Genomic DNA, 233,367 nt, shown 5'->3' on the forward strand with positions numbered 1-233,367 from the left:
TTAACTACTTTCCCAACATTTCCAATTTGCTAGAGTATGAAAAGATTGCTGAAATCCAAACGACGCTGGAAGAAGAACTCAGTATAGAGACAAGTCACGGCAAAGTCAAGAATCACTATAGTACTTTTACAATCAGCTGTTCCAACGCCACTACTGGTGACTTGGACTTTCCTGTTATTGTGTGGAAGAAATGCAGTATTTTTTGCTCTGTTCCTTGATGCTTTGAAATTCTGAACAAAGACCTTAAAAAAGAAATACATTTCTGATTGTTCAACTTAAAAACTCAACTCAGGAATAACTACTGGCTTGATTTAGGAATAACTATTGGATTAACTATCATAAATTAAACAATCACAGAAGCAGACAATCTGTGGTTTTAGATGGGTAAGAGAACCTCATTCATGTATGTATATATAGCTAATTACAAACTAGAAGCAATAGCATTTCTTATAAAATTGAAATTCAAGTAATGTATTAAAATTTAAACCAACCTTCATTTAAACCTCTTTAAATAAAGAATGATTTCTCCTTAATGCTGTTATATGTTATTATTTTAATAGTGCAAAATAAAAAAGACAAATGTAATAACTAGGTTTCTTACTCAAACATCTTAATTATATGAGTTTTAATCAATGAAAACTACTATGTATTAATTGCAAAAAGACAGGTATATTTTAGATCATTATTTCAGAAGAGATTTTTTTCCCCACAGGGAGAATGTTATATTTATGCTAATGGATACCAGCTAAATTCTTGTATCAATACAGTATATAAACCACTAGCAGTATTTCAGTCAAAAATATTTAAAATAATTATAAGCACTTCATCAATAATTCTGTACAATGCTTAAGAGAATCCTACTAAAGTCCAGCTGAAGCTCAAATTTCATTGCACTCTTCAAAGCTTGTATATCTTGTCCCTGGATTGGAATAAGAATGTGACAGTCATAATCATTCAACACATGTGTATATATGTCTATTTAGAAAGAACCTACAGTGATTTTAATGGGTTTACTTCCACATGAGCACAGGCTTTAGCTTTAACATAGAAAAACTTCTGTTGGATCAGAAACACTTCAGCAATCTAGCATCCTATTTCTTATAGCAAACACTTCAGCAATCTAGCATCCTATTTCTTGTAGCAAACAACCAGTAGTCAGCAAAATGCTCATTAGTATGAAAGAAAGGGAGCATTCTCTCCTTTATGCTTCCCAGGACTGGTATTTGCAGACAGATAACTCTTATTTGTTATCTAGAGATAAAATACATACATGACTAAAATTGATTTTTTAGTTTTTTCATTTCCATCACAAACTAGGATTCAATAACTCACTGGATGACTTTTACTGCACACTATTGGGAGACAGCAAAAAGAAAACTTGGGACTTTTCACCCACTGTAAGGCTTTAAAAACTCTAAATTGGAAAAGGAGGCTAGCATGTCTCATTCCAGACAGTGATACTAAGAAATAAAATTCTCAGCTTTCATTTTAAATGACTGAAAAATATTTATTTCAATGTAGAGTTGCCCAGGTTATTAGTCATTTTCATTTGAGAGCAATTACAATTCAGAGAAGTTTGTTTTAATAGAGCAATTATTTAATGACTATGTTCAGATAAAAAAAGACACAGGACAATTATAAATAATAGTATTAGTTCTTTTCATGGCTAAAAAAACCCTCACCAGAAAAAATACTATCCGATAGCATAACATATCAAAATTTAAATTTCATTTTATATATACATCAATAACTATACTATCAATTAGTTCTTATAAAACGAAGGCAGATAGCTATATCTGACACATTTCCCTCAGCCACAAAACTTTTATTTACTTGAGCTGTTACTGTTTGCAGTCCAGAAAGTTCATTCCTTCACTTTGCTTTTGTGCAGCTAATATGATATCACACGGGGATTTGTGTAATTAGTTACATTTAATGATCTGAAATGTAAATACAACAAAGTATCACAAGACTTAGTTGATACACACATTTTGTCTGTTTTTCAGTCAGTTGCCCAATATAGCACTATTTTATGAAGTAGGTTTATGTTTATTTTTTTCCAGAACATAAATTTCCTCTTCCCCACTCTACCTCTCAAAACTCATATATTGGATTATATTGGATTACCATCACACTTCTTTGGTATCTAACAAAAAGGTACAAAGAAAGAAAGAAGATAGGCATGTACGTGTATTTCTGTGTGCTTGTGTTTTATAAAACAACTAATAAATTAATTGACAGGACTGAATATTCATTCATTTGCCTGAATAAAAATAAGTTAGGCGCTCTTCATGTTATGTCCACTTCATTAAAGTTTCCATTGGCTTATCAGGTTCTATGATAAGCTATTTTTTAAGTGGGGTGTGTTCAGGTCCTGTTCTCCCAGGTTTTGCATAGAGAAACCACAAACAAGCACATTTCTTGAACTTCAAGCCTTGGAGAGATTTAAATCAGCTTTAAAAAGTGCAAATCTGGTCTGTAACACAGATAACACATAGAATGAACCTAATGTTATGGCTTCCTATATGCCTTTAGAGGCACACATTTTTAATTTGAAAAAAGTAAGGATAAAGGCAGTGGATGAAATAGTAAATAGATTTGGTTAAACAAGGATTGGTTGTAAGGACAGAAAACCGAACAGAATAGTGAGTGTATTAGTGTAATTAGATTTATCTCTTTCTTCTCTTTTTTTAAATCATACTTTTACTTGGCTTACTATTTCTTATCTCTTTTCCAGCTGCACAACCCAAAAATTGGTGGGTACATATGTAAATAAGTGAGGAGGGCTTTTTATATGATGTTGAGTTACAATGCATTTGGTCTAATAGATCAGGCATGGTATAGATTCTTAATGATTTTATTAGAGTTAGCTAAATCAGGACCCATATTTAAATAAACAGCCTTAATTATTCAATTATTATCAATATCAGGATTCAAGCTTCAACTATATAAAATAGAACCAGAACTCTCCAAAACATCTGGAGAAGTTCAACAGATTTCTCTTCCCACTGAATAAATAGCAAGAGAATCTTCACAGAGCATTATATATAAATTAAAGAAATAGCTATCAGGTTGGAGAATATTTACTGCACAAGTTTTCCTAGAAATTAAATACTGCAATTTGGCAATACTTACTTTTCAATGTTTAAGGCCATAATACTTCTTACTGGTCTGCTCTTAGAACCAGGACTGGGGTGAAATACTTGTCCTTGTTTATTAGTTGTGGAAGCCCTAGGCATTCTAACACCATATGGATCTGTAGAATGAGTTGGAAATGGATCAAATGTGCCTGCTTTCATGCCTCCTGGCTAAAAAGAAAAATAAATGTTATACCGCAGACTTAAAAAAAAGAATATTTCATACATACAAAACACAAATATGAATTTAGCAGCACTATGAGCTGGATACAAAGTAATATGAAAGCCTACTTCAGGTATAGCACCTAATTTCTTTTCACAGAGAATCACAAGACCATAGACTTACAAGAGTTAGTCTCAAGAATATAAACAGGTCTGTCCTGAATAATATTTGGTTGTGACACCACTATAAAAATGAGGACTATAGATCAGGATAGGAAAAAAAATCCTGAAAGTGTTGACTGTAAACCACTGCTGTATTGTTGGCAAGATAACAGTGTGAACACACATAGTAAAAAAAAAATCAAGTCTAACTTAAAGGAATCGTTATCATTTTAATGTAACATTTGAATTACAATATTAACTAAATGCTAGATGAACTTAATTAACACAGTAATATCTTACTTTTCCACCAAGATATATTTATGCAATTTTCACAATGCTGTGAGGGAAGTCTACAGTACTGCTGAACAGGACTTCAGCCTTTGTACATATGATGGCCAAACCAAGTTGAAGTTTGGTCTACCTGATCTAAATTCATGATTACATACTTTGCTTTAGACACACTCAGATGTAAAATTAAGAAAGGAATCCAGATTTAATACACAATTATAGCAATAAATAGATTGCAGATACGTTGCAGTATAGTACATACAGTATATTTCAGAAAAACGTTAATTACAACCATAATGTTTGATTCATACAACACATTAGGCATTATTTGATTTTGGTTTACCACAGATGGACATCTATAGAAATTCTTTCTCTTTTTTTCTGATTTTGTTTCTAACTATGTTTTTCTAGATCTGCACCTTGTCAAGGAAGGGGTCCATGATGGGTCACTTCTTAGATCACTATTTGGATTAAATCTGAAAAAGCTATAATGATTCCATAACTATAATGAGGACATAGATGTACTGTTTTCTAAAATTAATTGGGTTTTATTTTTTCCCAATAAATATAGCCCTTTACAATGCGGTAAATATCACACATAACCTCTTTTTTTTGATAAACAAAAATATCTGCAGTAAAAATTTCTTGAGAAGTTTGACTATTTAGAAACACACCTTTTTTGCTGGAGAACTTGGCTTGAAAGGGTGTGGAATGGGTACTTTTGCAGGTTGCCTTTTTGGTGGAGGAACCGGCCCTTCATCATGGTAAGGATTTGTATCGAAATATTCTCGGGGATAAAGATTTAGCTTGAATGGTCCACCTTTCATCAGATTGCGATGTTCTTCAGATAGTTTCTGGGCAAATTAGAAATGGAAAATGTCACATTGGGCTCTTCAACTCCTTAACCAAAGCTGGGGGCCAGATTAAGGCTGCAATTCTATGTTCACATATTTTTGGTTAAGCTCTACATAGCTGTAATTATTCCTTAGCAAACTTACATGGGATTGCATTTCTGAAGTTATAAACGCAACAAGTGATAGGAAATTAGTATTAATGAGCATTAGAAATATCAAGATAAATATATAGAAAGCAGGACCTCGGACATCATAACATTAAAGTAAACATATACAAGAAGGAAATTCACCAAAGTAATAAAAAAGCAGTATGGCTTTCCCTTCGTTCACCACTTAAAAGGGCTTTTTAAAACAGGTTTCACATTAAGGATAAATCCATATATGGCTCTAATACAGTCCATACCACTTCTGGGACAATCACTATAATTTTTTAACTGATGAAATTAATCTTAACAGGGAAATTTGCAAAAGCCATTTAATGTATTACTGTATTGATGGCATGAGAAAATAATAAATCAATGGAACATATATTGAAATAATATACAAAATATATTCTTATTTCTTTATCAAAGGTTAATGATGTATAATTTTATAGCATGGTACCATATAAAATCCAATTAGAAGGAATAAGATATATTACAACCTAGATAAAATAAAACAGAAATCCAATTGAATTTTACCTTAAAATTTATTCTTCCTATGTCATACAATTCAACTGAATGTGTGTATGGTTTACCTATGGTGAGATTTGGATACCTAGATACAGAAATAAAACAGTGATAGCAGCAACATTCAACTATCTCTTCCCTTAAAAAAAAGATATATTTGATATTATAATTCTAGAATGTTTTACCCATAGCCAGTTCCTTTCTTCCCTGGACTGGTATAGAGATTTTTCCCTGGTTGTACATATGCAATCTTATCTTTCAATTGTGCACTGAAGAAGGGACATGGGCCACCAATTGTTCCGTAGTAGGTTCCTATGCCACACCTGAGACGCAAAAAGAATGTAGAGGTTAGCGTTCTCTATGCTTTATTAAATATTAAATATACAAATAACATAACATAATAAATATATTTATATCACACTTTATGTCATATTTGATTCAGAGGTGGTATTCAGCAGGTTCTGACCAATTCTGGAGAACCGGTAGCAGAAATTTTGAGTAGTTTGGAGAATCGGCAAATACCACCTCTGACTGGCCCCACCCCCATCTATTCTCTGCCTCCCGAGTCCCAGCTGATTGGCTGGGTCTTCTTTTGTTGCCCTGTATAGGAGAACGGAGCTGGAATGCAGGCTAGTGGGGGTGGGAAGGGAATGGGGATTTTGCAGCATCCTTACCCTGGAGTGGGTGGGAATGGAGATTTTACAGTATCCTTCCCCTGCCACTCCCACCAAGCCACACCACGTCCACCAAGCCATACCCACAGAACCGGTAGTAAAAAAAATTTGAATCCACCATTATCTGATTATCTTTATTTTAAAAAAACAACAGATGATTCCCTAATCAGAGAAAAATTGCCTATCTCTGCTTATTACATTCAAATGTATGTCTGCATTTCTGTACTTGAATTCATTCAGAATGCTAAGTCAGAGGCAAGCAAGTTACATCTAGTTCTCTCTGATCCTTTTCTGAGGCCTTTCAGGCCCTCTCAGATTGCACAGCCAAAATATGGTAGACACATCATAATCACTTTATTTGCAAACAAATATACAAACTATTTGCAGAAATAAGCTATCAATTATTCTATAGTTTAACAATACACATCCCTGCAATCCTTGGGAACCATTATTTAAAAAGCATGCCCATCATGTGCAAACCACAGTGAGTAGGTTCATATACCACACTAAAGGAAAATGAAATCCTATAAGACATAAAGTGTATGAATCCAACTTATTGTTGGCTGTTGTGCTTTCTAGCTTGATTTTCTTTTCTTGCCCATATTATTTCAGATCAAGTACTTTGTCTAATATATTGTAGGTAATCCTTTGTCTCCTGATGATGCTTTGTTATGCCAAAATAGATAGTCTTTCCCAATCTGGTATACTTTCATAGGCCATCATTCCCATCACTGTGGCCATTGTGAAATATGGGAGCTTAACCAAGTTTAGCACAGAGTTAGGAAAAAAACATATCCAAAAGTTTTCTTTCAATGTGTGCTCACCACTTCTACCATTCATATTCAGAATGTTTTCTAGAAATGATTTCTGGGGTGTTTATGAAAACTGGTAGAAATTAAAATAAACCATCTCAGAGGAAGAAAGTATTTGTGGCACTAGAGGGAATCTAGGGGAAAAGAAGGTTAGTATAATTAGAATCATGGAAGCAAAAACTTTATGGAAAATCCAGTGATATAGTAAATATGTGTTTATCAGGAAATGAAATCTCCTGTCAGCTTTTGTGGCAACTTAGATATCAAAGGAATTCTTAAAATACATTCTAACTGTAAATGTACTGTAAGTAGATAAATGCCATGTAACTTTTCCATTGTAGTGGTTTTTTTAGAACTTACGGAAATTTATCTCCATTACTGGGAAGAAAGGGTCTGGCTCCTAGATTTTTTTTTGCCTCAGCCAATCGGTATCTTCTCCTTAACTGAACAGGATTTGAATAACTTTCCCCTTCAAAAACTCTTGAAAACTGAGGATCAAAATATCCTGCTTGGGTGGCTCCTTTCTCTTTAATGCCTCCTGGTAGCATTTGTTTATTCTTGCTTGCAGCTTCATTAAAAGGGCCTTTAAATAAGGGAACAATTTCAGCATCAATTCAGTCATTTGTTTTAATTCTGCCATGGGGAAAATAGCTTAGGAATTACATGGAAATGTCAATAATGTCATCAGAAATTGAGATAGGTTGAATTTTGCTTTACATTTTGCACATAAGCTGTCTTGAATCTGAATTTGAAAACATGAATTGTTTTCAATACTTGTTCTAAGAAGCAGTTTTCAATTCAAATCATCATATGACCATTAAAAAGATTACAGCATGCTCAAGTTTGAACAAAAAGGTGCTTGTTCAAACCCGGCCTTTTTTTCTAAAGATTTAATCCCATCCACCCCAAAAAGATGTTACAGATTGGAAAATCTACTGCTATCATAGAAGGAAGGAGAGAGTCGCACTGTCTAAAGTATGGCTTATCAACTTATAAAGAACATTCAAAAGAAATAACCAAGCAAAAACAAAACATCGTTTGTCCCCTTAGGACACATAAGGCATATCAGGGAATTGTTATTCTATCTAAAACTCTCAATCCCCCTTAACATGTATTCCTATAGAAATTATGCAAAAAAGGCAAGAAAAAAAACCCCATCCCTATAATGTACTTACGGTTAAATGGCGAGACGTATTTATCTCCAATACTAATATATTCCATTTCGCTAAAGAGGCCAATCCTCTCCATGTCTGTTTTTCCCATTTCAGAAGGCATGTTTACTTCTGTATGATAACTTTTACTCTAGAAAATTTTTAAAGTCTGATGTGCCCTAGAAGGAATACACACATTAAAATGCTTCAGTCTTTGACAACTCATCATATGCTTCTCTGAAAAAGTGCTTTTCCAAACAACTTCAGAGCACAATGCGAAATTCTGGATACATTTTTTTACAATCACACTATAATAGAGCTTTCTGATGTTAAATTCATTGGAATATATTTATATAACATTCTCATCAAAATGATGTCTGTAATCTCAGAAGAATTTTTAAAATTTGGAATTTTAAATCTAACCTAACCAAACAGACTGGAGAACTTTTATTGAATCCTTGTTGTTAGTTGAGAAGTTGTGTCCAACCCATCGCAACCCCATGGACAGCATTCCTCCAGGCCTTCCTGTCCTTTACCGTTTTCTGGAGTCCATTTAAACTCACGCCGACTGCTTCAGTGACTCCATCCAGCCACCTCATTCTCTGTCATCCCGTTCTTCTTTTGCCCTCAATCATTCCCAGCATTAGGCTCTTCTCCAGTGAGTCCTTCCTTCTCATTAGGTGGCCAAAGTATTTGAGTTTCATCTTCTAAAGAGCCTTCTCAAGAGCAGCCAGGGTTGATCTCCTCTAGGACTGATTTCCTCTAGCACTAGTTCAAAGGCCTCAGTTCTTTGGTGCTCAGCCTTTCTTATGGTCCAACTTTCACAGCTATACATTGCAACTGGGAAAACCATAGCCTTGACTATACACACTTTTGTTGGCAGGGTGATCGAATCCTACCCATTACCATAATCTATAGCTGTGACTGGTCTTGAAAACCTAAGTATTTCCTATGGCCCAAATCGAATCCCTTTCACCAGTCTGAATTAAGACCAAACCCACACCTTCCAGTCATATCAAGCAAACCTCAAAACAACAACAAAAAATTTCCATGTGCTAAATTATTAGTTGCTTGCAACTAGCAAGACTGCCTGGAATCCACTTGGATTCCACACCTTTCAAATTGTACCGGGCTGTGCCTCACCTTTTCTTTTTGCAAACCAGCCTGCCGTACCTTCCTCCCAAACCCTTGCAATTTTATGAAATGAATACACGAACCCAACGTTGGAATCCCTCCGTCAGTCGTATCAGATGTACACGCTGAACACGGAGATGACGCCTGGAAGCAAGGGCTTGCACGGGATATATAGGGAGTCAATTGGACATTTCGGACTGCCCGCTCTTTGCTTTAACCTTTTGGCTGCCAGTCCCCCATGGATCGACTCAGACTGGCTTAAGATGGGGAAGTCTGCAGCCAGAACTTGAGGGCGCCACCTTGCAAAAGCCTCCTCGATCGCTCCCCTCCGAGTCTCAGATAGATAACACACCCGCTCACTTTGCCCCCCCTCCTCTCTCTCTCTCTCTCCCACAGGCAAGACAGGCTAGGTTGGCTCAACAGGAAAGACCACTTCTTTCGCCTCTCTCCCCCCAGCACTCCATGATTATTGCAGCGCTTAGTTTCTCCCGCCCTTGAAAGCTCTTTGTTGATAACACAGTTGCCATGGTTTCCAGGGGCGCCTCACTCCGCCCTCCTCCGATGATGTCATCACGCCACAAACCCGCAGCGGCGCCTGGAGAGAGGAGTAAGTCGGGAAATGAAGTTCGGCGGTTTCAAACGACAGAGGCGGAAAAGCGGGGCGATCCCGTTGTCGCGTCGCTCGCTTTGTTGTGCAAAGGGAGGGCGAGAAGAGCGGAAGAGTGACGTGTCCGCGGGTGGTGGGGGAGGAGCCTCGATCGGGGAGGAGGAGGAGGAGGAGGAGCATGCCGCTGCCGGGATCGCTTCTTCCTAGCGTTTTGCTGACGGACGTGGTAAGTCAGGCCGAGGGTACCCGCCGCGGGCGCTCTGCTATGAAAGCAGGGGCATCCCTCGCCTTGTCTGCTTCCAAAGCAGCAGGTCCTCGACGGAGGCCCCGAGCCCCAGCGCTTCCTTCAGTCAGGAAGCAGCTGTTGTCCGGTCGGCTTCGGCTGGGCGCGGGGGGACGTCGGGGGCCGCCTGCAAATCACCCACCCACCCATCCGTCCCAATTGCAATTTAGACACAGAAGAGCTGCTCACGTACGCTTGTCAGCATAGGCAGTTGGACGAGCGAGTTTGCATTTCTTTTATTTCCTCGATTTATAGGACTGGCCGCTGCGACGGAGTGGCGGGGGGCTTTAGCATTTGAAGAAGCTTGACAGCAAAGGAGCGAAGGCTAAAATAAGATGATACAATCATAAACCATTTGGGAAAATTAAAAAAAAGGGGGAATGACGAGGGATAACCTTAATCACAGTTACGAGCCGAGACCAGCGAAGATATACAGATAATCTTCGTTTAGAGCAGGGGTCTCCACAAGTCCACAAGTCTTAAAGTTGCCAAGGTTGGAGACCCCTGGTTTAGAGACTGCAACTGGGACAGACAACTCAATGATTAAGCCAAGTGGTCACAAAGTGGGGAATCATGTGACTGCTGATGATTTTACATAGGACAGAAACTGACTGTAATGGCAAACACATGACCGACAGAGATGCTGTATAGGTCGCAAACAGGGGCATTGGTCGCCAAGTGATGATTTTTTTTAATCCCAGTTGTTACTGCAGTTGTTGCTGTCTGAGGCAGCCACTAAATGAGGACTACCTGTATCCCATTGAAGGGTCTTACACTCACTCCATAGGGAGTCATCCAATGCCCTGTCTAGGACTTGGGGAAAGATTTCAGTGCTGTATTTAGGGCCTTATGGGAGGGCAATAAAACTTTTGGTAAAGAATATATTTCTTGGTAATTGTTTATGCCTGGCCTAGTTGTAAGCAGATTGTCGTGGTTTTTGCACTTTTAAAATTTTGATATTCTTTTTTTACATTTAATCTGTTCAGTTCAATAGTAGCTCCCCTTCCCCCAAAAGTTAGCCCAGATTAGCCCCAATCTTTCTGTATAGGGCCCAGCTTGTGATAGAAATTCTGTCTTAGTGGTGGCCATGTGTGCTTCTGCAAATGGAGTTAACATAGAACAACTATTTGGAATAGCATTGGGGATGCTGCTTCTTGGTTTCTATTTGTTATAAGTTTAATTAAAAGTACATTCCACTGGGATAAAAGAATATTGTACTTATTTCTGAATAAATTACATGTAGTTCCCGATCTCAATTGCTGGTGACTTCCCAGACAATTCCTTTTGATTTTCTTTGTAAGAATGTGAAAGTAATTCACTATTGACTTTCTTCCAAAATATCTTTTTCAAATTCCTGGTCTGGGATTTTCTGGTAATCTATTCAAATACTAATGGGATTTAATTTTATTCAGCTTTTCAAGATTAAATCAGCTAGGTCAGTGTTGGCGAACCTTTTCAGCACCAAGTGCTGAAACAGGAGCGTGCATGCATGCGTGAGGGAGTGCCGGAAACCGGAAAAGCAGTTCGCTCTCACACATGCACGTGCGGCCACGTGGTCTTCTGGTTTCTGGCACACATGCGCATGATGGAACCAAAAGAGTAACAGGCAATGGCTGGTGTGTCCGGAGAGATGGCTCTGTGTGCCACTTCTGGCACGCATGTCATAGATTTGCTATCATGGAGATAGATGCTATTATATAGCTGGACTACAAATAAATTAGACATTGCTAATGTTTTTGTAAATGTCTGATCTTTGATCAAGGCCAAACTTTCTCTTAACAACTATAACATATATATGAAGTGAATAAAGGTTGATTCATCCTGCCTAAAAGAAACTTCACAAAACCACCAGGAGGTGAAATAAAAATGAGAAATCACATTCACATAGGTACCAAGATCACTCACACTTTGTATTATTGTCAGGCCCACTAAAGCCTTGAGCAGTTAGAATGGTTTGGAAGATCCCAAACCTTGGTTCAACATGTTGTGGAATTCAGTCCCTATAGTTTGATAGCTCAGGATTATGTGTAGGCATAACAGTATGTCTTATTCAACCAGTTATGGATAAATTCATGGTAATTGAAAACCATTCAGCTGCTGCATTTTCAAATGGTAGGTTTGAATCTTTGAGCCACAATAGCCTTGACAATTTATGAAAATTTTCAACCCAGAAACACTCTGGTTTTTTTTTCCTCCTCACTTCAACAGGTCATCATAGATACTATGGACATACTTTTTAGAATAAGAGGAGGCTTGGATTTTGCATTTCAATTAGCCACTACTAATGGTGAGTCTGTAGAAATACAAAATGCTGTGTTACATTATACTATAAAGAATCTTCCTGAACAAAAGTTTAAAATATTGATTCTAGTGTATGAACAAAAACTGTTTTAGCAAAGTTAGTATGAGAAGCCTTTCCCTCTTCTCTCCTCATTTTGGAATAATACAACTGTGCAGATTCATTCAGAAACAAGTCCCACTCTTCTTAATAGAACTCTCTCCTTTTCAAGTTATTGAGGGCCAAAGCCCAAATGGTTAGGCAGTTTATTTTATAGGTCTTCTGCTGTTATTTAGGAAATTCTTTCACGCTAAAATGCTTAGTTGAGAATACTTCTTTCACTCTTCAGTTAATGGATAAGATCACAATTGTTCCTTTTCTTCTTTCTAAATTAGTCTCGCTATATAAAATCTACAGCTAATTCCCTGTGCATTCTTTCTTTCTTTCTTTCTTTCTTTCTTTCTTTCTTTCTTTCTTTCTTTCTTTCTTTCTTTCTTTCAGACTCATCCACAAAAGAGGCACTCAAATACATTTTCAAGGATCTTTCAGCTAAACTGGCTTCTGACATGCTGGTATTCAGGATTTGTCATAGCTCAGTATATTTGTGGCCAAACAGTGGAATGAATTCCATGGCAACTGAGCTTTCAGATGACTCTGCCTGCAAGGAGATACTACAGTTTATTCAGTGAGTATGGCTAGACAAAAATAATGATTTTGTGGGTGGAGATGTACTGTAGATGGTATAATAATTTGTCATGATACAATCATTCTGGCACTGTTTTCCAGATTTGAACAAGAGGGCACCAAGCAGAGATTTTCAAAAAAGAAAGATAAAAAGTTACGAGAGATGGTACGTATAGCGGTGTGTACTTTTCTGTGAAATGTGAAGAATTAGGCAAGTATTTGTGAAAAATAGCAATAAGCACTTAGACTTACAGTGCTTTACAGCCCTCTCTAAGCAGTTTACGGAGTTCACATATTGCCCCCAACAATTTGGGTCCTCATTTTACCCACCTTGGAAGGGTGGAAGGCTGAGTCAATCTTGAGCCTGGTGAGATTTGAACTGCCAAATTGCAGGCAGCCAGCAGGCAGCAGAAGTAGCCTGCAGTACTGTACTCTAACCACTGTGCCACTGCAGCTTTTATATAATATATTTAGTCCTTTTCTCTTAGAATCAATATTGAGTTATTTAATTTTATTGGAAATTGATTCTAGGGAAAGTGTTGGGATTCCCTGTCTGCCACTTTTCTGATTTAACATTTTTCCACAATGTGACTTTATCTGATAGGGGAAACAGAATCTTTGGAGTAATTTAGATTATAATTTGTATATTAAAGTCATCTTTATTTTCAGCCATCAATAGTAAATATTGATCTCATGTTGGAAATTACAACCTCATTAGAGCCTTTGGCTCCAGTAATTGAAAAAGAAAGCAAAGAGCATCACTACATTAGCATGACATTACCGGTTGACGTTGTGGTATCTATTTCTCCTGAAGAAACATGGCGCAAGTAAGTAGGTTATATAATTATGTATTTTAAAGATTCCTTTAGTTTGTTTCTGTTGCAGTTTTATGTGCGTCCAAATCTCCAAAAGGGTAGAATTTTCAGGCATGTAACATTAATCTAGGTTTATTCTCCTTTCCAGTTTTCATCTATTTAGGATATTTGGTAGCATTTATTTGTTAAAAACCGCTAACTCCCTTCTTATTAAATAATTCAGAAACAGGTTGTGATGAATTAAAAACAATAAGGCACAGCTAAATCAGAAATACACAGCACCACTATTCTAAAAAACTGGTTGATGCCTCAGACCAAAAATATTTCGGCCAGCTGTAGTCAAATATTAAGGGAATTCACAGTTGGAGGACTTGGAGTGAAAATTCCCACACTTTGGAGATCCATAGAGCAAGTTCCATACACTTATAACCTAACTATGGCTGTATCAAACATTCAGGTCCAAAGCTGTGTCAAACTTTGTATGTACTACAAATTCTTGGCAGTGCCTTCAAAATGGGATAAATTTGTTAACAGTAACTTGTCCTTTATAGCAGCCTATGCCCCAGTGTCATGTCTTAATATTACCGTTTGTTTACAACTATAGTTTGAAGAATATTTAGAAGTACAATGTAAAATACTTTGCCTTATACCCCAAAATCTGTCTTTTCCAAATTTGATTTCATCTGCAGAATCCTGAAATGCTTCCTGAAAAAAGGCTGCATCTTTTTCTAAAATGGATTAGGAACTGAAGCCAGTGTAAGAGTCAGATTCTTTAAAAACTTGTCATTGGTTCTATAGGTTTGCTATATGAATGTATTACCATAGAGCAGCATCTTACAAATGAATGAAAAGGCAGATATAAATCTCTGAAATGTAATTGGAGGCCAAGAATGTAAATCAGGCAGTACACCGATAAACATCTTTACTAGTATATGTTATATAGTATCTATAGATATTGTTCAGCGTAGAAAATCTAATGAAGACAATGTGGGAGGGGATATTACTCTTCCTTGTTGTTTTTCAGTGTAAGAAGCCTCCTAGTGAATGCAATTCACACACAGCTAGCAGATATGGAAAGATGCATTTTGCAACATATGAGAGGAACATCCGTTGTGGTGCCCGAACAATTTCATTTCATGTTACCAGGAAAAAAGCATCTAGTAACAGTTTCGTTTCCTACAGGCATTTCGGATGACCAGCTGGAGACTTACCGAAAGGTATCTGATGCTAAGCAAAATATTTAGAGTTATTAAACTTTTATAGATCATTAAATCATATAAGGTTATTAATATATCATTCCCTTCTACCCCTCTTCTGGGTATGAATTTCAAGAGTTGATTTGATTCTAACGCATGAGTTCTGTGTACGATATTTTACTTTTTGTTGGTAAAAGAAACTGAAAAATAAAATAATAGGGCAGGAAGTTGCATGTATTTCAGTGAAGGAAATTTACAAGGAAAGCACTTATTCACACAGTGCACAATTCATCATCATCATCATTTTAGCTATTGTCTGTCCACTGCAGGATGAAAGCCTCTTCTGCATCTTTTCAACCAACACAGTCCTGAGCATTGGACCAGCCTGGCAGATTATGGTGTATTCCTTCCACAGTGCATAATTATTCTGTAGAATTCTCTATTATAGATTTGTTAACAGCCACTAATTGAATTGGCTTTAAAAACAGCGTAGATACTTTAGCGAAAGGCAGACTGACCCAGAGTTACCTTCAGGTGGTGGCTGAAGATCTTCAAATGTAGTGGGAGTGACATTAGGAAAAAAATATAAGTGCACTTCCTGTTTATGAACACCCCAGAACCATCTGAAAAACAAAATGTTGACAAGTATAGCCCTTGGCATGATTCAGCAGGACTACAGTATTTAGGTTAAGTGGGTGAAAAAATGTGTATGCCTAGATTATTTATTTATTATCTATCAATCACTATTTGGAACTACCCCTCTCCTTCATAGATTAAAGACGCTCCTTTTCTTCACACCTAAAACTTGTGATGGGTTTCTCATTCTGAAATGGGTTTTTTAATTGGTTTCAATTCTCCCTTTTATTTGGTTAGTATGCTATATTTTCTAAATTGTTTTGATTATACTAATACTGGCAAACAGCTTTCTGGCCTCCTATTGAATCAAATGTATCAAAGTTATCTCTCCACAAACTCACTGTGGGAAAGATGGTTAATATTATAACATGCTGTTTTTTAAATTCACTAAGCTATAATAAAAACAACGTTAATTTTAAAGTATGCCCATCATAAGACAGGAAAAAAATGTCTGGATCTTTTGTTGATTTACTTGCTCATCCTCGTTCATGTTTGCCTTGATTTAGGAATTACACGGGCAATTTAATCTACCGCTTGATAGGCCTTATTTCCGAAGAGCTAATGCCTATCACTTTCCTGATGAATCTTTTAAAGATGGTTATCTCAGAAACCCACATCTACATCTCAATCCACCTGGAATAGAGTCTGGTATGGTGAGTTTCCTTTCTCCATTTGCTTGTTCTAATATCAAATCTAACGGCTGCACTTCATGCTTGTCCCAGCATTGAGGGCAGCCCAGCAACCTGTGGAGAAGGGCAGAAACGGATGATGCCGCTGGGATACGGACCCCCATCCATCAAAAGTGGCATTTTCCCACTCCAGGACAATCCAAACTACTTGCTGCCTTTTATTACATACAAAAATGTATATTTCTGTTCCATTTGGTGGCTGCTGCTCTGCCGAGTATGCACACCACCCAATCCCCACCTTTGACAGCTTTTGTACTGGGCTGCCTACTGTGAAAGGCTGCCCCTTTGGAGGGGTGGGGGATGGATTCCTTAGTATAGGGAATTGTGAAATACAGTTTCTTGTTTTTTAAGAAAACTGGGTGAAATTGAGAAAAATTCTGCCAAGTTTCCTTATTAGCCATGAAATACAGTTTCCACCACCTCACCCCTTCTAAGAGATCCTTTTAAAAGGGGTGAGGTAAGAGAAGGAAGGAGATTTGGCATCTGCTTTCCCTGAAATAGTTGGGAGAGGAAAAGAAGCGGGAGGATCCGGCAAGTCATAGCCAGGGTGACCACAGTCTAAAGAGAAACCGGGGCCATCAGAGTGGTCAGAATGAAGAAATGGGAAGGATGGCGGAAGGCGACACAGGATTTTGTAAGCTGGCTTCCTTTCCAGCAGCTTTATGCATGGAACTCAAGCAGCTAAAGGTTACAGTGCAGAAAAGCCCTTAGACTGATAGAAGTAGAAATTGAGAACAGAAGCTGCAGATACAAATGCCAGATTTTTCTCCCTCTGTCTCTCTGTCAACAATAACAGAAATTAAAAACCATCATTACCATTGCACTTTTGATTCATATTTGTTCTAGAGAGGTTGATGAGATCTTGTTGGGAAATCTTGCAAAGTTAATTGAGAACAATGTCTTTTTGTAAAGCTTGCTTTTTAAGGAGAATCCTTGCTCCAGAACTTTAATTTGACAACATAATTGCCATGATATCTTCTGGTAGCAGTTACTCCATCTGGAAGCATAAGAAGGAGAGACGAACTCGTTCCAGGGACTTAATCATCAGTAATGCCCACTTGCAGACTTCCTCCCTAACTTAACTGTATGATTCATGAGCTTGAATAGTCTTTCAAATATGTAGTCAGTAATTACAAATCATCTTCACTTTCATTATATATACCGCAGAGGCAACATGTTAATTCTTAAGCAAATGTTACTATGCTGACATGTACAAATTGTGCTCTCTTTTTGGACACAGGTGTATTTAGTGTACGGCACATATAGTTATCATCATTACATGCAAGATTCTATTGATGATAATGGATGGGGCTGTGCTTATCGATCTCTACAGACTATATGTTCCTGGTTCAAGCATCAGGGGTACACAGACAGAGGAATCCCTACACACAAGGAGATACAACAGGTATAGATGTTTTTTTTAAATCTGGATTCTCTAGAGAAAACAGCTGCTCCTGAAGGAATATTTTATTTAAGCACTTCCGCCTACACTAGTTCTAAATCAGTGGTGTCTGACCTTTGCCAGACTGAGGGCCATCTTTGGCGATGGGCAACATCTTTGGCTTTGGGAGCAAGCCAGGTGCCATACAATATAGACAAATGGTGGTGTTGGAGTCAAGACAAACATCAAATTTGATTTCATTTATATTTACATATAATTAATTACATTTAAATATTGTCATGGTGAGTATTCTCTACTCCCGTAACTAATCACTTCTATTTTATATTTGCATTGCAGTGTTGCACCCAACTATGTAAGCAGTGCAATTTTCATTGCAAGATTGTGAGTTTTTTCTTTCCGCCCAGCACAGATACTCCTGTACATTTTTGTGTCCACATGTAGCACTCCATCTCCTGACGGTGTCTTGTCTTATAGGCAACTATTTGTTCCAGATTCTAGATTCTAAATGTGCTCCATCACTGCAGTGATTCATACGATTTCCAAATCTTTGCTGAAGCCTGGTTCTTGCCAAGCTGTAAATCTTTTCCTCATTTGTGTCGATTTAGGTTTCAGTTTGAGGTTACCTGGCTGGAATATCTGGTGCTGGTTTTCTACATTTTACATTTTAATAGTGTTCCTGCAGTAGCTATAAGTAAACTCTAGGAGGAGCAATTCAAGCAGGAGACATTTGTGTGATCTTGCAAATGATTTGCTAATACTTATTAAAGTAGCCCAAGGTACATATTATGCAATCATTTTGAGGCTAATGTGATTTTTAAAATAAAATCCCTTTCTTAGCCCCTGGCCTCTACTGAATTCTGTGCAACTGACTGTTATTCCATCTTTCTCTTCTGACATAACTGAAGGCGCTTGTCAGTGTTGGAGACAAGCCACCCAACTTTGTTGGATCGTGCCAATGGATTGGTTCTATTGAAGTGCAACTTGTGCTGAGTCAGCTATTAGGGATAACTTCAAAGATATTGTTTGTCAGGTAAGATTACTTAGTAATCACCAACAATTTTGTGTTAGCTTACTTTCATATCCAGTACAGTTTTCAGCCCAAAATTCCCATTGCTAAGCAAGGCTTAGGTTATCTAAGGAAATATCTCTTGCAGCCACATCCACCCGACCCGCTAGAGCGAAGAGGCAGGGAATGTTGGGGGTCCCACCCCTGAGGGAGAGATACCTGGTGGGACCCAGAAGAAGGGCCTTCTCCATGGTGGCTCCATCTCTCTGGAACATCATTCCCCCAGAGATTAGAATGGTCCCCTCACTAATACTCTTCCAAAAGGCACTGAAGACCTGGTTTCGTCAGCGGGCCTGAGGAACCCAGAGAGGGATGGAGCCTATCAAATGGCTCATGTGATCTGCTGTCATCGGGGCGGGGGTGGGGGGTGGGGGGTGGGAGTTGGTTTTTTTTTTTTTGCTTTTTGTTTGTTTTTCGTTTTCCCAAATTTTGTTCTATTGTACTTTACTAATTTATTTGATTCTTTTTGTTAGTTTTTATTGTTGTTTTTTTGTTTTAAATATGGTTTTACATTGTGTAAGTTACCTCGAGTCGCCATGGGCGAATAGGCAATAATATAAATTAAATAAATAATAAATAAATAAATAAGGCGGATGTTAAGTGAGTTTTGTCCCGTTTTACGACCTATTAAAGCTAGAGTTGTTAAACAAATCATTGCAGTTGTTAACTGAATCATGCCGCGTTAAGTGAATCTGGCTTCCTCCATTAACTTTATTTGTCAAAAATTGGCTGGGAAAGTTACAAATAGCGATCTCATGATCCTGAATTGGTTGCCAAGAGCCTGGATATCGATCACATGACCAATGCTGCAATAATTATAAGTATGAAAAACAGTTGTAAGTCACTTTTTTCAGTGCTGTTGTAACTTCAAATGGTCACTAAATGAACTGTTGTAAGTCGAAGACTACCTGTAATCTATGTTCAGAATTAATGCTATGATGAGTACCACTTCATCTGTCTCATTATAAGCAAAAGTATATGATGTAGGCTCTTTTCACACCCAACCCTTTTCCATTTGGCCAGTTTAGTATTAATGGATCCATATCAACACTGTCCAGATAAGAGCCAGTGTGATGTAGCATGTAGCATTGGATTGGCACCAGTTCCCTTCTCAGCTAGAGAATTTCACTGGGTGACTTTAGGTCAGTCATTCCCATTTAGCCCAACTTACTTTGTTTTTGTGGGGCAAAATGACAGGAAGGTGTGCTATGCATACCATTTAGGTAGGATAAATGAAGGAAGGAAAGAATGCTGGATGGAAGATCTATATAGAAAATAAATAGATTAAGGCCTAATTAATTGTGCATCATATATTAAGTATTGGGTGAAACATCATAGATTTTTGACTATTTTGCAGCAGTTATGTGGTAAAAGTTGCATGGAGAGGACTTGATTTGGCTCTAATTTATGAACCTCAGAATGGGGGTTGCTATATGTCATTATTCTTCTTTCTCAAATTATCATTCATGCTAGCATTAGTGCTAACTTTTTTTTTTATAGCCAGGGATCTGAACTGGCTTCTCAAGGAAGAGAACTTGCTAATCATTTCAAGACTGAAGGAACACCAGTGATGATTGGTAAATTTTCTTTAATTTAAAATATTTTACTGGAAGTTTATGAATAAAGTGGTGGGTTGAAGATCCTGATTGGTTCCTTGATTCCTCTGAGCAATATTATTTTAGAATGTGTGTTATAATGTTCACTCTCTTTAAAAAAAAAACATGATTCTGGAGTTAAGAAATTTATGAAAAGCTATAGACTCTCCACTCCTACAGATGACATAGTGATCCTCCAATTTCATTTTTAAATGTTGCAGACAATGGAATATCTGCTCATTTGATATACTATAAATATGTGCACCATTCTTCCTTGTTTTTTAAACTAAATGCAGATTTGTTTCCCCATTAACATGAGAATTTGCAACTCTGTGTTAATTGAGTTTAAGGTTGAATGTTCTACAGAATTGAGTCTATAAGTTGAATGTTCAATTTGAGGTTTACAGAGTCAATACAGTAAGTTAAATGTTCAAGAAGCAGAAAAATTCAGATGGAAAAGTACTGATCTTTTGTTTATCCAGTATTCTTTAATATGTATACTTGAATTACAATTAGTAAACTTTGTAAACTGCTTGTCAGAACATTGCAAAAGGGGATAACGTGACACTGAGACACTGCAACCATCTTAAAGATGAGTCAGTTATCAAGCATCTGAATTGTAAATCACGTGACCATGGGGATGCTTCAATAGTCACAAATGTGAAAAATGGTTGTAAGCCAATTTTTTTCAGCACCATTGTAACTGAATGGTCACTAAACGGTTGTATGTAGTATTTTCCAAGCACAACTGGGCACACCTGTATTTTCCAAGCACAACTGGGCAGATACATGGGAAGCATGGCTGCAGAGTTCCATTGACATGTTTTTGTAGTAAGACTGCAGCCACAGCCATGTTGCTTGGATCAGCTTGGACCACAAAAGGTGGTTCTGTGTCCGTGGGGGTTGACAGACCAGACCAGCTTTGACTTTAGCTGGATCCAACTCCATGCCCTCACTCGACATTCAATAGCCCAGATAGTCTAGGCAGGTTTTATGGAACTCACATTTTGACAGCTTCACATATAGCTTGGCCGCAAGGAGTTTTCCAGCACCTGACGAACCTGTTCTAAACAGACCCTTGGTACCAAGACAACAGAGAGATAGTGTAGCTTGGAAAGGGTTAAAACTATACGTTCCCAACACACTGCGAATCCAAGTTCTGTGGAGGAGCCATGATTCAAAGCAAGGGGGACTTTTGGCTAGTTAAAGACATTGCACTTAGCCAGGAGACAATTCTGATGGCCAATGATGAAAAAGGACATTGAGGACTATGTGAATAGCTGTGCTACCTGTGTTACAATGAAGACAAGACCTGGGAAGCCCCCAGGACTTCTACAGCCGGTGGCAGAACTGTCCCGACCTTGGGAGGAGATAGGAATGGATTTCAGAGTAGAACTCCCAGAGACTGGAGGGAACATGGTCATTTGAACCATGGTTGATTTATTCTGCAAACAAGCCCATTTTATTGTGTGCAATGGTCTCAGCAAAGAAATTACACAGACTGTTTGTTAAACGCATCTATAGGTTACATGGGGTCCCTCACAGAATCATTTCAGGTAGGGGAATCCAATTCATTGTGAAGTTCTGGAAGGACTTTATTAAGGCTATTGGTTGGCCTGGGGGTTAAGCTCGTCTTTTCATCTGAGCACTAATTGGGCAGTGGAACTTATGAATGCAATGATTGGGCAATATTTGAAATGTTACATAAATTACCAACAGTCAGATTGGGCTGAGTTGTTACTGTTTGCTGAGGTAGCTTACAATAATTCAGTACACAGTAGCACAGGATTAACTCCATTTCAAATTAACACTGGGATGGAATTTGTCCCTATGCCAGAGTTAGCTAGAGAACTCCTTTCGTCCATGTCAGTAAATGAATGGATGGCTTCTTTGAAAAACTCATGGGAAAACATTAAGCAAGCTTTAGCAGAAGCCGTGAAAATTTATAAAACACGGGTTGACAAACACTGTTCTCAGCAACCACAATTTAGGGTGTGGGATAACATTTACTTGTCCACCAAATATTTGAAGTTACAATGGCCTTCAAGGAAGTTAGGGCTTTCTAAGTTATCTGCATATTGTGTTCTTTGCTATTTGTTTTGACAAATGAAAGAGTTGACAAGGATATAGTACTGTTAAGCATGTTCTCTTTATCACAATTAATTGTTTTATCAAGGATAGGTCCTCTTATCATATGGTTGAGAAGCAGGGTTGACATCCACTCCCAAAGGCTGTATACATTGTGCGACATACCAAGTGCATGCCAACATGTAACGCCAAAGAAAGCCCTCATGGACATTCTCTTGCTAAAAAGGAGGAAATCACTGCACAAAGCAGTCCCTCATTGAGAATTGACATGCTTGTTTTGCAGCAAAGGACACTGAAAATAAGTTGTATATATTGGTGGCCCAATAGTAATGAATTGCCATGGAACACACTGCTTCAGCTATATCTTCAAGCTTTATCTTTTCTCTGGCTTTCCTAGGTGGTGGAGTCTTGGCACACACTATATTAGGGGTGGCATGGAATGAGATCACTGGGAACGTTAAATTTTTGATTCTGGATCCACATTACACTGGTGCTGAGGATCTGCATGTTATATTAGAAAAGGTGAGACTCTCTTCACAATTGACTTACATAACAGATATTTTGATTTTTTAAAAGCATTGTATTCATATTCATTGTTCTTAAATGTACTGGTATTTTGGATAAAATTCACAATTTTAATTTCTACATAGGAGAGGTCTTGTCAAAGAAATATATAACTGTACTGTGATAACATACATTTTGTTTAAACTAACCCATAAACCAGTGCAGTCAGATTCACAAAATCCTCTTTAATACTGCTGAAACAGTTTCAGTAGAACTGGAAGTACCTTAAATAGGAAATAGCTTAACTTAATAAACCTGAACTTCAACTAGTTTTAAAATACACATATTTCCATGTTTATTACAGAGAATCAGAATGAACAATGTGTTTTTCCTTTTAGCCCGAACAGAATATATGCTGTTATTTGTAAGTTTTTCTCTCAGATGGTGGGAACAGTGTTGAAACACTATTTTCATAAATTCCAAGTAGGATGACCCTCACATGCTAAGATCTGGGTGAACGGTTCCACATTTGGAGTTTGCCTTTGTTTTGTAATTGTCATTAAAAGTGTGCAAAATAGTGAATTGCTTATAGTGTGTGAGTGTGTGGTTTAAAGAAAATAAACATATTGTTTCTGGCTTTGATTAAGCTTTGTGTACAGCTCTATTCTTAACCTTCTTTTAAACAAATAACTTCTTTCAATGAAGTATCGGATGCAGCACATTGTTGACTTAGATGCAAACTGTAATAGTGGGCAATAGAAATGGAACCAAAAACTCTTTGTTATATTCTGCTATATTTAATTAATGTTAATTAATAGATCAAATTTCTGTTACTCTATTTTACTAAACTGTAAATAGTTAATATCCCCTTTATTTGAGGTCTGCTCTTGATTAATTCAAAGGCACATCCATCAATTCAGTGTAATTTTCTGGCAATTTGTTACTCAAATTCAGTTTGTAAAAGAGTTCATCTCTGGCAAACACGTTTTCTGTTTTTATAGCTTTATTTTATATATAACTGGAAGTTTATTGACCATATTTACATTGTAAACACTCATCCAATGAACAGAGACATAAGCCAAATACAATCCTGTTATCTCAAAATGCATAAATCTGCTGCTGAATAACTGTATTTATAGCTTTCAATTTAGCTTTTGTGCTTGTACGAATACATAAAACCAGTTCTTTTACTAACACATCAGCAATGGATTAAAACATTGAATTTCATTTTCTCTTCCCTTTTTTTACAGGGCTGGTGCGGCTGGAAGGGTCCAGATTTCTGGAACAAAGATGCTTACTATAATTTGTGTCTACCTCAGCGACCAAAATGTATTTGAATATTTGCATTGAATGATACAGTTGTGATAAACTAGCTGCTTTCTGTATATATGGTTTATTTGTATTTAATATCATGCTTCTCATAATTCCACTGAAATAAAATTACTGCTCTAATATTTCAGAGCACAAATTATGTACAAGATTATTTTTCAAATAAAATATGATTATATCCTGTTAATTTTGATTAGCTTCCTGCTTTTGTCATCAAATATTAACAACTAATTTCTACAGCTGTCCTTTGAAAGTGGCGCGCTCCCAGTGTAATGTTGAATAGATTTGCAATCTCAGGTTTGCAGCAACAGAAGTAAGAAGATATAGTTACAGTGCAAGTTACTACAAAAAGGTTCTGTACAAAATTTGCTGACAGAAGCACACCTACAGAACACAATTTTATCAACATATTTGTTTAACCTGAACAATGTGTTGATTGCCAGGATACTATCTACTGCTTTGCTTATTCATGTGTTCACATGAGTAAAGAACATCAATATACCAGTCACAAAATTAATGATACACGAATCAATGGTAGAAAAATATTGCTGTATGTTATTATTGTGCACACAAAGAAATTATATGAAATCTTCTTCAAGAAGAACACACTTTCCTTCGTAGAAGGCATTGTTCAAAGTACTTTGCGTTGAAGTTGTAGATTCATGTTTTTGTTTGCAGAGCTTTGAATATCCACATGGCTTACTCATTTTCACATGAGTTCAAATCTGTATAAACGGAAAGACTTGCTTTTCAGCTGTAGAATTCAGTTTTGAATTAAGCATGTGCTATAACATTGTACAACATCTAATTTCAATATAGTGGATTGCAGCCTTAGAAATTAATCTTGAGCAGGTAACAGCTCAAGTCTGTCAGCTCTGGTCTGTCTTAGCTTATGTAGATCTTTGTTCTTCCTCCCAAGATAATCCAACTTCCTTCAATCCATCACAATATTTTACTTACTTTTCGAACAAGTACTCACTTAGACAATGTTCAAAAAAGAATACTAACAATAAAAGTATCACTAATACTATATTCACGCCTAGAATTACTTTTACTGAGCTCAGAATTTATCTTTAAGTCAACATGTACAAAAGGGCATTCTAAAATTCCTCGAGCACTGTATACCACATTAAGCATGGCAATTATCAACAGAAAACTTTAAAGAGAAAACAGATGTAGAAAGTTATAATAAATCCATAAGACTACAACTACAGTTAGTCCTTGACTTACAGCAGTTTGTTCAAAGTTAAATGGCACTGGAAAAAGTGATTTATGAGCATTTTTTACATGATTGTTTTAGCATCCCCACAGTTACATGATCAAAATTAAGACGCTTGGCAACTGAGTCATATTTATGATGGTTGCAGTATGCCAGGGTCGTGTGATTACCTTTTGCAACCTTCTGACAAGCAGTCAATGGGGAAGCCAGATTAATGGGGAAACCATGTCACTAACAACTGCAGTGATTCACTTAATAACTATGCCAAGAAAGATTGCACAACGGGGCAAAATTTACTTAACAAATGTATCACTTAGTGACAAAACTTTGGGACTCTATTCTTATCGTAAGTTGAGAACTACCTGTAGTGAGGGGGTGGTGCCAGTGACTGTCAATGCAGACTTCTCTGCTAGGAATATGGAATATTATTCAGGAGCAAATCTAATGAATATATATATATCCCAGCCCTTGTAACACGTGTATGTATGTGTGTGTGTGTTAGATTCGGAGTATCTTGATCAACATTCTCTAGACGATTCTAACTAGTTCTGTCCCTGTGTAACGTACTACATATATAATCAGTTTGACCAATCTTGAATTGGATTAAAATTTTGAAGAAACTGCCTTACCATTTGATCTCCTCCTCTTTCTGTTGACGAGTCTATTCCCTTCCCACACTCCTTTCTGCCTTTTGGAAGCATCGCTATGGATGAATTCGTCACTGTCATGCAAAGAAGAGTTATACTGTGCTCCTGCTTTCAGGTTCTGAATCTGTTTCACTTTCATAAGGAACTGGGCACACTCCAAAAACCCCAAAGCCAGGGCAAGGTCTTCTGCTGTTTGGCTATTATTATTACGCAAGCTGAAACACACATTTAAAAGAAAACCAATTCATTTTACTGGGAATCTTCCATTTTTCATACAACTAGACCAGAATTTTTTTAAAAAAAATTGAATACAATATTGAATTGAAACACTACAGCCCAAATGTATGAACATCTACTGACAAGCCTTTTTGTAATCCAGAGGTTTTTTTTTCCAAAAAAAAAGACCATGTACAGGTAGTTCTCAAAATTGCAATAGCATTGAAAAAAGCAATTTGTGATTGTTTTTCATACTTATGACCCCATGATTTACAATCAGATGTTTGACAACTGGTTCATCTTTATGATGATTATAGTCTCCCAGGATCATGTGATCCCAGTTTGCGATCTTCTGACAACCAAAGTCATTGGGGAAGCCAGATTCACTTAACAACCATGTTCCTAACTTAACTGGAGTGATTCACTTAACAAATGTGGCAAGAAAAGTCACAAAATGGGGCAAAACTCAACAAATTTCTCAGCAGCATAAATTTTGGGCTCAACTGTGGTTGTGGAAATAAGTTCCATATGAAACAAATTGCAACCAAGCTAGTATCTGGTTACATAGAAATAGAATTAATCTAGGCAAGTAATTGGTGATCATGCTTGTTCTGTTGAAATCAATAACACAAGTTATATATAATGTTAAGCTCTTTTGATTTCTATGGATTGAAGTATAAATTTCTTTACTGAATTGGAGCCTAAACACCTATCCTCTACCAAAAAGAAATAATTTGAAGCTTCTTGCACCCAATTAGCAAGATATTTGTGTAAAATAGTCTAAAATTCAAAGTTGAACAAACTAGGCAAGATTTTTCACATTTTGAGTAACTTGTCACAAGCAACCCTTCAGAAAATCGGATTAGGAGAAAAAGTTACATTCAATTGAAAATATAATTTAATGCAAAAATAGTGAAATTGTTTGATGAAATCAGTATGGGATGTACTTACTCGATGTTGGCCTGACTGGCAACGAGTAAAGTGAGACACTCCAAACTTCCAACTTTAGCTGCCTTATGAATGGGAGCTTCTCCCAGCCAATCCTAATTTTAAAAAAAATACTTTATTTGTAAATCCAATCACTTCATCATTGTTTAGTGTTAATATTTAAAGGGATGATGGTGGTAGTTAAATAAGTTTAATTTAAAGTGTAATATGATTGTCAATTCCAAAACCTTGTCTTAGTAGATACTATTTGAAAGCTAAAAAAGCTTTATCCATTAAGATGAGCTAAAAAAAACACACTCTTCTGGATTGGGCCTACTAAAATTTATGATCAAACATGGCTTGAAAATAATAGGTTTTATTTTTGTCCTTTGAAAAGTAGTATTGGAAACAAGTTTCTAACTTAAGACAAACATATCTTCTCTTAACGAAACATTTTTCTATTCCCAGGACCATGATACTTCATTTAGTACTACTGCATACTTGATGGCAATCCTAGCCAACATAAAACAGAATGTTCTAAACTACTCAGGTATACCTTCATGTTACATTTTCCTTGTTCATAGTCTCAGATAGTGGCTGTTTCTTTCAACATAAAATGGAAAAGTCAGGCTCCAATGGAAAAGTTGAAAATGTACCTGTTGAAAAGTTGAAAATGTACCTGTTGGTTCAGATTGGCTCCCGTCTGCAGTTGCCAAAGAAGGAAGAAGGCATGGCCTCCACCAGCAGCCAGGTGAGCTGGTGACTGAACAAAGGCAGCAGCAGCTAGATTGACTTCCGTCCCTGCTTCCAACAAAGGACTCGGGCCATGAGGCTATAAAACAGAGGAGCATTTGAAGCATAGTCTTTGTGTAGATTCACCACTCTTTCATTAACAAAGGAATAAGAAATGGTAAGCATTACAAAAAGACATGCAATTTCCAAGAGAGTCACCCTTTCAGAATGTATTCCTTACCTCTGAGTTAGCATCCCATAAAAGCATTTTTGCTCTTTTGGTAGACTTGTCAACAAAACACGGTGGTAGGCTTCTTGAGCACAGCTCCGTGGTACATGCTAGTGCATCTGATTCCAAGACTGGCAGCGTCAGCTCATGAACACTCACTCTGGCTGCAGTCCCGCCCTCTCTGCAGCAAACCAGCTTCTGCACGTACACAAACAAGAGCACATGCAAGCCAGTCTGTTTGGCTGGGAAGATGATTGGCCTTTCTCAACTTGTTATGCTTATGAGATAGGAGGGTGCAGGACAGGCTGAGGACAGGTGGAGCAGCCATGCAGCACAGTGCAACCAGGCACGTATCACACATACACAACAGTCAATCACAGTTGATGGCTCTGCCTTCCAACTCCTCCCTTTACCACAACCACAAGGAAGGTCAACAATTATTCTAAAAGAAGGACTGATGTTTACTTTGAAGTTCTTTGAACGTATTTCTACTTCTACACACCAGTTAATTCCTGAGTGGACTGATGGAGTTCCTTCAGCCTATGGCAAGATGTCAAAAGAAGTCAGCATCCTTAAGAGATTAAAGATGCAACTCATATTAACATTCATACTCTGTCTTATGTCCGCTGACATAAACTTCAGTAGAGCTTACTCCTAAACATCTGCTTTGGCTTGCATAGGCTATATATATATGTATGTATGTATGTATGTATGTATGTATGTATGTGTATATGTATATGTATGTATACACACATGCACACACACATATACATATACATACACATACATATATACATACATACATACATACATACATACATACATACATATTTGTTTTCTGAGGTTTTCACGGGTATTTGTAAGATACTTCCAATTTTACGCGGGAGAAAACCCGAATAACCAAAGATACACACACACACACACACACACACACACACATATATATATATACACACACACACATACATACATATACGTGTACATACACACACACGATTGATTTTTTACTCTCATCTGGTGGTCATTTGAATTTTTACCGGCAAAATCTAATGTCCAATAAGCTTAAATCAATTAGTTGGGAACTTGAGATGAATAAAGTGAAGCCAGTCAACAAAGAATAAATCTATGAGCAATTAAAATTGTAATATTTAATGTGACCAGCCCAAATTTATTTTTTTAAAACTGAAAAGATAAAAGTTGTTACAAACTGACTGTGAGCATTATATACTGAATTTACAAAGCAGCATCTGCAAACAGCAGTTTTAAAGATAAACAGAAACACAACTCTGACTTATTTTTCAGACAGCTCAAGATAAGTACACCTTCCTTAGCAATTTGTTTATCTAGAGAACTACTTTGTTAGGAATTTTTTACAGCAATCTGCCAAAATCTTGTAACATCATTTTGTACCTGGCACTCTGGGATGATGGAGTATAGATGTTAATCTTCTATCTGCTGCCTCTGAAGTAAGTGCTATTCTCTCTTCAATCATCTTTTCTAAAGGCTAAACATATATCTCTCCCTTAGTTTTTTCTGGTAAGACAGCTTCAATTCAACATTGTCCTTCTAAAAGTAGTACTGGTTTCAATTTGTCTTTCACAAAGAACAAAAGTAGCTTGGAAATATATTTGAGTAGTATCTGTAAGTATCTAATTCTTCCACGATTGTTTTCACATATATTATTACCAAGTCAGGTATCCACCATCCCAGGTATATACTTTGCCTGCATTAAATTTCAGTCTGTTACTTCAACCCATTTCTTTATTGTATCAAAATCATGTTGAATTTTTATTGTTTTCTACTCTATTTGCTATCAGTCCCCATTTTGTGTGATCTACAAATTTGATAAAGTATTGCTTGGTCAGGATCTTCCATCCTTTTCCACAACCAATTAATTAAAATGTGTGAAGCCCCAGGACTGAACCCTCTAGCATCTCTCCTCTTTCTAGATGACGTGCCGTCTCCAAACATTCTTTCAAGCCAGCAATGAATCTAATAGACATGTCATCCAGCTGATAGTCATCTAGCTTGCTAATATAGAGTATCTTGTCATCGCTTTGAAGAAATCTCTTATGTATTCCCATACTATATTTAGGAAGTTACCCAAAGTGAAATGTGATTTGTTCCAAATAAATTCAGGCTGATTTTTAATGATCCCTTCAGATTAATTTACAGTACATCTAGCCTGAAGATCCGAACTAATTCGAAGTCAATTATTCTGTTTCCAGCAAGCTTGAAGTGGAAACTTTCAATCAGCTCCTCAGTTGCCCAGCGGAAAGCATATTCTTTTCTCAAAACTGACTTAGTCAAAGAAGTTGAGAAATTTTGTTATTATTCTGTTACCATCTGCATTGAGGAGCTATGCTATAAATTATTTTCTCTCATTTGTAGTTTGAATATATATGGGGGGAAAAGCTTTTGTTGTTCTTAGCATTCTTCATTAAACCTTAGGTCATTTTGATCCTTAGTTTTTCATAAATTCTACAATTTTAGGCTATAAATATGCACTATTTCTTCATGCTGTTCCTCTTTCTTCATACTCTGTTCCTCTTTCTAGTTTCCTATATATGTTTATCATGATTTCCAGACTTTCTCTAAACATATTGAAATATGGTGTAGCCATATTTCTTCTGCTATCTTCCTTTCCCTACACACACACACACACACACACACACAGTGGAAATGTTTGCTCATTCTCTTCTTAGAAATTTCCATTCTTCTTGTCCATTTGCTTTTTCTAACATGTAATTCTAATAACTTTATTCTAACTTTATCAAAATATGCTTTTTGAACTATGGAAAACTCTCCACCCCACCCCAGAAAAATGAAATATTTTGGGAAATATTAAAAAGGCAGAACATTATATTTCCCTAATAGTATATAATATTATTATATTATATAATAGAATATTATATAACCCTAACCCTAAAGGAGAAATGGAGAAACATGTCTTTAGAGGCAGAAATCAATCCGCAGTCTTTCTTAATATTCACAGCAGATGCCAGCACTTAAGGGCACTTAAATGCCAGCACTAAAAGAGCTTATTGAAAGAGAAACCAACTATCTAGATAGCTCTATTCATAAGCAAAACAAACACAGGCAGTAATCCATTCAAGACAGGATATTTAGAAACTATTGCAGCAAAGTTTGACAGCTAACAAAGGCAGAATGGTAAAATTAGAAAACAGCCCTTCACCCAAGATCCAATACAGGACGAAAGCCATTAGCTATAATAGGAATTGCCTGACACCCTTCATTGCACCACCCCTAGAACAGTTCAAACTTCAAAGTCACAGAAACCTATAAAGATCCACCCACTCATTCAACCATGTGACCCAGAACTGCTGTTAGTTCTGTTCATGATTAAACTTTCTTTCCAATTAGCCTCCATGTTGTTTATAGCGTCTTTCTCCCAACTTCGAACTGAACCAGGCAGATTTTCCTTTCAACAGAAGTCCAAGATGTGTTTGACTATACTGAGTTTAGCGTCTCTTAAAATCAGTAAGACCAGCATTACCATTTTCGCAGCAGATATGTCTCTCTCCTTTATTATATCAATAATATATCCATAAATAACGCTATCCCAAAAAACAAAGTAAACTGCTACCAACAAATTGCAAATTGCTGTAAAATTATTCTGCTGAGCACTGTAATCATATCTCCTAAGTTCTACTTCTCTCTTGGTCTTTAGATTGCTATTAATTCAGACAAGATTTGTCAAGTATAAATGGGGATTCCTACACCTTCCCCTCATTATTGTTTGGCATTTGAGTCCCTCTCCCTTTCTATTTACAAGTTCACCCCTTTGTACGACTCAGTCAGATTGTTTTCAGGACTGTATCAAATGTTGTATGCAGGTTTGGAAAAAAAACATCTACTGTACTCTTTTTTTGAGGTGCTTGCTCTATTCTATTGCTAGGAACCGGCTTGCATCATGGCTGGCTGGGGAATTCTGGGAGTTGAAATCCAAACATCTTAAAAGTTGCCAAGGTTGAAAAATAGGGACCCAGCCCAAGCAACTCCTCCGCTCAAGTGCCCACTTGACGAGACTGAACACCAATTGATCAGCTTCCCGTTCCTTTGGCTGGTCAGCGTGCGCGCATGCTCACGCGGACATGAAAGTGAAGGGCGGGTCGTTGGCAGGGCGTAGGCCTTTGGGGAAACGCTTGGTACTAGCGTTGCTAAGCGACGCGTGGTTGCTGCCGCTGCCTATGTCTCGGTTCTCTGCGACTACACGCGGGAGGGCGCAATTCGCGATGGGCACCGCAGATGAATTCAGTGAGTCACAATTCATGGGCATTGAATCGGGCGGGCTCATTTTGCTCCTTTCTTCTCCCTTTCACGCCGCTTTTGTCAGCAATCCAAGTACTGTAGTAAGTTTCCAGGTAACGATTATCAAGAGGACTTGAAAAGTCCTTAATTCGTGGAACAGCTTTGATGGAGGTGGGAAAGCGCTTTGCGCATTGTCGGTGTGTGTGTGTGAGAGAGCGTGAGCGAGCGAGAGATCATAATTATTTTACTGCCCTTAGGAGAGCTCTGGCGATCTCGGGCATAGCCTGATGCGGTCACTCTGGATAACTTCTTCCCTATTCTTTTGCCCTCCAGCTATGTTGGGCCACTTCTCCATCACTTCCAGCCCATCACCAATGCCACGTTGCCTGGGGATTTTTAAGATTTGATCCAGCACCGTCAAGAGACTCCTTGCTGGAAATCCCAGAAGGACACAAACGGCCACCATCCAAGGGCAGCTGGGAAGCTGGGGGGCTCTGGAGGAGGAACAAGTGTGCATTCACTGGTATTGGTGCATCATAACCAGTTTGGTATACTGGCTCAGGAGCAGGGCTGGAAACCAGATTTGAGCTCTAAGCATGAAAGTCAGTTGGTTGACTTTGAGCTAACTGCTCTTGCTCACTCTCTCTCTCTCTCTGCTTGGCTTATTTTATATAATTGTGGTTGTGGAGAAGAGGCAGGAGGATTAAACATGTTTGTCATGAAAACACTTCTGCCTAAAACCCTTGGTGATTGAAAGTGACCCAGATGAGAAAATTAATTTTATAGAATGAAAGGATCAAACATGCTTAAAACTTTGAACATCCTCTCAGGTGTTTCTGGTTTCCATTTATTAAGGGTTTTTTTCTTCCCACTATTATATGCATATAGTACTTGTGACTTATCCTTGGCATGGTCAGGCAGTGTATAACTGTTTTCCTCTAATAAAGGAAAAAATAAAGGGTTTGTACAGATACCTTTCATTGCAGCCATAGATGTCTAGTCCAATGGAGTACCTCATCAGATCATGTTGAGATTCAGCTTCGCCTTGTAGGTAAAAGGCAATTTATGGTTGTATTCTGCTCCCATAGGGAAATCTATCAGTCAATTTCAGATGAGTGATATAAGATGATTTTGAATGGAAATATAATCAATAGACAGAAGAATATGTGGGTTTTGTGCAAAATAGCTTTTGAAATCACTAGGGAGAAATACCATGGACAGGTAATAAATTTAATGTGAAATTGGCTAAGTTTGCTTTTCCTCCACTGTTGCTCCTTCTTGAAAATCTTGCAATTCTAGAAATTCTCTGTAATAAAAAAGTTAAGGAGTATCCTCCCTTTTGTTCCAGTGGTATACAATTAGAAGTCTCTGAGTATGCTGCGAAGAGCTTTAACTTTAAGCCTCTGGAAGAGAGCTGAGAAGTAATACAATGAATAAAAAGTCGAAGAGTTGTATACTAGAGTTAAAAATAATGCATATTTTGCTACAATCCATTAATCACAATTGGAATATGAGGCAGCAATGTAGTATTGGTGCTAAATTAAAAGTCCAGGCACCCAGGCCCTCTTCTGGCATTCCTCATTTAGTTTATTGACTTTGCTGGCTCTCAGATGTCCCTGGCCTCCCCTCCACCATGGCACTTCCCATCCCCACACAACATGCCCATGCTCCTTACCTAACGTCCTGTCTCATCCTGCATTGCCATCACTAAGCAATTGCATTGCACTTTATGACTGCATCATTTATGCAGGGAATCCTGGTCCCAATTGCCATCATAACCCAGGAATTATCAGTATATGGTCAGTTCTTTTATCATCAGGAGTGTGGCTGAGTGCATCAGTTAGGTTAACTTGTGAATAGTGGGTCTGTTTTTAACTATGGGTGTTGCTTTTCTGTGTTGTTGTTTTTCTGCTTTTTGTGACTTTATATTTTAATACTGATAGCAATCCAGAATCATGAGTTTGATGAATGAATAAATATGTAAGTATGCTTACCCAATGAGGTCAATGGAAATCATTAGAAATCAGTGTAAGAAGCAACTCTGCGGGGGAAAGGCTGGTATCCTAAGGAAAGTAATGGTGAAAGGCGAAGCAAGTAACCATTTCTCAAGGCTTAAGTGTGTTTCTGTTTTTATTACAGGAATAATATAAAAAAGAAAAATGAAGCCAACCAGTGAACCTCTACCTCGTGAACATAGTACTGAGACTGTTCTCCAGTGCATTTTAAAGGCGTCCACTAGTGAATTGGATAGTTTACAGTGGCTATCCGATCAAGGTAACAAAAGAATATACTTTCTAGCTTCCACGGTTCTTTATTTTTTATCATGGGATAAGGTGAAGGGATACTTTCATAATAAGAAGTCATTCTTGTTTCTTGAACAAATGGAAAAACAAGATTACGGGATCTATAATAAACAGCCTGAACTTTTGCCAAGAAAAGAGAACTTTTTGCAAAGCGTTACAGGTTCTCTTCTTTAAAATGGCAGTTCTTTTTGTCAAGAAAGGGCTTATGCTGCTGCCTCTATAAATGAGCTAATCTTCCAGGGAATCATGCTTTTTTCTCTGTCTTCTCTATGACTTGCAGACAGAACAAAAGCACTACTCAGAAAATTCTGGCTAATTATTATATATGGGATAAAATCCTGGTTTAATTAAACAGCTAAACAAGACTAGAAAACCATGGCAGACTTGAGCCTTTTGATTTAGTTCTAAGTGTAAACCACCCTACATCTCATCTCTTCCTCTACTATATGCATAGTTCTGCAAGGTCAGACATATCAATAGCACTGCAGTGCTTCTTAGCAAAGCATTGATCCTTTGTTGAGGAAATATATTTCATTGAATTTGTTTAGAAAATAAGGGAATACAGGTAGTCCTCGACTTACAACAGTTCATTTAGTGACCATTCAAAATTACAACAGCACCAAAAAAGGGGCTTACGATCGTTTTTCAGTGAGCCCTGCAGCATCCCCATGATCAAAATGATTAAAATTCAGATGGTTGGCAACTGGATCATATTTTTGACGGTCAGTGTTCCAAGATCATGTGATCACTTTTTGTCACCTTCTGACAAGCAAAGTCAAGCCAGATTCACTTAACTGGATTACTAACTTATCGATTCACTTAACAAAATTCACTTAACAAATGTCTCACTTAACAACAGAAATTTTGGGCTCAATTGTGGTCGTCAGTCAAGGACTAGCTGTATACATCACTTCCTCCTTATGATATTGCAGTTTATTATGTAACGTTTTCCTTGAACAAATGGAGGGAGAGTTATGTGAGTGAGAACACATTCAATGGAGTCTGTTTGTATTTGACATGCAAGTTAACAACTATTAATATGATCAATGACTCCTGCTTGCATTTCATTTAGTTTTTTTCCTTTTTGAGTGTCAAGTTTACATTCAAATAATGTTAAAAGTGTAGGCACACCAGTTCAGCCAAAAACCCAAGCTTTCTATGTTAGATTCCTCACGAAGTACTCCACCTACAAATATGGTATCCACCTAGCACAATGAATGATGGACTACATTTTCATGCTTATTTTCAGACAGACAGTGCAGTCAGTATTGAGTTGCAGAGTAAGGAGAAGGGAAATGTGCCCCTTTTCTTCCACAGCATGACCAGTATTTTCAAAACTAAGTAACTATCTGCATAGTTACATGTTGTGCTCAGTGATCTTTGGATTGAAGCCATTTTCTTTGCCTACAGGATCATTTTAAAAAAAGCAGAGTTGAAGGAAAAAGTATCAAGAGAACTGAGATAACTGAGTTTTTAACATGGGTTTATATAATACAATCAGGATGGCATCCCTATGATCTACTTCCCAGCTTAATTAAGTCACCAGGCCTCCTTATAGCCTCTTCATATTACTTCTTCTGTTCATTCATTGCTCATCATACATGGGTTTAATTTCCACCCCATCTGTAACTAATATGCAGCTTCAACTAATGCCCATTAAGAAAAAATAAATCTGGTCCAAAAAGCTTTCCCACATGTTTTATATGATGATTACTTCATACACAACCACAGCTGTGTCTCTGTTTTTAAATAGGGGCTTCCAATCATAATTTTCTGTTTGCAAAGGCTGAAGAACTTCTGAAAAAGCGAATCAAAGATGGAGAGCCACTGGCATATTTTCTCAAAGGGCAACTTTATTTTGAAGAGGTAAAATTCTACAACTTCTAAAAGAATGTAAAGAATGCTGGAGGGAGACACTGTCAAAAGCAAGGATTAAGGACAATTTCAGATGCCAATATTTTAGAACTCATTTCCCCAATTCGGTGCTTTCCAGAAACGGTAGCATTTATAATTCCCAACTTCACTGGTCTTATTAGTTGGGCTGGTGAGTTTGAGATTTCCCATATAGTAGAATAGCTTCAAGCGTGAGAAAATAGTTGATTTTAATGTAATTAAGAACATAAAAAGCTACCTACTGGCTTGATTCACACACTTCTGAATTTGATTTAAAATAATAAGTAAATCAGACTTGTATGTCTTGCTCAATAAATATGGATTGCAAATACTGACAGACTGTTATGTGTGGCCTTAGTTTATGCATCCATATTCCAATTCAGGAGTAGACAACCTGTGGCTCTCACTTATATTACTAAAATTTTAGTTCCCAAGCATTCCCCACCATTTGTCATGCTTGCTTGGGTTATTGGGTGCTGCTAGGTTTCCAGTTTGATTGACAATAGGAATCCAGGGACATTAATAAAGAAGGCTTTGCAAATGTCCCCTTTATTAACAAGAAAAGCCAATGATCTATTCAACAAATGTGCCCACAAGGATCCCGTCATTCATTTCATAAGAACCATATAGAATGAAAACAATGGCCTAATTAGTCTGTGCTATTCACATAGTGGCCAAGATGCTTGGATGCTTGGGTGCAATAGCAATCTCCTACTAATGTTCCCTAACATTCAGTACAAAGAAGCATACTTTCTACAACATAGCTTCCAGAATGTCTTCATCAGTGGAGAAATATGCACTTATTTATTGCAAATGCAGATCCAAGAATTTGGATCCAAGCAATTTACTCTTTTGCAAGGTTTGCATCCAGGAACCTATTTGCTGTTAGGCTTTTGTTTAATGTTCTGAGGATCTAAGAAATTAGGTATAAATATCTCTTATAAGCATTTCCTTCTGCACATACCTATGATTTCAGGTCCTACCGTTGTTTGAATTTGATGAAGTACTGCTGTCCTGGATGCACAATTTCAAATTTTAGGATGCTTAGTCACCCTTTTAATTATTTTAAATTAAGAATTTAGAATCTAGATAGGAATGTTCTGAAAGATTCAGCAGTCTGTAAGATTTACTAGCTGATTTAATCCTAAATATTTGATTTTCTTTGTGCCTGATACAGAAACGGTATGAAGATGCATTATTGCAATTTGAACAAAACACGGATTTTCAGTCCATGTATCAGCTGGGTGTAATGTACTACGATGGATTGGGAACTCCTCCAAATTCTGTAAGTTGCAACTAGAAAGTAGATATTCATTAATTTTAATAAATAAATAATAACTATAAGTTTATTATTCAACAGTAGCATATATTCTGAACAAGAAAAATGCAAAGGGAATGAAACTGCACATCTTCTAATTCTATGATTCAATGTATATTATGTTCTGTATTGAGATTCAGCATTTGTTTGCATGTATGTTTCTCAGGGTCCTTAGGAACACAGACATTTCTTAATTACACAAGCACAGGAAACAAAAACGCAGTGGTGGAAACTTTACAAATAGTTTTGTACAGAACATGGGAGGTGGCTACAAGTCTACAAGATATTGAATTGCTTATATGGCATATGCAAAATACAGAACTACAATGACTCCATGAGAATCTTCTGCATGAATAATCCATTTTGACAACATGGGTTTGTCAAAAACAGATCATGCCAAACAAATCTTATTTCTTCTTCTTATTTCTTAGTCACTTTGACTAAATTAGTGGCAAGAGAAATGCAATTGACATAGTATGCTTGGATTTTCAGTAAGGCATCTGACAAAGTAGGCTACAACCTTCTTTTTGGTAAGCTAGAAAAATGTGGGACAGACGGTATCAGCACAAGAAGGATTTATAATCCGCTGACAAATCACACTCAACGTGTAGTCCTTAATGGAACTACATCTACATGAAGGAAAGTAAGCCGTGGGTACTTCAAGGTTCCATTTTAGGCTCAGTAGTCTTTCATATCTTCATAAACTAGAAGAAGGAATAGAAGGGGAACTCATCAAATTTGCAGATGGCACTAAGCTGGCAGATGGATCACGACAGATTTGAATATTAGACCCTATCCAACAAAATAAAATTCAATGCAGAAAAAAGTGAAGTCTTACACTTAGGCAAGAAAAATGAAAAGTACAGGTACAGATTTGGTGAAACCTGGCTCAAGAGCAGTGAGAGGGATCTTGGAGTCCTGGTAGACAATCATTTAAATATGAGTCAGTAGTGTGTGGTAGCAACCAAAAAAGCCAGTGCAATCCTAGGATGAATTAATAGAGAGATAGAATCAAAATCATGTTAAGTACTAGTGTCACTTTATAAAGCTTTTAGTAAGATCTCACCTGCAATACTGAATCCAGTTTTGGTCATCACATTATAAAAAAGTTGTTGAGACTTTGGATAAAATGCAGAGAAGAGCAACAAAAACAGTAAGAGGCCTGGAGACTAAAACATATGATGAACGGTTGCAGGAATTGGGTATGGCTAGTGACTAGTCTAATGAAAAGAAGAACCAGGGGTGACACAATAGCAGTGTTCCAATATTTGAAGGGCAGCCACAAAGAAGGATGGTCAACCTATTTTCCAAAGCACCTACAGGCAAGATAAGAAACAGATGGAAACTGATCAAAAAGAGATCCAAGCTAGAACTAAGGAGAAATTCCCTGAGAACAATCAACCAGAAGTTGTGGGTGCTCCATCACTGGAGGCTTTTAAGAAGAGACTGGACAGCCATCTAACTGAAAGGGTAAAGGCTCTCCTGCTTGAGGTGGTTGGACTTTTAAGACTTCCAAGGTCCCTTCCAACTCTGTGATATTCTATTCTCTTCAGGAATTATACTGTGTTCATCTATGGTTCCTCGAATCACCTATTTTTCAAATGTATTTTTGTTTAATAAATGTATGCCTTAAGATTATACCGTTGTCAATTAACTCCACTAAGCAGGCAATTGTTTTTAATAATGTAAACTCAAGGGACATGTTTTTCTTTCCCAAGAAACATATGATTTCAGCTGAACTATGTCTTCCTTGTCATTTGTATTATTGAATAGACTTCTCTTAAACTGTCGTGAATGTTAGGTTAAAAATGTATATGCAACCACCTGCCATAACGCTGAAAGTTAAGTTCATGATACGGAATTCAAAACATCATACTTTGTTAGTTGGAAAAACTGTCTATTCAAATAATTATTTTAGAATGTACACTAGAATGTAGAGTTATGGTTACTGTCAGTGTAGAGCTGTGGCATTTGTAGCATGTGTTGTTTGTACAAGTACAGTATATGGTTTGGGTTCGAGAGAGAACATGACTTGAATCACAGCTGTCTGCAGGAGCTAGCTGCTTTTGTCAGTGATGAAAGCAGCATTACAGCATAACATACTCAGCCCTTTTTGTAGTCTCACGATAGATGTAAAAAGGGGGCTAGATTGTGTTCTGACCCTATGATCTCACTTTCATCACTATCCTCTGGAAATTTGGTTTTCAAAAGCACTGAGGCCAAAAAGGGATTTCCACACCATTTTTCGTGCAGCAAAGCAAAGATTCTGGGTAACAGAGGTCTTTTTTCTCTGACTTCATGCTAGAGATGAAGACTCCTTGAATATATTTGGATCCCTATATGCACCTATCAGTTTAAATGAATGTCCAAACAAGTGGTTATGAAAACCTATCAGAGGCAACCATCTCCAAACTTATACGCCACAAGGCTTAGGGTGGCTCTGTCAAGGTTTCTGTAAATTCAAAGTCAGGAATGGCAGAAGGCAGACTTGTGATTGCTATTAAAATGAAAAGCTGGCTTAAGATGTTTTTCGCTAGAGTAGCAGTAGCTTAATTTTCAGAGCCAAACCTTCATTATGATTTTCTGAACTGAAAAGTCCTTTTTATAAAAGAGTTCATTTGTACATGATTTCTTGTTTTGAATTTTGATAATTTTTCCTGAAAATTCCATTGCTTTCTAACTGAAACAGCAATATCACTTACTTTTATACCTCTTCATAGGGCACTGCAACCCTCTCTAAGCAACTTACAGAGTCAACATATTGCCCCCAACAATCTGGGTCCTCATTTTACCAATCTGAGAAAGATGGAAGGCTGAGTCAACCTTGAGCTAGTCAGAATCAAACTCTGACATATGTTCTACTTTAATGTTATGTGGCAAAGCACCACATCTCAGCTAGGCACACCTCTGGGTTTCAGCTCAATAGAAATTGCTGTTGGCATTGTATCTCCATCAATTAAATGTTGTAACATTTCATTTCAAACAACAGATCCTTTTATGTCTTGGTCTGACATGCAAGTGGGCTGCTTGTTCACAAGTGATTCATGTCTTGACAGGATCACTTATTCTTTGCTTTGGTTCACCTGTAGAAGAAAGGAGTTGAATATATGAAGAAGATTCTCAACTCTGACTCCCCTAAAGCAAGACATTTAAAATTTGCTGCTGCTTACAACCTTGGCCGAGCTTACTATGAAGGACATGGGACTCAATTTTCTGAAGAAGAAGCTGAAAGGTAACTTTTCTTTATAATGCATCCATGCATGGGCATATCAGCCTGACAATTTTGGAGCCAACTATAATAATATAGTCTGAGCCATGATTTCAACATAAAGGCCCCCATTTTGAGACAAATTCTTTGGGTGCTTCTAAATGGAGAGCTCTTTGTGTTAACAATTAAAATCATGGGTTTTATTTATTTCCCTCGTGAATAGATTTTCAGTTGAAAAGAAAAAGAACAGAAATTGCAGGAAAATATTAGAAGTTTAGACATGGAAGTTGCCTAGAGCTCCCTCTAAATTTATGGTTGACACTGAATAATTTCACAATAAAAATTCCTGTTCTGAAATACCATTTTTTGTAAAGGCCAAGCTTCCAATTTGATGCCAATGCATGGATAAGAGATTGTGGTCTTCCCAGTGATGTTGAACTACAATACCCAATATGCTTTAGCATTGGTTATGCTGGGTGGGGTTGCTTAGTTACAGTTTGATGGTTTTTGAAGAACTGTGTAAGTTTCACGACATCTGAGAAACTTCCACATGGCTATGAATGAAAAGGGGAATAATCTAATCATATCACTGTTACTATTGTTTTCTAGATTATGGCTTATTGCTGCAGATCATGGGAATCCAAAAGCAAGTGTAAAGGCTCAGAGTACCCTTGGAATGTTGTATTCAGCCCATGCTAAGGATTTTAAAAAGGTACCTTCTTCTTTGGGATAGTTTTATTCCAAGGCCTACATTCAACAGGCCAAATGGAGTCTCTTTCCATTTGGAAATGGTAAAAAAGAGGCAGCAAGTTGAAGAGAATCACAGAGACCCAATGTGGTATCATGATTAAGATGCTGGACCAGAACTGGGGAAACCTAGGGTTTAGTCTACCATCAGCCACAAAATCTCACTGGTTGATTTTGGGCCAAAGGCTCAAACAACATTCTTAAGTGATTTATCTTCTTATCTATTGGGTAAAAAAAAAATAGTTACTATGTTTCACTGATGTTTTAAAACCTAAGCGAAATATTTGGCAGCCTGAAAATAGAATTATGCATATAAAGAACATTACCTTTATTTTAAAATGCAAATTATGGAGTCTCATTTTTCAGAATAATGAAGAATAGGATTATGTCCTATCTAAACAGCACAGGCAACTTCTGAAGAATGTCAGCTACATATACAGTATCACTGCCATTTTGAAGATTGACAGTCTTCATGTTTCTGCATAGCTACAGAGGCAGATACTAAACCTGAAGCATAATTCTTGACGCTATATCTATCAGTCCACATAGCTTGAACATAGCAAAAATCTTTTTCTTCTTCCCGCCCAAATGACTTTTGGAAAGTTGTTTTTCTGCAGGCGTTCTTTTGGCACTCAGAAGCTTGTGGGAATGGAAGCTTGGAATCTCAAGGCATCCTTGGGATTATGTATCTTCACGGACATGGTGTACGTCACAACTTGAAGGCTGCTTTGGAGTGCCTCAATCAGGCATCAGATCGAGGAAATGTCTATGCTAAAGGCCATTTAGTGGAGTATTATTACAAAAGAAAATGTTTTATAAAAACGGCCGAGTTTGCCAAAAGGTGAATTCATTTTAGTTTGTTCTTCAAGGGGAAGCTAATTGGGAAAAAGGAAGCATAAATCAAATTCACCCATACTTATGTGGGTAGACAACTGAATATTTGCACCTAACTAGCAAGAAGTCAGCATATGTATTTCAGATGCTATGTAATGTATATATTATTTAAAAATAATAAATTATTAAAAATAATTAACATTTTAAAATCTTTCCTGTTGTGGCTTTTAAAGTCCTCAGGCACAAAGATTTTTTTACATAAGAGCTTTTCATATCTATGAGCAATTAGTAATTGCTATGCTTGTACACTATATTGATTCTGAATATAGTTTATAACTGTATAACAACTCTTTAAGTACAGGTAAGTCTTCAACCTTATAGCTATTTGTTCAGTGACCATTTGAAGTTATGATGGTGCTGAATGAATGGTGGTTATGACCAGTTCTTGAAGATCCTGCCATCTGAACACCTCCATAGTCACATGATCAGTCTGGGCACTTTCACAACTTACTACTGGTGGCAGCACCTGTGATCATGTGACCATCATTTGCAACTTCTCTGCTTTCTTTTAATGTTAATCATTGAAAATTTCAGAAATAAAAATAAAAATTAATATAATCTAAAATAAAGAAGGTAAAATAACAAATGAATAAAAATCTAAAGTGTGAAAAGGGAAAAAATAAAGATAAAAGTTACATATGATCTTATTTCAGTAGTTATAAGTACAGTACAATTGTGTATTTACCTCTTTCTCAAAGTTTCCTTGTGACTCTTTCTACAATGTATTCTATCTAATTGTCAAAATTGTAAATCACACATCATTCTACAAGGGGCCCACCCTTTAACAATATCCAGAAGCTTCAGATGTTACTGAATGCAGTGGTACAGGCAGTTTTGTGTGCTCCTAGAACATGTTACAAATCTGCTCCACAAGCAGCATTGGCTGCCATTATGCTTCCAGGTCCAATTCAAGGTTCTGGTTGGCTGGCTGGCTCCGTCCATCCATCCAATTTATTTGCCTATCTCACAATGGGGCTACTCTAGGCAGCTTACAATAATAAAAAGAAAATGAAAAGAATGTAAATAGAACTATAGTTATTTTCTTTTCTCTAATAAAACATGTTAATTTGGCCACCTCGGCAAGTTCTGTTGTGTTCACCAACTATGCATTATAGATGCTGCCAATAATGCAACTGGGAGTATCATTTATAAAACAAAGTTATGTCTCTTTCCCAACCTTTTTATCCTCCAATCCCAAGTCAATGGGGAATCCTACTACACTTCCCCAGCAGAGAAGATTGCAAGTGGCTGGGTAAGTATCTCCCACCTGCACACTCTCCCCAGGCCCCCTGCACTTGCACCGTATGGGCTATTTGCACTCCCCCCACAACCTTCATTGTGCTTCCCTCTCACCCTTGTACACCCTCCTTGACCTGTGCTGCCTCTTGTGCATTCCCCCGTATCCTCCCCAACCTATGCAATACCTCTCTTGCACCCTCAAGCTGTCACTAGCCCATGCAGTGTCCTTTGCTCACCCTCTCTCTGACCTTGCTCTGCTTCCCTTGTACCTGCACACACCCTCCCCAACCTGTGCTTCTCACAAACCCTCTACCCATTCCCTATATCCCCACAAATCCCTCACTTTATTCCCACCTGGAAGCAGCCATTTACCTTCCTGCCTGGAGCTTGCAACTTCCTGCCGAGTTCCCCATTGAGCTTGGGTGTGAAAAGCAGGAAGTTGCTTCACCTAACAACTGTGAAATTCAATTAATGACTGCAACTGGGACTATACGGATTGCCATCACTAGGCAACATGGTTGTGCTTTACAGATGCATCACTTAATGACAGCAATTCAATTCCAATTGCCATTCTACCTGTACATGAACTTAGGGCTTATAAAATATGGCATACATAAGCGTACAAAAACTCTACACTTTGGCAAAAACGTTCTTAGTAATTATTTGAATTATTCTTTTGTCTTCTGAAATTACTAATTTTTTCCTTATGGTGCATGTCCAAATAGAGTAACAGAAAATGACAATGTTGAAAAGATAGCAGAAGAAACAGATTGTCTTCCTTTTTACATAAGCAGAGGACTTGCAATGGCTTCTTTCTACTTGGCCAGATGCCTCCAGCTTGGCCGAGGAACCCAACAAGATTTAGCAGCAGCTAAAAAGTATTACTCTAAGGTAAGAGGGGAACGGGGTTTTAAATTTTAATTTAATCTTTTTAATTGGATAAGCGTTTACTTCCTTAAGTTTACTGTTAGGCTTATCTGTGATATATGAAACAGAATTATATATGAAAATTAAACTAAAACATATCTGAAAAGAATAAAAATGTTATTCAATTATCAAATTGACTTACTTGAGGCAAGTTATGTTTATACCCCATTTGTTGTTTGCTGCCACTTGATGTGGAAGATTTCAAAACCTACTTTAGGATAGATGGTTCAGACACAATCATACAAATTCTAAATAAATACTCTATTTATATGGTTATCAAATGCATGTATATTCTACAGCCAGAACTATTGCTGCTTTGAAAGAGCACTGTAATCTTAAGTGTGGAAAATACCAATTTCTGAGTAAGTCTACCATATTCGCAGATTCATATAGTCCCTGTCTTCTCCACTTCCATTTTTAGATTAATTGAAGTTTATAGAGGCTTCACTTGTTAATCTTAAAATTGGAACAAAATAGTTTTATGAGCTGTGGCTTGAAGCTAGTTTGTTTCTACTAACTATAGTTAACATCACTCATTTTTTCTCCAAATTCAGACCACATGGCAAGTTGCAAATACTCCAAAAATGAAGCGAAAACATTTGAATTTCTTGAAAGACTATTGGGGGAGGGGGATGTGCCAACCTAGATCAAGCTATGATTTAGTAATATTCTTGACTCAGCTTTTTGTTTGTGTTTCTTTTTTAAAAAAAATTAAGTACCTTCTGACTGAAATTGGACATTTTCTGTGGAATAAATGTGAACCTCCTCAATAAATAATCATTTATTTTTCTTTTACAAATATCAAATAAAATAACCAATTGCCAGTCTTCATTTTAACTACAGCAATAATGCAGTAAATTTATAATCCAAGAATAGTAATAATGATGTTTTTAACATTATTAAATAACATGTGCCTATCCTAGGTTTTGGGAAGGAGTTGATAAATGGACAAAAATGCCAAATCCAGTCTAAACATCTGACAATTAGAGTTGTTCAGTTTACCTTTTTCCATGGTAGATATTCCATATGGAAAAGCTACCATATAAGTTTATCTTGAGAGATTTTTTTTTTAAAAAGGAAACAGGAGATTAAGGAGATCAAAAGTATATTTTTAATTTAACGATTTAATCCAAGGAAGCTTAGGAAACAATATCTACTAGCACAGTGAGCTTGTACAAGACACACAATATCATTTTTATTTTATTTTATTTAATTTATTTTGTCTGTTTTTAAAGGCATGTCAATTGGATCCTGCTTTAGCTGCTGATCTTGAGCTGACTGCTAATCATGGGAGAATTTAGAATATTATTTCGCTGAATCTAAGCAACACATTTCTTTCAATCAAACTTTCACGTTTGATTAAAGTGAAAAACGTTTGTCTCCCTTATTCTTCATTCAGACTAATGCATATAAATTTCCTTTAGTAAAGTTATAACCATTACTTTGTAAAGTTATTCTATAACCCTGTTAATATAATAAAAGTTGACTGAAGATCACCGAGTACATTTTTGAAGGCGTTTGCAATCATCTATTCTTGGTTAAAACTGTGTGCTGTGTCAATACTCTGTCTTCCATAACATTTCTTTTGATCCTTTGTAGTTATAGTGAAGAAAGTTTGGCTAGCCTCTCAGAAGAAAAAGAAAGCCTCTACTCCTTGCCTTAAGTATAAATTCTGTCATAATCATGAAGTTTAGAGAATGCAATCATGAGGTTTAGAAAATGCAATTCTCTTGGGTTTCTCAAAACTGATTTCAAACAAGATCATTTCTATACAGAATGAGATAAGGGATAAAGAGAAAGCATAAACACTTCAAAGAAAACAAAGTATTCATTAACTTAAACCAGCTTCTTTCATATACTGGCAAATAGAAATCACTAATCCTGCACACGGCATCTTCAGATGCTGAAGAAAATGACAACAGAAATACAGAAAACCTATTATTTATTCATGATGCACTGTCAGGTTGGATGCAAACAAAAGGAAAATGTGGCCAGTCTATTACATAGCTTCACACAGCTTATATGGATTATGTCTTTTGGGTTAAAAAAAAATGGTTCCCCAAAACCCCAGGAAAACCTTGATTAATTGTCACATCAGAGTGCTTTCAGTTTGTGATGATCAAAGTCCCAGGAATTCTTCAGTTATCTTGAAAAAATATAGACTACTTAGTTAAAGTGCTTAAGATGATATAGTTTTAAAAAGTTGTATACGGATTTAGTAAGTTTATGTCACAGTAATTATTTTTGTTTACTATAAAATGCATGAAAAAAGTTTATATACAGTATGTATATTATATATATATAATATTTGTTTTCTTAAGTTTTCACGGGTACTTACATGTATGGTATTCAGCTTTGTCGGGTATTTTCCCATGTCATTATCATTATAGTTATGCTTTTAAAGTCGAACAGACAAACACAATACAGAAGCCTGATGATGGCAGATGAGATTCTGCCGAACCGTTGCTACAACTTTAAAAGCACAACTATAACAACGTTGGAAAATACCCGAACAAAGCTGAATAATATATATATATATATATATATATATATATATATATATATATATATATATATATATATATATATATAATTATATTATATTATATTATATTAATTATATTATATTATATTAATTATATTATATTAATTATATTATATTATATTAATTATATTATATTATATTATATTATATTATATTATATTATATTATATTATATTATATTATATTATATTATATATACATACATATATACACACACACAGACACATTTCATTGCGCATTAGAAAGAACATTGAGAACACTGAATTAGCAGTGTCCACATGTATAACTAATTTTAAGAAATAAATTTAAAACATCCTTTGAAAGCCCTGACTTTCTAAATAATTCTTCCATAGTTGCTGAAAAATTATTTGGGTTTTTTTTTGTATATAGTTAAATTGATCTTTACTATTAGACCATGTCTATTTGAATAATTACTTGAAATCAGTAAGCAATGAAATTCCTGGTAGACACAAGTTACCAATGGTAATATATAGATAATACATTGCAGAAGAAAAGTTGATTATAATTCAGGCCTTTATGCATTGGATTATTAATTACCATAATATGCATTGCAACACACCTGTGTATTTAAAATCATAGCATAAGGTTCATTGCTGTTAAAAAGAACAAGTTCATTTGCTTAATGTGTGAATCATTAGGATTTAATAAAAACAAATATAAAAAGATCAACTTGTCCCATACTTTCTGGATTGTGGATCTTTTCTTTGCACCTATTGCCTTTGAGACATACATAATCTGAAAATACTGTAATTTTTTTTAGTATGACACATTAATAAATTAAGTTGAGAATATACAACTGCTACTCTAACAACAACTTAACAGCTCTCTTATCTGTTCTTTAAATGGCTAAACTGGTAATCTTGACATAAAATTAAATAAGGGTGTAATAGCCCTTTTAAAAGAGATACTTTTCAGAAAACATCCCTGGAGAACATCAAAATGGGCTGAGTGATTTAACTGCACTTCAGTTTATTAGGCTGATAAGATTTTTATATCCTGCTTAAGGCTGATTCATTCGTAATGTATTTCAAAATAACATTAAATTTTGGTGGTTGTATTCAAACAAATACAGTTCTCTGAAACAGCACTCCAACTTTCAATGAGAGATGTAATTATGAAGCAGTGCACTCTACTTTTATAATTTATTGCTTACAAAGGCTGCAAACTATGGAAAATCTTTGGTAAAAATAAAAGCAGTAAAATTTACACAGTATCTTTACCTATATTGCACAACAAGGCTCATCAATACACAAGAAAATAGAGGAACAGTCAGTATCCTCAGCAAAAAAATAACTGTACAACATCCATTAAGATATCACTAAAGCAAAATGCCTTTTGTAAATGTTTAAAATATTTTATATTTCATATACCTTATATTAACATTCACATTTCAATCTGTATCTCAAAGAGATTTATTCATATAACAAGTTAAATAAAAGCCAGAAACTACACATTGCTGGCATTCTACCCTATCTTCTGTTCTTTTCAAATCTGCTTTGCTTTGCTTTGTGTCAATCTAAAAAAAATGAAGAAAAATATACAAATCCTCAGAAGTTTTCAGTCAACCCTCTATGGAAAAGAGGGAAATGTTTAATGTCTATTATTACGAACAGACATTCTTCTTACTAATTCATCTGAACATTCAAACCTGAGCTGCTTTAACCTTCCCTAAATGAATTCGCAGTTCAGGACACAATTCAAGTAGCAGCATTTCCAATAATACCTAGGGGGGGGAAATAAAATGTACATTAGAATTAAAATTGACATTAGAACATCAAATATCACTGTATATACTGGAGGACTGAAGTACAATTTACCTCTTTTGAAATGACATCTTGGGGAACCCCAGAATTGACAATTTAAGAGTTACAGGAAGGCTGGGTGTATAAGCATTACAATAAGATAAAAAGCTTTTTTGCCCAACCAACCAGGTTTCCTCATCTGCAACCAACTTTAAATGAATGAATCTGAATATTTTGTGTAGGGAAGTATAATGAAAGGTCTCCCAATAATGAGACAGAAAGCTTTCTGTTCTAGAATAGGACTGCTTTGTGTAACACCAGGTACACAATATGCACACTTGCATGTGTGTACACTGTTGTCTTATCGTTTTCCCATTTTCCAGGTGGTTCAAGCATAGTAGAGGGCCAAATTGTTATCATATATTGGTGTTAACTGACAACAGAGACTTCTAGATCTACTACTAGATCTAGTATAGTTGAGGACATCTCAAGAATTAGTAAATTACTTTTATAATTAATTTGATTTAACTCATTTCCTTCCATTGCTTCAGCTACTACCCAGCTAGAGAAGGACAAGAAATTGAAGAAAACAAGTGTGGACTTTGTATTCTCTTAAGTGGATTTCACCCATTCCAGATTTTAAAAAAAGTTCTATGAAACAGTATATTAGACAATGAAGCTTCTAAGACAGAGGTGTCAAACTCAAGGCCCCCAGGCCGAACACGTGGTGTTTAGATCTGGCCCATGGGGTTGTCCTGGAAACAGCGAAGGACCGGCTCGTGGTGTCTCTGTGATTAAAAACAGAGCTGGGAGGGCTACACTTGACTTTTCCAGTGTCCGTTTTTGGCTGCAACAGCCTTCTGTTGCCCTCTGCCAGCAGCAATGGAGCCAGTGCATGGCCTCCCCGAGTTCCGTTTTCGCTGGCAGAGGGCTGCAGTAGGCTGTTACGGCCGAAAATAGAGCCTGGTTAAGCTGGCCATGCCCACCCCAGCCACACCCACATAGTCATGCCTACACCCCAGCCCCCCACAAGATCAAACACAACCCTGATGCAGCCCTCAAAAATTGAGTTTGACACCCCTGTTCTAAGATCTGAGAAAAGATCAGTTTTAAATAACAAGCAACCCCACAGTCTGAGTTAAACTCACATAAAGAAGATGCTTATTGGCCTTGGTTTCTTGTAGTGCACTGAACACTTTGATTACACCATGGCGAGCATTTTGCTGTCCAACAAGATTTTGGAGAGTGTCTGAAAAAAGCATTTTTTTAAAAAAAGATTGACTTTGTTTTTAATACTTTCAACCATTTATGAAGAAATATAATTAGTGTATAACGTAGGGTATAATGAAATAGAAACATATCCACAGTAAGGTAATTATATAAAGATCCAAGCTGGGTGCAGTGCCAACAAAATAGTACGTCTAAGTACTATAATAGAATAAAAGGAATGATGGAAGTCCAATTATCTCTAGTTCCTGTACTCTGTCATCTAAATTATTTCTCCTCACTCTGAAGTCCAATACCATGGAAGAGCCATTGTAGCGCAGTGGTTAGAATGCAGTATTGCAGGCTAACTCTGCTGACAGCCAGCAGTTCGATCCTGATCGGCTCAAGGTTGAGTCAGCCTTCCATCCTTCTGAGGTCAGTAAAATGAGGACCCAGATTGTTGGGAGCAATATGCTGATTCTCTAAACTGCTAGAGAGGTCTGTAAAGCACTATGAAGTGGTATATAAGTCTTAAGTGCTATAGCTATTGCTGTTAGATAACCAAGGGGAATATTTACTTAAACAGGTTTATCAGATTTAACTTCTACTGTCCAAAGAACATACAGTATATGCTAGCATGTGAAAGTAACAAGTTGAGACTGCAATATTGTTATCTTATTCTACTGCACTCATAAAGAGTTGGAAGTCAATGTTTTTTTCTTTTTCCCTTTTTCCCTACACTTTTCCCCTTTCCCTTTTCCTCCCACATTTTCTCACTACTTTCATTTTCTTTTATATTTTATATCCTGATGAACTCAACAGTTTATCTTAATAAAATTTTGAAGCAAAAGAATAATGTTGTAATTTTGAAATAATGTCAGAATATCCCACCTGGAATGTTTTCAAGTAGTTTCTGCTGTGCTTTCTGTTTTGTTTCTTTACTTTGCTGTTCACTTGTAGGCTTTGTGCTGGATGCCAGTTTCCCATTTGGCCAAAATGCATCTCGAAATATATTGACATAGTAAACAAGCATTGGCTCACTGAAGATCCAATTTATGGTGTCACGAATTTGTCTTGGAGGAAAAGCAATAAGAAAAAAAATGTATGAACCTACTTTTCCTTTTATAAAAAGAAATATATATACGCACACACAAGGTATAACTTGTCAGGCCCCATCAGGTCAGACAATCTAAAGAAGACCATCACATCATAATTTGCAAATATCAAAGAAAATGTAATTGTACCAAGGAATATTAAAAGGTCATAAAGTCAAACGAGTGTTTAGAAGAAAATGGCAAACAATTTAAACATTTAATGTATATTACAGAATAGTCTGTGACTATTTGTATTAGCTTAGTGCCAACTGGTGGTCCGTGAAAAAATGTTTGGTGGTCCGCAGAGAAATGTCACCCCCAGAGCACCCCCAAAGCAATTAATCCAGGCTGCGTGGGAACACCAGACTGTGCCGCCCACATGGCCCGTGGGAACACTCCCTGCCCACTCATTCCTTACCTGACAAAGTTGCCTGCTAAGTTGCTATTTTTCCTTTTTTCCCCCCTGACCATCAGATGTACTGCTGTGCCAGGAGATTTAGATTAGCTAAAAAACAGAAAATCATTGCATTTCTTGCTTTCTAGCTAATCTTTAGATCTTCCTTAGGACTGAAGCTTCTATTATTCAGTGCAGGTAGCCGATGGCAGAAAGATAGATCTCTGAATGAATCTGTGATTCTGTGAGCAACTCAATCTGCCTGCCTGCTTTGCCTTATTTTGGGTAAAAGTTGCTCTTTTTTAGAAAAAAATTCAATATTTACATACAAGCCATGCCCAACCAGTCACATGACTACCAAGCCACACCCACAGAACCAGTTGTTAAGAAATTTGAATCCCATCCCTGCCTCTGTGGGTTTGTATGTGTGTGTGTGTGAGAGAGAGAGAGAGAGAGGTTAGATCAGATCTCTCTCTCTCTCTCTCTCTCTCTCTCTCTCCCACCAATATCAGCAAGCCACCGTCAGTCAAAATTCATATTAGTGGTCCCTGGGATTTAAAATTATGAGTTTGGTGATCCCTGAGGTCCAAAAGGTTGGCGACCCCTGGGCTAGTTAGTATCATGAAATTTCTTTACATCCCCATGTTATACTATGCTACCTAAACAATACAGCATGGAGTGATTGGAATATGTTCTATCTGGAAATAAGTAAACTTGTAAAGAATTGCTAAGAAAATTGCTAAGAAAATACATGAAAATAGTCTCAAACTATCATTTTACAACTAAGATCCTTTTAGAAAAATGAAAGCTAATAGTAATATCAAATACATTTATCAAAAGTGCAATTTGGATGGAACAACCTTAAGAGATATTGTTTGGATCAGCCTTCCACAATCCTAACAAGGACAATGATCAGGAATGTTCAGCTGGCTGAGGAACTCTGGAAGCTGAAGTTCATACATCTTAAAGTTGCAAAATTTGAAAAACACTGTTCTATATATTACGGTGGAAAATACTAATTGCCATAATTATAATTATATTAATAATTGTAGTAATAGTTACCATTTCTAATTGCAGTTTAAAATACCACATTTTAACAACCAGGGGTTATTTTTTATTTGGTTTTAAGGTTCTAATCACAGAAATAAACATAGTTCTTGATGGGCTACTTTTTAAAAATGTGAAACACATTGATTATATAAAAAGGGTAAGATTTAAAAAAATGGCATGGTAGTCAATCTATAGTTTGACGCAATCCAATTCTCTATCACCTCATAATTCTACAATAGAATCTGAATGCTAGAAATGGAGATAGAGACAGGAAAAGATGGATAAGTCACTCTCTTTAATGCTTACCAATATACTGGAAACTGCATTGTTAAGTCTGTTTGATGCAACATAGTTATGTCACTGTTGTTTTAGGTGATACTGATAGGTTGATTGGTTGAATAGATTGTTTGCTATTTAATATACTTTAAATATGGTGTAATCTAAGTAAACCATACATAGTTTAATATTGCAAAAAAGCAGTATTTGCCAATTTGTACTTACCAATGTACTGTTTAAAAAGTACCAGTGTTTTACTGATTTTCTAAAAACAGACTATGCTATCTCAATTTTCTACATTATATTCATGTGAATTGGAAAGAGGGTGCGGTCTTTGATCAATTTTCCCCAAGTTGTAGGGAACCACAGAGATTATTTTGGAAAACATGAATTAAATCTAGCAGCTAACAAAATATGAATTAAATCTAGGGAAGGAAGAAAACGTTAGAAAAAAAAATTGCTCTGCCTTAACTCTCTTCAGTATAAGGAGGAGGGAAATCAAAATACTGTCAGGCTTTCAAGATTCTGTTCTTATAGCCTATATCAATAAATTAGAGCTCCGGTATTTTTCTGGAGAATGTTTTCACCTCAGATGACGACACAAGCTGGTGTCCTGACTAGGAATTACAGGTCCTAACAGTGGAGAATATGTGTAGCTCAGAATTGAACTGTGGAGTCCTCAGTGTTCTCTGAGCTTCACTGACTGCAGACATTTCATTTCCCAACTAAAGTAACATTTCCAGTGCTAATGAATCTGGGTTTATCTATTCAATTTAATACTTCAGCTCTGTTTATTTGCAATAGCTTGCCAGTGTTGCTGAGTATGTGGTCTTCTCCATAGTATTTTCTGGATTAGGTCATTGTTTTCTGCTTGATATTAACAGTCCTACCCATTCAGGAACACCAGATTGAGAAAGGATAATTTTAAACATATATTTCTATGCATTTTAAGGCCTGCTTGCAATTCTAACATATAGTTCAATATTATTTAGTTGCTGAAACAAATGATTTGAGTTGGTTTTATTTAATATTTCTGAGGTTTCTTTTATCAGTATCATAGCATTACAGCTAAAAAAAGATATTGCTATTCACACAATTTCTCTGCTCGTTTGCCCATTCAGCAGAAAAAGCAGCTAATGATTTGGCACTTCTATTTCCATTAAAACTTTCTAAAACTCTATTTTAGAAGAACTCCCTTTTGCCTCAAACAGGGGGCTGTGCAAAGCAATCAAAATATACCCTTCATAGAGGTCAAGGAAGAGACACCCCTGTCTTTGAGACATTAAAACAACCACATCTTCAGAACTCCTTGTGAAGCTGGGCCAATGGGCTTCACAAAATGCCCACTGAAATGCTTTGCGTAGTCCCACAGAACAATAAACATATCTACCTTCCTCTTTGGTCCCACCTTGATTTTCTTTTGTTAGAGGGATAGTTCTAAGTTTTGAGGCTCTAATATAATCATAGGCCAAAGGTCCTAGGTATCACCCAGTGCTGATAAATGACTGATCAACCATGTATAGGGTAGTAATCTTACTATGCTACATTATTCAAATGTCTGATTGCTTTTTTATCATATATTATTTTCCCATCATTATATCCAACTGAGGATATTACAAATTGCCATCAAAATGATTGTCGTCGTCATCATCATCATCATCACTTTCGCCTATCTTTGAGCAGTAGAATAGATTTCTCAATATCAATCACTTATCAAAATATACACTATTCACTAAATCAGAATTGTGTATTCTAAAGTATAATCATAGTCAAAGTATCTTGTTCATGGCATTTAATAATTTGAAATAAGTTAGCTTTCCAGCATCTGCCAAAGTGCACTGAACACTATAAGCATGGAACAGCAATTTTTTCCTTATCTCCAGAGCTCTTCCTTTTCCCTGAGCCAACTGCACCATACCACTTACTCTTTTATAATCTACATAGGAAACAGGTTGTACCCTGCATCGTATTCCTGTTAAGTCATGTTTAATTCTATTTCAATGCACATCACTTAAAAGTTAAAAATCAAAACAAAATGAAAACTCATTAATTGCTGGTGATGGTCTTGCATTTTCTTGTAGAAAGGGAGTGGTAATCAAGTAACCCCCGTCAGGTAACTCAGGATTTAGGATTATATGCTATAAGTAATTTAGGATATACCTTATTTCAAAGTGCCTCAGAAGTGTTGTTCTATGGAAACATGTTAGCTTATAAACTCTTATCATTATACACACTCTCATAGCTCATATTTGCACTATAAGCAGATATACTGTACATTTGATATCTGTTGAAGTATTCAGATTCCTGAATATATCTCAACCTGTTTTCAAGCAGGTTTGTTTCCTGTCCAAGTACTCCTGCTGTATTGGGTGAAATAGTACATCGCAATTCTATATCTTTATATTCAGAAGTTAGTTGCACTGCTTTCAGTGTTATTTCTTCATTACAGTTACTTCTAGGCATGGAATAATAATATTTCTATTCAAATCAATAGAGATCACAAATCCAGACTTCCTTGGCAAAACTTCTGTTGTAGCTCGGGATAGAATGTTCACTGCATCATTCAATGTAGCATACCTTAGAAAGAAACCTTTCTATTTGTACTTAAATAAATAAATCTGTAGAAATAAGTTTTGTCTGCTATAAGATCAGGTCAATCATAACCTCTATCTGGATTGTTTCTAACTGCTTATACATCAAACAACTAATTCTTAGAAGGTAGTTTTAGAAGCAAAAGAAGTGTAGCACTCACTTGTTGATAGTTCTTCCAAAAGTGATCTGAACTAGTGCAATTAGTGTCTTCCTCACCCACTTAAACACTAAAAAAAGAAAAAAACAAGCAGCACAAAGAAGGAAATGTAAAACCTGCAATTAATGCCCACTTAAGTATATTGTTGTATATCTGTACGAATAATTTGTCTGCATGTAATTGAGGATAGTTAACCCACGGTTATACAGAGTGATTTTCAACAGATGGTAGAGGACTTTACTTCAAGCATATTCAGTTAAAAGCTAAGGGCAAAACTCAGCTGGGTCACTTGTCATCTGATTCTGTGAAAGCCATAAAAGTCTGTAGTGTCTGGGATCAAGTGACAGGTAAAATGAGGGTAAACAAGTGAAATTAGATGCAGATATGAAAAGAGGTTCTATAGGTCAGGTTTACCAATGGGTCATTCCATGTCAAGTGGTCCGGGGGCCCTGCTCGACCATCACGGACTTTGATGACATTTTGTGAGAATAAGCACACATGTCCCCAATGAACATCGGTAAAGTATTACGTTTGCCGAAGCAATACTTGCAGAGATATAGTCATTTGTTTGACCCCATACCACAGCCTTCTACAGTGAGGTTTCAGCAACTTTGAGAAATAATATCTCTGGCAATATTTTGTTGAAACAAAACTTGGCCATCTTGTACAACTTTTTGTGCTCTATTAAACAAAATAATAAAAACATTCTCATGAGCGTTCTCCATCTAGATAATTTGGAACAAAGTTGGCTGAAAATATTGTGGTTTTTTATATCTCTGGACAGAAAGATATGATAAACGTGAAAATTTGCACATAATAACAGCAACAGAAAATTTTTGAATATAAAATTTCATTCTTCTACTGCTTTCCAATAGTTTACAAACTGAGTGCAAAGTTGACATGTTTTGTAAAAAGGCCAAAAATAGGGTATTTTCAGCCCACTTTTACAAAAAAAAGATCTTCTGGAAACTCTGTTAAATCATTCTCATTAGAAAGAGCATGTTTCAAACCCCCTAAAAAGTAGGGTTGGTTTTTCATCGCTGAAGTATAAAGCCCTAAAAATAGGGACAAAGTTGATCACAAAATTTCATCGAAATCCCTGATGGTCGAGTGGGGCACTTTCCTGAAATTCCACCATTTGACATGGAATGACCCCGACAGAAGCATCATTCTGCTCTGGCTAGCAGCTTTGGAAAATACACCCAGATTTTTTGTTAAGTGTTTGAGTAGTGATGTGGGACATCAGTGATTTCATCTAATTTAGAAGACTGTTCATTAGAAATGGATCTAATGGATCAACCTCACCCGATAAATAATACATTGAATTAAGTTACTGTTTGATTGGGATATTGGCAAAGTCCTTCATACCAACTTTGGTCACCACGCAGTCTGCAGTATATGTAAATATTTTGTTTAGTTTTCTGCCTCGAGCAAAAGCTGTGACTTTCCTTTGTTTTATCTTTGCAACAATGACTCTGAGAACTAATCTGAACTGAAATAGAGTGGCTGGTTCAAAGATGTCCAATGCATCCCTGCTTAGGGCACACTTCAACCTGGGCCTTTCAGGTCCTAATGTAACTTATTACTACTTAGTTGCTTAACTACTAATATACTTTTTATGTGCTAAAGGACCAGTTCCTTACTTACTTCCTCGCAGCTCAAAAATCTCTCCTATCAGCATGAAACAAGGCTCTGCAAGGGCATCCCGTTTCCCATCCACATCATCCCCGTAGTCAGATAGATCATCATCTTCAGCTTCTTCCTGAATATCATAAAAAGAGCATGAAAATGTAATTGAACTTTTAAATACATTTCTGCTCTCTAAGGCAGGAATAATGATCTGCTATTTCAAGCATTGAGATATTGTGGGATAAATGTGGGAACCATTTTAAATTCTAAAACTAGCAAAATTGAAGACAATGTATACAACAAATGCTCCAATGTTTTGTTTATTGCAAATGAATTTTTTAAAACCATTTGTCTTCTTGATCATTGGTTCATTTAAAATTATTCACAATTCTATCTTATCTGAATTTACTCTATAATGTGTTTTGCTCTTTTCAGATTAGTAAGATTAGCAAACCTATTCCCCATCTTTGTAATTTAGTTGTTTCCTTGAATGACATATCACCCTAAGTTAGAAACAAACCATATTATAGCTTATAACATAATGTGACCAAGGTCTAGTTGTCTCATTATTTACCAATGCTTATCTACCAGAAATAATTCTCCTTCATCCACTTACCTCCTGATGAGAAAAGAAGTCACCAGGAAGCCTTTCCAAAAAGGAAGAGAGTGAAAAAGTTGACTTCTTCCCCTGTATGTCGATAATCTTAAGGTATTCAGGAGAAGGGCTTAAGAAGGCATAAAGTGCTTCACTCTGACACAACCTTTCATCAGAAAGCAATTTCTGCAGAAAAAAAGACAGTATGGTATTTGAAGATACCAAACGGTAGATTATTTTATTTTTACAACAAGGAAGAACTGTGTATGATTATTACAATCCATCCTGCTTATACAAAATCCATTGTAGTTAGTTTGGCTACTTTGTGACAAAACAAAAATATTTATCAGTAGCAGAACTTACTAAGAGACATCAGAACATAAACACTATTTTTAGAGTCCATAGTCTTGGAATATAGGACCTGCTTATACAAAAATGGAACAAAGTATAAAACAGCAATAGCATATATGTGTGTGTGTGTGTGTGTGTGTGTGTGTGTGTGTGTGTGTATGTATAAAATAGCAATAGCATATATATAAATAAATAAAACTTTATGGTGCTTTACAACCCTCTCTAAGCGGTTTACAGAGTCAGTATATTGCTCCCAACAATCTGGGTCCTCATTTTATCAACTTTGGAAGGATGGAAGGCTAAGTCAACCTTGAGCTGGAAAGAATCAAACTGCCGAACTGCTAGAAGCAGGGAGCCAGCAGAAGTAGCCTGCTGTACTGCATTCTAACCACTGTGCCACCACGACTCTAGATCCTTAGATCCTCTAGATATAAAGATCCTTAGAGAATATAACACAAGGCAAATGCAGGCTTATCCTTTTTTTAACCAATTCTATCTCCTTGTCAAGAATTTACATTCAACACATTTTCAAGCACTGGCCTGTCAAATTATTTGTTCAAAAGCATACTTAAGCACTAAATCTCAATGAAAGGAAACGGACACAGACTGATGTCAAAATTAGACCATTTTATCAATCTAGAGGCTAAATTTAGGATGCAGCGTGAAAAGATGTATTATCAGAAAAAATAAAAAGGAGAAAAAAACCTCTACAATGAACTCTCTGGGATTATCAAAAATTAAGGAATCTTACCTGTAAGAAGTTATTTAATTGGTTCTTAGATTTCTCCATGAATTTCTGGTCTACAGATTTAAAGGGCAATTTGCTGAGTGATGGCAACTGAGTTTTCTTTAATGATGGAAAGCACTAGGTAAGAAGAAGCAGTTCTTAATTATTAATCCATTTTAATGTACATGCCTAACTACAATGTATTAAATGATATGACTAGATACTGCTAATTTTCAGTTTCTCTGTATATTATACCAGGCAACATAACACTGTCATACAGTACATCAAAAAATCTCTCAGAAAGAATCAGTATATTACAACTACACAACATTACCATAACACATAAACCAAATAAACCTCTCCAATATATCTTAAATAACCCAAAAGACATTTTGTCCAAGAACAACCAGGAGTCATCTTCAACATACAGTCTAAGGACTGTAACAGCCACTATTTTTAAAATATATTCATTTTAATCCCATTATTATTGTTATACAAAATTCAAGGTGGTGAACATACATAATACTCATTCCTCGCCCTAATTTTCCCACAACGGCAACTTTGTGATGTGGGTTTGGCTGAAAGAGACTGGCTGGCCAAAGCCACCCAGACAGCTTTCATTCTTAAAGCAGGACTGGAACTCACCATCTCTGTTACAGAATAAAACAGTGTCGTCTGTGTTATTTCATTGAACTTTTAATTAGGTATAGATTCATTTGGTAGGTCAATGGAAATACCTTCTTACTTTTGTTCAGAGTGTTAGTGTTAAGGGGTTAATTGACTTTCTTTATCAAGAGTAGTTTTATTTATTATTGTTTATTCAATTTCTATACTTGCCCAACTCAACCAAGTGAATCTGGGTAATTTACAATTTTAAAATTATGAAACAATTTAAAAACATTAAAATAATAAAAACATCCACAAAATTAAATAAATACAAACAGCAGCATGATGATTTATCATCTAATAGTAAAGCCAAGTAATGGAGGCCTTAACACATTCGAAGCCCCAGGAATATTCAAATTCTTTTATAACACATTGTGGTTCTGCAAAGTGATGGCTACTATAAGTCTTGAGCTGGTGTAGGTTTATTTCTGGAAGCATGGCTGTACTAAAAAGTAATGTAGAGTAAGGACCTGGGTATCCTCTAAGCTTAAACAAGCTCAGAGAACACCTAGATCCTTACTCTGCGTTATTTTTAGTTTTCCTGCAGATGTTTCACTAGATAACATCTTTAGTGCTAGGAGTGAAATTTGTCCTCTGTTTATATACAATAGCTTGCCCTGTCATTGTTGGTGGGTTGTTGTTTTCTACTTGGTAGTCTTGATTAGTAAAAGTAAAGATTCCCCTCTCATATACATGCTAGTCGTTTTCGGCTCTAGGGGGCCAGTGCTCATCTCCATTACAAAGCCGAAGAGCCAGCGCTGTCCAAAGATGTCTCCATGGTCATGTGGCTGGCATGACTAAACGCCAAAGGCGCATGGAATGCTGTTACCTTCCCACCAAGGTGGTACCTATTTTTCTACTTGCATTTTTTTACATGCTTTCGAATTGCCATTTTGGCAGAAACTGGGACAAGTAATGGGAGCTTACTCCATTATGCGACGCTAGGGATTCGAACCGCCGAATTGCTGACCTTTGTGATCAACAAGTTCAGCACCTTAGCCATTGAGACACTAATTAGGCTGTTGTTTACTGTTTGATTGCTTGTCTGAGTTGGTAGTTCCTTGATTAGGGCAATTCCCTAGTATTTTGAGATTTACTTGGTTTAGGGCTGTGATGGCGAACCTATGGCACGCGTGTCACAGGTGGCACGCCAGAGCCATTTGTGCCGTCACACAAGCTACAGGCAAACTTACCTCACTGCACATACGCGCACCTCACAGCTGATTTTCAGCCTCCCAGAGGCTTGAAAAAATCCTCTGCAGGCTTTGCAGGCCAATTATAGGCCTGTTTCATCACTTCCTGTAATACCAGAAGTGATGAAACGGGCCTATTATTCAGCCTGCAAAACCTGCAGACGATTTTTTTCAAGCCTCTGGGAGACCTAAAAGGCCTCAAACCAGCCAAAAATCAGCTGTGAGGTACAGTGCAGATAAGGGGGTGGCGGGGGGCAGGAGGGATTGCGTGTGCATGCACAGGGAAGTGGGGGGGGAGGCAGCATTGCCTCTGGGTGCTGGCACACGAGCCCAAAAAGATTAACCACCATTGATCTAGGGTATTCACAGTTTCCCAGTTGAAATTGTATCGTTATATTGTGAAATTAAAGACTTTTCATTAAGCCTTTCAAGCTACTAGTACTAGTAAAACATGACTCTGGGCATCATGCAATACAAAACAGATTATAAAAAGAAACAAACATCAAAAAATATTCCATAATAAAATTATTATTTAAACTATTTAAACAAGATTTAAACTATTTCAATCAGAACTCTCAAGGTAAGCAAGAATTGTCTCCACAATTTCTCTGTACCTCACTGAGCTTCCGATGCAGACTTTGAAACTCGTTGAGCTTTCGTACAACTGTCCATTCCTTCACTTCAACCCTGCCAATCTCCTGTAATATCACTACAACAGAATAATAGGGCACTTGTTCACCATTTTCTTCAATGACCTAGGCAAATAAAGAGTTATAAAATGTTAATTCTATAGACCACTACTTTAAAAAAACATGTATACTAAACTAACTTGTTCATATTTTCACAAGAATTGTTGCACATAACTGATTTTGTAACAAGCTTATTTTCCATGTATGACAAATTGTCTTTTGAAGGTAAGAAACAAATTTATTTCCATTTGGCTTTGGACAGGAAATATAGAGAAAGAGGGCATTAGACTGGCACACTGAAAAGACTAGCAGATTGTTCAGAAGAGATCCATACAGCAGGATCACACATATGAAGCACCTGTCTTAGAAAGATTCTGGCAGCCATGCTTGTGTGCATCTTCAGAAAGTGACTCTGTATGCATACACAGGCAAATGCTGAGATAAATTATAAGCAGCGCCTTTGCAGGCTCTCTGTCTCTGATTTCACACAACTCAAGAAGCGAAGTAGGTGTTCTATACAAGTCTTGTATGCAAGTTTTCAGTGGCCTTTTCCAAAGTCTTGACAATAGAATATTGTAGCTTCATCTCCCCACCACCACCAACCCCAATGACATCAGAGTAAACATGCTAGGCTTCTCCTTGGCTTGTTATTTCAAAGCAATGGAAAAAAAACCCCACCTGTACCTCATCCTTACAGACCTCTGAAGTAAACATTTGACTAGCAAGACTCTAGCCATTTAACAACAGCAGCAGCAAGAAGATGAGAGAAAAAACATGCTATACCTCTCCAGTATTAATGAAGGCTTTCCACATGCCAAGATTTTCACACCAGCAGTCTGTTCTTTCAATATGCAATTGAAGGTCACTGTGTTCTCGCTCCATCAGACTGATTTCATCTTTCAATTTAGAAACAATCTGCCAAGGGAAAAATAGCTGCCAAGGTTGATTTAGATATCAGTGTTAAGCCTTACGCTGATACTGATCAGCAGCAGTTCTCAACACCCCAGTTTATTTAAAGTAATATTAGTCAACCTCAGCAACTTTATGATGTGAGGACTTCAACTCCTTTGATTCCCTAGCTAGCATACTGAAGTTCACACATCTTAAATTTGCTGAAATTGAGAAGCACTGATATTAGCAAAAACTCACTCTATATACAGGGACTGTTTATCATCCCAGATTGCTTTGGTCTATTTTATTCCTGGTTTGTTTTTATGCTCCAAGTCCATTTCCAGTCCCACAAAGAAGCAAGGCAAAATAGTTAAAATGTGGAAAGAAACTAAGAAGAAATTGCCATACAAGCTCTCAAATAAGGTACCTGACTTAGAGCTAGATGTCAAGGCAACTGAGGTTACTAATGGCTTTTCTGGCAGATATGTTATTTCTCATCTTCAAAATCAGACACAATAAGAGAACACACATATGCACTCCATAGGTTTTGGTTCAATTTTCTCTCTCTTTTGTCCAGTGCAGAACAGAATTGAATAGCAAATAACGAAGTCTGGCTTTGTGACATAAAGAAAAATATGGGATCCTCATCTTCCAAAACTATTTTCCAATTTGGTCTTTGAAAAAAGAGTTCCTGAGCTTTAAACACACAATTTTCTCAGGCTCAGCCACTGGTGTTTTGTAAGAGGACTTCAGGGCTAGGCATCAAGATCTGGAGACCAATAAATGTGAAACAGACATAAATATAGAAATAATTACCACACCTACTTGTGGAAATACTGATACTGAATAGATTTTCCATACATGTTTTAAGAGCTTTTACAATGCCAGTAATATACTGTATAATCAATAGCAAATGAGAAGACAGGACAGCAACAGTTAAATTTACCTTTGAAGGAAAGACCTCTTGAACAAAACTGCCTATTTCTCTAAAATCCATTTATTGATATGCTTTAAAAAAAAGCATAGCCACCCACCTTTTTGTCAGGTTTTGGTGAACTGCAGAGAGAACTTAGAGCTTGTTTCTTGTATTCAAGTTTGTCATTTAATTGGCGTAGTTTATTTACAGCATAACTGGCCTGTTCATTAATTTCTGAGCTTCCTCCATCAATAACTTCTTCACAAACTTGTCTCTAGGAGAAACAGAATTATTATCAAGTAATGCAGATCACTAAAGGAGTTTCATGGATGCCCTACATATTATTATGCAAAGAATAGCAAGTGCAAACTAATAATGAAGAGTGTGAAACTAAAATGAATTTAGATTTGACTTGATGAAAGTGTGCCAGTTCAGGCAAGTTTTCTTTGGTAAATTTAGTTTCTGAGCAGAGAACAATGAAAATATTAATAAATAAAAACACCCATAACATTTACAAAACTATTCATCAACATTCTTTTTATATTCACAAATGAAAAGCATATTTAGGATTTACAACCTTGTAACTGTGTATGACAAATCCTTTGCCATAACTTTTTTAAAGTTTCTCCTCAAATACAGAAATCATTGGCAGAAAGAATCAAAGTATCTTTACCAGAATTGTCATAAAATTTTATTATTCATTTTATTCTCAAAATCAATAGAAAGTGTATTTGTTTTCAAAAAACTATACTCAAATATTCTATATATTATATTCCTATATACAGGGGTGGGATTCTACCGGTTCTGTCCACCTCTGTAGAACCGGTAGTTCTGAAGAGCAGCAGACATAGAACCGGTTCTATGTCTGCTGCTGTTTTGGCCCGCCCGCTTGCCCGGGCTCTTACCTGTCCTTTATTTCCTGCTTTTTCAACCGCAGATGCTTTGTGCGACACAGCTGCGGTTGAAAAAGCAGGAAAAAAGGGCTTTTCCAATCGCTGCGCACTTGCACAGAGTGCTGCTCAGCTGTCCGGGCAGGTCAGGTCATAAATTGCACTTGCACGATGCGCGCAACACAGAGTGACACAACCGGTAGTTATACCGGTTGAATCCCATCCCTGCCTATATAATATATAGAACATTTGAGTACAAGTCACAAGTCTTATACATAGAACTACAATGCTAAAATACTCTACTGGGCAATATATGCTCATTCTATTCTCATTTTGGAACATAGTTTCTAAAATCAGAAGCTCGTACAACTTCTAATTATGATAAATGCATGTGCCAAACTCGACTGGAAAACGTGCATGAGAATTCTACATAGCTAATGCAAGTGTCACAATAGGCTATATAGGAACATTGCTATCAGATTAGTCATAACTGAAAGCATCAAGAAGATAAGAAAACATCTTTTTACTTATTTATACAATTTATAGGCTACCTGATATCCAAATGTTTGGTTGCTTACAATTACAATTAAAAAAAATATACAATAAGGAATCCTGAACAGCCATAGAAATAATATACAAAGAAGAAAAAAAAAGGAAACCTCATGTAGGCTGTGTTATAGTAAGCCATTTATGAAGTGATACTAGGGCCTCTTGATCAAAGGCCACTCAAGTACACTCAAAGGCTATTTTGATCACAGCTGCCACCTGCTGGTTGTGCACTAGTCTTGTATGGTGAGGAGTGCAACCCGCATCTAAGACCAGAAAGGACATGTTCTCCAGAGGCATGACCCCCAAATATCTACAGTCATGAAGTCTTCTCAAGATTGAGCCTCCGAATCCTCCCCATTCAGACCCATATAGCCTCTAGAAACGGGGACAAGCACTTGACTGACATAGCATCACTTCGCTCAAATGAAACCAAGAAGCATAGTTTGGAATCGTCAATAGACTGATAATACATGCTGGACCAGATAACCTCACCCAGCAGTTTCATGAGGATGTTAAATGGAAATAGCCTGCAGCACCTATCAAGCCCTGCAGAAACCAATAAGTGAGTGACCTGTGGCTCAATTTCCACTCCATTCCCCTTTAGCGCTGATTGAAACTGGCCACAGAAATGCTAAACAGTGATCCCATTCCCAAATCTCAGACCTGCTCCAGAATGATACTGCAATTGACAGTATTAAAAGTCACTGAGAACTCAAGGAGCATGAGGAAAGGCATACTTATCCTTTTCTGTATCTTGTACAGAGGTGGATTCATAAACTGTACAGATGCAGAGAGATAACTCAACAAGACGTCCATAACAAAGAACATTTATTGGTTCATCAGGTATCCTCATAAGTCACGTTTGTGACAAAGTTCTTCTTTTAGGACCAATCTTTTGTATATCTGCCTTGTAGGTAAAAGGTAGTTATTTCCTAACCCATCTCGTACTGATAGAAAGAAAGCTGCTATCAGTTCATGAGTCCAGGCAAGAATGGAGGGAAACCTCCCCCAACCCCTCGAGAGTCAATTTAGTGACCAATCAGGATTACAGATGTGGCCACGTGACATGAACTACATTTCCCAGGATATCTTTAACTACATTTACCATGATGCATTCCCTTAAGGGAACAGCTCATGATTCCTAAGTAACTATCCAATTCCCATCGACTGGCTGGGACAGCACATATCCCATTTCTGGCTAGTCCAAAAGTCATCCACAAGAGTGTCCAAGGGCGGCTCCATAATGTGACTTGGCCTGAAAGCCAAATGAAACACGTCCAGATAATCAGCCTACTCTGGAGCAGAAGCCCAACCCCATTCTCAACAAATTTTCCTATAAAGGATGATTAAAGAGTGGGTGGAAGTTGCCCAGAATTGTTTGATCCAGTGATGGCCTCTTGAGGAGAGTGTGTACCTTCAAGATTGCACAGTCAATCCCATCCATACACTTATCACTGCATGGACTCAATGGCAGGTCACCTCTCAGAAGGGCTTGATGAATGAGGGGGGACCTGAATTTAAGAAACAGGGGAGCTTGAGTTTACAGATTGAAAGAACCCTGCCCGCTTGATTAGAAATCACAGGCAAAAATACATTTCAAGTAACATTATAAAAGCGGCCCAGGTACCCCTGCTGGAATTGTCCAGTTGGACGCTTACTCCAAGTGAATCTGAATTACTTTAATAGTCAAATAGCAAGAATAATCCTCACAATGATAAAAAAAATGTTCGCATGACTCATCCCCTCTCCAGAGAACGTTACCTTAAACAGGACCATTAAAGACCAATGTATCATATTTTATTTTAAAAAGGAAATTTCTAGGAAAAGGATTAAGGACTGATTAAAAAGAAACTCTGAGCAATCTTCCGGAAACAGGTTTTTCACTTTAAAAGGTACAAATAAATCAAAAAAGAAACTATCATGATCTCTTCAGAAACAAGCTCTCCCAAGCATGATTCTTCCAAGAATTTCCTGATTTGTTTTCCTTAAAACTTTCTTCCTGGAAGAGTAAGAGAATCACCTATCCATGAATGTCATACTATTCAATTGGGTAAACAATCTCATTGACATAATGAGACCATTTAGAACTGGTTTTTGGACTTGAAAGAAAATTAAAGCAGAACGTAACAAATTTTGGTGTTGAAGACAGATGTTAGTAATCTCACAATTACAGTGAGGGCTCTAAAAGAGGAAAAGGTAATTGGAAAAGGGTCTAAGATAGGTGAGAGTACCTGAAATACAGTAAGGGATACTAATAAGGGAAAGAGCTAACTGAACAAAGGGGAACAAAGGAGAAATGCATTTGTAGGCACAACTCACATCATCTTTGTCATCAGATGCCATCTGGGCTGCAGTCCTCTCTTTCTTGATCAGCCTCTCATATAAATCACTGACAATGAACGATGGATAGTATCTGTCTTTCAGTGTTTCATAAACATCAGCCTGAATTTTATAAAACACCTCAATGCCCTTGTTACCCACAAGACTCTGTTGTATCTCTTTGTATAGTATTTTTTCCACAGGAATTTCTCTGCTTTCCACAAAAAAATCTTGATAGATTTGACTCACAAGTTGAGGTATTTCAGCCTGAAAAGAAAGAAAAACATCCGTAGTCATCAGAAATTGTTAAATGTTTGTGCTAGCTGATGACTATAATATAATATTGTTTTGATGTGACAATTTAACATTACACTAACAATTCCTCCTCCAACCCAAAGGTCAAATAACAGCTATGCTATTACATGAGGGGGGAAAATCCACAGCTGAAGATTTTCATTAGATATAACCAATATGAAAGAACTTCAAAATATTGAGGTTCTCCAAAAATTTTCAATGGATAAGGATGGCCAAGAAGCAACAGATAATGAAAGAAACCAAAGTACATGCTATCACTATTGCCTACAGATAGATCAGAACTTGAAAACTTTCATACTTTTTGTTTGTTCTTCAAAAACTGAATATTCTTAGCTGCTTTGATGATTCCCAGATACTGATTCTGAGTTTGATTACCCTAGTTCAATTTTCTGAAGAAGAGTCCCAATTTAATATACTTGTATTTGTATTGCACTTGTATTGTTTGTAGATTTGGCGCTTTGTCCTGAAATAGTACAGCGTCCCTAAAGAGCGCTACAGTGGAAAACAATCCCAGTGCTGAATTCCATATTCAAATCATTGTCTCTTAAGCCAATCAATCCTACACAAAGTTATTGTAAGATGTAAGAACTGGAATGTAGGGAATATCACAAATAAATTTAATAGAAATGTAAATGATAATATCAAATTCACCACAAAATATATGAATAAGTAAAACAAAAGATTACAGATATGATACACTAGAGAGTTCATAAAACAAAATCAAATTTTCCACTAAAAAATTGATACCCAAATATGGTGAACAGTTTTCCTGTTACTTTTGAAAAATTGGATGGATGTCAGGCATTCACTGGAGACTGTGTTGGAAGGAAAGGTATTAACAGCCTTCCCCAACCAGTTACAGTTCAGATATGCTAACGTGCTGCCTGAGAATTGTACAAGGTACATGCGCAACACATCTGGAGGAATCAGGTTAAGAGGATGATCATAATAAGGTCAATTTAAATTAACCAGCAAAACAATATTCATAAAACACAACTCCATTCTCTCTGTTAGAATTAAAATGTAATAAGGGACAAAAAAGGAGCAACTATAAAATTTTGGATTTGACTTCCAGCCTCCATTATTACCCATGACTCAATCATCAAATACCATAGCTTATATTTTCTTACCTCATTTTCTTAATTCTCTTCTTTTCATAAGTGAGTTTGAGATCTGTCCCCTGTATCACCCCTTCAAAGAAATGTTTTATGTACTAAAGCAACTGCCATTTATGAGCTGCATTTAAAAAAAACTAATGGGCCTTTTCTGATTTTCATATATACATGGCACCAACATGTTCTGGCAACATTATTTTTCTGCCATATCCCCACATTGTTGCCTTCATACAGCCCAAGGATGAGACACTTTTAAGTTGTTCTCGAATGGGCTTGTAGTGTTTTCTCTCTTATTCCAGTATGATCCAAGGGCAGCACAATCCTCTAGGCCATCTGTCACCCATTTGCTTGGAGAAAAGTCACTATGGGGAACTAAAGCAAGGCAATAGAGACAGGACAGAGATTGGCAATGAGGAAGGCAACAGTTCATGCCTGTTTTGAATTTTTGCCAATTCAAACATAGCACAAATTCAGCAGTGGGAAAGGCCTTTAAGTATTTTGGCGCAACACTGACAAGCTAAATTTTGCCTCAAGAAAGACTAATTTTCAGTAACCACACTTGGCATACTTATTCATGTACCTTGTTAGCATTCTTCAAGTGTTCTACAGATTCCCAATAGCTGATCAGAACCCTCTTTTCCATTCTTTCCATGTATATTTGAAAGTGCTCTCTGTAGGATGGATTAGACAATATATCTTCAAACTGAAGTATCTGAGAGGTAGGAATGAATAAGATTATGACAAATTAACTATTTATAAGCAAGCCAGCCGGTTACAATATCTTTTACGTGCAATAAGCCCACACATGGCATTACTTACTTAAGGCTACATGAAGTAAGAATTTGTTAAAGATCCTGAAAAATTGCTTTTGTTCCACATAGATTTCATAATACCCCATATAAATTCAACATTCTTCTAAAAACATGCCATACTGTTAGAACAGAAAAACATTCCCTACAATCCACGAAAGCTCCTTATACTGTATGTAAGAATCTGCGCATGTCAACAGGTTCGTGCTCTTTTCATTAGTAGCTCTCATATAAATAGTTGAATTTTAGTTTTTTTTCCAATTTTAGTAAGAATATATTAATAAGAACACTCAGAAAATAGAAAGATAATACAGACATTCCCCATACATGATATGGAAAGATGTAAAAAGATTGAGATCATAATTGATAGGGCTAGTTGTATCATTCTCAAATTAGATGTTATGAAAAAATGTCCATTTTTGATGCCATACCTCATAGACTAAGTACTAGTAGTTGTGATGAGAATAAGCTTAATGTCCTTCAGGATATGAGTTTTACCTGGTGTCTTAAAATGTGCAATTCAATCACCCACACCAGCAGTTTTATCCATTTATTAAAATCTGATGGTGCAAGAGACAGCATGCAGAGTATTTCCATCTTCTTTGTTGTTTTAAATGTTGCTACATAGACAATGTGACACAAACTGCGCTACCAGCAATGTGGCAATTTGGGCCACATTTCTTCATAAATGTCACGGAATTCGTTAAGACCTGCTACCTAACAAATTAAATTTGAAAGGATTCTAGAAATATGCGAAAGGGAAACTATGTTCTTTCACTGTGGTGTGAATGAATTACTTTCCTTAAACCATTAAAACAGCTATGTTCTCTGGAGACTTGCACACTTGCCTTGAATATTCTGTTCATATAACTGGTATTTCTTGAGTTGCCAAAGTACAAAACCCACCCCAAGGAAGAAATGCCAGTAATGGCTGTACCTAGAAATGAACTGCAAGAATCCAAAACATATCTTTAGAAATGGGTACCTGAATTTTAGTGTGCAGAGTTTTCTAAAGAGATCCAATGTAGTATAGTGGTTTAGGCACCAGGCTAGAAATTAGAAGATGGTGAGTTCTAATCCCACCTTGGGGACAAAGGTAGCTGGGTAACCTTGGACCAGTAACACTCTCTCAGCCCTAAGAAGGTAGCAATGCAACCTACTTCTGAAAAATCTTGCCAGTAAAACAAAAGGGAATAGTCCAGGCAATCACTAGAAGTCAACATCGACTCAAAGCACAAAGTAAAAAGAGTTTCCTACATTTCTCCATTCACATGCTGCCAAGCACAGGCAAACAGCAAGACCTTCCAATTAGTTTTCAAAGACAATGTGAACTTGAATCTTCCAACCTTTTCCCAATCTTGAAAAAAGCCTGGAAAACCTTGAAATGTAATACCACCTCTTTCTAAGTACAAGGCATCTCCAGGCAGAATTTTTTGGGCAAATGCAGTGGCCTCTGCAACAATGAAATTCAATGTACATAATATCACTATTAAACCCCAAAGAAAGAATAAGTATTAGTGGCAAGAAAAAATGGCATCCCTTTGTCTATAAACTAAAGCATTTATTTCAGTTCCTGAAGTTATAAACTTAGATTTTTACATCTCTGAATCTTTTAACTTTTAGGTGATTACAGAAGTCCCTACATGTATAGAAACCAATTCTGGAATCTTGGCTTGGGTATGCCATTTCCATGCTCTCTCTCTTTAATAGACTACATCTTTTCTCCCTATCTCAAATGTTGGATTCTCCACCACCACCACCACCACCCCCCCCAAGGTAGCAATCTTCCATGTTTTAGATGCAACATAAAGAAGAAAATGTAGCACCATTTCTTTGGGAAGAGCCCTGGTGGTATGGTGGTTAAAGTGCAGTATTACAGGCTAACTCTGTCCACAGCTTGGAGTTTGATACTGACAGGGCTCAAGGTTGATTCGGCCCCCCATCCTTCTGAGGTAAGTAAAATAAAGACCCAGATTGTTGGGGGCAATATGCAAAAATAATGCTTCAACACAGTAAACTGTCCAGAGTTCTGTAAAGCACTATGGTGGTGATGTTGGTAGGGGCTATATAAGCCTAACGCTATTGCTATTGTGTCCTTCAATTCTACAAATGCCACTTCTCCCATCCATCTTATCTCCTTTACTAATTTATATTGGGGTCTCCAAATAAGTGTCCTTTTGCATCATCTGATTGGTTCCATCAACACTTTTCATTCTCCCAGGAAAAAAGTTAGTAAAGAAAAAACAGAACAGCATTTAGAAAAATGAACCTCTGTCTCTGTTGTTTTCCAGAGAATTTTAGGCAGGCCTTCTATTCTGTTCTCCCATGCATTTTAGTTCCGGACCAGCATTACTGAACACAGTAATATGTCCATTGAGAGTCATGGCAAAAATGTTCAGCAATGGCTTAACTTCTGAATTGAGGAAAGCTGTTTGTAGGTACACAAACAAGTCCCTTTTGATTATTCTTTTAGACGATGTATGAGCTATAACAATACAACCAATACAACCACATCGATCACTCTTACCGGAAGTTTGCATCATAAGGATACATCCCATAGCACTTAGATGCATCCTTAGTAGCAACTGTAGTAAGTATTGGTTAAGAAAAAACTGCACTGCTGATTCCCCCCGTCTAAATGCTTCTAATTTTGTTGAACATTATAGGGAGGAAGCATAGTACAATCACTACTTAGCTGCTAAAATTACAATCAAAATATTCTGCTCTGTGGCAACTCACTCATTCTATATGCCTCATCCAGTTCCACCTCAAACAAAGCTCTCTTACCTTTTGGTTCTGAGGACCTTCACTATCCTCAAAAATACCATCTTCTGGTTGGTCATAAATAGGGCCTCCCAGAAGTCGTATGCGTTTTTCACATTGTTTTTTTGCTACTGTTAGTTGATTAATATATCTTTTCATGTTTCTGGCCCTCAAATGATCTGCTTTCATTGCAGCAGTTTCTTTAACCTTGTTCTCTATAGAAAAAAAATGTCTGATATTAAACAGTTAATTTAGAATACATTTTAATCCATATACTAGTCGTATCTTATTAAAATCACAGTACTGTACATAGAATTCTGAATATCTAACAGTATGAAATGCATATTAAAAATTTTACATACTGCAGTCCATCCATAAAAGATAACATAGGCATTTGCTTCTTAAATGAGATTATTTAGGTGATTTAGCATTCAATTCTATATTCTGGATTGAGTAAAACTTCGTCAGATTAGGGAAGCAATGTTAACAATCCTGGTTAATTATCAATGATAAATATGAATTATGTCCAGCAAACCAGCCAAAAAGATTTGTAAGACTTCTAGGTTTTTTAAATTTATTTTTTTCTGACCTTAATAAAATCCAAATTATGTATTCTAGCTAAAATCTGGATGAAAGACAATACCTTTTATTAACATCACAGTAATATATTGCTCATAAAAGCATATATCCAAATGTATATAGGCAACCATTCTCTTCATATATTTTAGTAGAGCCTTTGTGCTCCCAAATGAAGCATCTTTTTAATAGTTAATTTCTCTATAATTTAATCTAAAAAAAACCCAGCAAACCACTTTTTAACATACCAGTGAAAGGGAATGAAAAGATAATAGGAAAAAACCCAAGAAGGCTGCCTCTACAAATAAATTATCTTGACTGTAAATGATGCTTCCATAGCAACTTTCAAAATAGCTGAGGGAAATTGCTGTATTTCAGGCCAATCTGAACCTGAATATTTTAAAAAAATCAGACAAGTAGCTTTTTCACATAATCACACTCTATCAAAGTGCAGATTTTATATTTATCAGCAAATAACAATCTTGCTGCTTTAAAACATGCATAAAATGATTTATCCTGTCAGGTGGAAACATATATAATTTAAACATTTTAGTTTAGCTGTTGCAAACTTCAAAGCTGAGAAGACATACTGGCAAAAGATAGAACTGTTCATTCAAATAACACTTTGCATGCATCACGTTTGAGGACATTCAATAATTGTTCTTTTCACTCAAATGCTTAAGATGATATTTTCAAAACAATGAGTATACAGACCTAATCCATATATTACACCAAAAAAGCCAAATATAATTCTTAAAGAGTGATTGGCGAGGCTGATTAAATAGCATTCAAAATATTAATAAAGTATAACATCACATATATTGTGAAAAATCCTTTTTCAAATTACGGATTCCCTCCACCAGTGATAGATCCCAGTAACAAAAAATTGCAGACTAGCAATTATCTCTGTCCATAGCAGTGCATGAACTAATGCACAATACTGATTACGTAATAGTCAGTTAAAATTTCATTAGTTGCTTAATATACAAACTTCAGGTCATACCATAACATTACTACTACCTACAGTATTTGGCAGCAATGGGTAAAATAATTCTTAAACATAAAGAAAATTCTACTTATACTTGCAGTGATACACCATGGTTTTCCATCATGACTGATTCCAACACCCATGTCAAAATCAGTAATTCAGATTTGAATTATCTATGGGTTCAGTCATTCCATTACATGCATGCATCTTACAAGAACCCTATATTAAAAATTACAAAAAAGTTAAGCTGATCTTCATCTTAATCGAAAACTGTTTCTCAATGTCAGGGCCTTTAAGATGTGTGAACTTCAACTCCCAGAATTCCCCAGCCAGCATGGAAGCTGAAATCAACACATTTGAGAATTGAGAACCACTTTTCAGAGAACAGAAACAATTTTCAGAGACATTCAAGCATTTCAGCAGTAAGATCTGCAGCATTTACACTTCCATTTTCTTCCTTATTTTATCTACTCTTTTCAGCAAATGTAAGAGAATCACTATCTCAATTTACAGTAAATCATTGGGGAGGGGAGAAATCTCCTTTTCCTCTTGAGTTATTTATTATTAATTTAGACTTGCATGATGCCCATTTATTATTAATTTAGACTTGCATGATGCCCATCTCCCCTACAGGCATTTACTCCTTTCTCTGCACAAATAGCAGACTTTAAAAAGGATGTTCTTTGTTCTTCCTGCTGGATGGGTGCTTTGGATATTCAGAAACTAGTGACTGGTTGAATCAGAGAGGATCCATGGTTCAATGGATAGTTCTTTGCGAACTTCTCCAGCAAGTGAGACTTTCTAATAACTATGATGGCTAATAATTGCCATCCAGAGTCATTTCAATGTGAGATGGGCAGCAAATAAATTAATAAATAATAAGCCTCAGTCTAAAAAGTATATACATTAGTTGAAAATCTGTGTTCATAAACAGCGCATCTCTAATTAGTTGTAGTGAAGTTAATGAATATATTAAACAGCTAACTGTACTCAATCTTTGAATCAATAGATATATTCAACTGTCATACTGTGCACTTTCTTTTGTGTGATTGTACCCACAAAAAAGATTGCACAAAGATCCTGAAAGCAGGAAAATAAATTATGTCATTCCCCCTTTTCTACTATCTCCAAGACTCAATGATTTCATTTTGGACTAGTTGAACTGGTGATAATGATCAGATTTTTGTCATAGATCAGATTTAATCTGAGTGAAAACCAAGGATTTTTGCATTTTGCAATGCATTCTTGGAGAATTTTAGAATAAATCATCACAGTGAAATTGTAAAGAACAATAGTCTTGGTATCATTTTATCCCATGGAAGTACTAATCAGCTTTGATCATCCTTCTTGCACACTGAGCTGACACACTGTTTAAACAGGAAGGCATAGCATCTCCGTCCGTGGTGATTAAATACTACATTTCCCTAAAGATGCCAGTACTGAAAGCTTAGCAGGTTTAATTCGTAATCAGAATTTTAAATTACTCTGGTTTAAAAAAAACCTAGGAGAAAATCCAGGTTAGACTTTTAAGCCAGGGCAAATACACAATATTAGTAAAAAAACAGAGGATTTATGAAGAAGTCCAAAAAAGAAGCACACACAGAATAGTTCTAATTTTATTGTAAGTAAGAATCCTAAAAGTGTGAAAGGACCTCTCTCCCTCCTTATCTCTACAGTCCAAAAAACTACCTAGGTTCCTTTCTGAGATGTTTGCTATACCCACATTCTTTTTGTGGACTAAGCTATCCTTCGTCTAACTATTGTCCAGTTTACGGCTGTTCCTCCTGTCTCCTAAGGTCATTAGAGGATGCTATAAAAAAAGGAGGGGGAATACTAATCAACAGTTAACTTTTAACCATATTATGAAATAAAATGACTACGGGTATTAGCTCAGTTTTTATTATCTATAAAAATCGTGCCCCGATAGTTTTTAAAAGGGATGACTTCATGTTTATTGTTGACTCTTTGAAAAATACATGCTGGCCCTTCCTTATATTTGCTCCAAAGATATGAGTAAAATGGTGTAATTAAATTATAGATCTTTGGAAAAAATATATAAAATGCAAAGTATGTAATGATCTTGACTTCAGCTGTTCCAAGTCTTCCATATATGTTCCAACAACAGAATATATCTCAACCTTACACGTCTATTTTGCTAAAATCAGAACAGGCCATTTGTATGTTACAGCACTTCTGATAAGATTGGAACAGCTCATTCCAAAATCAGATTAATTCTCTTTCCATCTCCCTCTGCCAGCTTAGGTTAAAACCAGTGAAATACTTAATAGGCTTGTTCTACCAATGCATGTTAGAACTTTACAAAATAGGGTATGTACACTGCTATAACTCTAGTGCATTATTGAAATCCAAAAATATATTGTTCTGATAGAAATTATGCAAAAATTATAAAATATAAAATAGCTAAAAATTTCAGATTTAAAATTGGCAGTGCTTTGTTACCCACACCCACTTGTAAGCTTCCTGTCCCCACAGAATTGTGTGCTTTCCCACAACAGCTTAAAAGCTACATTACCTATCCACATCGAAATGTTTAAGGGGCAGAAACCTCTTCAATATATAATTTAATATATAATTAACAAAGACACTATCTGGTACTACGGTATTTACTCAAATTGAACTCTATTTAAGTAGAGTGGGAACAAACGCTTCTGGGAAAGAAATGTTCATTAATGGAATGTTTGTTCAATTTTGAAAGATGACTAACCCCATGCTGAAAAGTACAGCAAACAGGGACTCCAAATGGCCCATGACCAAGTAGGTGAAAGAAGAAAGAAATGCATGTCTTTGATCACACCTTTCCTTGAAAGCACTTGGCAGGCGGATATGTAAGAATACCACTATTCTTTTAACGTCTTTCCATCCTCCCTCCTCTTTCTGAGTAAGTTTACAACTAATACTTTGTGCATTTCCATATATTTATGAGATAAAATTATTGATATTTTGCCACATTATGCTTGTTTCTGATACAATGTCAGTGCATGAGCATATTATTCAGCTCACAGTCCTAAAACCAAAATACTCGTATCTAACTACATGTATCATGCCTGATTAGTTCAGAAACATGTTAAACCCAATATATCTTATAATCAACTTGCTTCTTCAGTTTCACAAGTTTTCCACAAGGATAAAAAGTAGATTGGGTTGATTCTAAAGATAAAGCAAACAAACGTCTAGCACAGGCTTGTCCAACCCGCGGCCCGCGGGCCGCATGCGACCCAGGTCGCCTTGTAATGCGGCCCAGTGCCCACCCCAACCTTCGTGCCAGAGCCAGCGAGGAGGAGGAGGAGGAGAGGCAGGCGCGAGGGGGGGCGAGGCGAGCACCACGCCAAGCAGCAACAGAAAAGGCGGGCGCTGTCAGAGCGCCACCTCCTGCTGTTGCCACTGCCACCGCTGCTGCCCCCCGGCACTGCCGCTTCTGCCCCCGCCGCCGCTTCTGCCCCCGCCCCCGCTTCTGCCCCCACCGCTGCTGCTGCTTCTGCCTCCCCGTCGCTGCCGCTTTTGCCCCCACTGCCGCCCCCGCTGCTTCTGCCTTCCAGTCCTGCCTCATCCAGCCGGGCCATTTGCAGGAGGAGAGGTAGGCGCGAGATGGGTGAGCTTTCTTCCGCCCCCGCCCCCGCAAAATTTGGCTGGAAAATAAACCATGATAAACCACGATAAAAAATAATTTTTAATAAATAATTAATAATAAATAATAAAAACATCTCACTAACTTCATTTCCAAATAAATGTAATATGTTAACTATGTTTTCTATGTTTTTTTTGGATGATCAGGTATCGTTACTGTTATTTTATTTTATGTGCGGCCCAAACCAAATTTTCATCTTCTAATGTGGCCCAGGGAAGGTGAAAGGTTGGACACCCCTGGTCTAGCAATATCTAGTAATATATAATTAACATTGAACTGTGGGAATTATTCTAATCCTTTTCCTCTCCAGAACAAATATGAAATATCTTAAAATCAAGAAGCATTATTTTAAAAAATTACATACTGATCATTAAAATGTATTTAAATGGGGAGGGCAAAGGTTGTGAACTAGACTGCCATCATACTCTATTGTGGATCCAGCCAACTGTGGTTAGGATTAAAAACAGGATTATCTGCAGGAAGGCCAAGAGAAGACAGAAAGATGAAAGCTTCACAATGCAAGTTTATGTTTTTATAGGTGCACCATGTACTTATATGAAATGGACAGGGTTTGCTACATACATCCAGCAATGTTGCTCTTGTCATTCTGAAAAAAATATGAAAGTTTCTGCAGATATTGATGTTTAGAGAACTTTGACAGCAAGGTTAGTTTCAATAAGAGATGACTACCTTGAAAAACAACACAATCAGCAACCCTGCTACTGTCTGCTAGAATCCCCAGAATTAGGTGTCCAAAAGTATCAAGTTATGTTTTCGGAACAGCCACAATAAAGGGTGATTACAGTCAGAGACTAATTTAATAAAGAAACCATGTTATTTTTTAAACCCCCGCTACTTTATCCAAATAAAGCAGATCAAAATATGTTTCCTCTGCAAAGAAAGATGGCTAGCTCCTGGTTTGTCTTTTTTAAATAGAGGAGAATATCCAGGATGTATGATTTTCAATAACTCCTATAATGATTTTATAGAACATTGTAATTGAGGGAAAATTCAATTTCAAAGAAAGAAAGATGCATTAAAATGTTATATAGAAAAGCTGTGTGACATTTATGCCACATCCAGCATCTCATTCTCATTGGCCTACAAAAGTTCAATAAAGATTAGGTGTCAGCTTGCCACCAGAAGGCCAAGGATATAGGAAACATCTGACTCTGAAACCATTTTGTAGGAAAGAGGATTTGTAGCTTTATTTCTCTTTGAAGAAAAAGAAAGGGTGGGGGTGGAGGTGGGGAGGATATATTAGCCTAAAAGGACACTTCAGGTGAAGTGTGTTGTAGCAATGCTTACCAGGAGCATGGACCAAAGAACAGTCATGGTGCTGAAGGGAAAAAGGAAAAGACATACCTGCCTCTACCCTTATTTTAATTCTCACCAACTGGGCACTGTAGAAAAAGCAGGAACATACTGGCTGTGCTTACCTTTTTTCCTCCTCCCTTCTCATCCTTTCAACTTTTGTACATTTTTCTTTCAGATTGCAATGGAAAATATTGTATTTGTAAGGTAGAGTTAGAGCCTTTTTGATTCAAGACTGAAGTAAAAATAATCCAACTATTGTTCATACATATTCATGATACAGTATTTAAAAAAAATAGTCATGACATTGAAAAAATACTCTGATAACTCCAACATATATATAGACCCAACAGCAGAGAATATATGTAACTCAGTGCTGAACAACTGAGCTCTTACTATTACCTAAACTTGGTTGTTGTAAGATATATTACTCAGATTACATCACCATATCAATCAGTGTTTCATTTCCCATGCCTGTTTCCCATGATGTTATCTAGGTGGGTAATCAAATTTCTGTAGGAAATCCAACAAGCCCAGAAAATGCCAAAAACCCAGCATAACTATCTGTGGTGATCTCATATCAGAGTTACTGCTAATCATGTTTAATCAGTAGTGCCACTCATGAAAGGATTAGAGTCTTGCTGTTTTTCCTTGGAGGATTATCATCAGCTCCAGTTAGACCTTTGGGTAGCTAGAATGTTGAAAGAAGTGAAGTATCCACTTAAGACCCACTCACAACCAAGACCACTGAAATAACACCCAACTCCCTGCAGACAGATACTGGATTAATCTCTATTTTACACTGCACCCAAAACAGCAGCAGCATTCAACAGCAATAAAAAAAATTACCCCATAAAGCACTTCAGCTAGTTTTGTCAACATAATTAGTTCTGGCATTTGTTAAAGCCAGCCTGCTAAGTGATGTACAGCAAAGGGCCAAGGCACAGCATAACAGCATTAAAGTCATACAAGCAGTTTCAGCACAACAGGAGGAATTAGGATCAGATTAGTTATTTTGAACCTAACCTGCATTTGAGTTCCAAAGATATAATCAGATCAGAGATGCCTTGAGGCAAAATGTGCCTACATTTATACAGCATTGGTGATATTGTTCTTCCACAGTTTTTTTATCCATTGAAATAAACAATCAATGAAAGCATGGAAGGAACCCAAAAATACTGATTTTGGGATTATATTAGTTTTATTGCCCAATTATTTTGCCTAATTAGTTGTTTTGCCTTGAATAAAAGGCATCAATCGTTTCAAATACACTGCCTTTCTTTGGGCAGGCTGACTTTTGTATATAGGATATGGAATAGCTGCCTCCTGCATTAACCCTTAGTAGGATGTATGCTTAGTAGGACTTATGCCTTTGTGCCTTAAGAAAAGCTGGTTTTGAACAGCATCTTGCAACACACTAAAATCAGAAAATTTTGAAACAAATAAAGCAATTAAACAAAAGCAGCAGTCTGAAAAAATGTTCCTCAACTGCAAAATGTTTAAAAATCACTGACTGAAAGAGGAAAATAAAGCATGTTTGTCTAGTGCTCAAATATACACAAATTTGGCCTCCTGTAATCTTCTTGAGGGTGTTCCAGAGCACAGATAAATCATACATAATTACAAATATCAACTACAGTAAGTAGTTGCAGTATAGGACAGTGCAACTGTTATAAATACATGCCAAGAGTCTAAATTTTGACCATCTGACCAGAAGTGTGAAAAATAGTTATAAGTCAGTGCCACCGTAACACTGAACATCGTTAAACAAATGACTGCAAGGAAACCAATGGATTAATGAATAGAATACTTTATTGGCCAGGTGTGATTGGTCACATACAAGGAATGTTTCACAAATCACAAAGTGTGATTGGACACAAGGCAATTTATTACCTGTAATAAATTAGAAGGATCTGACTTAAAAAGAACAAAACATGAAGTGGTCTTCTTGTGTGTCCAGATCAAACTTTAAACTACCGGAATGAAGCCACCTTCTTGGCTTTGTGGTTGGTCAAATATAGGTCATTATTGGCACATGGTTCCGGTAGTAACCAACATACCAGCAAATAGGCTGGGTTCTTTCCACATTCACACAGTGTGTTGTATCCACTAAGAGCCTCCACTTGAGCACATTGGTTTTACACTTAGGCACTCCAACCCTCAACCTATTCAGGTTCCTCCAAGTAGTGTAAGAGAGGTTGGATTCTTCAGCCATATCTTCTTTAATGTTATTCGTTGCTCAATGGTCTCCTTCTTCCATCTTTTCTTTGATTTTGTTCTTGGGTACCCTCTAGAATGTTATGTTCTTGCCATAAAGCTTTTCCTAAGTCTGGGTATGATTGAACTGGTGATTCCACACAATATATCAATACTTTTAAAACCCTCACTGGTTTGAAATGTCATCTGCACACAATATGTTTTGTTGTTTGATTCCTATAGAATTGGATACCTTGTGAAATCCATACTGCCATATAGAATTTTAGAACTACAAATAATCAATCACTGTCATTTCTGCACAAATGATCATGAGCACAATTTAGCAATAGGTTTAAATGTATCCTGAAGAAACAACTGACCTTTTTGTCGTTTCATCTGGGGGATGTTGCTGATAGTTGTTGCTTGAACTATTTCTACCATAATCTGATACCTGAATTCAAAAAGAAGAAAAGGCCAAGTTTCTGACATAATCTCCTGTAAAACCAATAGTACATTTTCCAGAGATAATGAAAACTAGGGCTTTTCAGGGAATAATACTGAGATGTTAGTTTTATGCAATATCATGAATAAGAAATTTGGGCTTTGCTCTAATGAATTCCTTAAAAAGATGTTTCTCGTGTTTCTTAAACTAATATATTGTAATTATATAAGAAACTATTCTCTCTCCCTCTCCCCCTCCCTCCCTCCCTCTCAAATTGCCTGTTATTCTGGCAGTTTTTCTCTCACACACATAGACACCATCAAAACATCGAAAACTACTAAAAATGCTACAAAGAAGCTCACTTTATGCTTCTAATATTGAGCTGATGCCTCTAATAAAGCTTCTAATAAAATGGGTTCATCCTGAAAGTGCTCCCAGGCTTCAGTTTTTAAAAAAGATTTGTTTGCAGCCTTCTTACTTTTGCAAATGATTTCACAGATCACCCATATATATTTTCAGTTCTACCACCACAAAAATGCATCAGTCACGCCGGTATCGTATTTTGATAGTTTTAAAACACATCATAATCTGCAGTTTCTCTTTGTAAGCTGGACCTAACTACGTTGAATAAAACTCAGTTATAGTAATAGTTTATAAGGTTCCTTCAAGTCAGTTGGATCTAGAGTCTATGGCTGCTACCCTATCTACCACCTGGCTCACTTGCTACAGGAATGGCTGGGAGAAATATGGCAGCTATAACTAAGAAAGACTTGTACAACTTCCAAAATCCAAACTGAAAGTGGCCCACTGCGCTGCAAATGAAGACTTAAGATTCTCATGCTTAATGCTCTGATGCTTAATGCTCTCATTAGTGTCAACTTCAAATCCAACACATCTCACCAATTTATCTACACCCAATCTTTCCAACGCTGCTACCATCAGCCTGCTCCCCCATCTTCCCAGAAACATTGTAAAACCTCAATTTAATAGACACTGGATGTTCTGCAGGGAATATCTGGACTCAAATTTTATCCACTGCATGTGAAGTCGATAAATGTAGGGCTATTAATATATCAATATAAATGCAAACTCCATCTATGCAGGAGGGCTTGGTATCAGAATAATCTAAAACACAAGTAGTCCTTGCTTAATGACCAGTCTCTTAGTGATTGTTTAAAGACAAAGGCACACCCAGAAACTACTTATACCTTGGTTCTGGACTTCCAAAAATGGTACAAACACCCTCCAGTCACATGACTGCATTTAGTGTGCTTGGCAACCACTTCACCTTTATACCTGGTTGCAGTGTTTCAAGATCACATGACCACAAATTATGACTATTATTTTTGCTGGTATCCAATATTTTTGGCCAGTTTCTGGCAAAAGTGCTAAAATAATACATGGATTTGCTTAATGAATGCTGCGAACAAGTCATAAAATCATATCTGTTAAATGGATGCTTCAACTTATGACCGATGTCTTATACAAATTTCAGGCTCCATTACGGTCATAAGTTGAGGAGTAACTGTAATCATTTTTTTAAAAAAATCATTTTATCAGAAAATTGCTAAAATGTTTGAAACTTTTATTCTGGGGGATAAACAGGTGAGCTAACCCTATGTTATACATCTGGACTAACAGCTCACCATCTGCCTTGGTTTCTTCTGAGTTAGGTTGCTCAGAAAAAAAGACTACTAAGATATCACCTGTTAATGATCAAAGACTGATTTTTTAAATAAACTGTAAACCATAACCTGATATATATATATATGTGTGTGTGTTTCTGTGGCTTGATCACCGGCTCGATCCACAAAAACACACTGAGACATAATAGAGACCCAGAAGATGAACAGACCTATGGAACAACTGTCCTGCCCTACATAAGAGGTACTACAGACAAAATTAGTAAGATACTACACAGACATCACATCAAAACTGCCTTCAAAACAGACAGAAAAATAGCAGCCATCCTTAGAAACCCTAAAGATAAAATTGACCTGGAAAACCAAGGCATATACAAAGTCCCCTGTGCATCATGCCCGGCCACATACATTGGACAGACCAATAGAAGAGTAAGTACCCGCCTGGATGAACACAAAAATGCAGTCAAAAAGCTGGAACACACTTCCTCACTAGTCCAACACATGGAAGCCACAGGTCATAGCATCAACTTCAATGGCACCAAAACCCTAGCCACTATAGAAAACCCCAGCCACAGAATCATCAGAGAAGCCACAGAGATTGAAAAAGGACCAGAAAGCATGAACAGAAGAGATGATTCCACCAGACTGTCAATCATTTGGAAGCCTGCACTCACAAACAAAAAAATCTCCACACCACAAGCCAGGCAAACGCCTGGGCACAAACAGATCCCCCCTGATACCTCCAGCTCAAACACACCCCAACCAGGCACCCAGATGAAACCTAGCTTCCTAACTAATGATAGCCGTCCATTTACTTAGAGCCAAGCTGCACTAAAGGCCTCCAATAAAGTAACACAATGTTGCCAGCCAATCAAGATACAAAAAGAGCCAAAAAACAGACAGAAGATATTAGAAACACCAATCAAGCAGAACACAGCAAACTCCAAGACCAATAAACACAGACCAAGACTCCCAACCAATCAGGATGAAGAAAAAACCATTCTGGCACAGCAATAGGCTGCCCCAAATTTAAATCTGAAACCACTATAAAAGTCTGATTCACAGATGAACACTATACAGAAGCCTGATGATGGCAGATGAGATTCTGCCAAAACGTTGCTACAACTTTAAAAGCACAACTATAATTACGTGGTAAAATACCTGAACAAAGCTGAATACCATACATGTAAGTACCTGCGAAAACTTAAGAATATATATATATATATAATGGGTTGTGTGATGACCTTGTGAGATTTATTGCTGTGGTATCCTTGGTCTTGTGCTGTGATATCCTGGGTCATTTGCTGTGTTGCAACTCCTTGAGTTCTTGTGGTATAATTTCCTGAGTTTTCTGATGTGATGTCCTGGTGGCTGTGATGTAGCATTCTGGGTTTTGGTCTGGCTTCGAGTTTGGGGTCTGGGTCTAAGTTCTTGGCGTGTGTCAGCTTGTTTGGTTTTAGGGTCGGGGGGTGCGACAGCTGGCGACAACACACCTGACACAACCCATTACCCAAGCCATTACTACACAGGAGGCTAATGAAAAAGAGATCAAAACACAAACGACCCAGGAGATTACAACACAGGACCCAGGATACCACAACAAAAGAACTCGCAAGCCCATCACACAACCCATTACCCAAGCCGTTAAAACACGAGAGGCTAATGGAAAAAAGATCACTACAAAAAAAACGACCCAGGCGATTACAGCACAAGATCCAGGATATCTCCACAACAAAACTCACAAGGCCATCACACAGCCCATTATACCAACATCAACTCCATCAACCAATCAAGAGGCAGCAGCGCAGCCAACCAGCCCAGCACACCAGCCCCCACCACCAGTATTTATAGAGAGACAGCAGCTCTGATCACACACTGCTTGCACTGGCATGAAGCTGAAAGCACCAGCCTGAGGATGGTGAGTGGGACCTCACCAAAACATCGCCAAGATACTTTTAATCTTACATGGGAAAAGACCCAAACACACCTAGACATATATATACATACATACACATACATACATGTACATATACATGTATGTATGTGTGTATGTATGTATGTGTGTGTGTGTGTGTGTGTGTGTGTATATATGTGTGTGTGTGTGTGTGTGTGTGTGTGTGTTTTCTTAAGTTTTCGCAGGTACGTACATGTATGGTATTCAGCTTTGTTCGGGTATTTTCCCACGTCATTATAGCTGTGCTTTTAAAAGCACAACTATAATGACGTGGGAAAATACCCGAACAAAGCTGAATGCTCTTGCTTCTCTGAGAAGCAAGAGCTGGAGACAGAAGCCTGAAGATGATGAATGAGACTTCATCGAAACGTTGCCTAGATACTTCGAATCTTACGCGGGAGAAAACCCGAAAAACCAAAGATCCGTATATATGTATATATATATATATATACATACACACACACACACACATACATACATACACACACACATACATAGAGAGATATATATACACATACATACATATACATATATATATATATAAGAAAACAAATATACACACACACACACACATATATATACAGTATAGACAGAGGACTCAGAAAGTGGGTGGGGTAGATCTTGAGAATAGTTTTGAAATTCTGTTAAATTTAGGAATCTGGTTGGCAAAAATAGAACAGCTAAAATAGGATAGAAAATGAAAACTGCCAGTGTACAATAAAAGTAAATCCCATTCTGGCAAAATTTAGAAATCTATCAAAATACTGATATACTGAGAAATATTTGTATATCAGTACAAATATTTCTCAGTATATCAGTAGAAAAGTGCATAATACCAGGTTTCATGCTGTTAAACAATGTAACCACAGCTAGTGTTAGTTTATATGAAACAGCTGGCTAATGTGCATGCGTACAACTTTAGATAAAAAATAAAATCTGTTCTGGAATTTATCTTCAGAGATGAGAACTGCTAAGGTTATATTGCTCTTTTCCACAACTGCCATGTGCTTCAAAAAGGTATTCTGGCAAGTTTATAACTGGAAAAGAGAGAAATGAAGGAAAGATGGTAAACCTGCAACAGATGTCCAGATGTTGCCAAGTTACATACATCAGGCAGTTACATGCCGAATGATCAATGTTCTTCCTTATTTCAAGGCTGAAGAAAACCAAGAGTGCTTTCACCACTAAGTTTTCCCAAGATAACACTTTATAATGAAAACAAATTGTACTCAAAGAGCAGCTGAACTGCCTGATCAAAGACACGCTGTTCAGTTTATGAATTAAATGAAAATGGTTGAAATGGCAACTTTAATACACTATACGAGATAAATGTTGAAGTCCTGAAAATTAGAATTGAAATTTGAAAGGGACCTGATCTAACATATAAAAGATTATTGGTGTTCAAATAAACCTCACATTCTCTTTAGTTATAGCAGAAATTACAACATTATCTTTTACGGCTCAAAAGAACAACAGGAACGTTCAGCAAGGGTCTTGCTGTTCTGTGGTCAGGAAAGCAGAATAAGCTGTTTCAAATTCCTGGGTGCAGAGACGGAAACCATATATAGGCAAGCTACCCAGGCCTGGCTATGATAACGTTAGGGTCATAAATATTGAAATATTTGACTTTGAAACATTTAATCTACCTCCATTAAAGCAATATAGGTGGTGGGGGGGGGGGGGTTGTTATGTTTCCTGGGAACAAACATTAAGATACCTTAATCGTTTGAGAAACTCAATATCTGAGTTACAGTTAATAAGCTTGATGAACTCTTCGTAAGAAGGAGCATAAGTATAAGCTCTCTTGTGATGCTGAATCAGCTGTTCTCTGTATTCCATCTGGACAAGCAACATGTGGTTGATGTAGTTTGGATTACTCAATAGTTCTACCATTGGTTTCAGTACTAAAATTAACAAAAACAAAACAAGAGGTAAACATGCATTAGGTAGGACCAATCCAACACTTTTAATAAGAAATGTATTTCAATATAAAAAGTTTATTTCTTTAAACATACAAGTCAATTCTACTCAATACTCAGAAACTGCCAGTAGTATTCCATGATGATTGTTCCTAGAAGTTAGAACTGGATTATAGCCTTTATTGAATCAGAAAAAAACGAGTTCACAACACTTTAAATCACGTTTGATCAGTCAATTAAAGCTTTAGGAGAAAAATTTCAAATTGGCTAGGCCACCAATTAATGTTATCCAGTGTTTTATATAATTGCTCAATTTGTACACTAATTTAAACAAATTAGATGTATAGCAATTTGGATTGAAACTATCAAAAAAGTGCTTTTCCATTGATATTTATCTCCCACCTTTTGCTGCAAGTATCTCTGCTAGGACTATGCGCAAGCTTAAAGACTGAGCGTCCTTTGAGGGCAAAAGACAATAAACCAGAGTCTGAGCGCATGCTTGCAGGAATCTTGCCTCTTCTTCAGAGTTCCTCAAACAAGGATGCAGTAAAAATGGCCGTGGTTGTTCTTCCAATCTGTAAATGAGATAACAACACTGCAATCAAACTTCAATCGTTATTATTTAGAACTACCAAGCCAGAGAAAAACATGTGAGAAGTATTCCTTTTGTTGAACTGTGTACTAATAAATTTCACAATGGCATGTGGAATAATTGTTCATTTCTCCACTGTAATTCTTTGCCTCTTGCTTACTGTTCTAAGGAAGACAGGAAGAGATTTCTAAACTAGTTCTAACCATAACCAGGAAAACACAAAATCTTACGTTGTTTCAAAATAATGACTATTTCTTACACAATCCAAATCTGGGCTGAGTTTAGGCTATTCTTTGTTTTAAAAAGCCAATTTTAAAATGTGGCTTAGTGAAATACTTAGTTTAAAAAGCACAATTAACATAACTTCAGAGGTATCATTATATTGTTTTTAATCCAAAAGAAAAGCTGAAAAGTTTCCAAGTACATTGTACTACAGTATATTAATTTAGTGCAATTCAGTAACATCAGTGGTATTAAATGCATTCAGAATTTTGCTTATGTGGATTTAATTATAGTTAGACATTTACCATTAAACCTCTATCTTAAATTATTCAGTAACTTAAAACATTTTTATATTCAAATCCTGGTTTGATTATGATACACTGGTGTTTTATTTAATGTCTATTAAAAAAGGACCATAGTCTGTAATTTTATCTTACTGTCTGTAGCTGGTAAGCACTACAGTATCTCTAGAAATATTTGTTTTGTTTTATTTTTAGGCACTCAATGGCTAGCAAATTACAGATATATAGTATCTGCTTATGAGCCTCACCTTCGTCTTCCAAATACATTTCCAAAAGAGATGTATGCAACGAAGAAAAAATACAGGAATATTTTTCTTGTCTATGACTTTGCTGGGAGATGTACAGAGCCAAAAACTCTTCCAACAAAATCCTATGCTTTGTCATCCCTTAAATATGGTCAAAGGCAACAAAGGAAAGGAAAGGGGAGGGGAATTTCTCTAGAATTTCTCACGTAACCAGTTTTTTCCACTATCACAGAGATAAAAGAAAGAAAAGGAAAGGAGGTTAAGTGGCATCACCAATAGAAATGGACTATGCTGCCTTCCAACCCTAACCCTAAGAGATGTTTTCACATTAGCTAATTATATCTTCCCAAATCCCAAGTATAATCAGAGAAGAATCACAGAGAAAATCCATCTAAAGAACCAGTAAACATCCAAGTTATTTTCAAATAAAATTATCATAAAATTGTTAGTGGGTTTAGTTCTATTTTTTTTACAAGAGAAATAACAACTATGTTTACATCAAATCTTCCCTATCATGCAAACAAAGTTCAGAGTATTGAGATATTCAACCCTGATACAATGAAAAAAATTTAAAGAGAGGATTTGCAAATCATTTAAACAATAAGAATATGTATAAAGAATTAATCTAAGTTGAACAGTTCAATCTTCTAAAAACTCTCACTTTTGCTGTGATTAAAAATAAAATATAATAAGGCACCATATTTAAAACAAAAATGAAGCATAATCGAGTATGGCAGACTAATTATTTTACTTTGATGTGGGGTGGTGGAAATCAGATTAAAACAGAAAAACAGCTCACACATTTGATCATCAATTTCTGTAGAAGATAGTTTCATACAGTCAGCAACAAATTATGTTATCTCATTTAAATTTTGATTTATATACTTTTGTATATTATTTTCCATGTACATGTGTGTTATGTCTGGCTTTTGAAGTGCTAACATATATTTTCTGGTTTCATATTATTATCAGTTGCATAGGAAGCCAGTTAGACTGGATTTGTCATTTTTGTCCATCTATCAAGTCCTTCCCAAGGATCTGAGATAGATATTGTTTGATGGTGTTAAAAAATAACATTCCAGGATGTAAGTAAGCTGTCCCAAGCTGCTGATAGTATACAAGTAGAAATCCAGATGTTTTGGGATTGTACTCAAGGTGCCTATTGTTATTGATGCAATCTTTGTTTTCTTTGGCCACAGTTATCATACTTATACTTGGAGATCTTAATATTTTGCTATTTTCTCCCGTTCTTTCTCTTTTATTCTGCCAACATCCACTATCCAGACTTTTTTGACAATTATTAAATATGGGGTGTTATATGGCATGTGTGTTTGTATTCTGAAATACCAGGGCACTTTAGCTTCTTCATTTTCTAGTCCTTTGTCTATGTTATAGTCCTATCTGTTTTTGCTTGCAGGCAAACGAGAGTTGACAGGAGTTTTGGGGAGAGTGATTCTTTCAAGACTGAATATCACAGAGTAATTGCAGCATGGTATTTATAAGAAGTGTCCAGATTATTTAAGTTCTTCCTTTAGATTTGAAGCATGCTTTCAGGAATTTACTAAATTTCTGATCATTTGATAAAATGACAATAAATATTCTAATTGAAGAAGGCACTGTCATATTATTTTATTTCTTTTCTCAAAGAAAGTTTTCTTATACACATTTCTTATGAGAAAAATCACAACATATTTTTTCAGTAGTTTCAAGTACATTTTATTACATTTTAATATAAAATTCATTAACTAACATTTCTATTTTTATGGGTATAATAGATGGATTTAATTTCAGGGTTTTTTTTAAAGAATAACCTGTAATATTATTGTGAGATCTATTCAGCAAACATTCAGACCACCAACCAGTAAAATATTTCCAATGTAAGTCTGCATACAGATGACAACTATACCAAAACATACTGGATTGGCTTGCATTAAAAAGCAACTGAAAACTTTTCTATAGTGCTAAGTATCGAAAGACAAAGCAGTAAAGTATTTCACAACTCTGACTCATCTTCACTATGCATTATTTTCAAAAAACAAATACTGAATGTCTCTGGGAACAAAATGTATACTTGTAATACAGAAAAAAACAAATCAAATTACATTGATTTGTTACTATAGAACTCAAAGAGGGTGTACTTCTTTTTCACATGACTGTATATTAATAACTGTCCGGGAAAATTGAAAGTTTTTTTTTCCCAAGGGAATGTGAGTTTGCTTTATTTAAGCCTTTTATATGTTTAATTTCATCCTTAACCAAGATGCATATTTGTAGTTATTCTGATGCTTCTTTACCATGATAGATCACTTGCATAACAGGCATAACTTGAAACCGAGCGATAGTTTCCACAGCAATAAATCTATAGATTTCTTTGGGTTTTCTATTAGGAGACACAACTTCATTGCCTTATCTGCATATCTCAGATACCTAAGTTTTAAAAATTGCAAAATTAAAACATGCTTGATTAGATTTAACTTAGGTTAACAATTGTAAAGAATGTGCAATAAAACAGATGTTCTATTGTTAAGTTTGCCAAGAAAGGTAGCCTAGGGAAGAAGACCAATTTCCTACCTATATTTAGAATGTTTTGACAAGCATTAAGATTGCTATTTGCAGATAAAAATCCTCTCATGTTTCCCACATCTGCTACATGCATTAAAATGAGTGTACTGGAAAAGCTATTAAAGGAAGGCAAAGGGTAGAGTACAAACAGTACTTCAATGATCTTTTCAATCTAATTCTCAGGGGGATTTAAATTGTCTGCACTTTTTAAAAAGTTGTAAGAATATCAACGCCAATTAAGCAAATTGCATGATTTCTCAGAAGATCTAAAGATGTTCAAATCATGTAAGTTGTACTGAACATGTAACGAGAATAAACTCACACCCTTAATTACTATCAATACTAGAAAAAATGGGAGTGGGCCGTGGCATAATCAAATATTAGCTTTCTGAAAATAAAGCAGCATTATGCACATCTTTTTAGTAGAACCCTATTAAAATTTACTGTAGGAATTATTCCACAACTGATATTTCAGTTACAGAACAAAGCTGACTTCATCAGAAGAAAGTAATCTATTTACTTGTATCACCTTAACAGGATTTCAGGCAGAGAAGACTAAATAAACAATCCCTACAATGCATAAATATAATACAAGATGCAGTTTTAGAACAGTTGCAATTAACTTTTTTTTTTTACTTCGAACAAATGAATCATGGTTTTGGCTATGATACTTGCAGAGAAGATAATCTGGCTAGTATTTTTTTAAATCAGGTACACTCAATAATGCAAGATTATCAAAATGTCTAAAAGCATATATCAACACATTAGTTAACACCACTTTCTTTTATAATGGTCCCATTTTTCTGCCTGAACTACCTTACTAAATAGATTATAGCAAAATAAACCCTGCTGCCAATTTTGCTATTATTTCAGAACTAAATCATTTTGTATTCTGTTCCAATAATTTCCCTCCATATTCTTGTATGTGATGCTGCTTTTTAATCCAATTAATTTGTTTTTTACTTTGTATGTTTCCTGAAAAACATTTCATTAAAATATAAATACAACAAATTGAAAACAACTATCCACTGAGTTTCAAGGTCATTGAAAGACTTGAGCCTAATTTTCATATCCCAAATATTATTAAATTGTACTAAGTTAGGACAGCTACTCAATTATTAAGCCTTATTAAATAGACATCAGAAGGAGGAGGGGGAAGAGGGGGATGAGTGATCATGAGGAGAATCCCAAGCTTTTTCATCTAGATTCTGAGCACAGCCCCTTCCTCTGCAAAATCTCTGCAAGTTATTCTGGTAAAAAAATGCAAATGTTATCTTGAGGTACAGTAATAGGACCACAGGGTCCAGACCATAGGAAGTAATTGTTCCACACCATTCTGCCCTGATCAGACCCTATCTGCAGGACTGTGTCCATTTCAGGTACTACAATTCCAAAAGGATAATGACAAATTGGAGCAAATTCAGAGAATAGCTATTACAATGAAGGGAAACCAAACATTTTGAGGAATAGTTTAAAAAGCTGGGTATGTTTAGCCTACCAAAAAATTATGCAGGCACCCAAAATAGGAAAATATCTGTAAGTATCATATCCAAAATGAAGTACCCTTACATTGTATTGTCCCAAAGGGTATAACCAGAATCAATGGCTTAAAACTACAAGGAAGAAGATTCAAGGATGCCATTAGAAGGAATTATATTAAATGTATAATTAAAACATAGATCGAATAAAATAAGAACTGACAGTGGAATGTAGTCATCCTATTATATCCATACAAATATACCTCAAGTTGGAATAATCACATCTTTTACTACACAGTCTCTTGCCACATAAGTTGCAAACAACATGGAAACTCACTTTTCCATAAACTGCTTTAATGAGAAAGTAGACTGTGTCCCTGGATAGGAAAGAGAGAATATCAGGCACTTTTTTGTAGTAGTAATCCTTTCAACTACTCCAACCAACCATTGCTGCAATGCTCAACAGAATCAAAAAGGACATTTAAAATTACAACAGAAGATGTCATTGCAAGAGTTCATATATAAATGACCCTGGGAATGATATCTGAAGATTTTAATCTCTTTGCAAGAATAGAAGGAATGAGTCAGGCACCCATGTCTGAAACTACCTTAATGCATCTTTCTCAGCTTGTGCAATATAGTGTATTGGACTTCAAATCTTAGAACCATAATTAACATGATTATTAATTTAAAATATATGCATTAATGGCAAAAGTTAATATTGGTTAAGCTTAATTTGCTCATTTGCCCAGCTTTAATAAAGAGCAGAAAACTGAGTTATCAACCAGAAGTAGTATATTTGGAAAAATAATTAAGTACAGATATATGTTCTTGAAATTTATAAAATTCTATAAACAAGCCCAATCACTGGCCTTAGTAAATCCAGGATTTGATTCCTGGTAATAGAAAATTAGATATTTTACGCAAGATCATCTCAGCACATCATCCCAAGCAGCTTCAAGAGCAGACGTTTACAGAAGATTGTAAGGAGAATATGTGTCTCTGGGATGATGCTGTGCTTGAGCCGACTAGCCATAACTCAGCAGCATGATACAAAAGGCCCAATAGTTTGGACCTGGCTTGCAGCACCATTGCCAAGAAGACATGTCCCCACCACCAATGCTTCTGTGAGTGCTACTTCAAAGTTGCTTTTGTCATCTCAACACTATTCAGTCATAAGCAGAAAAAAGTAACCATAACTTAAAGCACAATATAGAAAAGATATATATGTGTGTGTTCATGAGATGCATTATTACCTGGCATTGGCTGCTTTAAGATCACAGAAATGGTTGAGCACAGCTTTCACTACATCATTGCAAATGACTTTAACTACGTCAATGTGACTGAGTCTGTGCCGCAGCTGCTTGGCAGCTTCCCAGAAGTCTTCAGACAGTAGATGATACAGCTGTCCTTCATCTCTGCTGAGGTTTCCATACCAAGACAAAATATAATCTCGGTAGATGTAGTCAAACACTGCAAGAAAGAAAAAAAATATGAGGATGAATCCATATTTAACACATCCCTGCCTCTGCCAAGTGAGGCAGGAACTATATCTAAAAAGGTTGCCAACTTTCTTTTTTAACATTTATATTTTCTTCCTAATAATAAGAATGGCAATCTTACTACAAGAAGAAATGCAATCCAAGAAAAAATTACTGGAGATCAACACAAAAAGCCCATAAGTGGATTTGTTTAGCCAGATATCCGAACAGAAAATCCTATCCCATGTTAAAAAACAAACAAACCCATAACTGTTGAAAATAAAGAAAGTAGATCTGTTGAAAGTGAAGCATCATAAGCAAAACCAAGTTTTGTTCTGGGAATAAATTATCAAAAATGATCAGCGCTCACCTTCAGTCTGACAAGTCTATTTCTCAATTTAGTAATCAATGTCTACAGTTTTGCATATTTAACATAGGGCTTGGACAATATCTGTTCCTATAGTAGTTGACATCATGTAGCATTCTACCTTTACCTCACCTATTACACTATGAATTGATTTTGATTGTCACATTTACAACCATTTATTGAGTTGATTCAAATAATGTATAACCATGCTTTTCTATCTATTGCAACTCCTTATTACTGTAATTCCCTAGGAACCATGGTCTTCTACCCTGGTTGCTGTTACCTCCCACCATATCCCAATGCCTCAAAATTGGTTATATAAGGAGCGGCTGCACCAATAGCAAGATCCTACAACTGTTTTTTCCCCTCTCTACAAGTTCAATATTCATGACGGTTCCAAGTGAACGATACAAAATATTCATGAACTCTTCTAAATGATCAATGCTAAATCAACATACTTAACATTTTTAAATAGTAACACACCAGCAATGATTATTCTCATAGAGAAAAGTTTACTATATGTTGTGGCTGGTCCTGTTTTGTTTTAATACATTGCTTCCTCCAAATCTTTCATTTTACTCATGAGTTTCATCCCACCAAGTGTAGGTAATGCCTATGACATCAAATTTGCCTTCCTAAATGAAAACTTCTTCTTGATTCCTTACATCTGCACAAGGATCCTGGCATCTATTGGTCATATAACTTGACTTATTCTTTTCTGTATTTACAGGATCTATTTTTAATTCCACAGTCTTAGGATCAGGGGTCATTCAATGAAGATGACTACAAAAGATGTTACAAAAAAAGGATTGGGTTTTTTAAATTTTCAACCAACCTTGGAAATAGATTACTACATGATGAGAAGATGGTCACTAACTTAGACAGGTTTAAGAAAGGACTGGATAAATGCAAAGATGACTACCATGTTTCTCATATAATAAGGCCGGGTCTTTTTTTTTTTTTTGAGCCCCAAAAAAATGGCTAGGGCGACTTTTCGGGGGTGACTTAATTCCCCCCCCCCTTGCATCTTCGGGCAGGAGGCAATGGCTTGGATGTTGACCTCGGCGTTGGTGGGGCACTTCATATCAGGATCAACGCAGGCACCATATCTGGGTGTGCAACAAAAGTACTTCCTAATGGCAAGCCCCCTCACCATTCCCCCCATTTCGCATGTTTTAATATAGGCCTTAATTTGGGGGGAGGGGCTTAATTTCATTTCATGCCTATAAAACATGCTGGGACTTTCTATTGGGGGAGGCCGTATTGTTGGAGAAACAGGTTATCAAGTTTATTAGTTTTAAAATTCAATGTAATCTCTACCGGGGGCTGCATGTTTCCAAATAATTGCAGTGAGACAATCATGGGAAAGAGAATATATTTCTAATTCCTCCCTGTAATCACTCCAAAACATCCAATTAGCTACTGTGAGAAAACAAGTGCCAAACTAAAATGGGTCTTGGCACAATCCACTCTCATTTGATCACAGGAACTGACTTCAGCCGTATAGAATTATCAGCTTTGTTGATTTGAATCTTATAATAGAAGCCAGCACAATAGACAATAAGAAAACACACTAAGAACTATTCTGATAACAGCTGCCCTTCACGTTTCTTCAGCTGCCAGATACTTGAATGGTACTATCCAGAAAATTGCCTAGTACCTCCCAAATTTGGCACAAAAGAGGAACTTTGCTGACAATGTAAGATTGGGAGACCAACAATGGAGAATATGCAGTGATGACAAGACTGAAAACAGACGGCATATCTATTGTAGAAGTCCAACCAAATCTGAGCAAGAATGACTCCCATATACATGTATATTACATATTATACTGAGCAAATTTAGATATTTGGAGTATTATTTCTTGGAAAAACTAATAAGACCAATCAAAACTATTAGATGAAAAGACTTAAATAGGTACTAGCAATAATAAACATAATGCTCAGAATATAAATATAGAGATTCTGCTCAGCAACTAGAGAAACAAATGAATAGAAAAATTGCTCAAAATATTTTAATCATCTTTTGTATTTATCCTTGTGCTATTCAGCTGTTACTATCTAATGCATCTGTTGATTTTCATTATTCTAATAAAATATCTTTTTTTAAAAAACTGCATTGTCCAGTAGTCAGACAGCTAATTCACAACTCACTAGAGTTCTTGATCATTTAATCAACAGAGCTGACAGGATTTACCTATTTTGTAATTATGATAGCAATCTTGAGACTACTGGATGAAAGACTAGAAGTTTTAAACCTCTTCTCCCAAAAGCCCTCTGAGTAAATACACCCTGGTCCTATGGATCTGTATCACTAAAAATTTCTTGTACTTAATGCTGCATCTCCCATCTTTCTGGTGTCTTATGCCATTATCCTAAAATGTGTGAGAAGTAGGGTATTTACTGGCCAGAAGAAAAAAAATGACACTGATACAAATAAAAATGCTATGGGGATCATGCTGGCATTGAGGCTTGAGATCAGATTGTACATATTCAATTTCTAGGAAGTAGCTGTTAATCTTGTGAACAGTAGTGGCATAAAAAGCTAAAGTCTTAAGAATGTAGAAGAGAACTTTGGTGTAGAGGTTAAAGGCATCAGGATAGAAATTGGGAGACTGAGTTCTAGTCTTGTCTTACAAAGCCAGATGGGTGACCTTGGGGCAGTCTCTCTCTCTCTCAAGCCTAGGAAGGAGGAAGTAACAAACTACTTCTGAAATTTTGCCAAGAACACTATAGGTAGAGTAGTGGTTAAAGCTGAAGGCACTGGAAAAAAAAAAGAATGCTGATAAGGCAGAATATATCATTGTCTACAGATGTCAAACATGGACTCTTCTATTCCAGCACTGCCAAGGTCATCATTATTTCCCTTATTGAAGGAGCTGGGATCACTCTAAGGATCATTTTGACATTGGCAAAGCAAACAAGTGCAATACATACTCCACCCTGGATACTCTTTTTTCCTAACCTGTACAAAATAAATATATTTTCCAATTGATAGAGTTATAATATACATTTTAAGTATACTTAGGGACCTTTGTATATTCAATATATGCCAAATCATATTTACCAGCGTAAGACAGATTTGGACAGAAATTAGGTAGCAAAATATCAGTTGCTTCATTATTTCAATTTGCAAATGACATAAATTGATGCAGATGATGCAGATTGCATCATTTACATAATATTATTATGCAAATTTGGAATAGAAATTCAGACTTGAGTCTATGATATTGAAATCTGGTAAATAAATATTTTAACTATTTATGATGGAAATAAAAGATGTTGAAAATACATGTAATTCATGCTGAATGGTTCAAATTTGAGCAAGGAGAATGCTAAGAGTATGAGATATTTCAAAAGGATCTTAGGAGACTCCTACCTTCTTTCAGAGCTTTGTCCATGTTATGAGAAATTACCATTCTCCTTGACTGAACTGGTTCTTGTACATTTCCAGATATGAGGTTCTAAAAGCCAGAAAAAAATGCACCCATAATAAACATGGTTGAATACTGCATAGAACAAGAATTGACTAATGCATCCAACACAAACTGTGCTAAGTCTGATATAATGTACAAATTATTAAATACAGCTTATCCTAATTAAATAAGGGTAAGGAATTTCCTTATAAATAAATGAATTTCCTTCCAAGCTAATGTTTAGGCAACTTTGCCTTATCTGAATTCTTTTTTTTTAAACTCATTCAGTAGATTATGTGAACATTAAAAATAATCAGTTATTTATATCCTATCTTTTGTATCTCTCTCTCCTTCCTAAAATGTCTATATGAAATATAAACTGTAAATGTGATAATATACAGTACTTTTAAACAATGTTTGAAAATATACCATTGAAAGTATACTCCTATACATAACCTAAAAAGGCAAATATCAGTATTTTATAACTGAAAGACATAGTATACAAGGGTGTTCTTTCTATTCTTACTTATTACTGTTACATCTGTAACTTACTAAATATCTATGGGGCCACCATCCCAAAAGATGTGGGCTGAGTGCCCCTAAGCCTCACCACTACTTTCTCCAGCACTACCACTGCTTCATGGGCCTCAGAACAGCTGATTAAGTGAGCCAGGCATTCTTTGGCAGCTCACGAGAAGATTTTTTATTTATCTATCAGTGTGATCCTTTCCCCTCTACACATTGCTAAAGCAGATAAATGATTTAAAAGACCAGTTTATTTTCAAAGCGCCCATGAACATTTTAAATGTTGCCCCAAGACACACACAAAACTCTTGACATGATAAAGATGAACAATTACATAAAAATAGACAGGATATTTTATGAAAAAGTGAGTCTAAACGAATATTAAACTTACTGGTAAAACAGCCAAAGTAACAATTATAAAGGGGCACTAAAAAAGTGACAACTATGCAAAACTATGGAATTTTTTTTTTAGCTAAGCTGCATTATCAGAGCTGAAGCTGTCAGTCCAAGGTTAGAAATCTATAGGCAATCAATTGTCCCTCTATCCTATCTGAATGGTTTTTATAGACTAAGAACAAGAAACCTTCATTCTTGAAAACTAGAAGGTAAAAGGAATGTTGGGTCATTATCCAAAGATAGCAGTTATCAGCAAACTAAGACTCACTTAAGAAAGTGTTTGCATTACTAAGGCCCAATTAGCTATGTAAATATACAAATCAGTAAAAAATTGTTTGGTATAATGAATAATCTTTCAAACAAAACAGAACCATCATTAAAGACTTGAGACTTCTGGCTAGCAAACACAATATGTTGCAGGTTTGTAGCTCCTGTGGGTTTATATGCAATATTGTTCCACAAGGAGCAGCTGGAATACATTCCAAAGATAATCAAAATGTTGATTTCCAATAAGGCTGTAATTAGTAGCAATGTATTTTTAAATTTTGAAAATAACAGCGCTCCATTTTAGAAGATATCACACCCAAGTAAAGACATTACATTCAACAGATATGGTCACTATTTGAGTCTGCTAATTATGGTCAATGCATCTGATATCATAAAAATTATCCATTAAAGGTGCAAAAACAACCAATATGCAAGGAAGTCATACTAACAATTATCTGTAGCAAGTTATTATATTCTATACCATAATATATACATGGCACATACATAAGCACATCCTGCATGAATTAACACAGTAGCACTCATAACATTGATACTCATCTAATAAATGTACATAATTATTAATGCAGTTAGAAATATATAAGGTAATAAATGTGTGCATATATACAACACACAAAAATATTTTTCAAATTCAGATTCTAATTGATATAGAATCAGATTCTTGAATAAGTTTTTACCTTTGAGTTTTATATTGGCAGTTTTTCTTCAGATATAATTTCTATATAAAATGTACAAAATTTAGGCACTCAAAAAAATCATGATCATTCTGGAGTACTACATGTAATCATATGGGGCATAAAGGAAGTAGCAGCATTTAACTGATGAGGGTTTAATTAAATAGATTTGTATCTGGCTAGTACTTGGATTGGAGACTTTTAGAGACCCCTTGTGCTCTGGGCTTTCCCAAAGCTGAAAAATATTCTAGAAAAAGGCAATGTAAAACCACTTCCAAAGTTGCCTATTAAGTCACCAAGAATCAACTTCATTTTGAGGAAAATTTAATCTCAAAATAGTATACACTGATTCTGTCTATGGAGATTCTCAGTCATCCAGGTCATAGTTGTCCCCAAAGTGCTTTTTCAAGAGGCAACTGGACTTTGTTTTTCTTTGAAGACATTTCACTTCTCATCCAAAAAGCTTCTTTAGCTCTGACTGGATGGTGGGGAATAGGAGGATTTATATTCTTTGCTGACAGCTGGTCATTTGCATTATTTTAGAGAGTCACTGAGGCCACTTGGAGATTTATCCGTGTCCTCGGGGTCACTTGAGTAGTGCAAATAGGTGTGGAACCTTCTTAGAACTGCTGAAAGGACCATGTTGTAGATTGAAGATAGACAATGTGGTACCTCTCTCCCTCTGTTGAGAGGGCTGTTCATTTTTGATATTAGATGGCCTCTTTGATCCTTCTTTCAAACCAGTGGTCCTCTGTCTAAAATATGGACTTTGCTGTCTTCAAATCTTCTTTGTATTATCTGAGCAACCAACTACCTTGCTAGCTGTGGGAAATATCATGAGAAAACTAGCCAGGATCAGTCAGATATCTCAATGGCTAAAAGAGAACTGAACCTAGGATTGTTTGATCAAATCCAACATTCTAATTGACATATCCCAGTGGCTCTTTTTTTCCATAATAGTCATAAACATTTTCAAGTAATCCATTTATACCATAATATCCTGTATGTCCAAAACAAGTTGACTTTACTACATAAACATTATTCTCAAATTAATTTTACTTGCATTTTAGAACTAGAAGGATCCAAATTCTAAAACTATTTCTAAGTAAACAAATTATATTTGTTTCAATATAGATACGTTGATTCAATAGATTTAGAATTTGGGGTGCCCTTGTTCCTGCACAGGGCAGGGGCTGAACCTATGACAAACTCTCTACAATCTTATGGTAATTCATAAGATCTTATGGTAATTCATCCACTTAGATACTAGCTTGAAATAACTCAAAGTACATTTAATCAAGAAAACCTGAATCTCTATGGCAGACCTGACCTCTGGCATAGCATATCTACAAATGTGTATATTAACCCCCTACCTGTCCCTCATTCAAATAAACTCTTAACAACCTATTCTTTTCCTCAGGCCTTGAGCTACTGTGGATTGTTTTGCTTCCGCTGCAGCATTTTGAAGGTTTTTTAAAACACTTTTCAATTTTTCTGAACTGTTTCAATATTCTAGGCCAGGGGTCACCAAACTTTTGGACCTCAGGGACCACCAAACTCATAATTTTAAATCCCGCGGACCACTAATATTAATTTTGACTGACGGTGGCTTGCTGACATTGGTGGGAAAGTTGGTCCCATATTCCAGAGCTGCAGTAGTCACAGGACAGGCCCTTTGGTCATTCCGGAGCAGCTGCTCCTCCACCCGGGTGCACCAGCCTTCCAAGGACTGGAGGAGCTGCTCCGGGATGACCAACGGGCCAGTCTTGTAACTACTGCAGCTCTGGAATATAGGACCAACTTTCTCACCAATGTCAGAAAGCCACCCTGGGGTGGATTTCCCGCCCCCGCCGTTGTTCTTACCTTCCAGTTCCAGCTCATGTGGCTTTACTCAAGGTAAGGTTTGCGCTCAGCCGAAGGGTGGGGGCCAGCGGATAGGCGGGCCATGTGGGCAGCACAGCCTTGACTAATTGCTTTGGGGGGAGTGCTTGGGGGGGGGACATTTCTCTGAGGACCACCAAAATTTTCTCATGGACTACCAGTGGTCCCCAACCCACTGGTTGGCGACCACTGTTGTAGGCTACACGTGTATTTCTACAAAAATGCTATAGAAATTAAAAGATAAGCACGACTTTATTGCCCAAAAGATTTTGAATGTTCAGGTCCAGGATGCCCATGGAAGCCTATGCACCACCTTGAAGGAGTGGTTATGAAAAGTTATGCCCACTTTGTTTGTCAATGTGCTAAAAAGTTACTACTGCGTTGCTTCTTTTCACACCTTTTGTTCCAGACTGAAGAGTTCTGCAAGTTTGTAAGTTAGCTGTTATGCAGAGGCTCCAGGCACACATTATCTTTCTTTAAGTAAAAGTTATGCAATTCTCACATTGCAAACTCAAGGTTTTTCAAAGGGTTTGTAGTGTTTGTGTTTTTATTTATGACCCAGCAGCAATCAAACATGCTGGTCATGCTAGCAAAGTGACCCACATTAATCTCGCAAGTAATCCTCCCTTAGCAACTGTCTCATTTAGTAACCATTCAGTTATGACACAGATTTTTAGAAACCATTCTATGATCAGTCCTCACATTTACAGCCTTCACATATCTGTAAAGCAAAATCAGATAAGCTGAAATAAGATAAGCACAGTTGCAGTTTTCACTTAGTAACTGCTTCATTTAACAACTAAATTGCCATCCCAATTATGGTCCCTAAGTAAGGTCTATGTACCTTGAAGAACTCTGCTCCAAAAAAATGCACTAACTTCCCAATCACACCCAGGTATCAGAAAGCTCCACAACTTTTCCACAGTAACACTGGAGAGAAAATGAAATTCGCGCTCAAGAGAGGGGAAATGACATTGGCACTCACATCCCCCTCTTCCCGTTTTTCTCTGCCCTCTGTAACAGGTACAAGAGAGCTCTAATCTGTTTCAGGCAACAGTGATTTACTTGAAAGCCCAGAATACCCGAAGGCCTTTAATCCCCAACGCAGAAGACAGGTAGCAGCAGATGGAAGGTCTCAATTGGGAGAGCTCCTTTGTTTCAGATTCAAGGCACTTTGGGGGTCCAAAAAGAGGGCTGAGCCAAGACACCTTTTCCGGCTTAAACTCAGCCCTGTTTCCAAAAAAAAGGCGGGGGGGACGCCCACCAGCCTCGAGTTTAAAAGTGTCGGGGCTGAGGAGAAGAAAAAGCAGCTGAGGTCAGAGGAAGGCAATCGCTTACCCCGGCAGCTCGCCAGAACGGCGCCGCGCTCGCTCTTCCTGGGTAACGCCGCTTCCAAGCGGCGAGAAAAGCCGGCTGGGGTCGGAGGGGCCCGCGATTTTGGCTCCCCGGAGCCAGCAAGAAACCGAGTAAAAAGGCGCCGGCAGCACAAACCAGGTAGAGGCCAAGCCGGAGCAGAAGCCAGGCCACGTATAGCTGTCCGACGACCTCCACATCCTCCTCCGGCGGCGGCTTCTGCTGCCCCAGATGGAAGAGGAAGACGGCCAACCCCACCATCCCCAGTCCGGTGGCCAGCATGGAGCGGGTCCACAGGATGGGGGGAGCCGCCGCCGCTTCTTCTTCGTCTTCTTCGCCGTCGCCTTCGGCCCCGGCTGGGACGCTGCTACTCTTCTTGCAGGATTCCCCGCGTCCGGGACTTGGGGCGCCGGAGGTGCCGGAGTCGACCGCGGCGGCCGCGGATTCCACCTGCCCGCTGCCCCTGCCAGAGGAGGTGTTAGCGCCGGTATCGGGTAACATGCTGCTCTAGGAGCCGCCGGAAAGCAGCACATCTCCCGCTCCGGGCCCTCTTCGGAAGGTCTCGGCTCCCCCGTTGAGGGAGGTCTTCCCTAACCTCCGGCTCAAGTCCCTGAGCGCGCCGAAGCCGGTGCTGCTCATGCCCGAGAGGCGCGAAGGAAGCGTCCCCGCCTCTTTCTCTCCACTCCAGGCGCCAACCAGAGAACGCAACCCTACCCGACTCACCTCGGAGGCAGCCGAGGCCCCACTGGCGGCGTTGCCGAGGCGGGAGGGGGGCGGGGAAGCGCCTGAATGACAGCGCGGCCGGAAACCCAGCCACGTGCACCGGCCAAGCAAGGCCGAACCAGTCGCGTAAAAGCAACGAACAGCACCGCCTTCTTTTACTTCCTTTGGCTGATGGTTACGTCCATCTTATCGCTAACCGGGTCTTGCTTCTCAAAAAAAGGGCTCCCACTAGTGTCACTCGGAAGCCTTTCGCCGACTCTGCTCTTGGTCGCCGTTTCGACAGCGAGCGATTTGCAGGGCTGCTTCTCCACTACGCGCCGCCAAGTACGGGTGTGTGTGTGTGTATGTGTGTCATTGTTATTTTCTACACTTTTCTGTGGCGCAACCCAGCCTTGTGCATGAATCCTTAGCCGAAGTAGACATGCAGTTGCAGAACAAGTACTTGCAATAAAGCACACGGGGAACACCGGTTTGACCACGCGGCGACAAATGTTTTCTCACAGTGGAGTCTTCGATACTCTCGGCTTGTTTGCTTGCCGACGTTTCATTACCAGACTAGGTAACATCTTCGGTTTACCTAATCATGGAGTAATGTTTGCTCAAGTTTCGGTTCAGTGGAACCGGACGGGAAGTAAATGCATTTAACCCAGCCTTCTGCAAATTTGCTCCTGCAGCAAAGCAAATCAAATCATTATTTATTCTGTCCTTTGATTCAATTGTTGAATATAAAGACAGATAGTAAAATGATAGTAGTCTTTCCCCTATTTCATACATTCAGTCAGTAATCATAGAGGACAGAATATTATTCATTTTGGGGAAGTATACCGAATAGCTATCATTACCTGGATTTTCACAATATTGTATTTACAAACGCTGGAAGCTTTATATAGTTCTAGCGCTAAACTATGAAGAAAATCTGTAGATTCTCAATCATCCAGGTCATGGTTGGTCCTAAAGGTGCTTTTTCAGGAGGCAACCGGACTTTCTTGTTTTTTCTTTTGAAGACGTTTCGCTTCTCACTGAAGAAGCTTCTTCAGCTCTGATAGCATAGTGGGGAATGAAAGGATTTATATTCCTCTGCATCCTTTTAGAGGGTGGTTGAAACACTGAGAAACCTCCAAATGCTTCAACAAACCCTCCAAAAGGATGCAAATGACCAGCTGTCTGCAAGGAATATAAATCCTTCCATTCCCCACTATCCTGTCAGAGCTGAAGAAGCTTCTTGGATGAGAAGCGAAATGTCTTCAAAAGAAAAAAAACAAGAAAATCCACTTGCCTCCTGAAAAAAGCAGCTTTGCGACTATGAAGAAAATCATTCTATTTTAGCTGGTGCCAAAGTGTTTAAAGCCGTGTTTTTTTAAAAAAAAAAAACTTGGCAACTTTAAGTTGTCCATGGCCTTCGACTGCCAGAATAACCCAGCCAGCATTCCTTAGCATGGGGAATTGTAGAAGTTCACACATCTTAGAAGTTACCAAATTTGAAAAACACCATTTTAAAGTGATTTTACCCGATCCCTAAACGCGTTTAAATATGCCTGTTCAACTGAGAATTTGGGGAAATACCAAATAATACAAACAGGTCAATTTGACATTAAAGGGGGGACCGCATGATTTAGGAAACCATACAGTTACAAAGGTTATTTGCGAAGATTTCTAAGGCTGCGGCAAACATAGGATGGTGCTGGTTCGTTTCGCTGGCGAACCAGCTTCGCCTCTTCTCCAGCGACCGGGACGCCGCGTTCCCCGCTGCTGCACGGAAAGGGAACCCGGACGTGCCAACGCGGAGGCGGAAATATTTGTTTCCATGTCTTCTATCCCTCCCTTTCCTGGTTACGCAAACACAGCGCGGGCGGGAGAGTCCGGACTCGCTTGCGGGATACAGCAGAGCTGCGGAGCGAGCACGCAAAACGCCTCCCTTTTTCCTGCTGCGGGTGAGTATCCAGCCCATCCCCCGAGCGGAGCCTTGCTTCGGTCTCGTGGCGGGGTTAGGGGTCAGCGGCCCCTCCGCGAAGGGGAATCGATGCGGGGGCATCGCCATTTCGGAATGGAGGGACAACACATTTAGCTAAGTACCGGAGAAGAGGGGGGAATCGTTGTACCCCTTTGCCCGGAGGGGCTGTGCCTCCGTAAATAGCCATCCTGAATGCAGCAGATCTGTTGCACGTGGCTGGTATCGTATGGCTTAGTTATATCCGAGTTAGCAAGAGTTATGTTTTAATTTTTTTTTAAGGATTTCTTTTACACGTGCAACTTGCAACGAACAGGCATTATTCTCGGTCTTAGAACAAACGTGGGGGCCGCCAGGTGTTTTGGTGAAACTGCGGAAGAGGCTGAGGGCTCGGTGCGGATCTGACTTGTTAGTGGCTGGGTTACAACTGTTCGTTCCAAGTCTAGCCGCAAACTTGCCTCTCTTGTCCGTAAGAAGCCGGAGTTTATCCAGCTACTTGTAAGGACACCCCGAGGACAGCTCTTGCCTGGGGTGTTTTCTTACAAGGCTTGCATTTCGGGGCTGTATTCCTTTGAGCAGAAGATGACTCGATTTTGCAACGTAGCAATAATAAGGCGGGTTTTGCCTTAGCTAAATTAATTACATTACTGCAGGCAATTATATTTTATTTAATACAGTGCAAATCATGTCTTAATGCAGTGTATGAATTCAATGCAAAAATGAGCAATTTGCCAGTTCTAAATGAGATCTCTTCTAGTCATTTGTAGATCATGGGAATAGAGCAAACTGAGTACTATTTCAAGATGCAATCATTTTTAATTCCTTAGACCCAGGGGTCTCCAGCCTTGACAACTTTAAGATTTGTGGACTTCAACTCCCACAATTCCTCAGCCGGGACCCAGGCTTAGACCATATAGTTTCTTGCAAGAAAAAACTGGATGGAAGGAAAAATACACCGTTTTAGGGATAAATGTTTTTTTCCCTTTCTTCACTTTCTGAGAGAGTAAAATTGCCTGTTTGCTTGTTGTGATCTTTTCCCCAAAACATCAAATTGGTTTATCTCCCTTGTGTCTTGTCTTGATGTGAAGAGGTTAGAACAACAGCCATGACAGTTCTGTCCTAGCAAAGCAATATGGGTCAGACAAAACTCTTTCTGAGTAATGAAGTCTCCAACATAGGGTGGGTTGTGGAGAATGGCTCATAAGCAAAATCTTAACAAAGGTTTAAACCCTTTATTCATATTTTTAAAACCTGAAATAATGGGCTATAACAGTGCTGAAAGAAGACTTACCAGGCAGATGAACATTTGGCATTTATCTGTATTAAAGGTTCTCAAGCATTTCATTCTCAGTACCCCTTTGCATTCTTAACAATGATTGAGGGCCCCAAAGAGCTTTGGTTTATCTGGGTTGTATCTATCAATAATTACTGTATTAGAAATTAAAACACAGATTTTAAAATACTTGTCTCCATAGATGGGGGTGGGGGGGGCAGACCACACTTTGAGAATCACTGTCTCATTCCTTAATTCCTGGGCCAGATTGACTGCATGCTAAACGTTAACTAAATTTGTCATGACAACTGCAGTTGTATTAATATATCCTATACATATGCCCAAACAGTTATTCTCCATAGCCTGCCTCCCTCACTTCAACAATCCTACACAGCAGTTATCACAAGATGCTAATTTAATTTTAAATGCAATTACTTCTGAGTGTTACATTTCCAAGGAGACAGAGAAATTACTTTATGTAGGATTGTGTAGGTGTCATATCAGCACAGGCATATGCAGTGTTTTGTAATGATCTCAAGTTATGTTTTAATTTCAAATTCTTTAAATTTTAAATTACCAAAATATGTGGAATGCATAGGTGCCTGCAGAATATGGTCAAAAAAGTAAGACAGCAAATGATACAGTCAAAATTTTTGCCTGTTTTTATGTGCATTGCAACATACCCCCCCAAAAAAACCCCAGTGGAATTTAATTGCATTGTCATAGTTGCCATTTTAACTTTTAAATCATACTTTGCAGATGGAGGGGGGAGGAGAAATTTCATCTTCCCACTTGAAAATACTCAGTATTCAGTAATAAAATAATATAGTTCATGACTGAATTAGTAATGCTAAATGATAGGGGAAGTATATACTATACTTTGAAACCAATTTTTAAAATCCATCTATGCCTATATACAACTCAATAAAAAGTAGCTGTACTTCCGAAGAATAATAGAAATATATAGGAAGCATCAGGTATCCATTTTTTTGAAATTAACCTTGTAATCAACAGTAGATAGTGTATTGTTTGAGGACCCCCAGTTTCTATCTTTGTTTAAGTATGCAAGGTAGCTGGATTACCTATAACTAGTCATTCCCTCTCAGCCCTAATCATTCTTTTTTATTTATTATTTTTATTTAATATACTGTTTATTATGGTTATTTTAAAGGCCTAGTCATTCCCTCTTAACCCTGATCACTCAAACAAGGCTCCACAACAAGCCCTGTTTGAAAAAGACAATACACCCTCTGCACCCTCATGTCACATCAAGCATTGATAAGCTTTGGTGTAGTTGCTAAGTGAATGCAGGGGGGAAAACAAGCAGATCCTACAACCAAACAGAACAAGCATTAGGAGCAACAGACATTTTGTTACTTATAGTAAGTAGGGTCTGTATGGAGAAGGTTACAAAAATGTGTTGTTAAATATAGACAACCTAGAATAGAGTTCTTGGACAAGTAGTGGATATATTAGGTTAAATGGAAATTAACTATATGGTGTAATTAGGGATAATTTAATTATGCTTTTCTTAATACAATCAATAGTATTATATACAAAATAATATAGGGTGGGGGAGATCCAGGTATCTTTTGTACTCCATGGGCCAGGCATGCCCTGGGATGACTTGCGTGGATGAAAATCTGTATCTGAGTTACTGTTGATTAAGAGTCTTGAGCCCAGTGTAGAACAGAGTACAAGATTGTTTGTTGTTGCTATTGTAAACAATTGAGAAGGAAAGAAGCTTTTGGCAAACTACTGTCAACTTCCAAAAAATAATCTCCTGCCTATTCCTGCATATATTAAACATATATTCTGAGTTTAGTGCCATGATTAATATTCCTGTCTGAAAAAAAATCACAGCAGTTCAGCTCACAGCAGTACCATAGCAACTGAAGTAGAGAGACATAATTTATTATTGCCTGACATAGCAATTAATGAATTAATGTGAAGTTTCCTTCAAATATCACTGACTCAGTGAAGCTATTGTAGTGGGTTCAGGTAATTTTCCAGTGTGAACTGCCTAACATGCCACTAGATTGAAAGGAGGCACAGTGGTATCTCAAAGACTTATCTATTTTATTGTGACCATAAGGTTCCATTGGTGAGAACCTGCTTCAATACAAGTCTTGGGAAAAATCCTATTATAAAAGTATTTTATTCAACTGAGCTACCTTTTTGGAACTAATTGATAAAATATCTAAAAGATGGTAATACTCCAACTAAATTATCAACTGGAGGTACCAATATATTATTGTAAATGGAGCCTAGATGTCCATTTTTATTATACTTTAATGGAACACAAGCACTGTAATAAAGGTTTCTTTTCCCTAATGTGGTATTGTACTGTTTTAATATAACAGCCATAGTTGGGCATTATTTTTACTAGGACCAGACAAGGAACCAGGGTAAGCGGTACAAAAAAAGCAAAGAATGAAAAAAGGAATGGAAAAATCTATACCTTGCGTCAGATGGAGATGGCAAATTAAATGAATTAGTTAATAATAGAGGATACAGATAACCAAACTGAAAAAAGAAATTATTCCCTCTCTTTTCAATTTTGAAAATGTCAAGGTACTACACTAGGGAAAATATTTTTATTTTTATTTCCTGCTCTCCTTAAATGTTTGCATTGCTCCTGACATTTTGAATTTATATTATCCACCTATGATTTTTATTTCTATCTCTAAATTAATACATATATTATTTGGTTTTAATAATACTATAATTAGTGTTACCGATATTTTAAATTACATAGTTGTTCACTTGATATAAAATAAGTTAGTAAATCCACAAAACTTATATTTTCTATTTATACAATTACTATTGAGCAGTATTAAACCAACTTGAGTTATGTGATTGTACCAAATGAAACAACAGAATATTGCATTAATTGTTTCTGCTTGAAGAAGATAAAGTTAAAATTTACATTTGGGGGAAAAGATTTGCTGTAATAAAAGGTTAGAAAGATATTTTTCTTCCAGTGATTGGTATAATAATTCCAGTTTTCTATTTGTAGGGAAAACACTTAAGCAGTACTGACTTCAGTATGGACCGATATGAAGATGTATCTGATTGTGAAGTGGATCACTCTTTCTTTGATAGTGATTTTGAAGAAGAGATGAAGAAAGACAAAGCAACAACACAAATAAATAAAATGGAAAGTTCTGGGCCTGCACAAATAAAAGATTCAGTTACAGATGATTGTCATTTGAAACAGGAAGCCAAAGCAATGGAGGATAACGCTATTGAGGAAGAAAAGCAAGCTAAGCAGGCAGAATCTCAAAAGGAACACATGTTAGGAAATGGTGCTCATAATTCAAATAATGCTCTTTCTTTGTTAGCTTCTTTAAATCTGGAGGATCCAGTTGATCACAGCACAGCACAAAATGAACAAACACTTCATGAAAACATTCCCGTGCAAATTCCCCTAAGAGAGAAAGAATGTGAAGAAAATTACTACACAGATGAAGAAGACAGTAGTGATGATAGCAGAAATCAGAGAGTGAGACATAAGTTCTCTAAACAGCCTAATGGTACGAAAGTTAATAGGAATGTTAGTTCTTCCTCATCCTCTTCCTCATCTTCTAGTTCTGATACAGATTATTCAGATACAGGATCTGATGGTTGCCTGTCAGACTCATCATGTTCTTCAGAAAAGAAAAACATAAGATCACCACTTCTTTCATCAGGACAACAGTCAAGACAAGGAATAAAGTCAGTGGAAGAAAAATCAAAATTGGGTGACCACACAGAAGAGTCTGAAGATACAGTTACTGATGTAACTCCTCTTTCAACCCCAGATATTAGTCCCATCCAATCTTTTGAAGTGGCAGCATCCAATGATAATAAATTGAAGGTTAAAAGACAACAAAATGTGAGCCAGGAGTTATACGGTAAGTTTACAGAACTTATTAAAGCATATACATGGAAGCAACACTAGACTTAATATACCTGTTTATACTTTTTTTTTCATTAGAACCTGAGGTAGATCACAAATGTCTTCAAAAGGTACTACATGAAGCTATGGACTTGAATAACCTTTTGAAAGGTATTTTTCTTTTAATTCTTCAATATCATTTTTTCTCCTTATTCTTTCATTGTAATTGCATTCCAATATAGTATTTCGGATGATGGATGGATGGATTGCTTTGAATATGAAAAATATGTTCATTCTTTAGACTTACTTTATATTTCTAGGCATAGTAATGTGAATAAAAATTTATGAATTGAAAAAAATCAAGCACAACATGGTAATTTAAAATTTTCTATAAGTTATGTATTTTTCAAATAAAGCTAGGCATGGTTAATCCCAGACACACACACACACACACACACACAACCACAACCACTCAGTTAAAATGGATATGCAAATGAAAATTGTATTTTTATGGCCATACCTTTTACTTCAAACACTTGGAGCCTGTCATGATACAGAATATATTGGGCTGCTGTAGTTTTTCTGTCCACTGTTGCATCTAAAGCTTTGGATGCACAGTGGACCATTAAATAATTTTTTATTTATAAACATGACACCTAGTTTGGGAAAAAGATAGTTAAGCATAAGATCAGACAAGAAACAGAGCAGTTGATCTAATTCATAGTAAGGCTACATTACTATGAATCTTGCATGTCTGAATGTACAAATCTGCAGTCTCTTCTACTGCCTGATAAGTTAGGGAGGTTCCTTTCTAAGTTTTTTTCTCTGTCTTAGGCAGGTGTGGACTAAGCTTCCTCTTATCTACCTATGCTTCCCCCCACCCCCCTTTCCAGGTCATTTCCACATTGCCATTACAACTTCAGCAATATCTCACTGGTACTATTTTATTTTTAAATAGGGAAAAAGGAGAAATAAAGGCTGGGAGAGCATATATCTTATATAAAGAGCAGTAATAGTTGTTTATTCAATTAAAATTTATAATTTGAGGTATATTTGATTATAAATGCATTTCAGTTGTGCCTTAAGTTTCAATTTATTACTTTGGTCATTTTGATGAATAATCTATACCGTGACTTAGGAGGGTCTTCGTTTAGTTCTCCTGGACTTGAATACTTTTAGAACTGTTTATTTTGATACTATTAACAACTGTGGGATTGGGCTTCAGCAATGTATAGCAGAAATAGACATCTTTACTAATGGATTCTCTAAAAGGTGGTACTGTAAGACCATCATTCAGCACTAACGTTCTTAGCTACAGTGTTCTTTCTTGCACATTGGGTAATATCTACATGAAATCATCATTGAGATTATTCAGAATTTGATGAATCTCAGCTCTATTCTACTTTGTTAGAAATCCTTGTTAGAAATCATTAACTTTTCTGGAATAATATTTGATTTTAATAATGAATTGGATAAGGAGGAACTAGAAGTAGCTGAAATTTAATCTAGGTAAATTGAGGTCAGTAGACTGGAAATGTAACTTCTTAACATTTTCTGGAAGAGAGAGTGTTTTCCCTAAACGATCAGATTTATAGCTTGCAAAATCTATTCGATTCTCCTTTCCCAGATCTTCATATAGTGGAAAGAATAACATCTGGGTAGACATAGTTATACCAGCACTGATTTAATCACGCAATTGTTATTCCTTATGCCTGTGAGGATCTCGGTTGATTCACTTTCCTGATATGCATCACTTTTCCTTGTTGTGGTAAAGCAGGGATGTCAATCTGTCCTGGAAACAGCAAAGGACTTGCCTGCGGTTCCTCTGACAGTGAAAATGGAAGCGGCCCTCCCAAGCTCCATTTTTGCTGGCAGAGGGTTGCAGGAGGCTGTCCCAGCCAAAAATGGAGCTTGATCAAAAGCCTGTTTTCTCTGGCAGAGTACTTGGGCCACCCACAGGAGCCTCTGACATGAGTAATGTCAAGCTGGCCATGCCCCCCTGGTCCCCCAAGGTCAAACACAACCCTGATCAGCCTTCAATGAAATCGGGTTTGATACTGCTGTGGTAAAGTGTGTCACAGAGATGAGATACCCTTCCTCTGCAAAGCACTAAAGTGAAAGCTGATTCACAGGTCTTTCCTTAGAGACCTGTGCATGCCCCAAAGCCCCATTGTTCAGCTGAACTACCACAGCCATTCAAGCCCTCCAGTTTGAGGCACAATGCTTCAATGGATTGCTTCACTCAAATCTTCATTGAAGTGAAACTTCAAAGGTTTGGAAATCCTAATGTTCATACTTAATGATATTTGGATGATGCAGCAGAATCTAGAGGGCTATCCCTGAAAGAAACCAAAGAGGTTCAGTTAATTTAAAATGTGACAATAATTCTCAGTATAGAATTGAGAAACCTGCAGTAGTTACTAGTTGTTTTCTGGGCTCAGTCCACAATATTTGTCTTACAACTGTAAATAGCTATTGTCTGATGAAATCAAATTACTATGCACTTACTAGATTGTTACATTTTAAAGAATCTTACTTTAAAAAAAAACTAATGTATTAACCATAAATTCAACTATGAATGTAAAATCAGTAAATGGATCTTCAAATACTTGGTCCCATTTAATTGTTCTTCACTTGATATGAGAAGTCTTATAGAAAGGTATTGTGATGTATTGCTGATGTAAGCAGATTCTTTATTAAGGCAGGCTGACAGAAACTTTCAAGAGTTGAAGAGCTGGAAGCAGGATTTCTTCATGTTATTAAAACTGATATACGGTATCTGTGTATCTGTTTCTCTCTGTGTTGAAAGAAAATAGGTGAGAAAAAGAGGGAAACTAAAGTGCTTAGAACTTTAAGGGTAGCATAAAAGAGAAGATACTTGTATGGGATACTGTGCCAGATATTTTTTTAAATATATAGTTTAAGATCTCTTTTTCTACAATCTTATTTGAATATTGTCTAATTGCAGTCCTTTCAGTATTGTTTGTGATTGCCATAGCTGTCCTATTGCCAGAGTCATAGAAATATATACATCTCTTGTATGATGTCCAGTTTAGCATCTTTAAATTTCTATGACTGTCTACATTGGTGGTTTTAATATCTAGAGCACCATTTGTCATTTCATTGACTGTGAATTTTAAATTAATTGATAAACTTGTTTTCCCTCTATATTCTGTGGCCCCAGTTCTGGGTGTTATGATACCAATTCTGGATTTTCTCTGTTAAATATCAAACAAGATCTTCGTGCATCAGGACATGAACTCTATGAATCTACAGTTTATATATTGTAGGTTTTTTTTCATGAGTTTAAGAAATGGGACATTATAGGCTGCTTGAAAGAAAGTTATTTCACTAGGTCAATGCTAAAATAAAAGTTTTTTCATCCAGACTCAGCCTATCAGTTTATTATTAATAAAGTCTCCTTCCTGGGACGCCTTTGAGTAACAGCTTAAAAATTGCTAAGAATCCCCCACGGAGAAAGTAAACTTACCTCTTTTCTAATCTGGAACGGGGCAGCACATTAAAAGAGTGGATCCATTTAATGAAGATAGCATTAGAGTGGCTGAGTCAGTTTCTTAAAGAATTCTTACAGTTAGCATTCCCATCTACCCATTCATTTTTTGCAAAAAAAAAAAAAAAGATAGGAAATAACAACCTTGTTGTTGACCTGCTGGTCTTCGATAAGATTTTTTTTTTGTCCACAGCACTGATTATAGAGAAAGTCAGGTTCACAGAATATGTTTTTTAATGCTTTTTGGTATATGTTAATGTTAGAAGTTATTTATTACTCTTAAAAGAAGTGTTGTTTAATCTTAGGTTTGGGGCCTTTACTTACATTTTTTTCAATTGAATTACTGTGTCTCAAGTACTAAACAATGTATTTCCAACTGTACTCCATAGGATTGTATGATAGAGCAAGACTGGGGTAATTTATCCATTGCAGAAAGCTAAAGCATTCTAATATAGAAGAAATTCTCTATATAGAGAGGCATCAAGCAATGAAGGGTTGAGATGTGTAAGTTATTCTTTAATATTTAATAGCATGTAGCTGTTCCTCCACATTTCAGTATGAAAATAGAATTTTAATATTATAAAAATATTATTTTGGGTCACCACATTTTCTATAATAAAGGTTCTTTTTTCTGATCAAGACAAATACCATAATCAAGGTCAGAAAGCAGGGAAGATCCAAAGTGATGAGCGTGGTAGGTTAGATGTCACCATTGGACATCTCATGAAGCATCAGAATAGAAAGAATGAAAATATTTCTGTTGCTAGTTTCCCCATGGAGAGCCCAGGTGCTCCACTATTGAGCTGAGTTTAGGCAGAGGTTTGTCCTCCGAGCTTGCTGCTTGGCTTCTGAACCAGCTAACACAGGGGTGGGGTGTAGGGTTTGAAGATGTTACCTAGCTGGGTTAGGAAATGTCCAGGAGCCATGCAGCAAGCTCAGGGGACAAACCTCTGCCTAAACCTACAACCCAGGCTACAAATATTCTCTACAATTTCTAAATTGAGCAGAGTCTCAAATAATCCTCAACATGGTCACAAATTCTATGCTGGAGAGATGGAGTGATGGACAGATTGGATCCCACCTAACTCTTCAGCCTTAAAGCTCTTTCAGGTAGCCTTGACACTTTCAGCAACTCTCAAGACTTCTTGACAGTTGTCTAAAACTGAAGTTCTCATACACAAGATTTATGAAGATGATAGTGAAAGTGCTGAATTTTACCAACAGGACTATTTCCCATTTAGAATCTCTTCTCTAGAACACTTATTTATTTATTTAGCTCTTCTCATTATGCTTAATCAGTGGCTGCCATAGCATTATGATGAGCAAAATGGCTGAAATCTAATTGTAAATACTGTAGCAATTTACGTATATACGCAAACACTAATTAAAGATAATTGCTGAAACAAATTCATGATTTATCAGTTATCCATTTAAAGAAAAACACCAAACAGGTAAATGATTTCAGTTAGCAAAAAAATAACTTTTCAGAATTCAGATGTTTATCATAAAATATATCTAATAAAGTCATCACTCCTTGGGCCAAAGTGGCTTTATTTGCTATTTATTTATAATAAGTATATAGCATGTACTTTATGTTTAACTGTGTTCACTTCTACTTAATATAGAATTGAGACACATAGAAGAGAAGGAGATAGCATAAACAGTCTAAACTATGTTCTGTCCCTAAATTGTATTTTCAGGTTCTGTCAACTTGAGAATTTAAAGTTAAAGAGCTATGCATAATGAACAGATTCTTAACTTTAAATTCTCAAATTAACCATTTAAGATTAAATTAACTGTAACTAATACAACAAAGAATTTAAAAAGGAATGGGACTATATAGACTGGAGGTATTAGAACAAGCCTCTACAATCCTACTGTTTAGTTAGTCCATATACTAATATAGCTGTGCATGTAGCAGAATTATGTTAATATATGGACTAACTAAACAGTAGATTGCAGAGACTTGTTCTAGTACCTCCAGTCTGTACAGTCCTGTTCCTTTTTAAATTCTTTGTCGTATTGGTTACAGTTAATTTAATCTTAAATGGTTAATTATAACAAGCCAATTTCTATAACTTTTAGTTTGAAACTGCCATGTTTCATAGACTGTATATAAAATAATCCACAGTCCCTATGAGAATAGAGACATAAAAGCTAACTTCCAGGTTTTTTTTAAGCCATATTGGAGGAAGAAGGATAGTGGTAGCGCTGTATTATAAAAAAGTGCCTCTGAACTATATTATTAGTTCCATTCTTTCTTTGCAATTTGATATACAGTAGATATGTGACTAGCCATTTACAGAGATTAAATATTTATTCAAAGACACAGAGTGGGATACTTGTAACCATGGTGAAAGAATCTCCACTATTCAGTATGCCAAACAATTATATTTTTTATAGAGATACTCACAAATTTCAAGTATTGTCCTAAACTCTCTTTGAATAGTACTGTGCTGTTGTAGCCCTACTATATAGTTTTGATGAAAAAAGTAGTTCAAAAGTGCTTGACTTGCTAATAGTTCAAATATGTGAATAGCATGTGTTATGTTTTATCATGTTTTAATTCTTTATTAAAGCCCAGGCAAAATAAAACTTATTTATATACTGAATAAATGTTTACACTGTGCAATCTTACGTTCTCAGCAATTTTACAAAAATAAAAATCCACAACACGATATACAGGTAGTCCTTGACTTACAACTGGTTATTTAATGAACATTTGAAGTTACAGAGACCTCCCCAGGGGTACTTATGGCCTGGTTTCAAAGTTCTGATGCCCCCCCCCCTTGGTCACATGACCACATTTCATGCCATCAGCAATCTGTCTGCATTTAAGACCATGTGCAGGGTCCCATATTCGAGTGGCCACGTTTTGCAAAGTTTTTGTCAAAACCTGGTATTTATTTCTAGTTTTGGTAATCCACAGCAAACCACTGGTTCACTTAACAGCCATGGCAGTCACTTAATAACTGCAACAAAAATAAAAACTAAAGTCAGTCATGTGGGGGGACTCACTTTACAACCATCACAACTTACGTGGTCATAAATCAAGGAATACCTGTAAACTAAAAGAATTAAAGAAATCAAAACAACTTTCCACTTGCAATTAACAATTGCAGTGGGACTATGTTAATTAATTAAAAGCCCTTTTGATAAGTTTCCAAAACGCCAGCAGGGTCAAGACATCTGAATTTCTGAGGGAAGGATATTCTGCAGTGGTGGGATAGTAACCAAGAAGTATCTCTTCCTAGCACTGATCCCTAATTTTGCAAAAGTACAGGAACATCAACATTTTTTCCTATGTATTGGCCAAGCCAATTCTGGTTGAAATATGCTATTCTGAGAGTCCTTTGACCCCAAGTTAAATGAGACGTTATAAGATAATTGTTTTCAGCTTCTGTAAGTAAATATCCTTTCTGTTCCTGTCTATTCTTGATGTTCATGGACATTATAGTTTCTATTAAGATGGTACAGATTCTTATTAAGAGTTGTTTCAGAATATATGCATGCACTTGTGGCAAGAACAGAGAATAGTTTCTTAAGCAATTATATAATCCAGAAAAAACTACAGATGCTATAATTATTTGAAGGAAGGTACTTGGTACATGTGGACATACTAAAGCACCTCTTTCAAACAGCACTGACACTTTCAGCAACTGACAAGATTGCTTGGCAGTTGTCTAAAACTGAAGTTCTCATTCACAAGATTTATGGAAATGGTAGTGAAAGTGATAACTTTCACCAAACAGGACTATTTCCCATTTAGAAGTTTTTTGTCCTCTAGAACAGGAGTGCTTAAATCTGGCCCATGGTGCTGACCTCGAAATAGCAAAGGACCAGCCCGCGGTGCCTCTGGCAGCCAACTACCCCACTGCCTGTTTTGCCCGGCAGGGTGATACGGGAGGCCGTCCAGGCCAAAAACAGGGCATGCGAGCCTCACAAAGCCTCCTTATGACCGGTACATGGACTTTCAAACCCCTTGCTTTTGATGGCATTCAGTTGAAAGGGATGTATCTCTATTGTAGACCAATTGTTTGATTTGTTTTCTTATTTTACAAAATGTATCTCATGATGCTCTCTCCATATGCATTCTTGACTTCCACTTCCCCGCTTGTCTATTGCAGATTGGCATATCTTTTATGTTTTTTTTCTGAATCCTAGTAACATCTACAGATGCTACTCTTATCTCTCTATTCCTTTTCCAAAAACTCTGCTTTCCTAAATATATTTAGCAATGTAATATGGTGAATTAGAACTCTTGGTGGCCTTCTATATAAGATCGGTGAAGGACCTGTTTATGAACAATTCTTGTTGTTAATTTAACTCTTTCTGTAACATTTTTGTACATACCACAAACCTCACATGAGGTTTTGCTTTGAAAACAAATTCAACAATTTAATAATTCTATTAAATACATTCAGCAATTTCAGGCTCTCTGACATTGAAGTTCTTTTCAAATATTTTACAGCTGAGTCATCTATCCAAGGCATCTGTCACACAGACGGTAACCAATTTGCTGCAAACTTCATTACAGAATCAGTGATTTACAAGTTTGATAGTACAGTAGTGACTCAAAAGAGATTAAATATCAGTGCCAAAGGCTTTTTAAGTACTGTATGGTATATCACAGCAAATCCATTAATGATCCAAGAGGGAGGACTTCACTTAGATTATAGATTAGAAGTGGGCAAGACATATTCAAGAAATTTAAAATCTCCCACATTTGTAGAAGCAAAACAAATGTCACACAGTTCAGAAAGAAAAACATGGCAATTTTAATATTGTGCACAACTTATAGTTATGAAGTGATTCTTTTCTTTTTGTACCTGGAACTATTTAAATGTGACTGCCCACCTGACATACTTATTTAGACATGCAAAAGGTAGAAATGAAACTTCAGCATTCAGAATTTTGGGAAAGTCCGTCTCCTGCTCACCATTTTGTACTGAAAATTGTGAGAATGTGAGTCAGCACCTGCTTTAGTTCTTGTTGACTGATAATCTGCTGAAGAGGGATGGATGGACTCATTGCATTTGAGTAATTTAATTAGTACTGCATAAGATAAACAACCAGCTCTATTTAGAAATGCCCTTTATGTTTCTAATTAGGGCTGGTGTTCACATTGCCTAGTCCCAAATCAAATTTAAGAATGATCAAATGAATTAATTGTTTTTGTAATAAGCTTCATTTTGACTCTCTGCCTTATAATGTATATTAATTCTCTGAAAATTGTAGGAAATGTTTATAGTGTGTTTCTTCTGGAAGCAAGAATTGTGGTGCATTACACTTGAGCACTGTAATTATTTGGAAAGAAATGGGCCTTGTTTATATAGGGTTTCATTTTATCACAACTGAGAAATATTGTATGCTTGGACCTTTTGATCTTGGATCCTTGAAATATATTTGCAATTTAAGTCCTGTAATTTCCACCAAATGTCATGCTCTCTGAAAATTATGGGAGTTAATGTCCAGCACGTTTGGTGATTATAAAACTGAGAAAAGTTGTGTAAGAGGCTTTTGTTACATAAGCTTCTGCTACCAACTTCAGAATTGGGGGCCAGCTCCTCAGAAGTCCTTATTTGAAAGATGTGTGTGTGTGGCTAAATCTGAAAACAGGTTTTATACTTTTGAAGTAATCCTGAAAAAGCCTACTCATGCTGCATGTTTTCTTAAATATGTACTATGTCCAAAGCTTTTCTGCAGTTGGAGAAAAAGGATCAACAAGAACTAGCGTTGAATCAGTCTTCCGTAGGATCAAGGAAAAACTACTCATTCACAAATGACGAAGTACGACAAATTGATCGGGAAAACCAAAGGCTCTTAAAAGAATTGACAAAGCATTCTACAAAACCCAGAAACAAAAGTGCCTCAGTGAAGAAACCTTCAGGCTCAGCACCTAAAATGTACCACAGTGCCATCAACAGGCAGAAGGAACAGCAGAGGATCGACAGAGAGAATCTGGTTAGTTGAAGTTCTGGATTTAACAATATTAATTAAAAACTAGACTTCTTCGACTTAGTATGTTAGGCAAATCTGTCCACATGGTTTGAGGCTCATGATAGATAAGCATCTAGCAAATTGTATTGCATTGTGTAAACCATGCGCTTTCAAACTATGACTTAATGCATCGTGTAGACCACATTTGTTCTGTCCTCTGATAAGCGGATGTAATCTTACTAAACCACAAAGCTCTCCTATAATTCAGTTGTACTAGGAGTAGAAGAAAATCTGTCAAGTGAATCCTGCCTATTTGTAAGTGCTTGCTCTGGGTGGGAGAGATAAAAATCCATTTTCTGAAAGTATCCAAATAGGGATAAAAATATATAGAGGCACTAGAAACACCACTGTCTAATGAACTTCAGGATTGCTATCCAAACATAAAGATGCCTACTTATCTCAAATTTTATAAGAACAATGAGACTTCAAATGGTTCCTCAACTGATGGTCCTTGGTTGTAGGTTTGTCATATACAACTACTATTTTGTTTCATTTTTTACTTAATGTTAATACAATTGACAGAAAAATTCTTTTAACCCATCAAATATGCTTGTTTCCTATTCAATTTCTTGCCTGGTATAATGCAGTTCATATATCTACATTTTCCTTTTTCCACTCAGTTGTGTCCAAATCTTGGAGGCTGCCTAGACAACTCCCTGCAGTTTCCTTAGCAAAGCTTTTCAAAAGAGGTTTGCCATTGGCTCCTTCGTAGTACTGAGAGAACATGATTAGCCCAAGGTCACCCAGTTGGCTCTGTTCCTGGGGTGGGACTAGAACTCAACAGTCTCCTGGTTTCTAGCCAGATACCTTAGCCACTACATTAACCTGGCTCTTGTGACCTGCAGTAATTTCACTTAAATTTAAGCAAGATTAACTCTGTGCTGGTTTAGGGACCATGTAGTTTCAACCCTGTTTTCTCCCTCTTTTAATTTCTCTATAGTACAAAGAATAAATATTTGAACTTCATTGTAATAGTATTTGTATATCTTTGAATTATGCAACGTTGTTGAAATATCTTGCTATGTGTTTGTGTTTACCTGTCTATATATATTTGTATGTGTGAACCTAAAATGAAATTCTTTTCACAATTGAGCATCTACTTTAGATATAAGAAAAATCAACCAGAAAGGAATTCATTGATCTCAGTAACAAGCAAGAAAAAACCTGATTGATGTAGGTAGTAGCAAAGGAATATATTAAGTCATTCTATCATTTTATTTTAGCCATTGATCAGCAAACACACATTATGTTGTCATAACACACAGCTATAGCCCACAACTTAAAGCAGAAATAATTGAAAAAATAGCCAACGGTCAATTTCAATTTCTGTAGCTGCTTATTCCACTACCACTGAATCGCTGTAGTAACTATAGCAACTGATCTTGAGGCAAATGAAAACTCATCTTCTGTGTAATACTTCCTTACCTAGAACTGCTCAATTGTTAATGATGTAATTTTGCATGAAGAAAAAGGTTTCTATTGGATCTGTAATGTAATATAGAGAAAAGTGGGGAATGAATTTACCTAGGTGAAATTGACCTCCTTTTGATCCTAATTTTTGATGCTATATTCTATTTCTAAAATATTCAGAATTTTAGGCTACAATCAAAAGCCACAACATTTAGTTCCTTATTAATATTCTAAAAATGCATGAATACATGCACATACTCAAAGAGAACATCCCAAGAAACCTCTGAGGTGGCTTCTTTCTGCACATTTTCTATTTTTCATTCTTTTGAAATGGAATAATTACAGTCTGTGTTTATAGTCTGCATTTTGGATTCCTAAGAGAGTGGTTGAATGACTGACTCAATTTGAACAATCATATTCTGGCATAATAACCTAGGATATGCACAAGATTCCGGCTCCATACACAACAATTTTTCTGTCTCCATTCAAATCACAAAATGGAGTACCAGAACATAGAAAAGGAACTATTGTAAACACATTTATTCAAATAACAATGCAAACATCTGAAACTAGCATAGAATATAAGAGCTTTATAAAGTAAAATCCACACCCCCTTAGAACATCATTGGCTTTTTCTGCTGCTGTGCTAAGACATCAGGTGACCACGAGATCAGGTGGACAATCATCTGTGATTTCCTATGGAAATTCATCTCCAATGAGACTTGTTTGGCCTCGCTCACACTGTCATATTTAATGTGATGAAGTTGTCTCCGTTCTCATATAGACAGGAGGGCTTCCCAACAGCCATTTCAAGTTAGTGTACTCCAGTTGTGTTGAAAAACAGTGTTATCATTCTAGTGAGAAAGTAATGGAATTGTAACCCAAGACATCAGAGATTGTGGAGGGCTAGTTTTGATTAAGAAATTCTGGTATCCCAAATCATATTGTATTAAGGAATGCATTATCTATTAATCAATGTATGTGTATATTATTAAAGGCTTTTTTGAAAAGACTTGAAGCAGTGAAACCAACAACTGGCATGAAGCGCTCAGAACAGCTCACTGACTACCAGCGGCAGATGGGCTACTTTCGCACTGCTGGAACTCCGAGGCGAGGAAAGTCTGCCTTGAATCATCAGAGTCCATCTAGTAAGTCATTCCAGAATCTTCATCTGCTAATTTCAGTTTGATTAAAGTGTGGGGAAAAAAACCCTCCCTGGCCTTTATTCCTACCAGATAGGGAATGAAATCAAATCTGATCATCTGCTATGCCTTAATTTTTTATTCACTATGCAAGGAAATTACGTTTATCTCCTTTTATACTTTTTCTAATATTTATAGGTTATTTAATATTTGCATGTTTATCGAGGTCATTTTTTTAATCGGCACAAATAACATCACTTAACCCTAAGGATTGAATCTAAACATTGTACGGTACCAATAGTACTTGCCCAAAGTGAGTTGGTCCTACATCTTGCCAAGCCCTCTATACTACATGCATGCTGATCTCCTAAGCCCAGAATAAGTGATTGACTACCTCCAAGAGCAGCAGTAACACTGACCAAGGTTACCTTTTTCATAAGCTGCATCCCACCTGCTGGTGGTCAAATCCAGAGAGTATTTCTGGTCCTGTTCTACTATGTGGTTTAATGTTTATACTGTTGACTTAAAGTTGCTTAAGTATATATTGCTTACTTAAAGCTCCATATGATCTCTTTTGTGTACAATTTTGACAGGAGGTACATCCCGAACTTCCAGTCATAGTGCATCCAGTACTATAAATCGAAGGAGTGAAAAACCAGTTTTTGATAAATGGTGCACTGCAACAGTTGAACCCCAGTAACATTCATGGCGCCTGGTTATAAATAATTTGCACTTCGCTATCAGATTTCTAATCTCTGGTGGTTTGGGGATTACTGTAATTCTGTGCAGGACTGTTGTAATATTGAATAATTAAAGGATACTGGAAAGTAGTATTAACTATAAATGGATACAATCTTGATTCTTTTTTTTCCATCTTTCTAATGTGTGCTGGACGGTATCTTTATAGTCAGTATTTCTTAAAACAATACTTGTATTAAAAAGTGGCAACATTGCAAACCTTATTTTCTCAAAGTCAAATGAAATTGAGGTTTGAAAAGTATGGGTTAGGGTAGACCAGAAATGTAAACAATATAATAAAATTTCATTTGTTTTTAGTCTTAAATTTTTAATTCCTTACCATGAAATTTAAGGTAATTTCATTATTGCAAACTTTTAATTTCATAATTTATAAGATCTAATAAAAGTTAGATGGAGAGAACATATACAACTTGGCCTTGGTGCTGTCAGTTACAACATGGAAATCATAAACTGAGTCTTTTCAGATCAGTTCTCCAATTTTAGAAATGTGGATTTAGATAAGCATTTAAATAAATGTAAAAAGTATTGTCTATTATCTAGAATTCTAAAGAACTTGTACTGTAATGTGTTAACAATTTTGGTCTGTGATATATTTGCACAATTATATTTATTAAATTATTCTCTAAAAATTTGTTTCTTGAAGTAAAAATGAACAGAAATCTTGTGGGTGCACTTCTTAAATCTTGGCACTTTGGAATCTCCATAAGCATATTTTTCTTTGTCAAAAACTACGAAGTGTGATTAGTTATGAAGGTATGAAAATTGTACATCTGTCATTTAAAAATTAAGTAAAATATTTAATTGAATTACTTCAGTGTGCAGTTCTTTTCTGTAATTTAAAAATCACATTCTGCTTTTAATTGTATTTATAATAGCTGTCTGCTCCAGAATATTACTTGGATTCTCCATCATTCATTGATTTACGAAATAATTTATAGTTAATTTCCTGTTTGAATTCCGTATGCATTTATCTTAATATCTCTAGGTTATAAAAAGTTCTAATCTATCTCAATTATCTGTCCATAATTATCTGTACAATGTAACGGTAAACTTAGGTTTGTATTTAAAATGCATACATGAACAAAACATTTGCTTTTTAATTAACAAGTGATACATGAAGAGGCATCAAGACTCTGCAATCACAATTAAATGCAAGTATTGAAGTAAAACAAAAGCAAAACTATGGAGTTAAGCCTGATTTTCTTTATAAATAGGAACAGTATCAAGGGAGAATGCAACAAGATCTAGCATACCCACAGTATGCTTTGCATTTCAATCCCTTTCCTAATGATTTCAAACGCCATTTCTGTATATTGGGATTTTTTTTTCAAAGTGCCTGTGGTATTTGCACCATAAATAAAGTTCTCGAGTTCATTTCAGGATTTTATCTGCAGTACCATCCAGTTTTATATTTTAAGTACTTATGGAAAAAGAACCTCAGAACATAAGGAATTTACACTGCTCAAAAAAATAAAGGGAACACAAAAATAAGACGTCCTAGATCTGAATGAATGAAATATTCTTATTAAATACTTTGTTCATTACATAGTTGAATGTGCTGACAACAAAATCTCACAAAAATTATCAATGGAAATCAAATTTAACAACCCATGGAGGTCTGGATTTGGAGTTACACTCAAAGTGGAACAAAACACTACAGGCTGATCCAACTTTGATGTAATGTCCTTAAAACAAGTCAAAATGAGGCTCAGTAGTGCGTGTGGCCTCCACGTGCCTGTATGATCTCCCTACAATGCCTGGGCTTGTTCCTGATGAGGTGGCGGATGGTCTCCTGAGGGATCTCCTCCTACACCAGGACATCCCCCAACTCCTGGACAGTCTGTGGTGCAGCGTGGCGTTGGTGGATGGAGCGAGACATGATGTCCCAGATGTGCTCAATTGGATTCAGGTCTGGGGAATGGGTGGGCCAGTCCATAGCATCAATGCCTTCATCTTGCAGGAACTGCTGACACACTCCACCCACATGAGGTCTAGCATTGTTGTGCATTAGGAGGAACCCAGGGCCAACCGCACCAGCATATGGTCTTACGAGGGGTCTGAGGATCTCATCTCGGTACCTAATGGCAGTCAGGCTACCTCTGGCAAGCACATGGAGGGCTGTGCGGCCCCCTAAAGAAATGCCACCCCACACCATTACTGACCCACTGCCAAACCGGTCACACTGGAGGATGTTGCGGGCAGCAGAATGTTCTCCACGGAATCTCCAGACCCTGTCATGTCTGTCACATGCGCTCAGTGTGAACCTGCTTTCATCTGTGAAGAGCAGAGGGTGCCAGTGGCGAATTTGCCAATCTTGCAAATGCCAAACGTCCTGCACAGTGTTGGGCTGTAAGCACAACCCCCACCTGTGGACATCGGGCTCTCATACCACCCTCATGGAATCTGTTTCTGACCGTTTGAGCAGCCACATGCACATTGGTGGCCCGTTGGAGGTCATTTTGCAGGGCTCTGGCAGTGTTCCTCCTGTCCCTCCTTGCACAAAGGCGGAGGTAGCGGTCCTGATGCTGGGTTGTTGTCCTCCTACGGCCTTCTCCACGTCTCCTGATGTACTGACCTGTCTCCTGGTAGCACCTCCATGCTCTGGACACTATGCTGACAGGCACAGCAAACCTCCTTGCCACTGCTCGCATTGATGTGCCATCCTGGATGAGCTGCACTACCTGAGCCACTTGTGTGGGTTGTAGACTCCATCTCATGCTACCACTAGAGTGAAAGCACCGCCACCATTCAAAAGTGACCAAACCATCAGCCAGAAAGCATAGGAACTGAGAAGTGGTCTCTGGTCACCACCTGCAGAACCACTCCTTTATTGGGGATGTCTTGCTAACTGCCTCTGCTTTCCACCTCTTGTCTATTCCATTTGCACAACAGCATGTGAAATTGATAGTCAATCAGTGTTGCTACCTAAGTGGACAGTTTGATTTCACAGAAGTGTGATTGACTTGGAGTTACATTGTGTTATTTAAGTGTTCCCTTTATTTGTTTGAGCAGTGTATATCTAGTAAATATTCTAGTCATCAGAAGGCATCAGGAAATTGAGGTAATACATTTTATTTGTTCACATGTATAAGTAGTTTATATGTAAACTACTTAGTAATGCAAATGTGATGATCTAGGGCATGACACAAAGGCAACACAGTCACATAAGTAAAAAGAGCCCCTTTATTACCTCCAATTTTGCTTCCAATGTCCAGGTTACCTTTGGCTGGAGAAAAACACTCCCAAGAACAGTCTTTATATGGAGGAAATTCAATCCAAAAACAAAGTACATACAAACTGTAAATAAAAATCCACATGAACCACGCTGCAGTAATTAACTTGACAGGGCAGGAGAAGGAATTGCAGACTTGAAAGGCCAGCAAAACACACACAGTTGGGAAGACACCAGGAACCCAGATAAGCCTTGACAATGCCAGATAATTAATGATTTGCTCTCAACAGTTGGCTGTGCGCAACTTCTCTTTTTAAACACTGTTTTCCCAGCTGCAGCTAATGAAGAATCAGGACCCTTTCTTCCCCCATAAGCCACGCAATTCAAGTTGCTCCTTTCTCCGTTCCTCCCTGTGAGCCCTACAATGAAGAGGGGGTGGGCCTGGGTTTTCCTCTGAATTCCCTCTGCCTTGCTCTACCTCTCCCTGCTCTGCCAGCCGGACTTTGCCCTTCCCCAGTTTCTTCCACAGCCAACAGAGCCACACTCCCACTCCCTGTCAGCTGCTCGGCCTCCCCCTCGGAATCAGATTCCGACAGGGGCATGACAGCAAAGGTACAAACAATTATATGCAGCTTTTAAAATATTTTAGATAGGACTGAATACTAAAAATTATCACTTTACTGTAATTTCTGATATGGCATAAATGGGAAGTACTAAATGCATGAACATTTTTTTTGCGTTTTTAACTGAAAATGCAATTAGATTTAACATCAACTCAGCTCCCAACTGTGAAGAATACTGCAAAACTGAATATAAACAACAGACATTTCTAGAGGAAGATGAAAGTTCAATTTCACTGATTAGGAGACATACTTTTTTTGCACATTGACTTTATCTCAGTTCTCTCACACACTGATGTCATGTAATCTATTCCTAGAATGCCTCTAATTATGACCTAAAAATGGTATCTCTGTTCCAAGAAACTCATTAAATATAGTCATAGTCCAGAAGGTTGAAGATAAGGGTAATGGGGGGAAGGGAGCAAGGAATATCAGAAAATTAAATTGTACCTTTAGACTTGCAAGGTTTTGCTATCATAGCCTTACAGTAAAGTGGAGTTCACTCACCTAGTTGTGTTTTGTATCTGGTTTACCTGGCTGGGCTGCCAGGCCCACGGCCAGAGATGACACAGTGAAGTCCAATTGGGTTCAGTCCTTTTATTTGCTTACACTTAAATGAACAGAATCTTGCCATACTCAAGCTATGTATGGCCTTCTAACCTACTACAGTAGATATATCCTGAGAGATTCCAGATGTAGCTATCCTAAACTTCTCCCCCCCTCCTCCAATCCAACTCAGGATTGCTCAATCTCTTAATCTGGATTTATTTCTGGGAAAGCTCTGCATTGCCAAAACTCCTCCCCACTGCTTCTCTAGATGCCCATTCCAATCCAAAGGCTGACAATAATAAGCAACCCATGACTCATTGGGTCATCCTTTTCACATATATTATAGGCAGGTCCCATTATCTCTCCCCTCGTGACCCTCAGTAGAGCTCTGATGAAGCAGACAACTCCTCGGGTCAGCTGCTGAATTGCCTGCTACTTTGCTGGTGGGTAGGGAGAACAAAGGGAGCCACAGAATGCGAGGAAAACTACCCTCACTCGCCAACCCCGCAGGTCCCCAAGTCCTCTTTCCCTCAAGAAGGGTTCACCTATTGATCACTGGCCCTCAGCCAGCTCTATGTTGTCTTCAGGCATCTAAGTCACTCCTAGTCCCTCACCACTCGCTGCCATTAAAAGATTTCAAATTTTGGCCTCGGTTTCAAAGCAGCCAATCACTGATCACCTGCCTGGCCTTGTTGCCAGCTGATTGGATACAGGGAGGGAGAGTGGGGGTACACTCCTCATATTATCTTGTGCCATGCAACCTCTGGGTTTCTGGGAAGTATAAGGCAGCACTGAAACGATGACAACCTTTGCCAAATTTCAATCCCACGGAAACAATTCACTGGTTTTGAATGGATGCTGTATGTTACTCTGAGGCAAAATCTGTCTAGGTGTAGATTTCAAACGAAGTGCTGTCACTGAATGTTCTAGCAGCTCAAGCTGCTTTTGCTTTTTCCGACAATTACAAACAAAATAAAATGAATGCTGTTACCCTATGTTGAAGATCATACAATACTAAACTGAATAAGAACACCGCAGGTGAGCTATATCTGACTATACAATAATCTTCAATTTACAAACAATTGAGCCCAACATTTATGTTGCTAAGTGAGATAGTTGTTAAGTGAATTTTACTTCTTTTTATGACCTTTCTTGCCACAGTTGTTAAGTGAATCACTGCAGTTGTTAACTTAGTAACACGATTGTTAAATGGATCTGGCTTCCTCGTTGACTTTGTCAAAGGGCCGCAAAAGGCGATCATATGACCTTGGGCCTCTCCAACCATAATAAATATGAGTCACTTGCCAAGCATTTGGATGTTGATTACAGGGCCATGGAGATACTACAATGCTTGTAAGTGTGAAAAACTGTCGTGAGTCACCTTTTTCAGTGCCCTTGTAACTTCGAATGGTCACTAAATAAACTGTTGTAAATCAAAGACTTCCTGTACACATTCAATAGCAACCTTCCTTTTAGCACCTACTCACAAGAAAGAGGATCCCAAAGTTAAAAAGAATGGTCATTATTGCAATCATTACTGAGTATTTAGAGATATTAAGGCCTGGAAAAAACAAATGCGATTTTCTCACCCAGGTTATCACATCTCTGGGAATGTGCATGAGCATTGCAATCCTAACAAGACAAAAAGGAGATAGATTTGACATAAATATTTTTTCCAATATGTGATTAAAGATAAAATTAGGAGAAATGAAGAACAGCATTTCCTGTGAAGTGTTTTGCTATTATTTCCTGCAGAGATTAAAGCTGTTTTGTCTTATATGAGTCAGAATCACGCTCATCGTTGTACTTTTTCTTGCTAGCTTAGAGTGACAAACAGAACCCTGTTCTCTGCCCCTCTCTTCTATCATAACACCACACATGTGCACACACATTCACCTCTTCACGGACTCTTCACTATCTGGAAGCTACAATACTTGAAAGAACTTCTGCAGTGGATTTATCACACACAAAAAAGATTTAATTTCTACTATTTATTAAAATTCATTTTTGTAGTTGTTTAAATACTTTATCAACACACCTCCTCTGGAAATATTTTTATTCATAGGAATATATTATTGATATTTGTCAAATAAATGTATATGTACAAAGACCTCATCAATTTTCCATACAAAAAAGTTTGACGTGTCATAAATCATCACTGAGCAATCTTTATAGTTCCCCAATTTGACCTCTCAACTGGATTTGACCCACAGTAATCTGTTTCCGTAGGAAATATTTAGTTGCCTTTAACTCACGTGTAAATATGTAATTAAACAGAACATAAGAGTCAAGTAGTTTGACTTGCTTAGACAAATTTCTTGATCTCATCATACAAGACTAATACAAAAGCGCCTCCCATGCCTCTTAGCACATTGGACCAGGCACCTTTGAAGAAAGCCTTGCCTCCTTCATCTTTAGCGATCTTCTTCCAGCAATCGATTGTACCCTTATACATGATGTCAGCTGTGGAAGTAAACATATTCAGGTAAATCACTGGAAAGAGAGAACTGGATCTGTATAACACAATCATTTCTCTAACTCCAACAAATAAAGCATCATTGCAAAGTTGCTCTCCAGTTATTACTTCAAAGTAAGAACTTCCAAACCTTACTTCAAAGGTTTGTAAAATAAAATTGCACTTTTTTCTCTTAACATAAACTTGAAGCTCAAGAGAATTTCATCTCTCTGTGTTTAAGAACTGTACTGATCTGAAGGTAATAGTTTAACATAACAAATGCAAATAAATATAACTTTTTTTCAAAATTGTGCAAATTGAATTTCTGCAATAAGGTTCTTAAATATGTTCCAAATAAAAAAGCAGAAATTAAACCGAAGCTTTCTTAGCATTAAATAATTATATGCTCCTGAAGATGGGGGACTAGAAGTAGCTGTCCTATTGGGGTAGTTGACTCTGGACATGGGACTCTATATACGGAAGCCTTGCTGCCATCTCATCCTGCTTGCAGCCGTTCCCAGCAAGCCACCACTCTCCATGTAACAAAAGTGGTTTATTTAATGTATCCTTACACTGAGGCAGATGATACTCGAGTAAGCTAAAAGGGATAGCCTTGCCTCTTGCACAAACCAGCTGTTTCCTGCCCTTCCTTTTCTTTGCAAAAGGGAAGAGTAAAATAGGAAAAATAGAGCTGATTTGAGCATGACTCCTACAAGAACTCAGAGCTTGTCTCTGTTGCTTTTACTTTTACTTTACTTTTAACCCAGGTGTCTTTCTGAAAATGAAAGCCTACAGCGTGGCCAGTGGGAAAAAGTAATCAGTGCATTAGAACTTATTCCTATTACAGGTAATCCTCAACATATGACCATTATAGAGACTGCCCATTATGGTCAAAAGTCATAGTGGTCACAAAGAGGTTCATAGTGTGACCAATCTGATTTTGCAGACTTTTTGTTGTGGTCATTCACTATGGGGCATTTTTACCAAAAAAAAAAAAACAGAAATAAATGCTGATTTTCAACAAAAATGTCATAAATCATGGACATGTCATCATGGGACAATGTAAATGGCCATAAATGTGGGCCAGGTGCTGAACACGCAAAACGTGGCCACATAGCCATGGGTGAGTGGAGGGGGGGCCATCAGAACTAGTCATATGTACACTTGGGGCAGTCCATCAGAACTTTGAACAGTCACTAAGTCAAGGTTATAGCTAAGGTCAGTGAGCAAAACCCATCAACCTGTAGGAACAGATTCTTTCTGATTATGAGCCTTGGTGGTGCAGTGGTTAGAGTGCTGCACTGCAGGCCACTTCTGACTGCCGACTGGCTGCAATTTGGCAGTTCAAATCCCACCAGGCTCAAGATTTACTCAGCCTTCCATCCTTCCGAGGTGAGCAAAATGAGGACCCAGATTGTTGGGGGCAATAGGCTGGCTCTGTAAAACCACTTAGAGACAGCTGTAAAGCACTATAAAGCGGTATATAAGTCTAAGTGCTATTGCTATTGCTGGATGAAGGAATAACTGTGCTTCATGCCAAATGATATCAAGTCGTTCTACTGTCTGAAAAGTGGAAGTGCTGAGAGACGAGGAAAATGGTTATTCTCTTACCTCCTTTTCTGCCAGACTGCATCATCATTCTACGTCGGACAGTGTCAAAAGGGTAAGATACCAGACCTGCTACTGCAGTTACAGTCTGGGCTATCATCCAGCTGACTACGATGTGCACATTCTTTGGATCAGGCAACATGCCTATTATCATGAGAAGATCGCCCAAAGATGAAAACCGGAAGAAGAGAAAAATTATCAGTAACACTTATAATTTCTGTTCCATACACCAGCAGATCCATGATACGTGGTCTACATGTTATCTCTACCATGGCGCCACAGCAAAACTGTAGAGCTGCTTGGTAGAAAAAAGACTTCTACATATCAGATATTACTGATACTGGGAGTCTTCAACTTACAATCACAATTGAGCCGAAAATTTCTGTTGCCAAGCGAGGCAGTTGTTAAGTGAGTTTTGCCCCATTTTATAATCTTTCTTGCAACAGTTGTTAAGGGAATCACTATTGTTAAGTTAGTAACATGGCTGTTAAATGAACCTGGCTTCCCTATTGTATTGGCATATTCCCTAATATGCCAATTGCCAAGTGTCAGCAACAAGTTTAAAAATACAATTTTTAAAAAAATTATTTTTACTTTTATTTTTTTAAATTAAAAAAAGCCTTGATAAACTCTTATGGGATGTTTTGAGAGTTATAGTTACTGTAGTGTTGTGCCCTCAGTGAGCTTCATGACTAAGCAGGAGTTCAAATCTAGACTTCCACTATTCAAAGGCAACATTCTAGCCATTGCATTGTAAACATTATCTTGAAAAACTGTAGTATACTGTCAGATCTTTATACTTCTGTAAAGCCTTTGATTCAGTGGTACCCAACAAACTACTCCTATAACTAAAATCTTATGGTATCTCTGGACAACTGCATAACTGGATAGAAGCATTCCTGTCAAACAGACAACAAATGGTCAAAATTGGAAGTGTCCTATCAGATTCTGTACCTGTCAATAGTGGTGTCCCCCAAGGCAGTGTTCTAGGACCAACTCTCTTCATACTCTACATAAATGACCTCTGTGATCATATTAAGAGCAACTGCGTTCTCTTTGCTGATGATGTAAAGCTGTTCAATACCACAGACAACACTGCTACCCTTCCAAAAGATCTTGACTATGTATCAGAATGATCAAACAAATGGCAACTTCAAATCTCAACAAATAAATGCTCTGTCCTACATATTGGCAAAAAAAATCAGAAAATACAAGCTGATTAGTCAAGACCTTGTTGATGATCCCAGCTCTGTAAAGGACCTTGGAATATTCATCTCTAATGATCTAAGTGCTAAAGCCCACTGTAACCACATAGCCAAAAAGGCATTAAGAGTTGTTAACCTAATCCTACATAGCTTTTTCTCTGGTAATATCACACTACTAACTAGAGCATACAAAACATTTGCTAAACCAATACTCGAATACAGCTCATCAGTCTGGAACTCACATTACGTATCTGATATTAACACAGTTGAGAAAGTCCAGAAATATTTCACAAGAGTTCTCCATTCCTCTACTTGTTGTAGAATACCTTATGCTACCAGACTTGAAATTCTAGACCTAGAAAACCTTGAATTATGCTGTCTTCTGTCTGATCTAAGTATGGCATATAAAATCATACATTGCAATGACTTACCTGTCAATGAATACTTCAGCTTCAACCATAACAACACAAGAGTACACAATAGATACAAACTCAAGGTTAACCGCACCAAACTTGATTGCAGGAAATACGACTTCAGCAACAGAGTGGTCAATGTCTGGAATAATCTACCGGACTCTGTGGTTTCTTCCCCAAACCCCAAAAACTTTAACCTTAGACTGTCTACTATTGACCTCACCCCTTTCCTAAAAGGTCTGTAGGGGGCGTGCATAAGCTCACCAACGTGCCTACTGTCCCTGTCCTATTGTTTCTTTTATTTTTCTTATATGTACCCATTTCATGTATTCATAACTATGTATATACTTATACCTATTATCTTGTAAGCAATTGACAAATAAAATAAAATAAATAAATAAATACTCGTGTAGTGTCTGAAGAAAATGTCCTAGATCTAAAGAATTATTAGTTTCTTAACTGCATTGCCTTTTTGTTCCTGCAGATGGCAGCATTGTGCTAACCTTGCTGAGACTGGAAAACTATGGTATGTAGAGTCAAGTCTGGTTAATACTTGGTAATAACCCTGACCGGACCAGAACACTAGAATGCAAGTCAAAAACACAATCTTGTAGATAGCAAGAGCAAACCACTTCTGTAGTGCTGTCAAGAGTACCTCACAAGAAATCAATTTCAATCCAAGGATATTTTTTATCATATTGCCATTCTAAAACGTCTCTTAAACCTGGAAACAAATGGCCTTTTTACACATATTGCTAAGCTACACTCTGGTTTCTTCATAGTGAAATATGTGAATTTGCATGTCATTAGCCCAAACCATCATGACTTGTTTCATAAACCCTAGGTAAAACCGTGGTTTACATTCTGTACAAATGCAGTTAGAATTAAGATGCAGCTGGAGGCTGGAGTATTTGGCATATTTTGATTTCAGCATGTACCATCAAGTCATTGTTGATTTTAGCAACCACATAGTTTGGTTGCTAAACTATCTACATAGTCCAGGATGATATTTGGCACATTAGGGAACAAGAAAATATAGAATACCAAATTGTCTAACTTTGAGAGATTATTGTATTATTTTTCAAAGAGACAGTTACCAGTACTTAAATATAATAAGTTAATTGACCATAGAAAGTTGATTAACCATAGAAAATCAGCTTATTACTTCATATAGAACAAATCATACTATTATAAATCATTGAAAATTACAGATCAAAAGGGAAAATGTGTTTAAAACACTTTTTTCCTTAGGAGAAAAAACAGAATTCTATATCCTTCTCCATTATCAACTGATTTACCCACAAGATCCATTTTTAGGCAACATTTACAAATCCCATCAATTGAAATGCAGTTTGTTAAGCAAAGCTGTGTTTAGCTTAGCTTTCCTTTCACCGGGCGCTCAACAGCCATGTTGGCTGGGAATATATCTAGGGCTTGGGGAAGCCTGATCAGATCATTATTTCAGCACCACTAGATGTCTGTTTCTTACCTTTAGCTGTATCGTAGACGCCAAAATAAGCAGCTCGGTAGATGATGATACCCTGGACTGACACATTGAATCCCAAGTAGAGACCCCTGAGGCCATCAGATTTGTAGATCTTAGCAATGCAATTGCCTAGCCCAGTGAACTGCCTCTCATTCAGCCCTTTGCCCACATCAGCTGCTAGCCTAGTCCTAGCAAAATCTAGAGGATACACAAAGCAGAGAGAAGTTGCTCCTGCTGCACCTCCAGAGGCCAGGTTGCCTGCAAAGTAGCGCCAGAACTGCTTGTGTCTGTCCACTCCCCCAAGGAAAATCTGCTTGTACTTGTCCTTGAATGCAAAGTTGAGGGCCTGGGTGGGGAAGTACCGGATGACATTGGCCAAGTTGCCTCTCCAGAAGGAAATGATGCCTTGCTCCTTGGGAATCCTTACCACACAGTCCACGATTCCCTTATACTGTTTTTCGGCTGTGATTTGTTGGCTAGCATGCTGGACCTATTGAATGAATGAAACCCAAAAAGGAGGGAAGAAAAACAAAATGAAGTAAAGGGAAATGGATAACTGTTGCTTGGGTTGCTTGCTCAGATTGAACACATAGCAATATGTCTATGGAAATTCTCAGTCCTCCAGGTCATGGTTGTCCCAGAGGTGATTTTTTTCAAGAGGCAACTTGGACTTTCTGATTTTTCTTTGGAGATGTGTCACTTCAGATCATCCAAGAAGCTTCTTCAGAGCTGAAGAAACTTCTTGTATGAGAAGCAAAATGTCTTCAAAAGAACCAGAAAGTCCAGTTGCCGCTTGAAAAAAGCACATTTGGGACACTTTGGGACAACACATAGTTAAATTTCACTGCAAATGGAATTTTGTTCCATATCAAAACTAGTTATCAATTTAAAATTAACAGCAATAGCATCAATACATTCAACTCTATTAAATGCATAGGTTTATTTGGACATAAGATCTGAAAAACATAAATCTAAGAAATATATTTGCTCCTTCAGCCAGTTCATATTTGCTCATGGGAAGCCTGCATACTAGGTCTCTATACGTACATATCTTAAAAGGTGATTGGACAGTAAAGTTACACAAAGCTATTCAAAAGAAGCATTTGCAAAACATGCACCAAAAGGAAAGCATCATTTTGAAGTATCAAAGCAGCTGTGTCCTCTAGAAACCTTGCATGGATTCTTTCGAGGTTGACCTTAGCTGCTGGCACAGTTGCTGCAGCTTTACCTTCACCCTCACAGTTGCTTCACTTTCTCAGAGATTGCCAACAGTTTTTTCTTCCTATGAATATGCAATATGGACAATCAGGGATTGCCTTCAAAGCAGCAGTGTTAGCCTTTCAAAAAGCACACCTGCTTTAATATTTCAAGGAAGTAGACTTTGGTCATACCAATACACTTTATGAAGCACCCCCTTGCACAGCTTTACTAGGTTGTATGTGTTAAATAAAAGATTGTATTAATTCAAGCTTGAAGATCCAATTTACATACACACAAGCTTTCTTTCACGTAGGCATCTCTTTTGGGAATTCAGTCCTTTTAGTCACTCTCCATAAGTTACCAAACCATTGAGCCAAGCAGCAAACTTTTATGCAACAGATTAGTTTAAATGGAACTAGGTTAGAAAATATATGGGGGCACATTTCCATTTGCACTGCCCATTGAATATTACTTTTTATTGGGCTGAATGGTACACCACATGTGCAATACAAAGAGAATAATCAAGGCCTCAAGGAGTTTCCTCAAGCCCTGGGTAGCTTTGCTATATACTTTGCCAAGAACAGGGCTGCACCGATCTTCTGTCATCAGAACTGCACAACTGCAGTTTCCATATTTAGTCACTTCATCTGATACTAAAATTCCTACTCCATTCCTATTTACAACCTCACACTTGGCTCCATGCAAGACTTTTTTTTTTTTTGCTAGTAATGCAGAGCACTACTTTGAGGGACAACAGACTTGCCCTATCATTCCAAGATTTCTTAGAAGAAACCTGTGAGAAACTGATAAGGCAGAGTCCCCAAGTAATTTTTACATGTTTCCATCAGGGAGGAATGTCCTTGCTCTCTACTTTTTAGGAAACGCCAACGAAACCAAACAGCCTCTCCAATGGCAGGTGCAAGATTAATATCTGAGCAGTTTTCCTCCCAAACTCTATGGATAGAGAGAATGAGCACATCTCCAAATTCAGCCACTCTGCTCACCTGTAGCAGCAACTTGACTCTTTCAATAGGTGCTACAGCCGTCTTGGAAATGGCAGCAGCGATACCCCCCGCCAAAAAGTCTTTAAGAAAACTGAGAGCCTGGTCAGCCATACTAAGGGGAGCGACACTCCAAATCCCCTTCCCTTAAAAAAAAAAAAGAGGGAACCAAAAATCCCTAGAGAGTCGTCGATAGGTACCTCCCCACCCAGCTAGACACCCCCGTCGAGTCACACAGCTTCGGACAGACAATCCCTTACCTTTTCCAACTATTTATAAGTTTTCCGGGTCTCGCGATAAGAGGAGGACCCCCGGGGGGCTGATCCGCCAGCACATTGGAGGGCACTGTGGGGAAGGCGCCATATTGCTCTCTTCCGATGGGGCAACCTCTGAGTGAGGGTCGCCGGCAAGGGCACAGTCATGTTATCTGGTCCCCTTCAGGCGTCAGGACACGGCATGTGCTCGCTGTATTAATAGCACAAGGGCAGTGGGAGGGGGAGCGGTCCTTCAGGACGAGGCGTTTAACCCTTTGGAAAGTCCTCGCCGGCACCGCCCGGCGAAGTGGAACGAGATGCGCGCAAGGAGGGGGCGATCCCCATAGAGTGGACCCCTCGAAAGGCTAGGCCCCCTTTCAAACTTTAGATGAGCGCTTCCCTCTCCTGCCTCCGAAACACCCTGCCACGCATCGTAGCTATAGAATTAGTTAGAGAATCCGGTCTCCACGCGGTTTTACGGGTGACCCCGGCTTTTTACAGGTGGCTAGCCAAAGAAGAGGTCGCTTTAATTATTTAACCTTATTTATAAGCCATGGTAATCTTCTCCCCAAAGTGACTTTGGACAATTACTTTATATAATCTATTATCTTGTGAGCGATTGACAAATCAAACAAACCAATAAATTACTTTATATAATAATATATGATACTGGTCAGTAAAAAATACATGTTTGATTTTTCAGCATCCTGCTCATGCTGGTTTTGTAATACTGCAAAGCTTTAATTGGCTGTTTACTAATTACATTTTCTTTATTTTTTTTATATTTCAGAAACTTGGTAACAATCCAGAATATTTGCATTATTGATTGGATATAATACCAGCAACAGTAAATATAAATAGATGAAGTCACAATTATCTTTGTGGAAATGTAAAATGAACAGTAAATAAACCAGTGGTGAATGGCATCTTTTAATACATGTAACATTTGTACACAACATTGTAAGCTTGAGAATAGGCTGGGTATGATGTAAAAACAATCGTCTAGAAAGAATTATTTCATCATTTAGCACTTCTTTAAGAGTCTTGTATGTTAAGAAACTACTGATATAACTTGCTTGGGCACAGAACAATTTTCTGATTTATAGAGAGCTTTATATAGGATAGTCAGATACAAAAAAAACCCTGTAGTTTAACAAGTTTAATTCTTCCTTTTTGAAACATTTTCCCTTTTACATAAAGCTACTTTTTCTTTGAGAAACATTTAGTTTCAGGTGCATGTGGTGTTTGTTCTGATACATCAGATCAAACTAGCTTATCTCTAGTTGGTAAAAGCCTACCAATGACTTTCCTAGCTCTGCTATTAAGGCCTTTTATGTGTCAATATTGGACTAAACTGACCCAGTTTCCTGGGGAAATGATATGCTATTAAACTTTGAAAGGAGCCCTTTCATGTGCAAATACGTTTTGCCTCAATATTTTAATTGGCATGCCTAGGTGTTCTCAAATGAACACCTATATTTAAGATACTGGTAGAATTAAATTATGGGAAGCAATGAAATTCTGTGTAAAATAGAATGCTACTGCTTTAAACTTCAGCTGAACTGCTTTCTCTCAATTGCCAGCTATTTTTTTTCTTCCAGTGTCAAGAGAGGGAGGAGTTCACTCTTTCCTGGCTGGGTCTTCTAAGGACAGCATTGGCACATGATTGGAACACAAATATCACTTAGGTGGGAAGAAAACTGGAGCAGGATTCTTGACAGCACATGATTAGGAAACAAAGTTCTAACCCAAAATGTAAAATGCCAGCACAGGGGGTAGTTGTGCATAGTGTAACATTCTTACTAGATGACACCATGAATTTGTGGTTATAGAAAGCATGCTTGCACCCTAGTTTGCCTTGTTTGCTGGGTAGCTTTTTCACACAAATGATGAATAATTAAAAGTAGGCCTTATAGAATCCAACAGCAATTAATTACGAATAAAGTTCCATGATCTATGTGGCTAACTCGCAAAAATGTCACTGGAGTGCACAATGTCCAACAATAAACATAGAATTGCAATAGAACAGAAAATAAACAACTGGGGTGCACTAATATAAGACACCAGATTTCAGAATGAGCTTCTCTGGTTCCAGTGTCACTTCCTGAAGGCTAACAGAATTGGAACAAGTCAAACCTCAGGAGGAAGATGATTCTGCTAAGCAGATACCCTCACAGAAATAGTATGTTTCCTAGGTGTCATCAGACAACATTGCTTTAGGAAGGGACCTGGCACGTGCCCAATTGACTGGAGTGTGTGGGGTGGTAGAAACCACCAGAGATAGGGGTTCCTGCAGATAACCAGGTACTATGCCGTAGAGAGTTTTATAGGTGATAACTTGAACTGCATCTGGAAGACTACTGGAAGCCAGTGCACCTTGTGAACTAAAAGTATTATTTATTATAAAAGTATTGTATTTATGTTATTTGATACTTTGCTGCATTCTGTTCTTCTTTGCTATAAATGTGTGCAGTTGTGTTTTGCTCTGTGTTAATCCTAATTTAAATTTAAATTTTAAATAAATTCCAACTGCAGTTGGATTCACTGAATTCCACAAGAGCAGCTTCTCACAGCCTGCTGATATTCTGCATATTAAGGTACTATTAGAGGCAGTTATTATTGATTAGATGAAAAATCGGGAAACTCTAACCAGTATAAAGGAAGAAATGCATTTATCTAGTTGATGCAGTTTCTTGTGTTGACACAAAACCCCGTGTTTTAACAACATGGGAAGTTCTTTAAGTTGTGAGTTGAGTTATATACTGAACATTCAGCCAGATAGGAAACAGGCAGAAACAAGGAGAGAGATCCAGGGATGGGATAAGGAGGCAGGTACAATTTATATCATAAGCCTTGCAATGATTTACTTAGAGTGAATTATGACATGATGGTGCTATTTCATCACCATCATACTGATAAGAGTGTGACTTGCAATAAAGTTCATGTTTTTTCAATATTGCTTACGTTTACATTTTGAAAGTATACTAATATATAGTTTCAGTCAAAAAACTGCCATTTTGTCCAACCATTGCAGCCTTGCTTTCTTCTGCCTATTGGATCATAGGCAGATACAGTAACAGGCACTCTCACCAAAATACCTTTAACCCAACTCAGTCTTAAGGTCCAAATATACTCAGGAGCTAGTAGTACATACAGCCTTTGGATACAGAGTTTCGGTATTGAAGAATGGGGAAGTTTAAAATAAGACTGGGAGGCTTGTTAGTTCTGATGACATTCACTGAACTTCCTCTGAACTGACCTGTTGTTTTCATGCAAACTGACCTATCTCAGTAATATTATTTCTGAAGAGGACTGACATTTCAGTTGAGAAAATAGTAAACTATAACTCAACAACATCTAACATCTGGCTGTCTTGAAAAGTATACCATGGTTTTAACTAGAATCTGTCTCTGTGACCTAGATTAGCCCTGTAACATACACTGTAATGCTATACCTATAATAAGTCTTCAGCAAGACTCATTTCAATCTATGCCAAATATTTTCATCTCTATGGTCTATCCTTGCTAAGGACATTTATAATTTAAAAAAAATGTTATCAAAGACCCAAGCTCTGTTCTTGATTAATTCTTTTTTTAATCTTCCTCTGACAGATGAATGCTTTCAGATGTTCTTGTCATTGAAGAGTTTTAGTGAGAATTATCATGTTCCGATCCCAAATAATTCACACAGAATGTTTCAGGACTTTCAGTGGAATCTCTCTGCATGTCCTACTATCGGAAGAAAGCTTTCCACAAGTATTTAAATTAAACTAGCTTCAACTAATTTTTGGGAAGCTCAGTATGTCAAATGGAGCAAAAGTATAAGATTCTGTATTTTAATTAATTGCATAAAGATGTACATTACTAGAATGCACACTTCTTTATAGTCCTAAATATGCTCTCCTAAGTATCATTGTGTTGCCCGAGTCCCAGAACAATATTTGATCCTACCAGAAATGGTATATAAAATATGATTGATCACAAAACTCCATATTTTAGGTTTAGAACTGGAAAATAATTAGTATGAGCATCCCTCTTTTTAATGTATATTAAACTTCATACCAGGATGACAATAAACATTGACTCTCCAGAAACTTTTATTTGAAAAATTCTCTAGCTAAAGCGTAAACTTCATCAAATTAACACACCTAGATACCTTGGGTTACTGCAAACAAGAAAGCTATATGCATATAGTAGATGTAGCTACTGCACAACAAAGAAAACAAGTCGTGTATGCCTGAGGGTTTGAATCCTAGAAATTTCCTCCCGTCCCTCTAAAATCACAGACATGTGTTTGTCTCCCAGACTTTCACAATTGGAAACATCTATTCTAAGCTTACATTAGTTCTGTCTGCCTGAGATTTACTGGTGCCTCTCTTGTCAGCATCAATTCTTCTAAGGCATACAATATCAGGTTTACCATGCCTCTTCAAGATGGGAGGTTTTATGAAAGGCCAAATATTAAATATTGTTTTGGAGCATATTCCCAATCCTCCTGGATATTCTGTAAAAACAGACACTCTGTTTGATGCATATGAAGCAAAATTTATTCAGTCAAGTTTGATAACATTGAAATTAATTGCTGAAGAAAGCTTTGCAAATGTATATTTCTTTTTGCCACGAGATGGCAGAACAAGCAAGATTTAGATCTGTTTAAGTGAATTCTAAAGGTTAAGTGTCTAATCTCCTTACCAGTGTTTTTCAAATTTGCCAAATTTAAGATGTGTGGACTTCATTTCCCATAGTTTCCCAGTCTGCTACCAGTTTGAAAAGGCACTTTGCATCTTTTCTGTCCTATCTGTCTGTCTGTCTGTCTGTCTCTTTCTCACTTGTAATATGATAGGAAGAGAATGAGGAATAAATTCTGTCTCATAAAAATATTTATGGCATAGTTTTCTACAAACAAACCAAAGGCACAGATATTAATTATAGGTATATATTATGAAGATGCTTCAGAAGAGCACAGATTATCATCCAACAGCTGTCAATATTGAAAATTATTCACATTTATATCTGATTTATATCATCCAAAGGGAGAAAAAAAATCTATTAGGCTCTTTTCCAAATCATTTTGTAATGTTGGAAAAAAAATTATATTGACTTTAGTTATAAACTAAGACAGTGTTCTCAGTTCTAAAATAAGTGGCATATAAATTTGGAAGGAAGCGGGGGCAAACTTGAACTTTAGGAAACAAAGCTAGTATTTTCTTAACAATGTTTTTATTATTGCTACTACTACTGTGTACAATAAGCTGAATTAAAATTGGGAAAATTTTATTTGATATGATGTTTTTACGTGTTATTTTACTGCACCTACGTGGCCTTTTTTTGGAGAAGGAATTGAGATGTGTATTGGTGTGTCCGTCTTTACTTAACGTAGTTACCAGAAAAAAGCAGGCTACATGAAGTAATTGTTTCTTTTCTCCCAACCATTCCTTAAAGTTTTTGAAAAACAAACTGAGAATAATTATAAAATAAGGGAAAATAAAATCAGAAATTGCATCTACAAAATTAGAGACATCTTTATTTTAAAACATGTCGTGTAATTGAAAAGAGGCTCCCTGGTGGAAGCCCACAACATACATGAAGCTGAGAAAGGAACTAAAAGCTAGGCTTTTCGCTACCTTGCCCCCAAAGACCCTTTCCCATTTCCCCAAAGTTAGCTGCCCTTATCAACCCTGAAAAATGGTAAATGAAAGCCCAATTCAGTATTGTTTATTTCTCCTTATGCCAGTATTCTGTGGATTAAGTTTGGATGAAACACTCTCTTAGTGGTGAATAAACAGTGTTAAAATATTTGTATGCTAAATATCCTAATGGCCATTATGAAGATGCTTTGTATACAAAGGCAGTAAGAAGCTTTTTGCAACCTCCAAAAAGCCACTTTTCCCCTCCTCTACATTTTTCTTTCATGCTAAATAGTCCAAATGAAAGGCCTTTGAAAGTTAACTAGTTTCTGCAATGGCAGTGTTTTAGTATAATGAATAACTTTTCATAGAGGACAATTCCGCATCACTTAGTAGAACGTTATTTCTTTTTCTGTATGCCACCAATAGAGGGATTTTAGTGGCAGAATTTCTTTCTCTGAGAAAGCGATCAAAACCCTGATTAACCTTTGATTGTCACGTGGTGCTCTTGGTTTGAGGACCAAAGCAGGAACAAAGAGTTAATGGCAGCCATATGTTTGCAGTATTGTGGATTGCAATGACCCAAATGTGAACTTGGTGAGTGACTGCAGCTAACCACTGTTTGTTCCAAGGTGGTGTGCAGATTACTGATGAAGAACTTGAGCTGCTCCTTGACAGCATCCTCCTTGATAAAGATGGAAATGTTAAACATTCCCAATTCACAGCTGGGTTTGATCTACAATTTACAGCATTGACATTTTAAACATGTCACATTTCAGTCATGGTCTATTCAACAGAGAACCTATGCAATAACTGATGAGACTGACTTGAGATTATTTCCCAGGATAGATATGCTTTAAAAGTGCTCATTTGTCTTTTATCCCATGGGATATTTTGAGGAATTGTGATATGTAGCGCTTTTTTTTTGCTAATAAATAGCTTAACATTAAAGCCTAAATGTGGGCCAAATTTTACTTAAAATTATCTGTAATGAATCAACAGATATATGTTTAATATTTCTTCCCATATTGCCAGACATGGCACAAAGGCTGGAAGTAATATGATTTCTTCAAATCTTATTTTTACATCATGTGCTTAATGCTAAGTGTCAATGGATTTTTAAGAGATAAGATTTGTTTTAACAAAGATTTTGACTGAAAGCTTTGTGTGTCTAAATTACTCCAATTTTATTCTCCAAGATAATCTTATTGTTGATCTTATTTTTCAGGTATTTTAAGCATAAATTAAACTACTTCTTTGAAAAAGCAGTTTAAATACATTTCAAATATATAAAAGTAATATTGCAATGTTTCAATTTCCTTTATATAACCTAGATTAAAATAATAAATTTAAAATAAATCGTACAAATCAGTAAATACTTTAATAACCAACAAAGGGAGAAAGGTAATATTGTATAGCAAGCAGAGATACAAGTGTTTTATATATAGGAGTCCATTCCATAGCAAAATCACTTAATGTTTTCACTCAGGAATTTTGCTATTTACACTTTCAGAGAAAGGAAATCTTTCACCAGGCATTGCATCAGTCATATTTGTGTTGTTTTTGCTGATTTTAATTGTTTATATTTTTACTATTGATCATTTAATGGGTAGACAGGCTAGGTATAAATCAAAATAATTTTCTTATTTCAGTACAAAAAGTTATATATCCCATAGTCTAATGCACATGTATCAGGCCAAATTTTAGATAATGGTTGTCAACCTTTTGGCTTCCCTGGGCCACACTAAGTGAAGAAGAATTTTCTTGGGCTGCATGTAAAATATATAATTGATGCATATAAATAACAAACCTTTTTTAACTTATTTTTATTATGATCTTGTGGGGCTGCATTGCTAACCATCCAGGGCCACAATAGGGTCTGTGTGGGCTATGGGTTGGACACACCAGTTTTATATAAATGTTTTGTGAGGTTGGAGCTTGAAACAGGATCAGTCCATTAAAAGTCAAAATGGGACCAATCTTCCATAAATTGTAATATGTTTCCTGTATACAAAAGGGGCCCAAAGAACTACTTGCAGGTACCATATCTAATGCTAATATCTAATCACCAGGAATAAAAATTCATCAACAGTAGATCCTGTAGTATAATCAATCTGAAAAAAAGTTTAAATCAAAAACATGAGGAAAGGTTACTGTACATGGACAAATACATAAAAGCAAGTTGCCTTATTGTAGCAAAAGTGTGTGACTTGTGACACTTTCCATTTATTCTAAAGAGTGTACACCTAAACACCAATTTCTATTGGATCACTAGATGTCCCCAGATGGACATCTTCATTCAGAGTTTGCTGAACAAATAGCATCCATTTCAGAGGCACAGATGCACTCAAAGCTGTTCATCCAAACATGGTTTTAATTGTACATATTGGCATTTATCTAGCCTTCCATGACTGTGCTCTCATTTGGCTGGTGAGCCTAAAGTTCAGGGCCATGGGAGTTGCTCTTAATTGCAGCATGAGTGACTGGCCCCATAAACCAATAGTAAGTAAGCAAATAATGAAAGCATGTTTTTTTTAAAAAAAAACATTGACATTCAGTTGGGTTACTGCACCTCTGATCTGGATCTACTAGCTTGTAACTACATAAATATGAGAAGTGGGGACCAAAATTTCATTATAGGAATATGTTTAATTGTTCGATTAATTTTCCCACTCTGCAATAGCAAATTATTTCTCAAATACCATACAGATAAATTGGCACATGTTTTCAGCCAAGTCACATTCAATTCTAAGGGAAACTTAAACTGATGATTTAACTATCATTAAAATAATCAGGCTTTGATTTATTTGGAAAGGGAGAAAATATAGATTGCCAATATCCTAGGGCCACACAAACCATGTCTCTTTCTTCCTCCCATAGAGAATCAGTGGTCCATTCTTGGAATCAGAAGTATTCATTTATCTTTCACTCTCATGCCAGCCAATTGTAACCATTGTTAAAAACACTGTTCAAATGCCCCTATTACTATATATACTGCCTTAAGCTTTTGGAGAAAAGGATATAAATCTAATGAATAAATATAAATATGTGAACAATAATCAGTTGATGAAAGTGATGCAGTGGCTAAGACACTGAGCTTGTCGATCAGAAAGGTTGGCAGTTCAGTGGTTCGAATCTCTAGCACCACATAACGGAGTGAGGTCACATTACTTGTCCCAGTTTCTGCCAACCTAGCAGTTCGAAAGCATGTAAAAATGCAGGTAGAAAAAAAGGGACCACTTTGGTGGGAAGGTAACACCATTCCATGTGTCTTGGTATTTAGTCATGTTGGCCACATAACCATGGAGACATCTTCAGACAGCGCTGACTCTTCAGCTTTGTAATGGAGATGAGCACTGCCTCCTAGAGGTGGCACATATGTGTGAGGGGAATCTTTACCTTTACCTAATCAATTGATTTACTGTTTTCCACCTTCAAGAATGTTTAAATAAAGGAATGGTATCAAAAGAAGTATTATTTTTCCCTTTTCTCAAAAAAATCCTGTATAAATCCTTCTATTAGCTAAATAATGTTAGGTTTTTTTTTAAAAAAAATCTTTTTGTATGAACTAGTAAAAATACTTGTCCATCTACTGCAAATTGCAAGGATCCCTGCTACATAATATTATTTGGAAATAAGTCCATTGAATTATGCTGTATTTATTGAAAAAGCAACATACTTGCATACTAGATAGCTGTTACAATAAACTCAATTTATAGAATTTTCAAGAATATATTTAAATGAACTTGGTGACAAAGATTGAAGTGTCTTTTAAGAGCAGTAATTCACAACGAAGACTCAGAAGGTACAAATAGTATCAATGTAGTTTCAGTGAAAGAGTATACTCTAAAATTAAATGTTGCTGGTACACTTTGTCTGGTTGATGGAATAGTGTCTCTAGGGCAAAAGGCAAGTACACTTTGTGTTTTTCTGATCAAATATGAAAAAGTCAGTAATCTGTTTTTCAGGATGGATATTTGAGCATTTTAATGATCAACCTTCTATCTTGATTTTAATGTTGTTTCTGTCATATGTCCCCATATTTACATTAAAATCAACATATGATAATTTTAGAAATGTCATGGATTTAGTTAATTATAATTAAATGCCAAAACTTTTACTTAAATACCTTATTTAATACATAGTGAAGAAATAAGTTAATTTTAAACTCTAAGTAAGCCTTATCAGTGGAGGGTTTTTTTTAATGGTTTTTAATTATTTCTGTACATATTCAAAAATACTTTTTGTATTCATTTGTTTTAACTCAGCAACAACTGGAAACACTGACAGTAAGTTTTCCTGCTTGGAGAGATGAAAAGGTTTGCATAGCAGTTTTATACTAATTTAAATCTTAATTGGGTTTGATATATATTTATGGACAAAATTACAGAGTGCTGTTTCTTTCTTCCATTTATAATGAACTTCTTTATCACTATGCAATTCCTCAGGTAAATTTAAGCTTATAATACTGGCATATTTGTTTTATTGTTATTTTTCTATCTTGTTCATTGTACCATCAAGGTAGGCAATAAAGTGTAGGTGGATTTCTGCCTCTTTCAGTTTATGTAACATACTACATGTAAATTTGAACAACAAAATGCAATTGCTGTATTGACATAATACATTAAACTCAAACAAACCATATGATGCCTTAATGCATTGGTCTGAAATAATCAGATCTTTCCTTTTATCCTATAATCAACTTTGGCTATGTCTGATAAGAGTGATGAACTTCTCTATTCAGCACACTCCAGAAGAGAGCATAGGCCTTTAGTGTTGTAATGTTCAGAAAAACTTAATTTCTGGTGAATCCTAGGGTACGTGGAAGCTCTTCCTCAGGACACTAAAAGGGAAGAAAAAGAAACCCACCTGCTTTCTTAAAATATTATAAGCAGTTGTAGTGCAGTTTAATGATGCTGGGCAAACCCAGACAAGAGTAGTACTCAATAAAACGTATTTGACTAAATTATAGCATAGCATGATATGTGAACACATATCTTGAATGTAAATTTAATATTGAAAGTTCTGCGCTAAACTCCTGAATTTCTGGATTTTACATGTCAACAATTATATCTTCAGAAAAGACATTCTGTCTCCAAAGCAATGTAAACAGGACATCTATGTGTCTTCCTGGCAATGACCTCCTTAAATACTTAATGGAAACAATGGAAACTGAAAGCAGACTAGCTTTGGATGGAATAAATTGGCAAAAAGAAGCTGTCAATTTTGTTTTATAATATATCTTAGCATCTGCAAAACAAACTCTTCTGGAAGATTGTAGGTCATCCTGAGTGGTGAGCAACTTACTTTTCCCTGCTCCCCTCACCCCACCCCCCCATGTATTAATATGGAGAAAACTAAAATCTCAGATTCTAGAACTAGAATAGTACGTTTTAATCCTTGCATTAACAAAATCTAACATACTGCAGTCTTAAGATTTATAAGAATGGGACCTAACCTCAATATGAAGACATTCTTGCAGAAAAAGTAATTGGTGATTTGGCTGGGAATCGTACATTTAGAATAAGAATAATAGTGATTGAGAAAAGGGACGGATGTTATAAAACAACCTTCTCTGACCAAGTGTCCCCTAAATGTTTTGGGGCCACAATTCCAGAATTGAGGAGGGACTTTAGTAATAGCAGCCTAATGAATCAGCAACATGTCTCCAAAAGGTAGGAGAAAAACAAACATTGAAGAGATTTTAAGGCACATCTTTCTTTCTGCAATTTAATGCGCAGCATTAAACTGAGTAACTTACTTTCCTTATTCTGTGTTATCTAAGAGCAATAGACTAGGGATTTGCAAGTCAAATGATCCACACGATGCCTTTTGTCAGCCAATTAAAACATCTTCACTGAGACCTACAGAACTAACCTTTGTGTGGTCTCAGATGGCATTGGTTACTTCATGCATTTGGCAGTGTGAATTCTGAGGCGATAATAAATGTGTGTGGGAACTTGGGGTGCAGGGAGCCAATCTTAAAAGATCTAGGATCAGTGTGAAGAAGGTGTGGGGGGAGGCAACATTAGAGATGCTAGTCAAAGTTAGTCGTGGTCAAGCTTGGGGTGAACAATAGGGCAGTGTTGTTATGGGCTGCTTTTACGACTTAGATATTCTTCCCATGTCAGTATAATCACTACTGGGAGGTAGCTCGATTAAGGATTACCATATCATTAATAGTATCCATGACTTTTGTTCAAAGGCTACTTGTGTAATGTTGCCTTGTGGATGAAGCTTCCTAATCCGCTGAGCTGCAGCTGTAGAGGAGGGCCTTCCTCAGAGCTGCCACACTGACTTCCCTGTCCCTTTGGATCAGTTCTCAAAAACAGACAGAAACAACAGTCAACTCAAAGCTAGAAAAAAGAAACATCCATTCTACATTTCTACATTCATCCCCAAGCTTCAATCCCCGCCAATGTCTCCCATTCATCTCTTCTCTAACATCCAGATCACCACTCGGATGGTGGCCAGATTAAAAGGGAAACAATGCAGTTTTAAATGTAAAGTTTGCATCTAGTTTTTTTCCTTTGCATGAGAAAAAGCACATTTATTGTATTTGTCTGACTAATGCTCTGCCATTAGCACATCCAGGCCTTTCTTATTTTCTTTGGCAACATGAAGCATACTTGTCCATGTATGCTCAACCACCTGTATTCCTACCTAAGTCTAGCCAGGCCTTTACAGAATAACCTACAGATCACTTTCTTAGATCTTGAGAAGCTAAACCTGACTAGATGAGCCTACTAAACCTAACTTTAAAAGAGCAATTAACTATGGTATAGAAAAATCGAAAACAAAATAAATAAAATCCAGAAGGAATGATTAAACTGGCTGTACAAAATGAGAGATGATTCTACCGTTTGATTAAGTGAGATGGCTACTTTATGTAGATGATTTGGGTACTTAATAAAAGGACCGTCATTTGTATGTTCAGTTATTGTATTGTTTCAATTCCAAGATAATTTAAGACCCTTCACTACAGGGCCTGTTGACTAGAATGAGAGATGGCACTTTGGTTTGCATTATTTCACACAGTAAGTTGCATTGGAATGGCACTGTCTATTTTAAACACAATTCAGTTTGTACACGGGAAGTTAACGGTTCTGAAAGAGCAGATCTGTCCAGGATTAAAATCAGCAGTTTTGTCCTTGTGATAATCTGAACTAAAGCCTCTATCGTGGTAAGAAATGTTTGCTTAAAAAAGTGACGTTGAACATCGGTCAAGAAGCTTTCTGACAGCCATAGAGTAAAGTTTATCCATAATTATTGCAAAATATCATATTATTTGCTTCATCTATTGACTATGAAAGTTCAATTTTCTTTTTCTTTTCTTATTATACTGTATGTCTGTTGATAGATTAACATCCTAGATGTCTTAAGACACATATTTTGTTTGTATGTATTCTGTCTCATATTTGATTTGTCTATGCACTAAGCAATTGAATTATCAAGGAAGACATTATTTTGAATGATATTTAAACCAATTCAGAAAGTTTTTAGAATTTAAAACACTTTCCCAACAGAGATCTCTAATATAGATCAGGGTTATGATTTCAGTTTATATTCCACAGTGTAACCAAAGCTTGGTGACTGTCAAAGAGCTCCAAAGTCAAACCTGCAAAGCATATAGATAAATTGATGTTTTATCAGTCCAGTAATAATAGCTGAAAAGTAAGATACTATCCTCACTGACAGGGTTCACACATCATACTTGATCCTAAAGGTCTTGATTTGGTTTTGCTTAGCAAGCTTCCATTTTTAAGACATTAAGATTTGGTATCACAAATCAATTTAACCATTTTAATGGCTTGTTCAACAAAATATAATTAGAACAAGCTACAGCTTTGCACAATCTGTGAAAATTACCATATATATACAGTATATAAAATGTTTACAAGAAATGCATATTTTTGTATTTATTCACAAATGCACCTTTAAGAAAAAAGTTGTATGAGTTGACAGTGCACTTAATATGTATCTACTGCACACACATAGGCACTTGTTGCTCATATCTGTGTGACTCATAAACAAAGTAGTAATTATGAACGTTTCCATGCAAAATTTGGAAGGAGAGATTATATAGATTCTAGATTCTGATGAAGCATTCTATAAACTTTTGATTTTTGTCAGTGGAAGAGTTACATTTTGAATGAGTACATACTCGCAAGCAAAAATAAAACTAACAAAATAAGGTTATCTTCAGACTTAGTTATGCTTTTGAGTAACCCCATATTTCGTTTCTTTCCATAATAAAACCAATTTATTTTAACAATGAAGATTCATTACTAGGCAAAATGAATCCTGTCATCTGGAATTCGTTAGATGACTTAACTTCTATTTCAATATATTTTACTGGAAGTTCTGGGTTGGTTGGTTGGTTTGTTTTTTGTGAAGGAAGTAAACATTCTCAATCATACAATTTGTAGTAGCTCATTAATAATAAAATTAAAAACCACTATGTGGTTTAACTTATAAAATACCACATTACTTTGACAAAACACTTCAAATATGTTACAGAGTTTGGTTAGGATATTACATTCTAACCTCTGACTACAAACTCGCTGCAGAAATTATATGTTTGAATTCAGTTTACTTTGAGCCGCAACTTATTTTCTCTTCCATGCTTAGGCATTGTGGGCTAATATTAAGTTTGAGTCATAATTCCATGTTTATACAATTTCTAATCTAGTTGATTACCTGAGACTAAAAATCTGGCTTGCCACTGTTCAAATCCCAGAGTCAAAAATTTATCAGTATTATCTTTATATTGATAATAGCTTTTGACTGAGATATCCAAGACCTTTTACATAGTTTTAAGCAGGGGACAGACAGTTCTGGCATTTCTTAGAAAGCTGTTCACAGGACCATGTGGTGAGGTTCTAATCCATGAAGAGCCACTTTCTCTGTGTGTGATCTGACAGAGTGACATATCACTTGACCCCCCATCACAGCAGCTGTATTCACCGGTTAGAAAGTCAGTCCTTAACAGAAAAGCAGACGATGCTTTATGTGCAAGTCTTTATCTGCTAAATAAATGACAAATGTCATCTCTTGCACCTTCTCACCACAATTGAAATATCTGTTTATAAAGCACAAAAAAAACATTTGAATTACAGTGTTCGTGCAATATGGCAGGGGAGAAGGAAATACACATTCATTGTCTTTGAAACAACCCCATAGCAATGTGGATATCTGTATGTTTAATTTACTCACTTAACTTTTCACTATCTAATCTGATCCATATTAAGTATGGTAGAAAAAGAGGGAGATGTTAATGTATAATTGTTTTCTTTTAATTTAAAAAAAGCATAATTAACAAAAGGCCTTTGAAGGAAAATGACCATATTTGTATGTGAGATAGAGAGCTGTAAGCACAATGAAAAAAATACACCACTCTCTTCTACACATGATAAAATTAATGAGGAGAAATTAACAATTTGAATAAGACTGACGAGGGTGCAGTCTCTCCTCTTTAACATGCTCACTGATACATCATTCTGCAAAGAGGAACTTTTTAGCCTCTAGAATATTTAATATTGAGTCAAATCAATGCTGCAGGGGAATACATCACATCTGACATCATTCATCAATATTCTGTAAAGGAGCAAGCTGAAAAATACACTTTTTTCCCCTAATGCAGTTGGATTGATGGGTTTAAAGAGAAAGACTGGGTTTTTTTAAAAAAAAAAAACTTTGTCATTATTTCAATTTCATTTTATCTAATCCAATCTCTATCTTTACCCAAGAAAATTTTTCATAGTGTCAAAAGAAAATTGTATATAAATAGCCTTTTTTTTCTCAAAAAGGGCAAAGAAGAGAAGTTTTCCAGATCCTATACTCTGCATACCGTAGAAGGAATCCTATCTAACGTACAGTTCAGTGAAATTAGCAGATGAATCCAAACTTTAAGCCAATACAGATGGACGGTTATTATCCAAAGATATTGTTTAAGTGTTTGTGAGTTTCCCCACACATTCCTATCTATTAAATCACTGGCTTCATCTAACAAAAAAGACAGAGAAAATGTACATTAACTAGGATACAATCAAAAGAAATGGGTGATAAACCGTTAAATTCTTCTTCTTCAAGACTCTTAACAGTCAAAGTAGATGTTCTCCTTGATCCAAATCATTTGACCTTAACTTTAGCAAGTGAATAGATTACAAGATTACTAGAAAGTCTGGATAAAATCAAGAATCCATTTTATAAACTTCTATACTGCCAGTATTAGGCATAACGTATCTACAGTATTAAACTCTAGACCTACATGGACTTTAACTCTTAGAATTCCCCAGCCATCACATTGAAATCCACATATGTTCAAGTTGTCAGGATTGAGAAATATTACTCTTGACACTACTAGAAGGCAATGATCAAAAATTAGATTTTTGGTGTTTATTGGTGCCATTTTGTAGTCACTTTTTTGCAGCCTAAACATGATATACCTTCTGTGTATTTTTGTGTGCACGTGTGTGTTTATGTGTATTTTAAGCTTAAAACATTCATGTAACTTAAAAAACCCTCAGGGTTTCAGATTTTTGTAAACTCCCCCTTAAAAAGTTATCACTGAACTCTACTGGCAATCTCCAGTTGGATCTTCCTGTTTCCTTTCTGAATTATATTTTCTTGATTACAACATTACTATAATTCATTTTTTTAACTATTCACTATGAGAGCAACTCCTTATCCATCAATCCACCCATATGTTCACATTACTCCAACACTGTCTACTCTCATTAAAAAAAATTCATAGCACTAAAAAACTTTGACATTAGTGGAAATTCTTGGTCATAATTGTAGACGCCTTAACATTTCCATCCTTATTTTATTAATTTATATATTTATCATATTTATATTTTTCACTTTTTAAAAGGGTGTTAGGAATATGAGTCACCCAACAGCTATTTGGGTTAGAAATATATAAACCAGGATAAACATTTTAATACTGTCTCTTTAAGAGCATGCTAAAAACTGCAATTGGGTGTGGTTACTCAAACGGTCATAAGATGGCGCCAGAAACCTGGGTTGTTTTAGTCTTAGCCTGAGTCTCAGAAGAGAGTGTAAGTGTATCTCTGTTTCCTTCTGTAGGAAAGTATTGCCGTTCCTCCATTTTTCTAATAGATTGATATTACTGGATTTAATGTAAGTCTTACTGAACTGTTTTTTGACACTGGAATTTGGTATTTGGATTATCCCTGGATTAAAAACTGACTGATTTTACCTGTGAATGACTTTGGACTGCTTATTTTGGACTTTGCTTAAACCTTTCTGGAAGTAAAAACCTACATTTACTGTACAGTGTGTCTGTGTACTGTGTATGTATTATTCAAACACTTCTCTCAAATACATCTCCCTGTATGTGCTCATTCTCCTAACGGGGAATTACCTCAACACTGGTTATGGGCCCAGCCATACCAGGTTCAGATAACTGAGAGTTAGTGTGAATACACAGTACTGTATACAGACAGCTGTTTACTGTTTAATTGTGGGTTACTATCCTGGTAAAGATGGCACAAGACAATTCAACAAGTCTATCACTCATAACCCAGTTGGATGGAACAAACTATGTTTCCTGGTCTATGAAATGCAGTCTACTTCTGCATAGAGAAGGTTTATGGAATGTAGTTCAAAATCCACCAGATGTAAATGCTTGGAATCCAGAAAATTAGGATGATGCGAAGAAGATTGCTGACTTTAAACAGAACAACGAATGAGCTCTATGTATAATTGGACTAACACTGAGTGACCAGCAGCTAATCCATATTCGTGGAGAAGAGTCTGCTGCTAGGTGTTGGGAGAATTTGAAGAGGATTTATGTTTGTGACAGTGTAGGTGCACACATACATCTTACACGTAAACTATTTAGAGCACGTCCTCTGAAAGGTGGAGATATGTTAGCTCATTTAAACTTCATGAAAAAAACTTTTCAAGGGCTACATGAAAAAGAACTGATATTTTCAGAGCTGCATCAAGTTTATTTCATTCTTTCCTCATTGGATGAAAGTTATGATGATTATGTATCTTCACTGGAAGTCCTGCCCAGAGATAAACTGACATTGACTGACATTACTGGAAGATTATTAGAAGAAGCAAGAAGACGGCTGGATAGGAACCAACTGAGGAAGAAACAACCACAAGAAGAGGATTTATCTTCAACTGCCTATACTGTTAGGAAATGTTTTTCGAGTGGGGCTAGGGGACATATACCTAAATTCTATAAAAAGGGAAAACAGAATACTGATAAACACCAGAAGGCCAAGAAGAATGTTAGTTTAGCTATGTCTAGCAATTCAACTATAAATAATGATTTGTGGGTTGTTGATAGTGGAGCATCACAATGCATTACTAAAGATAGAAACAGGTTTGTAAAGATGTCCACGGGTAAACAACATGTATCATTGGCAAATGGATGGAAGATTAAAGCATCAGGTGAAGGTACTGTATATTGTTCTTGTATAAACAAACATTTAACTATGTTATATGTACCTAAACTGAAATTTAATTTGTTATCAGTAAGGGCTTTAGTTAATCTTGGTTATGTAATAACCTTTAGGGGAGATAACTGTATAATAGAGAAAGAGAGTAAAAGTGTTACTGCTACTTTAAAAAATGATTTATATGTAATACATGATGATCAGCTGAAGATGGCTAACTCAGTTTATAACAATGTTAAGCCACATGATGAATGTATACATTTACTACATAGACGTCTGAGGCACATTAATTTCAAAATGCTCAAACAAACTGTTGAATTGGCAGAGGGAGTAAAATTGAAACCGTGTAGCAAGTATTTAAACTGTAATGCTTGTAGTCAAGGAAAGAGTAAGGTTACGCCAGCAAACAAACTTAATGGGTTTAAGACCAAAGAACCTTTAGAGGTTGTGTTTGCTGACATAATTGGTCCTAAGAAACCAAGTTTAGGAGGTGCCTGCTATATTTTGAGTATTATGGACCATTACTCACGATATGGTTTCTGCTATCTTATGAAAAACAAAACAGAAACATTCCAACATTTCTTTAACTGGCTAAGGTTTGCTGAGAGAAAAATGAAAAGTAAAGTAATTACTTTAGTAACTGATAATGGGATTGAATTTGTTAACAAAAGACTCCAAACTATGTTGAAATTGGCTGGTGTTGAGCATAAACATTCTGCACCTTACAGACCACAACATAACTCGTTTATAGAACGAAGAGGGCAAACTTTACAAGCCATGGCTCGCACTATGTTATCTGATTCAGGTTTACCTGAAACACTGTGGAGTGAGGCCATAATGTGTAGTAACCATGTTTTAAACAATGTAGTAAATGCAACAACTGGAGAATTGCCATTCACTCATTGGCATGGCAGAAAGCCAAATTTAAGTTACCTACACACATTTGGAGCTCCAGCATGGGTGCATATTCCCTCACAAGTAAGACTGAGAGGGCAACATAGAGCAAAGAAGTTATTTTTTGTGGGTTATGAGGCCAACCACAGATCATTTAGATTCTGGGATCAAGGCACAGCTCATGTTTATTGTAGTGCTAATGCAAAATTTCTTGAGCACATTGGGTGCGATAAACTGGAACAGGAATCCAGCAATGATATTATTATTGACACCCAAATAGTCCCTAAAGATGATATCAGTAAACAAAAAATAGCCATTAAAGAGGAAGAACTGGAGGAAGTAGTAGAACAGGCACAGGAGGAGGTACAAGAACAGGAGCTGGTGGCACAGGAAAGTCCACCAGTTCGCCCTGTATTACCAAGATGTTCAACCCGAGTAACACAACCACCTGATAGATATCAGGCTAGTGTTGTATGCCAAGTGAATGCAATTCCTAGTAACTATAGTGAACTAAAACTGTATCCTGCTAAGGATCAGGCTGCTTGGCAGAAAGCAATGGATAAGGAACTAGAATCTTTAAAAAGACTGGAGGTATACGAAAATGTTAAGTTACCACCAGGTAAACATGCCATAGGATGCAAATGGATATATAAACTGAAGACAGGTGTAGATGGGACTGTTACCTATAAAGCCAGGTTAGTAGCACAAGGGTTCAATCAGACAGCAAATGACTATGATGAGGTGTTTGCACTTAGTCTGAAGGCTACTACATTAAGGGCAGCATTAGTGTGGGCAGCTAAGGAGAAATACATTGTAAATCATTTGGATGTAGAGACAGCATATCTGCATGCACCACTGCAACACACTATATATTTACAGAAACCTTTAGGTCTCAAAAATGATAATAATGATAATAATGATTGCTGGAAATTGAAAAAGGGTCTTTATGGTTTGAAGCAATCAGGATATGAGTGGAACCAATGTATAGTTAAAGAATTAACTAAGATAGGCTTTGTAGCTGGCATGGCTGATCCATGTTTGTTTAAAAAGGAAACTAATGGTATAGTGTCACTATTGTTATTATTTACTGATGACATAGCATTAATCACCAAAACTGAACAAGAAGCTACTGAGATAATTTCACTATTGGAAAAGAAATTTATGATAAAACAATTAGGAGAAATCAAACAATATCTTGGTTTAAAGATAGATAGAACTAGGGGAGGATACAAGATCTCACAGGCAGATAAAATTAACCAATTACTAAAAAGTTTTAAAATGGAACTTTTTAAGCTGGCTAAAACACCGATGAGCCAGGAGTTTAGCCATAGTGATGTTCAAAGTCCTATTTTTGATGAAAACATTTATGAGTCCTTGATTGGTAGTTTATCTTATCTCAGTAATTGGTCAAGGCCAAATATTTCATACTGTGTTAATCAATTAGCAAGAGTTAACGCTGAGCCAACTGAAAGGCACTGGCAAGCTGCTAAACGTGTGTTAAGATATCTGAAACAAACAATGCATTATGCATTGTATTTGGAGCCAAAAGATGAACTGAATTTGACTGCATATGCTGATGCAAGTTTTGCTACAGACATAAATACACGAAAATCTACATCGGGTGCTGCTGTATTATTGGGAAAAGCATTGATTGGATGGAAATCTATTAGACAGAAACATCTAAGTTTGTCAACAATGGAGGCTGAATTCTCATGTTTGTCTTTATTATGCACAAATTTAGTTTTGTATGAGCAATTATTAATTGATATGGGAATTGATGTAAAAGATCCTATTGTTTACGAAGATAACCAATCAGCAATACAGATGGCTTCAAATATTGCTGTTAAAACAAGAACAAAACACACAGATTTAAGATATTTAAATGTGAGACAATGTGTGCAAAGTAAAATGATTAAGCTAGAATACTGTATGTCAGAAAACAATATAGCAGATCATTTTACAAAGGCCCAAAGCATAAGGCTAGCAGTGAAGATTATGGACTTAGAATGTAAGGTTGTATATATTATCTTACCCAAAAGGAGAGAATGTTAGGAATATGAGTCACCTAACAGCTATTTGGGTTAGAAATATATAAACCAGGATAAACATTTTAATACTGTCTCTTTAAGAGCATGCTAAAAACTGCAATTGTGTGTGGTTACTCAAACGGTCATAAGATGGAGCCAGAAACCTGGGTTGTTTTAGTCTTAGCCTGAGCCTCAGAAGAGAGTGTAAATGTATCTGTTTCCTTCTCTTGGAAAGTATTGCCGTTCCTCCATTTTTCTAATTGACTGATATTACTGGATTTAATGTAAGTCTTACTGAACTGTTTTTTGACACTGGAATTTGATATTTGGATTATCCCTGGATTGAAAACTGACTGATTTTACCTGTGAATGACTTTGGACTTTACACTTCTCTCAAATACATCTCCCTGTATGTGCTCATTCTCCTAACGGGGAATTATCTCAACAAAGGGTTATCATTATGATTTAATTTCCTAAATCCAGGAACTCAGTAAAATTGTCCTTCAATAACAGTTTCTCTCTTTTTATTGCCTTCAATTTTGCCAAGAAATAGGGTCCTTTCCAAAGTCTCTTTCTTTAGAGTGCAAATCCAAAATATGAAACTTTAGTTTAATTATTAATCTTTTCTATGTCATTTTGATTTTCCTTTTTCTTGCTGTCTAAAGTATTCTCAAGTTCAGAACATTTCAAAGGAACCAAGGCTTCTTCTTTTGATCTACCTATTGTTCCAGTTTTCACAGCCACATGTTATGATCAGCAAACCATGGCTACTCAATATGTCGAGATAGCTAGTTCCAAGGGGGGATCAGAGAAAGACAAAACAACAACAACCCCAAACTCTCAACATGAACAGTCTCAACAGTCAGTTAAACATAGCTCATACATTTGTTAATGGTTTAATATGTAATTTATCTATTTTATAAGACAGACAATTTTCTAGAAAAAATGTGCCTTGGTAAACCCTTGATTTCTTGTAACTGCTTTGCCCCTCCAGGACCACTGAACTGCTTTGTCACTGCAGAATGGAAGGCATCCTTGCCTAGTGTCTGCCTTAGTAAGCTATATCCTGTTAATACATTTCTTTCCGGTTTTATTTCATTTTAGTGCTTTATTGAAAGTTGGTCTTGGCAGATTATTCTCCCAGTTTCCTGTCTTTACTGAAGTGCACATAAGCAGCAAACTTCCTTCCTGGCAAGACATTAACATGACTTGAGGCTATCGATATTTTAAAGATGTGATATCTCGCCTTGTGCCCTCAACCCTCCATGCTGGGATGTCATGTTCTTTGCCCTGAGGGTCACATCTTCTGCAAAACTCCCATGCTGTGAGCATGCTCTGGCATGCCCTCCTGGGTCAATTTTAGGCTCTACAACCATGGGAGGGAAATAAAATAACACTTCATTTTATCCATTGATATACATCCTTCAATAAATATAGTAGATTGTTAATCCTAGCCAAGCCAAATCTATTATAAATCAGGTCTCTTGATTTGTGCCTTTAGACTGCTGATTAAGGATAGGGCACTTGGTGGTCTTCTGGACTGTTGCCAGTTACTTCTTAAAAAGGCAAAACTGTTCTCCCAAGAATGCCCAATGAATGCATTTCCTTTTTCAACTCTAGGTAAATCTTTCAGATGTACACCAGTCACCTTTATAAGGTGATATTTATAAAAGGTGACATTTGAGTGACATGTTTGAATACAGTGATGATTTACTGATTTAATAAAGGATGTATTATCTGTGTTACCAAATCTTTGTTTAAGAAAAGTAGGCTTTATTTTTATTTACTTTCATTTCTTTATTGACATAAGCATTCATTTGCTAATTTGCTGGTTGTGAAACTCAATCCCTTCCATTCACTTCCTGAATACTAGTGTAAAAATACTTCGTGTTGCTAGGCTCAGCACCAATTGACTCAGCACATATGGTTTTTCGCTTAGTATTTCCTACATAAAAGTCAATGTTTTGATCTCTTTGAGGAAAATAATGAACAAAATGGGCCAATATTGTAGCCTTAGTGCTAAAACAGAGCCTTTTGAGAACTGTTTCTTAGCACCTGCAGCCATTAAAGTCATTTGCACATACATAAATAAATTAACAATGAATAAATAATTTAATCCCCTCAACACGTATACATGCACACATACACACTGCTAACTTCAGATTTGATCCTTGGCTCCCACTGAGTGTATTTGTTCACTTCTAATTCTTCCATCATTCCTCCCCATTCCTCTTTTTTGATAAAGTCTTCAGATACTTGCTGGCTGAGTGTCAGGCTAATTTTATTATTGTTTTCGCTTGATTAGTTCTGTATGTGCTGGGTTGCTCTTAAAACCCACATCTCTCATGGAGTCTCCCCAAAAGCTGCCTTTTCTCTTGTTTCCTGAAAAGGGATGGAAAGTGCCTGCCCTTTCTCTGGACAAAAGCTCTGATTTTTTTCTTCTTCTTCTAGTTATTCTTGTGAAGCTGGCTCCTTCCGTTCACCCAAGCGCAAAAAAACCTCATTAGGGGACACCTTTCTTTCTGCCTTCTATATGCAATGCATGTAAGGCTTTAATATGTCAGGTTTTTCAGGTCTTGGATGAATTTGAACATTTTCGCCTTTAACCCTGCAAGACTATAAATTGAGCTTAGCACACATGACCGGCTTGCATCTTTTGGCTTTTAGGTTTTCTGTTTCTTTCTTTTTAAAAAAGATCTTAAGGTAAAGTCAGCTTCATACAAAAACATAAGGATGCTACAAAAATACATTCTGATATCAAAACTCAGGACTGGATAAAAATTACCAACTATAGCTAATGCCTCCCTCTGCAGTATCCACCAGAAATATTTTTTTACCCTTCTAGTTAACTTATTTTCAAGAACAGACTTATGGTGTTTCAGTTGATAGGGATATACCATTTTTGTTTTATTTCAAAGTAATTTTGAATACAACCCTATACTGCAAAAATAGAAAACATCAGCTTTGCTGAATTTATAACCTTGATAAGTTATGATTTCTCTAACCATGGTTTTTCTGAGTTGGTTTTAAATGACTGTTTTTAAACTACTGGTTTCTTATCACAGATTAAACCATAAACAATGGTTAAAAAGTACAATATCTTATGCATATCTATTAAGAGTAGTCCTTGCATCACAGCTAATGGAGCAAAATTTCATGTGGTTGTTTGTAAAATTGGTCACAGCGTACTGAGTATGGCACTAAATAAATACATTCATTTTATAATTGCTTAGCTTGTATGCTATTGTATTGATTCTATCTTATTGGTTTTTTAATTTTGATAAAACACCCAGTTCTGAATTATCTTTTTTAATTGCTTCCTGTATTTTCACATATATATATATATATATATTTGGCAAAGTAGAGCAGATAAAATAACCAGTTTAGTGTAGCAGTTAAGGTACCAGGTACCAGGAGAGTTTTAGTCCCACCTTAGACACAAAGCCCGCTGAATGACCTTGACCAGTCACTCTCTCTCAGCCCTAGGAAGAAGGCAGAGGTAAACCAAGACATCTTGAACGACTTGGCCAGGCCATCGCCAGAAGACAAGTCACTTGAAGGCAAGCGAGGGAGAGAGGAGTGAGACAGAAAAAACGGAAAACAGAGTCAGAGTCAGAGAGTGACAGAGAGAAGATGAAGACTAAATTCCCAGTTTTAATCATTCACATGCAACATTCCTACCCATGCTTGGCATTATTATGCAATCAATATATTTTGTGATTGTCAGACTTCAGCCAAATTGGCAATAAATCTTCCTTCAGAATCTATAGTCAGTGGCTAGCTGCAGAAGCTTCAAGGATATAATTTAAACAGCTTTTATTCAAATAAAATAAGTAATGTAGGCTTGAAAGACCTAAGGTAAAACACAAAATCAGTATTTTTTAATTCATGGCTTCTAAGCCATTGTTTTCTCTGTTTTGAAGGTTGACATATGTTCTGTGTTTACATGATGACTTTCTCCTGCCTTAGTTCCCAACTTGCCAATTTTAGTCCTTACAATGATGGTCATATGATATTCAGTATTCATATAAATCAGATTGTAGCTCCACTGAGGGACAATTTGGTTGCAGAGAGATGTGAAGAGATGGGCAGCAAACAAATTTAATAATAAATAAATTTAGTAAGATCATGTATTCTGCAATTATGCAGGAGTAATCAGAAGAGGATAGTGATTCTAATAGCTAAGGTATTCAGGAGCCTCTATAGTCTTAGTATAGAGAGCATCCTTCTTGACAAAAAAGGTAAATTTCCTATAAATTATTTTCAATAAATTCCTTCAGACAATTGACAGTTTGACTGTGTTTTTTGCAGAAAGTTGGTTCTGGAAATAACATGGGTCTGAATTTAAAAACGATGGCCTTAATATCTAACCTTTCTGGTTGCTTTGCCATGTCCTATTTTGTGTAATATCTTATCTGATTGAAGAGTTGAGCAAATCAAAAGCTTATCTTGTTTGAAAGTACTGGCAATTATGGCTCATATATTTTAATTGAGCAAGAATATATTACTTTCAATATTGGATATTGTATTTTTCTCCAGTGGTATATAGCTACCTGTACTACAACTGACAGTAAATCGATAAGCATTCACAAAGTAACATTCACAACAAGCATTCAGAGAGAAGCACTTCTCTGTAGCTCCCCTGACCTGTGGAATAGCAACCCCCAGAAGTCTATCCTATCTTGACCTTGCTGGCATTTGGAAGAACTGTGATTTCTGGCAAGTCCTGGGAGAGTAATTTGTCATCCTACTGTGTCACTATTTTTTTTAATAGCATTGTTGTATCTCAACTTCCTTTTATCATTTTATTTACGTTTCTGAACCTTATGTTCAATATGCTGCCTAAAGTAACCAGTAATTGAGGCAACCAATGGATTTATTAAATAAATAAGATACTTTTATCATGTTATAAAGTTAGCAAGAGATAGAGATAACTATAAAGCATTTTGCATTGTGTTTTGTGTCCATCTTTCCTTTTAACACACCTCAACATTTTCCTTATTGAAAACATTTATTCCCAATATGAAGACTGACTCAGTGCTTGGACATCTATAGTTTGGGTTGAAGCAAAATATATTGCTGTGAGTACCGATGGCGGTGGAAACATACTTTAAAATGAGAAAAGAGAAAATATTTTCTATCATACTTGAACCATTTAGGTTCAAGTAGCTCGAGCAAGATCTACATATGGACATCGATGAGTGAGTCATTATTAACATCTTTATATAATATTGTTCTGGAAAGTTATGGACATATACATTATACACACACACACACACACAGAGAGAGAGAGAGAGAGAGAGATATGTGCTTCCTAAATGAGAGGAAATATCCCCGACAATGGAAAGATTGATGTCTCATGCTAAAGTCAATATAAAATACAACTGCTTCATTTCAGCTAATGTGTTAATTTAATGAGATTTCAAATCTTGCAACATTAACCCCAAACAGTATTATAGCTTAAAATGATTTGGGTTTGATATAAATAAACAGTCTGATCTGCAATGATTATTTCTAATGTAGGGCAAGTCCGCCCAGCTCTTGCTTTATTTCTTCGATCACGGTTAGGCTAGTTGTGGGGTGAGTGGGAGGGAAACACAGTAGGAGGCAGGGCAGGGCAGAGGCAAGAGAGGACAAGACAAGACAGATAGACAGAGATTAGATAGATGATAGATAGAAGACAGACAGACAGACAGGACAGACAGATGATAGAACCATCACATACAACTGTGCTTGTATGTAATGTTTCAGCATAGAAAAAAACTCCTCATATTGTCATTGGGCTTTTCAACCAGGTGGTTTCATACACAGAGCAGTTAAATCAACAGCTGCTGAATAAATGGGGGACAAAAGTAGGGGGTGCTCTCTTGCACGCCCAGATGTACAGAGTGGAATGAAAGTCTTTTTTCAGTTGGTTACTTACCAAGTATTGGCTATGAAGAAGACTAGAATTAGAAGTCTACTAACCAGATGATAGTTTTCAAAGTATACCTCCAGCTGTTCCCTTTCCCATGGTGTCTGATTACAATCTGTTAACTCCTTCCTGTTTCCTCACATGATTTTTCTCTGGGAAACTATGCCATCCTTTTAATATTCATGGATACCTTTGAACCAGGCCTGCGACATCCACCATTCCAGCTTGTCATTTCGCATCATCTGAGGTTAATGCAGGCGGGTGAAGTTGTTGTCATGAGACCATACGGGGCTGGGAAGAATTGGTTGGTTGTTCAATAATGCTCGAAAGCACCCGTGACCTCTGTATTAAGAAAGCTGCAGTGGATGGTCTCTGGGTGGACCCAGTCCCATGCTGGTTGCAAGACTCTTGCAGCAGCTAAGACAAATTCAAGGCGACTGAGGCCTACCTTTGTCCCTTGTGCAGAGAGAACTCCTGATTTCATGGGGAAGATTATTTTTATTCTTGCCCAATCAAGGATGAAGCCCAAGAAACAAGGGGCTACAATGGTTCAGCCCCAGCCCCAACTGCTGGGAAGTTTGCTTCTTGTATTTTGTTGGAGGCACTATACAACTTAATTTAGAGGAGACCGTACAAGAAAGAAGAAAATCTGGTGCTACTCAGGTGTGGGGAGGGGAAGAGAAATATTAGCCTCAAAAAGTATTTATTTCTTCTTTCACCTGAAGTAATATTTCTCCCTGTCTGGGAATGAAATGAAGACTACTTCAGACTGCAGGTCTTTGTAAGTGAGCTGAGAAATGAGGAGAGACTCAGTGCTAAAATGGGGAAAAGGCAGGAAACGCAGAGACAACAAAAGATTGAGGCAGGACGAGGAGACAAAAATTTTATCCCAAGCCCATTGTAAATCTAAAGCCGAGGTTATCCTCCTCTGTTAAATGAAAAGGGGAGGGAAGGGCACACACCGAAAGAAAGAGAGATTGAAGAATAGAAGCAACTTTTGAGACACAAAGCAGTCTTGGGCTGCTGCAGGTTTGCAAAATTATATGTAAATGATTGGGGGGGGGTTGACTGTGGTGGCCTTGGGCTAATCCTAGAAAGAATATTGAGCAGAGAATAGTTAGGAAGGGGGGAGAGTTTTGATCTAATTTGGTTAACAGTACTCAAAATATTGAATAAATTAATAATAATTTATATTTCCAGGGTAACAGTCAGTCCGTAATGCTTCAGTGCCAAAGGAGATCTGAACGGCTTAGTGCTGGAACAGAAAAAAATGGTCAAAGGCTTTTTCTTGATATTCTGCCTCAAGAAATGAAGAAAATGTGTGTAAGTCATGTTTTTTGATAATAGACACCAGCCATTCTTCCACTTCCACATGGATTTTATCCTACAGACACTTAACAAGAGCTGCTTTCTTACAACGCTCATAATATGGATTTGGAGTCATAACAAAACTGGTTGTTATTTCTCTTCCTTTCATCAAATGTTAATTGTTCTCTTTTAGTCATCTCTCACACCAGATTTTTTTTCTGTTCACAGTTTAAAGGGGAAAATAATATATGGTATATGTTATACACAGTTGTAATGAATTTTGTCCCTCTCAGGAATTGTGGCTTCACAAATTGTGGATCAACTATTTGATGACCTTAGCAAGCAATATAGTTCAGTTCACATCTTAAGCCAGCAGGACAAATTGGAATAAGTTACTCTGTTTCCCAAGAACGAATCTGGAACTGCTTTATGACCGTTGCGGCATCCCCATGGTCATGTGATTAACATTTCGATGCTTGACACCTGACTCACATTTATGATAGTTGTATTGTCTGGGGGGGGTGTCATGTGATCCCCTTTTGCGACCTCCTGACAAGCAAAGTCAATGGGGAAGCCAGATTCACTTAACAGCCGGATTACTAATTTAACAACTGCAGTGATTCACTTAACAAAGGTGGCAAGAAAGGTCGTAAAATGGGGCAAATCTCACTTAACAAGTTTTGTCAGCTAGCAACATAAATTTTGGGCTCAGTCAAGCCAGCCTTTCATCAGGCAGCATGATTGAGGTTGAGCCATTTATTCGAGAGAGAGACAATCATCAGAGTCGTCCTAGCTACTGCAATGAAATCAGGAGCTTATCAATTCCTTCTTTTTCTTTCCTCTTCAGAAGAGAAATGGTTTATAAATCTGAAATAGCCCAATTGGGGATGGGTCAACACTGATGGAGTCGTGAGAGAATTGCCCTCCACCAGAACCTTCCTTCTGTCTCGTATTCCCTCTCTGTGTGGCATGGAAGTTAAAACATAAAAACAAATTATTGGGAAGTCTGTTGTTGTTGCTCCTGCTGATGTAGGACATTGTCTGCTTTGGCAGCACGGGAGATTGTCTCTTCTCTGTTTCTATTCATATGGCTGACCAAGAAGGCTGCAAGGCTCCCTCCTCCCCCCCCCGGCCCCGGCCCCATTTTGACTGGACCAGAATGCTCATATTAATAGATCCAGGCCAGACAAGGAATAATGGATGGAAACTGAACAAGGAGAAATTTAACCTGGAAACAAGGAGAAACTTTCTGACAATGAGAACAATCAACCAATGGAACAGCTTCCCTCGGAAGTTGTGAGAGCTTCATCACTTGAGACTTTCGAGAAGAGATTGGACTCCCCTCTGTCAGAAATGGTATAGGGTCTCCTGCTTGGCCAGAGGGTTGGACTAGATAACCTACAAGGTCCCTTCCAACTCTGATTATCTGTTACCTATTATCTGAACCTTTAGCCCACGTAGACTAAGTTGTGTGAACCAGGACCATTCACACCTGTTGGCTGAATTTCAAAGCTGACACCTGTCTGTCAAAAAATAAATAAACAGAATCTAGAATCCTAACCAGTTTGTGACAGAATACCAAAGCAGTTAGATTTCTAAGTGTTCTGGAATAGGACCATTTCCTTTCTTCACTCCTAACCACCAAGAAAACATCATAGGAAAGTTTTGTGTAAAGTTTTTGTGAGCTCAAGGCTCATGGTAACAACCCTTAGTGGAGATGCGTAAGTCATACTTGCCATTTGCATAAATTCTAGCTGGCATTTTTAAAAAGTCACTTGTTTTGAATTTTGTACAAGAAGAAAACAACATAATTCTCCACAGGTTCCACGTGGCTCATTCTTCTATTATACTTTATGTTCTTTGTATGAGAATGTCTTAAGTTCAGCTTTTGGCAGGATGCTAGAGGACTCAATAACCTGCCTTAACATGAAAAATATTATATATTTTATATAAGTTTTCCAATTCCATCTCAAAGAACCCAGTACAGGTAATCCTCGACTTATGACAATTGAACCCAAAATTTCTGTTGCTAAGCAAGATAGTTGTTAAATGAATTTTGCCCCATGCTACGACCTTTCTTGCCACAGCTGTTAAGTGAATCACTGCAGTTGTCAAATTAGTAACATGGTTAAGTGACTCTGCCTTCCCCCTCGACTGCTTGTCAGAAAGGCGCCAAAGGTGATCACATGACCCTAGGACACTGCAACCATCATAAATGTGAGTCAGTTGCGAAGCAACATCCATGGGGATGCTGCAACAGTTATAAGTGTAAAAAACAGTCATAAGCCACTTTTTTTCGGTGCTGTTGTAATTTTGAATGGTCATTAAATGAATGGCTGTAAGTCAAGGATTACTTCTATTTAAGTTAAAGGTTACCATACAAGTTTGCTCCTCTTGTGAGTGTAAAAATTTCCACAAGTAGGATAATATACTCATTCAGCACACACTTCTCCCCTTTTTTTCTTAAAATCAGTATAGCTCTCTGCAATTTTACTGATGTTTGTATGGAAAGCAAACAATATACTATTGGAGTAAATATTTAGAAGAGCTGGACAATAGAAGAATGAATAAAGACATCTCAGGCATACACACCTTCTTCCCCCAGGAGTTCATCTTTATTCTTTCCCCACCATTAGTTACATATGTGTTTACAGTGATGGGAGGGCCATTGTATATTCTCTTCAGATAACTAATGGTGTCTTAAAGATGTTCTTTGCCTTTAAGAATAACATGTCAGAAGAAACCATCCAGTTCTCTAAGTCAGCCATGAAAGACACGGGAGCCCTCTTTGAAAAACAAACTGGGCATCCCAAGTGTAAGCTACAACACAGATGGATGTTGGCCAGGAGGCAGGCTAAATGTATTGGGGTGGGAATGGCCAATCAGGTTGAGGTAGTGGCGATCCAGCCCTTGTACCGATGGCAAGAAAGTGTTGCGCTGTTGTCCTGGACTAGTGAGGGGCATGGCAGTATTGGGAAGGTAAGGAATGGTGGAATTTCTGGTGGAACCGTGCCAGGAGAAGTGACCATGCCCAGCTGCTTGTGAGAAAACAGGATCGTTCGTGCCTTGAGCCAAGCAGTCTGGAGCTGGAGGAAGCTGGTAGGAAAAGTCTGATTCTGGAAGAGATCCCAAAGAAGCATAGAGAGGTTCGGTGATAAAATGAGCTTTGGATTGCAAGAAAGCCAGAATCCGAGCATACTTGGTATCTTTGGTCTCCATTCTCTCCACTGTGGTCAGGTAGTGAACTAGGTTCTTCATGCATTCATGATAGCCATAATAAAAGTAGTTGGCAAATTCAGCTAGAAGCTCTGCTGGGAAGAAAGAAAGAAATAGCATTGTATGCTTGGGTTTTGGGGATGTTTGGTTTATATTTATGAGAGTTATATTTCAGTATAATTATTACTATTTGTAGTAGCTAAATTAGCAAACTGTTTAAAAAAATTATTTAATAGGCTAATTTCTGAAACTCACAGTACTCAAATATGTCGAGCCTCCAAGTTAACGAAGTATTAATAAAGGTATCTATGAAAGGCAGGCTGAAGAACAATGACATTTATTAAGCATCCAGCAGTGTCAGAAGTTATAACCACAAAGCGGATCATTAAATCAAGAAACTTTACTCCAAATTCTCTTAGCAGAAAGTTTATACCACTTATACAAACAAGGCTAAATCAATGTCTATCTGAGACTTTCACAACATGGTTCTTTTCAGATGTGTGAACAGCAACTCCACCAGTTTCAGTCAAGCCATCTGGAAAGATGGAAGTTGTGGATCAACACATTTAACACCCCCCCAAGACAGAATTAATCAATATTTAAAATAACTTCAATCAGCAATGTCATATACTATACACACACACACACAAAATTTGAAATGCAGACCACTGTGGATATATGTGCGCAAAATATTCACAAAGTTGATCAACTGGCAAGTGTCTATAGTCCCTAACAGTTTGTACCAGAATAATTTTTTTATTATTCATCTCCAAAGTCTTCCATTTTAGTCTATTTAAAATGGATGAATAAATATCTCTTTATCCTAGATTATTAGGTATTTAACAAATGCTGGATCCAATCAAATGCCCATCTAGCCAACCATACTCTCTTTGCATCAACCAATGTCCAATTACACAAGGTCACATACTTATTTTATTACCCATGTTTTCTACAGTTAATCTGTTTCTTGAGCTCAACAATCTGGAATGAACCAACTCTCCCCTCATGGGTTGACCCCCATTCTATTAATTTATCTAATGCTTAAAACAATATTTAATCATTCCAATAAAAATAAATGCTAAAGATTAGGATCTGGGAAAGAGGTTAAGATGAAGCTGCTCTTTAGCTGAGCCCCTCAAATCCTGCGGGGAGGCAACTCAATCACAGCCTTGAATTTGCTATTCTGAGGTGTGATGCAGGAGAGCAGCTGGATTCTCCTATTACACAGAACCATGAAGAGTTCTGTGGGGTCGTTAAGACAATATGCAAACCAGGACACTGAAGTATATAAAACCCAATTTACTGCTCAGCATTTTAAATGCTATAGTCTATAGTGGTTTGTCATTAAACCAGGGTAAAATAAGCCAAGATGCAGCAGTGTGGAACCCAATTACTGTCTTCTAAAAACCACATGATCAGAGAAAAGCAGGGAAGGGCAATCTGGTTCTTTACATTGGGCAGCAAAATATTTGAGACTGGCCTCTGCTGAAAATGTGCGTATTTCATTCCAAAAAGGCAGCAAATTTAATCTGTAGCAAAAGAAAGAGTCTTCTGGCGTTTTAAAGATGAGATTAACCGAATTGAACTAGGGTTCTCATGAAGCTCCGTTTTAACAGCAAGTCGACTTAAGGTGCTCGCTCCGCGAGCTTTCCCCCAAATCCACCAGCATCTCTTTCGGCGCCTGCTTGCTGCCAAGCGCCGGGACGCACCGTCACCCCCCGAAGAGCGCGCCTACCCTTTTCTCTTCCCCGAGGGAAATCCGCGGAGTGAAGGGCCCTCAGGTATTGCACCGTCATCTCCAAAATCTCCGCCTTCTCTAGCTTGCCGGAACTCTGCAAAAAGTCAAGAGCAAAAGTTCAGCAGAAGTTACACCTGGTGCAAAGGAATAAAGGGGGCAAAACTTGCCATGGCGCAGAACGAAAAAGCCATTCCGTTCCTTCTTTAATATGCCTCAGCTCGGCTTCCCCCACCCCGCGAAGCGGATTTGCAAGGTTTCTCGCCAGGAGCCCTCCGGGCAAAGAAAGGGACCTGCCACCCAAAGGCCACCCGTGTCACTTGCTGCGTTTTTTCTCTGGAAAGACGCCAAAAGTCCCGGGAGTTTTTCTGCTGGGGAACGCGCGTGTACCTGCTTGGCCAAAGCCATGGGCACGGTTTTCCCGAGTTCGTTTAGACAGCGGTTGATCCGGTCTCTTCTCCTCTTTTCGATCACTTTGTGCGAAATGGGGATCTTCTGGAAAAACATGTTAGCGGTGCAGGATAAATACACGAGTAGCGGACAAGCGGGGAGGTCATCAAACCGGACGGAGTCCCACCGGTTTTTGGATTAACACCAGGCCATTTGAAAGTTACTCGACGCTTCTGGGTCTCCCTCTGCTCTTCGCCTTTCAAAACATTCCCTGCCAAAATCATCTTTTGAAGCCCGAATTCTAGAATTAAATTCTCCTTATCCTCTGTTGAAACCTTGGAGAGCGAGAGGGTGGGTGGCTTTGTCAGTAACCAATTATAGGATCCCAATTATTTGATGGGGGCGGGGGAGGGCAGGGCAGGAAAAGAGCAGGGGAAAAGTGCGACGGGACGAGGAGACAAGGCCACATCTGGGTCACCCAGTGGCACGACAGGCTCATATGAGTTGCCCAAAGTGAAACGTCTCCTTGCGAAGTGTTTTCACTATTAGCTCGTCTGCCTGGGGCTGCGTGCCACCCACCCGCCCTCCTCCACCCTATTTTAAAGCCACAAAGTCAATGGCTGAGGGTTAAATGGCAACAGGCCGTCCGGAGAAGAAAGTTGCACTCGGTCTGAAATGCGCGGGGCAGCGCCAAAGCGCCAACTCACTTTCCGTTCCTTAAGTTTTGAAGACATCGAGGCAAGAAGCGGACGGGGAAAAGCTGGCCGAAGGCACCCGAGGTCTCTACCCAAGTGGCCCAGGTGGATTGTGCAGCCCGAACTTCCAAGAGGCAATTTATAAAGCGACCCTTTCTAAGGCGAGGGAGGGGGCGATATTCATGGCCTGCCTGGTTCCATAGGATTAGGGAAAACAGCATTAGGAGAAGACATGCATTAAAGATAAGGTTTTCTTAAAACGTGTGTATGTACAGGGCATTTCCCCCCCCCCCCCCATTCCCCAGAGACTAGGGGCGGGTGAGGGAAGAGCGACAGATCAGCTTTGTCACTCCACGTGGCTTTTAATGCCACGTGATTGGACCCCCAAAGAGTATTTGCATGGCAACGGGCAGCGCAGCACTACAGAAGCAACAAGTGGCGCGCAGGCAGGTTGTGAAACACCAGCGTCCTTCTTCAAAGGCCCCAAACGCCTGGTCGGTCTCTCACAGGACCGCCTGTTTATAAATCCCAGGCACCTCTTTTCTTTCTTCCCTGGCCAAGCGCCGACTGCATTTTAAAGCCTGTCCAAAATCAGTAAAGTAATTAAGTAAGCCCTTAATAGGCTGTTCCGCCCAGTTCAAGGAAGAGCCCTTGGAGACGGAGTGGGTCCGTTTGTTCTCAGGCTTTTCTCACACGACTTGGTGACGCGTCCATCTTTATGAGAGATGGCAGCGAGGCTTTTTTTTTGTTGTTGTTTCTATCGCTTTATGTGGCAGGGGAACCCCGGCAGGTGTGGGGATTGAAGGGTGGCACAAGACCCCCCCCTCCCCGCTTTATAAATTTTTCTCCTCCCCTCAGCAGACCCAGGGAGGCTCCTTCAAATTTTTGGCACACGACCGTCCTTTTTCCTATGGTGTGTATGTCTCCATCTTGTTGTTTGCCTCGCTCCTCCGCCCCCTCCCCCCGCCTTTGGAGAGGCTCAATTTGTAGCCTATTATCCTATAGGAAAATGTCCCATTGAAAAGTGTGAATAGTTTCATTGGGCCTAAATTTTAATAATGCGGGTCAAAGAAAAGAGGGGCAAAATAAAGGGGGAATCGCAGCTGCTCCGAGAGCGCATTATGCGGTGTCACCAGCACCTATTCGTTTGCCTAATTTTGGTCAATTTAACAAACTTCAGGAGAAATTATTGTGGCATTGTTAGAAAGGGTAAAGCTTTCTGATCGAATTAACAGCATGTTTTGATCCGGTAAATGTCTTGAGAAAGAAAGAAACAATCGCGTTTAAAGGGGCTTGGAGTGAAACGCGCCAAGTGGAGACGCCAAAGCGCAGCGCTCACAAAGGGAGCAAGTAACTGCCACAGCGAACTTTTGTACACGCACATTGCTGAAGTTTTTACACAAAAAGGCATTATTTCATACTTGAATAGTCTAATCCAACAATTGTCTATTTTCTGCAAACATATTTTCACAGCATTGTTATTTTTTTCCAAGGGCCTCTGCTCTGGCAGCCGCGCTTCTTTGCCTCTTTGCCTTGAGAGCGCAAAGGACTCTCGTTTGGGGGGGGGCAACATATTTGTTCGAAGGGGGGGCGTCCAGAATGAAATAATGGAAGTTTGGCAAAGATGTTTTATATATTTTGAAAGGCTAAAGAGGGAAATATGGGAAACAGTCCAACAGGAATCTGGGGGAATTCACAGAAGAATAAGGACCCTTTTCCTCTCCAAAGCTTCTGTGCGCATTTCCAGACCTCTTTCATCTTGCAGTGGCACCTCTTTAGTTCATTGCCCAAGGACACCCCGCACCTGCCAACCACTTCGTTTGATCTACTGACTGCCTCAGTAACAAATGTGATCAAAAATACATGGTGGGTTTCCCTTTCATATAAAAATAACCCAGAGAAATTTGGACAGGTATTCCAGAGCCTCCACTTAGATCCAGTCTTTCTGGAAATGGAGCCTATTCCAGGGAAATACTGCTGTTGTGCTCCCCGTTTCAAATTCTTAGTTTCACTGTCATATTTTTGCAGATTCTCTTCCTTTAAAACAGATTAATGTTTATCTCCATTATTATTTTACTTTGGAAAGTGCCACATAATGTCCTCAAATTTTACTGTTTTCTTTTTCTTTTTACCACATTCATGGTAAAATGCGAATTGGCACTCCTCTCTCGTGATAAAATACTAGACAAAGAAATGTTCTTTCTCGATGTTTTGTCTGCAACCTGTTTTGTCTGCAACCTGGTGGGTGACTAAACAAATCCTTACAGAAAGTTTTCAGAAGCAGCGTGCCTTGCTCGTCCAGCCCAGGGACGCTCCCGAGTGCTGCTCTGCTTGGGAGAGATATCCTTTCAGAAAGCTGTTAGGTTTCAGTATATTCAGTCCTGCACAATGGGATTAGAAACTAACCGTTATCATCCAAATTAAGTAAACTTTGAATAGTAAATGTGGGAGCTTTATTTTTTCTCCCCTCCAGCCAGTGGAGAAGGAGTTGATCCTCTTACTGTCTGTGTTAACCGGCAGCTGCAGGCACCTGCAAGGCAATTCTTTTTTACACCACTCAGTTTATTTATTTGCTTCTTCCCCCTCCCCTTCCTCCTGCTGGAGAATTGTGTCTGGTCCAGGACAGGCTTCCACGAGGTGCAGGTTCAGGCTGGCAATGAAAGCTAGAAAGGACACGTGCAAACTGGATATGACAGGGCCGATGGTGTCGGGGTGCTGGAAGCGCTATGGCATGTTAAGGAGACATGTTTGCTGTTGCTTTTGATTTCTAACGTTATTTCTCTGCTTAGACTAACAATGAGGGCTCCAGACATATATTATTAGCTGCTTTGGAAAGTGTATAAACGTCTCCGGTTGAAGGCAGGCAGAGATAGGGGAATTCTGCACTTTTTAACTCTCCTTTTTTAATTCAGTGCAGGAGGTTGTTAAATGAATAGAAGGTGTTAAGTTTGCCTTGTGCCTTCCCTTTGCCTTCCTAACCATGAAGAAGACAATGACTTTTAAAAATTGCTTTGTTAGTAACTTATCTGGTTTACACTATTTTTAAGAGGAATGCTTTGGAGTGATGATGCATTTATAGAAAGATAATGTTTAAAAAAGAAACAAGGAGGCTAAATGCAAAATTGTGCCCAGTCTCTTGTATATAAAGGCGAATCTCCTCTGAGTCATACTGCTACTGGATGAGGGGCTTTTTTATTGTGAAACTAAAAAGTACATTACATTTCACAGGAGTTCACAATATCCTATCAATCTCCATATTAAGACACATGCTTATGTTAACCCATTCAGGTCCTTTTGCCCAAATAAGCTGCCATCATCTAAGGGGAGGAGCGGGGAGAGCAGGAATCAAAAGGAAGTTTCAATATCTACAGTGCATTCAGAAAGTATTCAGACCCCCTTCACTTTGGTCTATTTTGTTATCCTGCAGCCTGATTCTACAGTTGTTGAAATTCAGTTTTTTTCTCATTAATCTACGTTCAGTGCTCCATAATGACAAACTGAAATCAGAATGTTAGAAATGTCTGTGAATTTATTAAAAAGAAAAAAACTGAAATATCGCATACCACTGATCTGGGCTTGATGGAAGAGTGGCTAGATGGAAGTTTCTCCTCGGCGCAAAACTCATGAAAGCCTGTTTAGAGTTTGTTCCTCAAAGTCTGAGTCCTTCAGGAGCTTTTTCTTGTGATTTGCACTGAGGGCAGGCTTCTATCTAGCTACTCTTTCATAAAGCCCAGATTGGTGGATGGCTGCAGTGAAGGTTGTCCCATCTCCACACAGGATCTCTGGAGCTGTCAGAGTGACCATCCGGTTCTTGGTCACTTCTCTTACCAAGGCCCTTCTCTCCTGATTGCTCAGTTTGACTGGTGACCAACTCTTGAAAGAGTCCTGCTTGCATCAATTTTTTTTCATTTGAGAATAATGGAGGCCACTGTGCTCTTAGGAACCTTCAGTGCAGCAGAAATTTTATTGTAGCCTTCCCCAAATCTGTGCCTTGCAATAATCCTGTCTCTGAGCTCTGCGGGCAGTTCCTTTGACCTCATGGCTTTTGCTCTGCTACAGTACGTATTGTCAACTTTGACACCTTTATAGAGAGATGTGTGCCTTTCAAAAGCATGTGCAATCAATGTAATTTACCACAGGTGGACACCAGTCAAGGTGTAGAAACATGTCAGCAATGACCAAGAGAAATCGGAGGCACAATTTGATGTGTTGTTGCAAAGGATCTGAATGGCAAAGTGATATTTCAGTTATTTCTTTTTAGTAAATTTATAGACATTTCTAAAATTCTGCTTTCACTTTTTCATTATGGAGTACTGAATGTAGATTAATGAGAAAAAAATGAATTTCATCAACTTAGAATCAAGCTGCAGCACAACAAAATTGACAAAAGTGAAAGTCTGAATATTTTCTGAATGCACTGTAAATCAAAAATTACTTCCATATATTTACACTATAAAAAAAACCAGAAAACCCAAATAAAAACAATATGGAATCTCTGGTAATAAGCTTACCATGGAAAAATTTCAGAAAGATTCTTCTTACTTCGTTAGTATTCCACCCCTGAACTGGGGAGAATGGATCCTGCTGCAGAGGTACCAGAACTTTTTTTGAAGAAAAATCTTCGCTGAATACATTTAGAAAGCCATTTATTGGAAGATATATAGTATGAAGGAAGATGATGCTTCTGAACTGATGGCTAATATTTCAGATATTTTTGGATTATCATCAAGATCGATACAATGATTTCAGTACACATGTAGGTACTTACCTTTTTCTCTTACAAAAGGAAATTAAACATATTATTATGGTCTAAATATTTAATTGAAATAATTTCTCTCTGAAGTCAGCCAACCTTTCTTAAGCCCAAAGAAAGTGCACGTGAGATTGAAGTTTAACACTGCGTTATATTTCATAGAATCCTAGACTCTGAAAATGTGAGGTGGTCTGTGGGAGACTAAAGGGCAAAAGAAAAAAAAAGTTCACTTGAATACAGCCAACTTTCTGCCACTGGAGGTATGTATGTATGTATGTATGTATGTATGTATGTATATATATATATTTATTTATTAGCAGATCGTATTTATGTAGCTACCCCTCACAATCAAGTTACTCTGGGCAGCATACCACTCAGCTAAAAACAATATGTAGAAATTAATATTACTATTTTAATATTAAAAAATAAATTTATAAAAAGCAAGTTTATAATTTTTAAATTATGAAAAATTATGAAAAAAATCTTGAACAGTTATTCAGGGTTTTTTTAAACACACAGCCTGAAAAAAAAATCAAAATACTTCTGGAGTACTTCATATAATCCATTATAAACCTTTCTAGAGCGCTTCATCTTCTGCCAAATTTGAATGGAAATCGCACTGAGCACTAAATTGAAATGTTGCAGCCATCACCTTGAATGATCTAGAGATGGCAACAATAGCCTCTATAGTTGCTAAGGTACAGTATATTTGGGGGGTTGTCTTCCGTGCCTTTCCATCACCTGAATCCATACCTCCTCATATTCTTCATGTCTCTGCAGGGAAAGGTCACCTCCAATTGGCTCTAACCTTTGCCAGTTTCAACCATGGCCTTGCCTTTCCTATTAGAGGGAGAAGGTGGAGAAAGTGGATTGAGTTCCAGAATTCTGTTGCAGAAATAACAAAAGGATCAATCTCTACCACAAACATTTCCTTAAGGTACAGAGCTTCCAGCAAAATATCTATCATCAGTGGTAGCCCTAGCAGGGGGAGGGGATTTAGTAGATGGGGATGAGGTGCATTCCATAAGAGCAAGAGACAACTCGGTTCAGAACTTCAGATAGTTTGTGTGAGGCAAAAGGGGCGAAGACAGTCCCTCCTTAATAGTTCCCAGAGTATACGTTCATGCAAGTTATCATTTGCTTCATTGACTCTACAAAGTGGAGGCGATGTGATGGACTACAGCAAGGCAGCGACTTCACAGGAAGCACAGAGCACATTTTAAGGAGAAGGATAAGACAAGAGACAGTACAGGGCAGTTGATCATGGGAAGAGGAAGAGACTCAGGGGAGCCACTCCCTAAAATCTCTGACTATATCAAAGTTAACGTAGTATAGGTTTAGTCTAGCAAAGTTTTGCCTACATGGTGTAAGCAAAGTTTGGATGAATTGTGTTACATTGTTCTTGGGCTAGGCCTGACCCTGACAGACAATTTATTTATTTATTTTTATTTATTTATTTTTGTCAATTGCTTACAAGATAATAGGTATAAGTAAAAACATAGTTATGAATACATGGATACATATAGGAAAAATTAAAAAAATAAAAGAAACAATAGGACAGGGACGGTAGACACATTGGTGCGCTTATGCACGCCCCCTACAGACCTCTTAGGAAAGGGGTAAGGTCAATGGTAGACAGTCTAAGGTTAAAGTTTTTGGGGTTTGGGGAAGAAACCACAGAGTCAGGTAGAGTATTCCAGACATTGACCACTCTGTTGCTGAAGTCGTATTTCCTGCAATCAAGTTTGGTATAATTAACTGTGAGTTTGTATCTATTGTTTGCTCTTGTGTTGTTATGGTTGAAGCTGAAGTATTCATTGACAGGTAGGACATTGCAATGTATGATTTTATATACTATACTTAGATCGGACTGAGGGCGGCATAGTTCTAGGTTTTCTAGGTCTAGAATTTCGAGTCTGGTGGCATAAGGTATTCTGCAATGAGTAGAGGAGTGAAGAACTCTTCTTGTGAAATATTTCTGGACTTCTCAACTGTGATAATATCAGATACGTAATGTGGGTTCCAGACTGATGAGCTGTATTCAAGTATTGATCTAGCAAATGTTTTGTATACTCTAGTTAGTAGTATAATATTACCAGAAAAAAAGCTACGTAGGAGCTTACGTTAACAACTCTTAACGCCTTTTTGGCTATGTAGTTACAGTGGGCTCTAGCACTTAGATCATTAGAGATGAGTACTCCAAGATCCTTGACAGAGTTTGGATCATCAACAAGGTCCTGACTATTCAGTCTGTATTTTATTTTCTGATTTTTTTTGCCAATATGTAGGACAGAGCATTTATTTGTTGAGATTTTTTTTTGTGCCAAGCTTTTTTTAAAAAAATTATTTATTTATTTTTGTCAATTGCTTACAAGATAATAGGTATAAGTAAAAACAGTTATGAATACATGGATACATATAAGAAATAAAAAATAAAAAAACAATAGGACAGGGACGGTAGGCATGTTGGTGCGCTTATGCGTGCCCCCTACAGACCTCTTAGGAAAGGGGTGAGGTCAATAGTAGACAGTCTAAGGTTAAAGTTTTTGGGGTTTGTGGAAGAAACCACAGAGTCATTTGCCATTTGTTTGACCATTCTGATACATAGTCAAGGTCTTTTTGAAGGGTAGCAGTATTGTCTGTGGTGTTGAATATTACATCATCAGTGAAGAGAATGCAGTTGCTCTTAATATGATCACAGAGGTCATTTATGTAGAGTATGAAAAGAGTTGGTCCTAGAACACTGCCTTGGGGGACAATGTTTTAAAAGCATTTGAGACCAACTGGAATTTCTGCATTATTTTCAAGGACATTACTATATTAAATGTATTTCTTTGTTTATTTATTAAATATATATGCCCCCCTCCATTTTGCAGTTCAAGGCAACTCTGGGTGGCTTACAGTATAACAAGCAGTTTGGTTCCCCAAGCAACTATGTCTTCATTTTTCATGGAAACCAGATTAAACGTGACTCAATATTACACAATGATACATTTCTAAGGAAGGCTGAATTTCCATATCAAGTATAGAATGACATGAGAGTATTTCCCAATAACTAAAGTTTGAACCTTAGGCTAGGGACACACAATTCAAATGAATTTTTTTTAAAAAAATATTTGAGTGATTTGGACTCTGTAGGATTGCAGAAATGATGTTAGTAATGTGCTCACACAACAGGCTAAATCCGAATCCAGATTTAAGAAAATAGAAAATACCCTGTTTCTCCAACAATACGATAGGAAGTCCCAGCATGTTTTATAGGCATGAAATGGAATTAAGCCCCTCCCCCCAAATTAAGGCCTATATTAAAACATGTGAAATGGGGGGGGGGGGGGAAATGGCAGGGGGGCTTGCTGTTAGGAAGTACTTTTGTTGCACACCCGGATATGGTGCTGCCTGCGTTGACCCTGATACAAAGTGCCCCAACAACACTGAGGTCAACATCCAAGCCGTCGCCGCCCGCCCTAAGATGCAAGGCAGAGGAAATTAAGTCATCCCCGAAAAGATGGCCTAGCCGTTTTTTCAGGGCTCAAAAAAAAAAAAAGACCCGGCCTTATTATATGAGAAACACGGTAGTTCATGAGTAACAGCTGGTGGTATCTTCCATAAAGTTTCAGAGGATCAAGAATGATAAAACACATTATGCAGATCATCATTTATCCTGCCCTGGGCTTTCTTTTCCATGCCACCACAAAACTCATTGTGTGCCTATCTTTTCTCTTAATCATTGGCACTCTCCTACCTTAAGGGACAGGAGATGGCTGAATAAATCCTCCCCATAAACTTGCAGACGTCTTACACTAAAATTACTCTTTGAAATGCAGTAAGATATTTTGTCATTGGAGCTGCTATGATGTTTGTCAATACCACCTAAGTCAGTCTATGAACAACAAGGTTGCAAGGATTTTTTTCAACTGTATAAAAATGAAAAATTAAAGGAATTCATCTCTTACTGATTCAAAAATAGGTAGCTTTTCCTGACAAATTTTATCCATCACTGCAGAACAAGAAAACCATTACAACCAGCTTTTATGAGATTTATTTGTTTGTGAGAAAGACAAGTTGTGTCAAACATGAGGCTCTGATAAATGAGGATAATCTCCAATATGGTCCAGTCTATAATTATTTTTTTCTGAGATATCATGTCCCAGACATATTATGATCTGATCCAGAGAGTTAACAGGAATATTTTGTATTGATTGATGCTACCAACTTAAAGTCATTGTCTCTTGAGAACAGAGTTGCACTGAGGAACAAAGCTGATGGGGCAACCTTGGTTTATTTCAATTTGTCTCTCCTTTATTCTTGGATGACAACACAGAAGATTTATCCATTCACATGCCTAGGATACTAAGCACAAGGAACTCACATTTCCAACTGTAGTTGCCAACTCTTCTTCCAAAGGCTTACTGTCCTTGAGATTTATTCATGGACATCAGCAAGACAGAATCATTATACAGGATTGATTATTTCTAATCATGCTGCCATGAAAAGCAGAACAGTGAAAATTGCCCCTTTTCTCCAATCGCTTTTGAACTCTACTTTTTATTTCCTGATAATGATTCCCATACAAGTATACAAATGGATTGAGTTTTTGCTGAGCATATTTTTTACTTTACCTCTCTCCAACTTCTCTTTACTCTGCTTCTTGGAGTCTAGTGCTAGTGGTGAGCAGGTCCAAATAGGATGAAAGAACAACCCATTAGCAATTGCAACACATTGCATGGGAAACCAGTTTATGCAATTTGTTCTGCGGCCTAGTAGTGTGAGAAAGTTTGTTAGCTGGTTATTCCATGGGAATATGCAAATTTGCACAGACAGGCTCTGACTAGAACTTTTTCTGGCAAAGAACCATCTAATGTCCTGAAGAACTCTGATGGGTAAGAGATGTTCCATTTTTCCTTCCCTCCTTCCAAGCCGAAAACTGTTGACTTTAGTGCAACTTTCTTTCCTTTTGTGGAACAATATGGGAAGGGAAGCATATTGTGGCTTAAGACATTCTCAGATATTCAACTTAACCTGAGTCTGTTCATTATAAGGTGAAGAGAATGCCAGGGTATCTCCTGTCTCTTCTCCCAATGTGGTTTTGCACTATTGTCTGAGGCAGTATTTCTCAATCTTAGCAACTTTATGATGTGTGAACTTCAACTCCCAGAATTCCCAGCTAGAATCTCCAGCAAGAGGAATTCTGGAAATTAAAGTTCACACATGTTAAATTTGCTGAGGTTAAGAAACACTGTTGGAGATGCAGAAGTCCCTAATTTTTTGAGAATTCAGTTCTCTGATTATTTTGTTTTTGTTGGTATAGATCTCTATTTTTGTGAAAAAAGTATATCTGTGAAAATGGGAAGAGAACATTCACCTGGAGCCTTACTGGATTTCTCAAGATACTTTAATAACATGCACGTGACATAATACTTAAGGATTCAGTTTTGTGTTTAAATTTTGCTATGCTATCACTGTGCTCCTTGGATGTCCAGTTGCAAGAGTGAAATTTAGTTTTGGAAGTATTGCATCGTTTTGTAGGTCTTGGATTGCTGCTGTATTAGAGTTTCACATTGCAAAAGATAATACAGATATTATAACAGCACTGGAATGCTTTTATTTAATTCTCAGCAGCATAATCAAAATTAAATAAAACAAGAGAAGACAAAGCAATGTAATGAAAATATTGTATGTTTTTTCCAAATAATAATAATTGATTAAAATGTGCAATAAAATACGCAATATGCTATTAAATAAAAGTATATAGTTTTGTAATTTTTTGGATTTCTTGTTACAGGGAGGAAAAAAATGGGAGAAGGTCTCAAAAGGTGAGATTCTGTGTTGGCTGCTGCCCCCCAGTGGTAAGGCAATATATCATGTTTTTAAGAGCATTTAACAAAATTGTATATCAGAAAATAAAATCATCCAGCAAGGCTTTATAAAGATATAATTTTGTTTATCTGTCTGAGCACTCTTAGTGGAAAAAGAAATATCTGTTTGTGGCTTCTGCTTATATTCATATTTGCTTGTCACCTTTCTATTTTAAACACATTAATTGATTGATTGTCAAAAGTTTGTTGACTCTTAGCACTCACTTAAGTAGACTTTTTCCATGATGATTTAACTCTAACCTCATCTTTCAGTTCTTCCAACAGTGCACTTATTGTCACTGTAAATGAGTCCATCTGCCTTGCTGCTGGACATCCACTCTTTTCTTCTACTTTTCCCTATCATTAGAACGTTTTCCAGAGATCCAGGTCTTCAGTTAATGTATCCAGTGTAAGATAGCATCTAGTATCTTGGAGTGAAGGTCTCTCCCAGGAGGAATCAGGGCAAAATATGCCCAAGAGAAGAAGTTAAATCCTGGTATAGTTGTGTGGAAAGTCTGCCTTGATTCAGGCTTTCTTAATGGTGTTTTACATTGTGCGATATATATCCAGGACTTAGGAAGACTACCTGTGGTCATAGTTGATTGAAAGTTGGTGGCTACAGACATTAACTTATAATTGCAGAGAATGGGGTGGATGCCTGTATCAATATGAAAAACCAGGCCTGTCTTTGGTAATGTCAAGCAGTAGGGAAATCAGGAGATTCAGGCAGTTCAAATGAGTATAAAGATTAGCTTTGCTCTCTACAAAAATCTGGTCAAGTGATTGTTAAGGAAAATATGTGGAAGTTAAGAATAGAAAGGAATTCAAGGTGGACTGGACTTAGATCTCTTTCAGGCATGAAGAGATTCATGACTTATGATGTGTTTGACGACTCCTTCGGACTCAGCTGGGTCATCTTCTACAGGTAGAGGGTTATCCAGAGCAAGGATCCTCCCAATTTGAGCCTAATCGATGCATTATTAAAAAGAGTTCACGTACAGCTAGTCCTTGTTTAGAATTGGTGCTAACAACTCAGTCGTTAACTGAAGAGAGATTGCTAAATGAACCTGTGATTATGCTTATGATCCTACTTCAATGTTCCTTTCCTCTACAGATCTGCAAAGGTTGTAAATGCTAGGATTGGTCGTAAAGTTACTTTTTCATCACTGTTGTAATTATGAATTATACGCCATACAAGGCAGTCGTAATTAGTGAATTATATCAAGGGGTGATAGATAATATGGATAACTGTTGTTTATGTGAAATTATGAATTTAGCAAGTATTTGAAGTATAATTGTTTACTGTATTTTACGGATTTACAAGCTTCTTCCATCAAACATATTGCATCTTTTCTCATGCAGTAAATTCTAGTTGAAGGCTATTAATCCTGTTCTTATTTGAAACTCATCTAATTTCTTGTTGAAATGACTGATGGCACCAAGAATAGTCCTGAGTGCTGTAAAATATCATGCAATTGAATAGAAATAATTCATAAATAATTTTAAGAAAAGGCATAACTTCTGCACCATTTTCTAAATCACTTTAGAGAAAGAACATTTTGCTTCAGGACAAAAGTGAGATCTTCATACAATTTGCACAATGGGATTGAACTTAGATTGTGTAAGAAATGGGTCAAAAGTATGATGATTTCCTAAAATATATGAAATACCCCAATGGAAAATACATTATCCTGCTTATAAAATGTGGTAATTTGAACAAAGTTTGAATTTATCACAGCACAAGCAAAGTAGACTATGCCTGCTTTCCCAAATGTGGTGTCCTGACCAGGCAGAAGAATCAGAACACCAAACCATGCCAGCTTTGTGGCCAATGGATTGAAATTTTTCATTGCTTTATACCACACCATGGGTATCAAACTCAAGGCCCTGGGGCCAGATCTGGCCCACGGGGTTCTTAGATCTGGCCCACAGGGCCACCCAGGAAACAGCGAAGGACAAGCCCACAGTGCCTCTGCCAATGAAAATGGAGCTTGTGAAGGCCACAGGCAGTCCTCCGGAGCTCCGTTTTCACTGGTAGAGGGTTGCAGGAGGCCAAAAAAGGAGCTTGGGAGCCAGTTTTTGCTGGCAGAACACTCAGGCCTTCGCAGGTGCCCCCGACATGAGTGACATTGAGCTGGCCATGCCTACCCTGGCCACACCCACCCCAGCCTTCTGAGGTCAAACACAACCCTGATGCAATCCTCAATGAAATCGAGTTTGACACCTGCAGTAGCGGGATTCAAATTTTTTTACTACCAGTTCTATGGATGTGGCTTGGTAGGTGTGGCAGGGGAAGGATACTGTAAAATCTCTAGTCAGAGGTGGTATTTGCCGGTTCTCCAAACTACTCAAAATTTCCGCTACCGGTTCTCCAGAACAGGTCAGAATCTGCTGAATACCACCTCTGGACACCTCTGTGCCTACTGTCAGGAGGGCTCTAGATTGGGTGAAACTATCTATACTTGCATGTAAGACGGCAAATGGGCAGTTGGGATATAAAATACTGTATCGACTGCAATGATGCTTGAAAGAAGATAGTAGATAAATGAAGAAGGAAACAGAAAAAAAAAGAAAATGTGCAGTAGAAGTCATTCTCTCAATATTGCTTCAGTACTGAGGATATAAAGAATTCCCCCCCCCTTTTTAATATTCCTATACAGCATGGCCGAGACAGGCTAGAACCTGGCAGAGGCTGAAGTGATACACCCATCCCAATGATTTTATAGATATGCCCCAAATATTTAAGTCCTGTGCATGTGTACAGATAGGTAGTTGTCAATTTACAATAGTTCATTTAGTGACAGTTCAACATTACAACTAATTTACAATTGAAAGATAACACATGCTAAGGTCACTTTTTAACTCTTTATATATTGTTTATGTTATTTCAGAAATATTGTAACAAGAACATAGTATAAATCTTGTTTAATCTTCCCCGAGAGAAGGGAGAATTGGTTAGGGTTTTTGCAGTTTAAACTTTGCTCTGGATTTTATTTAAAAAAACATATATTTGTGACTTGCCCTTGGGAGTTACTGTGTTGAATAGGATTCAGGTCTAAACAAGCATCTTTTAAGAGAATGAAGAGTTACCAACTCTACCAATTGACATCTCTTAGGGATTAAATTAGCCTGCTTGATTGCTTCAAGACAGATTTGATTCTTAGCAGCTACTTAGATAGACTCTTTTCTAGGATCATCTGTCCCCAAGGTGGACCTTCTTGTCTCCCAGCAGTGCATACATTGTTATAATAACTTGGTCTCTTCATCTTGCTTCTGGGTATCCTCTTGTTCCTTTTTTCCCCACCTTTCCTAATATTATGGGTTTCCCAAGGGTGTTGGGTCTTTGCAAGATGTGTCCAAAATATGGGCCTGATAATTTGTGTTTTGAGAAAGAACTTTGAATTGATTGTAAATCATTTATTCTTTTTGGTGGCTATCCACAGTATTCTCAAGACTTCTCCAGCAAGCAAATGTCAAAAGTGCCAGTACTCCTTTCATTCTGCTTTTTCAAAGTCCAACTACATGTCCATGGAATGTCTCAGGAAAACCATTGCCTGAATAATTCTGATCTTCGTAGCTCTAGACATGTCTGAACCAGCCTGGCTGCTTCCTCCTACATGCAGAAGCTTTTGAAAAAATTTCCCCATCAGCAATCAGTGAGTTTATTTTTAGTTTTTTAGTCTGATGATTGTACCATCTTTGGAACAGAATATGTGTAAAAGGTGAATCAACCTGATTGACAAACACCTCCTGTTGTTTAGCAGCTCCAGTTTATTGTTTACTTTTGTTATCTTGGAAGATAGTCCAAAGTTAAAGCCAAATCTGTACAAGTTACAGAGGGCAGGACAAGAAACAATGGATGGAAACTAATCAAGGAGAGAAGCAACTTGGAATTAAAGAGAAGCTTGCAATAGTGAGGACAATTATCCAATGGAATAGCTTTCATCACTGGAGGTTTTTAAGAAGAGACTGGACAGCCGCTTGTCTGAAATGGTATAGGTTCTCCTGCTTGAGCAGGGAGTTGGACTAGATGACCTCCAAAGTCCCTTCCAGCTCTATTCTCTTCTGATTCTGAACTTTAAGACTCTCTGACATATTCAATATGATTATTATTAAACTTATTTTAAAAAGATATTGGCTTTTGGTAGCTGATCTACCATTTCTGCTGTTCAGAATAGTCTGTCTGTTCAGAGAATCTCTATTTTATGAAGGTAAAGTTTTTTCTTTTTTTATGTTTGTTCAAATTGTTTATTTCAATAATATCTCTTCCTCCCCCACAAGTCAATCTATCATGTTGTTGGAAGTCAAACCTGGGGCAAATGTCAATTTCAGGGCTCCCAGCTCTGCTCTTCTGACATCTAACATAGCCAGTGATCTTAGAATGTCTGAAGTTCAAGGGAAATTTGTTGCTGACTATTAATACTTCAAAAACAAAGTGTTCTTCTCCATGGTTCTCTGGATTGGCAAGGCAGTACCCCATAATACAAATCACAATGTTTGCACATAGGTAGGTTGATGAATGAATGAAGTTTTGCAATTATTTTCTTTCTTTTCTTTCTTTCTTTCTTTCTTTCTTTCTTTCTTTCTTTCTTTCTTTCTTTCTTTCTTTCTTTCTTTCATTAATTAATTCCAAAAGAATGTTTACATGCTATGCTTTCTAAATATTTTTAAGATGGTGTATAAGAATTTAATAAAATATAAACAATAAAAGACACATTTCAACTCAATAGGAAAGCCAGATAATAAAAAAGGTAACTTAATTCTTAGTTCTTAAAACTTAATTCTGTCTTTAAAATGCCAAGAGCATGTGGAGAAATCTTATTCTGAAAGCAGCCCCTTCCACAATTTGGGAACAATGTAGGATAAGGCTACTTTCTACTTGCCCATCATGGAGAACCCTGCAACTGAGAGTGTCCTTAGATTGTCCTCCTGTAGGCTTCAGTATCAGGGTAGTTTCACTATCAAGTGGGAGGCCTTCAGAGATGGTATTCAGCAGGTTCTGTCCAGTTCTGGAGAACTGATAGCGGAAATTTTGAGTAGTTTGGAGAACAGCAAATACCAACTCTGACTGGAGATTTTACAATATCACTCCCTTGCCATGCCTACCAGGCCACACCCACAGAACCGGTAGTAAAAAAATTTGAATCCCACCACTGGAGGCCTTACAGTATAGGCGAGGCAGTGAACCACTTAAAACTGCAAAAGTTAAACAGAATACAGAATAACAGAGTTGGAAGGGACCTTGTAGTATCTATTCCAACTCCCCCTCCAAGCAGGAGACCCTACACCATTTCTGACACAATACCTTGAATCAAATGCGTAAAAATTACGATCAGTGCACATCTTCAATTTAAAACTTTACACATTCATAATGTATTCACAGTAGATTTGGCAACTTTTTCATTAAATGTGATATGGTTACCTTGAAATGAAGAATAAATAGCCCTCTGTATTATTTAGGATGTACAGTAGTTGATTTTTTAAAAACACATCCTCACCCAACGGGACTATTAGTCAAAAGAAAAAAAAGAGTACATTGTTAAGTTCATTAATTGCTCACTGTTAAACTGGTATGATGGTCTAATGCAGGGGTGTCAAACTCTCAGCATCACAGCATCGTCACGTGACGTATCGTGACCCTGTATTAAAATGGAGGTGGGCATGGCCTGCGCATTACGCATTTGGCCCACAGGCTGCGAGTTTCACACCCCTTCCTAACAGATAGGAAGCAGCAGGTGAAGCTAAGCAGTATCACATCAGATATCTGAACAATTAGCATAGCTGCCCCCCAAGGCTGTGTGCTCTCTCCACTTCTCTCTATATACCAATGACTGCATCTCAAATGATCCATCTGTCAAAGTACTGAAGTTTGCAGATAATACAACAGTGATTGGTCTCATTCAAGACAATGATGAATCTGCATACAGACGGGAGATTGAACAACTAGCCTCTTGGTGTGACTGGAACAATCTGGAACTGAACACACTCAAAATCTTAGAAATGGTGGTAGACTTTAAGAGAAACCCTCCCATACTACCCCTTCTTACAATACTAGACAACACTGTATCAAAAGTAGAGACCTTCAAATTTCTTGATTCTATCATATCTCAAGACAGGGGTGGGATTCTACCAGTTTGCATCTATTCACTAGAACCTGTTGTTAACTTTCTAAGCAGTTCAGAGAACCAGTTGTTAGAAGAAATCTCCTTTTGTTTTTTCTACTTTACAGGGCTAATCCTGTAAGGAAGGCAGGAAACATTCTGGTGGTGTTTCTAGACTAATCTTTATTGCCCTGCTTACTGAAACTGCCACTCCATTTCTCCATTAGTCCTTATTATATTCTTGGCAGTACACCTAAACTTCCTATTGCCTGAGCTTCTCCAGAGTTTTTTTTTCTTTGCTGGTACTTTGCTGGGGCTTGCCGCTTGACTTTCTTAAAGGGGAAGGGTTGTTTTAAGTTTTTTAAACTGCTGTTGGGAGGAAATACTCCCCTGTTGGAGTTCTTCCAGCCGGGATGCAACGATCAGCACTTTGAAGAAATAATTGAATGATGAAGCAGAGCTGCCTGAAAGAAGCTTTTAATGACAAGGAACCAGTGACATTCAGCAAGGCTTCTTGGCATTCAAACATGAGTTTACATACCCTTTCTGAGTTTTTGTCTAAAACTTTTTTGGTGAAGTTTAATTCTGTGCTTGGTGATGTTTAATCCTGTGTTTATTGATGGGATAATTTTCCCTATTCAGCTTTGTTTGGAAGGAAAAAGGTTAATCTCTGTTCCTGAAAAGAAACTGGGGGTCTTCCTTCACTGCTTTAGTGGTTCCTGATAATGTCCTTTTTGGGTATACTCTCAGCTTTGTCCGACATTAGAGCCATAAAAATATCAATTACATTGGAAGATTTAGTGAAGTTTTTTAATTTGCCTTTCGTGCTGTAACAATGGGTAACAACGAGCAAAAAATTGTTAAAGTCAGCTCTGGCTTGCGTTACAACCCAGAGCTGTATTTATGCTTATTACTCATTAGTTAATTACCAAATAATTATAGTTATCTTCTGGCCGCCGCTGCCGCCTAACATCCGGGATGGTTCTACCAAACATGAAAACAATCACCAGCCCCTTATCTTTACTCCCATATACCCTGTTGCCTCGCACTCCATTCTGACGTTGCCCCCTACACCCTGTGCTATCCCACCCCATTCCGACCCCGTTATCTAACTCCATCTCCACCCTTATGGCCCCCCTTCGGTCGTGAAGCTTCAGTCTCGCACGGCCCCATCGTAGTCCGCTGACGTCATCTCTCTGCTTTTTCGACTGCCATCGGAACAGCCAAGTCCATTTCTATAGCTGAGGGAAGGGTGAGTCTTGCCACATCGGATCTTAAGTTGTCGTGGCTCCACACAGTCCATGGAGTCGTGACATATACTTTCAAGAGGCAGGATACAAGCTTGGCACTCATTTGTTTTACTGCCTTTCTGGGGGGCATGTGATCTTTCCTTAAATCTGGATGATTTCCTTAGGATATCTGGTGAGTTGAGTGAGACCACTTAAAGTAGTATCTTTAAGGTGCAAATAGATCTAAGGATTTCTTCTCCTGGGTGTGCTCATTTTGGAGAGCTTAAATGACCTCTGCTAAAGAGTTTCACTTTATGAGCAAGAGTTAGCTGCTGATAGTTATCACTGCATTTTAACTATTTTAATTTCTCAAGGTGCTCTGGCACCCTGCCTGATTTGGTAACTTCGTTTGCAGGTCTTTTTAATCTAATGATTGGTATTTAGGGCAATATTGGTATTTTTTGCAAGCAAAGAAGCTTTTTGTATTTTTGTACAGGTAATCCTTGACTGGTCCGATGCATTTGAAAGGGAAGGCTGCTTTAAATACTAGTTGCATCCAAAAGATACCATTCTGAGGAAAGATTATTGTAGGAAATGCTGGGAAATTCCACTTTTCATATAAATCACGTGTATCTGACCACTCCTGGGTTTCTTCAATAGTTTTCTGAAATTAAATATTCCAGTGGTGCTCTATACAATTACTTCTGGAAAACTACTACCTCTCCCTGGTTACTCAAATTAGTATATCCAAAAGAAAAAAAAAATTAAATGTTTCCCTTAGAATGGTAAATTTTATGCAACTCAAATTAAAATCGCGGCAGTTTCCTTGTTTCTCTTCCCCTCCCCCATCTCTCATGATGTTAGGGACACAGAGGAGAAAATGTAGTAGAAGTGCTGCATTTAACTAATAGCTCAAACAAAACATTGTTTAGATGACATCTGTGACTCATCACTACCATATGCACTTATAGATAGAATATTACAATATATCCAGTGGACGCTGGCATGATTAATGAGAATAGTTGGAAAGTTAAAAGAAGAATAAATCTATTACAAGTCAGCATCTTTGTTGTTTTTCTAGTAAGAATCAAAAAACAGATACTGGAGAAATAAACAAGTTGATATTTATTTGTTTATCTTTAACCTTTAAATATAGGAGAGCAAAGTGATACAAACTTCTGAAATAAAGTATTACAATCTGTAAGAAGTAAATTGGGGGATGTAATTGGATCATTGCCAATAAGTGGACAACTTTTAACATACTGCAATGTTGCTTGATATATTTCTTTCTATAAAGGCACAATGTTACTTATGCCTAGTGTGGGATTTTCTGCCACAGGACACATTCACAATTGCAATGCATCAGCTAACTTTTATTATGATTGGCTTATGATTCCTGTGCAGAAAATATTCAAGGCTGCCAAACTTTTTCTTTGCATTTTGAATTCCTGACCGGAAGGGAATTCCCAACATTCAGTCCCTTGAATAGATGTCCTGTCTGGTCTTCTGCTGGGAAGATTTGTTAGAGAACCCCATTGTATCCTGTCTGATAATTGACCACTCAACTTGTGCCTCATCCTTGTGCCACTTCAGTAATACAGACAGCTATAATTTTCCATCTGCACAGTTTTCATGGTCCTGGCAAATCCTTCACCGTTGATGGAATCCTGAAGAAGCATTTCTACTAAAAAAATGTTTTTTTCAGCAAATTAAATCTGGTATAGTAGCATGTCTCTGCTTGTTGCCTTTAAAAATAGATCAGGCAAACTTATATGACATAATGTTCATTGCATATTAATGTGAGTTGGCAAGCATCTGAACTTCACACATCATGTAGTGCCTGAGGGGTTTTGCCATTGTCTACTATTCCAAAAGCGATTCAAGAAAAGTTCATATGCTTAACTTTTCACTTATAAATTTTGTTATTCTTATACTGTAGTTGGAGGCGAATATAACCAAATTTTATTTTTTTGGCTACATGCTTAATTAATTACTTTTCTACTGCAAAGGAGTATTTAATCTTATTACATAATAAATATTTCTCCTTTTTCATAAATAATTATAACACTACAGTGAGTATTTTACTTTACAATAGTATCCTAACTTTTGCTAATGAACTTGAGATCACAATTCTATAGAAGAAGCTTTGGATGTTATCTGAAATGTTGGAAATTTGCCGATGTGCTGCAAAGTAAGGGTAACATGTAGGAGGGTCACAGTTAAGTACCAACATAAATAACCCCATTCTGGGGTACCCACACATTTCACCTAAGATGGCAGTGCCATTTTTCCTAATATATGACTAAAGAGTTGAAGTGAACCCAGAGAATAACTGGTTATTCCTTTCAAAACATCACATTTTAAAAAAAAGAATTCTGAGATATGTCATATTAAATATTAAAAGAAACCTGTAAATATAATGTTGCCTTCTAAAATGGTCTTTTATTAGTTTTGTTTTTACAAGATCTAATATGTAATTATTGCCACAAATAAAAAAGGACAAATAGAATTTTTACCTGTTAAGCACCCCAGCCTTTGTGAATGGTTAACTCCAATCCTTGATAACTAATTCATGTTCTTTTAAGAAAACTTAAACCAATGTTATTCTTGTAACCTTTCGCCCAGATTCTATTTATTAAATCTTTGCCCACTCCTTCTCTTGTTTTAAACAAGTCTGTGAAAAGGTTATTTAGCTTTCAGAATATCTTCATTGTTTTTATATGGAAATAACAACACTTAAAAAGTGTTTCATAGCTACAGGTTTAAAAGATTTTTTTTGTTGCACATTAGAGTATTAGATTATTTTGTCTTGGCAAAGAGTTGAGTACTTCCAAGGCACTTGGCCTTGCTGGAAGAAATGTCCATCTATTTCATCTAAAACCCAGTTACTTGGTGCTTTTATACCAAAGTTGAGGTATGATTAAGTCAGAGTCTGATAAAGGAAGCAGATACAAATGATGTTAAATAAACGAAACAGTTTCTGTAGACTTTTTAGGGATTCATTTCAAACAGGGTAGAAAAGGACATGTCTGCTGGCTTTTTAAATTAGCAAATAGGACTGCATTAACATTGCATTAAAACTCCCAATTGAATTAAATATAAAGTAAATATTCAGTAGAAACATTAGGTCAACTAACAATTGGAGATATGCACAGTCAGACATTTGCCTGAATGTACATTTGGAGATTCTTTCTGAACTTCTTCTTGTGGTATTATTATATTAGTATAGATGTAACAGTACAGGTAGTCCTCAATTTACAACCATTTGTTTAGCGACCATTCAAAGCTACAGTGGCACTGAAAAAAGTGACATGCCTATTTTTCACACTTGTACTGTTGCAGCATCTCAATGGTCACACCATCAAAATTCAGGCACTTGGTCACTGCCTGATATCTATGATGGTTGCAATGTTCTGGGGTCATGTGATTTCCTTTTTCCAATCTTCTGACAATCAAAGTCAGTGGGGAAGCCAGATTCACTTAACAACTTAAGTAATTCACTTAACAATTGTGGCAAGAAAAAAAATGTAAAATGGAGTAAAAGTCATTTAACAATTGGCTTAGCGACAGAAATTTTGGACTTAATTGTGGTCATAAGTTGAGGACTACCCGTACTATTAAGAACACTTTTTAAAAAATGATCAGAACAGGATCAGTCATTCATCTTGTCACTTCAATTGTGGGATATTAATAATGACTCCAAATGAAATTACAGATATTAAACAGAATTATACTGAGTTTATACTTAACAGTCAGCACTGTTCTCTTCTGAGAATTGATTCTACAAAAAGCCCTTCAAGAAGTTATCTGAATCTTATGCACTGTACTTTTAGACCATCTACAGGGAACAAGACAGCAGTGTTCCAATATCTAAGGGGCTGCCACAAAGAAGAAGGGGTCTTAGAACCTATTCTCCAAATCAGTTGAAGGCAGGACAAGAAGCAATGGATAGAAACTAAACAGGGAGAGAAGCCATCTAGGACTAAGGAGAAATTTCCTGATAATTAGAACAATTATCCAGTGAAACGACTTGACCCCAGAAGTTGTGGGTGCTCCAACACTGGAGGTTTGTAAGAAGAGATTGGACAACCATTTGTCTGAAATAGTACAGTATAGGGTTTCCTGTCTGAGCAGAGGGTTGGAGTAGATAACCTCAAAAGTTCTTCCAACTCTGTTATTCTGTTATCTTCTCCAGCCAACCCACCCACTTCATTTAGCCCCAGAGAAACTTCTGATGGCTTCCCATTTCTGTGACATGCACAGAAACCAAAGGTGCTAAATTACTACTGCAACAGCTTTACCTTGGAATAGTTTCTTCCTTGAAATGAAATTGTCCCCTACAGAAATTATTGAAAACATACTTTTTCACAGGATTTAAAATAATGAGTGTGCTATGATTTGGGGGTTTTATGACTTTATAGTTATGTGCTTTTAATATTTTATCATGAATATTTTATTGCTTACTGTATGTTACTGCTGAAAGTGTACCTGCTTAAGGCTGGCAATACATCTAACAAATAAAAAATAAATAAAGTAATATAATGCTTGTTTACAAATAATTCAACTTATTTATTGCTTTTCATAATATAAAGGTGCTCCAGATTGTTTAGATAGAATCCCCCAACGTATATTGTTAGCAATGGCAGAGTTCTTGTTTTAAACATTGTTCTTTTAATCAATGGAATAACAATAACTTGAAGCTTTGGCTCATAACTATAAAGAGAACAAGAATGCTTCTGGATGTACTGGTATTTAAAGGAAGAGTGTGATACATATAGTATATGGGATTCTCCATCTATAAAAAATCAATACTATTGCACACACACATACAGCACATTCAAAACAATAGAATTTAATGTAAAAACTGCAAACATTGGACGAAACTGAACAGTGAAAACTGCAAACATTGGAAGAAACTGAACAGTGAAAACTGCAAACATTGGAAGAAACTGAACAGTGATGATAAGTTAAGAATTATTATTTAATGAAATAATTAAGAATGTAAATGCATTTCGTTTATAATAGATGAAACAAAACCAAGATAATAACTTGCTGATAAAATACATAAAGGAATCCACAATAGAAGATCTTTTTATCTGTTTGTTTCAACTGAGTTATCAAGTCATATTCATCTACAATCCTCAGAAAGTTACACCATCTCTTGCTACATAACAGAAGATTAATTTAGAAGGGTGCCAACGGTTATGCAAACTCTCCTACTGTTGTTGACATACATAGCAGTTGAAAGAATAGATTACTCATAATGCTTGCTTCTCAAAGCTGTAGTGGAAGTCTAGGTTGCCATAGATCAGGCTAAACATAGTACTTTGGTTTTCCAGTGCATTACTATAACTTACAAGGCAAATTAAAACTAGCTTTTTTTGTTTGCATCCTGCAACATTTATGTTACAAAAGTTGGGGGTTTGCTTCTCTGTGAAGGAACAATTATGGAGTTCGTAAGAGCAAGGTTCTTGTTTATCTTTGTGCTGTTATTATGAATTTTGCCTTTTGCCTATTTGCAGATGATTACTTTGTGCACCTAAGATTTGATTTTAAGCTATATCCTAAAATTGAAATTGCAGTCATCCAGTCACCATTGTCACTGACTTTAACAGTTATTAACAAGTATGTATTCCTTATCAGTATAGGATGTGCTGCGTTTTATAATCACAGGTAATTTGATCTGAACAAGGAACAGCATTTTTGAGGGTGTTGAGACCCTTCCAATAGTTACAGACTCTGTCCTCCACATACAGTAAGTACAATTTTCAAGAATACTAGGAAAGGTAAGGAACAGCCACTGGTTAATTATTGACAGGAATCCAAATTGAAGGACTAAGAAGACTATGATTATCATTAAGAAGTCAGAAAAATATTTGTTGTGTTTTTATTAAATAGAAGCATGCATTTTTATTTAAAAAATAAAAAATAACCGCAATGAATTGCTAATGGAAGGCCACAAAGAACAAGCTATGTCAAATTTGAACAATTAACCCTTGGACAGAACATCCAATATTGCATCAGTATTGCATAAAAGTTCAAATTTCACTATAACAAACTCTGAAATTTAGCCCTGAACTTGCATGTCCTTGCCTAGCTACGTTGGCAATTCTTACAGAGCAAGAACATCAAACTCGTGTTGTCATGGCATTGTCGTGTGACCTATCACAAATTTCCACCCCTTCACTAAACTAGGAGTGGCCATGGTCAACGAGTGATGCATCTGGCCCATGGGCCATAAGTTTAACAGCCCTGTTCTACCCATCAGTCATATTTAGATTTATTAAGAGCAGCTCTACTTTTTCTGTAACTGTGTTGCATTCTAGTGTTATAATTTTAATCTCTGCAAGATATGAAGGATCAAATACATTTTGTAGTTTCAACCAAGGGCAAGATTACGATTACTGTTATTTCTATTATTAGCCTTTTCTTCTGTTATTAGGGAATTTTATTGTATTCTACAAATATGTACATAAAGCTAAATACACTGGTTTTATTAGCCTGCCTTTTTTTTTCTTGAACTCCTGGAAAAACTAGCAAGATTGTAATGGTTCCTCGATTGATATAAGATTTGGGAAGTTGTTAAGGAAACAACCAGTAGTAAATCCTTTTATTATTTATTTTATTATTATCAGGGAACGGACTTTACCAGTCTGCCACTGCACAGGAAAACTGTTAAAAAGAAAGTGAACAATTTTCCATACTTCGTCACCAGAAACACAGGAATAAAGGGTTTAAAAATAAAGAAGAACATAAACTGCAGTCATTTGCGGATGATATGGTCTTTTTCATAGAGGACCCAATTGAAACAGGTCAAGAATTGTTGAAAGAGCTAGATCAATTTGGGAAAGTTGCAGGACTTAAAATTAACAAGGAAAAAATGAAATTAATAACTAAAAACCTAACAGAAAAACAGAAATTAGAATTGGAAAAGGCAATGGGACTACAAGTGGTTAAAAAAATTAAATACCTAGGAATCTGGCTGATGGCTCATTGTAAAACTTTAATGGAAAATAATTATAGCAAATTACTACAACAGGTTAAAAAAGACTTAGACGTATGGGTTAAATTGCAAATATCCCTATTAGGGAGGATTGCTTCCATTAAAATGACCATTCTCTCTAAATTTATTTATTTGTTCCAGACAATACCAGTAAAAATACATAAAAACTACTTTGTGGAACTTAATAGGATAATCGCAAAATTTATTTGGCAAGGGAAAAAATCAAGTATAAATTTAAAAGCAATGCAAGATATGAAGAGCAGGGGGTATGGCACTATCAAATTGGGAATTATATCATAGTGCAGCCTCTTTACTATGGCTGAAAGAGTGGGTAAACTTGTCGAATAAAAGAATGTTATTCCTAGAAGGCCATGATTTACAGAGGGGGTGGCATGCATTTTTATGGGACACAGGAAAAACCAAACAGAATTACTTCCACAGGCATATAATTAGAGACTCTTTACTGGTTAATTGGAATAAAATAAAGAAAAAACATCTAAAAATCCCAATTTGGGTCTCAATGATGGAGGCGATGATACATCCAAATAATCTGGATCTTAACAAGATGATAAAATACAAAGACCTTCTGGATGCACAAGGAACTTTAAAACCATGGCAAGATCTCCAAGAACAAGGGCTACGAGTAGACGGTTGGGTTTACCTTCAAATTCAAAACAGAAACAGACAGGATAAAAGAAGTTTTGGAATTTACAGTAAATTACAACAATTAGATAAAATCTTACTAGGTCCAGATAAAAAAAATATAACCAAATTTTATAACTATTTATTAGAGGTAGAATTAGAGGAGGAAGTAGTCAAAGGCAATATGATAGCTTGGAGTAGAAATATTGGATGTAGAAAGGTCTGGATCAGGAATAATAAAATCACAAAATCAGTAACACATAAAGAAAACGCCTATAAAATATTTTGTAGATGGCATCTGTCTCCGAGAATAGCGAAGATGTCTCCTAACATGAATCCAAATTACTGGAAATGTAAAAAGAAACACGGAACGTTCTTTCATATGTTTATTTATTTGTCAATTGTTTACAAGATAATAAGTATAAGTGTATACATAGTTATGAATACATAAAATGGGTACATATAAGAAAAATAAAAGAAACAATAGGACAGGGATGGTAGGCACGTTGGTGCGCTTATGCACGCCCCCTAGAGCCTCTTAGGAAAGGGATGAAGTCAATAGTAGACAGTCTGAGGTTAAAGTTTTTGGGGTTTGGGGAAGAAACTACAGAGTCGGGTAGAGCAGTGGTCCCCAACCACCGGGCCCCAGACTGATACCGGTCTGTGGATTGTTTTGTACCAGGCCGCAAAGAATGTTTGCTTGGGTGCCGCCATCTTCTTTCAGCGTCCTGAGTTGCCTTAGCATGCTCGGTTAGTTAAGACATGCCCTACCCAGAGAAGGAAGTGGTGTTGGAGGAGGAGGAGGAGGCAGTGGTGGAGAAGCAAGCAACTCAGGGCGCTACTGCTGTGGTGGCTTTGCCTGCGTTTCCAAGGCTTCGCTGTTGGGAGAGACAGCAAGGGCTGGAAAAGGGGAGAGCTGTGAAAGGCTCCGTCTCCTTTTCCTGCCTGCATGTGCATAGGGGGTGGATGAGAGAGAGTCGGGAGCAATTCAAGGCTAGAAAACTAATGGGGAGAGCTGATGGTGGGCACTGGGGGAGGGGACTGTTGTTGCTGCCGCCACTGTGTGTGGGAGCATGCATCTCAGGGACCTGAGCCGGGAGGTGCGAGAACTGCAAGTAGGAGTGTTTGATGATTTTGAAGAACTCCTGGAACACGGTAGATTGGCGTTTTGTAGGTCTCAGTGAAAGAGTGAGCTTTGTTTTGTCTCCTTTTCTCCCCTGGTAATGCGAGAGATACTTTCTCTCTTCCCCCCACCCCCAAATAATCACTGGCTGTGGCTGGGTTTGGCAGCGAAGTGCTAAAGCGAGCGAAGTGCCCCCAGGGACACCTTTCCTTGCCTGTCTCCAGGTGAGGCTGGGAGAGCTCCCCCCAGCTTTTACTCAGCTGCAGATCTGAGCCTCTCAATCCTCCACCCAGGATCTGAAAGGAGCTCCCACTTTCTGCCCCTCCCCTCCCCCAGTTAATCGCCAAGAGCGGCAGTCCTTCTGCAGGCAAATGCCTGCTGAGAAGCCCCTGGTGTGGCAGCCAAGGGGCGCTGCCCCCCAAGGAGAGCAAAGCCCCCTTTCTGCCTCTGCTTCTCCCAGCAGCAGTTGCCCCCAGGCCCCTTAGCTCAGACACACACACACACACACACACACAGCCTGCTCTTCTGTCTCTTTGGAAGGTGCCAGGTGGGGGAGGCTTCCAGCCCAGAACATTTTATTTTGTTATCATTAAGCATTTACATTTTTGTTATAATTAAATAAGTAAGTGTGTGTGTGTGTGTGTGTGTGTGTGTGTGTGTGTGTGTGTATATATATGTTTTCTGAGGTTCTCGCGGGTATTTGTATGTGGATCTTTGGTTGTTCGGGTTTTCTCCCGCGTAAGATTCGAAGTATCTAGGCAACGTTTCGATGAAGTCTCATTCATCATCTTCAGGCTTCTGTCTCCGGCTCTGTGCTTCTCACATTACTCTGAGAAGCACAGAGCTCGAGACAGAAGCCTGAAGATGATGAATGAGACTTCATCGAAACGCTGCCTAGATACTTCGAATCTTACGCGGAGAAAACCCAACAACCAAAGATCCATATATATATAAGTATCTAGGCAACGTTTCATTCATCATCTTCAGGCTTCTGTCTTCAGCTCTTGCTTCTCAGAGTGATGTGAGATTGCAGCTGCTTCTTCCTTTTAACTGCTAGTGGGGGTGGGACTTGATTGGATGGGGGCTTGGCTGTGTTCTGATTGGGTGGGGGTGTGTTTTCATTGGTAGGGGGTTTGGCTGTGTTCTGATTGGTTGGGGGGTTGGCCGTGTTCTGATTGGTTGGAGGCGTGTTCTGTTCAGGTGGGGGCTTGGTTGTGCTCAGGTTAGTCTTAGTTGCTGGGGGATTTGAGTTGGTGAGCTGTGATCTTGCTGTTTGGCTTCGAGTTCGTGGTCGTGCTGCATCTTCATAGTGGGTGTCGGTTTGCTTCATGTATGGCTCGGAGGGGTTTGAAGTGGATAGTGATGCAGCTGCAGTGCGGCTTCTGGTCCGTGGTCGTGTCTCATCTTCTGAGTGGGTGTGAGTCTGTTTTCTACATGGAAGTGTGGTGGTGGCATCTTGTGTGGCTCTCATGGGTGTGGGTCTGGTGTCATTCTTCATGTTAGGTACTCGTCTGTTCATGAGGGCGGGTTTCCAAATGCCTGGAAGGCGGGAGGTGTCATCTCGTTTGTTCATGCTGTGTGGGCGTTTTTCTATCTCTATGGCTTCTCTGATTATTCTGCTGTTGAAGTGTTTGGTTTTGGCGATAGTTCTGGTATTTTTAAAGTCAATTTCATGTCCTGTAGCTTTGAGGTGTTGGACCAGGGAAGAGGTCGTTTCTTCTTTTTTGATTGAGTTCTTATGTTCTTCAATGCGTGCACTTATTCTTCTGTTAGTTTGTCCAATGTATGTGGTAGGGCAGGCAGTGCAGGGGATTTCGTATACTCCTTGGTTTTCTAATTCGATTTTGTCTTTGGGGTTTCTTAGGATGGTGGATATTTTTCTGTTTGTGCAGAATGCTGTTTTAATGTTGTGTTTTTGGAGGATCTTGCTGATTTTGTCTGTAGTGCCTTTTATATATGGGAGGAGGGCTTTGCCATTTTCTTATTCTCTGTCTTGGATTTTGGTTGGGGTTTCTTTTTGGATTAGGTGGGTAATCTTCTTTCTTTGGAATCCATTGGCTGTAAGTACGTTGGTGAGAGTGTGTAGTTCGGTTTTTTGGTGTTGTTCATCGGCTAAGCATTTTGTTCTGGAGATGAGTGTCTTGGCTACGGAATTGATCTGTGCTGGGTGGTGGTGTGAGAGTGCATGTAGATAGCGGTTTGTGTGTGTTTTCTTCTGGTAGATGGTGTGTCCTAGGGAGCCATTGGATCTTTTGTATACCAAGACATCTAGGAAGGGAAGTTGATTGTTGGCTTCTGTTTCCATGGTGAATTGTATTTTGGGGTGTAGGCTGTTGAGGCGTGTGTATATGTGTGTGTGTGTGTGTGTGTAACATTAACATAAAAAATTATATTAAATATATTAGCTTTTAAAAAAAAATCATATCAGTGGTCCTCGGGATTTAAAAGTATGAATTTGGTGGTCCCTGAGATCCAAAAGATTGGTGACCCCTGGGGTAGAGTATTCCAGACATTGATCACTCTGTTGCTGAAGTAGTATTTCCTGCAATCAAGTTTGGTGCGGTTAACCTTGAGCTTGTATCTATTGTGTGCTCTTGTGTTGTTATGGTTGAAGCTGAAGTATTCATTGACAGGTAGGACATTGCAATGTATGATTTTATATACCATGCTTAAATCAGACCGAAGACGGCGTAATTCAAGGTTCTTTACCATTAGGTCCTATCAGGGGTGGGATGGACCTTGAGTCTTTTAGTTTGTTGTTTACAAAATTGTAAAAAGCACGGGTGGAATTGGTGCTTAGAAGGTTTTCCTCTTGTTTAATGTGATAATTGGTGCATTCAGTCTTTATCTGGTGGCATAAATTTTTGTATTGGCTTTTGAAATTGGCAATGTGACCAGATTTGTTTTTCTGCCAGTGTGATCTCTTTTTGAATTGAAGTTTCCTTATTGTTATGGGTAATCTATTTTTTTGTTTTGTTTTGGGTGTTGTTGTTGATACATATAGTTTGATGATTCTGTTGACTTCAAGTAAAAATATGTTGTAATGGTCTTCAACAGTATTGTATCCAGTGAATAGAGATTGCCAATCAAGGGATGAGAGATTGTTGTCTATAAGATCATAGTTGCCTTTTTTGAAGTTATAATTGGGGATTACATCATTGTGGTGGTTTTTGTGTGGGCGTATGTTGAGACAAAAGTCAATCATATTGTGGTCACTGCTGGAAAAGGGTTCTTTAGTTTGTATGCCGTAAATTAAATTCAAACTATTGCAGAAGATGAGATCGAGGCAGTTGTTTAGTTTAGTGTTGTTGGTTACTAGTTGTTCCAGTCCCAGATATGTAACAGCATTGTAGAAGGTTGTGTGTATGGTTTCAGTTGTACATTCATTTAGGTCCAGTCAATATGAGGTAGATTGAAATCACCAAGAAAGATAAAAGCATGTGGGCAGGATGCTGCCCATGTTAGTACTGTATTTAGCTTGTTTACATGTTCGATGTCATAATCAGGTGCTCTGTAACATAGTAAGAATCGAATTGTGATATTTAAGGATAGTTCACAGATGATGGACTCAGGAAGAGCAAGCTCCTGGGTAACTTGGATATTTTTTAGATGTAAGCACTTTTTATAGAAGATAGCAACACCACCTCCTCTACAAATTTCACGATCTGATCGGTAAACATGATAGTCTCTTACTGTGGTAATGGAGTCAGGGAGAGATGCGTTGAGCCATGTTTCACAGACAAATATAATGTTGAATTTAGCCATATTTAGTAGGAGGAAAAATTCAGGTATTTTATTCGCGAGGCTTCTTGCATTGAGTAGCTTGCATTTTAAGGCCAGCAGTAGTTGGAATTGAGGTAGTTAGGGGCGTGCGTGCCTAGTCTTGGGTGATGGTGGATTGTGGTGGTCCTGCACTGAAGCCCAAAGATTTTGACGCAGAATCAAAAAATGGTTGGAGGAAATAACGGCGGAGCAAATTGAATTAAAACCAGAATTCTTCCTATTAGGGATATGTAATAGACAACTCCCTAAAAAAGCCAAATATATAATATTGCACATACTTACTGCAGCTAGACTAGCCTTTGCACAGTGTTGGAAACAAGCTGATATTCCAACAGAGGAAATGATCATTCAGAAAATAGCAACCTGTGCAGAGATGGATAAATTGACCCTAGCACTTAAGGATAAAGAATCATCGGAATATTACAAAAGCTAGGAATGTTAGTATGATTGGATAGAACAAAGATAGAAAATATATTCGTAAATAATGTTAACTGTAAAGGAGGTAGTAATTACATACTCGCATTAAGATTTACTTCTAAATATGACACCAATAATGATAACAAATAAGGAACCACAAACTGTTGATAATGGAATTGCTTTATTTTATTTGTTCATTTTTTGTGGGGGGGTTTCTATTTTTTTCTATGTTGTGTATGTGTTTGTTCGTTATTTTAGTTGTATATTCAATAAAGTTTGTTTTAAAAAAAAGAAATTGAACAATTTTCCATCAAATTATACTTTGGGTTATATCGGTTTAAAGAGGAAATAGTGAATTTGCTGAAATTCCTGTAACTCCATCTTCATTTTCTTCTCAATAAATCTTGCTAAAGAAACTGTGGAAATAATATTTGGAAAAAAATAACTTTTGAGTTGAGTAGCTGCCAGTTATCCTGGGGATAAAAAAACAGGTTGGGCTGTATCAGGACCTTAAGGGAATGTGGCTTGCTTCCCTAAACACTCTGCAATGTTTTTCTGAGACACTAGTATATTATTTGGTATGAAGGAAGTAGTGCTATAATTTGAAGCTGTTTCTTTACAAATAATTTAAGGCCAACATCTTGAAAAGTCCAAACTTCTACTGTATTTTTATCCCCAAGTGAAATTCCTCCTTCCATTCATCCTGAAACTGTTTGTATTCTTATTGAGAAAAAATAGAGAGAGAGAGGTGCTATTTTTTCTGCAATAAAAATGTGGGTTGTTTAATCCAATTATACTCATAGCAGTTTGGGTTAGGGAAAATTTAAAAGAGAAAGTACCCTAAGGAAAAGAAACGATGTACTAGCATCACATTTATAATTAAGGTCAATTCTCTGTTACCAGTTTAATTTTTTTAATTGGTTGAAAATGCTAAAGGTAAATTTCAGTTTGGTTACAACTTATTTATGTGGTAAATGCAAACAAATTATCATAAATGTATTGGTCATGGCTTTTAATGGGCACACTTTCCAGAAAAGCAAACAAAGAGCAACTGTAGGTGAAAAAGTAATTAGGGAAATGTAAATTGTCTCAGCTGGGAACAATCCAGGCAAAGTGATTTTTGTAGCTTCCTTTGAACAAAAGTCTGTTTAAAATTTGCCCACATTTCTAACTTTCTCCCAGGGCTTTTCAGAAGCTATCTATGGTGTTTAGGCAATGTTTGATGTGAAAAATAAGAGCTTTTAATAATTTATAAAATGATAAATTAAAGACAGAAGGTCCATAATCTGATCTGTAAATTCTGAATCTGTCTATGCTGGTAGCACAGAATGTGGTTACTCACTGAAACAGAATGTGGTTACTCACTGAAACCCTAACCCTAACCCTATCATCATCTCAGGCATTCTTGTTTCCAACCAAAAGCTGATGAACTTGATTTTACAGGTAGATTAAATGTAATTAGATAGGCATTTGCTTAGTAAGCCCAGAAACAATATCAGCCACTTGGAATTGTCATCACTGACATAGAGTACTCAAGAAAGGAAGAGAATTTGATTGTTTTAACAGCGGCTAGAATTGTATTTGCTAAGAATTGGAAAAATGAAAAAATACCTATGGAGGAGGAAATTATTAAGAAAATCATGGCCTGTGCCGAAATGAGTAAATTGACATTTGAAATTAGAGAACACAATACAATTTTATATGATATGGGATTTTTTTTATCAATGGTTAAACAAAAAAGACATGGTAAAGAAATAGATTAGTAAGCCTTACAATAAAAGTTAACAGATTGATATAGAATACAATATAAAATATATAACCATTGGATGAATGTATAAGATTAAATCATAATGAAAATTAGAATATCTCATATAAAATGATGGAAAAATAGTCAAATGAATGTTTAATAATTGATATTACATAAGAACAAGCTAGATTGATAAGGTGAGAATTTATATAACTTGTGAGTAATAGTAAAAAAAAAAGGATAGCACAAAAGATTGTAACCAACTGACACGCTGTATGTATATAATTGAAAGAGGGTTTTATGTTTTTATGTTTTGTTTGTATGTTTGTTGTAAAAAAATAACAACTTTGTTTAAAAAACAAGAAAGGAAGAGAAAACGGTTAGTCAGTAAGTTATAGAAATGGGAACCTGAAGACACAGTGATCAGCCCCTCAAAGCAGAAAATTAAATAACTGATTGAAATTTGGAATTTTTTGGGGTAGTGGTGGTGGTACGATTAAATAGAGTTGTGAGAATCATATTTGACCCATACAGGAAAGCACAGAATGTCCTGGAGGGATCTTCTGCAGTTGAGCTAATTAATTTCCATTTCTGCTCTTGCTGTAAAACAAATCACAACATTTCCATTTTGAAAGGTACTGGTAGAATACTACTAGAAATCTTGTGAATCCTTTAAATTGCCAATATTTCTTCACATAACATGATCTGTTCCACACACAAGATTAAATAAAAAGAATCCAATTAAACAAAGGTGCCAAAAACCTTATAGTGCTTCATTGATTGAGGAAAATGACTCAAGGCTACACACAGGAAGTCCTCAACGTACGACCACAATTGACCCCAAAATTTATGTTATGAAGTGAAAAATTTGTTAAGTGAGTTTTGCCCCATTTTACAACCTTTCTCGCCACAGTTGTTAAGTGAATGACTGCTGTTCTTAAATTAGTAAGACATGGTTAAGTGAATCTGATTTCACATGATCCCAGGACACTGCAACTCTCATAAAAGCGAGTCAGTTGTCAAGCATCTGAATGTAAATCATATGATCATGGGGACCCTGCAACGGCCATAAGTGTGAAAAATGGTCATAAGTCACTTTTTTCAGTGCTATTGTAGCTTCGAACAGTCATTAAATGAACTGTTGTAAGTTGAGGATTACCTGTAATTGGGTGTGGCAAAGTATGTAAAACTCTAGGATTATCAGTTTATTTGAAAAGGAAATTAAGAATCAGGTACTTCATCAATGGGATGAGTTCGGGAAGCCCTTACTTATTAAAAGACCAGAATTTTGTTCAATATCAAAGTGGAAATAGCTTGAATAGATTTCTGAGGACTTTGAAAAACTGTTGTTGATGCTCATAAGACTGGTAAAGGTTACAAAACTATTTCTAAAGATTTTGGACTCCACCAGGCTATTGTAAGGCAAATCATGTACTTTTAAAAAAATCTTCCACTCAATCATGTTTGTTCTTGGGGACTATCTGAACAGGTGCCTGCCATTTTCTTGGTAAGGTTTTTCAGAAGTGGTTTGTCATTGCCTCCTTCCTAAGGCTGGGAAAATATGATTGGACCAAGGTCACACTGCTGAGTTTGTGCCCATGGTAGGACTAAAATCAGAGTTTCCTGGTTTCTACCCTGCTATCTTAACCACTATACCCAACTAGCTCTCAATTCACAGGCAAGTGGAGGCAAATCAACACCTTTGTTACGCTCAAGAGTGGTTGACCAACCTAGATCACACTGTGATGAAGGCAAGTAGTATTCCAAGAGATGCCAAAGAAAACCAGAGATTAAAGGGTTAAAGGCCATCAAGAGAATCCTGAACAATAATGGTATGCATGGCAGGATTGCAAGAAGGCCACTACTCTCCAAAATGAACACTGCTGCCCATCTACATTCTGTGAAAGACCATAAAGGTACTGGAAGGCTATTGGAAGAAATTTCCATGGATGGATGAAAGCAACTTCCGGGTTTTAATAAAAAGCATTATGTTCGGCAAAAGGAGGAGGAGAAGAGATGATAAGAAGGAGGAAAATATATCTCCACACAAAAAGTCCTGTTGTACAATCACCCTCTCTTATTGAAAGAATTTTATGTAGGGTTAAATAATGTCTTCTTCCAACTGCAGCTCATGCATATTTTCTCTTTTTCATATTACAAACACACACATACACATCCATTAAAAAAAGGAAAGAAAACATCACCTGGTGCCTTTTTCTTACTGTTACTAGTGGCATCTATTGGGAGACAAATTTTCTCAACCATTCCACAAAGTAAAGGAAGACAAAAGTGCAGTTTTAATTGCATAGAAAAATGAAGCAAATTAAAAACTGTTCCAGGAAACAAATGCAGTTGTTCGAGAGTATCTTAAACCCTGTTTTTGTTAAAAAAATCTTTCCATATAAAATAAGCACATATTCAGGAACACAACTTTACTGTAAAATGTTTGAATGATCTAGTCCAGGGGTGTCCAACCTTGGCAACTTTAAGACTTGTGGACTTCAACTCCCAGAATTCCTCAGCCAGCAAAGCTGAAGTCTTAAAGTTGCCAAGGTTGGACACCCCTGATCTAGTCCTATTGAAACTCAAGAGATGCACAGACTTTTTCAGCTAAGAACCACACTTGATCTTTGAGTAGCAGCACAGGAGGAATGCACTCCAAGAAGTGAGATTGGCCAAAATATATATAACGGAAAAATTAGAACAAATGCAAGATACTTAAATTAAAATCAAAATAAATATGCTAATATGATTAATCCCTGCCTAAATATTTTCCATTTTTGTTTTAACTAGGAAGCTATATTGAAAAAGCAGATGCAGCTTTTGAAGACTCTAATTGTATGGAGACAGTTCTTGACTGATGGCCACAGTTGGGAACAGAATTTCTATCGTTAAGGGATTGTTAAATGAGTTGTGCAATTTTGTTCTATTGTACTTTATTAATTTATGTGATTCTTTTTGTTAGTTTTTATTGTTTTTTTATTTTAAATACAGTTTTACATTCTGTAAGCTGCCTCGAGTCGCCATGGGCGAATAGGCGGCAATATAAATTTAATAAATAAATAAATGCCACTTGACAAACACCTGGATTTTGATCATGTGATCATGAGGATGCTGCTATTGTTAAAAGTGCAAAGACCTGTTGTAAGTTTTTTCAATGCCATTGTAATTTTGAATAAATGGTTATAAGTCATTTATAAGGGCTATTTGTACTATTTTGCAAAAGGTTTATTAGTTGATCAAGGAACCACCTGATTCCTTGATCAACTACTCCAGAGCTTATGTCAAAATTGCTGTGCTTCATGTTTTATCTTTCTTCTGATTTGATTTATTCTTTTTTTCTTCATCTTACCAAAGTTGGGATACTATCAAAAAATAGCTGGTATGATGAGTATGATCTGTTACAAAACACCTGTTCTGGTCAGGCTGTTAAAACTATACCCTGCTCTGTTTTTTATCCATCCAATTCATATATTACTATATTTGACATGTGTATCAGAGGTGGTATTCAGCAGGTTCTGACCAGTTCTGGAGAACCAGTAGCGGAAATTTTGAGTAGTTTGGAGAACCAGCAAATACCACCTCTGACTGGCCCTGCCCCCACCTATTCTCTGCTTCCTGAGTCCCAGCTGATTGGCTGGGTCTTCTTCTGATGCCCTGCACAGAAGAACAGAGCTGGAAAGCAGGTTAGTGGGGGGGAATGGAATTTTGCAGTAACCTTCCCTGCCATGTCCACCAAGCCACACCCACAGAACCGGCAGTAAAAATTTTTGAATCCCATCACTGAAGTACATATATTATAGGTGTATGTAATAAAATGTTTTATATGCATTTTCAAACAATATACTGAACTATTAGCATTCAATCATTTTTATTTTTTAAATTATCCGTTGTTTCCTATGTAGATTCCAAAGCATTCTTTAAAAATTATGCTAGAGGCTGGCCCTATATCTTAATTCCTTATAGATCTTTTTGAATTTAAAATACATTTTTGAAAGGCAGCCAAATTGGTAGAACCTGATGAGTGCCAAGTATTCGTTGGTTCATTGGTTCATGGGCTCATTGAATGCCCATATAACAGGTTGCTATCCTTACATCAAGCAGCTGATCAGAAAAGATACTACAAAATCTCTTACTCTAATTTAATTTGACCAACACGTTATATATTTGACTTAATGACAATTGTTTCAGGGAAGCATTTCATATTTATTCTGACCTTCCCCCTGTTCCCCTTCAGGTATTTCTCCAGGGAAACTTTAGAAGTAATCTGTCTGGGTGGTAAAATAAAGTGGGGGAAAGGGCATTAGCCTGGAACAAAAATAAAAATAAAGACCGCAAGATGCTAAAAGGGAGTAAGCAAATAGAAGAGTTGCAAACACTAAAGTTGTAACAGGACCTTTACCCAAAATTCAGAAATGTTGTAACTTGTCTGAAAAAGAAAATGTAATATTGCTGAGTTGAAGTGCGAGGATGGAGGGAAGAGAAACATTTTCCAAATAGAATTCCTATAAAATGCCAAAGGTGCTTTTTCAAAAGGCAACTGGACTTGTGTTTTTGCTTGAAGATGTTTCACTTCTCAGCCACGAAGCTTCTTCGATTCTGAATGAATGGTGGAGAACGGAAGGATTTATATTTCTTGCAGTCATCTGGTCATCAGTACTCTTTTTGAAAGTCATTGAAGCCACTTGGAAGTTTATCTGTGCCCTCAGGGTCACCTGAATAGCGCAAATGGGTATAGAACCTCATTGGATCTGCTGAAAGGACTGTGTTGTAAACAGGAAATCCCTCCCCCTCTGTTGAGAATGGGCTGTTCATTCTTAATATAGATGGCCTCTTTAACCCCTCTTTCCAACCATTGGTACTCTTTGTCCAGAAGGTGGAATTTGCTGTCATCAAAACCTCCAATGAGATAATCTTCTGACTGAAGATGTCCTATCCCGATCCACTTCAATTCACTGATGCCCAAGGTATCAATTTACAGCTGTTTCCTTTCATCTTTCATTATACTGAGCTTTCCTGTGTTCATGCTCCTTTCATTCCTTCTATAATTTTATCTTTGTAGCTTTAGATTTTTTTTCTGCCATATGGCAACATCAGCAATTATATATCTGAAGGTTTTAATCTAGCCACGTCATGGACACCATTAGTACTCAGCTGTTCCTCAATAGCAAGTTGAGTGCCATTTGATCTGAGGAATCCTTCATCTGGCATTACATTGCCACTCATTTTATATTTTATACATACACGAGTGGTTTACCATTGGCTATTCCTACATAGACGGATGCAGTGGCTCAGTGGCTAAGACGCTGAGCTTGTCAATCAGAAAGGTCGGCAGTTCGGTGGTTCGAATCCCTAGCATCGCGTAACAGAGTAAGTTCCCATTACTTATCCCAGCTTCTGCCAACCTAGCAGTTCGAAAGCATGTAAAAAATGCAAGTAGAAAAATAGGGACTACCTTGGTGGGAAGGTAACAGTGTTCTGTGCGCCTTCAGCGTTTTGTCATGACCTCAGCCACATGACCTCAGAGTTGTCTTCGGATAGCGCTGGCTCTTCAGCTTTGTAACAGAGATGAGCACTGCCCCCTAGAGCCAGAAACGACTAGCACCTATGTGCAAGGGGAACCTTTACCTTTACCTTATTCCAACACGGTGTGAATTGATGCCTTTGCAATTGTCACTAAAATGATCACCTGCCTCTGGTCTTTTTCTATATTGCTGCTTCCCAGTACAAGTGCCTGCTTGTTTTAGCTGGACAGCTAGGATGACCTTCACATCTTGGGTGACCCTGCTGGGTTATATATTCTTGGCATACTTTCCGTACATTCTTCACACACACACACACACACACACACACACACTCACTCACTCACTCACTCACTCACTCTGCAATGATGAGGTATTACAGAAGGACTTATGGAGAAAAATGCCATAAGATATCAGTAAAAAATACAGCTGATAGCTGCAAAGGCAAACTAAGAAAAAGGGGGGGGGGGAGGGGAGACATACCAACAATAACTGATTCTAAATTTAAACTTGTAGAAGAGGGGTTCATGGCATGACAGAAACCAGGCCACACAAACAAGCAAAGCCCCATCCATGGGATGCAAGCAGCATACAAAACCATGGTCCCTCCGGATGCGGAAAAACCTCTCTCCACAGAACTGGTCCCTGGTGCACTAAAGGTTGGGGGCCACTGTTGTAGAATATGAAGTAACTCTGCCTATTAGCAGCACATATACGTAATAGAACTTTAACTAAACTTTAACTTTAACTTCCATGTATTTTATACATTATGTGTAAGCCTTGAAAACCATATCAGTATATATCTTAGTGCACAATCACTGCAGTTAAGTTAATCATGGGCGGGTGGGGGTTAAGTCAATCTGCCTTTCTCTGTTGACTTTGCTTGTGAGAAGCAGTTGGGAGAGATACAAGTAAAGATCACATGGCTGTAGAACCAGTTATCATAAATACATGCTAATTGTCAAGTGCCCAAATTTTGATCACATGACTATGGGGATGCTGCAATAGTTGTTAAGTGTGAAAAGTAGTCATAAATCATTTTTTTCAGTGCTGTTGTAACTTTGAATGGTCACTTAATGAATGGTTGTAAGTTGAGACTACCTGTATTTATCTATATTCTTTTTAGGACTGCATTTTTTCTTTTTACTTACCTTTTCTGCTATTTTTACAATTATAATTAATATAGTGGACATGTTGTATTAAGCTCAAAATTTCATATTCCTTTTTGTCTGTGATATCATGAAGACAATTCAATGTGCTTGGTATGTCTTATTTATTTTATATTGAGCATTAATTGTATAAACTTAGTAAAAAGTGTCCTTTATGAATATTATCTTTTTAGGAAACATATTTCTATGTTTAAATTTAGAAAGAGAGAACCATTTAGATAACTTTTAAAATCATCCTATCCACAAAGGGAAGTTATATGTCTTCAGAAAATTAATAAGAAAAGAACATCCAAAATACTGACTTCTGTAGTTAAACATGTCCTGATAAGGCCATTAATTCATTCCCCATTTTTTCTTTCATGTGACAAACTGTATCACCATCTGCATGTTTATTCTTAAATAAATGCAAATTCACAGGTGAAATCAGCTCTATTAATATCAATGGCAGAAGCCTATAGGTGTGAACTTGTGTTTCTGTTTGTACAAATTATCTTCCAGTTAATTCCTGACCCACAGCTTTAGAAGATGGGACTTCTGTATGCAAAGTTAGGATCTCAGTGTGATCATTCTTCATACTTTCTGAAGTATGGTGCATATGATTGTGTTCAAAGAGACCAGGGGTGTCAAACTCAAAGATCCAGGCTGCATCTGGCCTGCAACATGGTCAAATTGGGCCCGTGGGGCAGTCTGATTTACCCAGTGCAAAGAGGAAACATGCCAGCAGTTTGGGGAGTGGCATCAAGCTGGTCACATCTACCCAGTTGGCCACACCCACCCAGTTGCCCTTGCTCACCCGACACCCACCCCGAGGTCAGTCACAGCCCTGATGTAGCTCTCAATGAAATTGAGTTTGGGACCCCTGAGATAGACACTCAAAATCAGAATGGAATAGTTTCAGAAAGAGAAGTTTGATCTTGTCGTTAAGACACTAGAATAAAACCAGGAGACTGTGAGTCCTAGTCCCATTTTAGGCATGAAAATTCATTGGGTGACTTTGGGCCAGTGATACTCTTTCAGCCCAACTCGCAGGGGAAAGCTGGAGGAAAAGAGGCGGGATTAAAAAAAATAAAATAGAAGGCACATATCTCTCTCCCACATCTCACTACTGTCAATTACAGCCTGTCAATTAACTGTCTGCTTAGTGTAGGCTGCACCAAAAGTTTTTGCAATGGTAACAAGGCTGATGGACAGCTTTGGAAAGAATTTTCACTTTGTTCTTCTTTGGGTTCCTTCCCATGGTCTCTACAGCTTCTCCTTGAGGCTAACAGACTAAAATGCTGGATCTTTTTAAAATAGAGCACTAATAACCTATGGTTTGCTGTTCTTCCTTACAGGGGTTTCAAATCCCAGAAAAGCAATATAGGGTAATTCAAGGGTGAAATTTGGAACTCGGACAATCACTGGATGTTGATTTATGTGCTTATCTATTGGCCAGCTGGGAAGCAGCCCTGATCAACTCAGACAAAGATCTGAGAGTCTTGAATGGGTTGACATTGAGGAAGGTTTAATATGAATAAGTTTCTGAGGACTTAAGAGAGAGCTGTATGGCATGCCCCTTTTTGCTTGAGTGACATTCCCCTGGTGACAGTTTTTAAGCCTGGTCACAGTATTATGCTCAAATAGCTGGCAATAGACATTAATCTGTTTCTTCTCTCTTAAATACAGTATTCCAAAGACAGCAGGTTTTCAGTTCTTCTTACAACTATCACAGGTAGCCCTTGACTTACAGCCACAAATTAAGCCCAAAGTTTCTGTTGCAAAACAGTTGTTAAGTGGGTTTTGCCCCATTTTACGACCTTTCTTGCCACAATTGTTAAGTGAATCACTGGAATTGTTAAGTTAGTAACACGATTGTTAAGTGAATTTGGCTTCCTCATTGACTTGGCATGTCAAAAAGTCACAAAAAGTGATCACATGATTCCAGGACACTGCAACTATCATACATATGAACAAGTTGCGAAGCATCTGAATTTTGATCACGTGACCACGGGGATGCTGCAGTAGTCATAAGTGTGAAAAATGGTCATAAGTCACTTTTTTCAGTGCTGTTGTAACTTCAAACTTTCATGAAATGAATGATCAAGGACAATCTGTATTAGCTAGAACAATGAATGGATTGATCTCATGGGATGGGATTGAATATATTTGAAAAACATTTTAAGCACATGGTCTTAAATATATGTTTAATATTTGTTTATATCCATTAAGTGCATAATCAGCCAGAGCCCAATAAAGAGACATTGGCAAATATTCTTGAACAGTGAATATAGAGGCAAAAATATAAAAAGATGGTGCTATATGCAATCACCAATAATGATACAGTAGAATGTATCATCCAATTGTACAATGTACTTTAAACATTTTGTATTTTCAATAGGTATATTGATGGTCATCCCTACTCATTTTTTTTATATTGATGTCCACATTCAGAAGCTCTTGTTTTGAAATCAGAGGCCAGTGCTTTTATTAAGAGTGGCCACAAATTATCTACTTTGAGTGCCCCTGAAATTTGCCTTTTATCCCTGAAGCCCAAATTGTGTGTCTTGCTAAAGTTAAAGTTACTCAACTTTTTAGAACTGGATATCAGGTGATGTAGTCCAAAAAGTACAAAATGGGGAAGAAGCAAAGAAGAATCTTTGAGAGATTAAAAAGATAAAGACTTGCTTCATGAATCCACCAATGGAGAAAGGGTTTGCAACAATTCAGAAGAGGAGTTCTACTGACCTCATTCAGGGTTTCCCCCCCCAATTTCCCTGTCTACCCTGTATCTCTGGAAGTTCCTTCTAGTCCCTTTCTAAGCACTAATGAGATTTTACCTTTTTTAGTTTTTTCAGGATCAGCCAAAGTTGGCTATGTATTGTTATTTAACTGGGCTACGTATTTAAATTAAGTTACTTATAGCATTACATGGTGAAGAAGCATTAAAAGACTTTCAAATTCAGAACATATCTGGGTGCTGAATATCAGTAGTTCCTCCTGCATAGACTGCACAAAGCATATTGTTTTGTTTATTTTATCATTATGAGAGAAAATTGACAAAACCCAAACCATCTAGTTAGTTAACAGATGGTCTTGCTCTCCACGGAGAGTTTGCTAACCTTTCAGTAACATCCTGCGTAAGAAGGATGGAATGTTGCTGCATGTTTGAGCATTCAAAAATAGAACTGCATGTGTATTTGACTTCCAAAGACAGGTTAAGGAGAAAGAAATCTAGCGAATGAAAAAGAAGTCCAAGAAGATATCTAAAGTTTGGTAAGAACTCCAAGAAGATTGCTAAGTTTGATCCACTTTTAGATTTGATTTCTGGCTTTGGTTAACACAAAGAAAGATAGTTCAAAAAAAAAATCTTTGTTATGTTTGTAAATCAATCCTGGATTATTTGTAAAACAATATTCAGAAGGATCAAGGTCAATTTTAAAAAAGAAAATTGCAGAAAATTGTTGTAGCTTATTGCAAAAAAAAAAATCCATTTTCCTTGCAATTCTAGTTATTTTTATATTGCATTTTGCTTGTTTCAATGTTTATGTCTAAAAGGTAAAGAGGACATTTAATTAATCCCTCCCTCCCATTCATTGGAAGAGTTTCAATTGAAGACCTATCTTCTCTCCTAAAGTCTCACTCTTTGAAAGCTGTTCCTCTAAAACTTCCTCCAAATGTCTTTCTCTTTGAAACTGTTCTCTGTCAGAACAACCTTCAGGAACTGGTTGTTCCCTCTGTGTCAAAAGGAAAAGATGCAGTATAGGAAAAGTCCAGAGGAGGGGGCATCTGAAGCTGCTGCAGTAGGAAGTCCCTTCAAGTGTCAGGTGCTCAATATTTAACTAACCAGCCAATTTTTCCCATTTGGGGAAAGGTGCAAGATAGGCAAAGCCAAAAATCACTTTGAAAATATGCTTCCCTTCTCTTCAAGCACTGTTGCTTAGTTCTTAACCTACCCCAAATCTTTCTTCTTTTGGAAAAAACATAAATAAGTCATTTAGTTATTCCTTAATAAATCTGCGCTTACATTATAAAAGGACTATCCTATCTGGTTTTATCTAGACCAGGGTTGTCAAACTTGCAGTCCGTGAGCCAGAGGCATCACATGCTGGCCACACCCATGCCCAGTTTAATGAAGGGGAAAAAGTTGTGATACATCAGGTAATGCTGCCATGATGATATGACTTTGACAACCCTGATCTAGACCAATAATTTTATTTAGGAGTAAAGGGGATGATTTCAGGAAGTTTATTCAGGGGGAAAAATTAGGAGATTTGCTTATTTAGAGTTACCAGGGGTTAAAATTTGGGATATGTTGTTGAGCATGGGATTTGTCACAGAGGAAGTCTGCAAGATAATGTTTGAGCTTGTTTATGGACATGCAGTAATAACTACTTTGAGTGCAGAACAAAAATCAAAGAAAATAGAATGAAATGAAATGGATAAAGGAAGTTGTCTATCTAACCAGTGTTTTTCAGACTTGACAACTTAGAATTTGTGGACTTTGACTCTTAGAATTCCCTGGTCAGCATATGAGTTGAAATCTACACATCTTAAAGTTGCCAGGTTTGGAAAATGCTGTTCTAGACCCAGAGTGTATTAGTCCTTTGCTAGAGGTCCTATTTCTATCACTCAATAGTTTGTGTATTTATTCAATAGTTATTCAGCAATCATTAAGGATTTAGATTGCTAGTACTTAAAGTTAGCAAAGAAGCTAGTCTGCCCTTTAGTATCGATTATGAAATTTGAATAAACTTCACTTCATTTTAAATAAAAGCCACAAAAGTGGATAGGCACCAATTTCAAAATGTCATTGTTTATCTTTTTATTTATATACAGAAAGTCTTATGTGGACAAGCAGTGTCTGGGTCATCCAAAGTTCACAAAAGTTTTGCTAAATGTGAAAATGGAATTAAAAGATTGAGCTGAATTTGGAGAAAGAGGAAAACTGAACTGAATTGAGGGTATATAAATGCTTCCTAGAAAAGAAAGGGGTCCCTGAAGGAACACACCTACAGGTAAAACTCAAAAAATTAGAATATCGTGCAAAAGTTCATTTATTTCAGTAATGCAACTTAAAAGGTGAAAGTAATATATGCGATAGATTCATTACATGCAAAGCAAGATCGTTCAAGCCATGATTTGTCATAGTTGCGATGATGATGGCTTACAGCTCATGAAAACCCCAAATCCACAATATCAGAAAATTAAAATATTACATGCAATCAATAAAACAAGGATTGTACATAGAACAACATTGGACCTCTGAAAAGTATAAGCATGCATATGTACTCAGTACTTGGCTTGGGCCCCTTTTGCAGCAATTATTGCCTCAATGTGGCGTGGCATGGAAGCTATCAATGTGGCACTGCTGAGGTGTTATGGAAGACCAGGATGCTTCAATAGCAGCCTTCAGCTCTTCTGCATTGTTCAGTCTCGTGTTTCTCATCTTTCTCTTGGCAATTCCCCATAGATTCTCTATGGGGTTCAGGTTAGGCGAGTTTGCTGGCCAATCAAGCACAGTAATCCCATGGTCAATGAACCAGATTTTGGTGCTTTTGGTAGTGTGAACAGGTACGAAGTCCTGCTGGAAAATGAAGTCAGCATCCTCATAAAGCTTGCCTGTGGAAGGAAGCATGAAAAGCTCCAAAATCTCCTGGTAGATGGCTGCAGTGACCCTGGACTTAATGAAGCAGAGTGGACCAACACCAGCAGATGACATGGGTCCTCAAATCAACACAGACTGTGGAAACTTCACACTGGACTTCAAGCATCTTGCAGTGTGTGCCTCCATTTTTCCTCCAGACTCTGGGTCCTTGGTTTCCAAATGAGATGCAAAAGTTGCTCTCATCAGAAAAGAGGACTTTGGACCACTGAGCAACAGACCAGGTCTGTTTTTCTTTAGCCCAGGTAAGACACTTCTGACGTTGTTTGTTGTTCAGGAGCGGCTTGACAAGAGGTATATGACATTTGAAGCCCATGTCCAGGATCTGTCTGTGTGTGGTGGCTCTTGAGGCACTGACTCCAGCCTCAGTCCATTCCTTGTGAAAGTCCCCAACACTTTTGAATGGCCTTTTCCTGACAATCCTCTCCAGGCTGCAGTCATCCCTGCTGCTTGTGCACCTTTTTCTTCCACACTTTTCCCTTCCACATACATTTCTATTAATGTGCTTTGATACAGCACTTTGGGAACATCCAACTTCTTTTGCAATTACCTTTTGAGGCTTTCCCTCCTTATGGAGGATGTCAATGATGTTTTTCTGCACAACTGTCAGGTCAGCAGTCTTTCCCATGATTGTGATTCCTACTGAACCAGACTGAGAGACCATTTAAAGGCCTAGGAACCCTTTGCAGGTGTTATGGATTAATTAGCTGATTGAGCCTAGAATGTTGAACCTTTTCACAGTATTCTAATTTTCTGAGATTATGGATTTGGGGTTTTCATGAGCTGTAAGCCATCATCATCACAATTATGACAAATCAAGGCTTGAACTATCTTGCTTTGCATGTAATGAGTCTATCTCATATATTAGTTTCACCTTTTAAGTTGCATTACTGAAATAAATGAACTTTTGCACGATGCTCTAATTTTTCGAGTTTCACCTGTATCCCTCTGATACATCTATATCTCTGGAATCTGAGGCACCAAGTTTACATACAATCTTACCTTTCATGTGTGGCTCCAAGAATCATCCAAACATTTTCTGCAAAATGTTAATGGAAAGAATAAATACAAGAACAGGAATAAAAGTAATAGTATTTATTATAAAATCATATATATTTAATTCTTGTCCTGGCTCCTAAAATAATAATAAAATTACATTAATAATAAGAGATGAAGTTGCCTGATTCCACTGCTTCACACAGTTCAGTATTTTCTGCAATTATTGTCAGCATTTGATACTGAATTCTTTTTCAGCAGTCTATGGAAATACCATGGGTTTAAAAAAAGAGAGAGAGAGAAAGAAATATATTAATAATAATGTAGACAAATATTTGATTTCTGACTTCTCCCATCTTTATTCTCCAATCATTTAGTAGTATCTATTGGTACAGATTTTAAACAACATATTCTTCATGTTGATATTTACCTTGCTACACAATCTGTAATATATATATACTTGTTATACTTGCTTAAATTAAGTTGATTATTCAACATAGCCTCTATTATGTATGTTTGCTGTTAGTTTTCCATTGCCATATTTTCTCCAGGTTTATAGTAAGTTCCCAATTATCTGTCATTGGCACTATGTCTGTTTTCCAGTGTTGTGGAAGTAATAAGCCTAAATAAGTCATGGATTTTTAAAAATTTTGTATTGATGTGCTCTGGAATTCTATCTAGTAAAAATATTGAGTTTTCATTTTGAATGTGATCTTTTAAGATTCTCTGAATGGTGCTATGTTGTTTCAACAATTTTGTGATTTTTTGCATCCACCATACACAGTACAATGTTCCTTCTGTCTTATGGCATTTGCAGCACATTACTGTATAATTTGTCTATTTTGGCAATTATTGATGGAGTTCTATACCATCTATAAAACATTTTATACCAATTTTCTCTGAAACCATAGCCAGGAGTAAATTTTATAGATTTGTTCCACAATTCTTCCCATTGTTGTATTGGGACTTTTTCAAGTGTTGCAGTCAATTTACCTTACATGTGTTTATTTGTTCTGCCTCTGTAATGTGTGTGTGTGTGTGTGTGTAAGATACACATACATGGTTTAATATGTGGTTTTGATTCTGTATAAGCATTTCAAATTCTGTCATTTTTCATAACATCCCTTCTTTGTTTTGAGGTCAGATTTTATGTTTCCAATAATTTGTAGGTACATCAGCCATGAAATGTTCTGGTCTTCATTAAATAGTTCTGTTTCTTTAAATCATTCATAGGATCTGAGTGGACCCTATTTGTACATGTAATTATAATCTTCATAATCCAATATAAAAATCATGTCACCAACTAGAACCAAGGCACAGAGTACATTTGAGTTACATTACCTGCATCAGTGAAGTTCTTAATAACCTCTCACAGGTTCTCTCTGTTTGCCTCCTTTTTAAGTAAATGTTCCTTTCTGTATGCTTTACAATAAAGGTCTATTTTTGGCTGATTATATGGCAACTTCTCTGGAATGAAATGTATTATTTTATCATGCCATGGAGATGGCAGTGTGTCTACAGTGCTGTTTGCATTGTCACTTGAATGGCAAGATAAAGATAACCAATTGTTGTACAATCTTAACACCAGCAACACACTTTTGCTTTAGTAACCCTTAGCAAGCTAAAGTTGGAACTAACACACTTGGTTTCCTCCAGAGCGATGCAAATCTTATCCACCCTAATTTTTCTGCCCTATACTTTTGGGACAACCTGTTTGCATAGCACTTGTCTCTTTACCAAGTTTCTTTAGCAAGGACATTTCTATGTGGCTTTGCCAACTTGAGAGTTATTTAGGATTGCATGCCCATCTTACCAATTAAATATAGAACATAACCTTGGAATAGAATGCGGAACAAGGAGTGCAGCCTTAAAAAGCTTTTGACTTCTGACATTGGTTTCCAAAGTTATATTATTGTGTCTTTGCTGGTGCTTGACCTTACCCTGGCTGAGCAGCTAAACAGGCTGAGGCCTGGTTAGTGCTTGGGTGGGAGACTTCCAAAGACCATTCATGTTATTATGTAGAGAAATAAGTTGAAAAAACTTGCCAGAAGAAGGCCAAGAGAAAGAATTGCCCTGTTGCTGCCAAGAAAATTACATGGCCGTACAGAAATGAAGTTTCACTTGTAGGAGATTTTAGCTTTATCTGTACCATTTTTTTTACACCGTAGGACAGCGAATCTTCAGTTTAATTCCTCTTGGTATAATTAATCTTAGGTGTAATGAACAAAATTGGGTCTGAATACCATATAAAAATAATAAAGTCTACCAAATCTGAAGTTGAGTGATTTATGTATATATTATTTGCATCAATTGATGTCATTTCTGTACTTAAACATCAAAAATTCAACTTTAGTGAACATCCAGCATTAATGGTCACTCCTTATCCCAACTGTTTTATAACTAAGCTGTTATTGTTATTTTTCACTGTCATAATTTTATATTTTTTTATTTCATAGTTAAAACACTTTTGGGGATACATTGAATGTTCTTTGTTTTGCTTTACAAAATAAAGAACAAAGAGATCTAAGATAAAATTAATATAATTGAATTTGTTGGGAACTCTTGAGAAAATAATGTTGTAATAAATGATGTCAAATATCATGTTTTTGTTTCCAATCAAGCTCATTTTCAGTAGCATGTATTTTCACATAGCATGAAGGTCATTTATTTATTTAATTACCAATTCAATTTAGGCTCCATCCAGTTCCAACAGACTCTGGGCAGCTAACAATATATTACCATATAAAAAACTAATACAACCCAAAACATATCGGGATCTGGTCACTATATATAGACACAGACAACCTAACGAAGATACAGTACATGCAAAGGGGGCTGCATTCATCTCAACCCAAAACATTGGGAGAACAACCAGGTCCAGTGTAGTGGCCTAGAAGTGGAGCTCTCACATCACAATCAGGAGGCTGTGAGTTCGATCCTAGGTAGAAGCTAATATTTGGAATAGACTCTCCTGCTTAAGAAGGGGGTTGGACTAGATGACCTTCCAACTCTGTTTTCTGTGTTCAATTTGTAGAATGCCAACAGGATGGAGGTCACATGGATTTTGGGTGAATCTTATTCCAAAGGGCAGTCACTGGCATGCTTTTTAAGTCCTAATCGGTGACACTGTTTAATCAAAGGGACCCGGAGCATGACAAGTCTGTTGGCACGTATCATGCAGGCATAGATCATGGGGAATAGGCAGTCTGTCAGGTTACGAGACCATAGGCCATATAGGATTTTCTAAGTAACAGCCAGCACCTCGAACTGCACCCAAAAGAATACTGCAACCAGTGCAACTCACACATCAGAAGTATCACATGATTATCTCTGTCACTGCTCCCCTCACTGCATTCTAGACAAGTTAAAGCTTCTTTTCAGGACAGCCCCATGTACATATGTTGCAATAGCCAAAACTTGATGTGACTAGGGCACAACTGATCTTCTGAATGGACTTCCAATTCAAGAAGACATGCAAGTGGAAAGCCAAAAGGAATTGTGCAAAGACCACAGCTGCGACGTACTCTTCAAATAGATGTGAGCCCAGGAACACTCCCACACTGCACAACACTTTCGAGTGCCAAAACGCTACCCCATCCAAGAAGATTGCCCAAAACAATTATGTAACATAGAACTGAAATTGGAGAAAATGGAAAAAAGCAAAGAAAGAAGGCTGACAATCCTCTGAAACTACCAATTTTGTTCCCGTTAGTTTTATTTATTTTTGAATAATTTCACTAGATTTGGATTGTTCTTTTGGAAATTACATTGAAGGCCTTCTGAGGTGGAAGTCAGACTAAATTTTTCAGATAGGTTTGTAGGACTTAGGGAAATTACCAAACTTGCTTCTATTCCATTTGTTTCACTTTACTGCCATACAATATATCTTCTGATTTTCTGTCATAAGGCATAGTTTAGACTAGAGAACATATAAAGAACTTCCCCTCTTGCTCACATGGATTTATTTTCTTGAAAATATACTCAGGTTTGTAACATCTAAAGCAGGGATGCCCAATATGTGGCCCACAAATTGCCTGTAGCTCTGGAAAGTTAATAATGCAGCCACACAAGATAACAAAAATATTTTTAAAAAAGAAATGAAGGTTGTCATTTATATAATTTAATTATATATTTTATATGTGGCCCAAAACAATTCTTCACTCAATGTGTCCCAGGCAAGCCAAAAGGTTGGACAACTGTGATCTAAAGAAAGGGGCTATTTTTTTTCTGTGGTAAAGAAAAGCGTTTTTCTAATGTGCATTGTCATCTTTTTGGTGTTAATTTTCTGCATATGAAACTTTTTTTTACGTCATACTCAACAGGCTGCCTACAACAAAGCCTTCTTGGGTTAAGAAAAGCATCAATCAATCAATAAGACCAAAGCTAACAATTATGCCTGTCTCTGTTTTGCTGTAGATTTCTAATGCATGTTAACTACCTTTACACATTACAGTCTAGATGCAGTTTCCAATTTTTCACATTCATGTCTCATATTTTATTTGTTTGTTTATTAGTCAATCAAATTTCTTAACCACCCATCTCCCTCACAAAGGGGCTATATTACAATACATATATAAAAGCAACTCAGTTTTCAAGAACAAATGAAACCATTCCTAGACAGAATCATATTACTTAATCAGTATAGTATTTACACTGGGTCATTAAACAGGCAGCTAAATGTCTGAAAGTGAGCACATAACATCAGTCCCTTAAACATCAGTCTCTTTGGGGTAATTTCCCCAAAGCACAACTATCTCCTTGGCCGTGTTTTCAGTCACGCCCCTAATCCCATAAATATATCCTAAAATTAATGCGGAAACAACCCCAGAGTTTTCCCTGAATCCTAAGCAGAAACTAGCAATTAGAAGCTGCATGTTTGTAACTCCATGATGGACCAGTTCCAAGGCATAGAAATCAGTGGAATTTAAGCAGCCCAATGCAATAAACAATTTGCAATCCATGACTAACCATCCATGCAATTGACCAAATAATAAACAAAAGGTTCACCCATATTTCATCTGACATTCTTAGATTTTGAAGGTGCACAGATGTTTTGGTTCTCAAACGTCTTTGTGATACTTTTTCCTTTGGTTGTTCTGATGTTATACTGTAGAACAAGTAGGGATTCTAACAAAATGAATAATATACAAGGAAATGTGCAACACTGGAAAAGAAAGAGACAATACATTGCATTAGTATGCATGGGGGCCAGCTCTAGACATTTTTTTGGTGCCAAAATTATATTCTGCTGCCCCATAAGGTTTGGCTCACCTTCCAATTTTTTGAGGAATTTCAAAAAGGTGCCCTCTTTTTTTTTCTTTTCTTTGACTTTTTGAGTTTTATGATTTTTAGTCTTGGACAATTTTTTTCTTTTCTAGGATATATTCACCTCATTTACAGTGACTCACCATGGGTATGTATATCAGCACCCATTGTTGTCATATGACAACAATTCTGTGAAATTATATTTAACCCTCGAATGTGTGTGTTGCTGCACAGAATGTGCCATTGCATTTTTCTTTGTACAATTTTAATAAGCTGACTCTTTCACTCAAGAATCTGCCTCGTGTCTAGAATTGTGACTATTTTACCTTGGTTCTGTCTTGTATTTTTCCACAAGAAGAAATCTTGCTGGAAAGCACGTATTCAGCTCAGCAGGAAAGCACTGACAAGAAGGAAGTTAAATAAAAGAATAACCCGAGACAATAATGTGTATTCAAATAAGATATGCCTGTCTATAGCAGCTATAGAGGATGTGGCTCATGTCACGTAAACTGGTCTAAAAAGATTAACATTGCATCTCTTTACCTTTCTGTAAATTTCCTCTCTGACCCCCTCCCTTGAATTAGCACAATAAAAGAGGACAGCAAAAAGCCTGGGGGGGAAGAAAGGGGAAGAAGGAGGAGAGAGGAGAAGCAGAAGAAGGGAGCAGGAGAAGGAGAGAGGCCCGGACATTTTCCATCTGTTCCAGGGCAGCGAGGGAATCCCATCTCCCCCAGGCTCAAAGTGCTGCCTCATTTTGAAGATTTCTTGTGTTTTGTGTGTTTTATTTCTTGTGCTTGCTTGGCAATCACTCTTTTGTGAGTCTTGCCTGGCCTCACCCTTGCGAGGGTCCCACTGTCTCGCCCTTGCGAGGGCTACTTTAAATCTCACCCTGGAGAGGGTTATTTTCTGAGAGGAATTCAGCAATCAACCAGAAAGGCGAAACAACAGACCGGTCGCTCAACGCGACATAGAATTAAATCAGATATTTCTAGGGACAGATGACAAATTAATAAAGAAAATTTATAATTACTCATTGAACTTTAAAATGTAAGAAGAACATGTAAAAGAAACTATGATAGTATAGGCCAAAATTTTTGGATATAATATAGAACTAGACAATTGGCAAAAACTTTGGGAAAGAAATTACTCAACAGCATATAAAGAAAACCTTTACAAAATATTCTACAGATGGCATTTGCCACTAGCAAGAATGGCAAAGATGTTCCAAAACATATTGTCAGAGTGCTGGAAATGTAAACAGATACCGGGATCCTATTACCATATGTGGTGGACTTGTCCAACGGCAAAAAAATATTGGTTAAAGATAAAAAGGTGGTTAGAAGAAATGATAGCACAACAAATAGATTTAAAACCAGAATTCATTTTACTGGGTATACTATTGAGGAAATACAACAAAATAATTAAATATTTAATATTACATGTAATAAAGACAGTGAGAATTATATATGCACAAAACTGGAAAAATGAAAGTATACCTATACATGAAAATATAATAAAGAAAATACTAGATTGTGCCAAAATTGACAGGTTAACAATGGAAATTAAGGATAAAGAGGAAACAGAGTATTATTTAACATGGGACTTATTTTATAAATGGTTAGAAAACAGAAGCAGAATTTAGTAAATTCATAATTAGCGATTATTCTATTAATAAAATAGAAATGTATGTATGTATGTGTACACACACACACACACACACACACACACACACACAAGCATTACACCAGTGGTGGGATTTTTTTACTACTGGTTGTGTGGGCGTGGCTTGGTGGGCGTGGCAGGGGAAGGATACTGTAAAACCTCCAGTCACAGGTGGTATTTGCCAGTTCTCCGAACTACTCAAAATTTCTGCTACTAGTTCTCCAGAACTGGTGAGAACCTGCTGAAAACCACATCTTTATTACACTATAAGCAATATTAACATTGGTTTACATTTGATTATAAATTGTATAGAATGACTAGAAGTTAAGATTATATTGTATATTATGAGAATAATGGCTATAATTATGGTGTATAATATTATGTGTGTTCTAAAGAGATTTGATACAGACAGTATATTGTCATTGCAGAAATGGAAATGTGTTGTATAATAAAGGAAAATGTATAATAAAATAATAATAATAATAATAATAATAATAATAATAATAATAATAATTAAAAAAGAGAATCTGCCTCGCAGATATTTGTCTTGATTTAGTAAAATTATCAGCTTTCTGAAGCCTGTATCTCAGTTGTGTGCTGCAATTTTTTTAACAACCAGTTCTCTGCCCTAATGACTGGCTGGGTGGGCATGGCTGGGAGAGTCATGTGACTGAGTGGGTATGGCCAACTCTATGCCACTTTTGTGGGCCATACTTGTATGGGACAGGCAGGGCTGGGGAGGGAATCCAGGAGTCTCCGGTAGAGGGGGGCGGGAGGAAAGAAAAATCCAACCTATTTGTGTGTGTGTCTGTGTGTCTCTGTGTGTGCACGTGCGTGACAGCGAGAGAGAGCATGCCACTGCCAGCCCTGATACAACTCTCCAAGATTGAATTGGATTTCTCTCTCTCTCTCCCTTCCCCCTCCCCCTGTTTTAGGGAGGAAGCCTGCATCAAACTAGACTGGGAAAGCTGGCTGCGAGAGGAAAAGAAGCCGTGTGAGCTGGACCCAAAAGCTTCCCTCACCCCATAAGCAGCAACCTCACACTCTCCCCTCTCTGCTAGCCCCCTTATTCGATTCAGGGGAGAGTGCTACACAGGAAGAGGATCACACAGAAATGCCACCCCCTTCTCCCACTCCATCCCTGTTGCTGGGCTCTCCCGTGGGAAGAAAGGGGCTAGCAGAGACGGGAAGAGTGCGAAGTTGCTGCTTCTGAGACGAGGGGACCCTGGACAAGTCTGGGTCCGGCTCACCTGGCTTCTTTTTCTCTCACAGCCAGCTTTTTCAGGCCGTTTTCAGGTCCATTTTCAGGCCGTTTTTAATGCCCGAAAAATGGCCTGGGTTATTTTTTTTCTGTTTTTCAGACCATTTCCAAGTTGTTTTTTGGACTTGAAAATGACCCCAAAATGGCCAGAAAAACTGGCCAGAAAATGCACCCCAAAACGAGGCCAAAAATGGGCCAAAAACCAGGCTGGAAATAGCCAGCAGAGTGCTGCAGGAGGCCATGGGGGGTAAAAATGAGATGCAGGGGGGCCGCAGGTGGACCCCCATACCCCATTTTGGCCAACAAGGTGCTGCAGGAGCCTCTGTCCTACCCGCCCAAATCCTGTCAGCCCGCAGAGAACTACAGTGCTGATCTGGCCCTCGAAGAAATCCAGTTTGACATCCCTGTATCAAATGAACTCAGACACCTGAGTGATGTATTACAGTTCCATACTGAACTACTGTATAAAGAAAGCCTTCTGGCTTTGTTCACACAATTCATTAATCTACACACTACCTGGTAACATTTTAGTCTGTCATGCATTCAGCCCAAGAAATCAACTGAAAAAGGACAGGAATGGGACTGCCTTTTAACTGTCATAAAAATCCATCTGGAAAGACTGACTTTTATAGCAGGAATATTAGTGAACCATTATTCTTATGTATGAGTAATGTATCAGGGATAATTTTGTGGAGAAATTTCATTTGCTATTTACCGCAATATATGAGACTTACTATCAGTTAGAGCAGAATAGATAGTAGAGGATGCAAATCTGCAGCACTTCTTCAATTATTAAAGCAGCTGTGTTATCTTGATTGTTATCCTGGCTGCTTTGCAAGGTAGTCCCACTAGATACTTCCTTAGGATTCTGCTTTAACAATCCAAACCAAGAAGCTTTGCTTGCATGTACTAAAGCAGCATTTCTGAAGGAGCCCTACACACCCTTAATAGATAAGGCAGGAAACTTCAGAGTAGGAAGGGACTCTTCATCTTTTGTAATGGGGCAAAAGAAGAACTGTGTGTGTGTGTGTGTGTGTGTGAGAGAGAGAGAGAGGGAGAAATAGCTTGCCTGGCTATTTTTGCTGAATATGACTTTAGGCCAGACATTACCGTATGTTTCTGCTCAACTTACCAAATAAGATTCTTTTGAGAAGAAAATGGGCAGTTCATCTGCCTTGGAGAAAAGCACTGGAATAAAAATACAACACACACACATACACACACACACACACACACACCTTCAAATTGTGAGGGTCATGCATTCATATAGGCACAAGTGCCACTGAATATAAGACTTCTAATATATTAAGTCAACCTCTAGAAAAAGGGAACTTTTTGAGTGTTGATTAATAACAATAAATGTTTATTTTTCCTCTTGAAAATTGCATTTTATGAACACAAGCTTATGATGCCAATGTTTACTTTTGTTTTTGGCAATTGATCTTTTTCTAAATACTTGTTTGGTTTGGCTGGCAGACAGGCAGAAATAAACTTTGTCTAGATATGGTGTAATTGTTTAAGTGATGGTCATTTAGCTTTCAAGGAGGAAAGAAAGAATTTTATGATTAATGCTTGAAGCAGAAAGTTTACCTTCTTGTGGAACTAGAGGTACTGCATCAAAAAGGACCATAGGCGAAACAAGAAATAAAGGTGGCCATTATGCCACTAAGCCCCATCTGTTTTATAGAGACATTGGCATTGCATTAGCATGTCCAAAGGCCAGTCTTCAATTGTACTTCCACAAACATCATCTTGGCACCGCTGACTTGAGATCACATTGCTAACATGCAATGGATCATATAAGTAATACTTTAGTTACTGTAATAAATAAACTGGGCAAGATTTGAGAGCAAGGCTTTCCACACCTTAAAATCAGTGTCATCAAGTTTGGGCCAGTGGTTTCTGTAAGGAACCATGGGGGATCTTTTAAATTTGGGGGGAATATTTGACTCCCTTGGAAAAAAGTATTAGTTGAATAAAATATCACGCTGAGAGTATAGTGGCTGCTGAGATAATGTGGAGGGAATGCCAAGTTAGAAACCACTTATTGTCCACAGGAGTAAGGGAATTAAGGAAGGCACCAGAGGGGCTGCAGCTGGATCTCCCAAGAGAAGCTGTTGGGAGGACACTTGAGGAACCTCTAAGGAAGCCAGGGCTCATGCAATGTTGTCTCATGACTTTAATTGTTCCTGTATTTCTTGACCCCTTGGTTGCCGCAATTATTAAAGAGAAGGTGAGAGAATCAGGATGTTTTTATTTCTCTGGACCATAAGGCAGAGATATTTTTTTTTTGGCTTGTTTTCCCCTCCTTCACCTTCTGTCACTAGGGAGCCTCCTTTAACAAACTGGCAGAACATTTTGGATTTGAGGAGAATTGAACAAAAGGAAAGCATGCATTTGTGTAGTACTGTACAAGATTGTGTTGATGTACTTAAGAGTTTTGACAAAAGAAGGAATGGCAACATTACTATCAAGCAAGGGCAGCACGAACTGCTCTAGTTGTCATAAATTCCCCTGCGAGTAGACTTTGGGAAAAGTAAATAACAGAAGTCTGAAACTAGAAAAAAATAATCCTTTAAGAAGATTAACAGATATGGACCAAAAGGAAAGAACATGCATTGTCACCTTGGGATTAGTGTCACTGTGGCCCTTTTACAAATGAATGAATGGTGATGTAATCATGCAATCATCACCATTCATCATGAATGGTGATGTAATAAATCCTCTAACCCATTTCATAACCTGTTTCTTAGCAGAAATTTGCAACTGGAAACATTTCATTTTCATAGATAGATAGATAGATAGATAGATAGATAGATAGATAGATAGATAGATATAGATATAGATATAGATATAGATATAGATATAGATATAGATATAGTATGTCTATATTATGTAATAATTACACTATTCTTTATAAAAAGCAGTAACATTTTCCACTAAGATATCAGGTTGTGTATCTGTATCTGGCTCTATCATCTGGTCAGGAAATCAGGGAAGACTGTGGGGATTTGTGTATGTATGTGTAAATACATTTATCGTTATGAGAAATGTTTACAAGTGTGTCATGTGGACACTTGGTTCACTTTCTTTTGATTCATAGGTATGATATTGGGAGCCTCATGAGTGTGGCATGATTCTTTAATATAGGAGTGGATCCTGAATTGGGAAACAAATGTTATTCCTGAGCCATGTATGCTACTTTATGAGTTCACAAAGCACAGTTGACTGTATGTCTTTCGCATATGTGTTACTGCAATTCAGTGATTGGCTATAATAATAGAATATTGCAAGCCTGATTTTGCTGTACTTCCTTCTCCTTCAGTGTACTTCCTTCCTTCAATGAATTAAGGAAGTATCTGTTTGAGTTGTTTCTGAATGTTATTTGGACATTCTGGAATTCAAAAAAACGCCTTGTTGCCTTAGCAATGCAATCTGCATATCTCCATCAGGGCCATTTTCCTTATTCTCTACATCAAGTTACATCCGCCTCTACCATAGAAGGATTGAACCTGCCTTTCTGGCGAGGGAATACCTTGGGGAGGTTTCTTGAGAGCCCCTTTTTTTCTCTGAGGACTTGGGTGATAAGCCAAGTCTTCAGAGTGACTATCTCCTACTTTGGAACTCAAGTCTGTAAAGCTCCCTGCTTTGCAGTTTTTAAAAGAGCTTTAAAGACATCTTTAACCCTAGATAAGATTTATTGGTGTCTTTCTTGGGGTAATGTTTACTTTTAGTGTGGGCTTTTTAAAGGTAATTTTGATGTATTTTATTGTTGCATTTATTAACCTTTTATACTCCACCAAGATTCTTTTGAGTTGAGCAAGCCTTAAATCCTATAAAATAAGGGAAGAAATGAAGGAGGGAGGGAGGGAAGGGATTACCTGAATTCCAGCAATTGAACTATTTTCCTTCTAAAAAAATTTAAAAAATCAATATATCCCCAAAATGTATTTGGTGTGGAAACATTTGTTTTCTTCATAATTGCCTTCCCATGAACCTGACAAACTAATCAATCTCTTCACTTATAATGGAAGAGCTTAAAAATGGTTGTTTACATGGCAGGGTCCTGAACCTTGCCCGGTCTGGGAGCCAACAATTACACATCTTTCACTGGGGCTATATAAGAACCCAGAATGGTCTCTTTAATATCAAATATCCTCAGAAGTTGTAATTCTATGTGAGGATCTTGGAGACAGGAAGGAAATCAGCAGATCGGACAGCTGGCATATAGAATATGCCTCAACTTATAGAAGGGGGATGGAGTAACGGAAGTGTGTATTACCTTGGAGAACAAGGGGAAGAGATGCTGACAATCAGCATCAATAATCAGATAAAAGAGACAGGAGCCCCCAGTGGCTTAATGGTCAGAGAAAGAAACTTAAGAAGGGCCTGCCCTAAAAGTTCAAAAAGTTAAAAGTGGTGGCAGGAAGCTTGTAAATCCAGATGTGCAAGATTTTGTTAACATATCCTTACAATAAATACAATTAGCTCATCTAATCATATTTCCTGACTGGTTTACTTGGGGGGTTGAAAAAGTGGGAAACATTTCAAAAGGCACTCTCTCTAGTTTTCCAGACAGTAAAAAGAGAGGAGAAATACTTTTGCCCTTGCAAGTGTCTGTTAATGTAACATAACAATAAAGAGGTGGTACTCTTGGTTGTGCATCTTGTATGGAGTATCTTGCAGGCTTAACATCAGTAGGCATCAATAGATAGTGACCACCATGTAGCTACATCCAGAGAGCATTTCTTAAGGGCTCCATTTTAGTGTGGAAGGAAGCATTCAAGTGGTTTTCAGTGGCAATTCATATTGACTGTATTGCAATAATTCCTACACTAGGTCATCTAGGCATAAGTAATTATAACAAAATGACTCTTAGTTCAGGAAAGTATTAGCAATTGAAGTATGTGGGAAGGCTTTCTTGCCCATAGCTGCTACCTTTCTTTTGAGCAGGAGCTGTGAGTCGAGGAAGATACTGCAATTGCTCAGCAGTTTTATATGGGAAAGCATGACCGTCTCTAGCACCATAAAAAAAAACTATGAAGTCATAGCCACTTGGTCTTCTCAGGATTTAGTTTAATTTTGTTCTTCCTCCTTCAGATATCAACAGACTGTAAGCACAGCATACTGATGAGAAATGACCCACTCATAATTGATGACCATACAGATGTTAAACAGAAGCAAAGAGACTGTCAAGCCCTGAGGCACCTCTAAGCCTTTAAAATGGACTTCTCCATACCTGACAACTGTGGCAGGAATCATATGTAGAAAAGGAAATACACAACATTGTGCCACCAAACCCATGGCTGATCTGATCCATAAAACAATCATGATGAAAGCATCAAAAGTCACCAAGAGATGAAGAAGAAGAAAAAAGATAGTTACACTATCCCCATCCCAGTTTTGCTGTGTCATCAAGTGATTATCAAACATCACCCAGCTCCATACAATGCAACAGTGGCTTTTTGAAGAGGGAGTGTACTTTCTTCTCATTTAAAGTAAGCAAAACCACTCTTCTTTCTAGGATGAATTTGCTCAATGACTCTTTATTGCCTACAAAGGGGGTGTCTTGGAAGGCCTTTAGTTTAGTTTACTTTGTCATACACTGAAAGAAGGAGCAGTTAGCCGCAGCATCCATATGCGCAGCCACCTTGAAAACCATTTACCAAGTAGGAGAGACAAAGATCCCATAAACAAGTGGCCAGAACCTGGATGTATGTCATTTTGAGTTAGTTTTGGATTCCTGATAACTGACTGGACAAGTCTCCGCAGTTTTCTTGACAAGGTTTTTCAGAAGTGATTTGTGTTTCCTTTTTTTTAGGGCTGAGAATGACTAGCCCAAGGTGCGGTGGCGTAGAGGTGGAGCTCTCGCCTCACAGTCAGGAGGTTGTGAGTTCGATCCTAGATAGAGGCTAATATTTGGAATAGACTCTCCTGCTCAAGCAGGGGGTTGGACTAGATGACCTCCGAGGTCCCTTCCAACTCTTGTTATTCTATGTCTAAAATCCCCCAGTTGGTTTTGTGCCTAAAGCAGGATTAGAACTCAACTTATCCATTTCTAGCCTGGTACCTTAACTACTACACAAGACTGGCTCCTATCCGCTTCTTAAAGAGTCATAGAATCAAACATGAGAGTACAGGATTAAACCATTCTTGACCAGTTCAACAACATTTGCCTAGTCAAGGTTTGTATTAGGGTGGATCTGAGCAACTTTATCTGCCAGATGCCCAAAATATTTCTAACAGTAGCTAGTAGCTGTAGATATTCTTGTGACTCCTCCCTCCCCAGCAAGAAAACAGGCCACTTTAAGCAAGACCTCAGATTGGCTACCTGCAAATGCAAGAATAATTGCACTTTGTGCCCATTGCCAAATATAACCCCTAACATCGGTTCATGCACATGCTCAGTTGAGTTTCCACTTCACTTTTTTCTAGCAATGCTCTAGGAGTCATTTCCCAAATCTTCTATTAAAAAAAACCCAGAGAGCCTGCAATGATTGATGAACATATAAAATTAAAAATAATCCAAGCCAAGGCTCTCATCATACAGCCATTCCAAGCAGAGACTAAGGCCTCAGGTGAACTGCCTAGTTGAACTGCCTAACAAATCACTGGGAAAATTCTCAAGTTCCCTCTGATACCCATCTAGATCCATTAGCCACCTGGGTGGACTGATAGATCCTACCTCCATACAGGGGTAGGCATGCGGAACAGAGCACCCCCAGCAAGGGGAAAGTACTGATGGTAATAATATTCTATACCATCAGATCAAGTCACTCTGTCTTGAAATTAAAAAAAACAAAACAGGTCTAGTGTGTGATCATTTGTGAATTTTGGCCCTTAATACCGTAACTTGGCCAGGTCAATAGTTGCTATTGCAGTCATGAATCCCAACCTTATCTTAAACATCTATGCATTTGCAGTCTACAGCCCTGCTTTCTCTTGCATATATTAACAGTGTCTTTTGGGTTATTAGCTGAAAAAGAATCTTTCACTAAGAAATAAAGAATTCCAAAAGTTAGAAATAACAAAAATATCTTCTGGATAGGTTTGAGAGGCCCTAGCCAGAATAGCCAGGAGTTACTACTGATTAAAATTCTAACTCAGATTCAATTTCAAAACATCTCAAAACTGCTGGATTTTAAAATCTAGATGATATGCTATACATTTTGCCCTGAAGCCATCTTCTAGAGCAGTAAATACCTACACCTTTTAAACTTTTTTCATAGAAAACGTTAAGAGCTAAGAAGTTCAAGCATTCTTGCAAAACTTTGCAACACTTACTTTGCTTCAACTTTCATCCTGATTCACAGCACTCTTATTTTCACAATCTAATAGTCGTGTATGGGAATGTGTGCACGTGCCAATATGTGGGAGGCAAACTCGGTTAAATTCAATGAGACCTGTTTCTA

At 37.3% G+C, this 233,367-nt stretch overlaps 8 protein-coding genes and 2 long non-coding RNA genes across 26 annotated transcripts; 5 read left to right on the plus strand and 5 right to left on the minus strand.

Annotated features, from left to right (window-relative positions):
• Positions 1 to 533: 533 nt before the first annotated feature.
• CFAP96 (cilia and flagella associated protein 96) lies at positions 534 to 9,738 on the minus strand. Of its 4 annotated transcripts, XR_015744138.1 has the most exons (9): positions 9,052 to 9,618; positions 7,933 to 8,087; positions 7,118 to 7,340; positions 5,457 to 5,594; positions 5,284 to 5,359; positions 4,424 to 4,603; positions 3,136 to 3,308; positions 1,834 to 1,940; positions 534 to 919 (listed from the first exon to the last, which is right to left on the minus strand). XR_015744138.1 is itself a non-coding variant. In XM_026697885.2 (8 exons), the coding sequence occupies exons 2-8, from the start codon at positions 8,030 to 8,032 to the stop codon at positions 1,892 to 1,894; spliced, it is 939 nt and encodes a 312-aa protein (XP_026553670.1). In that variant the 5' UTR covers positions 8,033 to 8,087; positions 9,476 to 9,738; the 3' UTR covers positions 1,491 to 1,891. The 4 variants fall into 4 exon arrangements, 3 of the variants coding, with proteins under 3 accessions (XP_026553670.1, XP_087792408.1, XP_087792407.1); XM_026697885.2 differs by lacking the exon at positions 534 to 919 and having other exon boundaries at positions 1,491 to 1,940; positions 9,476 to 9,738; XM_087936282.1 differs by lacking the exon at positions 534 to 919 and having other exon boundaries at positions 1,491 to 1,940; positions 7,933 to 8,077; positions 9,126 to 9,205.
• On the plus strand, positions 9,677 to 24,401 carry UFSP2 (UFM1 specific peptidase 2). The gene is made up of 12 exons (XM_026697881.2): positions 9,677 to 9,875; positions 12,141 to 12,219; positions 12,712 to 12,895; positions 12,997 to 13,060; positions 13,564 to 13,721; positions 14,734 to 14,926; positions 16,048 to 16,194; positions 17,471 to 17,635; positions 18,538 to 18,662; positions 20,199 to 20,275; positions 22,779 to 22,903; positions 24,136 to 24,401. The coding sequence occupies exons 1-12, from the start codon at positions 9,828 to 9,830 to the stop codon at positions 24,220 to 24,222; spliced, it is 1,452 nt and encodes a 483-aa protein (XP_026553666.1). The 5' UTR covers positions 9,677 to 9,827; the 3' UTR covers positions 24,223 to 24,401.
• On the minus strand, positions 15,123 to 32,235 carry ANKRD37 (ankyrin repeat domain 37). 2 transcript variants are annotated; one of them, XM_087936283.1, is made up of 6 exons: positions 31,978 to 32,235; positions 28,197 to 28,382; positions 27,903 to 28,055; positions 27,248 to 27,339; positions 26,063 to 26,295; positions 15,123 to 15,528 (listed from the first exon to the last, which is right to left on the minus strand). In XM_087936283.1, exons 2-6 carry the CDS (start codon positions 28,221 to 28,223, stop codon positions 15,404 to 15,406), a joined length of 630 nt encoding a protein of 209 aa, XP_087792409.1. In that variant the 5' UTR covers positions 28,224 to 28,382; positions 31,978 to 32,235; the 3' UTR covers positions 15,123 to 15,403. The 2 variants fall into 2 exon arrangements, with proteins under 2 accessions (XP_087792409.1, XP_026553671.1); XM_026697886.2 differs by lacking the exon at positions 15,123 to 15,528 and adding an exon at positions 23,871 to 24,939.
• Positions 32,236 to 32,333: 98 nt separating this feature from the next.
• Positions 32,334 to 47,475, plus strand: LRP2BP (LRP2 binding protein). 4 transcript variants are annotated; one of them, XM_087936314.1, is made up of 9 exons: positions 32,334 to 32,466; positions 34,596 to 34,730; positions 36,513 to 36,625; positions 37,830 to 37,937; positions 41,060 to 41,202; positions 41,788 to 41,890; positions 42,543 to 42,766; positions 44,784 to 44,949; positions 46,221 to 47,475. In XM_087936314.1, the coding sequence occupies exons 2-9, from the start codon at positions 34,616 to 34,618 to the stop codon at positions 46,284 to 46,286; spliced, it is 1,038 nt and encodes a 345-aa protein (XP_087792440.1). In that variant the 5' UTR covers positions 32,334 to 32,466; positions 34,596 to 34,615; the 3' UTR covers positions 46,287 to 47,475. The 4 variants fall into 4 exon arrangements, with proteins under 4 accessions (XP_087792440.1, XP_087792441.1, XP_087792439.1 ...); XM_087936315.1 differs by having other exon boundaries at positions 32,334 to 32,462; XM_087936313.1 differs by lacking the exon at positions 32,334 to 32,466 and adding an exon at positions 32,469 to 32,561.
• Positions 47,476 to 48,170: 695 nt separating this feature from the next.
• Positions 48,171 to 105,413, minus strand: SNX25 (sorting nexin 25). 3 transcript variants are annotated; one of them, XM_087936303.1, is made up of 19 exons: positions 105,236 to 105,413; positions 97,785 to 97,869; positions 93,815 to 94,031; positions 87,560 to 87,732; positions 86,956 to 87,142; positions 81,580 to 81,650; positions 72,504 to 72,694; positions 69,488 to 69,619; positions 67,478 to 67,744; positions 63,838 to 63,993; positions 62,696 to 62,827; positions 61,838 to 61,978; positions 59,389 to 59,502; positions 58,308 to 58,472; positions 57,710 to 57,824; positions 56,066 to 56,132; positions 51,391 to 51,572; positions 50,442 to 50,542; positions 48,171 to 49,274 (listed from the first exon to the last, which is right to left on the minus strand). In XM_087936303.1, the coding sequence occupies exons 2-19, from the start codon at positions 97,822 to 97,824 to the stop codon at positions 49,194 to 49,196; spliced, it is 2,532 nt and encodes an 843-aa protein (XP_087792429.1). In that variant the 5' UTR covers positions 97,825 to 97,869; positions 105,236 to 105,413; the 3' UTR covers positions 48,171 to 49,193. The 3 variants fall into 3 exon arrangements, with proteins under 3 accessions (XP_087792429.1, XP_087792430.1, XP_026553665.2); XM_087936304.1 differs by lacking the exon at positions 105,236 to 105,413 and adding an exon at positions 103,659 to 103,783; XM_026697880.2 differs by lacking the exon at positions 105,236 to 105,413 and adding an exon at positions 102,921 to 103,783.
• On the plus strand, positions 103,702 to 124,388 carry CFAP97 (cilia and flagella associated protein 97). Of its 5 annotated transcripts, none has more exons than XM_087936308.1 (6): positions 103,702 to 103,988; positions 109,899 to 110,775; positions 110,859 to 110,930; positions 119,966 to 120,234; positions 122,678 to 122,828; positions 123,416 to 124,388. In XM_087936308.1, the coding sequence occupies exons 1-6, from the start codon at positions 103,725 to 103,727 to the stop codon at positions 123,520 to 123,522; spliced, it is 1,740 nt and encodes a 579-aa protein (XP_087792434.1). In that variant the 5' UTR covers positions 103,702 to 103,724; the 3' UTR covers positions 123,523 to 124,388. The 5 variants fall into 5 exon arrangements, with proteins under 5 accessions (XP_087792434.1, XP_087792437.1, XP_087792435.1 ...); XM_087936311.1 differs by having other exon boundaries at positions 103,806 to 104,217; XM_087936309.1 differs by having other exon boundaries at positions 103,814 to 103,982.
• A 5,510-nt stretch (positions 124,389 to 129,898) lies between these two features.
• On the minus strand, positions 129,899 to 137,549 carry SLC25A4 (solute carrier family 25 member 4). The gene is made up of 4 exons (XM_026697879.2): positions 137,294 to 137,549; positions 135,093 to 135,579; positions 131,989 to 132,129; positions 129,899 to 130,385 (listed from the first exon to the last, which is right to left on the minus strand). Exons 1-4 carry the CDS (start codon positions 137,402 to 137,404, stop codon positions 130,228 to 130,230), a joined length of 897 nt encoding a protein of 298 aa, XP_026553664.1. The 5' UTR covers positions 137,405 to 137,549; the 3' UTR covers positions 129,899 to 130,227.
• An 88-nt stretch (positions 137,550 to 137,637) lies between these two features.
• Positions 137,638 to 138,470, plus strand: LOC148125450 (uncharacterized). The gene is made up of 2 exons (XR_015744139.1): positions 137,638 to 138,025; positions 138,335 to 138,470. It is a non-coding gene; the product is annotated as an uncharacterized LOC148125450 (long non-coding RNA).
• A 29,869-nt stretch (positions 138,471 to 168,339) lies between these two features.
• On the minus strand, positions 168,340 to 171,675 carry HELT (helt bHLH transcription factor). 2 transcript variants are annotated; one of them, XM_026697797.2, is made up of 3 exons: positions 171,092 to 171,675; positions 170,702 to 170,798; positions 168,340 to 169,058 (listed from the first exon to the last, which is right to left on the minus strand). In XM_026697797.2, exons 1-3 carry the CDS (start codon positions 171,206 to 171,208, stop codon positions 168,571 to 168,573), a joined length of 702 nt encoding a protein of 233 aa, XP_026553582.1. In that variant the 5' UTR covers positions 171,209 to 171,675; the 3' UTR covers positions 168,340 to 168,570. The 2 variants fall into 2 exon arrangements, with proteins under 2 accessions (XP_026553582.1, XP_087792443.1); XM_087936317.1 differs by lacking the exon at positions 171,092 to 171,675 and adding an exon at positions 170,872 to 171,009.
• A 110-nt stretch (positions 171,676 to 171,785) lies between these two features.
• On the plus strand, positions 171,786 to 207,634 carry LOC148125451 (uncharacterized). Of its 3 annotated transcripts, none has more exons than XR_015744140.1 (4): positions 171,786 to 171,891; positions 177,320 to 177,476; positions 182,322 to 182,385; positions 207,233 to 207,634. It is a non-coding gene; the product is annotated as an uncharacterized LOC148125451 (long non-coding RNA). The 3 variants fall into 3 exon arrangements; XR_015744141.1 differs by having other exon boundaries at positions 182,322 to 182,352; positions 207,233 to 207,631; XR_015744142.1 differs by lacking the exon at positions 171,786 to 171,891 and adding an exon at positions 177,069 to 177,237 and having other exon boundaries at positions 182,322 to 182,352; positions 207,233 to 207,575.
• Positions 207,635 to 233,367: the final 25,733 nt, after the last annotated feature.

The sequence above is a fragment of the Pseudonaja textilis genome, chromosome 6 (genome assembly GCF_049901715.1).
Source record: "Pseudonaja textilis isolate UNSWEBS1 chromosome 6, rPseTex1.2, whole genome shotgun sequence".
Classification (NCBI taxonomy): domain Eukaryota; kingdom Metazoa; phylum Chordata; class Lepidosauria; order Squamata; family Elapidae; genus Pseudonaja; species Pseudonaja textilis.

Coding starts and splice junctions, on each gene's coding strand:
- ANKRD37 (XM_087936283.1), bottom strand. CDS start 28,223: ATGCTTTTATGGGATGCTAACTCAGAG. Junction 28,056..28,196: donor TATGGGATGCTAACTCAGAG/GTAAGGAATACA, acceptor TCTGTTTTATAG/CCTCATGGCCCGAGTCCTTT. Junction 27,340..27,902: donor GAGCCAATCTGAACCAACAG/GTACATTTTCAA, acceptor TTTTAAAATTAG/GATTGGCTGGGAGAAGCTCC.
- CFAP96 (XM_026697885.2), bottom strand. CDS start 8,032: ATGCCTTCTGAAATGGGAAAAACAGACATGGAGAGGATTGGCCTCTTT. Junction 4,604..5,283: donor TAGGAAGAATAAATTTTAAG/GTAAAATTCAAT, acceptor TAATTTGCCCAG/AAACTATCTGAAGAACATCG. Junction 1,941..3,135: donor ATGGCCTTAAACATTGAAAA/GTAAGTATTGCC, acceptor TTTACATTTCAG/ATCATTAAATGTAACTAATT.
- LRP2BP (XM_087936314.1), top strand. CDS start 34,616: ATGAAGCCAACCAGTGAACCTCTACCTCGTGAACATAGTACTGAGACT. Junction 36,626..37,829: donor GGCAACTTTATTTTGAAGAG/GTAAAATTCTAC, acceptor TGCCTGATACAG/AAACGGTATGAAGATGCATT. Junction 42,767..44,783: donor ACGGCCGAGTTTGCCAAAAG/GTGAATTCATTT, acceptor ATGTCCAAATAG/AGTAACAGAAAATGACAATG.
- CFAP97 (XM_087936308.1), top strand. CDS start 103,725: ATGACAGCGCGGCCGGAAACCCAGCCACGTGCACCGGCCAAGCAAGGC. Junction 110,931..119,965: donor CTTGAATAACCTTTTGAAAG/GTATTTTTCTTT, acceptor CTATGTCCAAAG/CTTTTCTGCAGTTGGAGAAA. Junction 122,829..123,415: donor GAATCATCAGAGTCCATCTA/GTAAGTCATTCC, acceptor CAATTTTGACAG/GAGGTACATCCCGAACTTCC.
- HELT (XM_026697797.2), bottom strand. CDS start 171,208: ATGTTTTTCCAGAAGATCCCCATTTCGCACAAAGTGATCGAAAAGAGG. Junction 170,799..171,091: donor CCATGGCTTTGGCCAAGCAG/GTACACGCGCGT, acceptor GACTTTTTGCAG/AGTTCCGGCAAGCTAGAGAA. Junction 169,059..170,701: donor CCCTCGGGGAAGAGAAAAGG/GTAGGCGCGCTC, acceptor TCTTCCCAGCAG/AGCTTCTAGCTGAATTTGCC.
- UFSP2 (XM_026697881.2), top strand. CDS start 9,828: ATGCCGCTGCCGGGATCGCTTCTTCCTAGCGTTTTGCTGACGGACGTG. Junction 13,722..14,733: donor CCTGAAGAAACATGGCGCAA/GTAAGTAGGTTA, acceptor GTTGTTTTTCAG/TGTAAGAAGCCTCCTAGTGA. Junction 18,663..20,198: donor TCAAAGATATTGTTTGTCAG/GTAAGATTACTT, acceptor TTTTTTTTATAG/CCAGGGATCTGAACTGGCTT.
- SNX25 (XM_026697880.2), bottom strand. CDS start 103,436: ATGTTACCCGATACCGGCGCTAACACCTCCTCTGGCAGGGGCAGCGGG. Junction 58,473..59,388: donor AATTAAATAACTTCTTACAG/GTAAGATTCCTT, acceptor TTTTTTCTGCAG/AAATTGCTTTCTGATGAAAG. Junction 51,573..56,065: donor TTTGGAAGAACTATCAACAA/GTGAGTGCTACA, acceptor TTTTCCTCCAAG/ACAAATTCGTGACACCATAA.
- SLC25A4 (XM_026697879.2), bottom strand. CDS start 137,404: ATGGCTGACCAGGCTCTCAGTTTTCTTAAAGACTTTTTGGCGGGGGGT. Junction 132,130..135,092: donor CGTCTACGATACAGCTAAAG/GTAAGAAACAGA, acceptor TCATGATAATAG/GCATGTTGCCTGATCCAAAG. Junction 130,386..131,988: donor GCAGTCTGGCAGAAAAGGAG/GTAAGAGAATAA, acceptor TTACTTCCACAG/CTGACATCATGTATAAGGGT.